The 288,358-nt window shown below is 40.9% G+C and overlaps 3 protein-coding genes across 5 annotated transcripts; 1 reads left to right on the plus strand and 2 right to left on the minus strand.

Moving 5' to 3' along the window:
- Nucleotides 1-6,312: 6,312 nt before the first annotated feature.
- Nucleotides 6,313-74,486, plus strand: TMEM255B (transmembrane protein 255B). The gene is made up of 9 exons (XM_029964768.1): nt 6,313-6,388; nt 13,118-13,260; nt 18,369-18,431; nt 36,948-37,037; nt 58,075-58,155; nt 60,701-60,786; nt 63,949-64,108; nt 69,311-69,454; nt 73,830-74,486. The coding sequence occupies exons 1-9, from the start codon at nt 6,313-6,315 to the stop codon at nt 73,995-73,997; spliced, it is 1,011 nt and encodes a 336-aa protein (XP_029820628.1). The 3' UTR covers nt 73,998-74,486.
- Nucleotides 74,487-78,554: 4,068 nt separating this feature from the next.
- On the minus strand, nt 78,555-121,253 carry GAS6 (growth arrest specific 6). The gene is made up of 15 exons (XM_029964769.1): nt 121,176-121,253; nt 120,549-120,806; nt 105,938-105,962; nt 105,150-105,212; nt 99,292-99,414; nt 97,673-97,792; nt 95,543-95,668; nt 94,323-94,444; nt 93,208-93,326; nt 92,630-92,819; nt 87,100-87,264; nt 85,440-85,608; nt 83,633-83,805; nt 82,592-82,820; nt 78,555-79,139 (listed from the first exon to the last, which is right to left on the minus strand). The coding sequence occupies exons 1-15, from the start codon at nt 121,251-121,253 to the stop codon at nt 78,988-78,990; spliced, it is 2,112 nt and encodes a 703-aa protein (XP_029820629.1). The 3' UTR covers nt 78,555-78,987.
- Nucleotides 121,254-172,003: 50,750 nt separating this feature from the next.
- RASA3 (RAS p21 protein activator 3) lies at nt 172,004-262,451 on the minus strand. 3 transcript variants are annotated; one of them, XM_018084181.2, is made up of 24 exons: nt 262,336-262,448; nt 251,004-251,107; nt 239,063-239,157; nt 228,421-228,497; nt 205,913-205,993; nt 203,133-203,205; nt 198,777-198,856; nt 194,665-194,769; nt 194,006-194,162; nt 193,046-193,194; nt 191,034-191,148; nt 190,084-190,158; nt 189,091-189,214; nt 187,881-187,987; nt 187,174-187,251; nt 186,166-186,243; nt 185,543-185,616; nt 184,499-184,546; nt 181,765-181,871; nt 180,751-180,833; nt 177,208-177,419; nt 176,328-176,431; nt 174,444-174,627; nt 172,004-173,861 (listed from the first exon to the last, which is right to left on the minus strand). In XM_018084181.2, the coding sequence occupies exons 1-24, from the start codon at nt 262,410-262,412 to the stop codon at nt 173,786-173,788; spliced, it is 2,463 nt and encodes an 820-aa protein (XP_017939670.1). In that variant the 5' UTR covers nt 262,413-262,448; the 3' UTR covers nt 172,004-173,785. The 3 variants fall into 3 exon arrangements, with proteins under 3 accessions (XP_017939670.1, XP_017939672.1, XP_017939671.1); XM_018084183.2 differs by lacking the exon at nt 184,499-184,546 and having other exon boundaries at nt 262,336-262,451; XM_018084182.2 differs by lacking the exon at nt 184,499-184,546 and having other exon boundaries at nt 181,756-181,871.
- Between the last annotated feature and the right edge of the window lie 25,907 nt (nt 262,452-288,358).

Genomic DNA, 288,358 nt, shown 5'->3' on the forward strand with positions numbered 1-288,358 from the left:
ATCCTTGAATATCACAGACTATTCTGAGTTGGAAGGGAACCACAAGGATCATCAGGTCAAGTGAATGGCCGGTACGGGGATCAAACCCACAACCTTGGTGTTATTAGCACCATGGTCTAATCAACTGAGCTAATCAGGTCTTTTATCATCCCACTCTCTTGGGACTCTCTTCCCTACAGGAGTCTCATCCAACAGCTTGCTTCTTGCTCTCCTCATTGCCCCAAAACACTTCTGTCAAAACCCAAAATTGAACCAGGGACCTTTAGATCTTCTGTCTAATGTTCTTCCAGCTGAGCTGATTCAGCTCCTGTGGGTGGTTAACCTACAGCTACCCAAAGAAGGTCACTTTTAACTAGAGCTTTGATAGATAAATTTTCAGGGATTTTATTTCTGTATTGAGCCAATCTTTCAGAAGGCACTTGAGAGAGAAAATATTCTCCTATTTTACCAAAACCACATTAACTTCTCCATGAAGTAAGATGAGGTCACGGTGACTTCACTAAGTTTTTACAGATTTATGCAAATCCTAGGTATGTTTCATTTTTGTAGTAGTGTATTTCATATCATCAGTTGTATGTCTTCTGATATTTCCTGTCTTCATAGTCTGTGTTAATCAGGATATATAATTATTAGGACTCTGAATACATTATATTTGATATCTTTGCATTTCATTATGCCTGTCTCCAAACTTCTGCAAAAGATCTCCATCTCTTCCTTTTAGTTATTTCTTGTATTTTGTTTTGTACTACTTTCTTAAATCCTATGAATGAGATGAATTCCCTTATTTCACTGAGTGATAAGATTTTCCTGAAGGAAGAAGCATAAAAGGCAGCACATATAAAAGGCAGTTGTCAGTCTTCAGCAAAGTCAAGTCCATTTTCTACAATACTGTTTTCTTGATATGAGCTACACCACAAGAATGGTCTCCAGTATATTATCCATACAGTTTCTCACTATCTAGCTTTATTAAGAAATGAGTAACACAATGAATTTTGGTATCATGTAGCAATTGTTTGTTTTGTTGTTTGTTTTGGGGTTGTTTTTATAAGAGCAATGTACCTTTCCTCAGGTACATTCTCCTATAACTCTAAATAACCCTGACATTTAAATTGACTTTTATCTTGCTCTTTTCAATTTGCTTCTTGCTCCCATCAGGATATCTCATGTTTTCATGCAGCACATGGATATCCATGCAGCTCCTTGTCACAACATGTTGTGAATGCTAAGTTTATAAAGTTCAAAAACTGACTGCACAAATTAATGGGCAGTAGAAAATTAATTTGACTGCACAAACTAACGGGCAGTAGAAAAATCTACTGAAGGTAATTAAAAACTTTAAACCTGCTTTTGACAAACATGTACTACTAGCTCTGTTGCTTAGAGAATAGTGCTAGTAATGCCAAGGTTGTGGGCTCAATCCCTATATGGGTCATTCACTTAAGAGAAGGACTTGATGATCCTAGTGGGTCCCTTCCAACTCAGAATGTTCTGTGATGCTTCTTTAACTGAATGAATGTGTCATTCATTTATCTCCAATGCCTCTGAACAATGCTATTAATAGCTTTACATTCTCAAATTCCTTTTAAACACGTCAGACAGAGTCTTCTAAATCTTGTGCTAATAAAACACTACCACGCTCTGGAAACTGGCTGGCACCAGGAAGCAAAATTTCTGAAGTGAATTGCCCAGCAACTTTTTTTCTAATAGCCATAGACAATTTTACTCAAATATCTAGCAGTCATTTATCTCAGCCTCAAGGTTACTTCTCTTGTTCCTTCCGGCATGATTCCCTTTTACTGCCCAGCTGAACTAAGGCAATGTATTCCTCAAGGGGTTGTACCAGTAACCATGCCAATAAATAGTATTTATAAATTATGAACAAAGGAAATTTACTTACCTCATTGTCATGACCCTGTGTGACTGGGCAAGATGGTTTATTAAGCATTCTGAGTTTAGCCTCAGCAATGACTAGCTTACCTTTCTACTGGGGGTTCAAACAGTGGGAGGAGGAGATGGATCCCAAACATTTTGAGGAATACAATAGTAGTTCAAGTGCTATAGTGAAGAGCCGAGTGCACTGGGGTTGTTTAAGCTGCTTCGCACTGGTAGTCTCTTGTGACTGGATCTCTGAGCCTGGGCGTGGGAAACAACTTCCTGCTGAAAGCAGCAGTGATGGAGGAGGGCTAGAAGGAATGGTCTTTTGTTTTGAGTTTTAATAAAAGCCAACAAATAACCTTCTCCCAAAGACAGCACCACCAAAAGTCCTCGATGGATTTCCAAAAGGGGTTACAGAGAAAATAACTCTTGCAAGAGAATGAACCCAATATAACAAAACTTTGTATCAGACGCTGCTACAGAGAAACAGTGTAAATGACAATAGTAGGAAGGGATAAAAAAGGGAGCTGAAGAGTCATACTTATCAATGGTCCTGAAAGACAGAAGGTGCTGAGGTGCTTCTATGTCTGGTACTGTTCAGTATTGTCACTGATGGTCTTGGATATGAGGCATATTAAATTTGAAGAGGATATAAAGTTGGGAGAAACTGTTGAGTATCTTGGAGGAACTACGCTGGTAGACAGACTTTTAATTCAAAAGTACTTTGAATAATATATTTTGGTTGTGGACTCTCCCTCACTAGACGTATTCAAGAACCGTTTGGATGCCATCCCGTGCAATGTGCTCTAGGACATTGTCCTCCCTGTTTGAGCAGGGAGGTTGGACGAGATGATCACTGACCCATTCTGTGATTCTGTGAATATTCTGTACCTTCTGTGTACAAATCTAGCAAATTATTTAATTTTGGCATCTGAACAAGGTACATGAACCAGGCATCTGAGAAAGAAAGACCTTAGAAATACTAATTAAGAAAATTCAGGTGCAAGTTACACATGAAAATGGTGAAAAAAACCCCTCATGGCTTTGGAGACAACCAGCAATATGATTATAAAATTAAGTTCTACCACACTCACAATGCGTTGAACTAATTAACAAGTTTTAAATAATGGATCCTAGAACACACCTGTTTAGATGTCTTCTCATTGGCATCATTCAAGCACTGGCAGTGATATGTAAATACCTTCTCAATTTCATTGAAGTGAGGAGACTCCAAAATAACAACAAAAGCTCTTACTCTTAGTTTTTAAGTGTGTAAGCTCCTGTTCAACACATTTCGAACATACTAGTATGCTCCTGCTCCCACAGTCCTCAGTAACAGCAACTGTGAGAGCAGTAATAGAATTGAGCCTACCAGCTTTGTGATGGCCACACACTTCATAACCACACATACACTCCTTAAAGCCAACAACACCAGTGTTCTTGCCTCCAGACTGGTCCCTGAGTGCACCTCAGACAGCCTGCCTCTTTCAGATCTTGGCTTCCCGTTTGCAATTCCCATACCTGATGCTGACCCATAGTTGCAGCTGTCTGCCCCTAGTTAAGTCTTTTTCTCTGAAGGACTCTGTGTAGACATGCAGAGAGATTTGCTTCACTGAATTGCTTTTGCCTCCAAAATCATTTACCTTATCAAACATGATCTAGCTTTGATGAACTATAATGTAGCTGAACATATTTTTCACTTATCGCTAAGACTTTCCTCAGTCAAATTAACAGGGCTTGGAGTTGCTACTCCTTTCACTCCCTCTCCCTTTTTAGAAGACAGGTTTCTTCTCCAGTAACAGTACTTCACCTCCAGCTTGCCTAATTCATCAAAAGTGTTGCTCAGGACTTGAAAAGATAGCTAATAATTCTTTCAGCATTTGGGGTGCAATTTTATGTGGCCTGACACAAGAAAAAGCCTAATTTATGCTTCCACTTCACATCTGATAATGTAATCTTTTACATTATCTCTGCTTATTTTTGGTTCTCTGCCAGTACCCTCACAATAATAATTTTTTTCATTGAAAATGGAGGCAATTTATTTGTTCAATATTTGGAGCAGTCTTCCTCTCATCTCTGCATTTAGCCACCAGACATCTCCTTCTTTGAATCACTTTTATTTATATAGTTGAAGAATTCTTTATCTCTTATCCTTTTCTTTGCAACATCTGGCTCAGCTAGATTTTTATCCATTCTTTCTCTCTGATCCTGCAGTTTCTAACCCTCCAAACTGTACTTCTGTTGTTTCCTTTCCTACAGGTTCACTCACTGATTACCTTTTTCTGGTAGTTACTTATCCACTAGCTCTACTAGTTCTTGACCTATTCCAACCTCTTTTATGGGATGAAAGTGCTATACCGGATTTTCCATTTTGGATTTAAAGTAAGTCCATGATTCTTCCATGCTCAAATGCTTGAGATTTTAGTCCCATGAAGTCTCACCAATCATTTTTCCATAGTTTCTTAATTTTTGCCCTCAGATATTCAGGACTGGAGGACTAGATCTATTCTTGGTTCTCCTGAAATTTGCAGTAAAAAATGTGAGCCATTCACCAAAGGTTATTTTCTATAATCAAATTATTTTAAAAAGGATTTATAATATTCTTTTATTTTACTGAAAAGAGTTATAGAACAGCTTCCTTGTAGGTTGTTGAGACTGTTCAGTGGCTGCTGGTAAATAAAGTTTATTGCCCATCATACTCAAAATACATGCTGTATATGGATTTTGTTTTCCAAACTGTCTAGGGAATTAAAGTCTTCCCTGACCTTTGCTGCTATTTAGTGTTGATGAAAATCTCTATTCGTAGCCATTCCTGAATCTGAGGGTCTTTATCAGATTTGGGGGCATTTTTATCACTCTTATCCACTATCACTTTCAAATAAATATTTTATTTGTACCATCACCATCTCTGTCTTTTCAATCTATTAGTCACAAAATCCTATTAAAAATTAGTAATTAATAGTACAAATACTACCTCCATCCTATTTTTCTCCTTTCTTCAAACCCTCCAAATTAGAGAATGCAAAGAGAAAAAGGTGGCTTTGTGGTTGGCCTTAGCTCCTAACTTACTTGGCTTCATAGGCTACAGGGATAGTACCTGAGAAAGTTGGGTCTTTCCATCTAACCGTTTCCTGGGGAAATCAACCAGACACTGAAGAACTTAAATACATATACATACATACATTTAGAGGCTGGAGGAAAAGAAAAACAAGAACGTTGACTAGAGTTGCGTTTGTTGCAAGTGGGAGAATACCCCTTAATGTAAGGTAGCCTATCAAAAACATTTTCCATAAAAAAATATTGTTACATTCTCTGCTATAGAGAAGTCATGCAAAAGGAGCAGCAGGCACCAAAACAGCACAGTGCCTTTGGCTGTTTCTTCTCAGTTGTTGCTAGATTCTTTCAGACAGAAGTCACACAGCCCTACATTCAGTAGTTCCTGGGTTGCAGCAGAACAGGAATCAGGATCTGCGGTGGAAATAAAAACCCAGACAGTGAGGATGAGAAATTGATAGACACCATGTAAGAAAAAAACCAGCCCTGTGGTATCTCTTGATCATTGACGTTTTCTGTTTTAGCCTATGCCTACCTTAACCTATGTCTCAAAGATGCCTGCTTCTGTTATTTAATTAGTATTTCTGGTTGCAGTGATATTTTATTTCTGATTTATATTGTGGGGTTTTTTTTAAAAAGGGAAGACGAAACGGAAAGTTTGATAATTCTGATCTCTGCCAGGTGATAAATTGGCCAAGAACAAATCCAGAAGTGACGCCAAGGCTGAGGCACGGGTAAAACATATGACGGATTAAGCAGTTGATGGCTGCACTAACAAAGACCTTGTCCGTGCTCTAGGGCGGCAGGGACGGGCACCGACACACGCCGGGCGGCGAGTCGGGGCCAGGGGCCGGTTCGACGACAGGAACGCCCCGCCCCTGCCCCGGGGCGCTGCCCTCGGGGCGGACCCGCCGGGCCCCGCACGACGGGCACCGCCGGCCGCGGGGCGCGGAGCGGAGCGGACAGGTGCCCGAGGGACATGATGGTGCCGCCGCCCGTCCCCGCGGCGTCGGGTCGCTGGCCGTGCTGGACCCCACAGGTGAGCCGGCACCTGCCCCACAGAGCGAGGAGCCCTGGGACACAGCGGCGGGAGAGAGGGAGCGGGAGCCGGTGGCGGGGGCTGGACCGCCGAGCTCCCCCGGGGGCAGCACCGCTGCCTCTGCGCTTTGGTTACGGGCTGTGCCCCGGGGCTTTCCGCCTGAGGTTGCCGGCGGTGCGCGCTGCCGCTCATCCTCTCGCTCGCGGAGATGTTTAAAAATACCGGTCCTTCTTTAGAGCTTTCAGCTGCCCTCGGTGAATCCCTGTGTTGGAGGTTTAACATTGGAGGGAATAGGTACGGGAGGCGGACAGGAGATTAATGTAAGAGACATCCTGCCGTGCTCGATGGCCGTGGCCGGTGACCGTGCTGGAGCAAGTGGAGGTGCCCGCAGGTGTGGGGCGGGCTGGGGACAGGTGTTGGGTTAGTTTCCTTCCTCCTGTTTCTCCTTGTTGAGTGGTGCGCTGCTGAAGTGGTGTGCTGCTTGTGTTTACAGCTTTACGTCCTGAAATATAAACACACAGGCAAAAGAAAGGTCAAGTATTTCATTATCTCAGCAGAATTTGTTGAAGTCCAGAAAATACAAAACTTACTGCTAAGGATTGCTCCATGTAGTGTTTGAAAGGATAAGCAGAGACTTTGCTGTGCACTCAAGGATCTTAACAGCTTGATAAAAAAATTATCAGATCTTAATTTTTGTCTTAAACTTGGAAGAAAAATTATGTTGGTGTTGAAATGGTGGCACTGGAAGAAGTGCTATAACTTAAAAACGTTTTCAGGTAATCATTGGAAAAAGAAGTACCTGTATGCTAGCTTTAAACTAGTGAGTAACTGCTCATTAAATTATTTACTGGTGAAACAATTGCTGCCAAGCAGTGAAGTCATAGTGATAGTGCATGATATCACTTACTATAGCTATTCTATGTAGTATAGCAGGGTTTGTGGGATTGCTGTCTTGTTTTGGTTTGTTTGTGGTTTATTGTAATAGAATTGTAAACTGTTACGCGTGGTCGTGAATTATATAACACATTCATGAAATCTTACTTGAAAAACTAACGATAAAGGTAAGAGATGGGCCTGATGAAAGCTGCTGTCTTGTGGCTTGAAACAAATGCTGTTGCCTCTGGTTTAATTAGTTCAGCACTCTGGACAAGTCAAGCATACAATCAGAAAAGGGAAAGTAATCACCAATAGCAGGTGTGAGTATCTCTTTTAAGCATCTCAATCCATCACATTGAATTTTGGGAGGCAGTGTAGGATTAATGTAGTTTCACTGGCATAAAACAGTTTTGAAAATATACAATGAAAACCATAGCTGAGAGAGAGATGGCACTGAAGTGAGCACTGCAATAATTAAAAATTATTAATTTAGCTCCAAAGATCTTCTCTTAAATAGTTTCTCAACAGCAGCAAAGCAGTGGATACCTTTGATACTACAGTTTGTCTATGGTGAGGTTCCACTTAGTATGTTATCTTAGTATATATGTTTAATGCCACTCTCTGAAATGTCACAATTTTTAGTAGTATTGCACTGGTTTTTTTCTGTTACAAAAGTTCCCTCCTTTTTCTCATAGCAAGATGCTAATATACATTAAGCCAGGGTGTTATTTGAAATAAGTGTTTCCATTTAGATCACCTTAACTAGATCAAAGAAGAAGGTATGAAATTAGGTAGTGCTAATATTCAGCAAATGTGATCGTGATCCCAGTAAATTGTTACATCCTACAGCAATTCTTTCCTTGCCAAAAACCATTCCAAACTTTTTAACAGACTTTATGACGCCTGAAGATAGATTTTAGAAGGAGTAGTGAAGTTAGCAAAGGATAGTTGCCTTAATTTAAATGTAGACTTTTTTTTAGTTTGGTTGCAAATCGTATGCAAGTTTTCCAAGGTGGAAAGATGCTGTTTCACTCTATTTTTAGTTTCCCTTGACCACTGGACACATTTTGTACCATGGACATGTTTCATCATTAATTAGTTCATTCTCCTTTTAAATTCACTCTTTGTTTTGTTCAAATCCAGACCCTACCATTCATCATGAGATCCACCACTTCACAATCTGATATATACCCTCCCCACAAAACCATTCATATTTCCATAGTCTTCCTACAAATTGAATTGAGCCCCTAGCCATTGAAGACAGAGCATTGTAAATACAATTTTGTTTCCTGCAGCTGATAAATGGACAGAAGTCTTTTTGTGGATGCAGCAGAGCATGGTCTTTAGCAGGCACTTTTTCTGTTTGACCCCTGGAGGGTCATCTCACTTTCTCTCCTCACAGGCCTTTCTCTGTCCCAGGCAGGCAGCAGTCTGGTGTCTCTCCTCCTTAACTGATGGCATTCCCTCTTCTTCCATTGTGGTAGCTGGGCTGAATGGCTCTAGCAGGTACTTTGCCTGACAAACATTTAGCAAGCAAAGAAGAGAGTGTTTTGGGAACTGTTTCTTTTTATGCACAATTTAGGTCTATGCCAGACAGAGCAAAAGCCAGTGATGTGGAAGCAGCGTTACCTCTCTGATTTATCTGTAGTGACCATTGCTGCAGTATCAAAACTCTGTTAGTACTTTGCTGGCCAAAATGTCCAAAGAATATTGCCAATAGAAAGTAATAACATGATCACATCCACTGTTGACCCTAGTCTCAAGCTAATGCTAATAAGGATAGGACAAGACAATTTCTTTCTACAACCTTGATTTTTGGTGTGCTAAATATAAGAATTTTAAGTTATAACTAAATTGCATTAAGGTCCAGACTAGGAGTTTTTAATATTCTTACCGTATCATTGTTAAAGAAGTTAAAGGTAATAAATGTCCAAATTATTCTAAGAGTCACTTCAGTACTAAAAAATTAGAAAGTGAATAGCCTACATTAACTGTTTCCTGCACCCCAGGAACATAGGTGCTGGAAGAAAATTCAGCCTACAAAGACTGACAGTAACATTTCCTCTGCTCTTAATTTAACTGCTGTTCTTGTGTATGGCCAGCCTTTGGTCCAAGCCTTGCCACAGAGAGTGTCAGGGAAGAAGGCTGGGCCAGGCACACTGTCTGAGCTGTGGACAGGACTTTTGAAGCAAAAGTCTGGCATTGGGTCTTGGCTGGCATGTACGTTAAAAACAGATCCAAATAAATTGCATGGCAACTGCTACAAACAGCAGTAAACAAAGGCTCAAAAATCTTGGGAGCCAACAGGACTAAAATTGCAGAAGGAAGCTAATAGTGAGAACTCTTTGCAGCTGTAGCTTTTTTCATCCAAAGATATAATGCTGCTTTACAAATATTACGTAGCATATTACCAATATGCTGGTGGCTTATATGCATGTCATTATACACATTTGGATAGCTAAAGATTTTTATTGTTATGACTAAGGAAAGCTGGGTAGTAACCAATTTAGATCTGAGTTCTACCCATCTTCTCTGAGCACGTGGCAGTCTTTGAGAACACATCCTTGTATGTACCAGCCTCTGCTCCAGACGGGGCCTTTCTGTCCTCCTTGCCTGCAAGTCTTCTCTCATAAGGGTGGAGTTCATAGCTAGCAACATGTAGTTACCAGAGTTTCCAAACTGGACTATGAAAAAGCGATCCAATTGGATATTTGCCTCTGTTTTGAGGCGCAGGTGGTAATAGATCAATGACTGTGAGGATTGAAGTATGTCTGCATTGTAGCTGCAGTTTTGTAACAGTGCATATGAGCAGACATGCCCAACCCACTTTCAGTCTAGCTGTTGTGACTATCATAAAACCATAGAATCATAGGAAAATACAGGTAGGAAGGTACCTCAGGAAGTTGCTATTCCAACCTCCCGCTCGGAACAGGGTTAACTATAAAGTCAGGCCAGATTGCTGAGCGCTTTTTTCAGTTGAGTCTTGAAAACCTCCAAGGATGAAGACAGCACAACCTCTTTGGGCAACTTGTTGCAATGTTTGACTGTCCTAGTGCTGAATTTTTTTCTCCTTATACCCAGTCTGAAACACTTTTTTGTATTTCAGTTTGTCTGCTGTCTGTTCTCCTGCTGTGCACCATTATGAAAAGCCTGAGTCTGTTCTCTTGACAACAACTCATAGGCATTGGAAAACTGCTACTAGCCCTGCCAAAAGTCATCTCATCTCCAGGCTGAGCAAGCCTCATTCCCTCAGTTTCTTCTCATACAGCGAGTGCACCAGCCCCTGACCTTCTTTGCAGTCCTCTGTGGAATTCACTGCAGTTAGTTTATGCATTTCCTGTACTGGGGCCCCAAAAATGGGTGTAATATTATGTGGTCTAAAAAGGGCTGAACAGATAGGTGTAGTTGGTCCTCTGATGTACTAATGATGCTCCTGTTAATAAAGCCCAGGATTCTGTTGCTAGGCCACACTGCTGCTTCATGTTCAGCTCATCATCTGCCAATACCCCCCGGTCCTTTTCAGCAGAGCTGCTTCATTGCCTGGCAGTCCCTTACCTGTATCATTGAAAGGAACTGTTGCTTCCTTTGCTCAGGACTTTGCATCTGTCTGTTGGATCTGTAAGGTTTTTGCTGGCCTGTTTTTCCATCCTGCCTAGATCCCTTTGAATGGGAATGCTGCCCTCAGGCGTTGGTTGACTGGCCCCCAGTTTTGTGTCATCTGCCAGCTTGATGAGTGGGCATGCTACGCCTTTCTCTAGGACATTGATGAATACATTAAATGGGACAGATCCCAAGACAGACTCTCATGGTACTGCACTTGTTACTGGCCTACAGGTAGAGTAAATTAATTTACCTCTCCCTCTGAACCCAACAATACAGCTAATTTTTTAACCATCTGCTTGTCCAGCCATCCAAGCCATGACATCTCAGCTGGGTTATGTGGGTGCTGGAGGATACCATGCTAAAAGCCTTGCTCTCATCTCATGGCTAGGCTTTGTGAACGAAGATTTAGGAAGGCTCTACCCACATTTATTACAGGCACGCTGGTGACTAATGAGGCCAATGGACATATCCGATTGCAAAAGGCACAGCAGAAAGACTCCTTAGATGGTGTATTCCACAAGACACGGTTCTTTCTGCGAAAAGCCTTGCTAGAATTAAGGTAAAAGACATCCACTGCTCCACAAGTCCAACCTTCTTGCCATAGCAGCCACCTGGGCTGGTCAGATATGGCTTGGCTGTGGTAAATCTGTGCTGTTGCCAGTTGCCTTTTCCTTAAGTGGCCAGAAATGTCCTACAAAGGATTGGTCCCAGCATCACAGGAACCAAAGTGAGGTTGGTTGGTTTGTAATTCACTGAATCATCATTTTGGTCTTTTTAAAAACAAGTGGAGCACTTACCTTTCTTCAGTTATTGGGGATTCCCTAATCTCCATGACTTTTCAAAGATGATAGAGTATGGCAAGGACATTCAGATATTATTTACAATCTGGTAGGTACATTGAATGAATCATTTTAGTTTGTGGGAAGCACAGCTGACTTGTGGAGTGTCACATCTGAAGTCTGCTTTTCCCTCTTGACCATGTGAACAGGCTTCATTGAAAGAACTGTCTTCAACTCTGCACACTTGGGGATGAACTGATTGCTAATGAAGAACCTCTCTGCTTCCATGTCCCCAGTGATCCTCCATGGATTAACAGGAAATTGCCAGAGGCAGACAGCAGGGACACAGGCTGGAGAAGAGGTGTTTGGAGACTGTTATGAGTTATTTCTTGATCTTTAGCAGGACGACTTTGTACATGCAGGTGAAAGACACTTATGAAAGCTCAATAGATGATATTTGTCTTCAGAAAAGTTGCCTGGATTTCATACTAAAAGGCTGGACTCATTTTGGCTGGTTGCTCTGCTGGAGAAATGTCAACAAATACAGCTTTTTATTATAAATGCACTTTTTTACTAATTAAAATAATTTGACTTGGTTTGCAGGCATCGCTAATCTAGTCTGGCTTTTGAACTCTAAACATTTAACTGAGTTACCTGCTTTTAAACTGGCCACAAAACTCAAGTGACTCGTTGCAAATGGCTTCTGCTTCCTTTTTGACTTTCCTGCATTTCCCCTGCTGTTTCTTACAGTGGCATCTCCAGAGCCTGACCCATGCAAGTTGCCTTTCCCTCTCACCTGTTGCTGCTTGGTGAGAGCTGCTGCCTCCAGTATGCAGTGAATATCACAGCCTCTGCCTTCTCCTGAAGCTGGGTATGCAGGCAGCTTCATGGGACCATGGAGGGAAAGACACTGGCCCTGTGTCGTGGCCAGGTTGTGCTCTCTTAGGAGCTCTGCCCTGCCCAGATGCAGTCTATATTAGCATGGCATCACATGGCCCAGTGCTCCAGGGGTGATCCTACACACTCTTGGCTTGCCTTTCAAAGCAGGAACACCAGAAATGGGGACCACAGTTTGATTCGCTTGGGTGTCTTTCATTAGTTAGGGTCATGTATGAATGGCTGTTTTTAAATTGGTCTTATGTATGTCTGTACTGTAGGATGGGGCCCTGATGTTCGTAACCTGTGGCTGCAGCTCAGATATGCCACCACATTCACATGGTTAAGTGCCTTGAAGCAGGCTGAAAGCTGTGGGTGAGGGTGCTGTTTTTCACTTTGGGGTATCTGAATCCAAATCCCAGTGAGACTGAATGTATTTCACTGAGCAGCTACTGTTTGAAAAGTCTCATATATCATTACCTGATTAACTATTATTACAGCTTTGCTTCAGGGATACAGATTGCTTACCCCAGTAAATACGAGAAGCACATTTGTTTTCATGATAGCATGCAGAGTTTCTGATAATCTTGTTTAAAATATACATTTATTTATGTTCTGGCCAGGTAGAGTCAAACTGGTACTTCACATAGTAAGCATTTAAGGCCTGCAGGATCTGACTAACCAATGTGAGCAACATTTAATTATAAATGTTACTGAAGACAAGGTGTAATTATTGTTGTCACTGACTTACAGTTCAGCTTAATAAAAACTCATCTCACACCTGTACTCAATGTATGTGCATTAAGCTGTGCTGAACTGTAGCTAAATCTGTAGCTTCTAATTCCTTTTGTTTTCTCCTAGAAATTTTCTTACATAGGAGAACAACAGTGCCTTAACAACAGAAAAGATTAACAAAAGAAAATCTTCCATTCTTTTTTATTTGTTCTGCCATGATTGCAATGAAAAACTCTCTTTTTTTTTTTTTCTTCATTTTTTCCCTCCCCACTCCCTACAGGACAGTTTGCAAAAAGGAAAAAGACTTCGCTTTGGTTCACAGTTGCACTGCTGGTGGTGTCTGTTTTCATACTGACCATAGGTCTGGCAGCTACCACAAGAACAGAAAATGTTACCGTGGGAGGCTACTACCCAGGCATCGTTGTAAGTAAAAAGCTCTATTTTAGATTATTAGGTATATCCAGAGAAATTATTTTCAGCTGCAGATGTGAAGCTCAGATTGGTTGGGGAAAAAAAAAAAATTAGTCCTGTAGCATTTCACAGGAGAGAAATGCTCCTTTGTTTTGATCTAGTTCTAGTGTGTGATAAGGTAGCAGGGCAAAATGTTTTTCTGAGGTGTCCCAAAGGGGAGGCTGTTAGGGGGCAGAAGGAGGTCAAGGTTGCACTGCACAGCAGTATGCTGGGCTCAGGAACATGTGTGAACACCTGAGCCTGGACTTACCACTGGTCTCCATTAAATGTGGGTGTGTAAATGACTGGACAGTAGGCATGGCATAGATTTAAACAACGCTTTAGAAGTTCACTACAATCATGGCAGAAAGAGCCACTCCACTCTTATGTCCAAGTGCCAGGAATTCTGCTGGGTCTGTTGCAGGGCAAACCCTGTAAATGGCCATGTGGAGGCTTCTCCCTGGAGCCTGCCTAACATCCTGTCGTGCAGTCTTGCTGCCAGTCCTCTTGTGCAAGATCCCGTTTCCAAAGTCCTTACTCTTCTTTCTGCCTTGGGAACAGACTGCTTTAACGCATTCCTACAGTGGGCACAAGGTTTGAGCTCCACCTGCTTTGCCCTGTGGTGCCTCTCTGAATTCTTGGGAGGAGTAGCCCTGACAACCCCTTACTGTTTCAACCCCCATGGCCCTTTCTGATCTCAGAAGAAGGGATCAGTCATATCAAAAAGCATAGAAATCCCTGGAGTAAAAAAAAAAAAAAGTTAAATACCTGGGCTGAGTTTTAACTAAGAGGAGTACAGGCAGCAAATAGAGAAGGGCCCATCTACTTCATTTGGTCTCCCTGAGTCAACCAAGAGGAGGTAAAGGGTGCAAAGTGGAGAAAGAAACTCACATGCTTAGACTTAGACACCTGCTTAGGTATGTGGCTCCACCACTGACAAAATATGTTGTAAAGTACCGTTATTTCTTGTTCTCTATGCAATTAAATGTCCAGAGAAGAGGAATATGCATCTTTTAATACTGTGCATACATTTTGCACTGCCATTAATAATTTGTGAGTTAGAATTGTTCCTCCTAAACAAGTCCTCTTACATCTTAGTGTCATGCTGAGAACAGGACTTTCAGAAAGATAATTTTGGAATAATGATATATAAGCAGTGGTGTTTTAAAAATAGAACAAAAAGCAGTTCCAAGAATAAGACCTTAAAAGAATGAATTTCCCTTCCATTAACCTAAAATAGATAGATTAATACTGACAAAAGTCTCTTCTTGTTCCATAATCTGAGTTAAAATCTTTTAGAAGACCACATTCATTATCTGCATTCATTCTCTAGAAAGAAGTTTCATTTTTAAACTATTGTCTTTAGCAAGTGTAATAAGTAATAAACCCACTCATTTGCACAAAACAGGTTCTTTCAGCATTTATTTTCTTTTAGGAATAACACAATGTCTATTCAGTCATCTGAAAAATATCATCTGCTCAATTTTTTTTCCTAAATCTTGGAGTCATTAGCAACCAGGTAGAATAACAAGAATTTATTAGAACACTTTGAAAATAAAACCTTTTATTAATAATTTTCCCTGTCAAAATATTATTGGAGCTAAATAATTTTCATAAAATTCGGAATTCTATTTGTGCATGTGTGATGGATTTTTGAAGTAACTGAGAAAGAGTGATGGGTAATTGTTACTGTAAATGTCATCAAATACTAAATATTGCAAACATTTAGCAAGAGTTAAAGGTTCTATGCAAATCTTATATGATATCTTTCCAAAAGTCTAGTAAGAGGTGTGTGACAGCACTGCTGTGTTCCTGCCTCATTGCCAGAGGTGATTGACTCCAGTACAGCATTGGCAGATGAACTATCCTAGAATCATAGAATGGTTTGGGATGGAAGGGACCTCAAAGATCATCTCAACCCCCCTGCCATGGGCAGAGACACCTTCCACTAGACCAGGTTGCTCAAAGCCCCATCCAAACTAGCCTTGAATACTTTGGGAATGGGGTATCCACAACTTCTGTGGGTAACCTGTTCCAGAGCCTTACCACCCTCACAGTAAAGAATTTCTTCCTGATATTTTATCTAAACCTACCTTGCTTCAGTTTGAAGCCATTCACCCTTTCCTGTCATTGCATACTTTCTTGTATTGCACCTCTAGGAATTGGAAGGCAGCAATAAGGTCCCCTGGAGCTTTCTCGTTTCCAGGCTGAATAACCCTAACTATCTCAGCCTGTCATCAAGGAGAAGTGCTCCAGCCCTCTGATCATCTTTGTAGCCCTCCTCTATACTTGCTCCAACAGGTCCATGTCCTTCCTATTTTGGGAGCCCCACTGAACACGGTACTCCAGGTGGAGTCTCAACAAAGCAGAGTGGAGGGGCAGAATCACTTCCCACCATCACTGTGAGATGGACTCTCCTCCTCTGCACGGAGTCAGCCACCTTTCAGGATGAACTGAATAGCCCCCAAAAGGTGCTTCTCTTTGCTGACAGTAGAGGGAGCTTAGTAAACCAACATAGCACTGATCCCAAACTTCTAGATACCTAAAGCCAGGGGAGTGAATTCAACACTACATATTTAACTGCTTTGCTCAGAGGAAAGAAAGAATATGAGGACAGCGTTCATTTAAATTAAAAATATGGTCTAATTGTCATAGAATTCAGTAGTAAAATATTAATTTAACAGCTGATGGATGAGATGTAAATCTCTACTGACCTTAGGCAAGAGTTTTTTTCTTAAAAAACATTCAGAATTAACCCTACCTTGCAAACACCTATGAAGGTGAGTAGCACTATCCACTGGCATAGATTTACTTGCATCGAGAAGCGTTTGCAGAACATGGCTTCAGGGTTAGATTCATAATATTATTTGGCTTCTGCCTAGTTCCCACTGGCTTCAAGAAGTTGGGTGCCTTAATTTCCCTGCATATGTGGTCACTTGTAATTTGTTTTGAAAAAATCTTTTTTCTAAATTCAGCTTTATAGAGCTAGGTATTATCTGCATTTATGCATCCAAAGTAATTGAGTGTAAAATAATTCTGTATGTAGAGGAGTTAATATAATGTTACACTTTGGGAGGTGTCTGCATTTAGTAAATTACTGCTTGATCATCAGTTTGGGCTGTCTTTTTGGAATGGTCTGCAAATACAAAGTTGGAACTTCTTCAGCCTCACTTCCTTATAAATATTATTTATACTTAAATATTTAATGTCACTTCTCTATGACTACTGCTTGTATTATTTTTGTTTGCTATTCTTATAATCTTTCAACGGGATCCAATTTTCCCAGTCAGCATACTGACCTAGACTCCCAGAGTTCCCAAGCCAAATAGCCTGTTGTCTAAACAGACAAAAAAAAGCAGCTCATCTGACCCTAAACCAATCTCAGCAATTCCATGGCTTCTATTGTGATCTCTATGGTTCTGCTCCTTCAGATTTAATTGCTATTGTTATGTATTTGGTCATTTTTTTCTTCATATGGATAATATTACTCCGTTTTGTGTCTCTTTCATTGGCAATAAATGGGGCCTTATGAATTGTTCCTTTTGGAATGAAAAATGGGGCTTGGAACCAGGTGTCATTTTGATGTAGTTATCTCAATTTACGAAGTTGCTGTCTCCTGAACAGTGTGTCCTTGCTCACGGTTCCAAGTCTCTCTACCATTCTGCTGTCAGTGTGGGCACACTTGCTCACTCTTTCAAAGTCTCTACTCTTAGTCCTTGTGCCTCCCTTTCACGTAAATCTTCCCAAAGCACTCAAGAGTAAATCTCCTTTCCCGGCATTTGCTTTCTTGAGAGTAAGTGATGGATTCCTCTGATACTGAGCAAGTAAAGTGCTTGCAGGGGATTTGCTTTCTGCTGTGAGTAGTTGTGCATACCAGCAAGGAATTTACGGACATGGCTCAAACCCTTGGCTGGGACATATAGTCCTTAAAAACTTAATTTGTTCTTGGAGGAGAGGCTCTGAGCTCAACTAAGAGACCTCATTCCAGAGAGGGGTTTAAAGGGGCTTAGGTTCCTGAGCAGAAATATCTTGCCCCATGGAGTGGGTTGGGTGGAACCCAAGGGTGTGACTTGAGGCTTTGTCTGGGCAGGGAGGAATGTCAGCCCTAGTGAAGAGGAGAGCAAAGAGCATAGAAGTGATGGGGAATTGAGTCTGAGCTGACCACAGGACAATGTGCAACCAGGCAAGGCAAGGAGGGAGCCCTATGGAAAGAGCCTGTTGACACTGGCAGTCCTGCTATGGCTTCTTCTGAGTCTGTGACCAGCTATGTCACAGGTGTCTAGCACCAAGGAGACCTCATTTTTCCTAGTCAACATGAGCCCAGTGGGAGTCCTGATGAAAAGCTGATATCACCTGTTGCTGCTTTACTTCATGTTAGCCATGAAAACAAGTCATTTCTACTGCTCCAAACCTTCATTGACCCATCATAAGGAGGGGGCTTTTCCTGCCATGCCAGTGTTAAAGCAACACTGGTAGGAACATTAGGACCACCTTACTCCAGTGGCCCTTCCTACTCTCTCTCCTGTGGCTGTTGGTGACACAGCTGACTGTACTGGTCCTTTTAGCATTTTAGCAAGGAGTTTTTCTGGGATCTGTGATAGTGTTCAGTCAAACAAACCTAATTCTAAGGGTTTGAACTTGCGTCATTTGCATGGCAGGAGCACATAAATTTTTTTGTGAAAAACTGTTTGCAGTTGCCTAAAACTTTGCAATTTTCCAAAATAATGATGTGTGGACTAAATGTAAGTATTCTTTTCTCCTACTTCACGTAATTTTTGTTTCACAGTGTGTAAAACCACATGTGACAATGGTAACACTTGTCAGGTTACAGAAATGTGTCTGCATGGGCTTCTGTTTAGCATGTGACAAATTTTGCACTGAAATACCAAAGAGCTGCAGTTCTAGCCATTGCCCATTACATTGTATTATTTATGTCCAGCAGTAACTTCCACCTTTTCCCCTGATCCATCCCAGTTAGCCCATCTCTGTGATGCATCAGCTCAGATATCTCTGTATGTGTTGGTATATTGACCAAATAAGCTGACATCATGCATTTCTTTTGGTTTTTTTCTTTGCCTTAGCTTGGCTTTGGATCTTTCCTAGGGATTGTTGGCATCTACCTGGTAGAAAACAGAAGACAAATAGTAAGTAACAGCCCTTTTCATTCTTCTTTTATTTTTTTTTGTATCATAATGTATTAAACATGAAAAACAGGGATTTTCAGCTGACTTAAAACTGATGCATCTACCTCAAAATATTAGTCATTTGTTTCACCACTTCTGAGAAGTTTTAGAGAATGAGAAATATGAACTGGCCAGTGACTTCATTTGTACTAGGCAAGACAAAAGCAACTTGCTATGTTTTACTGAATTTACTTTCCTGCTAGTTTAGTGAGTTGAATTGACCAAGGACAGGATTAGATAAGGCCAGAGCTTGGCCAGGACCGTGTAGCTGGGAAAAGGGTGAGTAGAGAGCAAAATACCAATTTGAGCATCAACAACCTACATGATCAGCACTACCCTAAGAGCTGATCTCATCCTGCACAAGGAGTTTAAGTCAGGAACACTTTCCTGAAACTATATGTGTTAAACAGAAGAAAAAAACCCAGAGCTCTTGCTGTCAAGATTCTAGGGCTACATCAGATAGGATCTGAGATACTGTGTGATTTGTTTGTAGATTTAGCTTGGCTTTCCAAATGCTTTGCTTTTATATATATGAGGAAGTCATAGAAAGTCTCTAGAAGGTAAAGGAAGGGATCTGAAGAAGGATGAAGAAATTCTTAACACTTTCCTTGTTCTTTGCTAAAAATTGAAGTCTGGGTTGAATAACAGCATGTCCAATGTGCACTTTACAGAAGATTGATTATATACAAGCATCATGAAATATGATTAATTTCATAATGCAGAGGTTTCACTGGTATAAATCAAGAATGGTGTTAAGGTCAGAGGAGGAACTGATGGATTTACTTTGCATTTTATTACCAAGTAACTATTTTACTTACAAGTAATCTGTTGTCATTTCCTGTTTTGTTCTTCATAAAATGCAGTCATGTTCTCACTATTTGTAGGCAAATTTCTTTCATAATATCACTCTTTTTTTGCATTGTCTTTAAGTGTCAGTGGCGTCTTTGCAAGTATTCCTTTGCTTTTAACTTTTGTTTCTGGCTGGGTTTCCCAAAGGAATAAGATTTATAAAACCGTAATGTTTGTCTGTGTCTTTCCCTGTTCCCTATTCCATTTTTTTAGCATGTTGACCAATTTCAGGCAAATTCAAGAGGATGGAAGAGACTTCAAGGGTGTGCAGTTCCCTCAAGTTTTATGAAAATTCACAGAGGGGTAGAGAAGAGAATTATGACTTAGTTCCCCCATGGTGGTAAAGGTTGCAATTTTAGCTCACCACTTATTAAACAGTAGAGAATCCAAATGGAGCATGACCTACAAGACAAAAATCTGCAGCAGGTCAGTTTTTAAAAAACTATTGCCCCTGATTTCTACATTAGAGACTAGGATGAACAGCAGGTTCTAAGTTGCAGACTGAGTGGTGGGCAGATGAAATTAGCTTTATCTTCCACAGCACTCATGCTACAATACTAACGGGCATAATGTTTTAAGGTTGTTATATTTTTCCATTTTCTTCTAATCTGCCTCATAGTTTTTCTATTGCTTCTGCCCTTAGCAGAAAGTTAAATGTCTGAAGAAGCTATAAGGTGGTTAAACCATGTATTTCTCAGCATGTTGTGTCATTTACACAGGGACTGTGGAAAAATAAGTGTCCTGCATGTTTGGTATTAGTGCCTGTTTGCATATCCCAGCATGGAATAAGGAAAACTTCTTCCTGCTAATAACACATAGTTATGATTTGGCTGTTGAAAGATTGGATTTCTGGGGAACAGACTGAGAGAATAACTAGAAAGTTTAATTATGCTTCCTGCCTTGAGCACTGTCCACTGTGGGTCTTTTAACATTGTCTTTGCTGAGGCTGAGCTGTTTGTTTCAAATATTGCAGAAATCAGATTGAAAGGATTTACGTCGTACTACAACAGAGAGTGGTAATTATTCTCTGGGACATAACGGAGTATATTTGATTGAAAGAGTTTAGGGCAGCTTTAACAAATTTGCAGCCGTCAGTAAGATTGTAAAGCCTTATATAAGCACAGAAGGGTAGCATAAATGTCATATTCCTGTAACAAAAAATTTTATACAGTGCAACAGGACAAAAGGGAGTGAGAAGGAAAAGAAATTGTTTACTCAGTTGCTTGTATTTTAACTAGACTTCCTTTGAGCAGTTGCTGCAGTATAATTTGAGTTTAACTCAATATAGCTCTGACAATTGTCTGGGTCTTGTAATGACTCAATACTTAATTTTTTATTTGTTGTTTAAATTGAAAATGAATGCAGGTTCAATTGAACTGGGAAACTCCCTCCCCTATTTTAAATTGACATTTCTACTTAAATCTGTTTCTCTTTTTGTCTTGAAATTCTATTTCCTTGTGAGCTGTCCTCTGTAAGTCCAAGTTCTTTCATGGTTGATGAAATGCTAAATGCAATATAAAATATATAATGATTAACGAAACTAGTACAGCAAAACCTCAGCACTAAGTAACTGATGAGCAGGGAGTTTGAGAAAGAATGAAAACACAATTAGGTAGAATGGAAAATGGTTTGTTCTTAAAACATGTCATTAATAATATTGCACCTCTTTGACCTCATTCTTGGCATCCCAGGGCCCACAGTGGGAGTTCAATGTGCTGACCAAGGTATAACACTTAATTTAAAGGAACTGCTGCTTGCAGAAGCAGGCTCTGCCTCATTGACTAGTATGATTTCACTTCAGCTCTTAGCATTTGTGCTTGGCTCTGCTATGCAAAGCCTGGCACCAGCTTTGACTGAAGATTTGCACTGACTTGGGATGTTTCTAAGTGGCAAACAGAAGGCATTGAAGAATAATGTGTTGCAGTCTCTTTTCACCTCTCTTGTAACCTGCAAAGCAGGTTATGGATTGAAGAGCAGCATATAAAGCTGTATGTTGTTTCATTACAAAGGCACACTTACTGCAGCTGGATGGGTGGAAATATGATACTGCTCAAATCAAATGGATTTGATTGTAAGACATGAAGTGTCCTTGCTCATTTGCTTGCTTTCCTTCTCCTCACATTACAGTACAAAATATTTCCAATCAGGAAATGAGATGCTGAAATTACATACAGAGGTGGGGAAGGCTGGGTGTGGGGGGAGTTCATGGCAGCAGAGTTGAGCTGAGAGCAGAAATTTGTGCTGAGGGAGTGCTGTAACAGGTTTCTGCTCGGAAAATATGTGGAGGTGGCATGAGCTAGCACCTAGAAATGAAGCACTCTCTAAATGTGCAATGTTGATATGACACCATGTATGTAGTTTTACCTAACCCAATGGATAAACCAAGCACTGGCTCACAGTTTCACTCACAAGTCTTTCCAATGCCAGCCTCACCAAGCTGTACTGTTTGCAAGGCTGAAAATGAGCATACTGAAGCTGTGGTGCCTACCAGAGTGATTGGGAGATGCAAGGGCACCATAATAGCTGTTAGGGTTTTGAATGTTTGCAATAGCACAGTGCTGCCTGCAAGAGCCCTCATTAGGGCTGTGGGAGCCACACTGACAGCAGCACAGCTATGGCAGAGAGCAGCGCAGGCAGGGAGGGAGTGGGAGGAGGTACAGGACCATAAAGGACACAGAGAGGATGGGGAGGGGTCATAGAATATGCTGAGTTGGAAGGCACCCATCAGGATCATCGAGTCCAACTCCTGGCCCTGCATAGGATGCCCCAAGAGTCACATCATGTACCTGAGAGCATTGTCCAAACACTTCTTGAACTGAGACAAGCTTGATGCTGTGGCCACTTCCCTGGGGAACCTGTTCTAGTGCACAACCACCATATGGGTGAAGAACTTTTTCCTGCTATCCAACCCGCACCTCCCCCTCATGAGATTTGAGTTAGCACAAACCTTGGTACTTAGGCACAACTTGGAGGCAGTTGTCTGCAGCAGGTCTGAGACCCAAATTTGTCCACTGCTTAGTCTTCCTCATGTTTTCTTCATGCTAACAAATATTTAATTTTCTTGCTGACATGTCTAGCACATACTCAGATATAAATCTAATGCTCAACTGGCTCAGTCTGGCCCATGACTTTTTCAGAGAGATGGACAAAAGCAGAATTTGAAAACATGAGGAAGGTAAAAACATGGAGCTCTGCACACAGATAGAAAAGGCAAAGCTGTTTATTCAGGCTTCTCAAGGGATGCTAATTTTAGGTGCCTTAATATGCTTGCTTCCCAATCTCTGTGAACAAGAGTTAGATTTCAAATGAAGTGTTGAAAAGCAACTAAAGCAGAAGTTGGAGAAGCAAAGCAGTAATTTTCCTTTTTTTTGTCAGTTGATAGACTTCTCTGACAATGCATGCATTCCTTCCCTGTGTTCACACATACACGACGGTAGTGTTTCAATATCATCTCCTGCCACCAGATTTGCACCTGTTTCAGAATAAAAGTTTTTTTGAAGCAGTTACATGTGTGAGCCAGTTTTCAGAAGAGCTAAACCTCTTTCACTTTTCAAAACTGATGTATCTTGTAAATAGGTTACGTCCTTCAGAAAATGCCCACTGGGCATTTTGTGTAAAGGTGGTGTTTATTAACATGTACAAAAAAATGTATACTGCTATGTTTACCTAATCTGCTCAGTTCAAATCTATTTCTTTTCATCTACTTTTTCATGCAAATCAAACATTCTAGAAGAGACTGGCTGTGTGCAGATTTTGGTCAAAGATGTTAATTACTGATAGATTTCATATCACATATTAAGCTAATTAAAGCAACTTGTTTACATGAAGAAAGACTACTGAAATTCTGTAGATTTCCTGAGACCGTCTTTGATGTTCCTGTGCAAATAAATGGAAAAAGTCTTTACTGTTGTGCATGGGAAATGCAGATAATATAAAGGCAATTTTTGTAATTACCAAGGTATAATTTCTCCTATGAACTCAAGATTCTGACAAAGTCAGCAGCATTTCTTTCTTTCACTGTTGATTTTTTGTGTGCTCATATTTGACATAGTTCAGGGAAAAACAATTAATGCTGGTGTAGAAATGATAATAATGGAAAAAATTATCAATCATCCTTGTCTTGTTTAGCAGCTTTAAAATTACTGAAACTGAAAAGACCTACTAATCCCTTTTCAGTCATAAATGTGTTCTAGGTTTTGTGGTGTGATCTAACTGCACATTTCAGAAACAGACAAGGAGATTTATATAATGATAATCAGTATAGGTTGACATTGATACTTACATGAGCTTGAGTGGCTCTTCTTTAGGTGTCTGTTCTTTTCAAAATATGAAAGAATCTTATTAGCTGTGAAGTTCAAACAGCTTATTCTTTGAGAGCATCTTCCTGCTCTCTCATGCCTAGCTCTTCAAACCTCTCTAATGAGGTGCCCTTTGCAGGCATCTCATTCTCTTCTTAGGTTCTGGAGGGAACCTGGAAGGGTGATTTAGATTAGACTCTGGAGTTTTAGGTAACTAAAGTGTGGTAAGAAAAATCCTGTGTGAAGAGGCAATTATATTTCTCTTCCATAATATTGAGGAGATTACAAAATGTATCATACTATAACTCTGAAAAGTTTTGGGTTTAGAGCAGAGCAGCCTATGTATAGACTGTCCAGTCTCCTTTAGTGCTATATATGTGGTGCAGTCTTGGGCATTAGCTGCCTTATTTTGCAGGAATCGGCTTTGAAACCCCTTTTTAATCCTTTTCAGGAAGGATTTTGAAAGTGGTCTGTATATGGTAGGTCTGAGAAATCTGTGTTATTCCTTGTAATGCAGGAAAATATTCAGCAAAGTCAGGGGTAAAAGTGAGATGAATAACTGGAGGTGTTTTGAAGGCTCAGTTATATCAGCTGAAGAGAAGGAGGACAGGTGATATGTCTATGGGTATGAAAGCACCATCCAAAGTGAAGACAAGTGAAATTAAAAGAAGAAAGTTTTATGGACAAAGAAAATGTAAATAGTTGAAAAGTTGTTTCTAATTTATTTTAGTTAGTATAATATTATGAGAGACATTTTGCTATTATTAGTGTTATATATTCCATGAATAAAGGACTGAATAAAGTATTTTGGATTTTTTTAATGCGGTTCTTTGACTTTGTGCATTTAATGTGAGGATTTCCAATTTGTAATAAATGTAAATATCCACTGATACAGAGAGATCTTCCTTTCTTCTCTTCTCTCCTTTCCTCTGTCCTCTATTTTGCTGATTCTTTCTTCTCATCTTCCTTGCCCCAGCCAGAAATAATTTCCACTGGTTAAGTGAGTAAAAAGGTTCATAGCCTAATACACGTCATACATGGCAAAGTAACTGGTGGGGCTGTATGGCTGAGAGTAGAAAGGAATACGTGGAGAGGTGGAACAAGATTTGTCCCTTTTGCTAGTAATGAAGTGTTTTATCAACTCACTGTTCTGTGAAAACAGTGCTGTCAGTGAGTTAGGCAGCCTGAAGTTAGATAGAGTAAGTTTCCCCCCAGTGTTTGAGAATTTGACTCAAAGACAAAAATAGGTGCTCTCACTGTGTGAATTACCAAAGGAAGTGTGGGAGATGTTTCAGATCTTCTGTGGTCTAGTTCCTGATGGATCAGCATTTCACATCATGTAACTAACAGGTCTATACTTTCAGATTTTACCAGTGCAGATTCATCAGATAGTCATGCAAATATTTGTATGTAAATATTACAATATAGAAATTTAATATGACATTATAACGATATAATATATAACCTGTAATATATGTACAAGTAGCTATTTACAGCTGACATGTGCTGGTAAATACCTGTCATAATGACGAAAAGCCTATGCCACTGTGTCTCTGACACTATGTCTTTATTGCACAAAATGCTTTTTTCACTCTTATTGATGTGTCTGCCAGGGTGTTTGAGCTAGTAAAGCTGTAATGGGAAGTACAATCAGGTCTGTAGTAATCTCTGTGTTCCATCATCAGGGCTCTGTCTGTCTGACATACCAAGAGAGGTGCCACCAAATACATCCACTTGCAGCCCAGCACTGTAGTTCTTGCCCTCTCACACAACCCTATGCTGGTCCATTGGTTGTACCAATCCCATGTAGTACCCTTCCCAGATTCCTCAGCTTGTGGCACAACAAAGCATTAGCTCAGTTTCAGACAAGAAACTACCACATTTTCACTGTTATCATTGGTAGAAAGAAATGGAAAATTGAATCCAAAGGGGAACATTTTGGAAAGGGATGCTTTGATTTCTATTCAGAGAGCTTTTTTTGGCAACAAGAGTTACTTCAGTTTGCTTCTGGAAGCTTTATTCTACAGAAACAGAAGGGAGATGCATACATAAGATATATATATATATATATATGTATGAAAATATATATACACCAGCACAGTTTATTTTCGACACTCCGATTTTTGAAGGCTAGCCCCATTCTTTTGAATCAGAGACTCAAGCCACCAATTCAGTTTACGTCCTCTGTCTTATTAAGTGCAAGTCTTTTGGGATATGGTTCCTTTAAGATGTGTGCTTGGAAACAGCACACAGAATTAAGTGCATAATAGGACACTTTTTAACTGCCAGTTTGTTTTCTTTGGCTGTTTACGTAATGAAAGCATTACTGTCGCACAGTTGAAAGCAAAAGTAAACTTTATGACTCATGAAATGTGCTTCTGGAACAACAAAGTCACTCTCTACAGCAAGCAGGAGCACAAGATAAATAGAAAGTCTTAGTAAGGAGTCTGGGATAAGTGCTCATGTGTGCATGGTGGAGAGGGTGAGGTGGGGTGTGCCTTGTGAAAAGAACAGGTGGTTTCTGAGCCTCTTGTTGAAGAACAGTTCAAATTGAATAGCTGAGCATCCCTGATGGCCAGGTACAATCTTCCAGACTCTGCAGGTAGAACTTCACTACGTGAAAGCTTGTAATTTTAATGCATTTCTGGTAAAGAGTGTGTGTGTCTTGAGAAACAAATGCAGTCACTGTATAGTGAAAAATGATTTATCAAAACACAGATTTTGGTGTAAAAACACTTCTTGCTGATAAAACACTGAGCTGTAACAGTCCTGATCTATGTAAATTTCACTATTTTTTACCAGGAAGCATAAACTTTTATGACACATGGTGTGCTATGTATTTTTGGTTTATTGTTCTTCTACTGCTCCGAACATCTATTTCTGTTTAAGTGATGAAATGGGCTTGTTCCAGTTTAATCAATAAAAGAGCATCCGTGAAAGGAAGTATGCAACTATAATGTCAGCACTGCTGATCAGCAAATCTAAATTTCTCTCGCTTTTGTTCGTTTTCCTTTTAATGCTTTGTTTAGGTGAATTTTATGTCCTTAAATGTATAATAATTTTTAACCATTTTTAGATAAGTGCTTTTGTTGATGTTTGCAAAGGGGAATTCTTACCAGTTTGAAGTACCTACTGGACTAAGGCTTACTTAGGCTGGTTCCAAAACCATTAGCATTTCTCCAGCTATGAAATCCAGATGGGTTTTTTTTCTCTTTTCTGTATAACTTCACTTTGTCTTCTTCTAGGCATCCTTCTCTCCTTCCACATTACTCCCCTCCCTCCCTTTTAAGTCCCAGGCAAATGAGTGAAGGGAAGTTCCGAAGTGGAGAAGAAAAAGCACAGATCAGAGCAGAAGAAAAAGCACAGATCATCAAGGGAATGAAAGAATTATTGACAAGATGTTGATTTTTGCTACGCAGGTACTTCCTCATCTAGGCTTCCTCTGTAGCCAGTGGGAAAAAAGATACCATCAGAAGGTAATTCATCCCCTTTCACAGTAGGTGTAGAAGGTATCTGGAAGTGTCTGGTTCTCCACTGACTACATAGGAGCACAGATAACCACCTGACGCAAATACTTATATTTTAAGTAGCTGAAGTTATATATGATGAAGTCTACCCCTTAAGAGAATTTTCTGAGCAGCTTCACCACATATAAAACACCACAATTGGTACCATTTAGCAGGCTGGATAAGAACTACTGCTTCACTTTGGATGAAGCACTGCAACATTCCCATTTCAGAAATACATACTGAGGCTTCACACCTCAGTACTTCTATTGAGCAGAGCCCAGCTAATTGCCAATACAGACCCATCTGATTTGTGAAGGCCTGCTGCTCCTGTTTTTGGTATGCCTCAGCCTATACTTACATCTGCACAAATGAACACAGTACCAAATGCACCAATAATTTTGGTCTCAAATATAATCTGGAATCAGTTCACATGGTTTGCCATAGAATATGGCCACACACCCGTGTGACAAAAAAAAAAAGCTAAGAAACAGATGTAAAAAGATGAAAAGGAATAAAAAAGTACATTGCTGAAAGACAGCTCTTGAAACAAAGCAATAATTTGGGAATGACAACTCTGATTCTGAATGTGACTTTAGAATAGGGAGACAAGAACTTGCAAAACCAGGAGAAGATGGCCAGAGAGTGATGTTGCCTGTCACAGCACACTACACTGAACTGCCCTGAGAAGCCTCAGTGCTCCTCTACATAGCAGTAAGAATGTGAAACAGAGGGAAGGGGTTTGATCATACAGTCAGCACCCTATTTAATGGGCAGGAAGAAAAGTAGAGCAGCTATAAAAAAAAAATATCTCTAAAAGGAGTGAAAATGTGAGAGGAGCAGAGCATATGTATTGCACCTGCTTAAACTAGAGATGGTCAGTCATTAGGGTGGTTGTATCAACTCATACTAGGAAGAAAATAGAGCAGTGCTGTTTGAATGAGCTGAATGAAGCTGAGATGTGCTGCTGCTAAGAGGAAGAGTAACTGCAGTACTCTTAGTGGGATATGAACTGCAGTCCTCAGATGCTGTGGGGGCTTAAATCGGTACTGATAATAAAAGGAACCCTATCCAAGGGGAAAAAAATACTTTTTTTAAGGTTACCTTCTGTTTCTTGTCTTGGAAAATATGAAGCAAGTACAGTTTAGTCTTTTTTTTTTTTAATTGTTTCAGTAATATCTCCTGGACTCCAGTGGCTATAACTCTAAGACTCTACCAAACTCCCAGGAAACCTGATATTGCATTATCCATGGTAGCATTTTTAACTGAGTCAAGACAAGCATTTTACTCATCAGTGAATGGATTATCTTGAATTTAATATGTGTTCATTTACACATATATCAAATTAATTCTCTGATTGCAATGTAATGATGACTCCAGTTTCAAAGTCTAAGTGCACAGAAACTACTTGATATAGGTTATTTTATTCAGTAGATTGGTCATTCTAGTAAAGATTTCCTTGTAAAACAAATTGAAAATATTTCCTAGCTATTCTAGGTCTGAGTTTGTATCTGATATTAGATTATGAGAGAAGAAAGAATGTATTAATCAGGTAACCTTTTTCAGTAATTTTGTTTCATGTTTCGTAATGGCTATTGATTTAATTCCCACTGTTCTCTCATTGCCTGAAGATAAAAATATAGGAAAATTCATCTTTATTTTGTATAGCATTTTTTGCAGAAACTCTATCTTTGAATGCTTTATCAGGTTAGAAGAAAAGATGAGATGAATTACAGAAAGAGTAGTGCAAATGGATTGGTATAAATTAAGGATTAATGCTGAAGAAAGAATTTCTAGAGGATAAAATCAACAGAGAGACCTAGACTAGGGAGCTGTCAGAATTAGCATACAGGGTATTATTTGGACACTACAACAATAAGGCAAAATGTTTCCATGCTACTTTTCCAGGTAACTGGAGTTGCAGAAGGCTTTAGCTGCTGTACTTATCACCTGTGAGAATGGCACAGTTGCTGCCAGCAGGCAGAGAGCAGGGAAGGAGGATGAGAGAGGCTCAGTGGTGGATGGCTGGGGAGGCTTAACAACAAGGGTACAAAGGGACTATTTTGAACAATGGGCTTTCATGCCCTAAAGATAAATGGCAAGCAAAGATGGCTGTGTGAGCCACTTCCTGTCGTGGTACCCAGCACAGCCATCACACAACCCTGGGCATGTCTCAGCGTGGTCAGATGCTAAATTCCCCCACCTCTATAACTAGCTGTCACAGCAAATGGCACAAGTAAAGTTCCCAGCAGCTCAGGTAGTCTGTTTATCTGACTAATAAACAGGTAGTCCCTATGCTAAAGATCTCCATGTGTGCCTGGAGGAGCTGGACTAAGCAGACTCAGAATCTGTGCTCCTTTTCTTGTTTTACTTGACTATGCTGCATAAGCCCTCTTGGGCTGGGTGAAAGCTGGGACCACTAAGTCACCCTGTTGCACAATTCCCATTCGCAGGCACTTCTGTGGTCCCTTGCCCTTGTGTGTAGCCTAATTGATGAATTATCTGCAAAAGTTGAGTGTCAATACCACTGGAAGTGAAAAAGACAAAACCATGTGCATTACCGATGCCTACATGTTATAAAAATTAACTGTGAGTACTTAAGGTGTAACAAAAGGTCTTGCAAATTCTGCCTTCCACAATTTTGCCCTTCCAGATGTGGGGCAAGAAAAAAAGATAAATTTTCCAAACGAGAATGCCACCTTGATTTTGAAAGTAGATTTTGATCTTGTTTTTTTTCTCTTCGGCATAATAGTTTATGCCTCTCATGTGGCTTCTGTCATCTTTCTATTTGTTTATCTAATTAATTCAACCTTTTTATGCATGTGAGGTTGCTTAAGTTTCTCATGGGACCTCTTCCCTGCCTGTGTTACATCAATTGGCCTTTTCATGTTGCTATTTTTCCTCATTATCTCTGACACTATACTGGAAAACAGTATATGACTTCTTCATAGGCAGTAAAACAAGTCTTCTCGACCACAAACAACAAAATAACCCCAGTCCTTATGATTTATTCATTATGGCTAAAACCTAGCTTTTACTTTGATAATCTCTAGGACTGCAAATTACATGGAACAGGTGAAACAACTTATTAGTTGTCAGCACTTCTACCTCCTTCCCTTCTGTCATGGCTACATGGTCTCACCTTCTCATTTGCACTGGGTCTAGTGCTCATCTCTCCTTACAGTTCTCATTTAATTAATTTCTGCCTATTGAGTGAATTGCACTGGCTTACTCTGGGTAAGCACAGGAGGTGGTATGCAGGGATGCAGCCCTTTGGGAGACAGAGCAGGAGAAGGGGCTGGACAGCAGGAAACCAAACTAAGGACTGTAGAGCAAGACACCATTTCAGATGACAGTGACCAACTGCCTAGGCTCACACTCTGAGGTGCTATTAACAACAAAGAAAGAGAAAAAAACCCTAATCAGAGATCTGTTATGTTCCTGATAATATTGAACACCATATGACTGAACTTACTGGATTCAGCAGTGATTATGCTGTGAAAAAGTTGTAGTTTTTTGACTTGGTCACTTGATCTAAGCATGAGACTTGATCTAAACACCTGACAACACAGAATCATAGAATCACAGAATGGTTTAGGTTGGGAGGGGCCTTAAAGAGAAGATCATCTTGTTTCAACCCCATTGCCATGGACATCTTCTGCTAGACCAGGTTTCTCAAAGCCTTGTCCAACCTGGCCTTGATCACTTCCAGGGATGGGGCATCCACAACTTCTCTGGGCAACCTGTTCCAGTCCTTCACCACCCTGACGGTTAAGAATTTCTTCCTAATATCTAACCTAAACCTTCCCTCTTTTAGTTAGAGGCTGTTACCCCTTGTCCTCTTACTAAATGCCCTTATGGAAAGTCCTTCTCCAGCTTTTTTGTAGAGTTCCTTTAGGAACTGGAAGGCACAGTTTGGGCAGTTATGAAAGTCTTCCATCATTATGAATCTGTGTCATTGTAACTAGTGCTGATTTGAATTGGCATTAATGAATAACAAACATGACTTAATTCTATCTCCTGTGGTGTGGCAACCCTCCAGCAGGAGCCTCAGTTACAGTAGTGCCATTACTTAAGGACCAACCTTTGGGAAAAAATACCTTGTCAGGCCATAAATTGTGAAGCACGTTACCTAATGTAGTGACAAACTTCCTAATTAGCTCAACTGTGAAAACCCCCATAGTAGGAGCCTTGCCCAGGCTTAATTTTCATTACAGCAGCACAACTTCTGTCCCAAGGGCAGGGAAAAGAAGTAGCTGTTATGTGAAGAGAAGGGGCCACATAGAAGAGAAAGACTTTCCAAATTAGAGTAAATTAACTCACAATTAGAAGCACTTATATACAGTCCCATCTCACAAGACAGGCAGTGTGTAGTTGACAGCAGCATCTGAAATGCAACGCAATGAGTTTAATTGTCTTAGTTTTGAGGGCTTTTAATTTACAGACCTGCTGAGGTGCCATGGTAACGGATGCAGCTCCTGGTTGAGATTGGTTGTTCCACCTCCCTGGTTGCACCAGGGTGGAAAATCATTCTCTGTATTGGATTTGTGATAAAGAGTTTTTGTAAACTTCTGCTCTTACATCATCATCCCCATCATCATCCCCATAGTACTGAAAAAGTGCAGCAGATTTATATAAGCCTGTATTAAATTCTGATCTTGGAGACATAGGGAAATCAAACCAGTAACATGGCCCACAGAATTAAACTCTAATTTGAGAAATGTAATGTTAGGGGCAGCCAACAACAAACTGCCCCATAAATTTCTTTTCCAAATGCTTTTGCTTGAACCTCTGTGGGGATAAAAAGGAGTTTACAAACCTATGGTATAACATTCACGCAGCCTTTTGCAAAGACTTCACTTTCTAGAGCAAAAAGTATTGGATGACAGTGTTTCTCAATTTACACTGATGAGCATAATTCTGAGTATTTCTCTGCCTGGAAAAAAAATCCCAGAGAGACTTGATGAACAAACAGTGCTTGGAGACATTGAAGGCTGTGCAATGCAGAAGTAGCCATTTAGCATGGGCAAAGTGAGTCTGTTTGATATAATGTAACTTGCATCCCATATGGAGGTGATTTCAAAAACAAAAATCCATGCATTTTTCAAAGTCTCAAATCTACTTAGTCTAAACTGAGTGAATGAGGCATTTCACACAGCATCTGGTGCTGGAAATGACTGTTGTTATCTGAGAAGCTGTGCCTTTTGGCTGAGGACAGGTAAGGACTGAATTAGAACCATGAGGAAACCAGGGATGTGCTAGAATGGAGACCTGGAGTCTAGCTAGCCTTGCAGAAGTATTTCAAAGGACTGTTGTAAACATCCAGCAAGGTACCAGCCTGTAGCCAGCACGTGCTTATGCTGGGGGGCAATGTAATTTTCCATGTGTCTGCTGGCAAACGGTGGCACATCTCTGCATGTTGCACAGCAGGGACAGGAAGGGACAGGAAGACACGGCACCAACAGCGTGTGATTCAGCACATGAAGTGCCACGGAGCCTGAGATGCAGTGTTTACATGAGAGTGTGGCTGCAGCTGGGGTGGCCTCACCAAACTACTTGTTGGATTTGGTCTGTTGTTGTAGGAGACTTAGTTGCAAAATACCTGGGCCAGGTGCGTTTCTGGCAGCTGAACAGAGTCTGTGACTAGTGTCCATGGCCACTGTGTGTCCCCTGTTGCCTTCACTAGTCTTGTTTGGACAGGAGGGTGACAGGGCAGGCAGTGCTGTTGTACGGCTGCTGAAGGACAGGAGGTTGTCCAAGACAGGTGAATTCTGCAATAAAATGCATGTCTTTTCTGAAAGAAGGCAGCATGCAAGAATTTAGCAGTCCAGCTTTTCACTAGTTTTCCATTTTTGAGTGTTTTCATATTTCTATGAAGTGTCTGAAGATAGATAACAGCTCTCCAGTTAATACTGCGTACAGAAGTCCCTCTTTCCACGTGCTATTTTGCTCTCCCTTTTGCTAAAATACCTCTGTTAAACAACTGTTTTTTGGTTTTGATTGTTAGGCCCACACAGTACAGCTTTCATTGTTTAGTAACTGGTTTTATTGCTCCTTGTAAATAATCAAATTATTGTATTCCGTACCAGAACCAGGAGTAAATATTTTCTGATAGCAACAGCTGTAGAGAAGCCTGGCTGCACAGCAGTAGAACAGCAAGAACAAAAACTGTTTCTTCAATAACTGTTATTGCTATGAATAATGAACAGTTGTCCTGATAAAACACACTACTATTAAAAATGGAGATGAGATGATGCAACAGATCAGTATTTATTTCTTTTAAAGCGCTATTTCTTGTACCTGTCAACAAGCATTCTCTATGTTTAAGTAACCTGCACTTCTTTTCTTTCTAGACAGTGCTAGGCTTGTGAACTCACAACTCCAGCAGTCACATACTACTCAGGAAAACTATCTTCTGAATTTACAACAGCTCTTCATTTGTCTGTCTTGGCTGCAATTTTTAGAAGTAGTTAATTTTGTACTTTGTTTATGTGTTTCTCACATTCTCAGTAAGCAGTGAGAGACTTCAGAGAGAATATAAATCTGTAATTTCATTTTAAGGACTTTTATGGTGTTATTCTTCTATTACTAGTTCTTTTATAATTTGAATACATATATAAGGCAATTTAAGTCATAAGAACCTCTCAGTGTTGCATTCTGCCACTTGGCATTGTAATAAGTATTACTTCAGTCAGGAAATGTTCTTGATTTCAAAGGGACTGCTCACTGTAGGCAACCCCTTGAATGGGTAGATGAACCCCAACACGACTGAGGGGTGCAAAGCCAACTCCATAGCTCCTGTCTATACTGCAATTTACTGTGCACCTTTATATGTGGTCTCCTATTGCTATATGGTGAAACTGAAAGGCCAGCATACTCATTAGGTGATTTAAACTATCTCCGTGGGTGGAAAACGTTGATTTGGAGACTGTAGATCATCAATAAGTTGCTCATGCATGAAATGAAAAGCCACCCTGAGGTTAGCTTCCAGTAAATTCATCTTGGGCTCCGGCAATTTGGAGATAACTGGCTAGGCCCACTAATTATTTGGTTGACTGCCATGACTTGAAAAATAGGATAGAGATATCTGACAATCATGACTTAATCAGAACTTTTAAACACTGCTACATTTTCAAATAAAGAGATCAGGATCTGCAGCAAAGGCAGCTGCCACAGGGCAGCACAGCCCAGTGGTCTGCAGAGATAGGAGCCCACAGCCTTCTTGATTTCATGAATTGCACGCCAAGGTCTTTAGACAGCCAAATTCATGACACATGAACTACCACAGTGGAGAGCCAAGGGACAGTGGAGGTTGAAGGGTGATACAGCCAACAGTGCTTTCTTAGGGTTTCAGCAGGCTGGAGCTGGCTTCAGGGGGAATGCAGCAGGTCCCCAAGATAAGCCAGTACCATCTGCTTCAGCCACTTTGTGTGCTGCTTTTCTCCCCGTGCTGAGGATTCCAATTCCACAGCAATCCCTGTGGCAGTGCCAACTCACCTCTGACTGCATAAGACATGAGCTAATGAGAGGTCAAAATAGTGTATCAGAAAATGTTGTGATTCTTTTGCTTCTAAGTTGTACTTTTTTCCAATTCACTAAGAGCTCTTGTCTCCAAGTGGGTAATACTGCTTTGACCTACGTGTCCAATGCTGTGGGCTTATATGGCTGTAATTTCTTACTTGTCCAATATAATTTTTTTGAGGAAGTCACCAATGCTGCGTCCCCTGTTACCACTATTGACATTGTACTGTTCTTAACCTAACATAAGCTAAAGAGTCTATTTTTCAAGTGGCTTTGTGGTGCCTTACAAATTTTACACTTGTGAAAACAGTGCTTAGGTAATGCAGGTGTGGATTTTGTATAGGCAAAAGGGATATATGAACTGTATGGATGAGATTTTGGTAATCTATACCTGGGAATTTCAGGAATACATGTTATGAAGGAGTAATTAACGACTAGTAAATAACAAAAAGGTTCCACATTCTCGACCAAATCCCTCTTTCATGTGCTCTATCAATTAAGAATGGCATTCTATCAGGTTTTGAAGGATTTTTTTAATCTGTTGCAGTTATTAACTATAACTGTAGTGCGTTGGCCATGGCTGGATGCCAGGTACCCACTAAAGCCATTCTCTCACTCCCTTCTGCAACTGGACAGAGGAGAGAAAAAAAACCAGCTAAGGATTCATGAGCTGAGATAAGAACTGGGAGAGGTCACTTACTGATTACTTTCATGGGCAAAACAGATTTAAAGTGGGGATATTACTTAAATTTATTACTAACAGGATCAGACCAGAAGAGCGAGAAGTAAAATAATCTTAAAAACATGTTCCCTCCACTCCTCCTTCCTTCCATGTTCTCCCTCCTCCCCCCCCAGCAGTGCAGGGGGATAGGGAATGGGGGTTATGGTTAGTTGTTGTTTCTGCTGCTGCTCAGAGAGAGGAGTCCTTCCCCTGCTTCCATGGGGTCCCTCCCACAGGAGACAGTCCTTGATGGACCTCTCGTGTGTGATTCCATCCCGCAGGCAACAGTTTTTCACAAACTGCTGTCCCGTGGGTCACTCCTCCATGGGGTGCAGTCCTTCACAAACGAGCTGTACCAGCATGAGTCCCCCACAGGGGCCACAAGTCCTACCCGGGAAAACCTACTCCAGTGTGGGCTCTTTTCTCCACGGGCTGCAGGTCCCTGGCAGGACCCTGCTCCATCTTGGGCCTCCCACTGGGTCACAGCCTCCTTCAGGCATTCACCTGCTCCAGCATGAGCTTCTCCATGGGCTGCAGGTGGGTCTCTGCACCCCGATGGTCCTCCATGGGCTGCAGGGGCTCAGCTGCTCCACCATGGTCTGCACCAGGGGCTGCAGGGGCCTCACTCCAGCACCTGGAGCACCTCCTGTCCCTCCTTCTGCACTGACCTTGGTGTCTACTTTGTTGTTCCCATGTTCTCACTCCGCTCTTCCCTGGCTGGAGTTCTTTCTGCGCAATACCTTTCTGTTCTTAAATATGTTATCACAGAGGTGTTACAATTACTCCTAATTGGCTCAGCCTTGGCCAGCGGCAGGAAGTCCGTCCTGGAGCCAGCTGGCATTGGCTCCACTAGACAGGGGAAGCTTCTAGCAGCTTCTAACAGACCCCTGTAGTGCCCCCCCCAGTACCAAAACCCAGCCACAGAAATGCATTACAATAATTTAATACTGTTGTAAATTAAAATTAACCTATCACATAGAATGTTTCAAAGGGTTCCTCTTGTGACTTTGTGTGAGAAATGCCAGAGATGTGGGAGATGTACATTATCTCACATTAAAAACATAGCCAGAGAGTGCCTTATAGGCACCTAGGGTATAGGTTCACCTTATACCCTAGAGGTACTGACTCATCCAAACTCAGGGTGCAGAGTCCTCAAAGTCACAAAACTCTCTAATCTGAGAGAGGAAGGAGTGATAGCATTTCTTCTTCATCTGATGGCATTCAGATGAATGCCCAAGGGGAGTGCCTTGCCATGACTTTTTGCCATGCTCGCTATGGAACCACTGCTATTTTATGAAATAAGGTGATTTGGAGGAAATCATCTCTGAATTTAATAACTCATACAACTGACCTAATTTTCTCTTTAAATATTTAAGCTTTTCTAGTGGACTTGATGGTCTGTCAAACCAGCATCAAGAATTTCTGCCTTTTTACTAGTGCGTGACTGTCATCCTTACACACTGATCTAAAGCGAATTACAGCAGGAGGAACCGTCACTTAAAATTGCTAGAAAAACTAGCGTAATTGTTTTACTTAAAGAATTATATTGAAAACATTACTCAATCTGTTTTTTTCTTCTCAGTTGGTAGCCTCCATCGTGTTTATCAGCTTTGGTGTGGTAGCAGCATTCTGTTGTGCAATAGTTGATGGAGTGTTCGCAGCTCGACACATAGTAAGTATAGTGATTTTGGCATCTTTCATTTTTGATCATTAATGTAATTTCTAGCAGAAAAACATTTTCTTTTGGTTTATGTCTAGCAATATATTAGGGTTATTGATAGTTCTTGTTGGAGATTCCAAAGAGGTGATACGAAAATGAAAGGCATGCTAAAAGACATATCTGCTTGGAAAAAGGCAGACACTTCAAATACCACCATAATTTGTTTCCTATTGCTCAAAGGCTTTGTGGACATGGTAAGGATTTGGAAGGCGTTTGATGCTGATGAGCACAAGGACAACCCAGGGGATTTAAATATGCCAGTTTGCATGTTAGAAATGTGTTGCTTGCTATACCTAAAAATCCATCATAATCCAACCTTTTAATTGATCTTTGATTTCCAAAATCTTCAGGAAATAAGCAGTCATATGTGTTAATAGGCATTAGAGGTCAGATCTAGTGTGCTACATAATACAGCAAGTATGATGGTATATGACCCTCTCACTGCTTTGAAATACCGTGGGCCTGTTCATCTTTCTGCTTACATTCATTGAGGGGCAGTATAACTCCACTGGCATCAACAGAACCCTACTTGAACTTCTGTTAGCAAATTAGGCTTTGGATCACTTGGAGCATAAAGTTATAAACTGATTTCTTTTTTACTGTTACTGAAGAGGACTTTAAATCAAATGTGAGTTTCAGAACCTCACGTGCATTGCACAGGGAAGGAGACATCCATTGGTATAAACACCTGAGGTGTGCAATGCGAGCATGGGTAAGTGCTCTGGATTATAATCATGCTTTGTGCTATACAGAGCCTGCCTGATGTTGAAGTGACCTGCTTTTACTTGCATTTGCCCTCTAGTTGCTCTGGATGACACCTGGTGTAACTTGGTCTCTGGCTGGCGTAAGTCCAAGGAGCTGCTTAAAAGAAGAGGGGAGCAGACTTCTGTTTAGGTTTCCTGCTCCTGAAAATTCAGTGGTTGTGCCCTAGAAAACCACTGCCACTTATTCAAATATTGGACCTGTCCTGGAACAGCTGAGAAAACTGGGGTTTCATAGTCTGGAGAAGAAGGAGGCTCATCACTCCCTACAACTACCTGACAGGAGGTTATAGTGAGGTCATGGTGGGTGTCTTCTGCCATGTCCCAAGTGAAAGTTTGAGAGGAAATGGCCTTAAGTTGTACCAGGGCAGGTTCAGATTGAATGTTAGAAAAATAATTTTCACTGAGTGGTTAAGCATTAGAATAAGTTGCCCAGAGAGGTGATAGTCATCATTTCTCGAAGTGTTCAAGAGGTGTCTGGATGTGGCACTTGTGGATATGGTTTTAGGGGTGATTATGGTGGTGCTGTGTTGATGGTTGAACTAGATGATCTTGAAGGTCCCTTCCAACCTTGATGATTCCGTGATTCAGTAATTTCCCAGGAACCAACCTTATTTTTGTCCTGCTTTGATGTGATCATTAGGAAATGTTCAGGTGGCACTTGTGCAGTCTTACACCTTACAACTGCAGTGCAACTGTGCAGCCACAGTCCCCCAGGCTCAGATTAGGCACTGTGTTGCCTTGTCTGAGGTGAGTTACTGTGTCAGAGGCCAGTATGCTCAATCTCAAACACAGAGACAGGCATCTCCTCTGTCACCTTTAGGTGTTTCCTTTGTCAGTTTGCACTCTCTTGGCTTTATGCTCCTTTCACATATGTTGCTTAGCTATCCTAGAAAGGACACTGCTTCCTATCTAAATCAAGCAACGGTATCATGTTAGAATATTATTATAGCCTTATATCTGAAGAAACAGTGTTTCATATGCAATAGCTAGAGTTTATATTTGCCTTCTCTGCATTATAATACAATTAGCTGCATGAGATTGCTTGCTGTCGTGGCATGCCCTTGATGTGTGTTAATGAATTAAAAGTGATTTGGTTCATTACAGTGCTCTCTGGGAAAAAAGTGGGTCAGCAAGTAGTTGGAGAACTCCAAGGCATAAAGTCATCGCACTCACCCACAAAAAAAGCGTCTTACACTCTGGGGTGCAGTTCTGTATCTGGTTATATCCGGGTATGACTGAATCCTCTGAGCAGAACTGGAGGCTGGAAGGGACTGGTCACTATGCTGCCATTCCCCAGAGTGCTGGAGGTGTACAACCCAATAACATGAACCTGTTTCAGTGATGTCATGCCAGGCTTTAGGGAAATCCGTTTCCAGCTGTTTACATTTGGGCTGAATTTCGTCATATCTGTCTCTTCTGGTTTCCTTCACATACTACAAAGAAATACTTAGTAGTACCTTTTGTTGAAAAACTAATTTGCATCTCAACATAATCACACTCAATCTCATTCTCCTCCTCTGTTTAACAGGGAAATTTATAGCATCAGGTGAAATAAAGATGTACATCATCTAGTTTCTCTAACACACCTGGGAAAGTCTGTAGGGGTGGTAGTGTAAGTACACTCCCAAATTAACTTACAATAACAGTGAGACGTTATCAAAAGAACGTGTGCATTGCAGACTACAGTGTCACTGCCATTGTATTACATCCTCTTTGCATCACAGCTCATTTCCTACAGGAGGAGCAGCAAATGCCACTTTCAGTCCATTCCGTACAGGCCAGTACCAGCCATTTTCAGACCTGTGTTGTGCTGTTGCCTTTGGCCACAGCTTGTTGTGCTGTGGCACTTTGGCCACTGCCTTTGGGGGATAGCTGCTGGAGAGTTGAACTAAACTGTCCTCCAGTGAGGGAAAGGACAAACTCCTGGCATGCCAGAGCAAGTGCCTAGGTCTATACTAAAGCCATAAACTTTTTGTGAGAAGAAATAGGGCAGCATTGACTATTCTGTCTTCAGTATCAGGCTGCTGATACCAAGCCTCCAGGTCCCTTTTCTCCCGGAGGGAGAAGTAGTAGCTGAAGCTAAGCAGTCCTCAGACCGACAACAAATACAACATCCTTCACATAAATTTGGTAAGAAATGTGTCCTGTTTTTCTTTTTTTTTCCTTTTAGCTTCATTCAAGCTGGGAAGGATGTGAAGAGGACAAATCACATAATTATAGATTTTTCTTAGTGTGTGCCTGCTGTGGAACGGAGATCATTATTGTTGCACATTTTCTCCTGCACTTGTAAAACAGTGAATAGAATAATAAAACACTTTCTCTATTTTATTTTCTTCCCAAGCAGGCATAAAATTGAAAAAAATTCTTTCAGGAAAGGGATGTATTTCAGAGAAGAGATACTTAAATTATTTAAGACTCACTTTACTTTATAGAAAGCTCTGGAGCACACCACTTATAAAATTAAAAACACCGAAGTAAAAGTAGCTTGAGTTAAAATAGCAGTAGCTTATTTAAAAAATAGTGCAGATGTAATTCACCCTAAAAAGAAAAAGCCAGAATCAAGTGAAACAAATTAAAACTGAAATTAATGTGCAGTGATGTTATTTCAGAAAAATATGATGATCACAGGAATTCATTCATTCATCTTTGCTTGAGACATTTTGTTATTTAGCAGATGAGAGTAACCCAGTTGTGCTAATGGACATCATTCAACAGCCTCCTCTCACCACACAGGGAGATCCGCTGTCCCACCTCATGTACACATTCTCTGCAGTACCTACTACCCTCCTATCCATGACTGCAAGCCTTGACCATTGCCACATGATCCTTAGCTTTGTGGTTATCCTTCAGGAAGAACCTAAAATAACCAGCGGCAAGAAATCCAGTTATGAAGTGAGGAAATTGCCTGCAAGAGCTTCCTGAGAAGGTTAGGAAAACGACAGGTAGCAAAAGCACGGGCAGATATTTTAAGCTGTGGAGACAAATGTTTTGTATCATCTTTTCACATACTCAGCTAGGGATCATGGAACATTGTTACTGACACATGGCCAGTCACATTTTCCTGAAGTATGGAATAAGAAGGGACTCAGACATGCCTGAAAGCTCTAGGAGAAACCAAGGGCTCAGGTTGGAGAAGTCCTCTCTGCTTGATTATAAGAACTGCCTTTTGATCATATTGAGTGGAATTCACAGACCACATCCAGACAGACTTATTAGAGGAGATTCACTAAAAAGAAAAAGAAGAGCTGAAGAACTTGGGATAATACCAATGAGAACTAAAGATACAGTAGTGAAATTGCAACTTGTGATTGTTGCCATTATTCTTTCTCTATATGTACCTCTTTGGCTTTGTTTTCTATGTAACAATTCTTAAGGTCGCTCAATGCAGCAATAAATATACCCTTAAGCCTTCCTTTCTCCTCACTGAACAAGCCCTGTTCCTTCAGCCAGAATCACAGAATCAATTAGATTGGTTGGAAAAGAGCTCAGAGATGATCAAGTCCAACCTATCACTGAACACCACCATGTCAAATAGACTGTGGCTCTCAGTGCCACTTACGGCCTTTTTTCTTGCACACCTCCTGGGGCGGTGACTCCACCACCTCCCTGGGCAGCCCATTCCAGTGTATAATTGCCCTTTCTGTGAAGAAATTCTTCCTAATGTCCCACCTAACATCCCCTGGCACACCTTAAGACTATGTCCTCTCATCCTGTCACTAGTTGCCCAGGAGAGGAGGCCAACCCCTACCTGGTTACAACCTCCTTTTGGGGGGTTGTAGAGAGTGATAAGGTCCCCCTGAGCCTCCTCTTCTCCAGGTTAAACAACCCCAGCTCCCTCAGCTGCTCCTCACGGGACTTGTGTTCCAGACCCTTCACCAGCTTTGTTGCCCTTCTCTGAACACACTCCAGCGCCTTGATGCCCTTCCTGAATTGAGAGGCCCAGAACTGGAAACAGTACTCAAGATGTGGCCTCACCAGCGCCGACTATAGGGAAAGAATCACTTACTTGGTCCTGCTGGCCACAATATTCCTGATACAGAACCTATTCTGGTACCTCCTGTCTTTTAGTCCCCTCTGTGATCATTTAGTGGCCCTCCACTGGTCAGACTGTAATTTGCTGTCTTTCTTGACTTGGAGAGGGATTAAAATTGGCTGCCATAGTGAGATGTAGCCATGTGAGTGTTCTCAAAAAGGAATAATCACTTCCTCCAACATATTGGTAATGGTTTGCTAATGCAGCCCAGTGTGTGGTTGGCCATCTCTTTTGCAAAAGCACCCTGCTGATTTATATTCAACTTGTTGATGAACATATCCATTCTTTTTCTTTGCCAATGTTTACCTGTGGTTATTCCAGCTCAGATAAAGGATTTGACATTGATGCTGTACAAAAATTAACAGATTGCGGTCAAAGAATTTAGATTCAGGTTCAACTATTTTTAAAGATGCACTAGATTTTTCTTCTAAATGTCTTCTCTCTCCAAAAGAAAAGAATAAAAATGTTTGAATGCTCTATTAATTGCCACTTACTTAGCATTTTTGGCTTGCTTTTAAGCATGAACTGGGCTGAATTTTCTGTTTATAAAGCCCAAGACTTTGGTAATGACTCTTACTTACCTTATCATCAATTATTGATATTTCCTCTCAGCTGTTTTAATGCAGTTTATCATCTGGCATGAACTTGCTTTAAAAGGAAGTGATTTTAAGAGAGTCTGATTTTATGTGGCGCAGTGAAGGGACAGCATAAATCTACGGACATATCCACTGTCCTGTTCCCTTTTGCTTAGAACTGCGTTCATCTGCATCCTGTTCTTTTGTTTTGAGGTTTCACTACAACACTCAGGCAAGAACTGCAGCAGGAGTGACCTGCAGCTTTGCTGACCACAGCTGCATTTTACTACAGGGTGACTTCACAAGCCCCTGACATGTAACACAGACCACAGTCTTGCACACTGCAGGCCAGATGTTCTAAAAAGTAATTTGAAAATGTTCTGAGTGGCCTTTCCTTTGAAGCGAAAAACAAATAGTTGTATTCCACGTATAACAAAGCTGTTACCTTGACAACTGGTGGCAGAAAACACAACTCAAAGAATAATTGAGTTGGAATTAAGTTAGGTAGATTCTCTGGAGAACAACACTAAATGCATTTTACTTTCTCCATGCTGCCACACGAGACAAAATTAGCTAATAACTTTTAATTCCATTTCCATCCTGTGTGACTCACTAATATAACAACATGGCATAGCAAATACCATAAAAACATCAAAAGAAGTGTGACCAACAGGTCAATGAAGGTGATTCTGCTCCTCTGCTCTGCTCTGTTGAAGGTCCAACCTGGAGTATTGCATCCAGCTTTGAAGTCCTCAGCACAGGAAGGACATGGATCTGTTAGAACAAGTCCAGAGGAGGGCCACAAAGATGATCAGAAGGATGGAGCATGTGTCCTATGAAGACAGGCTGAGAGAGTTGAGGTTGTTTAGCCTGGAGAAGTTCCAGGGAAACTTGATTGTGGCCTTTCAGTACCTAAAGGGGGCCTATATAAAAGATGGAGGCAAACTTTTTGGGAGGGTCAGTTAGATTAGATATAAGGAAGAAATTTTTTACTGTGAGGGTGGTAAAACACTGAATCAGGCTGTCCAGAGATGTGGTAAGTGCCCCTTCCCTGGAAACATTCAAGGTCAGATTGGACAGGGCTCTGAGCAACCTGGTTTAGTTGAAGGTGTCTCTGTTCATTGCTATTAGATGAGCTCTTGCAACCCAAACTATTCTATGATTCTATGAAAAGTTTTGCAGTTGTATGTTTTTTTAAGCAGAGTGAACACTAAACATTTATAACTGAAAATTAGCACTAGTTGAGTAGTGATTTTTGTATTGATGGTCCACTGAGGTTAAAATGTTTTATTGATGAATTTCCTAAATACAAAGTGCTGAAATTTGCAAGCAGTGCATTTTGACATGCCAATGGCCAGCTATCCCACAGCGTTAATCCTAGTATTAGACCTTGCATCTGACACTGAGGTGGGAAGCACAGGTAGCATTCTTAGAGTAACAATTATTTACAAGAGGAGATTAATTCTTTTTTATGAACTTAATTTAAGACTTGGAGCAAAGGAGGACTCCTGCAACCAGCTTAACCCAATCTGCCAAGATTTCTCTTTGTACTGCAAGATGACCATATTCATGTAGCATGCATTTCATTTCCCGTAGCATATTTATTCACATGCATCCAAATGCAGTTGAGCATACTTTAAATCAAAGGGTGAATAATTTTCTTTGAAAAAGAATTTTCTTGAAAGGCCTGAAAAGCTCGAAGCCTGTTGTACCGTCATTTTTGTTCCTGTTACTCACATATATTTTCCCTGTGAAGTGCATTACAGCTTGGGAGTGTCCAGTCCCATGAAAGGTAAATTAGTCAGAGGTGCAGAAGTCAAAAGCATCACAACAGAAGTCACAAGAAAATCTAGTAGAAGAAAATATACTGACATTGCCGAACAGTTTCAAACCACCCCCACAAGCTATCTTGAAACCAAATCTGAACTAGATGGATAATGCTAAGCTGTGTTGGTGTGAGCAAAATGGTGAGACCATGTGGCATTGCGTCTCCGGCATTTATTGGGCAATATAGGAATAGCTGGTGGGACCATTGCTTGATTACTGACTCCAGCTCTGGTATTTTTTGGTGCTTTGCAAAGGACCTTACTGACTTGGAAAAAGTTCAGAGAATAAAAACCTAAAATTTGGAGTGGTACCCTTTAGAAACAGTATGCAGAAATTTGATTTATTTCATTTAACAAAAAAAAGGTTGAGAGGTGAACGGATATTGTCCTCTTTGAGGTATTTGCATAATCAAAGGTTACCTGATAACAGAGGGCTTTTAGTCTCTTGAACAAAATCGAACTAAGTGCAGTGAATTGAAGTCAACGCTAAACAGATTCAAACCATGAAGCAGGCACAGTTTTGACAATAAAGAATTATGGAAACAGGTTATGGATAGTTCTCCATCACTGAAATATTTCGATCCCAATCTTATTTTTATATGGTCTTGTGAAGCTTCTCTGGAAGTTATGAACTTGATGCATATGTCTTGGGATGAAATTATTTAGTCTTTGTTATTCAGAAGGTCATTCTAGAGCAGCATCTTCAAAAAGGGTCTTGTGAGCTATTTTTATAGTCAGGTGGAAACTCTATTGCCTCTTGTCTACAGATCTGTCTGTGTGGTGCCCGGACCTGTTCCCTGCTGGAAAATGTTTAAGGATTCATAGATTAAAACCACCTGAAAACTATTTATTGAGATTTCTGGTCTAAGTTTGCTGGTCTTCAGATCAACAGAGGAAATGCAATCTTTAACATGAACATAACTGAAATAACATCTTTACTAAAACCACTATTCCTTACGTACTGCATAATATACAAGACAACCCAGTGATGAGCATATTGGATGCATCTAGGGACTTTTCAGCAAAACTATCATGTCACTAATGATTTCTGTCAAGAACGCAGAGACAGGGAGGAGCTTCAGGGTTTTTGTACCCACAAATCTGCAATCTGATATTCCCTTCTTTCTGGACAGGTAAGCATGATGCGTACAGCCTGAATATACTGACACTGCAGAGGAGCTGGTAGTATGCATTAGTTTGGTTGCCAGATATTTTGCAGTAAGAAAAATAATGGCAACCTGTTTTTTCTGGAGAACCTTCAGTTTGCAGAGCCTCTCACACTGGCAGAGACAAAGGCCTCTGGTTATACAGCTCTTATTTTTCCTCTGAAATTCCTTTCAGGTTTAGCCAAATTGTGAATTCTTTAAAATCCCTTTTTTCTTCTCTGCTGTGACTTGTTTCCTGAGGGAAAAGGGCTGGTATTGTGCCAACCAAACAGAAATGTCTGAACCATTAGGCAGCATACACACCGCCAAAGAACAATTCACTTGCTGATGGGAAGGAAAAAGAGAAATTCCCAGTTCCTTTCCTATTTGTGTCACTGTGTAGGACAAATGCTTTCACTGGCAAAAACAAGGATTAGTCCAGCATCCCCTAACTCCCTGACATAAATATTGGTCCATTGACTTCCCTCTTTGAGATGTAACAACCCACAGTGAGGACCCTCATTAATGTCATTACTTGGTCACTCAAATTGCAGCAATGCAGCTTTGAGGGAAGAATTCTGTTCAGATACAGTAAGAGGTATCTTACTGCAATTCATGCAATAGGGAGAGAGGGAGACTACTCTTTTATTTTAAATTGGGAACTTGTGCTCTGAGAAAAGGTTAAGAGAATGACCCATGCATTTGATTATATGAAAGCTAATGGTTAAATGCCACTGCCATTTAATTGCATGATCCTATTGCACAAAGAGCACAATGTCAATCTACAACAGGGCAGAATTTTTAGTGCACTGGGGCAATAGCAAATCTGGCACTTCCAATTTCTAAGTCTCTGAACATTTTCTTGTAGCTTTGCTCCCAGTGTACTTAGATAGTTATGTATGCCACTAAGTATATTCTAAATCAACTCTAAAGATATGGAGGGAAATTCTAGACATTTTAATGATATTAATGACCGTATTATTATTGCAAGAAATAATATGAGATGTGAGAAAGTGAGAAGCATTTGATCCAAGTTTAAAATTGCACTGGTATTCTAGTTTCCATAGATTATGATCTTCTGCATTTGTACATAGATTATAGTCTTCTGCCTCTGTGTGGCTTCTATACATTCAAAAATCTGATGTGGTGCAGGGAGGGCAGAATTTGTTTAGCGGTGTAGAATAACAGCTTGGATCAGGGAAGATTTACTGTCTACTTCCATCTTTACTTGGTTACTTTACAAAACATTAGCCATGATGGAATTTATGCAAAGCATACAAAGCAAGTTAATTACACTTTAATCCCAGGAAAGGTGGGTGACTGGGGCAAAGGGCTTGCAGTGTGCTCCAAAAAGTATAATCTCTTATGCACTGCCAGCAGAGGATGATTTCCTTAATTGTTTCCTATTCTCAGAAATGTTTCTAGACTAACCACAGACGCTACTATTCTATGAAAAAAATTCAAAGCTTCTACACAGATACATAGAGGGAGAGGAAGTAACCACCTGCAGACTTTAGACTACAGCAAAAATACTTGGTGATTTTTTTCATCATTTGTCGAAGGAAAAACAGGGGTTTGAATTGCCCAGTGCAGAAATTAGTAGAGTAATAAAACAAAAAGCAAAAAGTGTTGTTTATTCACATGCATTTAAATTAGCAAAGCATACAAAAGTCCTTAAATTTTTCTAGAGTAAAATTAAAGACGTTTAAGTATGCTGCAATGTGCCCTAGCAAAAATTTTTATTTGCTTCATCTTTAAGAAGAAACCATAACTAGTATGAATAATAATATCATGTAGCAGGAATTTCTCTCTCTGTGGATGGATGATTACTCAGTTGCATATAATGTCCATGAACAGTGTGTTCCCAGGATTTTACAAAGTTTTGATTGATGATTATTTATGGCTCTGTTAAGAGCTTATTAAAATGTGTTGCAAAAGCATTGATAGACTATGGAAGTTCACACTTGTAATATATTTTAGTCTTTTATGATAAATTCCAAGAAGGTAACATAGTTAGATTTTTTTTTAGCAGATCTGCCTGGAATTTTGTTGTGTGTGTGCCTCGGTGCAGTTCTCTCCACATTCCCAGCCACCAGTACGTCCAGTGGCATTTTTACCTCTCACTGAACACCACGTATTTCTGATCTTCTGAAATGCATGCGAGCTTCAAAATGACAAGCCAGTGGAGATGGGGAAAAGCTAATTGTACCTGAACAGTCAGGGTATACATGAACCATCTCACTAATTGTTTAATCTTTCCATTGCTCCTTAGGCTTATCTCATGGTCTTTTTACTCTCTTATATTTTGGGACCTAGTTCTGCAGTCCCTCCCATTTGGATGAGTCCTGTCAGCCTGGCCTCTAATGTGTTGTCATGTGTGCTGGTGGAGATCTTCCTTTACAGGGATGACAGTGAGCTCTGATGGCAAATTGCTGGGCATAAACACATACTTTCTGTCTGTTTTCTGCTCAATACCTAACGTAAAAATTTAATACATAAAAGTGTTATTACATTACTTAAATTATAATAGGTATGTTTTGTGCCATGACCTGAAAATTAAAATCAACACTACAATATTAATTAAGCCTCCAGCATTTCATTTGTAGATGTAGATATCCAATATATAGATATTACTCAACTTTTTTGCTTGTAGTGCAACCTCTCTTCCCGCTCTTTAATGTTAAACAAATTCAAAAGAGCATTATAAAGGAAATCCTCCTATGTTTCAGTCATCAGGGTATCCAGTATTTCAGATATCTAAGGCCTAGTGTCTTGCAAAATGACATTTCTTAGAGATTTATATACTTGGAGATTTATATATTTATTACATATTATGATAGCATTGAGGAAAAAGGGAGGGGATGGAGGAGTTTTTCTTGTATTTGAGTTATGTGACGAGAAACAGACTAAACATTTCTTGCATTCTTGTGGAAACGTTAATTACTCATATGTCACAACATTATTATAATCAAGACACAGCAATCAGGTCACATAACAAACCCTATAATCAAAGTAACGTCATCAATGTAAGTAATCAACTATAATAAGCAATTAAATATCTAACTGCATCAAGCAATAACTAAAATTACAGCCTTGAATAGTATCAGCTAATTACATCATTAGAAACTTATGTAAAAGTCAGTGGTAAATCTAAGTTTTTAACTACGCAAAATAGCTGTTGCAGGTATTATGGGAAGGTCTACAGCCTCATCCTGAGAGACATTGGCTAGCAAGACTTGACTAAAGGAAAGCAGACCTATTGCAGTGCCAGGCTTGGATTTGCCAGAGGTCTGGGGTATTAAGGCAGAAGTAGGCATCCTCACTGGAGCCTTGTGTGGCCCCTCATCCCCCAGCCAGAGCAGCTGCCTCTGATGCCATACAGGTTTGCAACAAGACAGGCACAGTGTCGCTCAGCAGCTCTGCACACACATCTTTTCTTCCTGCCACCACCTGTGCCTGCACCAGTTAAAGGCATTGGGGCCACTGAACCTCCTTGGAGATGTGCAGGGGAGTCTGCTCCCATTTCTTCTGCTTGTCCCGCTGCATTCCATCTGCTTTGGAAGGCTGATGGGCCTTTCCTCCCACCTTTGTGCCTCAGAGAGTGTGGTCAAAAGTCATTGAAAGAAGGCGACTTAACCTTTCCTAGCAAATCTATATCCATCTGAGAACAGACCTGTCAGTCCACATCAAGAAGCGACCTGTTTGTGCACGTCATCTAGCAATGGGGCGGCTCCAGCATCTGGAGGCTTTTCATTTGACTGTAGCAGTACTACCAGGCCTCTTCGAAGTAAAGAAGAGTGAGGCTGAGGCTGTCACTACAAAATATTTACACAAAGTAAAAATCAGTGAGGAAATACAAAGTAAGATAGATCCATGTATGTGTGTTTTTCACCCATGACAGTATACAGGTACTCTTAAGTATTTACTGATTTGAAAGACCTGACATGAATATCTACTGCTCACAAGCATTAAGAGAAGAAGATTCTGTAGATCTAGTCTTTCAAATTACATAGAAATCCTAAAAAGAGCTCCTGGAAAGCACGAAGTAAATGTGGTTTGTGAGAGTAAAGTTTTTAAGCCCCATCAGCTGCTTTTCCTATTTTTGGCACTGCAGTTGGGTTATTTCAGCATAGCAGACAAGACATGCAGGGTCCCTAGGCTAGAGCACAGCATTTCTGGAAGAAGATTAGCTCTTAAATTCAGGCAAGGCAGATGTAGAAGCACAAAAAAGAGCAAGTGCTGACTGCAGTCTAGAGTGAACTCTCAGCATTACTCTCATGGCATGACTTCACCCAAAGCATGTAACAAGATACTGTCACAACTGCTTCTTAAGTCTTTATACAACACTTAGAATGTATTATTTGCACCAGGGGATCACTAATGTGTTGTAGTTACAGCAGGAGTATGGCATGGACAGAACCATCCTGTCTCTCTGTGTCACTCTGCATCGTCTCGAAGGGTTTGTTCAACTGCACATTTCGGAACCCTTGACTCTTAAGGCAGGGGCAGTACATGTAGAAGTTGAATCAACACACACTAGCCAAGTCTGCAGATCAGGTCAAAAGAACATGTGAAAACCTAATTTGAGGGATTCTAGTTTCTTAATATACTTTGCTAGTTATTGGCTGAATTTGGAAAAAAATAGCAAAAAAAATGGAAAACATTCTGTTCCTGATTATCCAGTCCATTGCAGCCCTAGGAAGTAGCATAACCTCACATCTGTGCAGCAGCCTAGACATGGGAGTTCCAGAAATGGCTTGCTCTCTTTTTTTTTTATCACTCACCTTTCCAAATCCCAGCCAGCATGCACTATGCACACTCTGACAGCCCAGGACTTTCTATGTTGTTAGTCAAGGTGATGCTGTCAAGAGGACAAAACACAGAATGAAAAGTAGGAAACAGACATTACTATCATAGTGGAGAAAACTTTCTGAAATTCAGAAATGGAAAGATTTAGGAGGCCCACTTGATGAAGTGCCTGGCACTCCCTTAAGAGCAGCCTCAGATATTGAAGGGAGAGAAACCTACTGAGCCCCATGATGGGGTTGGGCAGCCCCAAGGCACTGGCCTGTCCAAGGAGGCACATTTTCCTGTGGAAGCACATGCTCTGTCCTGGCTGGAGAATCCTGCAGTACAGTGAGCAATGACCCCTCTCTTCCTAGCTGCTGTCTGAAATACAGAGGTTATGAAAATAATGCTGTTACTCACAGAAATAAATGTCAATGAGGCATATGAGGAGCAGTATTTTAATAATTACATGTAAACTATGTGTACAAAAATATAACATCTCATGAATTATGGATAAGGCATTCTGTTGGTCTGCCAGGAGGTTAAAGATTCTTTAACAACACAAGGGAAGGTGCAGGTCTGTAGGAAACTAGCCAGTTTAAAATAGTTATTTTAATTAGTTTGTTTTCCAGTAGTTGATGTGGATTCAATATTTGGAAATATGGACTTGGAGAGTTCAGAAGGTATTATTTTGGGTATTTTCTTATAATCATTAAATTTTGCAAGATAAATTGTTTTCTGAAAGCCACTTCTGCTCCAGAAATTACAAACTGAAAATTGAATTGCACATTTAGCTGCTAATGAGTAAAAGCCCAAAACAGTTGTCAAAAAAATCCACCCTTTTTTTGATTCTAGAAAGTATGATCATGTGCTTTATGTGGAGGTTGCAAGCCTGGTGAGCAAGCAGAAATATAAAATGTTTTTTTCTTTAAAGCTTGTCCACCCTCACTTCAGTATTGATAACCATAGACTCAGAAGTTCCTTAATGTCATCTTATCACAGCGGTCATTTTTCTTTTGTTTATGAGTGAAAGCACAAAGATGTTTGAATTAATCATTTCTATAAATCCATTGGATCTCCTAGCAGTCTTCCTCAGAGACAGCCATCTCATTTGAGAGCGTTCTTGAAAAACACTGAGAAAGAGCCCTTGGTCAGAGTGAGACAGGAATTACAAAAGACCTATAGCATTTCCTCTCGTTGTTTGTACAGGGCAGGATCCAACCACCTGTCCCGAGACAGTGATTCATTCTGCCTGCTTTCCCAGTCTCCTAATATGTTGGCACCTTCTTTTATGAGGCTCTTTGGTCTGAAAGCTCTCAGGTTTGTATGCTCCCATATACCATGTGCTCTGAAGATAGTCAGTGCAGGGCAGACACAGATACCTACCCTCCATCTCAGCCTCCAGAAAGGTATAAAAGCTTGTTGCTAATAATTTCTGTTTGTTCATATTTGCATGCTTGCTTTCAGAAAGTTATCAGAGAACCTGATCTTGAAGGGAGTTATAATCTGCAGAACACCCAAATGTTGGCGCAAGGCTGAGCTGGCACTGAAGGGTGATGTTTCGGTTTGCTTTTAGGATTAAACTTAAACCTTGGCAACTATACCTCTCCTATTCATTGCTAGCTATAATGTAGATGAAAAGGACCTACAAAAATGTTGTAGGAAGAAAACGGAAAATTAAAAACTTCAAGTTAGTGGGCCACTAAAAACATTAGTCTAGTTTTGGACTCCTCAATTTTATCTATATTTGTCTTTTACATGTGCCCAGGATAGTGTTTCTCAGGCCAACTGGCATGGTGAAGCCCACATCCCTACTCTCAAAGTCTCTCTGGGTGTAAATGGCAATGTCCAAATTACTTACTGGGAATAGTTCTTGGCCCATGCTAATTTACAAATCATGCCCAGAAATTATTTTGGATGAGTAACAGTTTGCCCAGGCCAAAGCCATCATTGGCACAGTTCTAACAATTTAATAGGCTAGATGGTCAAGTTTCAGGCCTGGAAATGTTCCCTGGCAATGATTAATCTACACCTCTAGAAGCCATGGAAGTTAAAACTAAATAAATACTGAAACTGGAAAAAAATAGCCCTCACTATATAATTATTTCACTAAATTATTATCCATGTTTTGTAAAATATAGCATACATTTCAATCAATACAGTTTAAACTATATCTCAGCTTTCTGAAAGTGATCTTACACATAACGGAGATGGAATTTTCCCTATGTTATCCAAAATACATCTGTTCTCCAAGGAAACAAAAAGTGGCATAGAAATATTTACTTTCCGTACCTCACATAAGAACCCTTCAACTCCCCACAGACATTTTTATCAAATCCACCAAAGATACTGTTCAAAGAATACTTTTCTTACACAAATGTATTGCAATGTTCCCACCATCAAAGAGAACATGGGTTTTCCACTGTATGCTCTTAAAGGAATCAACCAAACCAAAACCCTCTATATTTGGACCAAATCTTCTCTTCCTTGGCATAAAGACTTCCCCCTTGTCCATTTGTTTATCACTCTCAAGTTTTAATGCACATACTAGAAAATTATTGAAATAAAAACTGCAAGGAGATGGAGAGCTACATTTTGCCCTGTAAGGTTCAAGGATGAGCAGTTTGGATTTGTCTGAAATTAAAGGGAATTAAATGTTCTAAACTTGGACTGATGGCAATCTGACTGTATCTAGCCAGTATACACAAACACATTCACACATAATTAGCTAAGAAATCATCTTTTTTCAGAAGGATTGAATAAAACCTGTGCATCTTTCCTTTACATCAATAAATAAAACCAAGCATACAACTACATTTTTATACAGAATTCTTCCTCTTTTTGCCAACCTACATATTTTGCCCTCTGCATCTATCAGCAGAGCTCTAACCAACAGAACTTTCCCATCTGCCCATTTCCAGTTAAAGAAAGTTACTCAAAGAAGCAGAGAAAGGGAATACATTATTCATTATATATTAATATTACACATTAGTGGGAGGTTTTGCATAGCTCTATTTCAATAATAGTGATTGAGGAAGTTCCTGGTACCAAAGAATATTAAACCAGTTAAACACAATATTGTTCCTATATACTTTAAAGCTACTGTGATTAGATGAAATACATATATATACTTAGATATATAGTATGTAAAAGCTGTGTCTCTACCAGTATTGCTATAAGCAGTAGAATCAAGAAGAATCAAGAACTGGTAGATATCCGATATTCATACACACTCTGTTGTATGCAACATGAAGTATTTTAAGAGCGGTCTGTCAGGACTACTTTTATAGCTTTAAAGTATGTCTCATTTGCCTTTGGTATTAGAGACTTGAGCAGGTGCTAATGTGGTGTGATGTACTGTTGGTTAATTTTTAAACACCTTTTAATATCTGTGTGGTGCCTTATTCATATAAACACCTTAGCTGAGAGACAGACCACAGCACCTCTGTGGCATGCAAATGGAAGCTTTTACCCTTGCAAGCTTTAGGCATCCCCAATACACCTCTACTTTAAAGCTTTGTGCTTTAGGTGTTAAATTCTATGGGTGTCTGGACAAAGTCAACAGTTGTCTAATCTTGGTTATTTCTGTACACTTGATCATCACTCATTTATTTTGATTGCACATATGGGTGAGTTTAGAAGAACAGGCTGAATGCACAAGGCTGGCTGTACTGGTGCAGCAGGCTTGCCGTTCAAAATTAGGTGCATGAAGGAAGGTACTTGTTTGCCATGATTGTGCATGCAAATGTATTAACTGTATTCACAGTGGTCGCTTCCATGTTGCAGCTCTGACCTTTTTGCTGCACAGTAATATGAAACAATAATAGCTGGTATGGATTAATCAATCACCTCTCTCCCCAGGGAACAGTGCTGCTTCCAGTCATAAGCACACTTGGATGAAAAACATGTTGTCTTCTCCCTCAAAGACCAAACCAATAAAAGGACTAATTTCTTTTTAAGAGGAAGGAGTTGTAAAGGGTACTAAAACTGTGTAAGCCAAGAGATCAGGACCAAAGTGAGGGTCTTTCTGTACTTGATGGAGGCAGATTAGATAGCTCTCTCACTGCTTTTAACAAGATATAGAGGTGTCTGTGGAGAGTATCTTAGCATTTGGGGTCAGACAGAGCCTCATAGTGTGATACAGTGGTGTCACTCACCAGCAACCTGTAATAAGGGCATGAGTGCCCAGAAGGTAAGATCAGGGAATATCTGTCTCCAGGTGCTAAGTTATGTCTGCTAAATTCACAGCCTGTGATACTTCAAGAGAACTTGTTAGTGTGCTCATACCCTGACATAGACTCTGATCATCTTCACAGAATCACAGAGTTGCTGAGACTGGGCAGAACCTCTGGAGATTTCTAATCCAACCACCTCTGCTGAGAGCAGTGTCAGCTAGCACAGGTTGCTCAGAACTGTGTCCAGTTTGAGTATCTCCAGAGATGGAGACTCTACAACCACTCTGGAAAACCTGTTCCAGTATTTAATCACCTAAATTAATTAGAAAAAGTTTCTCCTTATGTTTAAATGGAATTTGCTGTATTTCAGTTTGTGCCCATTGCCTTTTGTCCTTTTTCTGGATACTACCGAGAAAAATCTGTCTTCATCTTCTTTACTTCCCCCATCAGGTATTGGTACCTATTGATGAGGTACATGGGAGCCTTCTCTTGTCTAGGCTGAACAGTCTCAGCTCTCAGCAGCCTCTCTTACGACAGATGCTCCAGTGTGTTAATTAACAGACCATGTTCATGGTCTCTGTCATAGTGGGAAGCACAGCACTTTACCCAGTGTTCCAGATACATCTCACCAGTGCTGAGCAGAGAGGAAGGATCATTTCCATAGGCCTGCTGGTGATGCTGCTTTCCAGCCTGTCAGGCCCCAGTCTTTTCTGGTACATGGGATTATTCCTCCCCAGGTTCAGGATTTGACATTTCCCTGTGATGAACTTCTAGAGGTTCCTGTGGGCCATTCCTCCAGCCCAGGTCCCTCTGAACAATAACATGGTCCCCTGGTATTTCAATCACTCATCCCCGTTTTGTGTCATCTACCAGCTAGTGGAGGGTGCACTCTACCCATCATCCAGTTCAGTAATAAAGATGTTACACAATATTGTCCCTAGTATTGACCTCTGGAATAGACAACTATTGAGTCACCTCCAGTTGGACTTCATGTCACTGATCACAACACCATGACCCCAGCAGTTCTGCCAGCATTCAGTCCACCTCACTGTTCATTTTTTTAGCTCATACTTCATCAGCTTGTCTGCAAGAATGAGACTGTTAGAGGCATTACTGAAGGGAAGGTAAACAACATCCAGAAGCAGATGACTGAGAAGCTCCACTCATCCACCAAGCCAGTTACATCATCGTAGAAGGTTAACGGATTGGTCAGACATGATTCTCCCTTTGTAAATCCATGTTGAACACTCCCAATCACCTTCCTGTCCTTGAGATGATTGGAAATGGTTTCCAAGATTATTTTCTCCATCACCTTCTACCAGTGTGTAGTTCCCTTGATTCTCTTTCTTGCCATTCATGAAAATGAGATGTATCACCTGCCTATTTAAATGCTCCCTAGCCTGATCCTCCTCCAACAAGGGTAAGTCTTTCTTGCCCCAAATTTTCCCACTGGTCTTCACTGAAGACTAAGGCAAGGAAGGCATTGAACACCTTAGCCTTTACCATGTCTTTTGTCACCAGGTTGCCAGTCTTATTTAGTAGTGTGCACATATTTTTTCTGATCTCTCTTTTGCTGCTAATACACCCATAGAAGCCCTTCTTGTTGTCCTTTACAGCCCTTGCTGGATTGAATTCCAGATGGGCTTGGGCTTTCCTAACCCCATCCCTGCATGCTCATATAATTTATTTATTTTCTTCCCTGGTGATTTTCCCCTGATTGCACTTCTTGTAGACTTTCTTTTTGTGTTTGAGTTACATCTGGAACTCCTTGTTCATTCACACAGGCCTCATTCTGCCTTTGATTGATTTTCTGCTGGTTGGGATGAACTGTTCCTAAGTTTGGAAGAGGTGAACCTTGAATCCCACTCTCCTGGACCTCACTGCTTTCCAGGACTGTATCTCATGGGATTCTTCCAAGCAGATCACTGAATAGGCCAAAGTCTCTGTTCCTCAAGTTCAGGATTGGGATCCTTCTTTTCCCTGCTTCCTCCTCTCCAGATTCTGAACCCCACCACCTCATTATTGGGGGAAAGGCTGCCCCTCATCTTCACATCCCTGACCAATCTTTCCTTTTTTGTGAGTATGAGATCCAGCAGAGCAGCTCTCCTTGTCAGCTCCTTGTTCTGGCAGAGAAACTACATCCCTGTTAGACCTCCCAACCAGATCTGTCCCTGGAAGTTATGGCTAAAGGCTAATGCTTTCCCAGGACTATGGAAGGATGTTGACCTAGTTCAAGATACGGCATGCTGTTTGTGTGGTATTTGCTTTTTCTCTAGAGAAAAAGAGTTACTAAAGCATTTTTTCTTACACTTGTGTGATATAAATTAATATTTTTAGATGCAGGAAGCTAACCTTTCCCTAACCCTTGGGAGTTGGTGTCCAAACTTCCTTGGGTTTGCCAGAGTAATCAAAAAGGAAAACAGGCTGATGGAGGAGCTTTATTCATTGATCTGTCTGCAATCCTGCCTAGCTCTGCATTTTAACTAACTATGTATTTTGAGTCAGCAAATTTATACAGTTCACACTTCATAATCCAACAAGCATAGAATACTCAAAATTGGTCTGAAGTAGTGCAGATATTTCTGCAATTACTGTGTTATTTCTGGATGGATTTTAAGACTTAAAAATGCAGTGAAAGTTAATCAGTGCAGATTTCTGCCAACAACTTAAATAGTCCTTTGCTTGTAAGTTAGTATGGAAAGAGGGGATGGCAGATAGTGAGTTTCCATCTTCTCTGTTGGAGGTGGTCTGTGTGACATACTGGGGAGCACTTGAGTCCTTTTGAAGGCACAGATCAGGACATAAGTGACAGAAAGTTGAAAAAGTCTCTTTTTATTTTTTTTTCCAAGTATAAGTAATTCCCACACTGTTTTGAGACAGACATTGAATCACAGAGGACTCAAGTTGTCAAATCCTCCCAAGGCAAATATGGTCTAGGTATTTACCTAGACCATATGCACCCTCTAGCCTTCAGAGTGGCCATTTGCCAAGGTCAGAAACACATATGGTCCATCTGGCCAAGGATATTTCATTGTGTTCTTCCTTTATATCAGTTTGTGGGAACTGTTACAAGCAAAATATGAAATATGAGCAGCTAACACATATTTTGCAATAAATAAAAAATAAGGTAAAAACAAACAGTGCAAATTGCCTTCTCTTTATGCCTCAATTTCTTCATCATTTTTTGTTTTGCTTTTGGGGTTTTAAGTGTGTGTTGTAAGTGGTAAGCTCAAAGTATTACCTATTTTACTTTGTTTTCTTTATGGATATTGTTGAAATCCCTTAAAAAGAAAGTCCCATATCTTGCAGCAAAGTAAATCTTGGTGCTCAGTAAGACACTGTACCAGAAAAAAGAGTGGCTGAACTGTTCTCATAGAGCAGTACTCTTTGACATCAAGCAAGGAAGTGGTTAAATGCCAGCGGTGATGCCTTCTTAATAGCGGTGATCAATACAGAGAAAAATAAATGATACTCCCATAGCTTAGTGGTGGAGTGAGGAAGGAAAAGAGGAGAGCCACTCTGGAAAGAAAGCCAACATAGAGGTGTGTGTGAGCTGCTTACCCAAGTGACTGCATTGGCTTTGGCTCCACAGAGCTGTAAGCATTTGGCATGGGGACACGGGACATGGTGCCTTCACACTTCCTCCGTACCAGTTACTATTTTGACTTCTCTTTTCTTTACAGGAACCCAGACCTTTGTATAACAAAAGGTGCCAGTTTTATTCAAGTGGAATAGGATTCCTATATGATGCCTACCAGACAGAGGTAAACAAACTCACTTCATCATGTGTTTATTTTGCTGTGCTTTGAGGGGCTGGGGAGGAGGGAGGTAGATGTTTGGCAGCATGTCTGTCCATGTAGGTCACGGGTAGAGAGAAAGCCCACTGTTCTTTCTCCCACAAGTGACTCCCTGCTTATCCAAGCCTCTGATGATTGCAAATCACTACAATCAGTGCGGTTTTGAATCATCATTGGTGTTTCTATCCAGTACATTACTCTGGGACTGGAATGATTCCCAGTCCATCTATGCTGTATAATAGTTGTCTGGAATGTGTTTGTCACATTGGCATCTTTCTCTAAGGAGGTTTTTGTAGACTCCAAGTGGAATAGGAAATATCTAAATTAATCCACTTGTATTGTCCAGAAGACTTCAAACCTCTGTATTTATCCATCACAGGCCAAAAACATCAATGGTCTGAATGCAGCTTTTTTATTATCTCAATGACATCAACATGGCTGGAAAAGTGCCCATATCCAAATGGCTAGCCTCCTGAGAAGTCCAGATTCAGTTTCTTTTCCTATTTTATTATTGTGGTAAATTGGTGGTGAAAAGAAAGGCAGAGCAGCATTGAGAACAGCTAGACAATGGTATAATTTTCAGGAAGCCAGATGTCCTTTATCACTATCCCTCCCATGGCTAAGAAAAGGTGTATGGGGAGTGCTACCACCAAAAATTCTAGAAAGCTTAGCAAAGTATATTACCAGGTTAAGCAGCTCCTTAAATCTTGCTGCTAGGGCACCCCGTTGTTGATCCCAGAAAAATGTATGACAAAAATATTTCAATTATCTCCTTGACTGAAGACCTGTCCAGAAAAACTTATGAAGTGTGACAACACTCTTTAAGTTTTACTCCATCCTCTTCTAAAGTGTGCTTGCACACTCAGACATATAGCCTGAGAAATGCTTCTGATTTCTGTAATAAGCATGTGGTTGGTGTCACACTGACCACAACTTGTGGGTGACCCCAGCCTTGAGCTTCCAGACAGATGGTTTTCTACAGCTCTGCTGCTTCTGGGAACGTCTGAAGTTGGGCCACCCAGAACTCCTTTCTCTATTCTGGCAAAAAAAAAAAATGTATCTTTTAAAAGCGTGGGTAGTTTTTACTAACATGCTTATCTGGTTGTCCACTGATTTAGAGTCAGCATGTGCTAATTCAGAGTTAAGGATTCATGGCATTTGTACTTGGCTTTTACTTTTCCAAAGTTAGCCACTTAGTGAGCAGGGGACATGCTCTGCATGCCAGGCAAACACTTAACTAGGAAGAACAGATTGTTTACTGAGTGCAAGTTTCCTTTTGATTGCCATCTCTCACCTCTAAGTGGTCTACAGTGGCAGTTTTCACACTAAAAAGGATGTACAGATTCAGAACTCAGGAGCTGAGAAACATCTTTTTTAACACCTCTTGTGGACACTGTTCCACAGAGTAGCATATTCATGGCTAAGCAGAACTGTCTGACAGAAACTTCTCAAAAGCAGGCATGCTCCTTCTATTTTTTCATTATGAAGAATTTTCCATTCGACAATATATTTTATTTGCATTTTGTGAACAAAATACTTCTCAGTGGTTACAGTACATTTTTTTCCATCAAAATAAAAGCTAGAGAAAGAACATATTTTCTGACCTGCTAGCTTTTGAAACCTGAGAGCTCTCCAGGATTTCAGGGTCAATAAGCTAAAAATCTTAGGGGAAAAAAAGCGCCTTACATATAAAATATTTCAATTGGTCTGTAGTGCCAAGTAGAAGTGATTAATGCTTACCACACTTAAGGAGTCATTAAAATGATTTTTTTGTCTGGATAGAAAGTGGTGTACATGTGCCTGCCTTTATTGTTCTAACATCTGTCCATCCCTCGAATTCCTGCTCACGCAAATTTACCTTTTCAGTTTTCTATTCAAAAGCTTGCAGTAAATGGTACTTATTTACTGGAGTGCTTGGATCTTTTCTGAATTATTTTGTTTGTGAGTTTTGGGATTGTTCTTGCTGGTGTTCCTAATTATTTCCATCTTCAGGAGGTTTTTACTGAAAGGAGAGAGCTCACATTTATTGGAAGTTGTTCAGATAAATCGACTCCTTTGCCCATTTCACCACTATAATGGACTGGTATTCTTATCCACTTCGGTGACTTTCTGTAATGTATCTCTCAAGACATGGAGACATGGTCTCCACACCACAGCTGTAGAGATCCAAATCTCATGGCTGCAGACCCTGGGTCTCAGCAGAATAGCACCAGGCAGTGCCGCAAAGTGCTTAAAAACTCTGGCAAGCCCTGACTGCAGGCTGATGCTGGGGGCTCTGGGCTTCATAGTGCAAATGCCCTCAGACTCTGGGGCTGACATCCTGGTTAAATGTCCTAGGAACTCAGAGACATCCTTTTGGCCTGTGGTTGTAGATTTTGGAATATCAGGATCTTTCTGCACAACAGGTAATAAAACTTGACACTGCAGTAGTTTATTTTTTCTGTGGCCAGTAGGATGATTTACACAACACTGAAACACTGAGAATAAAGGTCAGTCTCTTCTTTTTTGGCAGGTGACATGTCATACCTTAAACAGCAAGTGCCAGCTGAAAGTAAAGAGTAACACATGCTATTGCTGTGATCTGTACAACTGTGAGAAGTAAGTACCTGGGTGCGGTTCATGGCCTGTGAGAAATCCTTGGTTGTTTGTCCTTACTTGTAAATGATAGGGCCTGGAAAAGCAACACAAGGAGCTTATATGCTGAGAAGTCCAGTTCCTCTTCAATTGAAGTCCTGATGCCAGCAGATAAGATGTCAGGACTTGTTTACTAGTGTTGATATTATTTAAGTTTCTTTTTCTTTAAATACATCCATAAGCTCTTTGCTTTGTGATCAAAATTGATCACAGTCACAGCCCTGTTTGGATATACTGTTGGTCTGGCAATACAATTTTCCCATTAGATTTAATAAGTCTTCTGCCTGAGTCACCCTTTACACACCTCAGTATCATAGATTCACAGAATGGTTTGGGTTGGAAGATCATCTAGTTCCAACCCCCTTGCCATGTGTAGGGACACCTACCAGGTTTCTCAGAGCCTTATCCAAGTGGGTCTTGGATACACTTCCATAAATGGGGCAACCACAGCTTCTCTGGGCAACCTGTTCCAATGTCTCACCACTCTAACAGTGAGGAATTTCTTCCTAATATCTAATCTAATTCCTCCCTCTTTCAGTCTAAAGCCATTCCCTCTTGTCCAATTACTACATACCCGTGTGTCATTGTGAGAAATATCTCTAATTTAAACTTAGAAGATGGTCAAATAAAGTGAAACAAAGAACTTTATTAGCAGAGCACTGGTTGCACCGAACTCGTGACCTGGTTTGAGCACACCTGACTGGGAGGGGACAAGCCTTTTTAAGGTCTCTTGATTTACATAACTGTTCCCTCACACCTCCCATGCCAGGCCCTGCTCCTCTCTTCCTCAAAAGGCAATCCTCACCTTTTGGTACAGTTCACTGGTTGTTCCCATCCACCTATGAGGTTGTTTCCCTGCCCCCAGCTGCATGGTCTCCTGGCAGTGAGCCCAAATTGGTCTCACTGCCTTACAGGCTTTCCGATTCGCCTTCCTACTGTACCAGTAAGCAAAACAGTAAGTCAGCAGTAGTAACAGTGATCAGAACCACCAGAACAATAAGAACAGCAAACAAGGCAGGCAGTAAGCAGCAGTCAGTAACAGTGACCAGAACAACATGCAACCCACCAGTTCCTGACCACAAAATGGCTCTTCAGTCTCCCAAAATGACCTCCAGGTATCTCAACATGAGGTAACCATGGAAATATCTGCTTGTAATAAAACCATCTCATTTATTTCTCACAATCATCTTACCAGGCACTCTCATGTGACCTCTGCAACCCTCTACAGTTCACTGACAGTCAGTTTTCCTTTTTATCCTCCATGTATTTCTCATCTTTCTTCCTTCCTACATCTCCTGTTTTATTTTGGTTTTGCCTCCTTTTCGTATGCTAGCAGCTGTTTATAGCCCCAGTCCTCTGGAAGCCTTGGCTAGAATCCTGCCAGACATGAACAGTTTGGGTGTAGGGAAACAAGGGTGGCACAATCAAGGTTTCTGCATAACAAAGTAGCTCTTGCCCAGTTCCTGGGCAAGAGAAGTAAAAAATGACATTTGGGACTAGGGGTAAGTCATCTATGCGTGCATATTTCTCATGCAGATAGAAGACAAAAAGTGAGTGCAGGTCTACAGGATGGATTAAAATCTACTACGAATGTTACAATCTTTTGCTTATGTAAAAAATATTAAATCTGGATATGATGCAGTTATACAGAACAAGTGAAATGGGAAAGGTAGAGAATGCACAACTGTTGTACCTTTTCTGTGATGGACAACAAGCACAAAAGTCCTTACATTAGTCAATCAGGCATCAGGCATTTCTATGACAGAAAAATGATGGAACACCATATTTGCAATGCATTGCATATACATTTGCAATGTATATTCTGAGAATGCTTCCTTCCATGGTACACAGCTAACTGCTACATGTTAACACTGAATCAAACAGCAGAATTCAATACAGGAAAGAACAGGGCTGTTAAAGGGCTGGAAGTATGCAGAGTTATCAAAGAAAAGTGAGTGAAACTCTGTTGCTTAAAGCATAAGCTAACAACAAGGAGAGCTCAGGCATATTCCCCCTCCCGATGGAGATCCTCATTCCATTTTTCTAAGACATTGAGTTTGTCTGGAACACCTGGGACTGATCACTGCTGTGATAGTATTCCATGATACAATTAGACATGTGTGTCCTTCACAGTGGACAGCAAGTAAACGAGCAGTCATGATGCTGTAGAGACTTGGCAATTCCAGCTCACAGGATGGCTAGAGAGAAGCAGGACTAGACACAGTTACACAGAGTAGCTTGTTCTCAGCCATGGAATAGAGTGGTATGTGGGCAGGATCACAAGTCTGATTTCCTCAGCCTCGTGGTAGCTGAAGTTATAGGTTTGCCTAGTTAAGGTGGGCTCGTGATAGTGGCCAAGTGAACTCAACAGTAGTGGTTCTTCAGTGCCAGAACCATACCCTCAAGCCATTGATTGGACAGGACTATGCCTGCCTTGGTTCTTCCCAGGAATATTGTTGGTTTCTCCACACTGCTACCTTCCTCTGCAGAGCTTTCACTGGCTTTTGGCTAGACAATGAAGGTTAAACATGCCTGATTTGCAATAACTAGTGTGGTGTAGAAATATGAACAAAGATTTCTGGATAGTACAATCCATAGTGTAAAAGACACATCTTTATACTGTACTGTATTGCATTTCTTAATTTGGAACCATGGACATCATAAAGAAGTGTAGCCAGCTAGAAAAACCTCCCTTCCTGTGGTTGAATTAATGCTTAAGCAACTTGTTTTTCCCAGTTTCAAAGATGCCAGCAGGTGAGCTGTGAAAAAAATCAAAGGCAAGCATGCTTTAGCTGGTAGCTGAATGACAAGCATCCATATACCAAGACTGTGCCTGTGTTCAGAGGCCCTGAGCAAAAAAATTGAAAAAGAGTCCATGCTGATAAACACCACCAATCAACAAAACTAGAGTTGGTATTAGTTGGACTGCATGTTTGATGCTAGCCTTAGCAGAGCCAATTTTACAGCAGAACTTTATCCGGTTCTTCCGAGCAGTGTTTGGTGGGAGCATGGATGAAGTACTTTGCCAAACAGGAAAGCAAGCAGGAAGGATTCAGATCCTCTAGAGCTCTATATTGTGTGCAAAACCATTCCCACTGCAGTGACATTGTCTGCATTCCCTTTCAGTTCAGACCAGTCCTCCAGCTACTATGAATTTCTTGGCGTCAGCAGCTGTCAGGACGTGGTTCACCTGTACAGGCTGCTGTGGTCCTCCACAGTCCTCAACATCATTGGCTTGTTTCTGGGCATTATTACAGCAGCCATTCTTGGGGCTTTTAAAGACATGGTAAGGCTCACGGTCTCTTGCTTTATGTGCAGATGTCTGGGCTTGTTGGCATTGTCATATGGGTTAAAACCAAGGAAGCATAAGTGTACAAAGGAGACACTTTGAACGTGTTTACTGTGTGTTCTGGGAGTCTGGAGTTATATCTTTAGGCTAAACTATTGCCGCTGCTCACAGCTAAGTAGGTCAAGCCTGGTCAAATACATGAATAGAAGGGAAAAAACAGGTGCCTGTCTGAACAAATGCTGGCACTTCACTAAGTGGCATCTTTTTTTTCCTTCTAATTCATCTCTGAACATGTGGGCCAGCACAGAGTCTGAGCATGCTAGTTTGTAGCTAACATGTAAAACTCAAGTCCTAGGTGTGACTGTTTAATTTACGTACTTCTTTTCCCCAAGAATGGGGATGAATTCTGAAGTACCAGTCAAGTTTTTATTTAAACAGTTGTGTACCCAGGTCACATTAACATCCTCTTTTGCTTCGCTAAGGAATGCCACTCTCTAATTGCTGCCTGTGCCACAGCACCATGTTGTGCTGATGTGCAACACTGCAGCCAGAAGAGGCTGTTAGCTAGGAGGGATAATCTGATACAATGCTTCATCCACCTAGATTTTCTTACACATTAAAAGGGTGAAGCTATTCCTGGGATCATCACTGTCACTGGTCATGTTTGCTAAAGCAGTGCCTAAAGACCAACAAAGGGGCTCATGATTGATTAGACTCTCAGAGGAGTAGATGGTCCCAGCCCAAAAAGCTTCCAAACTAAATGGGTGGAGGTGAGGGGATGGAAGTGAAATGCAGGAGCCAAAGGGAGGTGTGATAGCAGCACAGGTCATCTTAGATCCATGATGTTACTGGTGGCTATTCCAGAGGCAAAAACTCAATAAAAAGACAGGTAAAACAAAATAAGAGAGGTATGGAGCAGGGAAGAGAAAGCAAGAGAGATAGTTGAGATGTACATCTGGGCAGGAGGAGGGGCAGACTAGGGGGAAGGTGCTGCTCAGACCTAGCAGCCACTGAGCCAAGGACCCAGTCAGACTGGAGACCATCCAGGCCTGGCTCTGACCACCCAGAGTTCCTCAGCAAGCATGCCTGGCCTAACTACAACGTGTGTTGGGTGCTTAAAACCACCTGACAGAGCAGGGCCAAATGAATTATTTGAAATTTATCTCTGTTAAGAGTTGCAAAATTTCCTGGAAATATTTCCCTCTTTACCTTAAGGAAAATGAGCACACTGAGCTTTCCTATGGAAGACGTGCAGCTGAGCTATCAAATTTAAGTCAGCGAACTCTTGCTAGAAGTTGATAAGATTGCAGCCAGCCAGTAAAGAGTTGCAGCTGCCCAATGGGAGGGAGCAGCTTTCCCATCTTAATTCATCTCCTATTTGTCAGAGAAGCAATGGCAGAAGCAACTGCAGTGGGAAATAAGGGAGAGAACAGCTATATGAAGCGTCATCTACACTAAGTCCCTGAGAGAGCATTGCAGCTTTTTAGCGCCACTAAGTGTTTTCCCTTGCCTAGCAGATGGGTGCAAGTGCAGCTGTTGGAGTTGCTAGTGCTCTCTTGAGATGGGAAAAGGTACAGAGAGCCAGCCCAAGTCCATCTAATGTCTTGCTCAACCCAAGGCTTACATGGGATTTGGGCTGATGCATTGTAGCAGGGCAAGCTCTAGCCCAGATACAGCTCTGTACTTCACGGGGCCATCACTGCACTGCGTGTGAAGGATATCAAGCCAAGGAGATGTTCCTGGGAGAACTGGGATCTCCGTGACCTCATACATTGCCTGGCTAGGAGGCAGAGCCTGGGTCACAGTCTTGGTCCTTTTGACTGAGTGGCATAAAGCTGTGCAAGGAAATTGCAGCAGTAGTGGATGAGCAGCTTCCCCCCAAGCTTGGCTGGAGCGAGTCTGTCAAGGCTCCAGGTAAAAACTTGACCTGAATAAGCTGTTTAATGTCTCCTCTCAGTGTGAGCAGAAGAAAAGGTACTCCTAGATCAAGGGAAAGATGAGTTTGTGTCAGTCACCTCAGGACAGGATCCATGCTGTGCTTGTGAAAGTCTTACTGAAGCAGCAACTCAAAATGCAGTGACCACTCCTTGCTCCTGCCTGTGCTTTTTCAGGTTCTTTTGAGTTATGTACTAGAGCTGGTTTGCTAATCTGCTACTCCCTTGCCTTAGAAAAGCAGTAACTCTTGGGGAAAGACAGGGCCAAGAAAACATCAAGCAGAAGAGGGAAAGAAAGGGGCATGGGACTGAAATAAGGAAAGAAACCCTTTAAAATATGTGGGAGAACTTCTTTGTTTCAGGATGTCACCTTCCCACAGAAGTGCTCTCTAGCATTTTGCAGGAAGAGCTGCAAAGCCCAGCTGAAATGCCTCAGGGCATTGCTCTGGAATTAACTTCCAAAAAACTATCTCTCGGGAATGCTGGCAGCCAAAACATGCTACAAAGGGGAGAGTCTGCAAAACAGTGCCGTTGCCTTTAAACCCATCATATTTCCTGGACAGAAAAAAAAAGGTGTTGTTTTGGTTTTTGTGGGCTTTCTTTCTTGTGACAAATTCCCTACAGACTGTGGCACACTCCCTGTAGTTTTGCTTCCTGCCACAGGGCCGTGCTGGCTCAGTGGGAAACATTTCATCCTCTCCTGACTCCCAAGGTGTCAGCTCAGTGGCCCCTATGTAACCCGTGGGGCTGCAGTGGTTGCGACAGGTACCTTCCTTTTCAAGTCTACAGCGTGCTTGGATATAGGACACTGGCTGGGCAGTTACCTTAAAATCACCTTTAACAAAAAGCAGATTAATATATAACTTAAATAGATGGACTTGCAGTATCCAAAATGATAACACACTGTGATTATTTCTTACAGAAGACGGAGGTAAAGAATTGCATGGAAAACTTCACTTGCTGGTCCTAAGAGTTAATCTAGAAACTCCCTGCCCTGTCCCAGTATTCATCTGATGACTTCTGGATGTTTTCCTGACACACCTTGCCAAGGAATCTGCCTTCTGGGAGTTTAGGGTTACATTAATCTGAACTACTGATGGTTTGGGGAGGGGGTTGCTGCCTTTTTTTTTTCAATTTGTCTCCTTCTTGCAGTCTCCTTAAGGGAATCTGAACAGATTGAATAGCATTCCCATATCCCCTCTCCTCTTCCTTCACCCTACTTTAAAAAGGGAAACAAAATTAATACCTAATTACTGAGCTACTTGCCATGGCTTAGCACTCATGCAATTAAAGGTGCAGTCTGATGTGAAAAGTAACCGTAGCTTGAAAATAAATGCTCTGGCAGGTCTGTGGCAGGCCAATAAGCTGACACTGGCAGCACACCCTGACCAGTTGGTAGCTCTTTATCTCTTTGACTTGGGTGGTGGTTTAGTTTAGAATGTCTCCACCTACCAGTGTATTTTAGGTGACTAATTTAACGTAGTGTAATTACTGGAATACTTAATAAAATCATTCAACCAGCTTCAGTACCTGCAAATTGTTGATGGCTCTGGGCTGAGACCAGATAGCCTGATAATAAGGTGCTTTGATCAGTGGATTTGGAGTAGATGACTCCCTAAAACTGTCTCCTAGGACTGTTGTGATGTTCATACTTAGCAATTAGAGAGCAGTGCTGCTATGGATAGAGGGAAGGTGAGAGGATTGAGAGAGGTTCCCAGGAGAAGAACTCAAAAAAAAAGAAAGACCCAAAGCAGGTCAAATAGCAGCACCCAAAGAGACTCACACCAGAAAGTTAGTGACAGATGCAGAACAGGCATCTGTATTTTTCACTGGGCAAAACAAGTGTTTCTTGATGCATTGATGTCCATAACCAGAGGGATCTAATTTCTCTTCTCCTAAGAAGGAAGGACACATTCTAGGGCCATGTTGCTGGCTGCAAACCTTTGGGTCTGAGGCAAGCATTTTAACTGCTTCTCACTCTGTCTAAAAGGCTATGTTTCTTCCTTTCTCCCCACCATATCCACCCAGCAGGGTGGGTAGAAAGGGGGCTACCTTGCAGATGAGTGTTTTTGAGGATGCCTTAAAAATGAGAGACTTGCTTCTCCCATGAAATAAGCTCTCTGCTTTCAACCCCAGCCTTTTTCTATGCCAGCTCCTAAAATGCTAAGTTTCTCTAAGGAGCTAAGGCCTAAATTGTCAGGTAACCTCATGTGGTACATCAGTGACCTAGATGATGTTTTCCATGTGCAAACACAATTAATATGCCTCTTTCTTAATCTCAGAGGTCTCACACTATCTCCAGAGGATACAGTGGTTTATGTCTCTCACTGATAAATCTGAAAGGAAATGCCAAGAAAAAAAATACTGGCTGCTGCTTTCAGCATTTGTCTGGCAACTACCATGTTTTATTATTTCAGTGAAAATTCCATGCTCTCATGTGGAGGAATCTGCTAACAAAAACAAAGGAAATCAAAAAACCCACTGGATTTATCTCAAGAAAATCTTTCACAGAGCTCTGTTGTCCTTCACAAATGGTTATATAGCACATAGGTTTAGGGCTTAACACAAACCCCCTTTCATATTTAGCTTTTACTCCTTTTTTTCCTTACCAAGTTTTATTAGCTGGTTTAATATGAGCTCTTACTTCTTCCTGCAAACCTCATTTCACATTGTAATTAAGGGACATGTCAATAAAGCCACGGGAAAAGGATTTTATGTGGTAGGAATGAGGTATGCATGTCGAGAGTGATACTAGAGAGCTAGCAGCAAACTCTTTCACAAGTGAGAGGGAACTGTGAAAGAAGAGCAACTGGTCTGGAAAGGGAGATCTTTGTAAATCTGTGTAGGAAAGCAGTGAGAAAAGACATGAGGGCATCAGGTAGTTGCTGTTGGAAAGTGTCTTCAGCAAATGGTGAAGGACTAGGTGTTCGGTGCTGGAATGAGTGAGAAGAGACAGCCAAATGTATGCTGTATGCTGTGCTCTTCAGGCTGTCTCAGATCTGGAGTCCTGCCAGTGCTTCTGGAACTGTTGCTAGGGAAGCACCAGCCGTCTTTTTCCAAGGAAAGAAGATTAAAATAGCTCTGTATTTTTACTCAGAAAATTCACTCTGGATACACCCTCTCATTCTGTCTGCTCCGTGGTTTTTTGTAATCGTGTTGGAAAATAGAAAGCTGTTAAATTGTCTGATTGCTTGTGTTAGGAGCAGTTCCTGCTCCAGCTCCCTCTATGCTGTGCTGATATATTGTTGTCTTCTGTGCTAAACAGGTACCTCTGTCCCAAATTGCATTCAGTGCTGCACCTCCTCCTCAGATCCTGTACAATCCTGCCCAGCAGATCCTGACATATGCTGGGTTCTGTCCTTCTGCAGCAACTATTTCTACATATCCATCCTACCCATTAGCTCTTCAGGTACAGTACAAAATGGCACCCTTCTTACTCCATCAGAAAAGCATAAGATGCTACTCAGTACATACTTTGCAGAGGTAGATCTTAGCTCTGGGGTTTGAACCAAGGCAAGGAAGTTTGATCCAAACTCACAGGTTTATCTCTGGGATGAGTTAGTCTGCACTAAGTTTCAGGTCTGTTCTCAGACCTCAGGCTTTCTCTGGTTGTCCTTTGCTGACCAGGAATCCCACTGTGGGATTCAGGCCGTGTACAAGTAGTTATGAAGGTGAACGCAGCCCCCATATTGGGCAAGATAAAGCAGCAACAGAGGCACTGGGGAAGCCAAAGGAAGCATCTGACACACACAGGATTTGGCTGAAAAATTTATACACCTTAGCCCACCCTACACTTAATATGGAGATAAGTATATTAGGACTTATCAGATGGAAAGGAGGTGAGAAAGGGGAGGACTTAAGAGGCCTGTGAAACTGAGTGCTACAGAAAGGATTGTGGATGGATATTAGTGATAACTTCTTACACACGAAGTGTTGGTTGCCTCAGTAAAGCTATTAAGGGGCAATATAAGCCAGAAATAGGAAGTGCTTTTATAAACAAGAGAAGATTCAAATGCCACAGGATGGTGTGGAGGAGTATAAATGAGGGGTTAGGGATTTGGGTCTCACTTGCAGCCCGGCAAGACCCCAAATGTCTGCCAGCCACAAGAACCAACGGAGGCTTATCAGAAGATGGAGCCCTGTTTCTTTCAGCTTCCAATAAGCATCTGCCACGGGCCACCACTGGTACACAACAGGTACAGAGCAGCTCTGGCAGTTGGCAGAGGTTGGTGAGCCTCATTGACCAGAGGCAGCTGGCCTGAAAGCAGGAAGGAAAGCTGCCAGAGACGCAGCTTCCACCCCTTGTGGGAGGGGATACAGCATGAGCTGAGTCAGCTTCAGGCCAATCACCTCCTTCAGAAGACTGAGGTACAAGTCATGCTCCAAGCCTGTGTTGTGTTCAGGCAGAGCTGGCTTGGAAAATGCAAAGAGTGGTGCTGAGAATGGTGTTTGCTTTTTTTCCCCACCAGAGTGAGGTGATGAACGTAGAGTGATCTGGTAAATAACTGAATATACTGAGACCCTGTAGCAATCACAGGAGCTTTTAGATCTAGTAAAGCACAGTAAGACTGTTTTGTTCCATATGACAGCTTGTTATACTTTGGCTGTGTAGTGCTAGACCAATGGGTACCACAAGTTTTGCAATACTTCTTAATTGAAAACACTGCACAATTTAGCATGAACTAACAGTGGACCAGTGCCCCACAGCCTCCTGGGCTACATCTATTCAGGGCCAATAAGCTACCAGGCACCAGCACTGGGACATCATGATCATCCACACCAGTGAATGGTTAGAATGCTGCCCAGACCATCCAACAATGTTTAGGAAGGGGTCAGAAGATGGCAAGGGCAGTGGACTGTTCCCAGCCAGCAGCATGCACAGAGACAGTCCCATTGGTTTGGTGGTAAGAGTTCAGCTGTAGGGATGTCCTATGTGCTGTGCCAGTTGGCTTCACAGCCAGAGAACAGTCCTTGGCATGTCTTATGTATTAACATAAATGGGTCCAGGTACTTTGAGACCAAGGGTTGAGAGGCAAAAAAGAACATCTCTTTTTGTTTGCTTTTAGCTGCAAAGCTGTGCTGTTCTGCAGAATTGAGTTAGCATGTAGCCAAGAGTAGAGAGAGAAGGGGATAAAAACAGACAAAAGAAAACAATTAAGCTGAAAAGATGCATGTAAATAGTCATGAGGATCCACTGTAACTGTTCAGTCCTGCGCCCACTGAGAAACAGAAATACACTGTATTTGCCCCAAATTTTTGTCTGCATTCCAAAGCAAACACAGTTATTTTCCTAATTTCTACTTTTTCAAATAAGTGTGTTCATTTGTCTTCTTTCCCCTTCATAACATACATAGGCAGACACCATCAGCTGTTCCCAAGCCAGAAAACGTTAGTGAGAAGCACTCTGCTCCAAAGGGAAAAATTTAATCTTATTTATTCCTAGGGGGAAAGAGAAAAAAACCCTCGAGCCAGCCACCTCCCTGTATGTTTGAGCTCATCACGTTGCAGTTGGGAGAGAAGTAATTTCTGCATCAGTATATGAGTTAAAAAATCATAATTAACTTACTCAAATCTACAAACAGTGAATATTGAAAGCAGGGATGATTAGGAACAGCCAGAAGCTTAACTGTCATCTGCTTCCATTACTTGAGAGCTGTGGGCTGAATCCATGTGGCTGGAAGTCTTCATGATCCATCTAAGAGCTCCAAGCTGCTGGATTCAGGCCTGCTGCTGGATTCACAAACCCTGCTCAGCTGGTCTTAGTGCTGGGAGCTAGGAATCTGGAGCCAGGATTCATCTGACTAAATGCAGGGGCTACTGGCATTTAGGGATCTAGTACTGCCTATAAAGAAATCAAGGAACCACCTGTTCCCTCCTGCCCCTCTGAGAGAGCCCAGGTCCAGGTCTTGTAGTCCTCCCTGTGTCAAATCTGCATGGATATCTGGAATATCCCTTGGCATCCCAAAAGGGCTGAGCACTTACATGTGGGCAACTGAATTAAGCTCTAGCTGTCCACAGAATAGGAGACCCTGCCTGAGCTGGTCTAACCTTTAGAGTCCCACACGGATTATCTCAGGCTAAAGGTATATGACATTCATTCCTGGTCCTCTGCTGAATCCAGGATCTCACTGAATAAATGCTTGCTGGAGGGGCAAACTAAGTCTTTAAAAGAATTGCAACCTGAGCTCGTGGTAAACACTCCTCAGTTCACCTCATGACTTCCTTGTCTACAAGCAGAAATCAGCCAAGTGCAAAAAGAAAGGATGATAACAGGAATGCATTTTGACAAGGATGTAAAAAACATTTATTTTGTTCATTGTGCCAACAAAATCATTCATCACTTCCTGGTACAATTCAGTCACAACCAGTAACAGGCCTGCCAACTGGTCAGGTAAAGGTTGTGATCAGCTGTGCAAGGACTGGTGGTGATGACAGCAGTTACGGGTTGTGCCAGTCATTTGTGCTAGAGGAGAACTTGCTGCAGAAGCAATTTCAGGCAAACAGATGGAACTAGTGGTTGCAGCTTGAGAGAGGAGGAAAGCAAAATCTCCAAAATAAAAAAACAAAACAACCCAAACCCACAACTAGGTTTAGAGCTGATGTAGCTAGCAGGTCTGTTAGCATACCTGCACTGCCTCAGAGGGTTGAAGGACATAATCAGCCTTCCTGTCAGGATGTGCCCACTCTCACTCACTAAGTCACCCTGTGGCACAAATGCAGGACAACGTTCTCCTTGCCAGGAGGGTTTGACCCAGGGCAACAGCCCCTGCTCACCCAGAGCCCCGCAGAGAAGCTGGGCACTCTGGCATGGGGTCTGCCAACACCAGGGCAGCTCTGAGATGCCACTGTCCAAGGGCCAGCCCTGGTACTGGCCTTTTAGATTGTGGCTATTAATTTTTTTAGCAGCAGGGAGCAGCGTTTACTTGCCATATTTTTCAATTCCCTTGAAAAGGCTCCATGATTACTTCATTTTGTTTTTTAAATTCCAGGCACTTAAAGTTCACTTAAAGCCTGAACCTGAGGGGACCTGAGCCCAACTCTCCAGCTGAAGCGCATGGACTGGCATGTGCTGGCATATGAGGGGAGGAGTAATATCCTGACCCTCTTGACATAAGTGACAAAACTTGGTTAAAAGAATGGTAGGATTTTATCCAGAACATTATTCTCTACATGGATTCTTTTAATAAATTCTGCTTGTTCCTGAACATAGGCTACTTCCTAAGCTCTATTTATTTTTTGTGCCTCTTTTAACCAAAGCCCCATCATAGCTGAGACAGCCAAAGTGAAAGACCTACAGGGAGACACATGCCTACCTGTAAAATTTTCTTAAGAAGGATATGTATTTGGCAAAGGAATAAGACTTTGCATTTATGCAAGTACTACAACTGAGATTAATTATATCTGGGGTAATTTAAATTTCACAGTGATGCCTGGAAACAAGCAGCTACACGTAACCTAATCAGCCGGTCAGGTGCTGTGCCTCACCCAGGAAGCCAGAGCATCTTTTCCTCCAGAAATTCCTGTTCTGTTCTATTGCCCAGCTGTCTGCACAATGTCTATTAAAACTGACTTAGGTTACAGAAGGAATCTGTCTTGTTTCACTAAACACCATCATTGCTAGACTTAAGCAGGTGCTTTAGAACTAAAGTTAATGTTAAGCTGCAATGCAGGAGAAATTTAATCACGAAGCTCATTATCTAACACTAACATGGCAAAAAAACCCAGAACTGCAATGGGGTTGTAAACCTTTACTGAATAAGGTATTTTCTTTTGTCTACATACAGCCTGCCAACAATTTTCCAGGAACATCATCTACTGACATTTCTTTATCAGAAGAAACTCAGCCTCCATCTCAGTCCAGCTCCAGCTATGGTCTTCCCCCAAATGCTCCAGCCCTGTATACACCGACTTACTGCCTGCCTGGAGAAAAGCCTCCACCATATGCACCATAGAACAAAGAATTAATTTTAGGTAGCTGGTAGGCTTTTGTTTCTAAGAAATCTCTGGAAACTGTTGTGCAGGCACTAGACTTCCCAAAGGAACCCACCGCAGAGTGTGTTACAGCCACTCCACTTTTACCTGCATCTCACTGTGAGCAGGGCAGAGCCCTGGAAACATAAGGGCAGGCACATCACCACTGGGGCATCCAGTCACCACCTAGTTTGCCTGCAGTCAGGTGTAGTAGTGCTTTCTGGCTGCAGTAAGGATGAGACATTTCCTTCTTGGTGCACTGCAGAATAGATTTTCTTCAATGGGAGAAATGAAGAAAACACTCCGGATATGTGTTCTGCTTTCATAAACCAATATAGAGGGGTTTAAGCCTGTGCTGTCTGAGTGCATAGTCAGAAGCTCTCTGAGTCAATAATTTTCAGTAAGAGGCCAGGTGTTTGTTTGCTTGTAGTATTTATTTAATAACCCTTTTTGGTGAAAGTGTTGTACCAATAAAGTGTGGCAATTATTTTACAATAAAACTCACAGTGTCTATTTATACTGTACCTAAGGCTGTCTGTATTTGTAAGGACAGGAAAACAAAATCGCACAGAGGAAGAAGTACACTACCCAACAGTTTCCTTTTTCAAGTTTCAGACAGAAAAGCTAATTTTATTGGACTGTTACATCTGTACTTTGTGCCAGTCTAGTCTGCATAGTAAAATGTCATGTCAGTGTGCTAAAGATGAAATTTCCAGACGTGTATTTTATGCTGTACTTTAGTGTTCAAATTATTTCCTTTCTAGTCAAAGGAGGACCACAACCAAAACCATTCTATTTAAATGCCAGTTATTTATTTTTAAACTGATCAAGATGTGATGCAGGTACTTTACAATGACTGAGACAGAATGAATGAAGGGTCATAATTCCTTTTTTTTTAATTTTCTCCTATTGTATAGAGACAAGGCTAAGCAACAATACCTCTGGCAGTGCCATTGACAGGAAAAAAAACATGTCCCTGATGTGTGCATCCTTCTGCCTCACTGTGCATCACATTGGCTGTGATTCATCTTGGCACTTGGCTGCCACATTTTGGGACAGGAGTGGTTACACCAGCATGAAAACCCATCTGACTGCTGCACCCCTTTACTGCATTTTGCTCCTGCAGGAAGGATGTTGGTGCTGCTTGCTCCACAGATCTTACAGTCTAGACATCAATGAAGCTACAAAAATTTCCTGAAAGGCCAAAGAGCAAAGTAGGGAAAGGAAGGTATTTCTCATTAACGTTTTAAGCAGCTGCTCTGAATTATGAAGATATTGAAAAAAACTATATAAACCAAATCAGCTTACTTGACAGTTTCCTTTCAAAGGAAGTGACACCATCAGACCTGCTCAAAACAGAACAAAGAATGATCATCCTTTTACATATTTTCCAACTTTCAAGAAATTTCTGTTAGTTCACGTACATTTGTGTATAAAAAGCAGAAGCAGATTCAGTACTAATACAAGTAAGATCAGAGATTAATTTATACGGATCATAAAAGCCACCTTTTGTTAAGGTTTTTCTAAGGTGCAAAGTTTTAGGCCAGTGATGTCAACATCAGTGACGAGGTGCCTTATGTGTACTGTTGAGTTATATGAACCTGACTGAGAGAAACAAAAGTCAGAGAAGAGACCATTATTTTTGTTTTAAACATTAATTTAATGCATCCAAAATGCTTAGTTCTTGTGCAAATACATGCTATGAAGAGCACAGTCACCATGATCATGAAGTAAGTGGAACCACACGTTTACTTTTTGCTTGCTATGAATACTACCAGGGGAATCACCTGGGTTCATTCTGAGGACTCAAATCCCAGAACAGACTTGCTCCCTTTGAGTTGAGCACCTAAACTAGTAACTAAACAAAAATGAAATGAATGTTTCTCTTACGTTGAAGCAATGACTGAGAAGGAATGAAGGAATGCTTATTGCAGCTGCGTCCTCCTCCAGACCTCTTCCTCCAGTGTGGTACAGATGGAGGGTATTAAAAAATTCACCTTTACACAAAAGAACTCCCCCCCGTTCTGTTATTCTCCAGATAAAAATTCTGGATTTCTTTTCTAAACCACATTTTGAGTCAGGGTGCATTGTGGTCTATGCAAAATGTCTTCACATACATACACACATATGCAAAGTCTGGAGCAATTTTTGCTCTGAATTAGAAAATGAAATAGTCTTGTTCACATAGCATTTAGTATGAAACTGCAGAGTACCATAATGTACCACAGAACTCACATTTCCAGGACCCAAAATAATTCTAGCCTCATAAATAATGCCACTTACATTAACACAAAAGTAAAACATGTTTGTGATTCATTTATGCCACATGGTAGTTTTTTGGGAACTACCACAGAAATTATACAAAAATACTAGACATAAGATTATTTTTCTAACATGTTTCCTTTGAAAAGAACAAAGTAAAACAGAGTTTGTTTCATCTTCTTGGTTTAAAAACAGGTGCCTTCCAAGTCTACTTTTTTCAGTAGAGATTAATCCAAGTTAAAGAGATGAGAAATTGTTGTGGTTTGACCCCAGCCAGCAGTTCAGCTCCACACAGCCCCTTGCTCACTCTCCCCCTGGGATGGGGGAGAGAATCGGAAAGATAAATTTAAAAAACTCACGAGTTGAGATAAAGTTTAATGGGTGAAGCAAAAGCCACACATGCCAGGAAAGCAGAAAAAGGAATTCATCCACCACTTCCCATGAGCAGGTGTTCAGCCGGAAAGCCGGGCAATGTCACATGTAATGGTGATTTGGGAAGACAAACACTATCACACCAAATGTCCCCCCTTCCTCCTTCTTCCCCCAGCTTTATATGCTGAGCATGAGGCCATACGGTGTAGGATATCCCTCTGGTCAGTTTGGGTCAGCTGTCCTGACTGTCTCCCCTCCCAACTTTTGTGCACCCCTGGCCCCCTCGCTGGTGGGGTGGGGTGAGAGGCAGAAAAGGGCTTGACGCTGTGCAAGCCCTGCTCAGTAATAGCTAAAACATCCCTGAGTTATCAACACTGTTTCCAAAACAAACCCAAACTATAGCCCTATATTGCCTACTATGAAGAATATTAACCAAAACCAGCACAGAGATGTATTTTGGTAAAGGACTAAAATAATCATAAAAAACACTGCAGCGTGGACATGCTATTAACCAGAGTATCTTCAAGATTTCTAGCTCTTACTGAAGATATTAATTTAATCTTTCTTGGGTGCTCCATCAAATCACAAATTGATCCAGAGTCATCAGCTCTAACATAAAGCACTCTCAGGAAAAACATGGTTTCCCTTGCTCAATCAAAAAAAGCAAAAACTAGAACTGCTTCTGGGGTTTTCTATCCACGTGCACTCTGCCAATAAGTTATTATTGTCCAGTGAGAAACCTCCCTTTTAAACCTGTGTCTGGTCAGACCTGAGTGTGAAGAGTCTTTTGACAGGTCCTTCTTCAAGTATAAATGAGTAGGTTGGTTGAAAGTGATAAAGTTCTTTTCTGCCCTACTGCATTACTGCTGACTGATTTGGTCATGACATGGAGCTATGATGCCATGCTGTCTAACGGCTAATAGAATACCTTCCTCTTCTCTGCTAAATAAAGCAGGGATCCTTGCCAGAAAATATGCTTGGGATAGTCTTCCCACTCTTTCATCTTTTCCTCTGGGACAGTTACATCTTCACAGCTTGGTCACAGATGTTGCCACACATGTGGATTATTAGACTAATGTGTCATCTCCGTATTTGCTCAGGAAAAACATGAGATGAATGACCAGGAATAATTTATAAAAGACCTTGTAGAATTAGATCTTTTCCACATTAGCCCTCTGAAGCATGGTGTAATATTAGCCATCCAGTATTTGGATTTTGCACCACAGCATATACCTGTATTGCTCAGTTTATTAATTTGGTGCAAGACAAGGACCAAATAAAGCAAGATTTAAGTGGCTCAGAGCAGGCTAGGCAAAGCCCAGCCCAACTTAAAAGCTGAATGCACTTTATGGCTCTACAACCTTTCCTGAGTAAACCCTCAGGTATATTCTGACCTCACTGTAGTTCGGCCTGGCTAACTCTCACAGCTCAAGCTTCTCTGCTCCCACTAGGGTCACAGTGAGTGAGCCAACCTAAAAGTTCAGCAGCAAAAATATGTCATCAGCAGATAATATTCCCCAGTTCTCGACACCTCATCATTTGCTTCAGTGGCTATTGACAAAAAAGCCATGTGGCTTTCAACTTATTAAGTTGTTTCTTCTAAATGTTTCCTGCTGACCCAACTTTGTTTTCTGTTGACCAAGAGGTTTTCTAAAGGTCACAACTGAGTTTTCTTTGAGAGAAAGAAAGAGAAGAGAAATTCTAGCTATAAGAATAGTAAAAACATTTGCTCTCCAACTGAGCAGATATATAATACAGATGTAAGCACATAAACCCCTCCACCTCCAAACAAAAAACTAAACCAACCAAACAGCACTCCCCCACTACTGTAATCTCCACATCAGGTATAATCTGAGTCATTATCTCCAAATACCAGAATACAGAAAAATCTCAGTACAGGTAAATTAAAAACTTGTATGTAAATATTTTATTCTCTCGTATTTTGCAAATCAGAAAGCAGTGTTTGGTAATAAAAAAAAAAAAACAGAATTATTATTTTTCTTCCAGTCCACGCTCATATATTACCGTGTTTTGTACATTACAGATAAAACTGTCTCTTACGGTCTAAAGATAACATTCGCTTTTGGTATATTCTGTACTTCTGACTTATTTAATATTAGTCTTCTGAACTATTTACAAATATATTACAACCTTTAAACCTCAAAGCAAAGAGTATTTCAATAATCAATCTGACATAAGGATCAGTAGCTCCTACATAACTTCAGTGTTTAAGAGAAACTATACACGCAGTGCGGTAGATCTGAATAATTTATATCTTTAAAAAAAAGAAAAGCATTGAAAGTTTCTGAGTATAAAACTTTCGCACTGTAGTGGTACCTACAGACCTGCCTCGACTGGAGGACAGGAATGTGAGGTGATGTCACTGTGCTTGTAGAGAGCCTCATCTAAGTCCAGTGCCTTGTTGCTCAGCTTGACAGTCATGCAGCCATGGTAGAACGCGGTGACCGGAGTAGAAGTGACAGGAACGTCTGTGGGAAAGAGGAGACAAAGATCTCTCATGGTTGGTTTTAAATAAATACCTGCCCTACCTATGCTCAGATGACTACTACTTCAACGAATTTAAACTCACCTCTTCCCCACCCCAGGATTTCTACCTCCCCCCTGCCTTTCTCGCCAGAAGGCAAGAGCTCAATCCCAGACATGGGGAAAACACCATCTGCTCTGGTGCACAAAAGCCCTTCTCCCAGAATGAACCCTTCCTCAGCTGCTCTGTATCTTTGCAAGTCCTCCAGTCTTGATAAAACCATGTGCTGCACAGCAGCAAGGCTTCACTCCACTTGTACAACTGTGTTCACACTGCTTTCCATCTCAATATTTTCCCCCCTCTCCATCTCTGAACCCTCTACTTTGTCTTTAGTGGAGCTGTTACACCTTCCTCTAATGCTCCCTCTCTTCAAAATAGCTGCCAAAAGATTATAGAAAGAACTTTATGACAGGAAAGCACCTCCTATATGCAGCCTCTATCACTTGCTGGACTCATCTTTATGATGATTACGCACAAGGAGGTTGCTGGCCTTCACCAGAAAGGTGTTGGAATGCATCTATTGAGTTGGTCAGATTAATGAGACTAATTTTTTCTATGGAGATTCACTGGTGACATACTTTTACTCAGTTTATCAGAGGCAGAAAACATATAGCAAGGAAAAAGACACCAAGTACAGTCCAACAGACTAGAGAAATTAGTCAATCTTACTACTAACTTCTCTAACATCATATACACACTGACCTAAAATAAACAAAAAACCCCACACAGTAACACAATGACACGAAAATTTATGTGAGCTGTGTCCTCTACCCTTCCACAAAGGTCATTAGTTTATTTACAACTCAAAGCTGACCCAATCAAACTGGTTGTGCAGTGGAAAATAGTAAACGTCTCAGAGATTATTTAACGTCACAGTGATGAAGGTAGCTAAACAAACCCCTTATCTTTACACCGAAGCAAGGACAACTCTAACAATAGGTTGTCCTGTTGACCCAAGATTATATGAAATTTAAAAGGTTCTGCTTGGAGACATGCAGGGCCAAATTTGAGGCTGATGTGATCAGACACAGCCCAAAGTGTGTCTAGGACTGAGTGAGAGAAAGAACATTTGTGGGGAATCTGTAAGCCACAAAGAGATACTAGAAATTTTTCAGCTTCCTGGGTGAGAAATGCATTGCTCAGTAGTTGCGTAAACTATAGTTTAAGAACTTAAGAAGCTAACTTAAGAACTTAAGAAGTTACCTATCTCCTATTCCTCCCCATTTCCCAAATTTTATCTTTGAAGTCTGCTTAAAAGAAGGGGGCATCTCCGTAACACCTCAAATGAATGTAAACTAAATTTTGACACAGAAGAAGTTGAAGTTGTGGCTTAACACCTTGAAGACTCATCTAAGGAACCATGCAGACTGCTGTTACATGTGCCACAGGGCTGACTGTAAGACAGTGTGGGCTTTCAGATGAATCTGTAAGATACTATCAAAAACAAATAAATTTTTTTCTTTGTGTTACAGTTGTAAATCAGGTGAAATATTTAATTTTCTGTTATGATTAGAAATGGATCTGTCTGAAATGTGGTCCTGTAAAGATTTGGAAGATTAGTTTAAAGGTTCCTTCACCTGGTGGAATGCACATTTCCTGAAAAAACACCTATGCATCACATAAATTATATAATTCAGGATTTACCAGAACTGAAAAGACCACAGAAAATGTAATAAATGCCTACATGTTCCCTCTTATCTCTTGAAACTCTCCATAGTATTTCTTCCACATTTGCAATATTAGCTGTACTGAGGATGGGACATACTACATACTTGGATCCTAAATTCTTTATTTGTGGCAAATGAAATAAAGACATTAAGTGTGACCACTATACTTTGTTCTTTTCCAGTGGGTATGGAAGCCAGGAAAACCAAAAACTATGTAATGTTTTCAAAATCTGAAGGAGCCAAACTCACTTAGATCTGACCATTCGGTATAGTTATTTAACCCAGAATGATTAATCCAACTGAAGTGCTGAAATGTTTATTTGTTTGGCAAATGACAAGGTTTCTCGATGCAAGTGCTGCATTCCTCTCAATGGCAAAAGCAGATCACTGGCAGAAATTCCTGTTACTGAGCAAAACAGATCAAAGGGGGGAAAGTAGCTAAACTTCCAGATGCCACCTGGGTCTAAACAGCCATAGCTATGGTATCTCACACTTAGTTCTGGATAATTAAAACTGTGCTTCACCCAGCACAGTTAGTCTAACCAAACCATAGAGAACTTGGGATAGGGACAGAATGGGATGGTTTTCTGAGCTATAAAACCCTCTGCTGTGCATCTGAGATCTACTTAAAAGAAAGTAGGTGTCCTATCTTGCCTATGCAATAGCCAGCTTGGACAATTCAATCTGACACTGGAAAATGCCACATTTGGGGCTTCAGCTTGTTTCTACCAGTGTGTGAATGTCCCAGAGTATCTGGTCTCCTCCTTTTAGGTGTGACTAGGAGCCATTTACATCATCAGCATAAATACTCTTTAAACTCTTGTTCATGGTGAGAAAAGCCACTCTATGTGTCCTAGTACACATGGCACCTCAGCCACTCTGTTCCAGCCTGACTGCTTCAGCACCTACTAAGAGGCCAATGTTGCTGCCTCTCCCTTGCTTGGGCAAGTAAGGGCAAGATTTTGCTTAGATGCTGGCATCATGTGCATCAGAGACGTGTTTCCTGAACTGCATTCCTCAGCAGAAGGGACTGATAAACAAGTTCAGCCAGAACAAGAAACAAACTCCCAAACTTGGCCAAAATTCACAATTCAGATAAAAGTTTGATCTTTCAGGTTCAGAACAGAGGAGCAAACTGACCTCTCAGAAGAAGCCCTGTTGTTGCTGAAAAGCCAGAGAAACTATAAATGGTGGCATGCCCTTGGTTGTGCCCTACATACCCTTTGCTGGGAGGCAATCTGTTAACTGTGGAGTGCTGTGATCAGTTCAAAGAGAGCATCAGCCAGGAAAAATCACCACACTGGGCTTCCCAAGCTTTAGTCAAAACAATGCAAGGCCCTAGAACTCCTCTCAAGGAATGCTCTCACAGGTTTATTATATTAATGAAGCACTGCAGGGGCCTGTGGTCCAGCTCCTAAGGATTTTACCAGGTTTAAGATAATGATCCTGCTTACAGGTATCCTTCAGACAAATCATTCCTACTGCTGAAAAAGCAAAACTTCCTCTTTCTATTTTTGCCTCCAGCTGTCCTCAGAAGGACACAATCTTTCAAGAAAAGTCCAACCCCAGATCTGTCATGGTCATGTGCCTGCATTGCAGACAAAGCCTGCTCAAGAAGAAACAGAGAAGGAGGCCCACAACTTGCACAAACAGAAATGGTTTTCCTGGCATCCAGCTCAGGAAGGCGAGTTGGGAGCCTGTGGTCCATGGTACAAAACTGGAGGCTCACCTGGCAATCCTCCCACATATGTCTTCACCGGTGATTGCAAAGAGCTCTCCAAGATAGACAGACTGTCCTCTAACTCAGAGATGCTTAGTTCATTCTCTCCTGCTATCCCATCTACCTTCAGGGATAAGTGATCTTTCTTGAGGAGGATGTCCACAGAGTGTTCCTTCTTATCACAGAGATTTATTGCCAGTCGGGATACAACTATGTTCTCCAAGGCCACAGTGATAAACTGAACAGCAGGAGAAAGAAAGAAAAAGAGGCAGTGAGCAGAAATATACCAGCCACACTTATCCAGTAACAGGATGACCCCACTGTGGCCTTTATTACAAACATTTTGCAGAGGCACCAGAGAATTAGGCTTATTACTCTTGCTGATTGTGTTATGAACTCATTTGCACAGATGAAAAACCAATGAACCAGTGGACTAATTATTGGTTGAAACCAGTGTCTTCTCAGAGAGAATTCTTAGGGGGTCTTGCAGAGGTTGTTACATTGCACTGGAACCAAGCCAACTGGAGCTGTCGGCTGACTATAAATGAAAAACTGGCTCATGGGTTTTAGTGAAATCATTCCTGGTTTACCCTTGTGAAATGCCAGAATCTAGCCCTTTATTATGAATACTATTAAATAGTAGCTTCAGCTGTCCATCATAACTGGCCTTTCACAGCACCCAGAGTGACACCTAAAGTCTTGGCTACTTTGGGACTGTTACTGATGAGCTCCAGAGAATGGAAATCTCTGGTTTATGGCACTAAACAGCTTCTGTGCCAGAAAAAAATAGTAAAATATGCCTGCATTGAAGAGAGCAGTTCCATCTTTTACCTAGAGCACATTTGCAAAGAGCCCCCTAATAGTGTCTGACACCTACGCATAAGAGGCAGAACTTCGGTGTCAGGCAAGCACTGCTGTCTCAGACCATGCTCTGAACTGGTGGGGCAAATAAACAGGCAGGCAGCAAACCTGATAACTGTTTTTGAAAATGATTTTCAGTTCCTAGAGAACAGCGAGGAACCTTCTCTAGAAAAATGCTTATGTCTGTACCTGTTGTTTCAGTTTCTTTGTGGAGTGATAGTCGATCAGAGACAGTGATAAAGGGACAGATGCTTCTTCCGTAACTAGAGCAAACAGCACACCAGTATCTGTTGCTGGTTGAATTACAGCATTTACTTCTATTTCCCAGTTCTTCTTGGTTTCATTTCCAGAAGAAGGTTGCACTGCAGAAAAAAAAACGCGCAGGACACACATAGGACTAACAGGTAAAATGGGTAGGCTGTGCAATTTCTCCCTAAAGAAGAACACAGGCAGATGAGCCTATGGAGGGATTGCCACATTTCTTTTGTTAAAAAAAAAAATCATTCCAAAGCACCTGGACATAAAATCAGAAAAGAAAACGGCATCAGTTTCCTCTTGTTACCTTTTGCCTTCTGCTGCTTTTCAGAATGTCAAAGGATAATGCTGAGCTTTTTTATCACAAAGAAATACTCAAATTCCCATGGCTGTCAATGCAACACACTCAAAGAACTGCTGCAAGGTAGGGCACCCAATTTTTAATCGTTCTTGACTGCCCAAAGATCACTGAGGAATCTAAGTCCAAATCTGACATATGGGAAACATTTCTATGAAAGTCTGTATTAAACTGAAAAATTATGTAAGCATACTACACTCATCACCTAACCAAACACTTCCTGATCACCAGCCTCCAGAAGTGTGGGATGTTTTACTTCACTTGTTGAATCGTGAATTAAACTTTCTGGTATCTTCTTACTGCCTCAGTGCCCTTGTAATTTAAAAGGTAGTGCTGGCTACAAAGAAAGATCTCAGTCCTGCTCCTGCAACCTCCCTTCATAGGAGTATTATCTTCGCTGGTTCACCACACCTTGAAATACAATAATTCATTCTTTATAAAGCTTACCATTATGAAGGAAAAAAAAAAACAAGATAGGGAATTATTGTTCGAAGAAAAAAAGAATGCGGGTACTGAGGCCTTATCTCTGCTGAGTGTTGTCATCTGCACTTCAGATGCTTGTCTTTACTTTGTCATTTTTGAATCCATGTGCTAAATAGTATGACAGACTGCTGATATTCCCTAATTTACAATGGCACAGCAGAAAAATCCACATAATGATGAACAGATGGCTCCTGAAGAGGAGGGCTTACACGCCAAGCTGAAACAGGTGGTCGGCATTTGTGTGAGTTCAAAAACACTGACAGTTGATCACATATATAAACAAATACAATAATCTAGAATAAAAAGGTGCTTTTCTGAGTGCCACATTAGTATGGACAAGTCGGGTTTGAAACTTGTTATTACTCCACCTATGCCAATTTCATTCAGCTTGTATCAGCTTAGTGCATTTGACCCAAGTGTAACTAATGCCACCCCATGATTAAAAGTGAACCCAACCTCAGACATTTTGTTACAGACAATATTGATTTTTCTGTCCATCATAAACTCAAGATACAGCACTATGGCTTACAGCTCTCCCTATTGAGCAGAAACAGTGGTAAGGACTGGAAGCACCTAAGCTGCTGGCAGAGATGCTGCTCAGCCCCTCTGGGCTGAGGATGAGCTAGAACCAGTCTGGATGTGAAATATATTACTGGAGCTACACAGAGCGAACCTAATCCATGCTGGGCATATTCACACCAGTTCTAACCATCATTCATAGGACTTCCTTTGCTATGAATCACAAGTTTAGTTATTCCTCTCCATCCACAGCTGCCAGTCTTTTGTGCATCAATGAACAGTGAATCTGGCACACATGTAAGTTTTACACTGTTTATAAACCAAGTATGGTTAATAGCAGGACAAGAGGTCAGAAATTAAAAAAAAAAACAAACTACTTACCATAAGTAAGATTAAACACAGCAAAACCTCGGCCAGGATAGAAAGACCCTCGTCCTGCTACAGCAAAGCACTGCATCTTTTCATTCATCTTTATGGTCTCTTGGATAGAGGTGTCCTCCCCATTCAGCCAGTTCCATGCCCGCATGCAACCATCCAGCCGAGGGTTTATCTAGGAAGATAAAGCAGTATCTCATGCTTCAAACTGCTGTTCAGTGAGGAAGAACTGGGTGCAGAGAAATACTGAGTTATGTTACGATACTAAGTAGGAGAAATAATTTTGACGCATTATGCACATGCAAACTAATTGGCAGCAATCTCAATCCTGCAACCCCAAGCAAATGAGTGTTCAGTATTCCCCAGGAAACTCCCCTAAGCTCAGTTTGTCTCCACATGACAGAAGGACACTAGCTAGTGCAGGTGCTGATTTGGTTGTATTGATTCTGTAATCTCCCCTATGATGCAGATAATCAGTGCAATTTATTTCTAAAGATCTGTCACCAAAGCTCTGTAACTCCCATAATTCTGCACTGTGAATGCTGGAGGTTAACTGGAAGTTAAAAACCCCAATCCTTTGTGTCATTGCAAACAGCCTGCATGACACACAAGACAGACATTAGACCTGTTCACAGTATGTTTTTAGGTTCTGGCCTAAGGAGGGGTGCCTGAGCCACAAGACAGGCACACCACTCTTCACACACCTTGTTCCTTCCAGCTTCTAGTTAGGCTATCCTGTATGAAATCTCAGCATTAAAACATGAGACAGTATGTAAAGCCTCTAAATCAGCACCATTATTCCCACTTAACTGAAGGAGAGAGAGAATTAAGTGTCTGAGCCAGGATAAAAACCTGAGGAGTTTTTGGCTCTCAATCCTAGATTCAGACCACACCCTGACCGTACTGTTTCAGACAAGCAGTGGCCCTGAATGACTTCTTGTGAAGCACAGGAGCCTTCCTCAGCTACTACACTCCCAGTCACAAGCCACAAGCTTGTCACCTCATTTAGAAATAAAGAGATGCAAATTAGAGTTTCAAGGTGCTAACTCTGTGTGTGGCAGACATTCAAACCAGCCCGAGCAGCAGCTATTTCAGAAATGTAGCAATCATCTGATCTCACCCAAAGGAGTGCCTTAACTTTTATTCATATGCCCTACCTACTTTAATTAGGAGGAAATAAATAAAAACAAGCAGCTGCTTTTCCTCAGATCTCACTAAACTGAATGAGCAAACAGAAGCAGCAAAATTGTCATACAATACACGTGAAGCACAAACTTTGGTCGCAACACAAAAAGTGCCCCGACATTGTTTCCAGACTTAGTAGGCACGGTGGCACTCTCAGAGAGACAGTGCCCACTGACCACCTCCCCCAGGGCCACTCATGCTCTCCAAGTCCATATGACCACAGTGAATTTTGTCATGTGCTCCAGTTTTGCTGTGCCCTAACTGTACAGGCGGGATGCATCTCACCCAAACTTATCAATCAAAAAATCAGGATTCTCACCTTTGCTACTAGCTTACACTCCTGCTACAGTTAATGGAGAGAAAGCTGTATCCAGAAGGTGACAATTCCACCTGCTTCAGGGCAGGTTGAACTGCTCTCAGAAAAGACAAAATCAAGCCCTTCTGGCATACAAAGCAGCATGAGGGATCGTGCTATACTTACGGGTAGAATAAGGTCCTTTGTTTTGAAAGGAATGCCTCCTACTGTCAAATTCAGCTGATACACTCCTTTGTATAGAGTAAACAGATCCCCTGAGACAGCTATTTTCATAACTGCATCCCTGTTGACCTTTAAAATTAAATTTCTTTCGAGTTCTTCAACAGAGATCTGAAAAAATAAAATTCCAAATTGAACAATTCAGTATGAAAAGAACTTAATATCTGCAGCCTCGACTACAGGACAGACCCCGCCAGTGAAATACCCAAGACAGAAAAATATTTTCTGTCCCCAAGCCTCTTTGTCTACCTTTTAAATTACATTCGACCTTGACATGTAAATCTTTACTCTAGAAAGCAACCTGCAGTTACCCTAACAGTGAAGACAGTCCAGCTACTTCAAAACAGCTGTAGAAAAACATGAATGGAATGATTATGTGACATATGCAGGTTGCTCTATGCAAAATGTAAATGCAATAATAAGTTATTAATGAGAATCTTCTTATTGCAACTGCATGTGAAAAGAAAAGCTGGAAAGACAGACAAGATGGCTTTCGTTGGACCAGTGGAATATAATGCAGAGGGCCTTCCAGGCACAGTTTTTGAATACTGACCTCTGCAAAAAGAACAACAGATGATGTGATTTCTGAGATGGTAATAAAAACATGTAATAGGCAATAGCTTTTCTCTCAAAAAAGCCTCTGCAAGTTTTCCCTCCATGTCTCCAAAGAGCTACTTCTAGGAAGATTCTATTACCACTGAAATTTCAAACAAATTTTATAAGTTTAATTATGACCAGGCTGCACAGAGAAGCACAATAAAACATCCATCTCTGCAGAGGGAGAGGAGGTAAAGCATATAGATGATGCACCAGGCTGCTGAACAGCAGCAGAGATTCTGCTGCCTTGGGACCTGGGTCCTGCTACCAACAGGGTGTTCTGTGGCTGTAGCAGAAGATAACCCAATTTTCTTGTAGAGAAGGAGAAAGGAGTACACCTCTGCTATTTTATAACCTTCTTCCCACTCTGTGACAGATACTCCACCTACTCACTCTTCATCCATACAGCTCTGTTTCCTGGGACACCAGATGCTGCCTTCACTATTGAGCCACTGTATAGAACCAATTATCTATTTGTGAGGCTGTTTAGACTCATTCTTCCCTCTCCCTGCTAGCAGGCCAGGTCCTGAGCATCCTTCTCTTTGCATTTTGAGTAGCTGCCCCAAAATTGCTTTTATCAGCCATGCTGAGCTCTTGCTCTGTGGCTGTAACACAAAGAAGGACAGGGCTGAGCAGATTTATACCTGGACACTCCTTCTGGACCTCAGTCTTCAGTAATGAAGATCTAGTTAATTTGATAGTTGAAAAGATTATTCACAGATTTTTCTCCTCTCAGCAACCTTTTTTCTTCTCCTGTGAATTCCAGCAGAGTCTGCTTTATACTGCTAGAACACTGCTTACACCTGGTGTGCTGCTCTGTGCCATATCTCACAGGATGTGAATTTATTTGTCTGAAGCTTGCTTGTTTAAAGTGGCACCTACACCTCCTAACTGCATTCCATGGAGACACACAAGCCAGTCTCAAACAGGTTTTTTTGGGGATTGGCAGGCTGTAAAGTCCGCTTGGTGGGAACGTGTCCTGGCAGCCACCCAACTGGATGAGCTACACAGGTTATCTAGCTAAAAACTCACTCGGACACCTCTGCTCAGTGTCATGGTCACCACTGCCCTAATGCACCAGGGGATGGAGTGCCACAGGAACTGGCACAGACTGTCTCCCTGTACCTAGCACAGACACTGGGCAGTCACAGAGCAAATGGGAATGAGGAAATACTGTCTGCAGTAGTGCCCATACTGTTCTTCCTCTGTGAAGAAATCCTGCTACTTGTAGGGCCACCAAAATTTAGGGCCTTCTAAAATTTTATTATGTTGTGTAGCAAGTAATAACATAGAAATAAAAAAAAATTATTCTGAGTTCTTTTCTGCTTCTGGTCATTAGTACAAGTAAACCCAAATCAGTGAAAACTTCCATCGGAGGAGGGGTTAATCCCTGTAAAAACTCTTAATAAATTCCAGTTTGGGAAATAAATTCTGCCTACTTCACAATGCCCTCTAGCTGTTTAAGCTCATGTTCCTTAAATTCAAAGCTTAATTGCTGGTGCACCACCATCACCTACAAACCAAAAGGGGAAGCATTTCAGTAGTTAGCATCCTGGGGGACATTCAGGTGCGCAGTTCTTAAAGCAAAGGGTTCCCCTATGGTTAGCCATAAGGGCAGTCAGCTTTGTGTTTTGGATTCACACTCTGGATAGCTTGTAACACATAGCCAGCCTATCTGCTCTTTGCTGAAAAGCAAGTGGACAGCACTGAAAACGGACAGAGCTACAGCCAGACACAGGGTTAAAGCCAAATATGAATCTGCTTGTGATTGCTCAACCCTCAGTCCTGACATTTAACAGTGTAGTTAAGTGATTATTTTTGCTAACCATACTGTGTCCTCAGGGTGCTACTAAACTGAACACTGAAAGGAAGACAAAATGATGACTGTTTTTGGAAATGCAAAACAAACAGAAGGCGAGTGTGTCCTCTACTATCATCAGTTCATACGTGCCACTTTATCCAGCTGGATTATGCACAAATAACTACATTAGAAGTCTTTTCTGAGGCTTGCTTGTTTGTGTTTTCAATGCTGGTTCAATGTTCATTTAAAAATAGCTTAGAAGGAATCAACATCAGAGAAAGTACCTAGGTAGAAATACTGGGCTGAAGTTTTGAAAATGCCATCATATTTCCATAAAAGTATGCAGCATTTGCTCAACAGACCAGGAGTCATACCCTGCTGCTGCTTTTTCATATGTTTTGCTTTTAAATATCCATTGTTTTTCCATCTGCTGAAAGTTGCATAGTCAAATTACTGTTTTCTTCTAACCCCTATAAAGTTCTCCCAAGTATCCAAACTCCTCTGTTTAAGGTCTAACCAAAACTAAAGGCTTGATTTTGTGCAAACTGAAGCCCAGACTAAAGCTCCTAAATTGCATTTGAGTCTGGACTGTTACCTCTGAATGTTTTTGGGTTTGTGCTTTACAGAAGGTGAGCTTGAAAAGCACACAAAAGTCCACACTTAAAATGAAAAGTCCACACTTAAAATGAAAAGTGTGGCTACATGTTTTATAAAAAGAGACAGACAAAAAGGAATAACCCCTCCTTGACAGGATTTCCTAAATTAAAAACCATGCCAAGGAGAAAAGAGAGAGGGGATAAAATGGAGGAACATATTTATAGGTGTATCACTCAGCCATACAGATTAAATGGCATTTCGAGATGGGTGACACTGGATGTCAAACAGAAGAAAACCAAGTACCTGTAGGGTGAAGGCTAGGAATAAGAAAATAGAGCAGAGAAAGGAGAAATCAACAGCACTCCAACAATGCAAGCGGGATCCCAAGACTCAGAGGCGAGTCAATCATGAAGTCAAGAGACTAAAGGCTCCTTCCTCCTGCTGCTGTTCATCTGTAGGTGGATCCCTCTGCCTTTGGCCAGTATCAAGCAGTTTCACTTTTGGAGACAGTCGCCAGAACTATGGCCATTGACCTGCTCCAGGTAAGCATTCCTGTGCCAGCAGCGCATGTTGCTCTCTCCTCCACTCATGCCATGTTGTGTCTCTGGCAGCTGCCTGGCCCTGCTCAACCCATGTGCAGGGCAGCACTGCTGGCTGCAAGGGCACCCTGACCCCTTCATCAGTGTGGGTCCTGTCCACCTGCACCACATGGCACCCACAGCTAGATCTGTACTGTCCCAAAAAGCCTTGGAGAAGGATTTTGAGGGGATTTATACAACCTCTCAGAAAATGTGCAAAGAGTGTGTTGCCTTAGCAACTCAGCCAGGCAAGTTCTTGGTTAATATGGTACCTTGGGATAAGAGCCCTGACACTGGTGCCTGGGAGAAGGCAAATAATTTTTGCCTAAACATGATACTTACTTTTATCATCCTGCCTTCTCTCCCTGAAGAAATACATTTCAGCTGTGTCCCCTCAAACTAACATTGGATAGTTTGTAATTATTTCATAATGAAGTCTGGCACTTAACAAGTATGTTATGCTCTGGTATTAAATGGATTAGCTTGGTAACTGCTGATTTTTGTGACTTCCAAGTCAGCCAGTGGCATCCACTCTACTTTTCCCATCTTCCGTCCCCATCCTCTCTTTGCAGAAAATTACAATTGTCATATTTCAAAATAGCAGAACCATTAGAAATTTTACCATAAAATTCAGTAAGAACTGGCTTGAGGCTATTCCTACATGTAAAGATACAGCATGTCACACATTTTATCTACAACTTCACCGAACCTCTACAGCTCTTCATTTGGAATCTAGAATTGTTTCACTGACAGTAACGGAACTGTTGGAAACATTACCAAATGTCAATAGTTGACAGTGACGGCATGCAAGGTCTTCTTTATTTATGCATCAGGAATAAAATTTTTCCTACCTTGCTTATTTCTTTAACATATAATTTTTATATACTAAAGAATGTAAATCAGAAAATTATTCACAATTACCAGTATCTGCATTTGTCTCATGTGCGACTTAGCTGAGAACTTCCTGCCCAATCCCCAAGAGGCACACAAACTTAAAAGAACTAATTAAGTAAGAAAAAAAATGAAAGGAGAGGAAAAGGCAGAAGTGAGAAAGCATATATAAATTGCTCATCTACTGTGGATCACACTACAGGATGTTTTTAATGATCATGTCACAAACAGTAATGATCATAATGCTTCCAAAATCACCAGGCAATGTTCTGCAAGAGCATCAAGAAGAACATGAATCCTTACAATCCTTACAGACTCACGAGATTGCTGGGATTATGTTGTTAGTAAACAGAGTATTTTAGGGGTTACAGTGATTGGACTGAGTTGACGGTTGGACTTGATGATCTTAAAAAGTCTTTTTCAACCTTGATGATTCTATGATTCTATAACAGACCCCAATATATTTACAAGGGAAATTGTCTATTTTGTATATAAACAAGCTTGAAGACTTTATAAAAAGGATACTGTAGCATAAGACATTTGTCAAGGCCTCAGACCATCTGAGCCCCTTGACTAAACAAGCAAACAAATGAACAAAAGCAACTACACACACACACCCACAGACCAAACACACTTGGAAACTTCCTTAAAAGAACAGACATAGTTCCTTCCCTCTTACTCTCTTCCAATCCTCACCCAGATGGCATCTTCTCAAGCTGACATAAAGTCAGCTTAGCACTGCTGTATTTCAAAGACACTGTTTGTGCAAATGGTTGCTCTGGTTCTGCAAATTAATGATGCAGTCTGTATTACAATGGATATAAAGTATAATTCAATTTGTTAAGAAGAACATCCCATTCTCATCTTAGAGCGTATAACATACTCGTATGCATTGAATGGATAGATAGGCTGGAAAAGCATCTCAAGAATACACAAAGTCTATCTGCACTTGGCAGAACCCATCTTGAACAAGCCAAGAAGCGGTTGGACCTCAGCCATGGTCTGAACTCACCGTTTGCCACATGCCATGGTTGATAAGAGGTCCAGTGCTCGTCACACGCCCTATTCCATTGTATTTCAGCTGCAGCTCTAGCCGTCCTTTGCGCAGTGCCAAGACTATCCATGTGCTGTCTTGATGGCCTCCAGCAAAGAAAAGGATACCTTCAGGATCAAAGGTTCTAAAGTCGAACTCAGCCACAAGTCTGACCACACAGGTGCCAAGAAATAAATTAGTTATGCAGAATTCAAAAACCACAGAGTACTTTCCATACAGATAGCATCAATTTTAGCAGCTACAAAGCTCTGTTAAAACATGCTAGTTTTTAATGCACTCCTGAAAGACTTAAGCTGTGAAGACAGGTTTTAAAATAGCATCAATAAAGAATACAATACTATACTTCAGTAATTATCCTAACAGCTCTGTGGTCACGGCTGGCTTTCTCAATTACTGGCTTGGATAATGTTTTGCCTTACAAGACTCCATAATCCAAGCAAATAATGGTGAATGTAGGACTAATTGTAATAGTAACAACTTAACACCCTTGCATGCATCAGTCAGAGCATTTGACTGTCATTCTAAATTGTCCTCACCTCGTCAGTTGTTTCCTTTTGAAGCGCAGCCTGATAACAGGAGTGCCACTGAACATCCTCCCCAGGTACAAGGATTTAATACTTCTTCCAACAGCAAAAGGCACACATGGTATGATGTTCTATAATCAAAACACATTTTTTGAGTGCTTATTCTCCTCAGAGAGCAGAAAGAGAATCAAAGAGTATGTCTCCACTTCTTTTCTCATGTAGATGCTATACATATAAAGACAGAACTATTGACTTTCGTACTGATTGGGGGATGAAGATGAAGAAAATCATCTGGACAATAAAACCAGGGACTCAATATAATTATAAATGTGTTTAGAGATTTGTTGGACACTTGTACTTCTTGCTGCCTTTTACAAATGTGCCAACTGAAATGTTGAAACTACCGTATGGTGCTATTTCTCAGAAATAGAATTTGGTTTTTTTCACACTAAGAGATGATGTACAAATTTGCAATGATGGCAGGTTGTTTATCATTAATTAATACAATACATAGTGCACTGTAATGTTTATTCTCTCAAAATACAATTGTACAGAGAACATTTCCTCTTTTCTTTCCCCCCCCCCCACTATCTGCCCTGGAGGAATGCTTTCCTGTTGCATGATGAAATCATATTCATAAGGTACAGCATAAGGTTTTCTACCACATTGTTCTTGCAACAAAAGATGTGCTAAGAACATGCTGTTGGTTGGTTACCACAGAGGCAGCCTGTGCCACTGAAGCCCATCCACCTCAAATGCCTGGAGGACGAAAGTGTCAAATGCAAGTGCTGGTCCATAACTTACGCCACAGGCCCTTAGACCTTTGCACCAACCTAGTGGACCTTACTCAGAAAAGCTTGTGCAGCCAACATAACTCATAGTCAAACAGAGAGCTGGCAGGGCTATCACTGGATCTGGGACAGGAGGAGCTGGAAAAGAGAGACTTCCAGGAGAAAATTTCTTTTCAGGAGACCTACTGCCCCCAGCTCATGCAGCTTTGCCAATAGGATTCCATCCTGCTGTTCACTTGGTTCAAACGACTTTAGTCCAAAGCTTCATCAGTTATTCTTAATTGCAATGTAAAGAAAAGGTCTGTTCTGCAGTTACAGCAATGAACACTGACATACCTCACATGTATTCATATCCTGGGAAAGTTTCACTCCCCCTCTGCCATCACAATGACAGGTATAACTCCCTGGTGAGTTGACACAGGTCTGTTCACAGAGCTTTTCTTCACATTCATCTATATCTACACAAAACCAGCAAAGAAGAGAGGAGAAAACAGTGAGTTTCTTTAAACATGAATCACTGGGGGGGGGAAAGCATTATTAGTGCTGTTTCGTAGCACCTCCCCCTTGAGCATGTCCAAGTGCTCTGTGGCCAGTACTTACCCTATGCCACATCTTTACAGGAGAGAAGAGTGAGAATTAGCATCTGCACAAAGCTATTTTCACAGACAGATTCCAGCTGCCCAAATCAGTGGGAAGGCTGGAAGCTGTTGGAGTAGAGCCCTGGGCTTTAACTTCTAGACAAGACTTCCTCCCTTCAGTCCCCTTCTGCTATGCCTGTGCTGACTGGCTCCTGCTCCTTCAACTGAGGGACTGCAAGTAAGCACTGAGTTTCTCATTCATTTTTTTCTTTTTTTCTTTTTTTTCCTTTGGCTTCTTTTTATCTGCTTCACAAACAATTGCAGGAAAACAAATTCTGACAGTCTACAGGGATCTCTTCAGGCAGAGGTAAAGACTTAGAGCTCAGCAGGACTGGTTGGTGTGTGATTTGAGCCAGTATATTAACTTAGACAAAAGGCAGGGAACAATGCTAGTTTTGGAATACTTTCAAAGCTTACTCCATTGAGAAAGCTTGCAGGCAGTGTAGCCAGCAGAACTGTGCATGGTTCCAACACATATTAAGCTCATAGTTCAGAGTAATACCACAAGACAGGTTATGAAAGAACAGCTACTGCTCTGTAACTTTTCTTGTCCAGAGACAGCAATATGCACAGATGCTTCTGAGATTTCACCAGACCTTGCACTTGTCATGAATTCAAGAAATCTCAGTACTCTGGCTTGTACAGCTTGATTCAAGTCATCAAAGTTGACTGCAAACTCAGTGAACTCAAAGACAACTGCAAACTCTATGAACTCAAAGACCACTGCAAGCCTGATGAACTCAGATTGAAATCTGCAAACTCACTCCCAACTAGAGAGATGGAACAGAAGTCCAGTGTGTAAGCAAGATTAAAAAAAAAAGAAAAATGCTTTTACTGAAGCCTGAAACTAAATTTCAGGGGGTTTACAGCTTTAAATTATGTAATAAATGCTAATGTGATGTTATTTCATGAGCTTACCCTGACAAGTTTTTTTCACGTCATCATACTTGTAGCCTGGGTCACAAAGACATTCATACGAGCTTACTAAATTTTTACAATGAGCTTCTCCACAGATGTCTGCTGATGCTGCGCATTCATCTATGTCTGCAAAACAAGTAATTGAACAACATGGCTTGAGAGGAGTATAACCACTATTCATATACTGGAGTAGGCTTAGGGTCAAGAAATTTTGGAAACTGAAAAACCAGTATCTTTAAGATACCTTTAGGGGTAGCTAGCTATGAGAAGTGACTTCAGGCTTTCAAAACCAGTTGGTCTTTCTTTCTTAAAGCCATTAACCACTACTGGAAAAAAACAATACAAAGTGAGCAAGGAGAAAAACTGTAAAACAAACCAACTCCCAGAAAACCAAAAAGCCACACTCCCTTCACTCAGGGGGGCTGAAACTGCAGGTTAAAAAACCAACAGACAGGAACTGAGGAACAGCAGCATGAATGTTACCAAAACACTGAAGGGAGATACAGCCTGCAGCACATTGCAGATTTCTGTTCTCTGTCCTCAGACAGGCAAACAATAATTTTTCACACATTTAGTAAATTAAGATCTATACCTGCTGATCTATAGTGGCAAAGGGGAATTGAAGCAGCTCATTTTGTCACAGAGAACAAGTCATGTCTGAGAGATGTTCTGGGGTTTCACCACGAAGGATAAGAACTGGAGGTCCATAAAAACACACAAGTGTTTTCCTAAGATGTTAACTAATACCCAGCAAAATCCTGCTGTTGACAAAACATTTGCAGTATACTGAGAGTTTAATTTTTATGTTTGCTTTCTAGTATGTGTTAAAACTACAATTACACATTACACTTGTTGATTTTCCCATGTATGAGTGAGCTGGCTGAGGGTCTACCTAGTACCCTATGAAGCCTAGTCCACAAATTAAGACAAAAGGTAACTTTTGTGTGCATGCACATGATAAAAGGAATAAACATGAAAGAAAGCCAAAATGCAATGATAAATCTGAACTAGCAATAACTACACCTGACAGCAAACTCAGCAACTGCAGGGTCACACACTGAAGCTAAAGAATGCTTTTATACTACTGCTCACAGTGCCCTAAGTGACAGTATCAGGGTATGAAACAAATATATGTAAGTATGAAAACAAACGTATATGTGAGCACCCTCACCATTCACCTGTCCCTGCCAACTGGAACCAGAGGACAATTCAAAAGTGAAGTTGGCTCTTCTAAGTGGGTACTCCCATTAGAAAGGGATACTACATAATCTATACAGTCATCTTTAGAGTGGAAGTGACATGGAAATAAAATCTTGCTCTTTGTCTTTTTGCTGGTAGCATTAATACACTCTTCAGATCAGGTATGCAAGTTGTTTAGAAATATGTTGTCACATCCATCTGTAAGAGGTATATATACAAACTTACCCATTTTTTATGAGATACTCATAACTTTAACAATCACTGTAATCATTAATGAGTCTTTGTCTCAGCATGTAGTTTTATTAACACTTCTGAAATCTCAGTTGCTTAAGTTTTGGTTATGTAAATTCATTTAAAAGTTTCAATCAGATATTTCAGGTCCTCACTTTCTGTTCCCACCTGCTATATCTGCCAACCTTCACTAGGGCCTTTCTACATGTATTAATATTCAGTCGCAGTGAATTTAGCCATCTGTATCTGTTTGAATTAGCTGCTGCACATATCCAAATTTAGAAAAATAAAATAAGAAACACACAAAAGAAAAACAAATGGCTCATATACTACAGCACTGTGAGACTGGAAAGAATCATAACAATGCATTTGGCCAGCACTTCCTCCTCTCAGTGTCAGGATATGAGGACTGATTGGCTAAACCAATTTAGCACAATCCAAGCCACAAATCCTCTGTGAATCACGCCTGTGTTAGGATATTGACAGCATCATGGTCCGACTGCTGACAAGCCCAGGCGTGTAGGCTGGCTGGAGCACCCAGCACAATGCCAGTGGAGCACAGCCAACAGGAGCTACCAGCAAGTTTCTGCTGGGCTAGGGAGCAGACCAGGACTGCTCAGGGCAACCCAGCTCTCCAAAATGCAGGCACAAGTCACCAAGCATCCCCTGAAGCAAAAGGAGAGTCCCACCAAAACTTACCTTCACATATTTTGCTGTCTTTAAGAGTGTAACCACTGTTGCATGAGCAACGGTAGCTGCCTAGCTTGTTGAGACAGACCTGGCTACAGCCACCGTTCTGCGTTCTGCATTCATCAATATCTACATCAAAATAAAGTGTTAGTCAGCTTTTCATCTCTGTGAATAATCTGGAGGGTGAGAGTGGGATAGGCACTGGGAAGCAGAAAGATCAAACAAGAAACAGTATTACAACTGCAACGCAATGACTACAAAAAGCACAAAGATTTCATTCAAACACTTGGAGCACATTAGCTCGCTTGTTTAATAAAACAAAAAAAAGAAAAGGCAATGTAACTGAGCATCTCCTTCACGGCTCTGAGAATGCCTATCTTTAGTCACTGTGCAGGTGAAGAAGTTCATTTGCAGAAGCAAACTAATTATAATGCATTTTATATCATAACTAAGTTTTAAAATCATACTATGACCAGTAAGTTCAGGATGAAAGTTTTAAATAAAACAAGAACACTATATCCTTACTACTACAAAACTCATAAAAACACAAAAAGTTTTAAGTTCTCAGCTACTGAGCACTGTATGCCTCACTGAAGTTGGCAGTAAAATCCCAGAGCCTTGATTTCACCCTTGACCTGCCCTACCTGCTCATTATGTCCTGCTTATCTATGGGACTCTAGAGTCAGCTGATGAGTAGAACATCACATGTCATGGAATTTTATAGGAAAATAAGGGAATATGCTTCAGACTGATCATTGTCTGAGCTCTCAAAGCTGACTGGATACTGACTGGTCTGCTTTCTGAATTGCTTAAATATGCTCCTTGTGAGCGACCCTACAATCTCACCACGATATTTACGTGAGAAGGAAAGGTTTTGGATCTCTTGCTATCTTGGTTGCCACAATTCTGGACTGGCTGAATGTGACTTCTAGCCATTCCTTACCTGACAGGAAGCCTTGCAGGCAGAAGGGGAAAAAAAAGAAACCAGAAAATGGGAGGAGGGAAGATAATTTGTAGAGAAAGCCCTGTGGGTACCTGGCACTCCTTGCACAAACGGATTCTGTCTGAATATTTTCTTTGGAGGCGATGGAAGTATACCCTGGGATATGTGGGATTAAGCGGACGTGGAATAAGGTCCTACTAGCATGGAGGCTTTAACAGACTAATTTCATCAGTTTGTGTATCATCAGACTCAGACTCCAACTTGCTGACTGAAAGTCATTGTTCCCACAGCAGGGATGCTAGAGGGCAGGTGGGCCAGCTTCTCTGGCTCTGCAGTCTGTGATCTGTTACACCGGGGTTCACAGCAGCATCTGCTGCAGTTCTGCTTGAAAAGCCACTACAACTCTATTTCTGCTGCCCCTTTCAGAGGGGTGGGACAGAAAGTCAGAGCCTAACTTCTTAGATTACCTTGCCAAGACCAAGCTAAGCTCCATTAAAGTCATATAAAAATGTTGATGTGAAAAAATTACCTGAGTCAAAGAAGGGTAAAAACACGAGTGGTGTGTAATCCAGGTTCGGTTCTGTGACTTTTGAATTGTGCAGCACAGTATCAATGACCATTTGAGAATACAGCAAAACCCAAAATATCTTTGTTACAAGTATAAAAGATAATGAAACCTGATTACCTTTTTCACATGTTTTCCCCTGCCAGCCACGCTTGCATTCACAATAGAAGTCCCCCTTGAGATCCTCACATTTGACAGTCCCCTCTTTGTGACAAGGATCAGGAGAACACTGGTTTGGCAAATCTGATTTACATAAGGAATAAAAAAGCCAAAACAGAACAGAACAATACATTGAAATCACTGACAAGCAGGAGTTTCACTCTCATTAGAAGTTGGGAAGCTTAAATAGTAATAGGGAATCACTCAGAAATACTCACAGCTGGCAAAACTGGAAGCTAATTCTTAATGCTCACATGCCAAACAAGGTGTGCCAGGAATTTTGCAGAGCACATGCAGTGGAATTCATTTCATTGCAAAACGGAGTGAGCTACCACTGCCCTTATCTGAAGGGCACATCCTGAAAGAAACAACTCAAAGTAGCTCATTTTTAAGAAAGTTAATTCTACTCTCCCTAGTTTTGGAGAAAACAAAAAGCAGTATCAACAAAGTACTCAAGAAGGGATGGGTACTCTTTTCAAGTACTTTTGGTAGTTCAACTGAGGATCTTACCAGAGCTGACAGATTTGCAGCTAGCAAATGTTTATATCTGAATTTTTTGTCAAAACTTTTCTATTATGTAGAATGAGAATAAAAAAGGAATACCTGTGAGTTAACAGCAAAGGAATAGAAAACCACTAATCCAGTTTACAGAGAGCACAATGATCCTATGGGGATTTTTAAGCCAGGTTTCAATACCTGGCAATGAGTTTTCTCATTAGAAAGCAGCAAAAGAGTAGTCAACACTCTTTGGGGAGGATTGGAGGAAAAAATCTCAAACTATTATCTAACTACTCAACAAATGGAAATCACCCATCTAAATTCACCTGCCCACCTATCTGCAAAACACACAGGGACAGTGCTTCACAGAGGTAACTAAAGGAAGGATGAAAGAATACCCTTGTTCCCACAAAAAAAAAAGAGTTGGTAGCTATCATTTAGTAGTAACCTCTTAACAGTAGTGTTCTAGATCAGTGATCTTCAAAAGCATAAATGTGTTAACTGTTTCCACAACTTTAACCAGAAGGAACAGCGCAGAAGCTCATTCTGCAGATTGCAAAGGTCACCTAGTTCAAGGGCCTTTCTTTTTACACATCTCCTCCCAGCAGTGGGGATTGCCCAGTGGGTACACAATAAGCGAGCAGCAGCAGCAGCAACCTGTTTCCATACACTGGTTCTGCTGAGACCAACATCCAGTTCAGACTCTTGATGATATTCTGAAACATGACCTGTGAACTGATGGGCATATAGGGTGGCAGGGGGGCTTTTAGGAGAGAAACTAGTCATAGATTAGCAGCCCTATCAGACTTCTCAAATTGAGAGAATTAAAAATTCAAATTAATTCCTACTTTTGTCAGGATTATATTGCTTCTATATGTCTCTTCTTAACTTCCTCTGTGTGACCCTGTAAGTCATCTTCATGACAGGCTGCTTTGAAAGAACTTTTAACATTTCTGTGAGGGCAGGCAGAAGCAGCTCCCTTTGATGTCACATGAACAGCATTTTTGTTTGCACTGACTGCCTCAGATTTGAATCTTAGTAATCATAGGATGGTTAAGGCTGGTAGGCATCTTTGGAGGTCACTTGTCCAATCTCCAGAGGGCCCTGCTCAAGGAGGGTCACCTACAGCCAGTTTCCCAGGACCACGTCCAGAAGGCTTTTGATTATCTCCAAGGATGGAGACTCCACAACCTCCCTGGGCAACTTGTGTCGGTTCTGGGTCACTCTCACAGTGAAAAAGTATTTCCTGATGTTCAGGCAAAACCATCTGTGTTTCAGTTTGCTCGACAGTCTTTTGTGCTTTTGGTTTGCCTTTTTAGACAGCCATTAGGACTTATGCTATTTAGGTATAAAAATATGGTACGGACATATGCTCAAATGTTGGACAGCATTTGTTTTATAGTTATCAAGAAAAAAATGGTCGGCTTCTTGGGCTGCACTGCACGCTGACTGAAGTTAGATGCCCATAGTGCTGTAGTTTATTCAGATTACCATAGAGTACTAATTTCTGATTTCTTTCCATCTATCTCATGGGTACTCTTTTCAAGTACTTTTGATAGTTCGAATGAGACCCTTACCAGAGCTGATACAATAGCATAAAAGTTTTCACTGCTCCTTTCTCTGTAGGTATTTAATTGATCTTTGGGCATAAGAACCGTCTAGAGCAAGTTCAAAAACTACAACAAACATTACCTGTCCACTACACATATATTTATAAAGGATCCACTGTTCTTCTGTAGAGGACTGACAAATGCCAGAAAACAGGAGAAGATTGGCAATATCTGTCATTAAACATAGTGGGCTGAATCAAGCAGAACAAAATAATCAAACAAAGAAAGGAGGTCTATAGAAGGCCATAAATGATCACAAATCTCCATAACTGAAGGAATTTGCATTTCCAGTTATGATTTCATCTACCTCTACCAAAATGCAGCCAAAACACAGTGGTTCCATCCACTCTCTCATTTCAGGTTCTCCTCTGTAACCTGCACAGCTTCAACCTCTAGCTAGGGTCATGCCATTCAGAAGGCAGGCATTTATCCTGAGCCTCAGTAAGGTATCCCTTGTGGGCAAGGCAGGAGAGAGTCAGAGGACTGATAGGGAAAGGAGTGTGACATGGTCAAAGAAATGCCCATTTTCAGTACTTCACCTTCATGCTCAGAAGCTAGTGCCTGGGAAAACTATACTGGAAAAGCATGAATACACAATCCCAAAAGCCTCACAGAAACAACCATACTCTCACTATAAACAAGGCTTAATTTTCTTTATTCCTCTACTCCAGATGTGCAGAGTCAGAGCAAAGCCACAGCCAAAGTAGAGGCCAGGCCATACAAAGGAAAACACAGCTACAATTCTCAACATCCACCTGCCAGAACACCTTCTGATGAATCACTGCCCAGCTGACACACTACTGGAGGTGGAGGAGTTGGAGAAGGAAAGGCCATGTTTAGGCAGCAATGAGCTATGATAGAGCAGGTCTGACCGGGATATTCCTTTTTCCTAGACAGACCAGAATGTGTGTACAGGAAACAGAATGGTTTAGGTACAGTAAGCCAAGTCTTCTTTTTTTTTTTTTTTCTTGAAGCTGCACAAACCAAGTCTCCCAGATATGGCAGTGTTTTCAAAATCTCTTGATAAGCAAAACAAATCAATAGGGTTATGCATGACTTATCTAGTGTACCCACAAGTTTCTGATTCTTTCCCTCAAACTGGATTCTGATATGCCTTGCAGAGCCAAATGGTAATAACACTGCTCAGCAGAATAGTAAGCTATGGCAACCATGGTAAATGGCAGGAACAACCAAGGATGTTTTTATCACATCGACACAGTGCTGATAGTTTGCAGCCTCTTATCATGAGAGGCTGAGAACACAAGACACAGTCTTACGCTCCTCTGGTGGCTTCAAAGCTGTATAATTCTACCAACTTCATAAAAGGTGCTCCTGATTTAAGCAATCACAAAAGAAAATGGTGCTTTTGTTTCCATTCATTTACACAATGGATTTTGTAAAGCTGTTCAAAGTAATGATGGGCATGACCTTTTTGTGTGCTTTGAGCTATGTCTGATAGCACATAGGTAGCTCATAAGTGGACACAGAGAATAGAACTACCAGTTCCATTTTTGAAGTCTTGGATGGAAACAAGACTTTACTTATGTCTGCTGACTGCCACTTCCAGTTCATTACTCCATGCTATGAATTTATTTTTTGATATTCACAAAAAGGTGCATAGTAAAACTTCCTAAGGGAAATATTAGGTTGTGAAGATTATGACAGTCACTACTGAAAAGCAGGCATGTGACATAACAAAAATCTCATTTTGTTTTTTAAGGCCACATGAAACCTCATTTCCAAAAAATCCTGCACAATTTTCCAAAGTCTTGCAGAACCAAATCCTTAATTGCTAGCTGACATGCAGGATCTTTTTTAGAAAAATATTCAGATCTGCAGACCAAAGTACAGGTGTCTGTGTGTAAAGTAAACATCTATCTGCAAAGCAACTGGAAACACTCACTGCAGTTGCTAGAGATAGTAAATAAACAGTCCATACATGGATTCAGGTCTCCCCAGAGCTGGCACAATTTGGTTGATGGAATCCCTCTAGAACCAGAGGAGATTAACGCTCCACTGACTGTGATGGGAATACTACTCATGTAGAACAGTGCTAGAAACACCTGCATCTAACTCTGAATCCAGAGCTGAATCCTAACTGTAAACCTGATCTAAAGAGCTTACGAAACTAGGAATCCTCACATCTTCTGATAAGCTGCCTAATCACTGTCACAGTTAAAATTTCTACCTTATTCCTAGTAAAAACTAGTGTAGTTAATCACTCTCCAGCCCTCAGGCTGTGCAATGTCTTTGTACACCAGGTTAAAAGAGCCTTCCACTAAAAGAGCCTTGTTTTGAGGGGAGAAGGCTGTTAAGAAACAAAATTTAAAAGCATCTTGCAGGCACAAAACCACAGAGCTACACAGTCTTTTAGCAACATCTGCGAAAAATTAAGAGGCACACTGGAACTGGCTAAGCACAAAGCCTGTCATTCTTCCAAGTGCGTTTCAGGTTCCTTTCTGTTACTTCTCCTGTGAATCGACAATGGCTAGCCAAAACTCAGCCATTTTAAAATCTTTTAATATTTTGATGGGGGAAAATATTATCATTTTCTTTCCAAACCACTACATACGAAATGGGCAGTGAGCCCTAAAAACAATTATTCAGCTTTTATTTTTTCAGATTTTTTCATCGCCAACCTTTAGACTTGCATTTCTAAAACACCGTTTAGCTGTTTGGAACAAGTGCTCCCAGTTGATATAACCATTTTCATCAAAAACTCCTGCCTCTGCCATGCCACACACACAAGTAAAAGTAAGCATTCAGCCTCATACCCCACTTCGAATTAGCTGACACAGGTACCACAAGTCCAAGAATTCCCAGTTCAGAGCACTCTTAACAACCATAAGTGATACTGCTAACATCTGTAAGTGATATGAGGGCAATTCTTCACATACCACTTACCAACCTTGGAATTCACTCTTAAAAAAGGTTGCTGTAATGCAGTTCATAAATGTGAAAGGTCAACTAAATACTGATCCTGCTTTGGTAGCACTGGTACAAATGCATGACTAATCAAACTTGATCACAATAAAAGACTGAAACACAGGGGTAAAAAGAAAATAAATATACATACATGTGATTTTTCTCCCCATTTGTTCTGCTCCCAGGACGTATTTAGAACACTTATGCAGTTTTATACCTTTAGCACTGCTAAGCTTCAAGAGGCAACTAGAAATGTATTAGAAGAATTCCCTTCACCCACTACAAAGTTATCAGTTTGACTTCCAAATTAATTTGAGTTTTTAAAGTTTGCAATATTTAAAGCACAGTCACATGACACGTGAAACTCATCTCCGTAATGTAAAGAAGGCTGTCATGAGCCTGAGTTTGACTTTAAGCTTTTCTTAATGTTCCTTAATAGAGTGAGCCAAAGTTAGCAAGAGAATAGAAAATGAAAGGCCAAGCATAGTGTACAGCCTTACGTACATCCTACTTCTTGTCCCTCTTGCTCCTCAGTTTATTCAGACCTTGGGAAACTGGTGGGAAAGAAACTTGCATCATAAAATACCGAAGTACTAAAACATGACAGCAAGATGGCATTAGGTTATAAATGGAAAAGATTTTGTTGGTGGTATGGAGTCTCGAGCCTAGAGAATAGGAAGACCAGTACTAAAATACTATCAGAAATGGAGATGGCTAAGCTAGTACCACACCTTTAGACAGAATGAGAGAACATTTAACTACAATATACAAACCAAAAATGCTTACTATGAACGCATGTAAGGAAATCTGGACTTCTTGTATACGGTGACCCATATTTCTGAATACAAGCTGAAGAATAGAAAATAAAATCGTTATTTTTATAATGATGACAGGACAGCGCTTCAAAGCATGTAAAATGATACCTGGACTGCAAGGATTTGGAAGGTGGATGCAAAATCTATGCAATGTTATAATCTCCCAGATGCCTTAAAGTTCTTAAGTTCATTAATTTTTTTTTAGCTTTGATGTACAGCAGTTATAAACCATTTGAAGAGGATGATCACTTAACCAGATGCTACTATGATTCTAAAACTGTGATAGTAGCTACTCAAATGTGACCAACTAAATTTCTTAAAATACCTAAAAAGCACAAAGATTTTTTTCACACCATGACTATGATACAGTCAATAAAATAAGTCAGTGGTTCAATAAGTAAAGGTATCTTTTTTTTTTTTAAATACAGAGATTAGTTAATAACTAAGTTAATTAAAATGGGAAAAAGGTAGAAAACTACGGATTACTTAACAACACTGCAAGCCACAGATACATATGCAACATCAAGATTTTAACATGCAGAAAACACATAGAACATCTATGTATGCGAATGTAAATGTAAATAAAAAAACACACCTCAAAGTACTATAAGGAACATACACTCTAAAGTTAGCAATGCATGTTTATTGCAATCATATTTCCATCATGTTTCTTAGCAGAGGCTTCAGCTGTAACAAGCTCCAGTGTCAGGCATCACATACCAGCACTGCCACAAAGTAAAAGTAAAAGATGCAACTCACCCAAGTATTTCGGGTAAAAATATTCCTGTAGAAAGGGAAAAAAAAAAGGTAAAAATTTATTGAATAACATTTGCTTCTATTGTCATACCATTTAAGAGCTGCTGTCAGTTTAGTGCTCTTGCGTGACAGTTGTTTAACAAGTTCCAAACACCACCATCCTAATTTCTTTTTATTCAGAACCAGAAACACCACAATATCATACATATATTTTGTCATTTGAAAAGGAAAGAAACATTAGCTCCAGTCTCAAGGTATTTTTTGATGGCAGCTGACCTGGTCAGTGGCAGTGGCTGAATACGAAGCCACTTACCCACCAAGAGGTAAAGGTGCTAATGATGACATGAGATAGGGGCAAAACCCTAGAGGGAAAGTGGAGGGGGAACCTTCAGGCCCTGGGTGCCAGCCCATTACCTGGAAGGTGAATGCTCTTCCCCCCTGCCCCGGCCACGTGGCCTGGCAACCCCGTAAGGAGCTCACACAGACCACCAGGGAGGGACGGACGAAAGAGGAAGTTTATTGTGGGGATAGGGGTTTATAAGGCTTTTAGGAGGGTCAGAAGGGGACCAATTACAGGTTCAGGGTCATACAGAAAATCCAATCAGGTAAAGAGTTAACAGCCAATAGGAAGGGGTTAACAAAGGCCAACGAGAAACACCTCAGGACATCTTCCCAGGACACTCCCGTATGGGAGACAATAGTCCTTCACAGGGGGTGTCGGGAAGAAGGAGCAATGACTTTGCAGAAAAGCAAAAGCCATTTTAAAACCTGTTTAAACCACCTTAAAAACTTCTGTTTCTATAACATTTGAGCTGTTTTCTTATTTTTCTTCACTAGTCCATCTCTGACAGGACTTCTTCCATCCTATATATGGCAAATCCATTGCCACAGGAAAGTATAGGATCATTTAGTCACCCAGTACATCCTCTGAGGCACTCTGTTGATGCAGAACATGGCCAGCACACTAACACCACAGTCACCCAAAATGAAAGGGTACCATTTGCTCTTCCAACAAGCACTCTACAACTCCCACTACAACACCACCCACCCCAGTACCACCCACTCCATCGTGCAGAGAGTCTGCTCAAAGAAGGGAATAATGGCAATTTGCAACTGAGGGGAAAACTGACATTCATTAATCTAAAACCAGACTGCAAAGGGCATTCCCACTGCCTTCGTGGTACACGGTCATGTGTTACTGTTCCCTGCTTTGCATCAACAAAGTGCAGCCATCCAGAGAGAGCAGCCATTTGCTGATGGGATGTGGATCCACCCCTGCATGTCAGAAAACTACTGAGCCTGGTGAGGCCTTGCCACCCACAATTGCTTGCACCAACACAGAGAAACAGCAGGAAAATACAATTGTGCTGCATAGAAGGATGGGAAATTGGCTGAAGTTGATCATTGTATCACATTTTTAAAAAAAGTACAAAAATTCATGGCTAGGAAAAAGCATTTCTTTCCACCTTTATAGTGGTTTTCATAATGTATAAGTCATCAGTTCAAGCACTGTTAAAATTGTGACTGGGGCATGCAATAATATAAGTCATCAGTTCAAGCACTGCTAAAATTGTGACTGGGGCATGCAATAAGGAAAAAACTTATGGATTGTACTGGTGCTTAATTTTTTTGGTTAAAATAGACCACTTCTCAGCTAATTGTGAAAGCATTTGAACAACATAATTCTCTTTCATACACCATGAGCAATTTTCATATAACACTATCTTCGGTGAGATTGGGACAGTAAATACCCTGCATTCTACAAAATTAAATTGGTCTATACAATGTGCAAGGTAAGAAACTATTTTATCTTCTCTAATTACAGATGTTTGGATAGGCTCGTGCACTCTTACAGGCATGTATAAACAACAGAGACAGGCTCATGCCATGATTCAGTTTGATCTGGACTGTCCAATGCAATCAATTGCATTGCTGTCATTTACCAGAAAAATCAATTGCTTCTGGCAAATATGCCCCAGTAACTGAAATGCACCATGAAATTCAGCCTAAATTATCAGAGCACCAACAAAGAAGTAGAGTAGCAGCTTATACTTATGTTCATTTTCAATTCTGACATGAGCATAATAGGCTTGGCATCTTTTGGGGTTGAGCTTTGAACTGTCTCTTTGGGTTAACATAGTGTTGAGCTCAGAACTCACTACAGTCCCTGTTCCCTATTTTTTTTGTTTGTTTTAAGGTTTAGTTTTGGAAAGGACAAATCAAAAAAGTGCAGTCAAAATAAAAATAAATCCAGCAGTCTAAGTATTCAGGTGAGTGTCCAATTGTACTATTAACCACAAGCTGAACTTTAGCCAGCACTTGAGGAGAAAAAGCTAGTGGCATGTAATAAAATATTCAAAACATTTCTTTCATTGGTTCTCCTTTTCCAACATACTTCACAAGAATGTGCAGATGTGTTTAACCACCAACAGGATAATCCAGACTCTGGCAAGAACAACTGTTTGGGCACTCAGAACAATAAATAGGAGCTTTCATATTCATGGCCATCAGCCTAATTGCTCCAAGTCAGTGGTGGCAAAGGCATGAAACTTCATTTTCTCCTTGACCTCTGATGAATGAGTTGAGTGCTAGAAAAGTGGTATAGAGTTTACTTTTGTACAAATAACCCTCTAAATGCAAACTGACTGTATATTGATTCAATGCCAGTTGAACAGCAGACTAGTGAAACTCCAAGACACGGTACCATGACAAGCTTCACTTCACAAGGTACATAACCAAGGTAAGTGATTTAAACAGGGGGCTATTAATAGAAATTTAACCCTTCTTTCCCCATCTTCTGCATTTACTTATACAAAAGCACTTGCTGATCAGTAGCACTTCACCAGGTTTACAGGACCTGCTGATACTACCATTCTAAAATAAAGCAATGTGATGACAGGTTCTAACATTACTCATTCTTATATGATTAACTTTTCATATTTCTCCATAATCAATTTTTCTTACAACAGGCTTTTGGAAATACAATGACAACATATTTCCATTCAGCCAAAAGATTAATCAAGAATGAAGGACAAATGACCTCACACCTTGAGAAAAGGAACTTGCTTAAACTGAAAGTAACAGTCCCTTTTCAAAAAATATCAAGGAGAAGTTTTCTTAGGTAAAAATTCAAGCTGTGCCTAACTCCACAATGCCTTTTCAGTCTTTTGTGCTGTACTAAACTTTAATGACTCCCAGATGTCAGGGAAGATAAAGATCCTACACAGGGTCAAGTCCATGTTAAAAGCATGAGACTTATCTTCTCCCCACCAGAAGTGTTCAATTGTATTTTCATGATCCAACAAAAATGCCAAGAGAAATGCTTGAGGCTTGCTAAGAAAGAGTTGGCAAAGATTCTCTATTACTATTCTGCTGATTTATCAGCTATCCATCTTCAATTTCAGGCTTACCAAATATATCACCATCCAGAAAGCACACACAATTCATATGATCAAAACACAAGAAGTTATTTAACTGTTACTGCTGGGGTGGTAAAAATCATGACAGAATTATGTGTTAAATTTTCAGCTTGGACTCTGGTATAAAAAGTCAATGTTTAAATGTTGTCAGCCCTTCCCCTTTGGATTTGCTTTCCTAATTATAGCTGAAAATAAAAGCAGCAGAAATGGACTTTTAAAATAAAAAGCTATAAACAAATACATGTTGGACATAAACATCCTGTGGATAGGCTGCTGTACAGACACTGACCTCACCAAGCTCTTTAACCCATCTGTCCAGTAGCAATGTCCCACTGCAGGCAAGAGGAAGACAATACCTTGCAGAAGCACCAACCTCCACGAGAGACCAACAGTCACAAATGTAGTTTCAACAACTCCAACCTCTGGGAACACTCCTACCAAAAAAACTTAATGTATCTGCACCCCTCTTCCTTCTGACCCAACATACCTTCTGCCTGACTGGTTCCCATGTATCAACCAGCAGGGCTGGGATGCCAGAAGCTACAATAGTCAAGGGCCTGGCAGTAGGACACCAACAGCCTGTGGTGTCCCAGGAACACGAACAGTCCTTTTGTAAACTACATCTTTTATCTGCTGTAAGTACAGCTCAAATGTAGTATGAGCTACACACCAGAGCTGTCACCCAACCATGAGTTCCACGTCATGTGCCATCCAAAGTGCAGCTCAGCAGAGATCTCAGGTAAAGAGGGAGAAATAGGGGAGACTGAAGTGCCTAACATCTGCAAGTCTCCACCCTTTTGGTGAGGTGGAAAGCACAGCATGAGGCCAGTCTCTCCAGGCAGGTCCTGGCTTGCTTACTTCAACTCAGCTCAAGAGACCTTTCCCTTGCTGTGCAGGAGACAGTTATAACAGTAAAGATTTAAGCTCTACAGTCTCCACCCCTTTCATACGAACACATGCAGGAGCAAGTCTTACGATGCATTAAACACAATTATTAGCTTCCATGGCAATATTGTAAGACCTAAGAATGCATGCTTTTATTTCAAGGTAGAGTGACACCAAGCATTTTTCAAGGGGCTAAGATGTTCCTCTCCCACCTACAGCCAGAGCTTACTACTACCCTGATACAACAGCCACTACAACACTTAGCCTGGATATCTAAAATGGAAAGAGAGCATAATTTTAAAAGTCTCCTCAAAAAAACCCTAACCCAAGCAAACAACCCCCAAAAACTTCAGGTTTTTAATTTTTTTATTTGTGTTTTTTTTTTCCTTTCAAATGTTAAGAACAGTTTCTCTTGGGCCATCCCCACAACACCCTGCCTTGAAACAACTGAGGAGAACAGCAACATGAAGGAAAGAATTCATAGCACAGCTGTGGAGCTGAAGGGGCAGAATTACCTATGTCAGCTTTCCTGCCAGAGGAAACCAACATTGCGACTGGGGTCACCATCTATTTTCAACTCTATGGCCAAACTCTCCCTTGGTGGTAAAATCCAGGAGCGAGTGAAATTATACAGGGTTTGCATTAGCCCTGCTGCATTTTTAGAGAAGATGGAAAAACACCAAATCAGAACAAGCGTTAACATGAGTCACTGTATAAAAATAGCCCTTCTGAAAACATAACAATGACCCTGTCAACACCAGGAAAATGTTCTCACTGTTGCTTTAAAGTAATTGGCAACTCTGGAGACCTCAGACAAAAGGGCCTGCCTACTGCTTCTGTTTGTTTTGCTCGAGTACTAGGTCAGGTAAGACTGATCAGCAGAGAATCTAACCCAAATCATGTTTGAGCTCTGGAGGCAGCAGGCAGAAGATGCAGTTTACAGGAGGACTGCTCATGTTCCTGGGCATCTGGCTCTTGGTGGTCTTGCTTGGGTAAGTGGGGTGGACCAGAAGGCCTCCAGAGGTGCCTGTCAACCTCAAACATTCTGTGATCCAGTGACTGCAGCACCACTAACACTGGAGCATCACACTGACTTGTGTTAGCAACAGTGATTTCTAAAAACTACTTTTTTAGTTACCTAGTTACATCTTAGAGAGTAGCAACAACTCCCACTTTATGCCCTTTTCTCATTTCCATATAATGACTCTCCCTTTTCCTCTTTCCTTCATGACTGAATGTTTGTCTTGGGCATGGCCAGACCTCATTTATAAATGTATTTCATGTTTCCACACTGTGGGCCTGTTTAGAAAGATATTCTTTGCAAAGAAATGACTGCTACCAATCACAACAAGCTGTACCTTAATGTTTGGCAGTTTTTCAACTGTTACAACCTGAGAATGCAAATCTCATTAATGCTTGAGAGCTCTCTCCATTTTTTAAAACTCAGCCCTAGACTTCTGATACATAGCAAATCTCATGCTGCGTGATTGGGCCCTTCCTCCCATATAATGGAATGAAGCAGTTCCGCAATTCAGAATATTAAATATGTAGAATCTATAGTTAAAGAAGTTATGATCAAATGAATGCCACATTGCTTGCACAAGCTTTCCTTCTCACGAGGAACCCATCACTCAGCCAGGTTAGTTTGCTTCCTATTTTGCTTTGGGGCAATCTGTATTCTCCATGCAAAGAGCAAACAGAACTTCCCTCCACAATTTGCCATGTGAGGCTTTAGAGTAGCAAGCAGGTCACGTTACAATCCAAAAGCAGCCTCCAAGTCTCATCTCCTACCACCCAAGTTACAGCTGCTTCGGGTAGATTTTAGATTTTGTGTCCATTTGCCAAGTAGCCACTTCACACTGTCCAGCTATTCTGGTGCACAAAGACTGTGCTGCCCCTTCCACCAAGTTGTTGAACTTCTCAAACAAGACGCTTTCAAGACCACACTCTCTAGCATCACTCCTTCCATAGAGACTAGGTATCTCTGCAGAATCCTCAAGTTTGGAAATAAAGTCCATCTACTGTCACAGCTTCCCTTGCCCTTTTCTGAGAAGCAAGACCATCTCCCAGTAGCTTCCTGAGGTGCCACTTCAGCAAAAGGTGTTCCTCTGCAATAAGGAAAAACTCACTGATGACTAAAATGCACAGTTATGGGGGAGGGGGGTAAAAAGTAATGAAAGGAAAGAAAAGAAGAAAAAAAAATTACTGTATGTCACAGATACATTAGATTTTGTGAAGATGCAGGGGGCACCGAGAGATAATTTCTATAGATGGCCCGAGGTAGAGTTTGATTAGACAGTAATGGTGTGAAATGGATACAACTGCTGCCAAGTACTCCAACAAAAATCATTTGTAGAGTGATTCTAACAAGTTGGTTGCATACGTTTTTAAATTATTCTGACTGCAATACAATCACGAACACCTTGAGGTTTCCTCTATTGCTTTAGGACTGAAAGGCTACTTTCCCTCCAGCTGTAATAATGTGCAATTTCAAAAGATCTCAATTTGATGATAGATCTTCACTCAATGTTGCTTGTTTGAATCCTTACTTCTTGCAATAGTTACACTATTAGTGTATGTGTAGTACATGCAGTTAAACTAACACTTGCTCAGAAACTTCAGTCTAATTGAGGAAACCAGTATCTGACAAAACACCTAGCGTAAGTAAAAGGCTGTCTCCCTTCAACATCATCACTATGTCATCACTCTGCAACTATTTCAGCTGTATTTAAAACAGAATAGGTCTTATATCCCATCAAATACGATTTAAATATCTATGATCTCTCTTATAGGTTCTGTGACATTTTATCCACTGAAGTTTTTCCCCTTCTTGTAATCTAATGATTTGTTTCTTAGGATTTTGCTTATCTGCAGAGGTTGCAACTCATACTAATGGCATTCAGCCACCTTAGGCATTGCTGGATTTGGCCTCAGAAGGGACAGGCAAGCAAGGAATAGGGAAGTGACATCTGAGATGACACCAGGCCCCTGTGACACAATCTGATCTCATACTTCCCTGTTCATTAATAAGTAAGTAATCGTTGCTTTTCTGTTCTTGTCCTAAATATTTTCTGGAATTGAACTAGGACTCCCTGTTCAAGGAATCAGCCAAATATGGTAGCTCTCCAGATGCATGTGATTCGGTAAAGAGCAAGCATGACCCATTCTCTTTTTACCTCTTCATTCACCCTTCTGTCCTGGCAGATGTGCAGAGTGAAGACAACAACAGTTGCTCCTCTCCCTGGGTATCCTCTTTATTTTCCGTCTTTGCTCTTTCTCTGGGTCCCACTGCTGATGCTCAGAGGAACAGGGATAAAATCTAAAACCATCAATTAGGAAATTTCCCCACAGATGTGCATGTGTGGAGAGCTTACAGAACACCAAGTGAAACAAAACTGTGATGAAAGCAGAGGTACAGAAGGGAGACCTGCTGAAAAACTTCATCCAGATTCTCCAAGCCTTGGTTGTTCATTCTTTTGTTTGGCAGCCTGAGCTGTGACAACAGTTTCTGCTTCTCAGCTGGCACCTGGCCTTCCCATCCTAACCTCAGGCTGTCCTTTCCACTCTGTCAGATGAAGCTGCATGGTGAACTGGACTGAGGAACTGATCCAGCTGCAAAATGATAATTTTTCTCTGCAGACTACTTTTCTTTAGTCAGTTACTTAAATTGGTCCATGCAGTTTCCCAAATTGCTGTGCAAGAAGGGTGAAGAGGATAGATATTTGCTTACCTCTGCTAGATCAGCTGAGCTTCCCAGTGTGAGACCAAATCCTGAAAGGTAATGTGAGGGGAGAAGTAAACCTTGCTGCTATGTTCCTTATCAGTTCCTGTGATGGTGGTTCCATCCTTGTTCTTCATACTTAATGGGAAGTGACTGCTTGTAATTTATTAAGCTCAATCAGAGTTTGGAGCACACATGAACCACAACTGCCCGTTTATACAGATTCAATGTTTCTCTCACTTGATTCTTATGCAGCTGCACTAACAAACTGTATTAATTCCCAGTTGGCTGTTCCTTTTTTTTTTTTCATTTAAAAAGAAAATGAGAGCTCATGGCCACAAAACTGTTTTCTTCATTTTTAATTGGCTTTTTCCCCTCTCACATATTTATTAAAACCTATTGTATCCCTCTAAAAAAACTGACTTACCCTAACTTTATCTGCTTTTTCCTTTATTATCCTTCTTGACCCAAACCTGTATAATCCCCCTGCTTCAATATGCCATCTTTAGTGGCATTCTTTTTCCATCCTGTCTCAAAATAGCCCTTCAGTGTAACACCTTTGTTCTCTCTTGTTCCTTCTCTACTCCTCCACAGAAGGTTTAGCATGTAGTACTTTTGCGATGTAGCGTGTCACTATTTCCATGTCTATTCTGAGTTTCTGGGCTACACTGACATGAGTGGCAATAGATAAAGATCAGGTAAGCAGAAGTCCAGCAGAGCTGATGGAGCTGTGTCTGCTTCCACCAACAGCAAACTTTGCTCACCCTTCTCAGTAACTTTTGATAAAGCAGCATTTAGCCAATAAATGTATAACCTGCTTTTTAAGACAGGCAGGAGTATTTTTGTCATTGTCCTGCTACTGCACAGCACCACCACAAACAAATGCTGTGTCTGTTCCACAGAGTAGATAGATGCATCCTGGTCCACAGTCCCAATCTTTTTGCCTTCCTGATCAGTTAGACTCACTGGATTTTGGTACAAAGCTCCCCTGTCCTTTATAAGAAACTACAAGGAGAAGGAAGAAAGGGATGGGAGAACACCTGGTGGGACACCCAGATCTCATCCCAGCAGAGTTGGAATGTCACTGTGGCATATACCTGGCACTCAAATTTTTCTACTTCCTTCTTCTCTCCTTTAAGCCATTCCTGGATAGAAGTCTAAATCTCCCCATATTTTTTTTCTCAAAATCTACTAGGTGGGTACCACTGTGCCTGGTAATCCATTCTCCCATGTACTGAGTCCAAGCAGATTAAAACACCAGCACAGAGTTTTCCAGTAACTCTTTCCCTCTCTCTGCACCAATAAGAAGAGATAAAGAAATTTATACCAGCTATAAATCTATTCCATTCTCCATGTTCTGCCACAATGCCAAAACAAATCAGTATATTGAGAAGAACAGTCACAGCAAATAAACCCAGATTTTTGCCTGGATCTAGAAAGGAATATTCTATACAGGGATGATGACATCTGTATCTAAAAATTATATCAGTATCTTTCATGTCTAGACTACACAACATGCACTAAATTACTCAAAGAAATATTACACTGCTTTACTCTCCCAATAACTCCTCTCCTCTCCTCCCCCTACATGCCTTCATACTTTTCTGATTAGTATTTACAAATGTGTATCTACCTTGCTATTCTTAGAAATAATACCTAAATATTGCCTGACAGGCACCCTTCTGAAAAGATCAGAGTAAAGTTTGGATGACCTTAGTCCATGCATGCAGCTCATCTGTGTTATCATGACCATGTCATGCCATGGAATACATAAAGAAATAAAACCAAGTGGGCTAGTAATATCGTGAAAGCCAACCAAACTGAACATTATCACATCCTATACATTGCTTCATCTGCATTTCAGCTTCTCAATAAAATCCACCCTAGCAGAAAGAATGCTGACATTGTTGGATGTTTTGTTAGGATCAGTAATTTTCAAGACAGGATTGCAAAAAGCCCCCAAAAGCCTGATCTGGTGTCACTGCTGCACTTGCTGTGAGAGGGACAGTGGACTAGATACCTCTTCAGTCCCAAGTTACCCTGTGATTCTTTGCCAGTGTTTTGTGTATCTGACAAGCTGTAGGTTTTAATAGCATTTTGGATGCAAGTCCCTCAAAAAACAGGAGAATATTTCAAGTGCCTGCCTATGAATCAGATGTCCGTTCTGCACACACATGAAAACCAGCTGGCTTTCCCAATAATCTACTGAGGACCAAATCCATAAACAGTAAACACAGGTGGCCAGGCTGACCTACATCAGCGTTTCCGGTGTGACTCACACCTTTAAATGGCAATTTCTATGGTGAGCTGCAGGAAGACCAGTAATTCTTTGGCAGTAACAACAGCTAGCAAGATGTGCAGGGACAGATGCTGTATGGATAAACTATGGTACCAAATGATAAGAGCCTGCATTCAAACACCTTCCCTGTGCTGAGCCTTTCAAAACAGAGAAACTCCTTCCACAAGGACACTTTTTTGCTGTATTTTTTCTTTAGTGAAATCCAATGTTTCCAAGACTACCAGAAGACACACTCCCTTCTGCCCTTTGTTTTACGTGCTTGGATGACCAGATTTTTAGAATAGGTCAACCAAATTCCAGAGTAGTTTATCAGTCACTTAACAAGCTGTAATACCTTGACTGCATACCAAGGTCAAATATTTCTGCAGTACTGCTTTTTATAAGGCCTCATCAACACGCCAAGTAAGATAACATTCTTATCTCTGTATCCAAGATATTTTGCAACTTCGTCCCATCTATCACACCTAGCCTATCTTTTTAATAGATCATGTTTAGAAACAGTCCTCATACCTCCCATGAACATGTTTTTCATCCTTCTTTTTTTCTCACTATATTAATTTTTCTGTTGGGCACCTCTAGCATAAATGAAATTATAAAACAGGAACCATCCCAGAATTCTCCAGTAATACTTAAGAATGTTGCAATCACCTTCATGAAAAAAGTAGGCTGCAAGACTCATTAACCCAGGCGCATACTTGTTTTTACCATGTATAGTCATACAAATGGCACAGACTGAGTTTTGTTCTGCCTCTCAAAAAAAAAAAAAACAATCTAAAAATATTTCAATTGATCTTCCTTCCTCCAGTCTGAGCGAGCTGATATTTATATTTTCCGTAACATAAAAGACAAAAGCTGCACTGGCCTGCAAATGAATGGCTATTTAGACCCGCCTAATACACTATTCTTAGCAGCTGATGTAAGTAACTCCACATGTGGCAACACCCACATTTAGGTTTCAGTGAATGTGCATCTTCTGCTGACTAGGCCTGCAGGTGTTGCTTTGGAAAACTGATCACTGAAACAATGGAAGGCATAGAAAAAGGGTGCTCTGATATAGATATGCGACATTTCATTTCTATTTAGTGGTCTGTCCAGGAAATAGGTATCTTTCTGTATAATGTTATTCTTGGCTAGATATTATAATTGACTGTATCAAGACATAGTTTTACCTGGGAAGCATCATGCAAGCTATGCTACGGCCTTGTTTCATCTTACCTCAACTTCTGGGGCTGTTTGATTGAATCAGTTAATGAAATTTTCTATCATATCTTTAAGTCATAGGTCTTGAAGTTAGGCCTTGAAATTCTCTTCACACAACCACAGGATAGTTCAGAATGGTAAGGTTTACAAGGAAGACTCACACATTTCATTAGCATCTAATGGAGAGGAAAAGGGAAGAGGGACAACACTTTTGGTCTCACATCACAAGCATTTCTTGAGGTTGAACAGAGAAGCTATTAACTAACCTCAAAGTAACTTTCAGTTGTCAAGGCTGCAAGATCGTTTCTCCCATGGGACAGCACACAGGCAAATGCCTACACTGATGCTCGTCTGGTGTTTTAAAGCATAAAACCTGGGAGATGCAACAGAATAGATGAGCAATGCACTGATGTGTTCCCCATGGCTTGCCTGCTATGAGGCTAAGCCACAGCGCTTAGCACAGGGTAAAAAGGGCTGTTGCTGTTTCTTTCTGCTACAACCTAGGCAGTTAATCCCTATGACCAGGTTCAGCAGGCAGACACAAAAATTTCAGCCTTCCTAACTACAGAGAATCATCTTCTGTCAACAGCAATCTGTACAGTTCCCTGGTCAATAAAATCTCATTTTACCAGCATGGATTGGTTGCAGCCTGACAATATGCTGAACCACGATTGCAGTTACTGTGATTCTTCAAAATGCCTGGTGTTGTTTGCAGCAATTTTTGTCTTTCCTGAGTCAAGTCTGTCTCAGCTTCCTTCTTCTATCAGTCACCAGGACTGGACGTACAACACAACATCAGTGAAATGACAGCACAATAACTCCCTATTGTTTAAGAAAAACTTCCACTGTGTATTAATACTCTGTCCATCCAATCTACAGAGACTGCTGGAGGAGCAGTCACCTGTGCCTTACAAAGCACAGACGGTTTCCCATGCAGAGCTGTAACAGCCCACATACATGACCTCTGCCACCCTGCATTAGAAAACTGCTACTGAACAGCAGCTGCTCCCTTCATGTCACACACTGATTGCAAAATGGATAGGAAAGGCCATAAATCCTGCTGATACGTGGTGGCACACTTGCTTCTCAATCAAACTGAAGCAAAGTTATGGCAAGGAGTAGGACATACTGCATGTAACAAGCAACTTCACAGCTCTTGGGAGGTCTGTGTCTCAGAAAAGGCAGGATCTTATGTCACTGAAGACATAAGAGTCCTAGTCTAGAAGGACATGTCAAATAAGCAAGGGGGCACAGACACTAGAAGTCCATCTAGCCTTTCTTCAGTGGTTTTAAGAACTGAGTGAAACCAAGCAGCAGTAACAAAGGAAATGCACCAAAAAAATCAAAATCCTTTGCAATGACAGAAAGTTGGCATTGTCTTACAAAACACATTTAAGGGGTATGACTGTATCTTAAAGAATTTACATTATACATGAAAATGTTTTAAACCAAAATGATTTCACTATTGTCATTATAGCAGGAGAACTGTATAATTTTTTCAATTTACAAAATAATTACCAAATATTGTTAAAAACATATTTACACAGTATACCACTCTCTAAACTGATCTATCGAGGCATCGCCTTCAGCTCCTTTCTTGGTCAGAAGCCAGTTAGTAAAACCAGTGACCTTACATCACCTTTGTTCCAGAATGCTACAAAATCACACTTATAGTTTTCCCTGCATTCACTGCTATGTGGTGAATATTTATACTGACCTTAAAGTTGTATTACTCAACATGAATATGCAAACAGTTGTACCAGCCATGCTCACCACATTACAGTTATCCACTGTAGCTCACTTTTTGCAGAACAAAGCAAACGTTGCTGTATGCAGATGTGACTACACATACACATAAGAGGTGTAACATTAAACACTGCCTGGGCAAGTGCTCCACACTAATCTCTAAAATAAAGATTGTCAAAAATCCATCATAATGTTTTTGCTGTACTTACTACTGCCTTGTGACAACAAGCTACTGCACTGTATATCCAGTGCTGGGACTGTTAATGAAGCACACATGTCAAGACTTGTCTGACTGAAGCATAAAACATGTCCTCAGCTGAGACCTTCCCTTGCCTGTTGTTTGTGCGTCTGTGTACACACACACAGACACACAGACACACAGACACACAGACACACAGACACACAGACACACAGACACACACACACACGTGCTCTTGCTCTCTCTCTCTCTCTCTCTCTCTCTCTCTCTCTGTCCTATCTTCTCCCTAGAGCATCATACCATTTAACAGGAACATGCTGTGCCGTATCAAGCTTTAGACTGAACACCAAGAAAATCCACTTCTCACTGCTAAATCAATTCCAGATAATCTTCGCAATGAGAAGATCCTATCCAAAACAGTGTTGAGAGGGGGTGCAAAGTGACTGGAAGAATAAGCCAAGCTTAGTAAAGCATCCACATGCTGCTCAAAGTGAGAAGACTGGAGTGAAAGTCAGCCTTGATAAGACTGGAAAAGACAGCTCTGTGTGCAGTGTGCATTCTGTAACCGTGTGAATCCACACCTGTTAGTGCAGCAATACCACATTCCCATACACGTGCTCTCCTGTTGTTGTAGTGACAGGTCCTGAACCTCCTGATTCCAAGATATCGACCAAGCTGAATATGGCCCCAACAGATTTACAAGTGGTTAGACATACTTCTTCTGAGGAACTCCTGTTGTGACATATGCCACATCATTAAGGGGATTTTAAATACAGTTGAGATGGGAAGTTGAAGTAAAGAGGAGTGATTGTAACCTGTCCAGACAGAGCAGCTGTATCACTGTGTCGCTCTGGTCTTGCTTCATGGATTTATACCATGGTAAACAGGTGCCAGGCCAGGCCGCTCACCCAGACCACACTCACCAAGGCACTCCTAACTGGACAGCCCTGACTGCCCTTGTGCAGGTTGAGTACTACTGTGTCTTCCTAATTGCTTTCCGTTCACCTAATGGTCCTGAGTCCTCCTCCCCACGGCTTACCCAGCTGTGCCGGCAGCTGGCACCCAGCCGCGGACGGATAGAGAGTGGGCGGGAGCGCAGAGCCGGACAACCCACCAAAATCTCCGCGGCGGCTCTGCGCGCTTACCGTCTCCGGGTCGTTCTCAAACACCTCCCGGGCCTCCTCCTTGCTGCAGTGCTCCTCCACGCACTCCCTCTCCAGGTGCCCTTGCTTGGTCTCCTCGAAGATCTGGTAGGCTCGCCGCTGCCTCTGCCGCAGGAACTGCGCAGCCTCCGCCGGGCGCGCCAGACAGCACGGCTGGGCAGCCGAGCGCCGGCGGCGCGGGGAAGGCGCAGGAGGAGGACGAGGAGGAGGGAGCAGGAGGGAAGGACAACGGTGAACATTCTGAGCCCGCCTGGCCGCCCCGAACCACGCCGGATCTCCACCCCGCACACTCAAACCGCCCCAGCCGGAGGGGCACCGACCCTCCTTCCGCGGCCACCGAGCCCCCTCCCTGCCTGGCGCTTCCCCCGCTGGTCGCCGCGGCCTCGGTTACGCCCCTCACCCGCATTCTCCGCCTTGCACCCGACCCGCCCGCCGCCCCCCGCCCCCCCGGTCCCTACCGCCAGCCGCGAATCTGCGCATCCCCCCGCACCGCACCCCTGCCCCCGCTGCACACATCCCGCCGCTCCGCACACACACACAATGCGGCGGGGGATGCTCGGCGGCTGTTGCGCGCGGGGGGGTGAATCGTGGCCCCCCCGCGGTACTCACTCTGCCGAGGAGATCCGCCAGCTTGCAGGTACGAGCAGCAGGCGCGGCCCCGAGGGTGCCCGCGGGGATGCGCGGCATGATTGCGCGGGCGCGGCGGCTGGCGGCCGGGCCGGGCCGGCCGGGCGCGGTGGGAGCGGCGGATGCGCGGGCCATGCAGCGAGCTGGGGAGCGCAGGTGTCCCCGCTGTGGTAAACCGCGGGCGCGGGCAGGCTTGTCCGCGGCGGCCTACGCGGCAGTCAAGGGCCGGCCCCCCTCGTCCCGAGCGCGGCTTCTGCCGCCGCTACTGCCGGCGGGGGAGCCCGAGCGCGGCGGCGGTGAGCCCAGCGGGGAGCCGCGGAGCCGCTCGCCGCCGCGCCTCTGCCCAATTTCGCTCGTCCAAAGGCACGCCGAGCCGCCCGCCACACGGACACACCTCGCGGAGGACGGCCGCCCGGCCCGGCCCCGACGTACCTGCCCCGGGAAACGGCAGTCACGGGGAGTCGGGCAGATGGGCAGCCGGCAGGACCCGGGCAGCGGGCGGGGAGGCTGCGCCTTCACTTCCAGGCACATCTCTTTAATAGCTCCGGGGCTTATCACTAGGAAGGGAGAAGCTGGCACTAAACCCAACCCAGTCTTGCTGTAAATTAGAAACTTGGCTTTTCCCCACACACACCAAAGCAGGTTTTCTTCAGGAATACATTTTCAGTTTATTTCAGTATTTTAGGATAGCCTTCTCAGGAAAGAGATGAATGTGGTTTATACCAATATATTGCAAGCCATCCTTTACTGTCCCTCGTCCATCCATACTTACACATGTCCAATGTGGGAAACCCTGCTAGCGGTACCTCAGAGCTGTAAAGGCAGAGCTCAGAGCTGCACTTAGGTTGCCTAACTGCCATCGTTTTAAAATCACCCCTTTTATCTGTACTGCCCTGCGGAAGGGTCAGTGTGACAGATGACTCAAGTAACACCAAATCTATGTATTCTTCAAGAAAACTTCAGTGGTATAAGCTGTTTGAAAAGAAGAACTTGACTAGTTTAATTTTATTTTAGCTAAACCTAATACCGACTTTGTGTATCCACAATAAGTTACTACAAATATAATACATGTAAACAATGTATTTATATCGCATGTAGTTGAAGTAATATACATGAAAACATAAGAGCCAGCCTACTCTTTCAAAGCAACCATGTTCTGTCTTGACAATGGCCAGTAGTAGACATATAGGTAAGAGGTGTAAGAGCATGTAAACCACCATGGTTTCTTTCTGTTTTCATCTCGAAAAGTACAGAGGAAGTGCTCTCATGTAAAAACTGTGTTCACTGCAACACTAATAGCCACAAATGTATCTCTTGTCTCTGATTTTGTCAAATAGCTTTTTTGATCTGTTGGTACTCCTGGTTTTCAGGAGTGTCAGGAAGGTTCCAAATGTGCACAAAGACTAGACAGGAACTTTTTTTCACCAGTTTTAAGTCCAGTGCTTAATAATTTTACAGGGTACTTGAATTTTCATCATCTAGCAAACAGTGAATGATCATGCCCTATTTGTTTTCACCATACCATTTTATAGACCTCTCTCATATGATTTCAGAACCACCCTTTTTCCTGAACTATGGAGCTTTGTTCTATTATTTGTTCCCCAACCTTTCTGAGCTGGCACTGCTCAAAGAAGCAGTCCCACCAGTCCCCATTGCTTTTTCCTGTCCTTTGGCTACATCCTCTTCTTGTGCTAGAATGTGGCAAACCCGATCAGAGTAACCCAACAAAAATTACTGATGTTATTTCAGATCAGTTCCCCCCTCCCAAGTTGCTGCACAGCTGCACAGACACCAAAAGGAAGAGGCTTTCAGGGGTGACAGCAAGTAGCTGCAGGCAAAGGAGCATGGGCCTAATTTCAGCAGCAAAGCTGGCCAAAATGGCTTGTGAAGCTACAGATGCAGACATAGATTTCCTAGGACTGGCTGCCACTTTCCTCCATACATCGTGTGTCCCCCCGCCCACATCCAGAGATGTGGCTACACTGTTTCAGCTCAGTCACCTAGCAGGAAACTCTTCCCTTTTTTTGGTGGGTGTGTGTTTTCTACCAGGTTGCTGTGCTGAACCAGCCCAATGACAACATGAAGAAGTGTGGAGTGGCATTGCGGCACTAAATCCATAGTTTGCTCTGGGATTTCAGCATGGGCCCCTCAAACAGAAACCATTCCCGATCTTTATTTTCATCCTGCTCTGTATCTTTTCTATTTATACCTCTTTTCAGGCAAAGTGGACACAACTACATGCAACATTCAAGATGTGGTTTTACAGCAGCACTGCCCTGCTTCTTTCTTACTTCTGTTTTTTTCTTACTATTTCCAAACATTGCGTGGGTTCCTTTTCACTTCCTGACTTATTCTTTTCAAAAAGTCATGAACAAGAGGTCTGAGACCTCTTTCCTGAGTGGAGTTGCTGTTTTACCGGTGAATACAGAAGGTAAGGGTTGTCTTTCATGGGTGCATCACTTTATGTGTCTGTATATTAAATTTCACTTGTCATTTATTATCCTGACACATTAAAAGTGCTATCAAGCAATACAGCCGAGTGAATCAAACAGCTTCTTGCTACCAAAACAGCTTGTCCCACTTTTCCTTCCCTATGTGCTTCCACCTTTTCCCTAGATGCACAACCTGTGTATGCTTTTGTCACTGGTGTGACCTCTCAGCAAGTCAATTCAACTTACTAATCGAAGATAAAAATATTTCTTTTTTTTTCTAAATGTCTTGTGATATTCTCAATAACCAGTTTAAGATTTGTCTCTTCAGATGAATTTTGTATTGTTTGCCAATTGACCTCATGGCATTAAACTTCTCCATAAAATTTCTGAAGATGTTGAACAGCAGAGATTTTTGTGGGTTCTGGAAACTGCATTATATTGTGTAATCTAATGACGAGCTTTCTTTTAGATGATCTTTTTATCCATTTCTGTTTATCCCATATGATCACATTTTGAGAGCATATGGTGAAAGACCAGCTCAAAAGTTTTTTAAAATCCAGGTATATAATGTTATTGGAACCATCCTTATCTAAGTAAATATCACTCCTTGAACTTCAAATGGTTTTGTAAAACATTACATCCTTCTTGGTATGCAATGCTGATTCTTCTCCAACATATCATTCAGTTTACCAATTCTATTCTTTATTATATTTTCCAGTAAGTTGTTTGGCACAGACACCAAGCACTGATTTCAGTGAGCTCAGAAGTACTTTTACTAGTCGTATTTTCCACCTTCCATTCTTCTGGCACGGTAGCGTTTAAGGCAGATTTAAGCAGTGAGTTGCATAAAGCAACAGTTTCATTTTCTTCAGAATTTATGGGTTTATTCCATCTGATCTCAGCTATCCTAGTGAAAGATCAGTTAGGGAACATGAAAAACATGATAGAAAAATAATGCAGGAAATATTAAAACAATGTTATAGGAAATGCCTGTGCTCTCATCATGTCCCATTTTGATTTTAGAGTAATCTAGGTGCAGAGGTTTCCAGATGCAAACCTAAACTGTAGGATTAGTTTCCATTGGGTTTTAGACACTAATCAGAAATACGCACAAATTTAACAAATTTTGAGATAAGTGACTAAAAATACTACTAGAAGGTATTCATTAAAGACCAAAAATCAAAAAGTCACAGAATCACACAGAACCAAGAATATGTGAGTTGGAGGGGGTTCACAAGGATCATTGAGTTCAACACTCAGCCCTGCATAGGATCATCCCCAAGAGTCACACCATGTACCTGAGAGTATCATCCAAATGCTTCTTGAATTCTGGCAGGCTTCATGCTGTGACCACTTCCCTGGGAAGCCTGTTCCAGTGCCCAACCACCCTCTGGGTGAAAAACCTTATTCTACTATCCAACCTAAACCTCCCCTGACACAACTTCAGACTGTTCCTTCAGGTCCTGTCACTGGTCACCACAGAGAAGAGATCAGGGCCTGCCCCTCTCTTCCTCTCACAAGAAAGTTGTAACTGCAATGAGGTCTCCCCTCAGTCTCCTCTTCTCCAGGCTGAACAGACCAAATGACCTCAGCTGCTCCTCATACGGCTTCCCCTCAAGGTCTTTCACCATCTTTGTTGCCCTCCTTTGGACAATCCCTAATAGCTTAATATCTTTCTTTTATCGCAATGACCGAAACTGCCACAATATTCAAGGTGAGGCTGCACCAGCGCAAAGCAGAGCAGGACAATCCCCTCCTTTGAACAGCTGGGGATGCTTTGCCTGATGCCCCCCAGGACACGGTTGGCACTCCTGGCTACCAGGGCACTGCTGACTCATATTCAGCTTGCCATCGACCCCCCAGGTCCCTTTCTCTGGCACTGCTTTCCAGCATCTCATTCCCCAGCCTGTATGTACATCTGGGATAGCCCCATCCCAGGTGCAGAATCCAGGACTTTCCCTTGTTGAACTTCATATGATTTGTCAGTTAACAGAACTTAAATCAGTCATTCCAAATTCTGATGAGTGTCCATTGGTTTTTCTTCCTTACTTAATCCCAAACCAAAAACCAAGGCAGCATTTGCCTTTCAGAGCAAACCAATGCACAGTATGTAGCCAAGCCGCATAGATGTAGTGGAAGAAGGTTTAACTGAGCAAAGTTCCTTTAGGTTCCTGCAACTAATTATATTTGTAGGCACCAATGGTAGAATGAAAGTAAAATGTCCTGAGAAGAGTATATAGGCATCACAACTTCAGAAATGAAGAAGGGGGGCAATGAAGTTGTTGAAGGGTCTGGAGCAAAAGTCTTATGAGGAGTGGCTGAGTGAGCTGAGATTGTTTAACCTGGAGAAAAGGAGGCTCAGGTGGAGATGTTACAACTCTACAGCTAACTGAAAGGAGGTGTATCAAGGTGGGGGTCAGTCTCTTCTCCCAGATAGCAAGTGACATATGAGATGAAATGGCCCCAAGTTGTACCAGGGGAAGTTTAGACTGGATATTGGGAAAAATTTCTGCACTGTAAGAGTGGTTAGGCATTGGAACAGGCTGTCCAGGAAAGTAGTAGAATCACCATTCCTGGAAGTGTTCGAAAAACATGTGGATGTGGCACTTGGGGACATGGTTTAGTGGTGGACCTCACAGTGCTGGGTTAACAGTTGGACTCAATGATCTTAGGTTTTTCCCAACCTAAATGATTCCATGATTTGTTATTGCATTATGGAGAAGAGGAGGGATTCCCAAGCATGTCCTTCCTTCCTTGCATGAGTCCTCCAGCCAGGGATACAGTGGGGTGCATGGTTCTTGACTTCTGAAGAACCATCTTTTCCACATAAAATACTTCTTTGACCTCAAGTTAAAATCAACTGGACATGTCCTATGAGTTGTCCCACACTGTCAAAGTATCTCAGATTTTAGGGGCAAGTTTCACATGCTCATTCCACATTAATTTCCTATTATTTTTCTTTTGAAAGTGCTCCAAAGGTGGTATTCCTATTTTTTCTTCTGTTCTATGAATGGGGGGAGTAAAAGGATGTGAGATTACATCAGAATATTTAAAAAATTAAATGATTTTGGAAGGCAGTATACTTAACCAGAAAGTCCCTGTGAGAGTAAGGGAGCTGATTCCATGATCCTTGACCTGAATGCACTACAGGCTGGGCATATGCCAAATATGCTCAGCACATTAAGATCTGGAACATGCTGCTTAGTTGTGTGAACTAGGATTCACAGCCTGATGCCAGGAAATAAACTGAAAGTTTTAAGGACAGGAGGCTCTGAACTGTCGTCTCATCCCCTCTGTGCCTGTTTTGGTTTCAGGTGAATCAGATTTCCTTTCAATAGAGGTAAAATGATGGCTGGAAATGGCTTTAGGCACCAGCAAAACCAAATTTCTTATCTGGGCAATGGCACTCCCTCTGTGGCAAGCAAGACAATGAGCAAACCCCTGGGCAGAACATGCCACCATCATCTATAGGTGAACTCTCAGACTAAATGGCATCGACCAAAAGCATCAGACCTCATGCCACAGCCTACAAGACATCACAGCTCCCTGTTCATTAAGGACCTTTGCAGATCATAGAAGAGTTGAGGTGGGGATGCAGGACCACAGCGTCTGTTTTCTGTGCAATCTGAGGCATCACGATGCAGTTAGCACTGAGCGCCTGGGAGGTGGAGTAGAAGGAGAAACTGGAAGAGGTCCTTCCATAACTGACTTTGCTTTTTACTTCTTACTCCCTTTGAAAAGAATAGTTTTATTGTCTTGCATTTTGGGAAAGACTTCTGGATCCCTGGGATCCAAGCATTATATTGAGGAGTTAGCTGCACTGTGGAGGAAGCCCAGTTCTTTTGCCACACACCTGCCTTTGCGTGTCTGTTACCCAGTTAAGGATATCACATTAAGTTGTAATAGATTTCTTGCTTGAGGATAAAGTGCCCATTGTACCATCACTAAATGCTTCTATAGTATCTCCTTATGTTGCCATTTGGCAGTAAAATTCTGTGGAGTTCAAAAGATACCTTGATTTTTCACCCACATGTGAGAAGGTAAAGAAGGGAGCTCACACACTGGAACTGCTGTGGGCAGACAGATTATAAATAGCTTTAGGATGTCCCCAACAGGTAATTTACATCAAAAAAGCAGCATCATAAATATTCTACTGTCTTTACACACACACACACAAATCTTGACTGTATGGAAAAATCACACAAAAATTCCCTACTGAAACAGTGTCATTTTGAAGAGTTGAGGATTTGTAATTCTGCTTCACCCAAAGATGAACGAGCTCCTGGAGTAGTGTGTGGAGCTTCCCCAGATGGACCTAAATTAGTGAGAAAAAGTATGTGTTCCCATGCTAAAAATTTAAGATTTCTTCTTGTCATCAGCAGGAATTGAACCCAGAGTGCAACAGAGGAACCTTTCATGGAACGAAAGCAATTCCTGCTGCATGCGAAACCCATGTGGTAGATCCATCTGGATCTTCTCCTAAAGTGCCACAGACACAGATAAGTTGGAGCTTTTTGTACAGCCCTCACTGTCCTTTTTAAAAACAAAAGAGCTTGAAACACTTCACCTAATGTCTGGATGTAAAGTGGATCAAAATAAATTAAAATTGTGAAGTGTTTGCACTAATGAGAAGCGGGAGTTGAAAACCAACAAAAATAGGATGCGAGTCTTCAAAGAAGATTTCAAAGCACTCAGCATAATCCTGGATAGTCATGCAACTCCATTGCAAGATGTTACTAGTACATGTGTGAAACCATATTCAAAGATACAAATTGATGTAAAATGAGAGTGGTGATGTAAAAGGATGTCAGAAGGATGAGAAACTGCAACTAGAAACCATTAGAAGCCATGCTTTGATTCAGGCTATTTTCAGAATCCTGGATAAAAGTGAAAATTTACTCTCCCCTCTTCCAAATATAAATCCTTCATGGAGCCACAAAAACATGTCTTTGTTTAGATTGAGCCAGTGTTTCTGTGGGAGAATGTGAAATTTCATCAAGAGGTTTCTAATAATGCTAATGGCATAAAATTCCTCTTACCTGGTATGTTCAGATTAAACATTTTCTAATAAAAACAAGCACAAGAAAGGTCCTTGTATACTGCTTAGCTCTTTTGAGTGATCAGCATATATTGACTCAAGAAGAAAAGGGTTAACTTTCAAAATATGCCTGATTTTAATGAGAATGAAATGAATGAGAAGAGTAAGTAAATTTAGACTAGAGAGAGAAAAAAAGACCTGGATAAAAAAAAATGGAGCTGAGTGCATGGAGGGAGTTGTAGAAGAAAGGTTGTTCACCTTTCACTTGTCATTTACTCAAAAAGAAATTTCATAAAAGACTTCCTAATGACTATCTTTCTTCAATAAGGGATCCAAACCCCATTTTCTGTCAGTGATGCATTATACTGGAGGGAGAAGGAAAAAAAGCTTCTTTTCCTACAAGTGCTAGTCATGCCCATGTCCATATGGTGAACGGAATGACCACGGGAATAACCTTTGCAAGGGACCAATTTCTCTTCAGGGCCATCAGCTTTGCTGCTTGAATGCTCCTCCACAGCCAAGAGAACTGAACCATGCATTGAAGCATTGCACAGACATGGAACGATCTGTTTCTTTTTCTGTCTTCTCTGATGCCCTCATCTCAGTGGAAGTGTGCTGACTTAAAATAAGGGCATCCTGGAGATGAAGAAATTATGGTGACCTGAACGATTGCCAGGAGATAGTCAAGAGAAAAGGCAGTGTCAGCAGATGGAGCCCAGTTCTGACTTATACTCAGGACTAGAGTTCAACAAACCTGAATCCCAAACCAGACTCTCTGAATATGAATGAACTTTTAAGTGATGTAGGGTGTTTCATAAATATTGCTAGTAGATGTGATTTGATTTGTATTTTATAAGGCCAGCAGTATTTCAATATACTATGAGGTCATCATGGTTTCTATTCCTATACATTCCAAATGTACTTGTTTTCTAGGGCATTTTTAGTTGCCTGAATAAAGCCTCAAATAAATATAAATAAATTCAAGGATGACATGAGGAGGAGAAGAAAATTGCAGTAAAACAGTAAGACCAAACATAAGCCCGTACAGTGTGTTATACTTACAAAACTACACCAGGGCTAACAGAAATACTAAGTTGGCAACTGGACTTGCTGAGACATTGCGTGAGTTGGAGCTGTCTCTCAAAGGTAGGAGGGAGGGTACTGATACCCATTTGAAAGGGGTCTCTTAGCAGAAGAGCATGATATGTTCTTTATTGTACTAGTTAACTCAAAGCAGTAAAACCCATAACTTAAAAATTGCTTACAAATAGAAAAAACTTGGTTTATTGGAAGTCAGTGGCTAAACTCCCAGCTTTATAACACAGTGTAAGGGGGCGGTGAGAGACAAAACCATAGTTTTCATGAGATGTAGCTCTTGCCAATGCTTTGAGCTCTTAGAGGGGACCACGCTGTAGCAGCCTCAATGCATCAATCTGGGTTTGGAAGAAGGGAGAAGAGCTGTCACTGCTTAGCAGCTTCCAAACCCTTGTCCCTGGGGCAGCTTCTGGTGGTTGGGGAGAGTTGCCTGGTAACAAGGAGCTGCCACCTTCTCGTTTCCAGCTGTTAAACTGCTTTGGGAGGAGCTGAATAATACCAGAGTAGAAACTTAGCTTATAATTTGTCAGGTTTAATATAACAAAATTGGAGTTATTTAATGGCATCTCTAAATTGCTTAGGAGATGAGTTTTTGCAGCAGAGCTCTAGCAGGGCCATGTTGCAAAATGAAAACAGGGCTTCCTCTAATCTTTTATTGATCCACTCCTTGTTCCAACAAGATTTGTCAGCGGGATGCTGTAACCTCTGGGGGGTGTGAAGGATGGGGAAAAGGTAATAGCAGAAGGAATTTTACTAGAGCAGGACAAGAAACAGACATAACCAAGAAAACAAAAAGTCCTTTTTTTTTTTTTTTGGAAGTGTATGCAAATATATGTATTAAAATATCAATATTTATATTTAATTTTTGAATGGAAAATAGAATATCTGATGTGCTGATTTCTTCATCCAAATGGAAATGTGCATATTTATCTGTTGGTTGGTGCTGCTGCTGCTGCTACTACTACTACTACTAATAATAATAATATCAAGAATCCTGAGTTTAATTCTAAAACAGAAGGTGTTTTGGTTTTTTTCTGGAAGGGAAATTCTAACTACCCAGTTTGAGAGGGACTGAGAAGTGAATGAGGCTTGTTAATGTCTTTGTGGGAGACAAAGGAAAATGGGGATCAGGCCAGAGCAGATGGTCATCCCACTGTAAGCCTGTCGTCATTGAGGGAAGGAGTTTCCAGATGTCATGTTGTTGAGCATCCTGTGATGGACTGCTGTGAAGTTTTCATCTTCAAAAGACGGAGGAAAGGAGAACACCTGCAAAAACCCAAAGCAGCAGCCCAAAAGGAGGTGTGAGGTACAGAGGATGGCTCACAAGTCCTGGTGGCTTTTGCTTTCCCTGTTAAACTGTCTTAGTCTCAACCTATGAGTTTTCTCACTTTTGCCCTTCAACTTCTCTCCCCCACCCCAGTGGGGGAGAGTGAGCAAGTGGCTTAGTGGGGGTGAGCTGCTGGCTGGGGTTAAACCACCACATTCAGCAACATGTTATTTTGACCAGGAAAATTAGGGAGTGATAGGGATATCTAGGTGAAGTATCACTTTCCTTTTCAATTACAAATTGCTCTGAAAGATACGGTAATGACACAATATATTACCAGTGAGAGCTGGCTTTGAGCCTGTGCTGCGCTAATTATATCAAATACCAAAACTTTATAACACTGGTACTTAAAATGGGCAAGAAGTATGTCAAGAAAACACGTTTCATTCATGTGCAAGCTGATCTTCAGGTAAATGTATCAACGTTCTCTTTTTCTGCAAGAAATCTTTTTGGTTTAGGTAGATAGTGATATTATGAAAAGAAAAAACAGGAGGCACACATAAACATAAAATGAGTCTGTACCTCCATCCATAGATGCATACAAATATGAACATATATGTATCTCCATATCCACAGATGTATGACCATGTCCCATCATCCTACAAACATGAATCAGTTAAGCTACTTATAACACTCCTCTGAGACAAGAAGGTATTATTCCCATTTACAGATTAGAAAGCTGAAGCCTGGAGGTGAGGAAGTTCAAGTGTAAAACCCAGGAAGAGCTGGAATTTGCTTTAGTTTTTCAAGTCCAAGGTGGGGTTTTAGTGTCCAAGCTTTACAATACCATCTTTTCGCTGTTTGACTTGATTTCAAAATTTCTATGGCAAAGAGAGAAAAATCATGGGATAGAATAGCATTCAAATAAAAGAAGAAAATTATTGTTTCCTTTTAAGTTGAGAGACAGAAAATCTTACCCCTATCTTAGCTTGTATCAGAGCAGTAATTTAAAAATGAAAGGCTGATTCTTCAAAAAGCAATGTATTATTGCCATCATTGATGCCAGCTGGGTCTGCAAGTTCTACCACAGGAAGAGGTGAATAAGCAGTTGAGAAAACCTGAATTACACTCAGTTCACAATAATTAAAGCTCTTCTTGTGTCTTAAGGGCTGGAACTAGAAAAGCAATGGTCCAAAAGACCCAGTTCAGCAGCATGATATTTTGGCATGGGTAGACACCAGTGCACCATACAAACCCCCTTTTAAAGGAATAAACACGGCAAAGCAGGTCTGGAGGGGCAGCAACCCCTTTTACGGTCTGGTGTAAGCTGCAGATTAGTAAATCCCCACTACAGGACACAGGCTGGGGCTTTCTTCAGCCTGAGGTGCTGACTCGTGTCCCTGAGGAGCACACCCTCACTTCCTATAAGCAACGTTATGAAGCAGTGGAGGTGACAGAGGAGGGAACTGTGATACTGTGGTGTATGGAGAGGACATTCAGCAGGGAACATGGTGTCTCCTACATTAGCCTCTTTCAGAATTTTAATAATTATTTATAGAGTATATTGTATACAATATACAGAGACTGTGTATTGTATACAAGACCCATCCTAACACTGGATACTGGCCTCTGCTGCAGATTCTTTGCTAGGTTTACTCAGAAATTACTTGTGTTGACCCTCTTCAAAGGAAACCTAGTTACTCAGTGGTTGCCCTTTGTCTGTAATCACTTTGCTTTCCATCTACAGTTTGGCACCAGCTGCACCAGCAAAATGCACATAATTACTGTTTGCTTCTAAGTTATTTAACCAGAAATCCAAATTTTAAGTCCCAGAAATTACATATTGGTTATAACTAGGAAAAAAATTTCAATTATCCTTTTAAGGAGCTGGTGTTAAGCAGAATACTCCTAGTCAAATCTGTTGCAAGAAAAACACATTAATACCTGGGGAAAAAAAAATAACAGAAACCTCAGTCATTATCTGGCTATAAAATAAAGTTCAGCTGTTTTCTTACTAAAGTTTTCCAGTTCTTATTTTTATTGTGTGCATTGTTTATACATTGTGCTCTAGAAATGCTTTTTTGAATAAATGTTTGTATTAAAGGAGGGAGGAAAGGGTAGAGAAAAAAACCAACAAATAATCCAGAGTATTTAAGGCTTTCAGTGTGTACATATGATGCAAGGAAGATTCCCACAGTGTGGCTTACTCTACTCCAGATGCGTTTGTTGCCTGGAAACATAGCACAGCTTTCCATAGCACTGGCAGCTGTTGAAACTAGAAATCTTCGATGTGCCCATCGCTTGTGCTGGCTCTTAGGGCAGGTGCAGTAAATGTACAGCACATCACATTTTGGGGGTGAAGCCTCCTAAATCCCACATTCCATATCTTGAAAGCAGGGGACTCGCCGTGTATAGACTGCATGAGGTACACGCCATGAGTAGAGGAGCTGCCCTTGCTGTGCATTGTGGTAGGGTTGCAGCAAGGCCAGCCAGTGCTTTTCAAGGCATTTGGTGGATGCCAGGAAAGATGGTGGATTCAGGAAAGATGGTGGATTCAGGAAAGATGGTGGATACAGGAAAGATGCTGTACCTGCTGCACTGCTGCTGCCAAGTGTCTCTCATGGGCAGTGCCACAGTCTAACCTTCAGGCAGAAAAGGGCACATGAGGCCAAAGCTCTGTGTTGGGTGCCAAACATAAAATTAAGATCCTGTGTCAATGCCACTGGTGTGACTCCTGCATGTGTGTTAACCCATAATACACGCGAGTTCATGTGTGGTCCCATGTGCATACATCCTACATGCCTTTACATGCTCATTGCACATGGTGAGATGACAGCCCTCTGCGGTGTTTCAGGTTTCTCGACCCAAAGCTCTGGCTGAATCATGTAGAGAGTAATAAAACCTGATCCCAGAACCACCTCAATCACCAGCACACACTTACCTGTGGGGCAGAGGCAAACAACCGCCAGCAACCCTCTCCCTCCCATTCTCCCCGTGTGCTGAGGTATTTCCAGAGTGGCCCTGCAGCCTGAAACCCACTGATAGGAGCCAGAGAGGAGCTGCGCCGTTCCCATGGGATGATCCCTGCACCCCTATCCTCTGTCCCCATCTGTTGCTGCACCAGGGGTGCAGTTCCCCGTTCCACTCCCTGGGGGTGAATGAGGGGGCTCCTCTGACGCCCATCAATTGCGCAGGTGACAGTCGGCTCCTTCTCCTGCGCCTGGAAATGCTGCCTCCATCCCAGAAGGGCTCCCTCCAGGCACAATTTTTCCGTCCCTGTGCTTAACTTTAAATATGCATCCCTATAGCATTGAGCAGTTTCCAATGGGGGCTGATAAGCAGATTGCAAAGCCTCATTTTATTCTGAATAGGCAGAAAACTAATGCAAATTACATTCACTGTGTTTTTTGATGTGTGTGGCTTGATGCTTATCAGCCCAATTATACAGCAGGGAAAGAAATGGCAGAATTGTTCTCCTTGTCCTACATGGAGTTTAGCAAGAAAAACTGTGAAACTCTTTGTGTTACAAGGGTAACTGGGGCTTTCACATTTCCAGAAGTAAAGTGGGTTCTCTGGCCAAATTAATGAAAGTGGAGAATTGCCAAAGAAAACATTTTTGTCCAGTGTAGCTTATCTGATGTTACCAGCATGTAGTGATACTTTATCATAGCGAGTTACTTCCTCTGTTAAACATAGAAGCAAGAGCAAGTATGGATAAACAATGCATGCAACCAAACCCCAAGTGTTTAATTATTTTAGCTTACTGTGACGGGAAGCAGGGGTGGAGGGTGAAAGAGATAAAATTAAGCATTCCTCAAAGAGCTCAGCTTCTGCTTTCTATGTTGGAATTGTCTCCATCAGAGAAGGAACCCTGAAGCACAGAGCAAGTGACTGTCCAGTAGCCAAAAGCTCTCACAGAGCCCGACTCTGTTGCAAAAGATAGGCACTCTGTGCAAGGTTGGGATGGGTGACTCAGGTTGACCAAGATCTCATGTACTGGGAAATGCACAGGAGGAATCAAACATCTTACCTGCCTTTGGACACATCTGGAGCAGATGTTTGTGTCTGATCTACTCACCCCAGGCTTTCCTTATGGCAAGTAGAGGGATGTAGACACTGTTAAGGATATGGTTCATCTGACACTATTTCAGGTGTCTGGTTTGGGATTAAATGATTCACACCTGAATACATACTTACTGGTTAAAAAGAGATTACTCCGTAGTGGATGTCTGTGTTATAAACATTGATACTTCATCAAAAGAGCCCACAGGTCAGCACAAGCAGTTGTGGTAGTTGCCATCAGCCATCATATTTGACCACTGAGAGCTGTATGGCATTGCTCACCTGACTGGCAAGAGGAGGAACAGGAAACCAGAAACCTTCCTTCCTATGAATAAGATCCTAATCCTTCTAAGCAAATGTGTAAAACTGCACTGTGACAAGGAAGACTGGCAAGGATTATTTCCCCAGATAATGCAGTTTCACAGTTAGTTATCTCTCTATTCTTGAATCCTATAGTTGAAGTATTTAGAAAATTCCATTGCATTCCAGACCAGAAGCCTCTGAACAAATCAGCATCTAGAGAAAGAATTAGAAGAGAAACTATATGGTACAGTAAATGTTGATAATTACCACTATAAACCAGCCTTTAGTACAGTAGTTTTGCTGCAGAGTTGTATCTTAGGAGCATAAAATTTTATGCTGCAAAGACAATATACAAAGGACCAAATGGATTTTCCAGGATGAAGGGCTGAAATATGTTTGTGTGGCTGAGACAGGGGGGTTGTGTGGTAGCATCCCAGTATCTCCATGCCTGGAAGATGAGGACCAGACCTTTGACTGAATGTCCAGAGCAAGTTCTAGGTTGTGAAATCTCTGTGTGATGGAGCAATGACAGCTCAGCCGATCTTCAGGGCTAGCTCAGGTAAGGCTCTGTCGGCACCCTGGCTCCCTTCCCATCCCCTGGAGACTGAGCCACGAACAGGGATGTCATTTCCTCACTGATAATCTGCATACCACTGGCCCTTTTTTGCACATAAAAATGTACTTTGACATGCTAAAATCCAGCTCCAACCTACACTTTTTCAATTAAGTTGGGCAGGGTGAGGCACAGCCTCTTCCAACAGCATATACTGATTCCCAAGCTAGGACATTCACTGGCACAACAGCAAAATGCGTTTGCTCACCCTTATGTACAACAAACAGGTGCTAATGGCAAAAACATGTTCAGGTCCCAAGGCTAAACAGAGTGCTGAAGAGTCGTCTGCCAGTAATCCTTGGATGTCATCCAGAATTACCTGTGGCTTCTTGAGTTCAATTGGAATTGAGAATTAGCAAGAAAAGAAGTAGAAAAATTGACATATAGAGGAGTGTGTCTTCGTATCCTATGCGTAAGTCTAAGGGAACACTACAGAGAACATATGTATTTAAACATTTATACATTTTTCAGTTGCCACTCAGGAGCCATGGTTTAAATTCATGATGCTAAAAGTATTGATTCAGAGTGAGATCAATAAACACTGAGTCTCTGTCCAGAGCTGGTGCTTTGCCTTTCGTTATGTTGTCACACAGTGGTGTGGAGCTGTGTCTTATGGGACTTTCTGAACTAGATCCAGTCCAGACAAGCTATCAAGTGTGTGTTACTTTGGGCATGCAAAAAAGTCCTTTGTACATTTGTGATTTGAGGCAGGCTCAAATTCTTCTCTGGTGTGGAGTTGTACTTCTAGATTCATTAGTAGGATCCAGATCCTAAACAAGAATTGAGAACATCAACGCCTTTGCGAAATTAAACCTCTTAGTCAAGTCCTGGATATTTTCCTCTAGATAATCCTCAAAATTAAACATTAAAAAGAAAGAAACCAAGAAAATCTTGAATCTAAATGAAATCTGAGCCTGCTGCACCCAGCAGCTTGACTACTTTCATCCAACAGTGACACAGATAAGCAGTGACACATGATAGCAGAAAGCCCAAATTGCATTAGTCTTTGCTTTTGTGTCTTCATCTGTGGGAAGTGTACAGAGGACTGAGACTGGAATCCAAGGGTCTGGAGTGAGGAAAATAAAAAAGTCTAAGGGATGGCGACTGGTTTGGAAGACTTCAGGTTTGTTTACATCTACTCCTTTTTCCTTATTCTCTGGTACTTTGGGAGTACTGTAGCATGGAAACATCTTAAAGTGGAAAGGCTAGGCCAATCATGGAAAGATATACACTGAATGAGGTTCTGACATCAAATAAATGTCTTCCTACGACCAGCAGTAGTAGCAGGGTTACTTTCATGTATGGAATTTAGACTTATGCAACCTATCTTGAGTTAAAGGACCTTGTGGCTCCCTGTAATTATAAACGGAACTGACTGATATTTTAATCAGCCATGTTTATATTTACACATTCTTGTCTGGTTAAAATCTGGGGAGTTTGTGGGTGATTTTTGTTTTGTCTCTTTGACTGCAGCATATTTAGAAAAAAAACAAACCTGAAATGTCAGCTATATCAAGAGGAGACAACAATGACTGGGATTACTCTAAGCACTTTCTTCCCTACAAAAGTAAAATAATAGATTTATATCTGTTTTTATACATAGGATAATTTATGAAATCTTCCAGGAATTCTGCACTGTTCAAATAATTTTCACTGTCATTGGAGGAAATAGTAAAGTTTGGTACATTACTAAGAGATCGTGTCTTCAAAGTCTACTGAAGACTCATGTGCAGTAATTGTTCTCTCCACTCCTTCTTCCATCACGGCCACCTGCTCCTTTGCTACAAGGCTTTACTTTGGTATAGAAGTAAAGTCAGTGCAGTGGTTATGCAGTGAAGTTTTGAGGATACTCTATTTTTCAGACAGGGTATCAAAACTCTCTCTCTTCTGTTGCCTCTGTGGTAGAGACCAGGGGTATACTTGACTGTATTTGGCTTTCAAACTGCAGCCTGTGGTAGGAAGAGTCAGAGTACACCATATGGGAAGGATTTCAAAGTCCTGCAGTATTTGCATCCCTCTGTTCCAATAAAATCAGTGGTAAAACTCTTGCTGACTTTGGTGAAGGCAAAATTGGGTGATCTCTCAGTGTGTTTGAAAGCTGTTTTGTGTTTGGTGCATTCAGTTAATTGGCTGAACAAGATATACATTAAATTAGAACCTTCTGGACAGCTCTTCCCGCTCACACACCAAAGCCGATTTGCTACAAGATGTAAAGCCCTGCATTCTCTGCAAAGGAAGGCAGAGGATGTAGGAAGTGCTGCAGACCCTCACAGCAGCCCTTGCACTGGACCCGAGACAAGACCAGCTCATCCCTCTGGTGCCCTATGCTGTTCCCACCTCAGCTCTGGGAGCTGCAGGGCTGCTCCTGGAGGGAGCACTGGAAAATACAGAGGTCTCTCATCGCAAGTCAAGGTTAATTTTCAGAGCACAAAGGTTAAAAATGCAAAGAGTGTGGCTGCTTGTTCTTAAACCTTCCAACCCCAACTTAATGATTTATTGTCCCCTCCAAACCAGGCCTCTCCCACCGAACGTCTCAGCAGGTGATGCTCAGTCTCAAAAGGTAATGCTCAGGGGCACTGCAGCAAGTCAGCCAACATAATATACATTTTGTCCCCCTGAAAAGGGACATAGCCTGCTCACATGCTTCGAAGTTGGCAGAATTATGGTGTTCTATTGTACACCACAGTGTTCCGTTCTGCAGGTCCCTTCAAGCCCAGTTCTGATTTTAATGGGACTAACGGCAGTACTTAATACTCCCTTTGATAGCAAGTGAGTAAGATCCATTCATTTGAGTTAACAAAAGCAAAGTAAGTGTAATATTTTCCTTCTGAAAATAAATGGAAATAATATCTTTAAAAAATGAACCTAAAATAGATATTTAAGTAATGTAAAAGACCTTTCCTTATGTTCTTTCAATTTATATTCATTTTGGCTCCTTCAACAGCAGCTATCGGTGATGAAGTAATTGAAAAAGAGCATAAATCATTGAATCAGAGCTAAGTCATGTAATACCATGACCTATATATTCCTGTTAGGTGACTTGCTACACTTTCATGGTCCCAAGTTGAAAAGAATGCATGTTTCTCTAGGAACATATAGCTTGGAAAAAGTATATACATTATAATAATAAAAAAAGCACGGAGCTGAACATGGAAAGACATGTCTGTGAGTTACTGCTGTTGTACTTTTTCTCAAAATCCATCTGTTTATCATAAATTTTCATGTCTGTGCAAGCATATTAAGAGATATTGAGTGATGTGGTAGTTATTAGAGTCATAACAAAACCAACAACTCTGAGGAGAAAGCCAGTTTTTCAACATTTTATTTGCTATACAGGGCAAGTAATAGAACATTGCTAAAATTTTGAAATTTCACAGTTAGAGTGAGTAAGCACTCCATAAGAAAAGCCCAATTTTGCAGGAGGTTTCAATTACATCCATAGTGGATTTCAGGGCAGTCCTTATATGCTGGATAAATCAAAAGGCTGATTAGCATGGAGGATTTGTGCAAATAGATAGCTTGTGGTTTTTCTCACAGTTATTTCACCTCCGTTTTCTTCTGTGAACATGCAGATTTCTGAAGAAGAAGTCAGTGTTTTCAAAATAGTGCTGTAATGAACTATAGGCAGGATTTTGCTGTTCAGAGATCAGGCTGCTGATGAAATTACCTTCCCTGAGAACCCAGAGATCTGTGATTATGTTGGCTGAATATTTAGGTTCAGAATTATGTTAAATTCTTACCTTACACAGGCACAATTTCTATTCCACTATTCAACATGTCGTTGCATGGTTGGTCAGTGACTTAAGAAAAATTCAATGCAATTTCCTTTCCAAAAGAAGATGTTGTTTTGAAGTAAGCCTGTGCATTTCACAGATGTGCCAATATACTGGCTGACACGGCTCCTATTACAGAAGAGGAATATATTATTTCTTCTTGATAGGAGGTCAATTAAAGAAAGGAATGGATTGAAACCACATTCCAGTATATTTGTTATTTCCAAGCTCCTAACTGAAAAAAACAGTGTTGCACAACATTTTTTGCAATTTCATCCATGATTGTTCTCTGAGGGATCAAACATTACAAGAGACACTCATGTGGACAGCCTGGGCAAAAAAATCTTCTTAAAAATTCCGTCAGGATGAAGAACAAGATTTTCTGGAAGCTCAGTGTAAAACACTGTCCAAATTCCATTTGAAGAAAAAGACATGTACACAAATGAAGAAACACACATGGAGAAACTTTCAGACCTCAATGGCAAATCCTGTTTAGCTTTAACCTCTGCTCTCAGGTGGGAAGATTCATGCTCTTAAAACCACTATAAGCACTAACACCTCTTCCTGCCTCCCATACCCCCCATCACCTCCAACAGGATCTCGTGGTTTTAGCTTTTCACTTTTGAAATGTTCAGCACAACATCTCTTCTGCTCAAGAGAAAAGGGCTGGGGGGGTCAGCTAGAACCCTGGGCATCTGACTGTCCACACACATCATGTTTAGTTGTGTCCTAGACTGCTCTGCACAGCTTTCTGTGGCGTGAGCCTGACCCAGAGAGCCTTAAGCAGCGCAAATGTGACGAGTTCTTCAGTGATCCTTGGCCATGGTACATGGCCCTTGTTAGTTTAGCTGTGAAGAATCATCCTCCAAGTCCTTCTTTTGTGAAAGGGAAAACAGAGAGCTCCATCTTTATCAGCCTATTTTGCAGCAGCCAGGGTGTGCGTGGTGTCAGGCAGCACAGCTGGCAGGGTTACACAGGCAGGTACAGGTGACACATGGAGGAACTGGGAAGAGTTTGGGAGTCTTGGGAAAGACACAGTGATATTCCTTTGGCTGTTTTAGAGTTCTAGTTATTTTCCCTCTTTTGGGGTTTTCTGGCAGGTTTTTTTGTGGTTTTTTTTTTTAATAATGACATATGAATTCATCTGTACGTGGGATAGGCAATAAGCATAGCTATAAAAATAAAACAAAGTGAAAGAAAAGCAAGTGCAGAAGCTGGAACAGTACTTAGGGTTATTGTGGTAGGATGCTGAAGGTCACCAAACAAAAAAACACTCACATGAAAGCAGACTTTGTTGACTCTTCTGCTGCCAGAACCAGCTTGAGTCCTTTCTGGGACTTCTTTTACTCTTATTACTTTCCAGGCTGGTTAAAATTCTCAGTAATTCCTCAAATTCAAGAGCAAACTGTGGCTACAGGAGCACATCCGTCTAGGCAGTCACAGAATCGCACATTGTTGTTTTTCCTTTCCAGCACTGCCAACAAATCCTAAGTCACGAAGTTTAGGTCATTGCTTGAAATTTTGCACAGATCAGTCTATACACAGCTGGGACTTTGCAAGATGAGAGTGTCAGCTGCAAACACCCACGAAAACCAGAATGGCTTGAGGCATCATTGTCATGCACTTGAGTAGCCATGTGTGTCCCACAGATCAAGAGTAAAAATGTTACCAAACCAGAACCTTATCCCTAGCCCCAGGTGACACGTAGGTTGGCAGCCTCACATGGTGTGAGAAGCAACCTACAGAGAGCCTGGAGCAGTATCTATACCTCTTCTGAGTAACAGTTCTCTACAGTAGTCACTGTAGAGCTGTCCTGAATTAATCAACTTTTAAACCTGCCATAAAAATTATCCTTAAATAACAGCATTTAATGGGGCAGTGTTTACAGGGCGCATTCACAAAGTCTTAGGGCAGCAATACCTAAAGGAAAATTTAGGTTTGCATTTTCTCCCAGGTGGCAGCTGCCAGCTATGCATAGCTGAAGTGCAAGGATTCAGCTCCAGCCTGCTTTCTCCTGAGGTTCCCAACCCTTATCTTTTTGTCCCCTAGTAAAAAGCATACTCAGCTTTACCTCAGGCTACCTCATTGTGGAATCTCAGACAACTTTATTCCCTCTGGCACAGCCCATTGCAGCAGACCCAATTTAGAGGAACTATCACCTCATGCACTGGAGATGCATCATGCTGGGCGTCTGGTTCCCTCCTAATGCTGCTGATATTCCTGTTTATGCAATATTACTGGTGAGGGGAAGCCCAGATGTGCACCCCTTGATCTGTAGCTATGACAGCTGGGTTTCCACTTTGCATTCCTCTGTGTCTCACCAGGATCAAGTTTGTGTCATCCCAGCAAGCAGGAGGAACAGTTATTTCCATCCAAGATATATACTGAAAGACTCCTAACTCACAGTTAGCCTCAATAAAGGGAAAAGACTGAAAAATTGAAATATTTTGTATTTCATCACAGCGTGACTTAACGTTGTCCTGTTTCTCCTGGGAGTCCATCCTGACCTATGGCTGCTTTGGTAGCTGGCTTTCATTCTAGATGCAAATGTGGTCTAATTTACTAGAACAAGAATCAACACTGTAAATGTCTATTGTGCAATAAAGCCTAAAAAGCCCTCCATTTCTCAGTATTTTCAAGGTGATCAGTAGGCAAAAGGCACCACTGACCAGCTGCTTCTACCCACCAGACTGTTCATTGATAAGCAAAACTCAGTGATTTCTGCTTCTTAGCAGCAAAAAGAATGATTATTTTTTCTGACTCAGCTCAGAATATTTTGTCATGTCTGATTTTGCTGGAGGCTCCAACCCTTCACGCCAAGTTATGTTATCACACAGCAAGAACAGCTAAACAGCCCCAGATGGCCTGGTTAGTTCACATTAGCCTCCTAGGTTTTTAGCAGCACTGTCATATACTCTGTTACTCTTGGACAGTATAGAGATTGCTTTTTCAGGCCAGGTTTGTCAACAGTCCAGGTGGATTCTCCAGGGCTTCACTCTGGGATTCGGTGCGCTTTAGCTTGGCACATGTTTAAAGTACAAAGTGGTTTTGAATAAATCATATCCCCATATACTACCATAAAGGAATGTGGACGAGACTCTTGCGGTTATCCACAACATCTTTGTGGAGATTTTGGGAAGAAAAACAAATAGCACCCTTCCAGATATTTTCAAATGCTACCTCTGACAGTGAGGGGGAAAAAGTTTAAAGAGAAATTACTCTGTCATGAGTTGTTTGGACTAATAACCACCAGGAGAAGAATAAGTTAGCTTCTAAAAATATTGTTTAGCTGAAACCTCTGTGGTTGGTTTGTTTGTGTTTTTTTTTAACCGATCTATGCAGTAATACACACGTAAATGAAGGCTTGAGAAGTACTGTTTAGCTCTAAAATATAGTTTCATCACACTTGCCCTGCATAAACTGACAGACATGGCAAAGTTGGTACTGAGTGTTCTGGAGAAGCATCATCATCCATCACCTTTTTTAAGGTGGCTCATTTTATTGGTAACAACTCCAGTTGTGGTCTCAGTCAAGAGGTCTGCAAAAGCTGAATTGAAAGGATCTGCAGAGATGCTTCAGTGTGGTATAGGATAACAAATTTGCTAGATTTATTGAAGTGTTAGGCTTGGAATTTGCTATTCAAGCATTCCTTCGATGGGACGCAACAGATAGTTCAAAAGAAAAATCTGGTGTCCATTATGGGCAAGTGCTATGTCATATTAAGCTGAAATAGGAAGACACCATTCTTTTAGCTCAGTTTGGGTCATTATGACTATATCCTACCATTGATCTATATCTGGGTCTCCAAGTTATGTCCATTAAGATGCCTGAAAATGTATCAATGGCAGGATATAGCCCTTTGTTCTCTCATGTTACAATCACAAGAAATTAGAGTGGGATCTGGCTCACAGGACTCTGAGCTGGCCTGCAGCTATTAGCTTTATGAGAATGGCTTGCATCCCTCAATGAGAAAAGCCTTTGGAAAAACAGGCTGTCATCTGATAGCTTCCAAGCTCTCATATTGCCAAGTAGAACCTATTTTCTTGTTGTACGAGCATAACAGCCATTGTAGAGCTTTGGTGGTGGTTTGTAGTTGCTAAAAGTGTGTTCTCAGATCCTTCTGGCAACACTTCTTGACCCACCTCCTTTTATTATATTTCGATCCCTCATCAAACAGATGTTTGATTTCCCCAAATGCTCTTGCACATTACATTAGTCCCATACATGTACGCTTGGCTGGAGGGCAACAGGGAGGAGGGAGAGGATTGCTCAGAGCAAGTTCCTCTATGAGTGTCCAAAGCTGCCTGGTTGCTCAGGGTTCCTCAGAGTCTTTAAATTCCCAAAATCCTCAGCAGATACCCCATAACCTTGCATATTCTGTGGTTATATACTGTGCAGAGCGATGTTGGATGTGCTCTTGGCAATCCCAAGGAAAACTCTTTCTCTCCAATGTTAGGCCCAGCATCTTCCAGTAGCGGGAAATGGTAGAGCTAGAAACATTTCAAACCCAAAATACATTTGTTATAGCTTGAAAGCATAGTGTCAGCTCTGTAGAAGTAAATCTTGCTAATAATGAGTCAAAGAAAGGTATCAGCCTTGCAGTCAATGATCAAAACCTGTTCTACCCACTTCCACTCACAACCCATTTGATTTTTTGCATTTCATGCTGATCAGAAACCCATCAAAGCTCTCAAAGTACTTGACTAGAAATACTATTTTGGAATTTAAGCCAAGTAAGTCAGACAAATTAATTTCTCTAAATATTTTCCTTGCAAAAATCCTCTTGTGAAAATGATTTAGGCTCTGATTCTGTACTGAAAAAAAATCTCCTCTATAATTTTGCAGTCTTTGGGGGTAATTGAATATTATTAATAGATCAGGTTAAAAGAAAATTCCCTTTTTAAAACTAGCTCCTGCCACTAATAACAGGAATTTAAATTAACAGTTTATTCATATAGGACACATGCAAGACCGCAAGACCGTATTTTTATGCATATTATTTTATTAAAAGATTCATAATATCCTTCTGAGGCATTCCAGATGCATGTTAATGAAAGGAGGATAATGTTGATGATGATTTTATGGACAAATATTTTCTAATCACAAAAAAATTGCAACTTATTTCTGAACCCTTTTCTTCCCCATTTATGTATGACATTAACAGATGTGAAGAACATTGAAGTTTAGAAGTATTCAGAGCAAAGTCTTTAAGCATAACACTATGTGATGCTCCAAATGATTTACAGGAGAAGACTGTTATTGTACTGCTCTAATGATTTCTCACATGGACTTTGATTCCAGAGGATGCATGACTGACTGGCCTACCAACTCCTAATTAACCAATACTAATATATAGGTCATATCCAACTGTTAATGTACCTATTTTAAACATTTTGTAGTTTAAAATAATATTAAAGTCAAAAGATCTTGATGTGAGGCTTTAAAAATAAAGAGTTCTATTTCACTGTCAGTGGCAACCTTTGCACATCAGTCACTGTCAGGCTGACAGCAGTCATGTGCTGTAAAACATGGGAAGTCATTTTAAAGCTGCCTCCTTTGTCAGGTGCAAGGCCCAAAATCACTGGAAAGGGCAACGAGCAGGGCACACCTGGAGCTTAGGTGGGTTGAGCACTAGCCCTGTCTCTTGACTCTTGCAAGTTCATTCCTGCCATCCCCAGGTCCCTAATTACTATATAGTTCTTTTGCTCTTTCTTTTGATTGGGAAGGAGAATATGCTGTCCCCAAGAGCTGAAGGCAGTGAGCAGCCCAGGTGCAGAGCTGTAGGTTGGCTGGGAGCTGTAAGCCCATGGCACATCTTTAACCTCTGGCCCCTTTCAGGCCTTTACCTTCTGGCTCATTGAAGGAACCTGTGAGGAGAGTAGGAACACTTTGAAATTTGAACACAGAGAGGCAGTTAAGGGGTTCAGGAGATGATACAACCTTGATCGGTAAAACACCATCACACTGAGCTTCTTCCCTGTGCAAATCTCCTTACATAAGTGAAGATGCAGAACAATGCCTCCTGACAGCTCCAGCTATCCTTGCATAGGAGTACAGCTCTGAATTCAGTTTCCACTAGAGAGATTCCTTCTCTTTTACTTGGATAGTGGTTAAACACAATATTTAGGTTTTATGTTGCTTCCTGCCTGAAGCAACACCTCCCCTGCATGTCCCAGATTGCTGCTGCTCTATGATGGAGAGGCAAAACACAGGCTTTTGTTTTGGACTGCTTACTAGTTTGGAGGCATTTCATGCCTCATCATAAGCCAATGCTGAGACTCAAAGCTCTCCTGTGTTGCACATGTTATTAACCAGTCAGCAATTTTGAAAATATTTTTATTGCTGCTAATTACCCTTCAGGGAGACTGTAAAGCAGTCTTTATGGCAATCTCTGGGCTGTCTATGCCTGGAGGAAAAATATGCGAATGATTAACCACGTTTGCTAACCAGAGCATCACAGCTATATCCCTGTGCCTGGGCTGTGGCAGGCTGCTTGGGGGATGTTTACAGCTCCCCTTCTCACAGCTCTTCTGAACAGTGATACTCACTTGGGAGGGAAAAGAGTCATAATTCATTAAATATCTTTCTGTTTCTGAAATTAGTACTTCATCCAAGCTTCCACCAGTGGACTTCAGTGGACTGAAGACATTCTGGTTTAAAGTAACTACACCCTCGCTGCAATGGTTTGGTCTAAGGCAGCCGAGGGTTTTGGCATGGTGCTGTGGGGAGAGGCTTCCATGCAGCATTGAGGCTACAGCCAGATTTACTCCTGGTGTCTGTCTCCACCGTATCACCCATGACATCCATATGAGCAGGGTTCTGGGGAAATAGCTCCTGTGGCTATCTGGGGCACTGCGGAGCTATAGCTCTGTCCCAACCTGTGCTGCCCTGCCAGGGCTGCCCTAGGCCCGCCTAAGTCCACATTCAGCCAAAAGACAACTACTCCTTTACCTCTGACCATATGGAATTTTCCCCTTTCTTTAGTGCCAGCAACAATGTTTCTGACTCCACAGTTGGCATGTGGTGGGAGATGAGTGAAAGAAGGATGTTCAAATACCTGGGGACTGGAGGGGGCATTCAGGTGCCTCCTTTTGTCACCAGAGAGAGAAAAAGAGAATGAGAGAAAGAGAGAGGGAGTGAAGTTATAGTTGAAGTACATCATGAAGTTGCACCTGGGTATCCTTGAGCCACATGCGTGGCCCTACATCTGCAGAATAGGTGCTGTCACCTGTCACTGAAGCGTAGCAAAAAGCCAGCACTGAATGCTGCTGCAGGAAAGAGGGGGTTTATTTGTTGTCAAGAGGAGAGGAAAAGAAGAGGAAAGAAAGAACTGCACTCAAAAAAGGAAAGACAAGTGGATAAAGACATTAGCACAACTCCTTCTAATGGACTAAGAAAAGGAGAGGTGAAAAGTAAAGCTGATGGGAGAAAGTAACCATGTCTCAACAGCCTTAGAGAGCCTTGCAGGGGCAGGGTTGCCCAATATTACTGAAAAGAAGCCAACAGGCATCACAAGGCTGGGGAATATGCCTTTTCCATGCCACGTTGCCACCCCTGTCCCTCTCAGTAAGGTGCCCAGCTCCTCATTGCCCTCAGCATCCCTCAAATGGGGATGCAACTGTAGATTGTTCCCTTCACACTTCCTCTTGGCCTCTGCGCAGACACTGAAGAACCAGTATGTTGGTCCCTGCCTCCACCCATGGAAACCTGGATCTGCTTCTGGCCCTGACCCAGAAGAGTCATGCTGGGCTGGTGGTGTGAATAGCACCTCGTTTTGTGGTTTTGAATTTTGCAGGGCAAATTAAGGATAAAACATTTTTTTAAGCTTAAAATGACGTGCTTTTGCAGGATTTGAGTCACACTTCAGTTATTTTAAAACTCTCTTAGAATGTTTTATTTTATTTTTCAAGAATAATAACTAAGATTGGACAAATTAAAAGCTGTGGCCCAAACAGTGCTGAGTTTGGGTGGGGGTCAATAAAAGACTACATCACAATTTTCCACTTTGGCTCATCCTCCTGTAGGAGACTTTTGGAAACTATCTTGTACTCGAATGTTCCTTGTGCTCAAGGTTTTCCTTCCACAGCATCACTTCTTTGTCACTCATCAAAGTGCTATTTTAATGAGTGTTTGCTTCACTGTGGTGAGCTTGATTTTTAAAGGAACAAGGCTTGAAAGGCCCAAGATCTGGCAGATCCCTGTCAGACTGAACTGCAAAGTGGAGCAAAAAGCAGCACTCTTAATTTTAAGTCCCATATATAAAAGCCTTTCTATCCTGGGGGACCTTGTACACAACCAACTTTTTCGCTTTCAGGAGACAACCAACTTTCTCTCTTTCAGCATGAAACCCTCCCTGGAAAGACTTGCATGCATGAGCTGATGTGATCATGCAAAGAAACTTTGTCTGTAACCACAGAACCTGAAAATCAGAATACATCTGCTGGGCCTGAGATCTGTTTCTGTCAGGAAACATCCTCTTTTGCTAGGTCTGGATGCCTGCTTCTTCTCCACCTGTGCCATGGTTGATGCTGTGAGCACTGATCCACCAGGAAAGAGGTACTCAGCAAGTGCCTGGTGTTGTCCATATCAGTTAGTGATTGATGTCCACCTTATTCCTATACTACCCACTCCCTTTTGATGTCTGGTGCTTCTTGGGATTGGGCGCAGCAACCCTGAGGTCCCAAGCAATGAGCAGCAGTGCTTACAAACAACAAACTACTGGCGTCCCTAAAGTACACTTGGATATGTGGGTGAGTGATGTTTCCCATGAGTGCTGCCACTGCTGCCAGCTGGAAATGGATAGGAGGTGCTGGGTTGGTGGTATGCCTCCAGGGTGTGCATGCTGTTGGGATGGATACTGAAACCAGCTACTGGCATCCCAGGCAGCGAGGTGGTAAGTGGAGTTGGTGCCACTGCAGAACAGGAGAGAGGGCTGGGCACACAGAGACAAAACGAGTGCAAACTGAAGGTCTTGCTGAGCTTGGAAGCACACGTGCACACAACGTACACACATGCACACACATACCTCCTGCTGCCCACACCACACTGAAAGGCATTGAACCTTCAGGGGTGCAGGTGCTCCAGGAGACTTTGTGGGCCAGAGGCAGAAGAGCTGGGAGTCAGTTGAGGAAAACACAGCCTGATGCCCTTGACAGCCTGTTCCCCTGTGGCCTTCTCCCGGAGTAGGAGACTCATAAATAACCCACTCAGAGGGTTATCTTTCTCTTGGCAGCCTTCCAGGCCTTAGCTTTGAAGCCACAAAATGCTTCCAAGGGATGTCAAACACAAGGGAAGCAGGTATCTGCTGCTGGCACTCACCTTTTTGTGGAAAGCTTTCTCAACACACAGGGTAACATCAGGTGTGAAGTTGTTGAAGGCGGCACCTTCTTCTGTTCACATGCATTTTTCTGGACTCTGTAAAGAGCAATGACAGAAGTGTTAAAAAAAAAATTTAAAAGTTGCCAGGAGGCAATTGCAGACAAGCCTCTCTTATGACAAGTCTCAACTTAGATTATTGATTTATCATTTATGCACTATACCTTCACATTTCAAAGGCCAGGACGGTTCTTGCAGCCATACCAAAACATGAGCAAATAAATTTAATATCCACAAGCAGAAGTACTGTATAGGAGGTTCAGCCTTGGGAGCAGCTCTGCATTTGGGTCCTGCCCAGCATGGGCCACTAGCACAGGGTGCCCTGTGGAATAACCTCATTCAGATAAAATGATGGATTGCTACACAGCCTTTCCAAGGAAGTTACATGCTTGCTAGGAGACTTTGTGAAAGTGAAATCCTACTGAATCATCCCACTGAGGGTTTTGAATCAGGCCCTTCAGTGTCCAAGGTTAAAGGAGCATGGATGACATAATTTTCAGCAAGAGCACAGGAGAGGAGCAAATGCCTGAACCTCATTTTCCATGACATTTTTCTATATAGAAATTGGGAGCCCTGGGCATGAGCACCCTCAACTAATTATGCTTCACTTCTGGAAAATAGCAAAGATGAGAAAAATGCCAGACTACAAAGTCAGGTCACAAAACAGTCAGGTACCTTCCCCATGAGTAGCATCTTTACCATGTTAGTCCCACTTTGATATCAGCCAGTGGGTTGAGATGGTTATATATAAATCTCTGTTTTCAATGTTAATTGAGTATACAAGGTCCAGGCTGGTAAAGTCTTAAACAGTAAGATTTGAATATATGCAAGAGATGTCAGGCTAAAATTTCAAAAACCTACCAGTGCGATAATAAACAGAATAGAAAATATGTTTGCTGTCATTTAGGTAATGAACTCCTTATGGACATGGTAAATTCAGTCCCAGACTGATGCAGTAATTTAGATAATAACTCACAGCAGCCAGCAAAATCAGACAAAGTTCCCATTGACTTCAACAAAGGCAGGATCAGTCCCAGAGGACACTATAGCTTGCTTTGGCCAAAGGCTTACAGATTTAACCTCATGTTTTCCAGCGGAGTGAGCCACATAAGCACTCACTTACATCACTGTGTCTCTGGGCTCTGAGGCTGGTGTAAATAAACATCTGCTGAAGAAAGCATGGGAGGAAAAGATGGGACAAAGTGGGCCTGATTTCAGTACCAAGCTCACACATGAGTTTCAGATGCCCCACTAAAGCCATTCTCCAGCAGTAAGTACCAAAGTGCCCCACACAGTTAAAGGTGACTTTGGAGGCGAGTCCACACAGAGTACCTGCCAGGCAAGGACTATAGGTGTGTGAAGTGAAGCCATGGGTGTTGGCCCTAACCTCCAGCTGCAGTGATGGTTAATCATCACCTGGACCTGGTCCTTGTCCTGGTCCTGGGCAGTCCTCCATTCCTAAATAATCTCTTTTGTGATAAAACCCCAGACTGTTTACCACAGAAGGTGAAGTTTCCTGGTTGCTTTAAATTGGTCTAAATGTGGACTGCTGATGATGGGAGCCATCTCATTCTCCCCTTTGCTTCTGGGACGGTTTCTGCCCTCCACTGCCCTGCCAGGACCACTCAACTTCTTGTGGTTTTGCTAGATGCAGTTTTCAGCCAGAGCAAGTCCCCTGCCTTACCTCAATATTCAGCCTCACAGGCTTCAAGTCTAGGAGAGAAAAACCTGTTTTGGGGGGACTGACCCTTCAGCCTGTTTGGGAGCAGCCCTTCTACTCATCAGTGTCACAAGTAAGGGTGAAATCCTGACTTTTGTAGTAGAGGGGAAAAAATCAGCAACAGACAAGATGTCTGGAGCCATACAACACCAGGATAAACAGGAGAGAAAAATATAACTGCTGTCATTTGAAGCTGGGATAATAAACTTAATGGATATGGTAGATGCAATCCCAGTGTACCACAGTAATTTAATAATTTAGACCTTCAGCAGCCATGCAAACTTGCTTATGCTGATCATGAAACTGTATCCTACAGTTTGTGAACAGCTATAACCTTACCAAAAGTACTAAAATAGCTGAGTAGAAACAGTATCAGCTCTTCCAAACTGTCTGATTTGTGTTCACACAAAATGTTCTGGGTGAAGGACTGGGATGATGAAGACTTGGGTATCGGGTACCACAGTGGGAAGTGTACCCAAGCAGATCTGACTTGCTGCAGACCTGAGCTGATCTGAAGCACTCGTTTACAGCCCAGCTCCTGGGGCCGCACAGCAGATCAGGGCTGCTGGTTGAGGCTCAATACTATCCTCAGGTTTACAAACCTTAGTTAAAGCAGACTCCCAGACACGAGAAGGACTAAAGGGTTTGGCAGGCAGGAGCATGTCGTGGCTATGTGGAGATGCAAAAAGCAATTTAGGGAGCAAATCTCTGTAGAGGCACCCTTCTGACCACACATTGAGCAAGGCAGACCAAAAACACGAGCAGGCTGATTTGCAGGCTTGGCTGCATGTCCTTGTCCAGCAGCAACATGAGGGCACAGCCAGCTACTGGGGCCCAGGGGTGTTGTGTCCCCTCTGCACCAGCTGAAACAGGTACAGCTGCTCTCCTCCCAGCCTGAGGGAAGCATGGCAAGGTTTGATAGCATCACTTTTGGTATTATGAATTAGGGGCAAAGAGTAACAAAAGCAATAGCTGAGGATTTAAACAGCAGAGCAGTCTGGCCCTGGAGTGGCCACCAGACCTCTTCTTCTTTTATTTTGAGGCTGTGTGGAGGCAGCAGCTGAGAGGTGTTTCTGTGGGCTCCTGGTTCAGCATGAAGGCAAGCAGTTAAAGGGGCCAGTGAAGATATTTAGTTTCCCAGGCCCTCCCAGAGTGAAATTCTGGTCATAGTGAAGCTGGCAGGAATGCTGACATTGCCTTCCATGGAACCATGATTTCAGCCCATAGGTATTAGTTTTTCCTCTCCTCCCAATACTAGTGCAGATATTAGAAAACCATAATTTTCTAATGTGCTGCAAATAAACACTCCATGCCACAAACCTGTTTTCTTTGTCAAGAGAGACACAACAAACCTAAGAAGAAAGGCTGTAAAGGAGCAAGGATGCAACACAACAAAGTGCAAAGAACACAATGTGGAAAAGACCAGGAAAAACTGATTCGGTCCTTAGTAGGAAATAATATAGTGTTCTGCAAAAGTAATCAGCTGACACATGCAGCTTAAAGCACGCTATGAACTTTGTTTTTCTGCAGTTGTAAACAGAATCTTCCAGTGGTACACTGCATACAGCCTTCAGCTGCCTCTCTGCCCAAGAAGCGTGTAAAGCAGATAAGATGATTTATGACCAGCACGACAGACAGAAAGGCGTTTTCTAACAAAAGATCATTTTCTTGCTGAATTAAGTCTAAACTCAAACCAATCACAGGTGATAAAAGGAGAGAGATGGTGATGTGTGGGATGGGACCAGGGAGACAGAGATGCTTCTCTTACTTTGGGCTTTCTCCAGCTTAGGATAAAAGATGCACCAGGTCCAGCTGGGAGAAGGAGAGCACTTCCATTGACTAAAACTTCTTTTTCTTGTTTTTTACATCCATGTGGCATCAATTCACCTGGTCATTGAGAGGGACCAAGTATTGGTGCCACACACATGACACACATGATCACAAAAGTGCCTTCCACTGGGTGACCCTTGCAGGCTGATCCCTTGGGCTTTATCTGGTAATTAACTATGTGATTTAAGGCAGAATAGTTATGAATGTCTGATGCTGAGGAAATGCTGCACAGTTAACATGGTTGCTTTCTAAGAGCATCTCATTGCAACCTGGAGTACTGCCTGTTTCTATTGGACATGACAAGGAAAAAAAGATGCAGTAGTGAGTATAAATGAAGCCAAACAGGAAAACAAAACTGATGTTGACATCAAAAATACAGATTTGAAAGGACAGGGGTTTTTAGACACTTCTCTTATTGCAGGCCAGAGGAAATCAGCTGTGTTGCATATTTTTTTAAAGAAGGGTTCAGACTTGAAGCCTGACAAAGGACCCAAAAACCATGTGACTGGAGCATAACACAGTCCACTACAGCTGCCAACCCACAGGTATGAAGGGAATTTGGCTCAGTATCTCATCTGGTAACTTGACCTGGGGAAAGAAAACCAAAATTTTTCACAGAAGACAACTTACTCCTGATAAAATCTGCTGAAGATTAATGACCTTTCTCAAGATATCTGCATTTACTTGCTGCAGTCAAACATTGCCTATATATTTTCAGTGTTTCTTTCATACTTGATGTGCATGTGAAGATATGCAGGTACACTGAGGGCTCCCACCTGACCAACCTTCAGGACCTTGCACAGACAAAAGCTCAGCACTGGGTCCCTGGCAGAGCTGCAGCTTCCTGCACTGATCCTGAAGTAAATCATCTGAGCAGTCAATGGGATGTGGACAATGTGGAGTCCTTGCTCCCATCACCACTAACTTTCTAATCCTGAGGGAAGCTCCTCTGTGTGGAAAGTATTAGGCTCTTTGAACTGATTTGAGTCTGCATTTTCCACCAAGGTATTATCTCTACTTGGAACAAGGTGATCTCATGGAAAGCCTTGGGAAATCTTCCTTCTCCCCTTCAGTAGAACAGAGAGTTTGAAAAGGAGGGGAAATGGTCAAAGCTTTGATTAAGTGGCTTAACTTTCGATGTCTACCCACACTGAAGTCAGGGCAGCTGTCACCTCCAGTATAGGGAAACCCAGCTGCTTTCACAAAAGGGGCTGAAGTTGAGAAACCAGCTCTGCTAAGGGATGTCCAAGGTTGCTCTGAAGACCTTCCAGGAGAGGAGACCAAGCCAGAAGCATTTCCATAGTCAGACCTTCTCAAGCCTGGGTGGAAATCTCATGCACACTAGGAACCAGAGGACTGAGTAGAAACAGCAGGGCCAGATGTGCCCAGATGGACACTAGACAGACGTGTCTTAACAGCAGTGAGGATCCTGGCACAAGGAGGAAGGGGAGGGATTTGTGTGAAGCATTTTTTCCTCTCAGAACTTCAGATTTTGAGAGTTTTGTCTATGACTGAGGTGTCTCTGGTTCAGAAGCTCTTCTGAATCATCTGCATTCCCTTAACTGTCACAGTAATTAAAATAATGAGTGGAGCAATAGCTTTCAAACTGAGCAGTAGTTTGAAAATATGCCAGTGAAAAGTACCCAAAGAAGTAGCTCAAAACTAGTTCATCATGAGAGGATGATTCCTCACATGAAAGATGACAGAAGTCCCTGTCAATGGCAGCTCCTTTAACAAGGAGAGGGAAGCTGAAGGAATTAGTGAACCAGGAAAGACATACTGGATCTCCAGGAAAAACATACTGGAGTTAGTGTGAAGACAAGTAGGGGCTGGGTATCCAAACTGTTCTTGGACGCAGGAAGGTCAGAATGGTAGGAACATGTCAAAGCAAGGTCCGTCGAGCCCAACAGGTTTTTCACTTTACCCTCCCTAAACTACAGTCCTCTTCAACTATAACCTGTCTTGGGTACTGTAGTGTGCTTTTGATTGAGGCTAACTGATGTGTTTTCCTTACCTTCTGTATGTTATTTAATGTGCCAGTCCCTTTCACTTCTTGTGGGTTTTGTGGCTGAAGCAACTCTGAATGTTCATTTTTTTATCGATATGTGGACCCCTTAATCTTTGCTATATTTGCTGTTTATTTGCTTACAGGACAAGAGGAAATGGCCTCAAGTTGCATAATGAGATGTTTAGATTAGATGTCAGGAAAAGCTTTCCAAAGACATAGGTGCAAAGATTAGAAGGATAATTAGGGAGTTAATGTCAGTGTACTAGCTGATGGGAGGGCAGCATTTCAGAGAGTAAGGCTGTGAAATCTGCTCTGATTTTTAATACCTATGATGAACAGGGGATGTGAGCTATGAGCTGGGGAAAACATCTCAAACTGACCATCATGTACATGAAGTACAGTGTCCAGGGGAAGAAGGTCACAATGTGCAGCATATTGCATCTGATACTAACAGGAACATGCCTCAATTGTAGCTAATGTGGTGTTCCTGCAGAGCAAGCTGGAGGCTCTCAGAAGGGTTTTCCTCATGCAAAATTCCAGGGGCTGGGGAGGGAGGAAGGGAGGGTCAGCTCCCTGAAGACTTGTCCTGGCATCAGCAGCTTGGAGAGGGATTCTTGCTCATGGAAAAGCCAAAAGGAGAAAAGTATGACTGTCACCCACTGGTCCTCCTCCAAAACACCAAAAGCCCACTGGTCCAGCATGATGTAGCATTGCATTGTTGGACTGTGAGAAAACACATGTCCACAGTACCATGGGCTTGCACAAGTTGGGACCATTGAGGGCATCACACACAAACTCATCACATCAGGGACAGGGAATATAATGAGAGAAGTGTCTGCAATCTCTGGCAACTCACTCTTTCAGCCTGGCTCCATTAGTCATGCCCCTAATCTAGGACCCCATCTTTTTCTGATTTCCAAAATCAGAAAAATTCAGGAAAAATATTTAAAAGCTGTTTTCTTTCTCCTTTGAAGGTTGTTGGTACATATTTAAACTGGAATGTTCTTGAAAAATCAGATTTCTGGCTTTCACGGGTGAAATGCTTATTCTGCAGGACTGCAGCCTTGGTCATGCTGTACTGTGGGTTGCAACAGGTTCTTTCTGGAGGGTGATGGTTATGAGAGGATGACTACCTTTAAAGGGTTCCTGAAAGACACTAAGAAAAGGTAGGCTATTGTTCTTGGAAGTAAATAAATACAGGGAACCCACACTGACATAGGGAAAGGCTTAGGAGTCAGAGACACATGCAACGTGGGCAAGCAGTGCTGGAGAACACACAGTTTGTATTTCTGGCTGCTTACCCTTTGTGGTTTGTCCTGAGGGCTTTTTCCTTTTTTTTTTTTTTTTTTTAATAGATTACCACACCTAGTTTATTTTGATTGCCAGTTGGAATAGGTATGTCATTGCCAAACAGTAGGATAGAGAGTGATGTCTGCATATCCAAACAACTTGCTTTCACATACAGAGTCGTGGTAAATGCTCTGTGAGTATGTTCTTCAATCAGGGGTCCTCAGAGACCAGGATTTATGACCAAGTGCAGTGATACTGGAGACACATCCTAAGAGCCAATTGATCTACACTTACTTCTACAGTTAATCAGCTTTGGTATTCCTTGTTCTCTCCATTGTTTCGCCAGCTATGAGCACATAAAAGCAGATAAATTGGAGAAAACGGGAAAGCGCTGTTCTCAACTTTAATATCTTGAGAGTTTTTTTAATACCAAGAACAACTGGATCATATTTTGCAATCTAAACCTTAGCATTTTGTTTTCTTAAGCTGAGGCTGCCAGAATCTCACACTTATGCAAAAGCAGGGCAATTACCATGTCTCTCTGCATCAACACCACAGAAAAGAAGTCAAGCTAACATTAAACCCATCCTCTCCAAAGACTGAAGCTTTCTACACGACATCAGTAAAGAGTTCCCACAGGAGCAATACTGAGCCTCTTTCATGGGGCTTTCTAGTGACTTAAACTTGTCAGTTTAAATTTCTGTTTCTCAATATTTTTTAAAAGAAAAACATGCCAAAAAAAGTACTTTGGCTGGGCTCCTCCATCCCACTGGCTGAGCGAATGTGCAGAGCCAGCACCTCTTCTGCCAGGCAGCAGCTCCATGCCTCTCACATGAGCTCAGGGGATTCTTGGAAACTCTGTGTCCCCACAGCCAGGAAGCAAGCAGTGCTGGGACATTGTGTAAATCTTCCTGTAAGTCACTGAATGCTTCTTCGAGGTCCCAAAACAGAGATGGGAGGAGTCTTCCTCAGCTGATTAAGCCTTCATTCATGTTCAGCTGAGAGGCAATCCTTCCTTAGCCCTCAGAGAACCTCCCTTCCAATGATGCTGCTTCAGCAGACTCCAGCTTGGGCAAAACATCTCCAGGGCTGACAGCTGCTTTTAGGATACACCATGAAGCTCTCATCAAACAGAAGTGCTTGCTTATCAACTGCCAGAAGCAACAAATTTCAACCAAGTTGGAACCTTGTCCCCAGACCTGTTACCATTTATACCATCTCCTGCCCTGTGCCTCTGCTGGGAAGGAAGCTCAGGAAGACAGAGTGCTCTTAGTGCTGGTGACAGGCATAAACCTCTGCATATTTTTCAGATAAGTCAAAAGATTGATCTATATTAAAATCAGAGTCTGTCTGAGGAGGACAGTTCTCCAGCTCATCTCCAAATATTGTGGTAGCGCTGACACACAGTTGAAGCTCCTCCATCTAGCTCCTGTATGCTAGTAAACAAAACCTTATGAAAAATAAAGAGTTTCAAACACTTTGGTACAGAAACTTGGCTCTGGCGCTCAGTGGGATTGCACTCCAGGTCAGTTCAGCTAACAAGGTGTGTGTACCACATCTCCATGGGAAAGCAGCAGGAAGACACCACTTACAGTGGTCTCAACTCAACCTTTCTGCAGAAGGTGACTATTTTTCTCTCCTAAATACCTAATGTGTCTCTGTCACTGGGACTCCAGAATCTTGCATCTTATCAGCTCCATTATGGCGTGTATGAGGCTCATTTTGCAATATGCTGCTCTAATATTTTACAGAACCACTGAAGAAGCTTATGGAAAACAGAGCTAATTTCTGGTGCACAGACCAGACAAATATTACTCTGTCTGCTGCTCCCTAGAGAAGCTTTCTTGACAAAATGGCTAATGTGATGTAGGGGAGGTGACTGCCAGTCTCAGAGGAGCTGCGGACAGCCGCAGTCAGTGAGGGACCACATCAGGCTTAGCTCTGCAGACTTTGACTCTCCATCTGATGAGGGCTTTGCATCTCCTTGCAGCAACTGGAGTTAACTCACAAAAGCACTTACCATGGGAACGCATTTGCACCTTTGGTGTCCAGCCATAAAGCACACAGCTGGGAGGCTGCACTGAAAGCAGACAGTGAAAAAATCCCGGGCCTTTGGGTCAAAGAGGTGCTGTGGCTCAGAGGAGACCCAGGGCAGGTGTGATACAGTGTGAAAGAAATCAGTGTGGCTTAAATCTGCCTAGTATGGGGCAGGTAAGAGCCTGTGGCCTCATGATGGGTCTCCAGTAGCTCTTTTATGTAGCAGCATAGAAGTGCTCTGCAGCAGGGCTGGAAACAAGCTGGTGAAAGGGAATGAAGAGTTTCCAGGCCAGATCAATTTTCCAAATCATGAGTCTCTTCCAGTATGCTTTGGTGTATGGTCTTTTTCCAGATACTACTGAAAGGAAAAGAGGTGGCATCAAGTTAGAGAAAGAATAAAATAATCAGGTTTCCATTGGAAATGTATCGAGAGGCCTTGAGCAGTTTCTCTATGGCTTATTCTTAACTTTATCTTCCCCAAGATAAGGCATAGTGTTTGCAGGGGTCAGCTGCAATGCCAGCCAGCTGTGGTGGCTGCACCACTGTGGCCTCCTCTGCAGGGAGCTGAGCAACAGAGTTCAGAAACTGTCCCTGTGCCAAAGAGCTCACTGTCTGACGATGAGTACAACACTGTGCCAGGTAACAGGAGAAAAACTTCATATTCAACAAAAGTACTCTGTGAACCCTGCTGCTTTTAAGTCTTCATCTCCACCAAAAAAATAAAAAATCAAGAATCACTGTGTATGCAGCTGGATACTCAGGTGTACTTGCAATATTTGTGCAGCGGTAAGAGACTCCTGTAGAAAGTCTGTCAATTATAGGATAAATTAAAAGTTAAAAAAGAAATAGGAAGGCAAAGTAGTTTTCTGTTTGGCCATGAGGTAGCACCATTGAGCTAGTCACATCAAAACCTGAAACTAATCTGCCTCAATTTGACAAGCAGTTCTTCTGCAGGCACAAGCTGCCTGTCATTTTACATTGACCATCTCAGGAGATTAGGTTAACCACTGTGCTAACTTAGTTTTGGTGATGAGCCAGGCCATGCCTACCTGTCTTGTCCATTTACCCCCCTCTATGATCTTTCCAATTTCTTGCTTGAAAATCAGCCTTTTATTGACTACACCCCTATCATGCCCTTTACCGAGGTGTCTCTGGGCCCCTGATGAGTGCAGACTTTACTGAGCAGACCAGTGCTACCTGCAGCCAGCCCCACCACACCAAAGATGAAGAGAGAGTGGGACAGGCTCAGATTGCAAAGTGGAAAGCAGGAGTTCCAAAAAATATTTACAGGTTTTCCTGGGGAACTGAATTTGAGCTCCTAGTGGTGGGTTTTGTGTTAAGTGCATGAAAAAAATAGATAGAAACAGGTAAGAAATAGCAAATCTGTTCTTGAACAACAGGTTTCATTGAATATTATCCACCTCTTGAAGACATTGAAGAATTGAAGAAGAGTGCAGTTTGCTGCCAGACAGAGACATTGTCTGGAAAACATCAAATCATGGCCTACAGGACGTCCACTTTCATCCAAGGCAGCTATTTGTGTTGTTTTTGTGTACTGTTGCCAAGCAAATCCACTGGTCAGAACAGGGTGAAGAAATCCAGCTTGCAGAGATGCCTTCCTGGCCTCTCGCAAGCCCATTGCTGTAAGTGACATATTTCCTCCAATAAAAATGGTCTCAGGGAAAAGAATAAAAAAAGGAAGACTGTCTGATGAAAAGCTGTTTCAATCCGCAGCTGCAAGGTTGATGAGACCTACTCAAAGGCAATAATTAAAGCAACTCTACTCTTAGCATTACAAGGAGGTTGCATGAACATAAGGTGAACTTTTTCAGCCCCAAAAGACATGTATTTACATCAGGAAAATAAAATTATATTTTCCAAAGCTTCTAGGGACACAAGCTGTGCTGAGATCCAATGAGATTTACTTCCCTGTGCAGCACTGCCAGGGGCAGCATTACCCAATGTTTGCTGATGGTGTATCTGATATACACTTTTTTTTCTTTTCAGTGACTTATTTGATTTCAGCAAGAGATAGTGTTGTGCTTTTGAGGAATACAGCAGGACTTTCCATGAGCGTGGAAAGCTGCTGGCAGATGTACCCTGGTAACTTGGAACAAAACATGTCAGTCCCATTGATGGAGGCAGGGCAGAGAGGGGAAAATGTTACTAGAGAAACATGGAGTAAGTGGGAGATTTTACCCAAGCCTACAGACTACTCCACAGCAAACCTCATGCTTCATAAGATGGAAAATGATCTGTAGTTCCAATAAACACCACAGGGCTGCTGACATGGAGGCAAGCCCTGTGGAAAGGAAAGCTATGGGGATCTTGGAACAGATTTTGGATGCCTTAGTCTGAGGTAGAGCAGCTGTGCTGCAGACAGCCCTACACCACTGAGGACTAAGTGGCAGCCCTCAGGGGTCAGCACTGCTCAGACTCTTCAGCCCTCTGGCTGTATGAAGGTTTACTGGGAGGTTTTGAAGGAAGGCAGACTTCTCATTTCTTTCATAATTCTTACACTCAACAGACATGACGTTTTCAGACCCCCCTCACTGAAGGGCCAGCTGACAGACAGAAAGCTCACACTCTAGTTTCTGCTAATCCTATGAATATTTCAGTGAAAAATAGTCCTCTGGCTAAGATACTGCAACAGCTCCATTCAGTGCTGTTGATATGTACCAAGCACAGACAGCGGTGGCAGTGAGTGAGCATTTACTGAATGCTCATGTGTGATAGAGGTACATAAATATCCCTCATCATGCAATTCTCCTGCATCTGTCTCTACTGAATTTAACAGTGTCAGTAATGAAGTTTGTGGCTGTTTTTGCACCTTCCACCTCAGAGGTTTACAGATGCCAGCTCACATTGTCCAGAGGGTTTGTAAGGCCAGTGGCTCTCAGCAAGAAATGGAGTAGGCAACAGAGAAATTTGGGAACTGTTGTCCTGTGCCAAGAAGGGCTTTTTGGATCAAGATTCCAACCTTCAGTTTTGGCAGGACTTGAAAGGGTCTAAGACCACAGAGATCTTCCTCTCGTTAATGAAAGCTGAGCAGGATGCTCAGCTCCTTCTCTGCTTCAAGTGAACTGAATGATGAGCAGCTCCAATGACTTACCTTGTGTGACTCCACAGGTCATCAGGGGCCCTGAAGTCATGTTCCCTGGACTTGCTCCAGAAGCAGCTCCTTGGGGTCAGGAACTCTATAGGCAGTGACAGATCATCTCTACTTCTCCACTTCCACAGCACAAACACATCATGCTTAGGAGCTTGGGGTTTGCTTAGGGCTCAATCAGGGAGACACCAGCAGCAGCTCTCAGGGATTGTGTGAGGTGGAATCCCTGCAGTGAAGAGGATGTATGTACACTCCCCTTGTGCCTCCCAAATTCTTAGTCCAGAGAGTGGCTTAGGGGAGAAGAGGCAGTGGGGTGCTGGAGCTCTTACTGGGAGTGAAGCATAATCCACCAAGCCCCCACAACTGAATCCATGTCTTGTTTTATTTGCTGAGCTTTTAAAATGGATTTAATGAGAGAAGTGTTTGTGACTCTTGGACTAATATAAGTGTTTCATACACTCACTGTACCAAAAAAGTCTCCTAGAGCAACTTCCAGATCCCTACTCCTGAGTGAGATGGGCACAGTCCTCTGTTATTGAACTCTAGACTTCTGGACATCTTAGCTATCCTAGAGCAGGCTAAAGTACATCTGGATGGTGAGGTTTTGGGTGTGGGGCTCTAACTGCATTGGGAAGAGGTGGTTTACCTAGAGCATTATGATGAGTGTTTAAAGCAAAAATTTATCCACTCGTAGAGCGTGCAACTCTACTGTCATTCACCCATGAAAGCAGCATGCTCTGGAGAGCAGCAAAGGCAGATTTAACCTCCAGCAGGTTTCTCCCAGCTGAATATGCTCCCACCCTTTTCTTCATTTTCAGTTGCTGATCTCAGGGAGCTTCTCAGTCATGGAAAATGTTTCTGCAAAGTTTTAGGAGAGTAGTGCTTTCAGCAGCCTTTGGACACAGGTACGGTAACACACAGCCCTCATTGGTGGGAAATGGCCACATCACTTTCTGCTGAGTGTAAATCTTCCAGCATCATCTACCTGTGTCTATCATAAGAGAAACAAAATGTATGGCAGAGGAAAGGATATTGTATTTAATGCTGGTTTCTTCTTCCCTCATAGGCTTTTGCATTTGCAACTGGGTCATTTTGAGAAGAGTAGTTTGAGCACAAACCCATTTCACTGGTGCAAGATGAACCTAATTTTCTGCTGTGCTCCCAGCCCTTCCCAGCAAAACTGTTGCTTTGTATTACAAAAGCAATGACCCCAGTGGAAGAACAAGGTAAAATTTAGACCACAAAAAACAGATGTGAGATAGACCAGTAGCAAATGGGGTGAGAGCAGATATTCATTTAAACACAAAGCTATGCATTGAAGGAAAAGGAACTTGGCTTCAGCGTAGCTCTTTAGAAAGAAGCGTTAGAGATTCCAGCCTCCCCCTGCACCAACCACAGCACCATATAATGAGTGCTAGTTCTCTGTATAAGGCACCCTGGACATATGGGAAACCAGGCTGAAGCTCTGTTTTTCTGTTTTAATTAGCATCTGCTTTCCAGCTGGTCCTTGTCAGCCCTCACAGTAAAGAATGAGATGCTCCAGCATCTGCAGACAGACATCTGAGCAAGCCAGTGCCTAAAACATCCAGTCTCTGGCAACGTAGCTGAAAGCAGCCTGTGCCACAAGCATGCAGCTCCTGCCAGCCCACCCCCGGCCATCCCTGACCCAGTGTCTGCCCAGGAGAAAGGCACAAACTGCTGCTATTTAGTGGTGTTGCAGAGGAGGAGCTGGCTGAGAAATGCTCTGCTCCCAGGTCCAAGTGTTGGCTCAAAACTCAGGCAAACATTTCTTATGAAGAAATGCAGATTAAGCATCACGTGCCTTCCAGGGAAAAAACACACAGTGCAAACAAAAAGGGATCAGCTGATCTGCATGGGGGGTGGTGGGGAAGCCACACAGCCAGCATGATTTATACTTCCTCTTCCAGGATATGCCCTGGAGAGGTGCTCCATAGCCTCCCCAGTGCCAGACAGGCACATCCCTCTGGTAAACTTTCTGGGCTCACACAGTCCTGCAAGTTAGTGGCTAGGAGCCTATGGGGAGCAGGATCTGCTCCTTCTAGGATTGCTGTCAGCAGCCACCTCCAATGCCACAGGAGGATGGTGACAGCAGAAGGGACTGGGGAAGTTCAGGTTTGGGTTAAGGTGTGCCAGGGAAGAGGTCTGAATGCATGATGCCAGGAAGGAGACGTGAAAAAAAGATGGTGGAGAGCGTTTCTCCTCTGTCCAGCTGAGGTCCAGATCCCTCCCCAGACCAGGTCTGAGCGGCTCCCAAGACATGGTTGCCTGTTTAGCACTGTTCCTTCTCTCTCCTGCCTCATCCAGCCTCGGAGGCAGCCCAGCTTCTCTGGTGCCTGGACACCAGGGCAGAGACAGAGATGGTTTGACAGCAGCTCTCTACTAAGGACTCTGTACTGCTGTTAACCCCATCTGATCCCTGGAAACAAAACAGTAAGGTACAAAGGATACTTACTGTGTGTTAAGGAAGTTCTTGGTCAGACAGCTGAGGGCCTCTAAAGAATAATTCACCGGACTCACAAGATTGATCAAATACAGTAGTATCCTTGTTTTGCTAGTGCTTTCAAACACAATAGGAGGATATCACCACTTTCAAATTTAGGAATGCCGGTATCCTTCATATTTTTGAGAAACCTTTTTTTCAGAACATAAATCCTTTGGGCCAGCTCTAACATGGATGCGATGGTTACTGTATTAATGCTGTAAGGCCCCGTGGCCTTGGGTTTTCTTACCAGCCATCTCAGAAATGACCACAGGGCCATCTGTAGCTCTGTGTTTTCCAAGCTGTGATCCACACCACAGGAGCTGCTTGTGGCACTGGGGAATTAAATATACAGTCACTTCCTAGTGTGAGCTTAACAATTAGGATGTGCAGCTCACCTACTCAAACATGTTTCTCTTCCCACTTTGAAAAAGAGGACAAAACTGGCTAATTCGTAGAGCAGAAATTGTTAGAATAAGATCAATACAACGATAAGTATGAAGTAAATTGAAAGCAATAACCAGGAAATTCTTGGATGCTCTAGATCTAAGTGATACCATATGAGAATTGCCATCCTCCCCATTTTGATCTGTTTGACAGTGCTGAGGCAGTGAGGAATTTACCTTTTTTGTCTGGCTGCCCTCTGCCAAGAAGGAATATCCTATTTGGCTCAAGTACGCAATTGAAACCCAGTGAACACACCACACAAGGCTTGAACCTCTTTGCCCAGACTCAATCTGCCAGTTAAAGCTTGTTTGGGGGGGGGTATTTTGTCCTAGCAGCCTTAATGGTGCATGAGGTGCTGTTGGAGCAGCCCCAGCTTTTACCAGACCAGGTGTTGTCCTGTCCCGCCATGGCAGGTAGAAGGAAAACAACACAGTTGGAGCCTGCAGAGCATGTTCTGGCAAGTAGCAGGAACCCACGGTGGGCTCACACCCTGCCTGAGTCAGTCATGTGGCACCAGCTGAGCCGGCAGTGCACAGACTCTGCGCTGGTGCTCGCGAACTTCTCCTGTTTGGGATAGCTGCTAAACAGCAGCTGAGCAGGGCCTCAGGGTTGTGGGACAGATCCTGCATGAGATCCTGCACCCCCATCTAGCGGCCTCAGCCATCCCTGTGGCACCAAAGGCAGGAGGGGAAAACTCTGTGAGGAGATCATGCTTGCAAGAAAATCACTGGCTGCACAGGGAGGGTGAGTAAAGAAGAGTAAAGAGTGACAATGCACATCACAGCAGCTGGGCTTCCCTCCTGTCACCCTGGGTAAGGTTCATCTCACCAGCTTCAGACGACTTTATTGTAAGAGATCGTGCCAGGTTCTTTCTGGTCAACAGAATGGAACTGAAAATTTTTAGGGTTTGATTAATTTCATCCTGAAGTAAACATTCTGAAGTGTATTGTGAATTACACTTTAAAGGGGTTTCTCTCTTTCCCCTGACTACTAGAGGATGAGTAACTAACTGAAATATCAGCATCTACATGGTGGACATCTACATTTGGAGAGACAGATGGCATCTTTTTTGTCTTATGGCTGTTATTCAATTAATTTAGAATACAAATCTTGTTTCTCGTGGATGTCAACAACACATCAGAGATCATCTGGTTAAGTAACACTCTAACAGTGCTGAACATATTCAGAAGAACATCATTCCCCATCCACTATAAAAGAAAACCCACTTCTGGTTAAAGCAGTTCCAAAGCCCCTAATGTCCATTTTTGAATGCTCAGCGCCTGCCACATACAAATACTCAGCTAAGTGAAATTTTACAGGCAAGGATGCTGGCATAATTGTCTATGGTATGAAAATACCTTTGAACCCCGTTACCTCCAAGCAGCACTGAAATTATTTGATTTGTAAGGGAATTAAAAAAAACTCCACAGGAGGTCATCAGCTTCCTTCCACCTCCACTGCACTGTTGAATAACTGCCCAAGTGACATCCTTGACCAAGTGAAGACAGTGGTGCTGTCTCACAGAGGTACTATCAGGAACAGTTAGAAGATATGATCTGAGGGACATGTGGGATGAGAGGTACCCCAGAGGTCCCTTCCACACTGAGTCTTTCAGTGATTCTCTAATTAATGGTGGCAACCAGGACTGGGGCAGTAGTGAACACAAGGTCTGAGAAATTAGGAGGGGCAGCTGGCTGGGCCTGGCACTTTGGAGAAGAGGAAGTTGCTGGTAAGCAGGGTCTGTCTCCATCTACTCTCCCCAGGAACCAGGTGAGGAGAAGAGATGGGGATAGTTTTAGAGGGGCAGGGCCAAGGAAGGCAGGCAAATAAGTTGTGCTGGACAGAGGAACCTTGCCTACAGAGCCCAGAGGGACTTTCAGCAGCCCTGCCCTGCAGCACCCACCTGCAGGGAGCCAGGAAAGTGCCCCACTCTCCTCCTTGCTGGCCCCAGGCAGCTGCAGGTGGTCCATGCCCACGTGTCTGTGTGGTGGCTTATAAGGTTTTCAGCCAGGTGTTGCTCTGAGGAACATGACAGAAACCAACAGCTCTCCCTCACAACATGAATTACTTAAGTGGAAGAAAGAGGCAGAGAAGATGAATTACTGAGCAGTTTAATTAAGGGAGCACCATTCAGCTTTCAGAACCCCGTGGGCAAAACCAGTTCCAATTCTTGTGCTTGAGCCTGCCCAAAGCCCCTTGGCTCTTGCTTAACAGGCTCTCAAACACCAGAGCACTTGGCCCCTTTCAACCCAGGAAGATGGGTCCTGCCTCCCTCCAGTCTTCTTGAGGATTTCCATACCTTCCTCCTCCTAATGTGTCTGATTGACACTATCTGCCCAGGACTGCCAGATTCTTCATCCGCTCTCTTCTGCACTCACAACTTCTAAATAAAGCAAAAGCATCAGCCATGTCTTTCTGACACAGATATAACTTAGATATCAGCTACTCTCTGGTGAGAATCAGTGCCAAGTCCCCTCAGAGGATTCTCCAAACTACTCTCTGCAAGGGCTTTTTGTTTACCATTCCCTCTTCCCGGTACTTTTGGCAGAGATCATACAAAGGTGACTTCTCTGTAAAGAAGAAGAATGACAATTTTCAGACAAAGAAGTTCAGGTCACATGTTGAGTGGGAAACCTGCCTTTGAGCCTGTGGCAATCTTCACCAGGGAAATTCAAGGCAGCAAAGGGCTGGTGGGGAGGGTGCCAGAGCAACTACCACAGGTCCAGCTCCTTGATAAACCCTGAAGGAAACATGGTACTGTGCCAGCAGGAAGAACCATATCTCATAGCTGAATTTCTCTCTGATTTTGCCCACTTCTCAGACTAGAACAACAGCAGGACTCCTGGGCAGCTACCCGCCTGTATATGTAGACAATACAAAAGACGAAGATGAGAAAGGTGGTCACCTAAACAACAGCACATATTTGGGGGGAGGGAATATGTATGCAGGCAATACTGGCTTCAGAAGAAAGTCCTATAACAGATAGTGCTGCATGTTGCTGATTCCAATAGGGAGCGTGAGCTGAGATGGTGCTGGAAGCAAATGGATTTGGAGCATAGCAGGGAGACACATTCCTTCTGGTGGCAAAGCTGTTTGGGTGGCTTGTTCCCAACTCATTAGGTGTGCTGATGCAAGTGTTTGTGAGACTGCTGTAAACCTGGTCAGGTAGATGGTCCATGTTTTTCAAAATCTCCTCTTTTTTTTAACAACAACCAGCTGTTTCACTGATTCAGTTGCATCAGTGTTATTAATGGGATGCTGAACCACAGCCAGGGCAGGGAGCAGGAATCTCTTTAAGGGGGCCTTACCACAAGAGGAAATATACCATGGAGTTGTTCTCAGAACACTGTGGCACAGCAGGAGGCAAAGCATTTGCATCTCCAGACATCACAGATGAGTCTCTCTATTTTTAAAGTAGTTTTTCTCAGCTGTGAGCCTCTTGAGTCATTTCCATCACATGCATAGAATGTCATGGTTGCCAAAGGATAGGTTCTGTAGAGGATGAGAAATAGGAATAATAGCTAAGCTGAAAGGCAGAAAAACTTGCTAAAGTAAGCAAAACAGAAGGTAGCCCCTCCTTTTATTGTATGCAGTTTCTGTTTTCATCAAATATTTCCCTTTTTCTTTCCCTATAATTCATAAAAGTAACTTATTTTATTCCCATTATCAGATTTCTCTACAGAAACATGGTAACTACAGTATTAGTTTCCACCCCCAGAGAAATACATGGCTACATTTATACGAAGTGCCTTTCTTAACCAAATAAATTTACCTTTGGTACATGACGTCAATCCCGTGCACTGCCGTCACCTCTATCAAAACTTACTTATTTGCATGTAAGAGTCCATATCTAGGCAGTATTTTTGTTGTGGCCTCAAGTGAATAATAAAAACCGTATTTTCTTTTGACAGCTTCAGAACAGAACAGTGCAACTGTGACAGAGGTTAAAAATTATGAGTCAATTTTGTAAAATAAGTCAGACACCACTCAGGCCTCACACTTGAGAAAATTTTTAAGTGGTCTCGGGGATCTGGCAAGGTCCCAGCTGACTAGAAGCTGGTCAACGCTGCCCCAATTTTCAAGGAGGAGGACCCCGGAAACTTCAGGCCTGTCAGCCTCACTTCAGTGCCTGGTAAAGTTATGGAGAAGATTATTCTGGCAGGTATTGAAAAACACCTGAAAGACAGCATAGTCATTGGTCACAGCCAACACAGCTTCATGAGAGGAAAGTTCTGCTTATCAAACCTGATTTCCTTTTATGACAAAGTAACCCACCTAGTTGATCAAGGGAAGCCAGTTGATGTAATCTTTTTGGATTTCAGTAAAGCTTTTGATACTGTCTCTCACAGGATCCTTCTGGACAAAATGTCCAGCACAGCTGGATAAACACATCATTTGGTGGGTGAGCAATTGGCTCACAGGTCGACTACAGAGGGTAACAGTGAATGGGGTAATAACAGACTGGTGACCTGTGACTAGGGGGGTTCCACAGGGCTCCATCTTGGGCCCTGTGCTCTTCAACATCTTCATAAAGGACTTGGACACAGGACTGGAAGGGATGCTAAGCAAGTCTGCAGATGATACAAAACTGGGAGGAGCTGCTGATTCCCTCAAAGGCAGGGAGGCCCTGCAGAGAGACCTCAACAAATTAGAGGACTGGGCAATCACCAATACGAAGTTCAACAAGGGGAAGTCCCGGATTCTGCTCCTGGGATGTTACATACAGACCAGGGTACGAGATGCTGGAAAGCAGTGCCAGGGAAAGGGACCTGGGGGTCCTGGTTGATGGCAAGTTGAATATGAGTCAGTAGTGCCATGGCAGCCAGGAGGGACAACTGTGTCCTGAGGGGCATCAGGCAAAGCATCCCCAGCTGTTCAAGGGAGGGGATTGTCCTGCTCTGCTCTGCACTGGTGTGGCCTCACCTTGAATATTGTGGCAGTTTTGGTCACTGTTATAAAAAAGATATTAAGCTGTTAGAGTGTGTCTAAAGGAGGGCAACCAAGATGGTGAAAGGCCGTGGGGGGAAGCTGTATGTGGAGTGGTTGAGGACACTTGGTCTATTCAGCCTGGAGAAGAGGAGACTGAGGGGAGACCTCATTGCAGTCTGCAATTTCCTCGTGAGAGGAAGAGGAGGGGCAGACACCGATCTCTTCTGTGTGGTGACCAGTGACAGGACCCAAGGGAATGGCCTGATGTTGTGTCAGGGGAGGTTTAGGTTGGATAGTAGAATAAAGTTTTTCACCCAGAGGGTGGTTGGGCACTAGAACAGGCTCCCCAGGGAAGTGGTCACAGCTTCAAGCCTGCCAGAGTTCAAGAAGCATTTGGATGATACTCTCAGGCACATGGTGTGACTCTTGGGGATGATCCTGTGCAGGGCTGAGAGTTTAAGTCGATGATCCTTGTGGGTCCCTTCCAACTCAGCATATTCTGTGATTCTGTAATTCGCCCTCAATACCAACCGGATCCATGTACACCTAGGGTACGTTCCTGGTAAGATGCAGCATAGCAGTGTTTTCAAAATAGTAAAAAGCCAATTTCCTTTTTCACCATTTAAACATTTCTTATGTTTAACCCCGGCTACTGGTGAGCCTTTTGTAATGAACACATCCACATTATCTTTACAGGCAAACCTGCTAACACCAGGCAACTCTGTGGTTGGAAGTAACAACTCTGCATAAACACAGTAAACCCAATTATTTGAAATTTTCAGGTAAATCAGAGTGGCTCAAATGGAACAGCAGATCAAAACCAGGGACTGAAATGGAAAGGCATGTGTGATTTTTTTTTGCAAGTTAGGATGTCAAGGTTTCTATCTTCAAGATGAATCTCCCAGGATCCTATTTTAGTTATTTTAGAAACCTGGAACAATTATTTGATTGATGACTGCTCTTCCCAGTCTTTTCTTACACAGACTAGATCCAGAATCTTACCCACATAGGAATACAACAATTCTGTTTTAAAATCTCTTCTGTTCCTTGGTACCCGCTCAAGTTTTGGAATAATTTACTGTTTCATGACAGTAGCCCAAAAGCCAAAAAGAAATGTCTTCAGTCAGCCCTGCTGGCCTTTGTCTCTGGCTTTAATGCCTACAGATGGTGGCTCATGGGAAGATGCTATTCTTTATCTCCAAGTACCACCCAGTATCAGCCCCAGCCTCTGGGACTTCCTTACACCATATCCCTCCTGCAGCATTCATTTCCTGGACCTAATAATGGGGGTTGACAGGGTTCACATATTCTCCTGCTATCCAGACCAGTTTCTCACACAGCTGTTTGTAGAAGCTGCAATTACCTCCTTGAAACTGCATGGAGTATAGCAGACAGGGAATGGAGATAGGAATCACATAAATATTCAGGTGCCCCAGACAGCTGTGTCACAGAGCCAGCGATTTAGATCTTTGGGTCCCATCACCACAGCATCCCTGCCTTAGTACATTGGTCCAGCAAGGGAGAAAACAGGCATGGGGAACTGCTTTGGCATTGCAAGTCCCCAGATAAAACAGCCCGGCTACTAATTATTTTTCCTGTCAAAAATAATTTTATTGCCTTTCAGGCTGGGACAGAGAAGGAAAGAAAGCTAATCTGACATGCCTACTTATGCCCATGCTTTTTTTTTAATGTTATTTTCTTCATTCTAGATATAAGGGATGCTGTCCCAAGTGTCCCAGTCAAGTAATTTCTCTTGTGGGCACGATTTGCTGAGTGTTTCTGAAGATATCAGAAACATATGCTGCAGACAGACAGGAGACAGAGGTTAAGCAAGTGTCGGAAGCCCAGTTTTAACACAACCCCCTCACCAAATGTGTTATGCCATAAGAGAAGCAGCTTTCACAGATTTTCTATTGACTTAAGCTTAGACATGTTACCAGGAGAACAAAATGATTGTATATACCGGGTAAGAGAGAGTGAAAAAGAGACAGACCTGGAAATGATGTTACAACAGCTTCGCATTTAGCTCTGCTCATTTCTCACAAATCCTGTGTCAGTTTATAACCTCATCTTACATAAAACTTGGTTTTTAAAACAAGGATTACAGTTCCTCAGCAAAAACCCACACTTGTGCAATTGTGGTCAAGCTCACCTTCACCAAGACACTAGTGAGGTGTCTTCACCATCAGTTTGGTTTTTGTTCCTGGATGTGGTTTATCTGTTAAACCACTACTGCTTACAGTAGCTCTTCCCCCAGGTTTCTCAGAAGAACGTGCCTGTGTTCTGGAGACAGCACCTGCTACAGTGGTGGAACTAACCCTGAACATAAGCTGAATGAACATGCCCTGAATGAGCCAGTCAACAGCTTTCTATCCTGAAGGGGCTGTTTCCCAGCTTTTCTGCAAACATTCCCCAACAGAACCAGTGTGTGCAGCTTGTCACACAACATCTCAGAGCCAAAGCTCAATGCACATGAGTATCCAGACAGGACTGGTAAGCCCCAGAAGTCTGACTTGCACAAACCTCAGCATGTCCATGGTTTTGTCAAAGAACAGGTCCTAACCAGAAAGGTAGTGGGTCCATAGGTCCATGAGCCAATCAATATGCATGAAAGGTGTTGTGCTCTCAGTTCTTTCCTCTTGGTCTTTTAATATGGTCTCACCCCTCCCTTGCAGCAGCAACAGCTGCACAGTAACGCAAGGAACCAGTTCAAAACGCTGATCTAGCTGAGCAATAACTGCTTTCTTTGCTACAGCAGTTTATGGCTGGCTCAGGTGCCCAGTCTGGTTCACTGGTGCAATACTGACAAGAAAAGGGTGGGTGGTGATGGGAAGAGGAGAGAGGATGGGACTCAGCAGTCCAAACAGAGATTGGTTTACACTCACAAGATCTCCATCCATGATCCAACTCTGAACAGCAGATGCTGTGCCAACAGGCACACTGGTGGCCACTGTGAATTTAAACAGACTCCAAATGGGGACATGGTTTTCAGAAATAAAACATTTCTTTTAATTGGCAAGTAGAACACACATTACAGGTCATTAGTATTTTATAAACAATATTAAGTTACAAATACATGTTAAAAATTGCAGTTCATGGCAGCTAAAAGCTTGGAGTCCAAAATGCATCTTTGCAATGCATCATTACTTCCCTTTCCCCAGTCTGCTGGGTGAAAATGAATAAAAGATCATATATCATCTACTAGGAGGTGGTCTACCATATATGCAAACAAAAAGAAAACCTCATTCCTAAGAGCATCACTAACAAACAGAGGCATTTCAAAGTACTTCAGCCATCTTAAATCATGTCAGATGCAATGAGGACACAGTTAAGAATTACTCTGTAACACCTGAAGCAAAGACACAGACATCTTCACATTAAACTAATAGTTCAATGCTTTCTGATCCAATTCAGTTTAAAACCAGTACTAGCTTCTACCCCACAGTGGCCTAAAGTTCATCATGCAGGCTTCCAAGCCATCAAAGCTAGATGTTTGTTTATCAGACCCTTACACAGAGAAAAAATACGGTGTACAACTAAACAGCATACATAAATATGTATTTTATATTTAGCAGATCTTTATTCCCCTTCTTAATGACTTTTGTTGGTATTAGTGAGATACACAGCTCATTCCATTTTCACTACCCTCAGAATATTAACAAGTTACCATTATGTGTGTTAATATACTAAATATCCTTTAACAAATCTCTTTTAAAAAGTATTTAAAAACATTTTTGGAAAAGTAGAAATCTATTTTCCAGAAAAGCAAGTGGTACTAGGATAGCATGGACTCCAGTACATAAACAACCTTTCAGAGAAAATCCATCTTGACTACTTTTGTGCCCAGGAATCAGCGTGTCTCATCTGCCAGATTTGTATTCTATTCTCACTGTGGTGGTAAAAGGTCATCAAAACCAGCTTACTTTGCCTTTCAGTTGGCAGACTTTCAAAGATTACTGTTCATTGGACTGCATAAGAGATACAAGTAGCTTTGACGTGAGTTCATTTCTTTCTTACTCATATTTATGACAGTCAGTTTTATTATACCACTGAGATTGCATCTTCAAAACCAGTCTGCTGAATGTGCCTGGAGAAATGACTTAGTATCTCAAAAATATCAAGAGTACCATTCACATCTGAATTTCTATTAAAAACTGTGCACGGTTAGCAAAAATTACGCTGCTGTAAAAAACAAAAGGCCTTCTCCTTGGCCTGCTCAGAATACAAGCTACAATGCAAGAGATTACACCAGAGGGTTTTTTCTCTGCTTCTTTTCTAAATGCAGGCATTAAAAGTAAACTGTTACTAAGCTTTTCCTAAGAGAGCACGCAGGAGTGTGGCATAATATACATTAATCAGGAACAAAAAACAGTAACAAACAACCATTCTAGAAAATGCTGCATATTAGCAGCATGCTTGGTTTCCAAAACATAACAAATCGCATGGGAGTTGTCAAGATGAAGTCCACACACCTTGATCATTGAACTGATCACTAGATTCCGAGAAACCAAAGCAAATTCAAAAATACACATGACAACAACTGCCTAGAAGGCAGAGTTTTATCATCTGTCAATAACCAGATGAATAAAGTGCATAGCAAATATTATAACAGTTTCTTGAAAAGAGAATACGTTTACCAAGTCTCAAAGTTTGTAAGCTTGACACTTATCCATACATTTTGCTACATGTGTGGCTTCCCTTTTGTTTTGCTATTTAGCTTCACTGAACAACCCTTCAGCACTGTCCTCTGATTTCCTTTGTACTTCATATGGAATGTGCTGAGATCTCTGACTGTTGCCTGATGTATGTCTGGAAGCTCTTGTCACCAATGGGATGTTCCCTAAAAAAAAAAAAAAGAAAAAAAAGTACTATAAAGTTTTCTATCAGGACATGAAAATCGCAGAGCAGAAAGTGGAACAGACAAAGCTTTTTCCCCAAGTTTGATTTTCAAAATTATAATTGTAAGGATAATGCTGCATCTTACTTCACCTAGAAGAACTGACTGATGGACTTGATCCTCTTTTTTGTCAGTTATATGCAGAATGCTTTATTTATGCGTACACAAAATAGGTTCATGTGGTTGTATCAACAACTCTTTCCATTTTTAAACCAACTCTCCAAGATAAGTTGGTAAATACATTTATATTCTGTTATTAAGTGCTCAGCCGATGTTCAAATTTTAAAAACAACAATGTAACAAATCCACACTTTTTTTTAAATTAATGAAACTGCATAAAAATCAAGCATTTAAAAATTCCTTGCAGTTCTTTAAAATATGGTGATATCAATCCTAAGTCATAGTCCTACTTTGCATGTATTTACAGGATCTTCTTTGGACAAAATATGGTGAAGGTCAGAACATAAGCAAGGGAAATACCATTTCTCAGGACTGTTCCCCTGTTTCAACACCCATTATACTTACTGGCTTCCATACTTTGTCTTCTTAAATTTATCCCTCTTATACTGAGCATGTTCCTGCTCTAAAGTTGCAACACCTTCAATAATCAGCTTTAGTGTTTTATACGTCTCCTTAGGGTCATCAATGATGAATGTAGAATATTCTTCCTCTTCAGGTCCATCATACACAGATTTGCTGCCACAGGCCTCTGGAGAAAAAAAATAAAGTCCAGGAATAGATATCAGACAGCAGGGAAAAGAGTAACACATGCAGACTAAAAATACTCCGTTCTGGGGTTCATACAGTTCCTTGGTTTGCTTCTGTATGACCACCACAGAACTGTGGCTGACATCTACAGAAGTTCTCTGTCCTTTTGCTGGGTTATTGGTAGACACAGAGGCTTGTCCCATGTCTGTTCCCTCCTCTTCATCTCATACAGAAAGGGCAGCAACTGGTTTGGTGGGAAGTTTTCCTTCACTGCACAGGCGATGCTTTCGTGTCCATGACCATTTAGCAGTACCCCATGCACAGTCTGGAAACTGACACTGGCCTGACTCTGAGCAGGCCAACCCTGCAGCACAGTGGCAAAGTCAAGTATTCACTTGTGACAGGTTCCATCCCTAAGCAGCAAGTACAGACTGAATTCCAAACCATTACAGGCTGAAGAAGTAATGTTTTACCACATGACCCCTAAAAGATTAATACAATAAGCACAACATGCCATGATTACTGCCTTCTTAATGAGATATTTAGAGGGGGAAAGTTACACTACTTTCTGATCTTAACAGGGAACCTTCCTGGCTAAGATATACGGACACTGACTACACGTGAACAATTGTAACATATTCCCTGTGTGATCTACTCCTGCACTGTAGCCAAGGGGAAAAGATAATATTTTGCTTTGTCTCTCTTTTTCCCTAGCTTTCTAACTACTGCTGTCTCAGTTTCAGCTTTCAAATTCCCTTCCCCCTGCTGCACTGTCTGCACCAGACCTGCGTCCTTTTCCCTAGTGCCGAAACTTGATGCTGGCTCTGGTAATGAGGATTCAGAACAGGGGAAAGCTGGGCACTGGTTCAGACAGTTCGGAAGTGGTGGTAATCTTAAGTTTGCAATTGCACAGTAGCCAGGAACAGATTGAAGTGCTTTCCAATCTGTGTGTTTGACACCACTAGCTTATCTCATATTTTAAAATGAAGTCCTATTTAAAGATCAGTGCCACAGTGAAGGCTTCCCCACCACTCCCTGTGCTAAACTGGGATTTCAAGTCTGGCACTGTGTACACTGGATACTTTTCTTGGCATGCCTACTAGTACCAACTTCCTCTGCTTTCTCTTCTTTCTTTTTCCTTTACATCACATCTCTGTTCCTCTCAGCTCCTGAGGGTTTCCCAGACAAAACTCCACTTTTCAACATTTCACAGACATCTACAGGTCATCCTTGACAGGTAATTCAAAAAGAGCCTTCCTGAAGAAACCATTTGTATCCAGCCTGTTCTTGAGATCTGAATCAGGGAATGTGCACATGACTTCTGGTAACACAAAACCATATTCCACTGAAACCTCAACTTTGCTTCTTGTCAGGATCAGTAAACTTCTGTTTCAGTGCTGGTTGTGATTTGTCAATTCAGAGCATCCAAGCAACGCTCTGTGTCTATGCTATTTTAGGATGATGTGGTTAAGACCATATTTCAAACAACTGTTATTACGCAAAGAACTTCTAACAGACCATGAGACTGCACACTGCACCAAGAATAATTCACACAACTGCCTCAAGACAACAGAAGGGGAAACAAGGGAAATGGCCACTGTGTTCTTGGATGTGACTTGCAAGGCCAGTCTAGCTAGAACATTTCATGGGTATTTTTGCTTTCATAAGTGTATTGGAGATGCAGTGATCTTTTATTCTCACCTTGCATTTTCTCCAATTTTGGCATATACAAGTTGAAAAGAGAGTAGATGCGCTCAGTTTCTCTATCTCCATCTATGTCCAGTTGTATATTTGCTGGCAGGCCTCTGCAAGGCATCAAGAACAGAAGTTATATGCTAAACAGTATATAATGGCAAAAAAAAAAGCACTTAACAAGAAAGAAAGTAAAAGTGAGTACTCATGAAAGCCAACAGATTGTGTGCAATAGAGCTCAAACTTTCTATATTCCCCCAAAGAAGAAGTAGACAAGTTCAAATTTCTTTATGCCTGTATTTATCCAGCATGCTTTCACTCTGACTTGAAGGGAAAGGCTGTATCAATCTCCAGATATTTTGGTGAATTAGTCTGCTATAACCAGATGGAGGAGCCAAAGCACTGAACTTCCAACCATCCAGGTCTTACATTCTGAGACTAACTACTACTACAGACTTCTTACTTCTCTCAGTTTAGATGAAAACTGTTTCTTACAAACCAGACAGTATGTCTTCATTTATCAGACAGCATGGATTGGCCCCTTAGAAAAAGTTCAGTTTAGAACTAAATCTATCAGCACATGATTGTTCCAGGAATTTGCAAACAGGACCTTGAAGGGATTTTATTAATGGCAGGTGAATCAGAACCAAAATATCTTATCCCTCAGTCAACTCCTATCACTGTCTTTAACTCTAAAAACGTCAAGATTTTGATGAAGACATGCCGACACTGACAGTATCAGAAACACCAATAAAAATGGCCTCTGAAACCACTATGACACCTGCACACCTGGCAGATCTCCTTGGTACCTGCACACCTGCAAGTCACCCTGCAGAGACATGCACACCCAGGGCAGGACCCGGACTACTGGCATGTTACCAATCCTTACCCTGTGCAGGGTGTGCAGCCAGGAGTATTGTCTGCAGTAGCTTTACAGCAAAGCCAGTGGCCATTAAGATAGGCAGAGGGATGGTAGACCGTAAGGCGCTTCTTGTTGCACTGGCTAACTTTGGTGAGGATATCAATCCAGTCCTTGGCCTCCACACAATTATTTGCTTGGATATACAGGACTCTTCTTTCAGGTTGGATCACCTGGAACATCTGCAAATAAGCCACAGAATGAATCCGTGAACCTAAGACTAGGTTCAGAGTGAAGATTTATCAGAGGAAAAACACAGCATACTGAAAGAATGCACCGATAAATAGATTTCGACACAAAACCAAGCAGCAAACGTGCCCTTAAAAGAACAAGACCTTTCACTTGGTACAAGGAGTAAGATACCATTCCTGCAGGAGATGATTTACAAACAGCTAATATCAACTTGATGGTTGGGCCTCAAAAAGATTTGTTGTCAGCCTTGGGGATGCAATTTTAGTAATGCTGCAGCTCCAAGTTTTGGAAGGCTGACAGAGGAACCCAGTGCTGGCCTAAAAGGAAATGCTAGTCAGCAGGAGACAGAAAAGAGAAAATCAAGAGTTTGGATGCAGCCTTAGTGAACAGCTTTGCTTTAGCATTGCCATTTCTCTAGTCCTTAATACCTATTTCAGTGTGACTCTTAGCTTTTAGTAACTTCCATGCTTCTGTTTCCAACTATAGCTGCTATTAGAAAATCCCATCAATAGTGCTTCTCTTTAATTGAACATCAGGTGGTTCAAATAATTACACAGTAGTTCTGTATTATGGGTTGGGCATCTAAAATCTAAACTAGAGCTCTCTGGCCTGTTCAAAACAGCTTGCAACCTAAAATGGCTGTTAGTTTCCTCCTCTTGAAGAAGCAAGTTTTTGATGCACAGCCTTATTGCTTGATTACACTGATCATGCACTAAGTTCAAGTTAGTGATCTGAACTGTAAATTTTGGAAAGATAAATATCAACCATTTTCATTTCCTCTAGCTTCTGTGAATACTTAATTTTAATGTGTTTTCTGCTCTCTCTCAGGTATTCCTAAATTATCCTTCCCCCTCTACTTCTTCCTTTGATTATTCAAATGATTAGACATTACCTTGCCCATATCATAAGGAATATAATCTTCCAAAAAGCTGGTTTTCTGTGCTATTTTAAAAAGAAAACCAGAGAGGTACACCCACACACAAAAAACCCAAAACAACAAAAACATATAAACAAACCACCAAACAACCACAACACAGAACAAAGCCCACACCAAAACTGAAACTGATCTTTGTCTATTACAAAGACCTGAAACATTGGCCTGAATTCTGCACCCAGCTGGTCAGGAGAATGTTGCAGACTGTACTAAGTGCAATCCTTCCTTTGTGACACTTTTATGTGTAACATCCTTGGAAATACCTTACAAATATACTTGCTACTTTGTCAATGAATAGGGCTTTTTTATCCAGTGTCTCTTCTAACAGGAAAGGGAACAATTCAACAGCCCTTTTGCTGGATCTAGTATCCGTAAATGTGTCAGACAATAATTAGAAAGTCACAACACACAACGGCAGTGTAGGAGCTGCTTAGTGTAATCAGTCCAGAACTGCCAAAGAGAGTCCTTTTAACACAATTTTTCAGGACATAAATGTCAACTTGAGTCTGGGAAGCAGGGAAGGAAGAACAAGGAAGATAGGAGCGTGCAGCTCAACCCTCACAAAACTATAGGGAATTTTAATGTTGTGCTGGGGTAAATGGAGCCTCCTGCATTGCAACAAAGGAACAGATTTAAGGAGTATGGCTTTGTGTAAAAGGATACCAACAGAAGTGAACTAACATATGGCAACTGTTACTGAGAAGCCCACAACCAAGTCAAGAATTTCAAGTGGTTGCAAGACCTTTAACACTACCAAAACCACCAGCTGCCTCTTGAACAACACAGAAGACCTGCACAGTGCTTAAAGCCACCCTCACATCCCTCCAAACTGTGCTTAAGAACAATGAAGGCTACTGGCCTTCCTGCCAGACAGGATTTATCATGAGTGAGAAATACACACTTGATGCAATTCAGAGCACAAATTCATAGAGAATATTTATAGAAAATGCGAATCTTTAATCACACTTAGCATCCATGATGGAATATCCATTGCAAATACATCTGCTGTGGTGTTTTGAGAATTCTGTTCTTGCTGCAGTATTCTATTTATGTATGGCAAAAAAAAAAAGCGGGAATATATCAGCACAAGAAGGTGGTAACCCTACTGCATATGGAAAGACTCTGAACCTTACTTTCCAGAATACATGTAGTCACCTTCATTTCATAAGTAATACTGAATTAAGGCAACCAAAATAGCACAGCTTCTGATGTTAACAATAAAGGTATATTTTTCCCATAGCAAATCTTCACAATACAGGCATATTTTGGATGCTCAGTCTAGCTCAGTAGACTCAGTGTAAGTTACAGAATTATAGCTCAGCTCCTCTCCACAGACAGTGAGTTTTATCTCAACTATGTGGCTGCTTTTAGTTCAATCAAGTCACTTTGCAGGGTACAGCTGGCAACAGTTCATCACATGTTACAGCTGCCTTCTGATAGCTTGAGAATTACTTTGCAGCTTTTCAGCTTTGGGTTTTGTCTATGTAGTTGAGTTACAAAGACCAAAGCAAACTACAGTACAACTGAGACATGTTCGAGAAGCAGGTGGAACTGAAACTTTTTAACAGAGGTTTTAACAGAGAGAGATATGCTACCAAAATAGTATGTGAAACTGGGAAAATACTGAGGAGCCTAGAATTGTATTTCACTTTAATGAAGAGCTGTTGTTTAAGGAACCTGATATCTAGGGCAGATTTAAGCACTGCCCTGCAAAGTGCCCAGAAGCAGAAGAGATGGCAGGAAAGACTAAAAAGCAGAAAAAGCTAGAAGTAACAACCACTTATGTGTATGAAGAAGTCTGTAGTAGGTGCATGTTTAGAACTGGAAAAAACATTGAGCTGTTTGCTTAGTTGGCGGCAGTGTTCCATGCATGAGAAATACAGCTGGATTTTATTCCTTAATGTGGCAATCAAAATGGTAAACCATACTAGCACAGCACATATGAGCTAACCCAAATTCAATATATATTTATATATATACACACATATGTACTTTCATTAACCAATAAAGAAACCTGATAGTTAATAAAGAAGTTGTGATCCTTCACAATTATAAGCAGCCAGATCCCTCCCAACAGAGAGGTCTGACAGAAAGGGCAGGGACTCGATCATCTTACCTGTGTCTGACATTACAGAGCCCAGACAGCTGATCAGCAGCGGTCAGTACTGAGTGTGCTGCAGATCACGAAATCCAAAGACTGCTGACTGGGCTGTTAAGAATCTGAATGGGCTGTACTTTTGGAAACTCCTGCTACTATATACAGAACGAGCAGCTGTGGTTGTACATCTTTCAATAGAAATCCAATCCAGGTTACAGAAGGAAAAAAGGTGACTAGGCTGGTGGATCTAGAGCAGCCTAACATACATTAATGAAGATGACCTACTTACATTTTTCATTTTAAAGGATTCCTCCTCCAGTCTTTCCACTGCAAGAATGTTTTCTATTGGAATGCTACACAGAGGGTGATCACCTGCAGAACACACAGACACAGATAATGAGCAACTTATTCACAATTCAACTTCACCTTCTGCCCTTATTCTAAGGGCTGATTCAGTTTCTTTGAAGATCATTTTGACTGCACAAAAAAAGAGGAAAATCTTCCCCTCAGCAGGGATTTGCTAGCATGGTCCTTAAGTATTGTCTTAAGTTCATTTCTGTTTTCAGCTGTACTACCTTACACTAACAAACCTCAGAAACTGAATACTGCAGCAGGATGCAGTGTATGTACTGAAAAGGTGACAATGAAAGAAATCATTCCTGTCAGCTGAACTGAACTATGTGGATGGTGGTGATGTAAGATCTCAAAGTTGAGTGTGAAATAATGACTGGCATGATCTGAACATGTTTTCTTATCTGTCCACTCCCTGTGATGGAAGGAAGTGGTATTTGTTGTGTACTACTGAGCAGATAGGAGCAATTTTCAAAAAGCAAAATCCTTGCTATTAGGCAACATTAAATGAACACATTTTGAAAGTTCAAAGGCTCCAGGCAAATCCCTGTGTACTGCATGCAGTTGTGGCAATGCTACAGAATTTATGAGAACAAGCTGAGATGCACCAGAGAATGTTCAGTATAAACCCAAATCCCAGTGTAAAGTTTGCATGTTTTGTTTCCTAGGACAATCTACTCAGCAACTATGAAACCTACAAATGATGTTGATATTACACAAATGTTATCAAATACTTTGCTAACTTGCAGGGTACTTTGCTATCCAAAAAGCTTCTCTAACAGTCTATACAGACATCCTAAAAAAAAAGGGCAAGAACATACAGGCTGACAGACCTGCCTGCACTGTACCTTATACAGTCACAGATCTAGAACTCAGTCTTCTGTTCATACACAATCCCTATGTTTACTCTTCACTATAAAGTATCAGAAGAAGACTGGCAAACCTTGGTTACCTTTGCTTTTCTGATAGGTAAACTCATGGTTTGTCAGGCGAAACCATCTCTTCTTGAAATTTTTCATACCAAATCGTTTTCTTCCTTGTGCTCTTTTGATCATGAACCTAGTAAACAGGATACAATTGTTACAATACACCGGATTTTATATGTACATACATATAAATATATGCATAAATATAGAATACATATTAAAGTATAGAGATGTATATATATATACACACACACACAGACATGTTATGGCACTTGCAAAGCTTAAGGAGGGGACACTTTTCTAATTATTGAGGGTTTGTCTTGGCAAGGAAAGGAATCACATTTGGATAGGTTTAGTGCATGTGTTAGCTAAGTCTGTCCTTTTTTCATATCTAGATAAGGGGCAAGACATGAAATTTGACTTGTAGCCTACATAGGGGCTCTTGTTAGTTGGCTGAACTGCAATTTGTGCTTTTGCTGCAGTTATAAATACAGCTAAACAGTTTCCTAGTACAGCAGAAAAAAGCAGAATATGGTTAGTACTGCTCTGCTAAGCTTGACCTGTTGACTCTACAAGCTTTATTGTTTTGTTTTTTTAAAAGCTGTAAGAAAGTTCAAAAAGTTTTGAATATGTTTAGTAATTAAAAGGCATGTTTAAGTCCTCTGGAGCAGAGGGACTGTACCCTTACATGCTTTAATCACACTCAAGCTCTAGAAACAAAATCAGAATGTTCCACAGTTTCATTGCAATTTCACATTGATGCTGCAGTTGGAAACGTGTTTTCATGTTTCCAAAGTAATACAAAGTAATCTGATGGCTGAAAACTAGATACCACCTCCCCTTTTGTTTTGGCAGATGAAGGATGTTCATTTAGTGAGTTGTCAGTTTTAACTTATTGCAAACTTAAATGAGTTTATAAGAAACTACGATGCATTCACCACCTTCCTAAAATCCACTAAATCAATCCAAAAGCTTCAAGGTGACTTCGGAAAGCCTAGTGATTTCAGACTGCTCAGCATCACTTTTGATGATAAAACCATGTATGCATATGCAATAGAGAGTTGATAACAGCTACTCTACACATTACATTAATTATTGTGCCAAATACAGAACTGTATAATAGAGCGAGTAAAAACTACTTACTACAGAGTAGTTTTTATCAAGTAGGAAGGCACTACACAGCACAAGGAGCATACAAAGAGAACAGTCAATTACTTGGTTGAAGATTTTCAATAGCAGAGCTAAAATGCTTGGAACAGCTAATACTGCTTCTTGCTTGTGGTATCTTCAGTCAGAAACAACTACAATACATCTGACCAAAATGCAGGTCTATTTAAAGCTCAAACAGAAACCCAAGTTCCTTCGGACCTTAACTGTTTTGCAACCAGCTGGGCTGGTGCCTGATGCTCATTCTGAGTTGTGTGGGCAAAAGCTGACAAGGACTGTAAACAGCAACAGATTTTTTTTTAACTGGTTCTAGTTACACACCTCTCATTCTTAAAATGGTCAGACAGTTACTGCCTTGGTTCTTAATCCTGGAATACTTGGCAAATATTGAATTAAACCATGTGATTTAGGTCATCACCTAAATATGAGGGCAGTAGCCCTCATATATCAAGGTTAAGGCAAATTTCAAAGGAAGAGCCTTTGACAACTTACTCTTCAAGTTAGTTTCTCATCCTACTCATGCCAACACTTAAAAGGTGAATTAAAACTGAGAACTCCTATAGAGCCTTCTCTCTTTGAAAAATGCAAACTCCATACAGCAGAGCTAAGAGCACATTCCTAATTAAATCCTTCATAATTGGCATAGCCACAAGATGAATGTGCTCTTATTTTCCAGAGACAGGTGAAAAGCAGTCAAAGTCACAGAAGTTACAAGGTTGATTTCTTTGTTTCTAGCAATTGCAGAATGTGTGAGAAGTCAGAGCAAACAGAAGCACAAAGGGAGAAAAAGTCCAAGACGAAACCCATTTCAAGTATGGGTTGTTTGGAGATTCTGTTTCTTCTCATACTTATGGTAGACCTGAGTCTGGATCTGCCTTAGCCCTGCTTGGAAGCGTCAATGCGCCCTTTTCACCTACAAAAACAACTAGTTCTCCTTTTAATTCTCTTCCTTTTGAAAAGAACCAGGCAGGCAGCCTGGTAGGCAGCGATGGCAATACTGATGCCAGCAAATCCAAGTGCCTATGCCTAACCTTTGGTAGTGCACGTTCATTCAAAAGTACATATGCAAGTAAAAACACTGCAAAGGCAAATAGAAATCCCACTGAACAGTCATTCAATCCAAAGAAGAATCAAAGCCTTGCGAAAGTTCCAACCCACTTCCCATGACATAACACGACAATAATGCAAAGCATTAGGAAAAATAGACTGCTGAAGGCCACTCCTTAACCTTGAGAACAATTTGCATGAATACTACTTAAGAAGTGCCTAGAAAATGTATGGTCTCTTCTTAATCACTTCCATCACTTCCAGTGAGTTCATCAGGATCCATACAGTGCTTCTTGGAGCCTCTGCTTATAGATAAAACTCCTTTATTCTCTATTTACAGCAGGTTTTTGTTTTAAGGAAAAAGAAAAAACGGTCAACATCAAGAAACGGATAACAAAATGTTCTCTGCTGGGTTTACACAGGCATTTCAGGATTGTTAAACAGAGTACTTCCTCCCCAAATTTAAGTCAGACAAGTCTACTGCTGCACAGGACATGCTGTCAGCCAGTAGCTACAGCAAAGCAGCAACTGCCTCTACCATCTTACCTGCATGAACTATTACCATCAACTTTCTTTACTGTTAGTTTAAGAGTCCTTACAACAGCAGCCACAGGCCGAGCAAGAAAAGACAGAAAAAAATCAGACAGGAGCAAAAGAAAGACAGAGGCAGAAAAAATGTTTTAGAGTTAGAGGGAAAATGTTACAAACTATAAATTTATTTTGAAAAACAAAAGAATGATAAATGCATGTACAGAATTAAAATAGACAAAATTGCTTCTAGGGACAGATGCTTATCAGAGAAGTAAAGTGAAATGTTGAGGTTAACTGATGAGGTAGTCATGTTTTCACCAAATATCTGGTTTTTGCATTACTTAAAGTGACCATGAAAGCTTACTTTCAAGCAGTATTTCACCTTATTGAGTGTTGGGAAGAATTTGGATTTCTTTACTTTCCTCCTCCCAGCTCAAACAAGCTGTTTCCACAGTGTACTTCGATGATCTTAATTACTCAGTTTTGTAACACAAAAAATGTCAACAATTGGTATCTAAAACTAATACAGCATATGGAACAGGCTTCCCAAAAAAGCAAAGGTACTAAAACGAGAAACTGTTCCAAGTGCATCTCAAATTTTCCTTGAAATGGCCATGATAATGGTTAGCATATGGATCTTATAGGGCAGCAAAAGCAAATTCCATATGCAGGCTTTGCCCTCATTAAGATATTCAGTATCTGCCTTCACACTGGAATTTTACAGCTTTTGTTCCCTGCAGTTTAGGAAAAAAAATCAACATGATTTTAATACAATGCTGATTTAAGTTTATTTTGCCTTAGCTGAGCTAATTAAGTTCTACTTCTCTGGTTTCTCTTTCCTCCACTTATTTCAAAACATAATTAAATTAAGATGTTTAAATCAAATGAAAATACATTAAAATCAGCTATAGCAACCACAGAGAACAGAAACAGCAACACAAGAATTTTCCTACATTCTTCCCCGAATGCATGGATGGAATAGAGGTGGCAGAAAAGACAGCTGCCTTAGAATGGTGGCAAACACACAAGTAGAGGGTTTTGTTGCACGTGCATACTTACCCTTCTTTAAGCAATATAGGCTGCTCTATGCTCTTGTGATCTCTTCTTCCTGAAGATGAAATCAGATCTAGAAACTAAGAGGTGAACAAAAAGCGGATATAAAAATGAGAGGACCACATCACCCAAATAAAAATCTTTGACATTTGTACAGCACAGAGCTACAGAAAGTATTGTAGAAGCAGTTAAACAAAAGGTAACGGCAGAAGCTTGAGGAATTTGGGAGGTTTCCTGGGTTGTAAACTAAAAATAGCACACATGCTCTTAAGCAGAAAAACTGCAGATGATCAACACTTCTTGTGCTTCTCCTTTGTTATACCTATCTTTCACTTCCTTTTGGACTTTTCATTACTAGATCTGCAGCATGCTACAAAGCACACACATCTCAACTCTAAGCAGCAGCTCATTAATCCAACCTAATTACTAAGTAGAAATACACCCAAAGAGATTCTACAATTGACATGCACATAATTTGATAAAAGTTTCTTGAACGTTACAGTTATCAGGAGTCTGCTTTTTTCAGCACGTTTCCTGGTTTATTAACAGTATGTATTATATTCTAGGATTCCAAGCTTCAGCTTCAACAACACAGCAGGATTTTCAGAACATTCATATGCATTACTTACATTTTTTACTGCATCTGCATATTTCTGCTCATTGAAATAGTCATAAAATGTAGCCATGTAAGATTCCTTGAAATTGGCCTGAAATACAAAGCAAAACCCAGGCATATCATAATACAGTTTATACAGAAAATATTATTGTTAACAGCAGTAGGTCAGGAGGAAAGTCAGAGCTGATAAGACAGGGTTTTTTCTGGCCAGAGGTAAAATAAGCAATTTTCATGTTAGACAGCACACATTCAGTAGTACTAAGTTTTTACTTCAAGAAGGTAGCAGAATGCATTTCAAATGTTCAGTTGCTTCAGTCAGTAATACATTATTCAAAAACCTTCAAAATTCTGCTTTGGCTTTTAATCTTCCTCCTAAAAGAAGCTGACAAAAAGTGTCAGAAAAGGAATTCTACTGTTTCAAAGGATTCATAATTGAGGTACACAGTCACCTACAGTTGCCCGTGTGAATCCTAACCAGACCACCAGTGACCCCAAATTATCACTGGCTATAGCAGTGTGGTGCTTTAGGTACACTTATTTCAATCAAACATCCAGAGTATGGGCATCTAGGTCTAATCTCACAAAAGACAGAGAGAAAACTGAACTGGAATGAAAAGTATAGCCCTTCCCCTTACTGGGTGAATTCTTCTCAGTTGAGTTTTAAAATGATGAAACAATCCGTAAAGCCCCGTTGAGCTGCTAATCATGTACCACAGACAAGTCAAGAACTGCAGAGGTTCTCCTGATCACTTTCTTTCTTCCAGATGGAAGGAATGAAAAGCTCTGAAACAGACTTCTAGGTTGGTCACACAATTTTGGTTTACTGAAATCTAGTTCAGATTAAGACAGATTTAGTTTTCCTCTGAGCATGAGAGGCTTATAATCAAAGCAAACATAACCAGTTTTGCATAAGCCTAGTGCAACTCAAGCATTTTAAAGGCTTAATTATAATTAGTGATAGAAGAATAAAAAAAAAACCACTTTCCTAAATTAAGCCTTTAAGTGAAAATGGCATACTTACAGATTTAGATTTTGATAAGCTGCCTAGTGTTTGAATGGTTTTAGAGATAAGTGTCAAAGTTCGAGAAGTTTGAGGATCCTAGGAAAGAGAACAATATTATATGGACTAGTTACTTAAAATATAGAATAGACGAAGGTAAACTGTATTTCTTCTTTCTTATTTTACTTGCAGAAAAGTAACGTAAAATTAGAAAAGACCAATAAAACAATGAAGGAAAAAGTTGCCTTTTTTAAAAAAAGGTTTTTGACTCTTAAGCCATCCTGCTCCATAGCTACTCTACTGATTTGAGAAACAAAGGCAATGCACTTGCAAAACAAAACCAGAGATTTCCTGAAGACTGCCCATGTCCTTCCCACTTCCAATGAGAACAACTACTAAAAGTCTCCAAAACATTTCCAACACTGCTGACAATGAAACATTAATGTAATGAAGCAAAAATGAAGCAAGGTCGATCTTTTCCACAGCAGCTTAGACTCTCTATCTTTTTTGTCCTTAAATTTCACTGTTCTTCCCATTATCTCCCAAGTTCTACACATACACAGCCATTCAACATATGCTTCATATTCAAGACAGATAGAACAGATCTTTGAACTAACAAAGGTACTTTTCCTAAAGGCTATTAAAAGAATTAAAGAAAGAATCTCAACATACAGACTATGGTGACAGAGCTGTAAACATAGCCAGAAAAAAACTGATACAGTACTTACTGGATGGTGTGGTGTAAGCTGAAAGAGGTTTGGAGAAAGAATAGCAGGAGCAAAGAATCTCAGGAAAATAAAGCTGCTGACAGCTGTATACCTCACATCTGGGTCACCTATTTAAAAAAAGACCTCTACTCAGCATTTCAGTAATCCTTCCTTAAAAACCTCCTGAAATTATCAGAAAGCCAACTCAAGCATGTGCTGGAAATGTATATATTTGTGAGTTAAGGATTAACTGATGATAGAGGATTTGGAACCAGAGATCATCTAGCCTAAACCAAGGAAATGTTAATGACAGCCCTTTTAAAAAAAAAAGTGGGTTCATGACACAAGCTACAAGGAGAACACGATTCACTTTTGATTTCATACAAACATCTGCTATCTATGCAATGAAGTAAGGTGAATAATTTACATAGTTAATGAAATGTTCAGCACAGAGGCCAATTCTCAGTTACCTAGTTGCAGACTCCTAACTTACAGACTCCTAATGTATCTATTCCAGTTGGTAGTTACCAAAAACATACTATTTATTTACTTTAACATAAACCGCATGACAGCACAGTTAATGCTTTTTTGCTTGAGCTTTTCTACTCCAGAGCGATTGTTTAAAAGCTGAATTTTTATTACTCTCTCTAAAACTTCCTTACTGTAATCTGCTTCCCTTCCTGAAAAGGTCAGTTGTTTTGCCCAATTCCAGTTTTATATTCCCACTCACTCTCAGAGCCAAAACATCTAGGAGGGAGTGGAAAGAATTCTCTCTTGACAGCCAGAAAACCTTTGCAGCACATGGGCTTCTAGGGCAATGAGCTTGCAATAACTCTAATTTATAGACTGGTCTTTATTATAGTTTGACATATGAGGAGAAAGTAATTCTGCTGCATGAAGTCTGCAAAACAAGCCTTTACAAAACCTGAACATTTGCAAACTGAACATACTTTGCAAATACTGAACTCATAAACACATACCATCATAATGATTTTTTTAAATGCTGTTTTCCTCTAAAAGATGTTGAAGAAAGAATTCAAAACCATTATTAAGAGTCATGTTCTTTGTGGAATGAATAATCAATGAAAAACCTGCATTAACACACTCCAAATCATATTTTAGATAAGCTGCTGTTCAATTACTGAATCCATCAGGGATTTAGTAAACACAGACTGTGTCTGTGTTTAAAAGCTATCAATTACATAAAATAAAACAATATATAGAAACTCACCTTGAAAACGTTTGGCAGCTGATTCTCTCAGTGAAAAGAAAATATCACACATCACTGTAGGGCAGCTTACACCAGATTTTGTAATTACAGTAAAAATGCGATCAACATATTGCCTCAAATTTTCCTGAAAAAGTGTAAAGATGTATGACAAAATTAGCGCAGCTTTCTGCTGTGGCAAGTGGCACTATTCCTGGTTTTATTCATAATGGCATCATTAAAAGATTTTCACTTTCAACATTATACACTTGAGAAAAAATCTCACACTCAATTATACTCTATTTGGTAAATGTAAAGAGTAACAATATCATTCCTATCAAATCCAAACATTAAATGATATGGCTTTATGGTATATCATTCCTTCTCATAACACCATTTCTACATCATCAGCAGAATCACAAAATCATTAAAGCTGGGAAAAACCTCTCAGATCATTGAGTTGAACCGTTAACCCAGCAAAACCAAGTCCACCAGTAAACCATGTCCCCAGGTGCCACAACCTCACATGCTTCTTGAACATTTCCAGGGATGGTGATTCCACCACTTCCCTGGGCAGCCTGTTCCAATATCTGAACACCCCTACAGTGGAGAATTTTTTCCCAGTATCTCTAAACCTCCCCTGACACAACTTGAGGCCATTTCCTCTCATTCTGTCACTTGCTGAGAGAAGAGGCTGAACCCCACCTTGCTACAACCTCCTTTCAGGTAATTGCAGAGAAAGATAAGATCCCCCTGAGCCTCATTTCCTCCACTCTAGCCACAAGCTAAGTCATCCTTGTCCTCAAGGGCAGCAGCAGAAGTGACTAATTTTCTACAGGTTTATAGCATAATATAAAGCTGTTGTAAAATAATTATAAGGGTGGTGTTAAGAAAGTTTGCACTGTATTCTAATGAATGACAAAATTATTTGCAACATCAAATGTTGCAAATTACTGAGGACCTCAGTTAAACCTGACAGTGTAAACAGAGATTGTGTCTTCAAAATCTAATGCATACCCTGTTATTTTCCAGGTTTTCACCATCTTTTAATTTCACAGGATCAATTTCACAAGGTTTATGGACCTGGCAGATCTAGAAAAAAACCATATTTAACAATTAATATTTAAGTTTATCTACAAGTAGAAAAGGTTTTGTAAAAAGTATACTTCTTAGTTTTTTGAGGTAAAAGGCAAAAGCCAACTTTATAAATAGTATTTTTCCTTTTGACAAAGCAAATTATGTGATCTTTATTCTTTTCCAAAAAGTAGTAGCATCAATTAGTTCTACCCTTTCCTTCAACTGAAACGCAGAATTTTTCTTTAGACTTTCACAAGCAAGGCTGTTCAAGAAAAGCCCTGTTTCTAAAATAGTCAACTTTGGGAGTACATCCATATTTTTTAAAACTTGACACTTTCTGATGAAACACTAAGACAACAACAGCCGAAGAAATTGCCAAATCATTTAAAGGAAGTCTGTGGTCTGAAAGCATTGCCCAATTACTGCACTAAAATACCCACACTCACCATTCTGCACTGGATAGATAATAAACCATTGTTATAATACATGCATCACATGCACAGTTATCTAAGAATAACTGTATTCCTTTATACCCACTGGATTAAATGTGTTACTTATAGCTTTAAAATAGCTTTCTGTTGTATATATTCTTTATTCATTAAGTTATTACTTTATTAATTTCTCAGAAACACTATATGCTAGATTTTATAAAACAGAGTAATTTAGGTTAATAAATAGACGTTTTCTTTTTCATTTAATTCAATCCAATTGTTTCTGAATTAGAAGACTCAGCTGTGGCTAAAGGAACACACAAGATTTTAATGTAGAAACAGACTATTAAGCCTTACTCCTATAAAGCCATCTTAAAATGGGAAGTAATAAACAGTATTTGCTCCCTGGAGGTCTTTAGAGGGATATTTTACCAAATAAACAGTCTAAACTGTTCTTACCTCATCTATAATTGGCTTTAGTGTAACTTGCAGGTAATGCATTCCCGCCAGTTTCATTGTCTCGTCAATGCACTTGGAAGTTAATGAGTTTCCTCTGAAAATGGTGTTTGGATCTCTGGAAGTGAACAATTTTCTGTAATTCAGTGTCTTTGTAATAAACTGCTAATACATGGAAATAAAAGCAGCAGTGAAAGGTGACGAAAACCTGGGTTTTAATACACAAGCAAAACCTCCCTTTGGCACAGCCTGCCATTAAATGCAGTCACACAGCATTTAGTGCACTTCCAGGTATAACCGAAAAGCAGTAGTCATGGAAAGTCCAGAGGGACTACAGATCTTCTTTGTATTAGTGTAGTGTGCTCAGTGCACTATCCAAACACACAGCAACATGCAGGCCCAAATCAAAGGGGTTTACAATATAAATGGGGGAAAATCACCTGTTTTCACATCCTACTGAACAGCATTAGTTTCACTAAAGGAAGGAGGCAGTGATTACAGTCTCATAACAACACCGGACATTACACATGACCTACTACTTCGACCTACAAAATAAGCATTTGTAAGCTGGGAGGGAGAAGAAAACACAGTCATCTTTTCTAAAGGACTTAGAGCACTGCTCTGTGGTAACACTATTAAACACAGTGCAGATCCCAGTTCTGCCCTGAGACCTGATGTCTTGCAGACTCATCTCATGTCTTTCCAAAAAGTCCTCTGCACAGAATTCATCTTGTACTAGACGTACAACCACTGTGATTTGTAAAGCTTTAGTTAACAGCACTATCATGTACCTGCAATTCCTCGCACAGCAATTTACGTTATTCAAACAGGTACATAATCAATGACCTCATCTACAACCATATCAACAGACCCTGTACCTAGTGACAGCAGATCAAATTTGATATGAAGTAATTTGGCTGCTCTTGTACATACACTGATATCTTTTCTGTTGTTTACAGCTTACTACAGTTGTACTCATTTACAAGCAGTAAATAACAGGATGAATTGCCTTGCTAGATTTATCATTTTGTTTCACAAAAAAAGTAAGCTCACTGCCTGTTACAAATGCCAGAAAGCCCTGAAAACAAATGCCATCTTTGCTGTTTTATCACAGGAGCGTGACTGACAAGGGAGCAGCAAATTTCCTCATACTGCAGCAACCAAGCTCTTTCAGCCAACCTGTAGTACAGAAAAAAAACACCTACCTAGAGGAAGGAAAACACTTGATCCCTCAGACACTTTTAAAAGAGCCAACCCACACAAAGACTTTATTTTGTACAGAGGAAGCTCTTACTTCAGAGTCAGTATCTGTCATTCCCATTACCTCCCAATTGTCTCTTCTACTGTTAGTCAAGAGCATCACTACATAGGCACAAGGCTTGTGGCAACAAATGTTCTTTAGGACCTGCCTGGTGTGAATACACTACTGAACTATCAGCCCCCCAGTAAGCCAAACAAGGCATTTAAAAGAAGCAACCAAAACAACCCAACTTTGTTTTCTACTATCCCATGACAAATCCAATCCCATCTTTGTTCCTTCATCCTCTAACTGGAAAAATTATACATACAGCTTGTCTTAAATATTCATTATTAGGAAGAAACTTGCTTTTTGTTTTGAACAAATTCAACAAACACAGCACTAGATGATTTATTAGCACATGATAAAGCTGAAATGATTTCATATGAACAGCTGAAGGTAACACAGAATTTTACAGTTATCATCAACTATACTTAAGACTGAGAAGAATGAAAATCCCTGCTTTTGATCTTACAATAGTCTTGCAAGTAGATTTCACAAAACACGATGGGAATTCCTCCAAAAATCAAACTCACCAGATCTTGAGAGCAGTGAAAGCATTTATAAAGAACTCTGCTACTGAGCTGGGAGGAACAGGAAAAACTCTGACGTTTTCTTTTGAAATTGCATGATTCTAGAAACTGAGTGGAGCATCCCAGCACTAGCCAATGCACAGTAGGTATGTTTGATAGCAAAGCTGCTGGTTTTTGGTACTTACTGAGTTCTCTTCACTTCAGCGTTCGCAATGGCACTTATGAAAGGCACAATTCTGCCATAGTGTAAGAAAAGCCTGACAAGAGGTATGGCTGCTTCCTGTTTTTCTCTGCAAACTTCACCCAAAATGTGTGCAGCTGATGCTGAAACAGGCTGAAAAGAGGAAAGTAATAAAAATTTTGAGAAATCCTTCCAGAACAAGCATCCTTTCTTTCTTTTACCATTAGCTCCATAATGCTGAACCCCACACAACAGTTGCAATGGCCAGTTACCCAACATTTCTGTACCTAACATAGGTGATGTTACATCCCCGTTTTTGTGGGCTGTGAGTTCTGATCACAAGAGGGCAGCACTTTAAAAACTATTACAACACAGTCTCTCCCCCCCCCATTTTTAATGGCTGTCTTTTCACTGAATGTCACTTGCCTGGGAAGCAAGTAAAGAGGAAGAACTCTATTTAACCCTTTACAATTTCAAGTCACAGTGAGTATAGAACCCAGTTCTTCCACTGACAACATAAAAGCACTGCTACAACTGTTAAAAATATACACAAGGGCACACAAGGTCCAACTCTGACGCTTCAGGAATAGTTCTTGGTTTGGGTTTTTCTCAATTATGCAAGCAAACCTGTTCCTCTCCACCACAGGAAAACAACTGGTCAAACTGAAGTTTACTTTGCATTTTCACATATAAAATTAAAGTCACAGAGAATATGCTGCTGTTAAAACCACTGGTGTTCCTGGGTGTGCCTTCACCCGCCATGCTGCATGCAGATAAAGATCTCTGCAAGGACTGAAAACAAGCACCAGGTATATACAAAGCTTAACCAGGCTCTCAGGTGTGAAAAAGAAGCTGACCTCTCTGGTAACTAAAAAACTATGGTGCCAGCAAGATAGTGACAAACATTCAGAGACCCCTGGAAGGATGATCTGCAGGTAAACAACAAACAATGCAAGCAAATTACCTCGACATCTGCAGATTTTAGCAGGACGTCTCTAAGTGGACTGTAATAGTCTGAGGAAAAAACATGGTCCTCAGTGTAAACCACATTTAACCTTAAGGAACCAAGGTCATCAGGTTTCAATGACTTGTTACCATTATCTCTGGGCTGCAGGAAATACCTGATATGCAAAAAATAAGACAGAAAGTTTGTGCTGAAACACAAGATTATCTCAGGTTATATGTGAACGTATAGAAAATGTACAGATACACAGAGTATTTATATATGTATCAAATCCTTGAGAGCTCTGAATCAGGGTTTTTAACTAAGTTTGCCAGTCTATTTTGCACCAACTGCAACATGGGAAGTTCTGAACATAAGTTTTATGTAGTTATGATTAAAAACTCACACACTAAAACCATGGCATTGCTGATGAACTGCAGTAAATAATATCATAAACTCAACATATTAGAACTCCCACACGCAACACAGAGGCAGTCTGAAATCTCTAATCACATTATCAAAACTTCTTGTTCTTACACTAGCTAAGATTACTTTGGCTTGCTTACAAAAATGATACAAATTAAATCCATTTAAACTTTATCACATAGCAGTAATGACTCTTAAGTCTTCAGAGCAGACATATGTTTCTACTTATTCTCCAAAAGAAAAATGTCAAATACCATGCTTCGTAAGAACTAGACTGTCGGAGAAATTTCAAAGGGAGTCTCAGTTCTCCTAGAAACTCATCACCAAACTTCAGGTTACTGGCATTCCAAAGATCAACCCTATATTAAAAACAAATAAATTAAAAACATTAATAATAAATTAAAAATAAAAACAACGAATTCCAACCTTTTTTCCAAATTTGTTGGGTTTTTTCCCCTTAAGTCTATGAGTTAGAAAGACTTAAAACTGTACAGCAGTGGTTTCCAAACAGTAAAGTGATAACCTTACCTTAGATTTCTGAAGCCGTGCAATTCATCTCCATGAAACATCAGTGAAAAAAATAATTTAGATTAACTTTTTCTCATCTGTAGTGTTTCCACTATTGATAATGATAAAGATTCAGAGGGCTGGGATAGTTTGGCTATCCCAGGAAATAGGAAAATACAGGTAGAATGACACCAGGGGAAAAAAGTGCAAATTTAAGGACTCCATACTGTCAGTCCCTGTCTAATTTGGGATTACCAGCAGCTAAGTGGCAGCTTTATGGAATAAGGTTGGATGTCTACGCAGTCCTTCCCAGCACTTTAGCTCCTGGAAAGACTCACTGTCTCAAGCTTACATATTTTAGGCACCTGAACTAGCTCTGTAGAGATATTCAAAGCCTCGGGATAGTTTCTACCATTCTGTGTAATCTATGTATTGACTGAAGCTCACACATTTTTGGCACTTGGTCCCTCACATTTGGGAAGTTCTGGTATGTATCTCTAGATAATACTTTCTTATGCTCTTTAGCACTAGGATGGAAAATAACTGCACTGAGATTCAAAGCAGAAGTACTGGTGTCTAACCTAGCATTTGTAGATAAATGCTACCATACCCACCTCGAAGCAAGGGTTTCAAACTCCAAGGTAGTGGTTTCTGTATGTATTTTAAGGTTTCCTCTGTAAGGTATTTTTATTATAAAACAAGCTCAGCTGACTATTTTGCAGCTAAGACAGATTGAACGTGGCATAATCTTTGCGGGGGGGGAAAAGGTACATGGGAAGAAATACAGGTTTTCCAGTAATGATGATTTTTAGAAGAGTAACTTTAATTTTGATAAGGTGCAAAGTCATTGTGTCCCCAAAATCATGGACATACTTACACAACCTTCCTAATCTCAAGCAAGTCACAGCAGACTTGTCAAGGCATGGATGTTGAGAATCCTGCTAAAGGTTTATCCTATCTTATCCAAGTGCAGAGGACATCACTTTTATATACTCTGAGCCTTGTATCTGCCAGCAGTGTCTCATGCATCAAGTATCATACACTAGACATACCATCATCTCACATTGCACATGTGCTAGGTAAAGTTCTTCAAATATTGGTATTTTGACAGTATTTCTGCAGGGCAAGAATGCTCCAAAAGGAAAAAAATTTCTTTGAAAACTCAACCTCCTCTCCCCTTTCTCCATATTTGGTGAGTTGTTATCTTTCTAACAAGTTCAGGTAGCTAAAAGCAGCTTCAGGAGGAAAAGAATCTTCAAGTCTATTTACACTGTCAAACTTACAATTTACTAAGTATTTACAGGTTGCTGGTTTCTAGTTTATCCAAACTCTTTCAAGATGCCAACTAGCAATAACACATTCAAACAGAGAGCCAAAGGATGTTCCCCCCCAGCTAAAGAAAAAAAATCAGTGCAAAGGATCTGTACATGAGGAACTAGCAAGTTAAAGTAGGTCTCACACTACACAGTAAGTAAAGTAGGCATGTAAATTCTGAAATTATTGGTTTGTGCTTTTGGACTACAAAGAGTGAACAGCATTTATTAAAAATCTTAATACACAAACCTCAGAGTCTAAAAGACGATTGTTTCCCAAGATTTTTAAAAGGCAAAATTATGACAAGTATTATTCTGAAACTGGACAGATTGTAGTCACAGAAAGAAACAAACAGCAGAGAGGGGGAGGAGAAACAATGAGTTCACCAGAACATCTGGTCCCCAAGTGTTGATATGTCCTGCCTACAACTTCCTACACCCACTCAAAAAGAGAAAACTTTCATAGCTTTAGAGAGAAATCATGAGAGACTAAGTCTCCTCTTTACCCTGTGGTACTGTATTTTTCTCAGGAGAGAAAAAGAAAACAAATCCACAAACCCATAGATTGTGTGATCCATCCAGAGGGCATGAGTGCAACCCAACTCTCACTAAACACAGTGGAGGAAGTGAGTGGGGGTGGAAGGGGAACCTGAGATGGAAACAAAAACACTCTGTCCTACAGGGGACAAAACCTCTGAGCAGAATTTGTCCAACCAAGACTAACACTTCATCTGCTTTTGCTTATTATTTAAGTACTTAATCTTTACCCAACTATTTTGTAAGCCTCCTCTCAAACTACTCATCTTTACCACACTGTGATACACTGGTTTTCAGGAATGACAGACTTTTCTGAAGCTCAGCTTCACATACATTTTTGTTGCAGTCATTTGTCCAGAAAATATACTCAGTAAGTAAAACAACTGTATAATTTCATTTAGTCCAGTAGTACAAAATAAGAATCACTGAAATATTATGCAATGTGTAACCACTGCCCAACAATGTCTAGGGTCCCCTTCCAAACTATCACAAAAACTAGCAGAGAATCCTAGCTTTCACTTAAAATCAGCGTATGGCTGAGCATCATGGTTATAAAGACTAGACTGGGACTCCCACGATGTGGTTTAGTTGCCCATTCCATCCCATACATCCCATGGGATATGGAACATGGTATTTAATATCTGCCTACACCATGCAAAGCTTTGAAGAAATATAGTCTAGTGCTAGGACTACATCATCTGCTGTGCTGCAACACTGACACCACCAAACCAGTACAGCACTGCACTTGGGTCTGTGCTTTTTCTCCCATTAACTAGCTGTGAGTTGCCCCTCAAGCAGCTACCTGACACACTGCCTGACACAGATGTTCTCAGAGAAAGAGCACAGCTTTTGTCTCTCTCACATATGAATAGTTTCCCTTTCCTGCCTCACAGAGCCATGGCAAACACAAATCTATTAATGGTCTTGGTAGCACTGCAATACTACACTGACAGACTACATGAACCAGCAGCTGACTGTCAAATTAGAACAGCTCTCAATCCATTCATTCGTGAACACAGATGCATCTTGCTTGCTGGGACTAAGTACTGTTCCCCCTTCCCGGTATTCCCTCCTTTCCTTACAGCCAGCTGTGCTTCTGAAGGAACTAGGGAACATTTGGGAGATGCCTCACTGCCTCTCATGTGGGAATACCTGGGGAGGAAGGGGGTGCTACTATTCTCCCTCAACCTTTCTTCCTCCAAATCCTAGCATAAAGGAGAGGGGAATTTCTCATCATCTGATGTAGACACAGCAATTTTCATCTACAATGCATCCAGATCACCAGACAGCCTAAGTCTCCAAGTTTCAACCTATGTGATGGTATGATGCATGTGATATCTTCAAGTTTCATACCTCCTATTGTTTTCTTCTCTCCACTCTTATACTCATCTGTCCCCATAGATGCTGTTGACTGGCCTCAGCAGGGCTTAAAATAGTACTGAGAGGGTGGCACGTGGTGGGGCAGGGTTGTTTTGGTTTTGAAATCAGAATAGCTCTTTTCCTGTGCAACTGATTTCACTTTTATCATACCAGATCTTGCAATAAGGGGTTAAAGTTTGGCAGGCAAAAGAGAAGAGAAACTGCCTCTGCCCCAGAAAAACTCTGAGTTCAAGAGTTTCTTTCCAGGGAAGAAGGACCTTACAAGGGTTGCTAAAAGTAAGCGATAAAAGAAAATACATTCTTTAACTGAGAGCATCACAGAGCCTCTGGGCTCTCCTGGGAAACTGAGGGAGGAAGGAAAGGGAAGTAAAGACATAAAAGGTTGTGCTTAATGACAACCACACATTAGCATACACACAGTATACATAGGATACAAAGGAAAACCATCACACACATTCAAGATACGATCTACAAGACAGTGGAGGTAAATTAACATACAGATACAGTGATGAAGCCCCATCTTGATTTATCAACAGTAAAACCATGCTTGCCACTTTGAAAACACGGTCTACTCCAAAGTTACACAACTTAGGAAGACAGTTTTATACCAGTGAAGTATTTTATATTACCTAATCTCCATTTTGTCAACTTCATCAACATCTTCAATATCAAAATGGGATTTCTTGTTGTAGCTACTGGGTCTTGTAACCTAATAAAAAGGAAGAAACTTTAACAGCTTATCTGACACAAAAACTTTCTGATCTAACTTGTACAAAGCTTTGGAAGATCACTACCTTTCACTATCAGCAGTGACTTCAGTCCCAATACTGAAAACATTCATGCAAGTGAATGAACATGTTGACTAAACAGATTCCTGACTATACAAAAGTGCTGGTTACAAAGTCATAACCTGGAGTTACTAGATACCCCATACTTTCTTTACAGAGAAAGAACATCTTTAATATTACTATAGCACTTTGAGTTTATATTAACAACAGAAAAACACCATTGGAAGGAGCACCAATTTTATAATCCATCTAGGGAAATAAAAGGGCAATTAATATTTGGGTTTTAAATACAGCTGTACAACAGATGCCCTGAGGCACTCTGAGGAGAGATTGGGGAGGAATGAAAACCACCCTTAAAAACACTTTGCTGTGTATCCAGTTAGAATTGGGAAGTTCTGCCTGCCCTGATATCCTGGAAGTCAATTTAACCTGTCCACACACAACAAATATCAAGTAGACCAATTGTCTAAGAGACCCTAGCCTATGTTGTGCATATCAGAATATAGAACCAGCTGCACAGTTCACCAACCATATTTCCAAGACTGATTAAACAGCAAAGCACAGGTAAAAAAACCAGAAAGCTGTAAGTGTAGAGCATTAGCAAGAAAGGTTTTATACAAACATTTCTTAAAATTTGTTTTCTAGCATGCCTATAAAAAGACTTTGAAGGTTGTGTTTTTGTGTAGTGTGTCAGAAACTTGAGAAAAAGGCTACCCCGCCCAGCTGAAACCACAGCAGGAACTGATCAAATGCAAGGGTGTATGATGTGTGGGTTCAGCTCTTGGTTGCACAAAGCAGCTCAACTTTATCGTAGGTTTGAATACAGTTGCGGCTTAATACTTCCCACTCACAAAAACTGGCTTTTATTGTAAACTTGACTTCTTGGTTTTGTACTGTACATGAGACGCAGACGGCACAAACAAGGGAGGCAACAATATAGTTGCCTAAGTAGGGAGGAACCAGAGAAGAATCTTTGGCACAGGACACTCAGAGCCTTTTGTACGTATGTCTGTGTGAGGCAGGAAACATTTTCAAGGTGATACATAAAAACTAAAAGGTACTGGCAGCACTGGAGACCAAATGCTACAGACTAATGAAATCAAAATTAACTGGTAAGCCCAAAACCAGTGTATTTAAATACAGTCTACAACTTCAGGATCTAAGTGCAAATTTCCTCACCCTAGCCTTGCAAACACTGTCTTCATTATTCCTGCAAATTTTCCTATGTAACTGCAAATGACATTTGCTACTACCATTGTAAGCTAATGGTGTCATTGTCAATGAGGAAGGAAGCTTTTAAGTCTTATTATCTGTAACACATGAGTTGTTTTAAAAAGCGATAGTATAACTGTAACTTATGGCATGTCCCTTTTAAGTAAACACTTTCCTAAGAAGTTTTGCTGGAATCTACTTGTATGAGTATCTCTGTTTACCCATACGACTATTTAGTATGCACATTAATACAGCTCAAGAGTGGTATTCCTAAAGAGAGAGCTCTGTGGAACTGAAGATGAGGAAACTCCCAGTCCACGGTGCTGAACCAGCTGCCACATAACATTTCACAAAACAGGGGACACAATTCTGCTGTGTTGGTCCCCTTCCTCAGGCAAAGCTGAAAAGCTGTTTATTAGCTGCTCGTTTGTTTTCCAGTACGTGCAGGTTCACAAGCAGGTTCCCAGCACTCCCCCCTTCAGTTCCTGCAAAAGGGCCATTTTCCTGTTACAGAGCTCCACACCACACTGCAGCTGAAGTGGTGATGAAAATGGCTCCTAACCATCAGGTGCAAGTTTCACTCACAGCATCCCTTAAATAAGGTCCTCTATTTCCCAAACCAATTATAACCTACTTTCCGTTTAGAAAATTAAATCTGCGACTTTTTAGTTGTAGAAAGGAAAGCCCCCATTCACTGCCTTTTACAGATCAGCTGCTTCTTGGAGGCATGGCCAATCACTGTGCTAGCAGACTGCAGGAAAGCTGATGAAGCTGTTTAGAAGCAGAAAGTGACACTGCTGTCAAAAGCATGAATGTGTGCAGCTCCACAGGAATTGGAGCACTTTGCATGCACCAGCCACAGGTCTGCCCACATCTCATTAGTGAATGTATTTTCCAGTCACAGCAGTTCTACTGAACCTTGTTCCTTGAAGACGTTCAGCCTGATATGTATTAACTACTCTCCAAATGACATAAATCTATGATGGCTCTGTCTGTACTAAGGGTATGTTTATGTTTCAGAATTCTGGCTGATTCAGACATTTCCTAAGCTCTGCTCTTACCCACACAGAAATCATTTTGCTCTGAGTTAGCAGAACAACTGGGGCATGGGCTTGAGTTCAGGTTTTGCTTCTGCCGGTACTTGCACGCAACCCAGCTCTCAGCACAAAGGCAAACTAAGGAAGCCTCCAGCCCCCTCCCTCCCAACTCCAGCTGGAAGATGCTTTGTGTCTCTCTTTCCTTTCCCAATATGGCACCACCTGCCAAGTTCAGTGTTTAAATACCAAATGTTTGCTGTTTCTGCAGCACACAGAAGGCTGAGGAATCAGACAGGTGAAGTTTTTATGGTTTATAGTCTGAATTCCCAGATTATATTCTCATTTAAAAGTTCTCACTGACAGGCACCTCCAGAATTGCCTGTGTTAAGAACAGGGAAGCCCAGTTTAGTTTATTTACATACAACATCACTCTTGTGTCACTGCCAAAGACTGCAGTTCTGGGCCAGGTGATGGACCGAAATCCTGGGCAGCCTTGAGCAAACACAGACACCTCAATGCAGTTTCAGCACTCAGGATCACGGAATCTTTCCCCTGCCAGCAATGCTCATGCAGCAACTCCACAGAGTCTCAAAGAGCCAGGCGCAAAAGCTCACTGCTAGCAGGGTTTCTAGGATCCTAGGAAGAGATACACTGGCTTAGTGCAGGAAAGATTATCTTAGACAACTATCCTGGTCAACCCTCATGGCTTCCACCCCTTTGGGTACTGAGAAAGTGCCCCTGCCAATAAAGAACTTGCTGTATCTGTTCCTTGTATCCAAACACATTACATCAACAAGAGAACGTTTCTGCTGGTACGACAGACTTTAGATTAGTCAGTACAAGTATAGGCTTCTAGGCAAAGATAGTGGTTTGTAGAAGGAGGAGGAAGACATAAATGCCAAAAATGATGTGTGCACTTTAGATCTGCACAGTGTACCAGCACCTGTATGACTCCTCTCTCCCCAGCTATCCCTTCCTGATAGTTATCTGTATCCCAGAACTGATTTGAGAAACTACATCCCTAGGCACCATCTCTATGCCAGCAACAATTTCTTATGCAAATGTGACCTGAATGATGCAAGCCATATGAGTGGAAAGGGCTTTTCAATATATGCCAGCTGCACTGGGCTACTCTGGCTTTTTATCGACTTTGTTTTCCAGATATATTCTTGAGGTGTCTACTGAAACAGAACAGTTAAGCAGAGACCAGGACTATGATGTCCAAGAGAAAAAGAAAAGAGAAAGATACACATGTTTTAGAAGACAGAATGGAAAGTTTCAAGAGGTATCTAAATTATAAACACATGCACATATATGTATGGCCACACCACAATTACAGCTACTCTTGCCAGAAAGAACCTAAATGAGAACTGTCACACAAGTTATACTTTATCTTAACTGGATTTGTTGAAAATGCTCTGTATTAAATAAAGCTGTAGAGGTGTCACCCACTTGGAGAAAAGGCATTGGTATTGCAGTAGACTGGTAGACATCCAGAACAAGCAGTTTAAGTGTATTTTCCTCTACAGTTTTCAGTATTCCTAAGGAAATAACCTTCCTCCCATTGACTGGGAAAGACAGGGTGGAGCAGCTATAAAAACATAGGCTTAAAAAAACCCCAAAATTCTCTGGGGGGGAACTGTTGTGTTTTTTTAACCCATTTTTAACTGTACTTTTTCGAAACTCTACTGGGGTGAGTTGTGATTGAGTGTAAAGCCTGTTGCTCTGAAGTGCCCAACTTAAAGGTTTCCCTATAGAGTAGCTGAGCTGAAGCAATATACTGCTTCCTCAGCAGACAAGTAGTCTGATCCCAGGTACTTCTTTCCCCTGTGCCATGCATTGAAACAGTCTTCAAAGATGACAGCTGGCACAACATGAAGCAGGATGCTGTGCCAACTATCTACAGTATAGTATTTCAGCTTATCACCCATTCCTTTGAAATACCAACCTCAAAATAAAACACTTCATCAAAATGTGGATTGTTGGTCTTCTTTTTAACTTTAGTCTTTTTGGCTTCCGATCTGAATTAAGGAAACAAAACAAACAAACAAACAAAAAAGGGTAAGAAACAACATCAGCAAAAGTGTGATCCTAAAACAGTCCCTTAAGAGGAAATAGCCATACACTTGATTTATCTAATAAAACCAGAATGCTATGTGGCTCCAGCACAGCAAGGCACGGACATTCACACACATTTAAGAGAGAGATTCAACGCATGCTTATTTCTCTAAAGTGGCAGTAATCACAGTTTGTTATCCTCTTTTAAACACAAGCCCTTAAACCCTGATTCTGTCACTTGCTTGATCCAGCAGAATCTTCTATGTGTACAAAGCAACTGCCAAGAATGGGGCTCTGAGCAGCAACATTGTCTCAGGGAAGATTGTCTCAGTCTTGATGCAACCCAAAAATTCCCTATACTCTAAAAACACAGGAGAAAAAGACTAACACAGCTATTTCTGATATTTATATTTTATAATCCTGGCCTGAAGAATCAATGACTGCTTTTCAGTGATGTTAGATAATAAAAAAATCCAGAATGAATTCTTCAGTAAGAATATTTTTATTGCTGTATTACCATCCCTTTCCCTGCAGCTTAGTTAATATTATGGTGGCAAATTATTATGAGCACTGCTGAGCAGAAGTCTATTTCTACTGTTCTGTAGGAACAAGACAGGGCAGACCTCCTCCCAGCCGCTCACCAGGCCTGACCAAGTTTAGCACTGCCCATTCATCCTCCATAGTTTTTAGCCACAGACATCTAACTGCTTGGTGCTGGGCTAGAGCCATCCAATGCACTTCTCACAGGCCAGCCAACAGCTGTTTGGTGACTTCCAAATGTTATGAACCTGTGCTTGATTCGTTCTCATTACCTACAAGAGAAAAGCTCTGTGTTGTCCAGTGTCACCAATCTTCCCCTACAGCTCTGCAGGCATAGTTAAAACAGACACAGATGGAGAGGCACATCAGCCATGTGGAAAACTGACCTACTAATCATTTCATCCCAACATCTATCTGACATTTCTCACGCACCAAAGCTGCTTATATTAACTGGACAACTCTATGTATTTCATAGAGGTCAAGTAAAGCTGGGTCTAATTCTCAGTGCTGCTTCCCATGTGACTTGAATGGGCCCGTCCATGAGTAAACAATGTTTTCCCATCTATAACACAGGAATAGAAAGAGTTTTGGTTAGGAAGCCTGATGATGGCTCTGTTAAGTACAAATCACACAATAAACAGCAGCACATTTGTTGAAATTTTTATTCTTGGCATTGCAGCTGAATAAAGCAGCTTTCCTACTCTAAAATGAGAGGCATTGAAAAATCCAGAGAGGAGAATGATGTACAGATTAAGAATATCCCACTATTCCTAGGAGAAGCTGAGAGATAAGAGAGACTAATCGCCTCCAGGACATAGGACAGATTGCCAACACCATCTCATCAGTCACACTTGCCAACCAAGCTCTTTACTGATAAACCCATCTGGGAGGGGACTGGGAAGCAGGATGTAGAACGGGAGGTGATTAAGGCAGCACAATTACTGAGCAATTACAAAGCAGTGGATGGGAATAAGCTGCATGCTGCTTGCTGGAGATAGGAGGCAAGCCCTCTTCATCCCCCCCAAAAAACCCAGACAGGAATAGGATAAGGCTATGCTCCTTATTCTGAAGGGAAATACATGATCAATAGTCACACATTATCCAGACTAGGAGGCGGAGGGAAGCTGACAAAGGTAAGTTTGGTCTTTCAAGGGTTAGTCAAACAATCTCTTTATAGTTTCAGTAATAGCCATCCAGTGCTATCTGAAACAGGTTACAGGCTTAAAACAAAGTGTATAACTCAAATACACAGCTCAAAAATAGAGACAAGGCTCAATGCACATAGACAAAGATGAAGAATAAAGACAAAGTCAAAGACTCCTCTGCATGCAAGGTAAATATTTGTCAAGAATGCTTCTTATTTATAGTATTTTCAAGAAATTGTTGTAAAATATTATGAATAGCCCATGCTACCAAATCTGATTCTTTGAGGTCAGAGCAGAGCTGTTTTGTTTCTAAAATGACACCAACATAAAAGATGACTTTAGATAGCCAGAAAAAAAACCCCACAGTGACATCCAACAGCACAGGAAATTTTTACAACAGATGGGAAAATTGAATCCCAAATTTAAACTGAAGAGTATTATGCAGAATCTCATCACTAAAACCTCATTCCAAATTTTATCCATGCTATTATGTCTGCTTATATGAAATTACAGGACTGAGCCACCTAGGGGTTTTGACATACACAATAATTTGCCACACCTTGAAAGTGAAGACACTAAATACATACATACTACATACAAACGTGCATACTCTGCAAGATGCTGATGTATTCAGATTTCTCTTCTGCCCCTGCCCAAAATTAGGCAATGAATTTGCTCAAGAACCAGCCTCCAACTGTGAGGTGACAAGATGCATAAATTAAGCCTAACCACAAATTATATACTCCAGGATATTCAAATTATTCTGAGATTATTCAGATGTTTACATAAATCAAAACTGAAACAAGCCTCAAATTACTTATTCTAGTATAATTCAGTAGCTCATATACGCACACACCAACACTTAACATATTCTAGCAGTGTCTAAATACTCCCAGCTGTCCACCTGAGAATGCAGATTTCTAACAGACAAAGGAAACAGAAACCATCCTCATAAAATGGAAGCTCTTGAACGTGCAATACTTGCCTGGAGGGTCCTGCTAAGGTAACGGTGGCATAGGGATCACATTGCCCGTTCACAATGGGCAGTCCTTGGCACTCTAAAACTCTAAAAAAGAAGAAAACCAAGACAAACAAATCAATTAAATGGAAAGAAACTGGACTGAAAATAAAAGCAAAGCATTTTTTATCCTGTTCCCTTTTCATAATACTTTACACTATGGAATTGAAATGTCACTAAGAGAAATATTTAATTTATACCTGAACTTGAAAACACATTTTGGTCTTAAATACTAACTTTAATGAGGTCAAAAATGCTGTTAAATTACTGAGAAACCTAAACTCAAAGGATTCTTATTATGCAAGCACAACAACCTAAGGTTTACGAAGTAAGAGTTTGCTGTCAAGTTGGGAGCTGTCAGCGCTTTAAAATTCTCTGACAACTTATTTAACCAAAAGACATAACCAGAATTTATTTCTGTAACAGAAGATTAAAAAAACCCACACAGACAGATCCCAGCAGTAGTTAGGTAATTCCTCAGAATAACATTCATGAAGGTCTCAATGCTTTTAACAAAATTCAGCATGGGCTTATTTGTAAAGGTGTGTTAACAACAGCTCAGGAGACAATATGACACAACCATCTTTCTCCATGTCCAGCAGCTCTGCACTGAAGCAGTAAAAGAGACATTGGAAGGAAAATATGGAACAAATTGGGTTTTGCTGCACTCCGTGGTGGGAAAGTTGCACTTCTGCACTTTCATTTCAACACCCCTTCGGGGGAGAAGAAAAAAAAAAAAAAGAAAAATAAGAAAAAACCCAACACAACTTCTTCCAAAAAGTGAAAAAATGTTTCACATTTCACAAGTTAAAACCTACTGAGGAAAGCAGCACCAGCTGGAAACCAAGAGAAGCCAGTTGCCAGGCCTCTCCCTCCTGAAGCAAGTTCTGCTTCCAACAGGTAAGCCTGCTAGGCTGAAGTATTTACAATTACAACTGGAAAATTTCAGTGAAGACAAACTCTGAAGCTCTTTGGGCAAGTGAGCAGTAATATCATTGCAGCATGAAATATCTTGCAAACAGAAGAAAAGTAATATCCATTTTAATGTTTTCAGAGACAGTAACTTTGATACAAAAAAATACTAAAAATATCAATAGATAAAAATTCAGTAACAGATAGTGCTCCCCAACTTTATCCACAAGGCAAGTTATTTGGTAACATACAATGGGGACTTCAAATACAGTTTATCAACAGACCTATTATTACTTATTCTGCAGAGAGGGAGGAAAAAAATTAATATTCTGCACCAATACAGAAATCATTTTTGTACCAGAAGAGGTACAATCTAGATAGGTTCACACAGTACTACAAGTACAAGAAGACTGAAGATCACACTAAGGGGCACACACTCGATGATCCTTGTGGGATCCTCTGTGATTCTAAAAAGGCAAACAGTATCACCAGCTGGTTGGAGAGAACACAGCAATGTACATCACTGGGCACCCACATCTTGAATTGTGTGTGCTCTACAAAACACAGGGAGGACAACTTCTAATCACTCATAGCTCTCCCAGGTCTCTACTCTCCAGCTCAGAAAACAGAAGTTATTCATTCACAAACAGCTTACAAAATCATGAATGGTGTGGAGAACATTTCCTCACAAAATAAGAATTATGGGGCACACAATTAAATTACCAGACAGCAGGTTTAAAAATAAACAAAAAAGGAAGTACTTTTTCCACACAATGAAATTGCAAAACTTATTGCCATGGGGTGTCATGGATGCCAAAAGAATACATGGATTCAAACCAGGAACTCATGGAGTGTAGGTTTGTAGGCAGCTATTAAAGATTAATGGTCCATAAACCTCCTTCAGATCAGGAAATCCCAAATTAGTGATCAGGAAGGGTGCAACACTGGAGCAATCATACCATATTTGAAGTATCACTCACTGTCAAATATCAGAAACAGCACTAGGCTACACTAGAGGGGCATTTCACACAGGAGGGTAGTTTTTCTGTTCTCTGAGGAAAAACCAAAAACCAACCAAAACAAAACAAAAAAAAAGGGAAAAAGAATAAAACAAAATACACAGATGTTCTCGTGCAGTCACGATGACTTAAGAGTAAGTTGTTTCTTTGTGTGCAGTTGGAATACAAAAAGAAAAAACAATACAAAAGAAAAACCTTGAAAGAAACAAAATGTGGGAAAACAGGAAACAGACACTGACATAGACTGTATCACAAGTCTTTCAGGTAATTTAAAAGGAGTTATTGTTTGAGAATGTTGAAGAAATCAGCAAAAGACTGAAGACAGGATTTTAAGGAGGGAAGGCTGTGTTTGGAGAGAAGTTCATTCTGGTTCTTGTATCTTACAAAACATTATGAGGAGAGACAATAAAATTCAACAAGACACAGGTCTGGTTGACTCATTAGCTGCAGGATAATGTAATGTTAAGGCTGCTTTTGTTACAGCCATTTTTGTCAGTCATGGGAAAGTTGCTGGGTAAATTAACACTCCTCCTCTCCCAACCTGGTACCAGAACACTGGCTTTACTTGGCAAGCAGGAAAAGAGCTAGAACAAAATGTCAGCTACTCAGAGACAATAAAATGGAACCTCAATTCTGCCACATGGCTATCACATTATTAAGACTGACAGTTAATATCTGTAATAGACAGGGAAAAAAAGAAAAAGAAAAGGAATGTGTAATAAAGGTATTATCTTGGGGGACGGGGGAGCACACTGGGATGCAGCAAATAAAGCCGTTAAAAATAAAATGCCATTGCTCTAATCATCTACAGAATTAACATATATGTATCAGAATGATACATGAATGATAATGAAAAATAGCCTAGACAATCGAGATTATTCAAGAATTACAAGTGACTCATCAGACCCCTGAGGAACAATGTCTGGGAGCTGCCAGAATCTTTTCTACCCAACTGGTAGTTTCTGATCATTAGCTATCTGGAGCTCAGTTGGGGCAGGGTGAGCCATCCCTCACAGCTTGCCTGGCTGGGCTGAGCTAAGGTTAGTGCTGGGTCATATGACAAAAGTCTCAAAGCAGCTGCCTCACTATATTTTGTTTGTGGTTTATAAAATTAATAGGTTTCAAGAAACAAGACAGTTCAGTTTTCAGTGTGGTTCATGACCAAACCTTCACAAGAGTAAATAAGATATGGAAAATTCCCACCAGTTAAAAGAAAACTTCAAAAACTTAAACATACCATGAGCATGCCCTCGTGCCTCATGAGGAAGGTAGGAGGAGGAGGTTTTGAAAACAATCAAGAGATTTTTCAACAAAGACTAATTAGCTCATATCTGACAGTACAGGCATTTCCTCTGCCTCTGGGTTGCCAGCTAAGAGTTGTAGGTTGTAGCCTCTGACACAGCCCCTAGACAAACATACTCAAAACCAGGCTTAACACAGGTGAGGAACATCAGGATGATCCAAGCCCATGGGCATTCCATGCCTCCTCCTTGGAACTGCAAAAATTATTTAAAAATTACAGGCTTTGTGATCAGTTCAGGACACACGTATCGTTGGCCTCCTTGCGTATCAGAATGGACAACCAAGGCAAAAACAGACACAGAGAAAAGAAACCAGAAGGGACATAGCTGTTCTTAAAACACATATCCGTATTTACCATTCTTCCAGACTAAATTACTTCCAGTATACCAAGTCAGGCTCAGTTCTTCCCCCACTTTCAGCCCAGGCAGGGAACAGCACACTGTTCCCATTCTCTTTTCTCCGATCAGACTGTGATTCCTCAACAGAAAATACATACATCCTTTTTTCTATATATTTGTTTTCTCTTGTTGTACCTAATCCATATATTTTAATTGCTTGGTTTCTGGGATCAATATTGATGCTTGGCAAGTTTATTCATTTATCTTATTCTTTTATTTCCAGCCTCCACTTGTTTCACCTCTCTTTCATTTCTTTATCTTAAGACTTGGTTCCATCTCATATGCACATGTTTTTGGCCATACTCAGGTTCTTTTCTGCATCATTTCAAAGACAAGAGACTTCCTCCTTGCTTGCTCTAGTGATCTAATGATTACTTGAACACTCAGTACTTTGTGTGACAAGCCTGACCAGACAAGTATCAACTTAAAAGCAGACTTTGTGGCATAAGTGTCATCAAAACAATGCATCTTTGGCCTATGCTAAGTGTTTGTTTGGCAATGCACATTCCCCAGGGTATCTGACTTATCTTCTTAAGTCTCTTTGGATCTCTCTTCCCTTCTCCCACCCCCCTCCTCACCCCCCCAATTTTTCTTTTCTACTGATTATAGAGTCATCCTGTAACATATGTACTACCCTGAGTAACCTTGTCTTCCAGGGATAACAGAGTACCTCTGAATAGCCTCCCTCTGTGGCTGGGCTTCTTAGGGCGCATAAAATAGGCTATTAATCTAACTTCATAATGTAGTAGTCCAGTCTTTTTGCCTAGTTTGACAGTAAAGAGATGGATTTTTCTCTCCTTTCCTTGCCATTGTAAGCTCATTCTTGAATGTTGTTTTCTTTCAGTGCAGCCTTGCATCACGAGCTGAGCTCCACACTCACTGCCAGTGGTTTATGAGGAACTTTGATTTAATGCTGCATAACAGACTTTCATACATACTTTGGCAAATCTCACATCTGTGGTGGCACATGGTAGCTGCTCTCACACCAGTGAACACCTTCCACTGTAAGCAGGAACTATTCCCAGGCCGCCTCCTTATTCCCTTTGTCTGTGTGTGTAACCTTAATAAACCAGTTATATACACATGTTTTAGAGGGGCTTTGTCTGGATGTAACTGCATTCACCACTAATAAGAAGAAAGGTGCTAAGTCTAGCTCAGAAATTCCCTGAATCACAAATTTCTGGAGGCCATGAAAGTGTGTCATTGTATAACTGCTCTCATAGTTCTTCATCTCTTACTAGACAGACTCAGAATCAGTATCCTGGGTTGAGTTTAACCAAGTGTTACATCTTAACTACTGTTTGTGCACCTTCAGACAAGCCTTGCACTTCCCCTTCACTTCCACAAAGTAATCTACTGGATCTCCACTCAGGATTTAACATAAACACACAACCCTTTTTTGCCAAGAGGTTGACCAAGTCGCCTGTTTCTTCTGGAATAAGGCAAAAATTTTTACAGTCGACCCAATCCTGGGTTTAAATTACACTCTGCCTTCATCATCAAAATTACTAAGATTATTATTTCCCAACCTACTCAAAGTTCCTTTACCAGTTCATACACTGACTTTGCCTTGCCCCTGTCCCAAGGGAATAAGAAGGCTAACAATACTGAATCAATGTATTACATCAAGTCCTTGTCCTCCGGATGATCACCTGAAGCTGAAGGATCATGCCCACTCCCAGTAAATGAACTCTAGTAAAAGAAGATTTCAAAAGTACCTATTTTCCTTGACAACGGGCAGTGATCTACTTGTACCAAACCAAGATCTCCTACTATTCATCCCATCTGAATGATTTTTGCACTGAGAAACAGACCAGTTTCCTCTGAAAGCAGTTCTCACATACTGTGAATTGCCTGCAATGATGTGCCCGGGTTCACCTTCATGTTATGTCCACACAGACACAAAATGTTACAGCACTGCGTAGTGTCCGGTGACCACTGACCATGCCTGGCAGAATGAACCAGAGAAAGGAAAGGATGGAACAGTGTTCATGTAGGTACAGCTGTACTGAACAAAATACATCAATGCTTGTATAGCACCAAGTTCACAGACCAATGCTTTATTATCATGATTTTTCAAGACATTTTTTGGTCTCTCCAGGAAATCTGAAACCAGAATCTTTATCCAATCCTCATTCACACTGCTGCTCTCAAGTCTACCCTTCCATCTCTTTTACCACCCCCTCCAGGAAAACCACTCTCCTTCAGAAACTCCAGCAGTACCCTATCCCTTACGGATAATACCCTCCTCCTTTTGAGTTTTTGTTTTATTCTGGAGAACAAACAAGTTCTGGTGTACAAGCAAACAAACACTTGCCATCCCCTTAACCTTCAAGAGGATTAATAGTTAACTGGAGCTACCTTTCCCCCCTTCATGTGACAACTCCTTCTGCCACAAAGATCTATGGCACTAAATAAAATCCTGCCCCATTGAAACAAATGGCACTTCACCTGGGATCAGCATTTCACTTAAGTGTATTCTCTTAAAATAAAGGTTATACAGCATCTGAGGCATTGGCTCTGAAACGTTTATATACAAGATACATTATACACTCAAAACTCCCCCCATTCTGATAGAGCTTAAGCACATCAGAGGAACAGGCAACTATTTGGGGGTTTTTTCCTCTTTAAAATACCTTCTGAAGCCTCTACATCAAAAACACAACAGAAACCATGAAACTGAGATTACAGCTGCAACCCCACATAAGTACTGCCTTTTCTTTCCCATTCCCAGTTCAGTTCAGAGTAGTTGTAGTCCAGCAAAACATTTAAATGTGTTCTTAAACTCATGTTATCCTGAACATAGATTCCTTCCTGAGCTGATCTGTTTTTGCAGCCTCATGCAGCACCCAGATCAGCTTTTGGTCTTAAGTGGAAAGCTCTGTATGTGCAACATTTCTGTCACGCACACACAATGCTTGTTAACACAAGGCTGTTAATGGTGATTTCCTTCTGACAGAGCAGAGGAAGAGGAATTGTCTGCTAATGTCTGGGTTCAAGCAACAATTTCTTTCCCAGATGTTTTACTGAAGATATTTTATACTAAAATAGGGACAAATATTCATACAAAGCCAATAAATAACATATAGAAAGCAAATGACAGCTAATAAGTACAACCCCTCCTTCCCTATTCTAAACCAAATACTATAATAAAACTACAGCCAATGCAAAAACCTCTTTCATTAAATGTAAGATAAAAATACTGACAACACATATGCATCCCTAAAACCACTATCACTTCAAATAAACCACAAAATTTCCTTGTGTCAGTAGATACCTATACATTTCTTAGAAGTTTGAAATCAGACTTTTTCCTGCTACTTATCTGGGTGCTGTCCTCCATACTATAGTTCAAAACATCAGCTCTAGAAAGACCTTTAAAACCACACATTTACAGAGTACCATCTGTACCCTGTACTAAAGAGAGCAGACTAAAAACTGGGTGTCAGCCATCCTGTTCTCACAGGAGAGGGAGTTAATTCACTAGTAGTTAAGCCAGTTTACAAGTCAATTACAGGAGAGTTGCAAGCTTCTTAAATGCGACTTCTAAAAATCTTCAGTGATGTTAACATTAAAAATTGGTTAAACCATCTTCTGTGACAGTGCCCTGAGGCTTTAGACAAAGACACAAGCTCACTAAAATTTTAAACTGATCTGATTTAGTGACTATTACTGGCATTGACATCCCTTCCTCCTGCCTTGGTCTCAGACTTGCAAACCTTAGTTATTAACACAGAGAGATAGCTTAATGACAGAAGAGTAAAGAAGAAGGGTGAGTAAAGAGAAGAAATTATTTCTAGCACATGCTGATATTCAGAGGAGACAAAAGACCCAAATACAAGTTACAGCAAAGCAAGAAGTATGTAAAAATTATAAAGGATAGAAACACAAAAGAAGAGGTACAAACAGGAAAGGATAAATTTGCTTAATGATGGTACTATTGATTCTGGTAGGGGCAAGTGAGGAAATCTGAATTTCATGTAGTATGGCAGGAAGCCAGGGAATGGGTCAACATATCAAGGCAGTTGCAGAAGCATTTGTGCTAAAGCAGTGTGGTGAGGAATGTAAGAGGAGTGAAGCACAAAATGCCAACAATTACAATACCCAACAAACGATTACAGCCTAGAGAGAAGCTTTAGCTGAGCCAACTGTGGCCTACAGCAATACTAAATAGAAGCAATGAGATACTGTCTGTACAGGCTGATAAGAAAAAAAAGACCAAAAGGCAGCATGAGAATCAGAAACAGAAATGCTGTTAAGGCTAAATAATGAAGCCAGACAGTGACACAAAAATCTCCCCTGCCGTTTCTATATTTGCTTGAAAAGGTAGGTTGGTCTCAGTATGCTATATGGGATATACAGGGTTTATGGAAAGCAAACTGCAATGATCTCTATCTTGAGAACAGTTCCAGCTTAACCTGCTCCCAGGAAGGAACTGCCTGCACACAGCACAATCCCTCCTTCCAGGCAGTGCCTGCATGTCACTGTATACGTGCATGACCACATAAGCAAACAAACTAAGCTGCAAACAAAACAAACTGCATGAACATGTCCTGACTTCCCCTCTGCCAGCCAGCAGAGGCCAGAAGCATCTACAATTATTAGACAATTGATACCCCTATGACAAGAAGACAAAATGAAGAAGCCAGTTTTGGAATGACTTGGCAGAGCAAAAGTTACCAAGAAATCACCCAAAGCTTTTGAACCTACTGGCAGGAATCTGATTATGAAGTAAGTAAAAAAATAAGGAAGAGATTAAAAGCAGAAGCTTTAAAGAACTTAGAGAGAAGGAAGTAAGGCACCCTGGTGGGGAGTGGGTAGGTGTGGGTGTGTGACAATTGGGGTTTTCAACTCTAAGAAACAAAAGAGCAAAACAGAAGCAGCACATCCTAGGGTTTCCTACCTAGCTGGTAAGGGTTTCCTCCCAAGTGCTGAGTATAGTCAAATAGATACCTCAGGTTAGCCACAGATGGAAATATTTTAAATAAAAATTCAGACATGCTAGTAAGTGACCTGAACAGGGACACCTAGAAGAACTGGAAGAACATGAAGTACAGCAGATTGGAGGACAGTATCTAAATCTCATGCCATGACACAATTGAACCACAGGGCACAACAACCTGGAACTCCATGGGCCAAGGGAATGCATCAGTTGAGAGTCTAGATCAAATCTCAATATCTTTTAGGTGATGCACACAGGAAGGGAAGGCAAGGGAATGAGATAGTTTAACAAAAGCCATGGCACCAACTGAATGTAAACCCAGCCAGCTTCTTCTCGTCCAAGGAAAATGATTTCTCCACTAAAATCCTTGAATACTCTTCCACATAGATTCTCACATCATACATTCCATTAGATGTAGTAGCAAATACACCTTTCTACATAAAAAGCAAAAGAAAAATAGGTCACAATATAAAAAGAAAAGAAGTAATTATTTGTGGACCAAAAAAGCAACCAAAGGTACCTTCAAACACATCATGGAGACTATAGCCTTCTGTGATGAGCATGCCTTGGCACACCTGAAGTAGGCAGAACTTTTAATGCTTTAAAAAACACAACTTGAAACAACTCAGAACAACTTTTGATCACACTTATATGAATAATCAGACGATCTGGGATCTTAATTAACAACAGTTATTATTAAAGGGCAGAGCATGTGATCTTTGCTACACATGCAATACTTTCATTAAGAAATTCAAATTAAGCTGATTCATCAGCCCTACTTAAACCTGATGGCAGTTAGGTTGACAACTAAGTTCCAAAATGATGCTGAAACACTGTATTTGTTTTGATAAGAGAACTGGGCTAAGGTTAAACAAATTGTGTCACAGTTTACATAAACTAGAATTCACAAAATAATAACTTGATGCTGTCAAGATTTGCGTATCTCAAATCAAATCAAATCATGACTAGGCTTCACAAACGAAGATTTAGGAAGGCTCTAAGATTTGCGTATCTAAAAAGATGTTAATGTATCTCATTGTGATTACAGACAATGCAGTAATCAAGTAGAGGAGGTAAAAAATAAAACCCAGTTATTTAACACTAAAATCAAGGCACTATATCCTCAAAAATCGTGCTTAGTTAAAGAAAAAAAAACACAACAGAAATATTCGATTTAAATCAGATACACCAAGTCTGTGAAAGGTGGGAAGCAGATCTATGGACTCTTCTTTTAGTAATTCAAATAGCAACATCCAGATCAGGCTTGTTAAGTTTCATTTACCTAAATTTTTTACACTAATGCAGATAGAGCTATTCATAGAATGGTTGGAAAGGATCTCAAAGATCATCTAGTTCCAACCCTCACTGCCATGGGCAGGGACACCTCCCACTAGACCAGGTCTCTGATTTGGCAAGATCAGAGATCGAACAGGATGCATAAACCATTTGTCACAGGATGGTGTCTTGCCTACTTGGAATCATTCCTCTGGTCCTACAAGGAGACATGCTTTACAGTGTTCAGTGTTCTGTGTCTAAAGGATCACACTGTGAATATAATACAGATATTGCAGGAAGGATGTTTTGTGGCCATTCTGTGGCAACACCAAAGAAAGTGGATCCTGCAGACAAAAACTTCCATTAGCAGTGAAACCTTCTAAAGCGTCGTCCTCTGCAACACTATAACTGTAAAGCTAAGGCACCAGACTCAAGACTGTCCACAATTTTTAAGACATTTGGAAAACACCAACCTGGAATGTCTGATTTCTTTCTCCTCTAAAAACACAGAGACATACAGTTTTTAGAGGTAGTATTTCAGAACAACAACAACAAATAGACTTTTCTGAACAATTGTCGAGTACTGAGTCACCACAGAGTTATACCTGGAAGGTGCCTTGAGAGGAAGTCACAGACTTTTAATGGAAGACAAAACACCTTGACTTGTTGGATGTAAAAAAGCATCGGGTATGATTACCTGCACAATGAAAGCACATCCAAATGGTAAACCTGGTACTCTACCAGGAGCAAAGCATTACAAAAATCGTAAACAGTTTCTACTGGCACACTGTCCCATTTTACTTCTGAAAGGTCGGTCATGTCGTAGTTCAGCTAAAACCTGTGGTTATTTCATACAAAGAAAACTGCTTCACCAAGTGGTGGCTATACTGTTGCTTGTACAGTACTAAACCTCTAGTGATGAAAAACAATGTAAAGTGTGTGCTCTTTATTAAAGGTTTTAGTGTCTTACCATTTTAGATCTTCTTATGGAAAAACAAGATTCAAATTAGAGCATAGTCAGATGGGCATTCTGGTATATCCAGCTGTAATCAGTTGCCCACATGAGCTCTGTAATTCCAGTTATTGGACAAACAGTTTGTACTTTCATTAAGTTTGTCCTCATATTTTGGACCCAAAAGGGATCACTGGTCTCTTTCAAGTCAGTGATAAAAGCTCTCACCTAGTCAAGTTGTGCAGCATTGTCATGATGTCTACTGCATCCTAAGAGCATATTCTTAAAAGCGATTGATGCTTAACTCAAAAGACTCACAATGATTACAATATCCTTACAATATTCTTCACTAAACTGTACCTTGATTAACAATCATTACCAAAAAAAAAAAAAAAAGTGTTTTACTACTTGTTTCCCATTAGATGAGCCTTTAGCTTCCCAACACCAGATATTACTATGGCAAGAATAAAGTAACCATACAGTCAAAAGGACTCTCCTCTGAATATCATGCATACTGTGATTTCATGACTTTGAAGTTTTTCTTGCATGAATCAAACACTCCCTCACTCTAAGACATATTTGCCAGGTCTTCAATTCTTCTTGTACCTCTTTCATGAACACTTCTGAGTTTAACAGCATCCTTTTTAGCCTGGCCTCCTAAATGTACAGGTTTAGGCTTTCTGTTTCTATTTGTCCACCAATCTCTCACTGATGACTTCTTTTTTTAATCAGTTGGTGATTTCTGCAAAATTTGAAAAAGTGGTAGATATTTCAAAAGATACTCAAATTCTACTAATTTTGTTAAATTCAAAGGCTTTGCAGAGAAGAAAGCACCACTGGATGTCCCCGGGAAGGAATATGGCAGTTCATCAATTCTCAGCAGCTTTTGACTCATAAACAGTGAGAGTCAGCTGTCACACTGTGCCACCTCTTACCAGTGTGATGTTTAGGCTAGTAGGGTGGGAAACTGGACAATACAGCAGTGACAAACAACTTAACTAAAAGGGTAAAATCACCTGCAGTGAGTACATCTACAGCTGTACACAGTCTTGTTTCTGCTTGAAGCCTGTAAGAAATTACTACAAAACCATCAGCTTGGAAACAAGTCAACTATAAAATGAGTTAAAATTAATTGCAGACACTACTGCCTCCAAAAGCTGAGCCTCCCTGACAATTTCTGCGCTTGTTGCATTTTCTTTCAGAATATTTCCCTTTTCTCATGATTAAAGGAGGAACTAGCAACCTGTCTTGTACAGTAGGAAGGAGAAGAGTGGGACAGTGAAAATGACTGATCTCAAAGTGCTATTAAATTAAAAATGGATATTAAAAGACTTTTAATCTTTCTGACTCATAAGTGCTTTGTATGTTACAAATACACAATTAGCAACATAGATAAAATTTTTCACAATAAACTCTTACCAAAATTGCCAGAAAATGGCATTCAAGTCAAAGATTTACAACAAGAAAGGGGAGTAGGGAGAGTATAGTAGATGCCAGGTGACCTTAGCACAGTGGACTCAGCAAAGAACTTGGTCACAGTATATAAGCAGTTGCATTCTCAGTACAATAGTATACCCAGAAGCACATGATCCCTAGCTCATCCAGACAGAGCAGGGCAAAAGATATTTTCTCATTATTGCCACACACACCGTAAGGCTTCTTGCAATAACTTCCTCTCAAAAATTCTTCTGTGAACAATGGTGTTAATAAAGAGTATTTCCTATGTATTGTTTACCATGTCTTTACTTTCCTTATATTTGAAAAACAATCAAACAAACAAAAAAAAAAAAAGCCACCCAACTTTGACACCTGAGGGAGGCCTTGTAACTTCCCCTTTACCCCTCAGCTTCCCCTATTCCTATCATAACTTGATGTCCATCCCTAGTTCTCTGTTCTGCTACCTAAATACAACGTTGGCAAATATCGCTCTTGGAACAACACATAAAAAGATCTGCAGAGATGAGTGTGATTTTTGAGTCCCATCACACTGCTCCTTTAGAAACTTCTCCAGCACTGGTTTTCCTTAAGTGCCTGCCACAAAAGCTGTAGAAATCCCAAGAGTAATTCAGAATGAGACAGCATATAAATTTTCAAGAAGGGCAAGAAGGAGGACCCCAGAAACTACAGGCCTGTCAGTCTTGGTGCCTGGCAAAGTTAGGGAGAAGATTATTCTGGTAAGTATTGAAAAACACCTGAAAGACAACATAGTCATTGGTCACAGCCAACACAGTTTCATGAGAGGAAAGTCCTGCTGCTTATCAAACCTGATTTCCTTTTATGACAAAGTAACCCACCTAGTTGATCAAGGGAAGCCAGTTGATGTAATCTTTTTGGATTTCAGTAAAGCTTTTGATACTGTCTCTCACAGGATCCTTTTGGACAAAATGTCCAGCACAGCTGGATAAACACATCATTTGGTGGGTGAGTAATTGGCTCACAGGACGAGCACTGAGGGTAACAGTGAATGGGGTAACAACAGACTGGTGACCTGTGACTAGGGGGGTTCCACAGGGCTCCATCTTAGGTCCTGTGCTCTTCAACATCTTCATAAAGGACTTGGACACAGGACTGGAAGGGATGCTAAGCAAGTTTGCAGATGACACAAAACTGGGAGAAGCTGCTGACTCCCTCAAAGGCAGGGAGGCTCTGCAGAGAGACCTCAACAAATTGGAGGACTGGGCAATCACCAACCATACAACAACTTCAACAAGGGGAAGTCCTGGATTCTGCACCTGGGATGGGACAAACCTGGCTGTACATACAGACTGGGGAATGAGATGCTGGAAAGCAGTGCCATGGGAAGGGACCTGGGGGTCCTGGTTGATGGCAAGTTGGATATGAGTCAGCAGTGCCCTGGCAGCCAGGAGGGCCAACCATGTCCTGGGAGGCATCAGGCAAAGCATCGCCAGCCGGTCAAGGGAGGAGATTGTCCCGCTCTGCTCTGCACTGCAGCAGCTTCACCTCCAAGCACTGAGTGCAGTTTTGGGTGCCCCAATATAAGAAAGATATTAAGCTCTTAGAGACTGAGTCCAAAGGAGGGCAATAAAGATGGCAAAGGGCCTTGAGGGGAAGCCGTATGAGGAGTGGCTGAGGACACTTGGTCTGCTCAGCCTGGAGAAAACGAGACTGAGGAGAGACCTCATGGCAGTCTACAACTTCCTTGTGAGGGGAAGAAGAGGGGCAGGCACTGATCTCTTCTCTGTGGTGACCAGTGACAGGATGCAAGAGAATCATTGTGTAAGAAGAGTTGTGTAAGGGGAGGTTTAGGTTGCATATTAGAATAAGGTTCTTCCCCAGAGGGTGGCTGGGCACTGGAACAGGCTCCCCAGGGAAGTGGTCACAGCACCAAGCCTGACGGAGTTCAAGAAGAGTTTGGATGATACTCTAAGGCACACGGTGTGACTCTTGGGGACGGTCCTGTGCCGGTCCAGGAGTTGGACTCCATGATCCTTGTGGGTCCATTCCAACTTGGCATATTCTGTGATATTCTGTGAAATTTACCTTTGTATTATGCTAAATATGGTGTTCTCCAAAGAGCTCACGTTGCAAGAAAACTAACTAATTTTTCCAAGGGCCCTACCTCAAACACAATTGAACTGATTGAAGTGCTCCAGCTGATCATCATTAAAGGACATCAGTGAAGTAAAAAGTGTAGACATTTGGGGTACTATCGGTGTATTGAATGTGCTAACAATTCATGGTTCTTGAAATTTTTTACAAATACGGTGATCTCAAGCACATTTAGAAATTAAGTCATTTATCAAAAGGATTTATGCTTGAATAGTTTGCCTCCATTTATAATCTCAGTCTGTGTTTACTCTGTGTAAAACAGGAAGTACACTGACGTTATTTAAATAGCAGCACTTACTGTTAAAACTGTTGACTTTAAAGAGTTATATTCAAGTCTTGAATTACAAACTCAGTTTTATACATATTCCACAGTCATATGATGACCATTCAATCCAAAACCAGTGAGCAGTTTAAAACATGTTTTGCTGGAGGAGGGTCTAATCGAAGTTGCTCTTGATTAGGATTATAGAAAAGAAGATACCTGTTTGTGATTTGCATAAACAAAGAATTTAATGAACAGCGGAGAAGCATTGAAGAAAAAAGTGAAGAGTGTGAAACAAACCTCATTTAGTGGGAAATCCAGCAGTAGGAGAAGATAGTATTTTTATACATGAGGAGGTTTGATGGAGAGTGAAGAGTTTAAACTTGATTTAGGCTACAAAACAGCCAAGAGAGGTTATGGTGGGGATGGAGAAGCAAAGGGGAGGCAGTGTAACCCAATGCTACACGAGCTTGGAGAAACAGAAAAAAAAAAAAAAATCATGTACTATGTTAAAGCCTTGGGCAGAGATACATATCTGTTCTTTCTCTCTTCCCCTCCTATTCCCCAAATTTCACAGTATTGCAGCACTTCACAATAAAAATACCAGACACTATGTGATCTAACTTCCAACCACTTTTTCCCTACCACTTTGTCGTGAAACCCATATAAGATTAAAAGCATGATCAAGATGCAATCCTGCAGGAAAAGGCATAGTTTGATGCAGGGTATGCTCTCTAGAGAAAGAAGATTGTAACACATTTTAATAGATGTATGAGTTTATTTAAAATGAAATCTTGAAACCACTTTATGCCTTCATTAGCATTCCCTCCTGGGAGCAAACAGAAGTTGAACTTTTTCAAAATACTGTGAGTTGACCTGATTGATGCGTACATTAAACTGGTCTGCTTGTAGTCAGCAATACCTTTTTTCCCCTAACTGATTCAGTTCATATTTCAGGCAGGAGAATAAGCTTCATTTGACCCTGCAGCGAGTTCAAAGCTGTATGTCTCTGCAGTGGAGTAGAAACTTCTCTAAAGCAACACAAACATACATTCTCTAAACCTGTAAGCAGCAAACTCAAAAGGCAGGGTGGTTCAGAAACCCACTCCGAATGTAAGAGCGCCAGGAGCTGTAACATCACAGGAAGAGCAGCCACTGCCAGCTCCTGCCTCATGCTACTTCCACACTCAACAGGAGCTGCAGCTTTGCGCCAGGCCAACATACCATCAACAACCTGAGTCCAAGTGCGGCTGCCTCACATAGTAACAAAGCAGTGTCATCAGCACACTCTCTCCATGAAGGAGCACCTCCTGGTTCCTGCTGACATTTTGCAGAATACCACCTCTCATCTGGAAAAGGAAAATACAGTGTGGCACACCACACTCAAGAGAGGAGCAAACTGCTCTGACAAGTCGCAAACTCTGCTCTGACAAGTAACCAGAGTTCACTCAGCAGCACCACCACATATTAAACTGGAATACTATGAGAGATTAAAGAAATTGCACCAAGCTAACGAGTCACAGTGTTTTCTGCTTTAAAATTGAATTCAGAAAACACAAACAAAGAACCCCCACAAAATGGCAGAGAAAAATACCATCTAAAACTTAGTTGGCCATCCTGTCTGCAGTCCTGCTTTTCCTTCTTAACAGCATCAGAAAGAAAGTCACAACAGAAAGCCAAAAAAATTTGGTCTTCAGCATCAACAGATACAATATAGCCATGTATTTCCAACTTTTCTCTTTAGTCCAACTCTTCAGACAGTCTTTATCTATTCCTGGGATATTACGAAGATAGTTATCTACAAGAAAGCAAACTAGCTCCAACATAAACAAGAAAATCAGGGAACAAGCTAGTTAGTAAAGGAAAATTCTCAGATGACTTCAAGATGATGCCTGTATGTTTTAATGTTACACAAATGCATTTAAGTATATTCCACGAGTGAAGGACTAGCTGGACTTCTCCAGTTTTTTAAGGTGTCTCCAAATGCAGTCACAGGTGACAGCAGAAAACCTTCACCCGACAAGATGGGATCGTGTTTTCCTCTTTAGTTAAGGATGCAGACTGCTGATCCACAAGTACGAATGGCCATTATCTCACCGCTTCCAGCCAGACTTGACATATGACTTTGCCCTTCATGAGTTGTGGCCAACAAAAGAGAGAGGCTGAGCCTCTAAAATTTTCAAAGTGAAACATCATTTACCTTAACCTTAAAAACATCACATTGCGTAAGAGAATTTTAAACAGTTACATAAAGTCAGTCTGATCTAGGGCAATGGTTGTCAACTGGTGAGTAGCAATGCTCATGGACAAGGAAATTCAAATCTATAATATGAGCAACCAGTGACAAAGGTCAGATACTGCTCTCTGCATGCTCTGTGCTATATTCACACGGCAAAGAAGGCTGGGGAACCATCACCAAGTCCCAGCACACCCCTAGGCAAAGACCTTCTGCTTTAACCACATGTGATAAATGACATCTTCCTCCTTACCTTCCTCTTCCTCTTCAGAAGGCTTTTAAAGCTCTTATAAGCCCACAGCTCAGTCACTGTTCTTTTAATAACCTCTGAAGTGTTTATCTTAGGGATGTCATATCTACTTATTGTTTCCTTTCCTGCTTGCTCTTGCAAACTGCCCATTTAACTTTGTTCCACATGGTCGGAATACATCTTGTAGAGCTCTCAAGAGAGTTGCATAGCATTTAACTCTTAAATTAATGCAGAGCAGCCACATCTTCCCCACCTGAGCTACAAATGTTTCATTTACCAAATAAAATTTCAGCCTTGATAATGTATTTGTAGAAGAATGAAACTTAATGGAAAACTGTGGCTACTGAACCACATACGTGGTTATTTAGCTATATAGATGCAATGGGTGGGAGAATAAAAGAAGTGGGGGGAGGGGAGAGCTCTCCAAAGCAGATGTTTGCAAGCTTTTTTAAAACTAAGAGACAAGACATAAGACAACACTTGAAGGAGCAGCTGGGGACACCGAATAAATACAGACATTTAAATGTGACTAATTACATACACATGCTGGAATTCTCAAAGGATGATCAGGGAGCCAGGCTCCCAGCTCACTCTGACTTTCAACAGGAGTTCAGTGGCCTGTTCCTTCAGGCATGCTGCAAGATGTCATCTTGCTAAATACAGAACACTACTTCTAAATGTTGCCTCTAGTAGCTTAACCACAGCGAAGTCTATGGATTTCTACGAAGCTAACTGCAGGAGCCCTCCTCTTTATTAAATAAATACAAATGCATATATCTGCTATTCCTGTTGCTCTGACAGATGAGAGAAAGTTGTCTGGACAGCCAAGAGGCCTCACAGCTTCTGGGGAACCACCTTTCTGTGCTGAACACAAATATGCTGCACAGCAACTGATCTAACGATGGTGAGGAAAGGTTTACAGAAAGTGAAGTTTCCTTCTGTTGAGAAGCAGGAAGGCTATCTTGCATATGGAAAGTAGCGGCTCATAAAAAATTTAGGGAGAAGTATGTACCATTGTTTTTCAGAGGTATTAATGGATTATGGATACAGTGTTCATGACTTAATTCAAACACTTCAACCTAGCACAGCTGCAAAAAGACCATCTTTCCCTGGTCCCTGCTGCTCATTTTCCTTCCTCTGCATTACAGAAAAAGAAAAGTGCAGTTTCTAGGACACACAGCATTAAGGCATATTTCAGCTTAAAAAGCACAAGGGGAAAAAAAAATAAAATACACCATTGCTCAAGCAGCTGCCAGGAGCTGTGTGTCAGCACAAAGGGGTGTGTATGGACACAAGCAGCAGGAAGCATGGGAAAGTCTTGACCACTTCTTTCCATGGCCTCAGTATCTTAAAAATGTTCATAAAACTACAGATTGATTTCTGGCAGGAGACAAACCCCTTGACAAACAGGAGGTGGCCTTCACCGCCAATGGAAGGTAAGGCCAGATGCTGGTAGTCACAACAAGCAGTAGTTGACTGTGCAGAGGGCCAAGGTGGCTGTGGCTGTGGCTGTAAAAATTGTGGAGGAACACAACATGAGATCTTTTGTGAGTGAAGGACAGAGAGGGGAGAAGCCAGAATGTACTGAGTAAGACTTTCTTTCTCCTAGCACTCAAGGTGACTCACTATGCAGCACAACAGTATTTAGCACAAATGCAGTTTCAGGAAGGTACCAGGCCACAAAGGCCATGCATGTTGTCTTTTATCTGACATACACTTGGGCAAGGTCTGTGCTCAGCAGGCTGCTGAGTCTGCTCTCTCTGTATGATGTGAACATACGCATCAAGTGCCTGCATCCCAAGTCCTATAACTGGGATATGAGGGATTTATGAGGACTCAGCTGACAATTGTGCCCAAGCCAGTGACCAGGACCACTAGGTTTTGCACCAGTTCCACAGAGGGAGCCCACAAGTAGCAAACTGTTCCCAGAAGGAACATGCAAGTGTGAGCTGTGGTTCTTACAGAGGAAGACAGCAGAAGTCAGTGGGGGACACAGGCAGTTTGAGTGTGGTGCCTACATCTGTACTGTCAGTGTAACTTATAAATCTACTAATGCTTCTCCTTGCAGGAATTCAGTCCAAGAGATTGTGCTGAAGCAGCTGGCAGAGACTAGGGTCTCTGAAGAGCTTTGATGAAGCACAACAGTTTAGTGGTTTAAGACTAAATGAAAGTATTGAACACTTCCTAAGGAGAAGCTATTAGGTAACAGTTTTTAAGCTGCTTTTTTTGCTTCCTCGGCAGGGGCTAAGGAAGCAGACATGCCTTTTGCATTTTAAATAATCTACTACTTAATGTTCAAGAGCTCAGCACTTAATTTCAATTTGACCTTCCACTGAGATGAATTTTTCCATCCATTCATCCAGCTGATTGTTCACGGTGTGCTCCATGGGACTGCAGACTGGCTCAGCAAAGCCCTAGCCACTTTTGAGGCTTTCTGGAATGCAGAGGTGGCACTGGGAACAGGTTCAGAGGGCACACAGACAAAAACCTATGGGTAAGCTTGTAAGAAAACTGATCTTTATTTATTTTCTGGAGAGGTAAAAAAGCTTCCCAACTAGGCCTAATCTTCATTCAGCCTGTATATGTGGTCTTTGAAAACAAGCACTCTTCTGGGGCTTAAAAAAGGCAGGTGTCTCTAAGGTATTTTTAAACAGCTAGCCACTGGAAGCAGCTTTTGTTCTCCTTGCAAACCTGAATTGTTTAATTAGATATATCTATGACATCATTTGCAGGATAGTGTTTATCTTTACAGCTAAATGCTTCATTTAAAAAAAAAATAATTTTTTTACAGGTGTTAGATTCATCGGAAGAGTCTGGTTTTAAGATTAAGTGATTCTAGGTTCTCACTCATGGTTTTAGAGCCTTGTCTTACTTGCTCACTGTAAGAAATTCATAAGCTGTTCACAAGGAAATCAGTTATTTTCACAATACTCAACTGGAAGCTGCACTTTTCTAATATACCTAGTCTCTGCTTTTCACTCATGACCTACCTATAACAAAGGTTCTGCCTCCCCTGCCTTTGCTGCTCTCCCCACTGGCAAATTCCAGCTACATAGACATTTAGCTGAGCATTGCTTAATTACCACACTCTTTTCTTACATGCCTAAGTATTAGAACCAAACTAACTATGAACAAACCTGAAGGAGATTTCAGATCATGCGGAAAAATGTTAAGACCTGCAGTTTGCACTACACCTTCCTAAAGCAAACAGTGTGGCATGAAGAAAATGGTGGACTACATAATGAAGTGCTTTTTTTCCCCTCATGTAATCATTCCCCTTTATCATTCCTCTTCATGATTCCTTTTTTATTAATCACACATGAGACATTGCCATGAAGACCTGCACCAATGGAACTACATACTCTAGAAATATTTTTCCCCCTTATTTCTTTATCTAAGCTGCTAAGTGCTACTCTCACTTACCACTCAAATAACAAATAAACATGGAAACTAGCCACAGCCAAACCAAGTGCCTAGGTCAGATACAGAAGAGAAGGTGAAAAAGGGAAAAGTTAGTATCAGCAGACAAAAGCTTGCTTGAGCTCCGATTTTCAAATTTTGTTTCCAAGAGTCAAGGGCTCATTTACTGAACAATACCTTGCAAATCACGGTTACAAAATGCTTTGCAAACCAATCTAAGTTTTTTCTCTGCATTGTAAAAATTTAATGGAATAGTCTTCAAATCATTGCCATATAGGCAAAAATTTGAATAAAGCCTTAAAACCTGTCTGGCTAAATGAACAGACAGGTAGAAAAACATGTTGCACACTGCCATACTGTTAAAAGTAGTCACTCTTACTGCTTTCCATGAAGCAAGAAGCTGCATGTATTACATATATAGCAGGACCGTTTCAGACAGCTATTTCTAGCATTTCAGGACTTTCACTGAGAAATCCATTGGTACTGTAATGTTATCAGGTCTCACTTAACAGAAGACAAAACCCTTAAAAGAAAACTCGCTGTGGCATGACACGCTCTTGGAACAAAACAAAGGGAGGTAAACACTTCTGAAGGCCCTTCTGTATACCACCTAACTATTCAAAATAGAACATGGTGAGAGTGAAAGAATGTTTCAGTTAATTTATGTTTGCAGAGGCACAGACACCACAGGGTCTTAACCACAATTGGGGTTCAAAAGACATGGACAGAGGCCTCTAAGGCTGCATCACTCCTCTAAGGAGTGCAATACATATCTCCAGAAAGGCCAAAGCAAAAAAACCACCCAACCTGGTATTCAGTATAACTGTGCTCTCTTCTCTAAGCATAGTATCCTCCAGGCCTGCTCTGAGTACAATTCAAGCTCAGTGATAAGTCCACTGTCCTGTATGTCACACATGCATATACCCTCTCTCACAGCAGACACATGGAGTAGAAAGGCAAGAAACTGCCTTTTCCCACCTTCTATTTCCCCCTCTTCTGCAAAGTCTTAGGATCTACAGCAATACAAACAACACTTCAACAGAAGACACCAGCCTAGGACTTGGTAGATACAAGTTTGTGCTCTGATTTCTCAGAACGTGTGGTAATCGTTTGGTCTGTGCAATGGAAAATGACATGACGAGAGTCCTCAGGTAGTAGTTAGAGGAAGGTTGGGCCCTCCAGGTGCTGCAAAGCTATACTGACATAGCAATTTTTGTTCTGAGATACAGCAGTTACTTAACAAGTTCACTCAAACTCAAAGCCTACAAAGCAACTTTCACCAGACTATCCCTGTTATTCGCTCTGCCTCTTCACAGCAGACAGCAAAGAATTCAAATGTACCTAATCCAGAGCTCTGATAGGACCTGTCAGAAGCCAACCAGCTCTGCCACTGCTTCTGAAGTAGCCACCTGCAAGTGTTTGGTGTGGTCAGAGAGCAATGGTCTTCCAGATTTCTACTCAAGAGGACAGCAAAATCTTACTCCCATCTGAGTCCCGTGGCACCTATGTTTCAACTTGAATGAGACTGTATTGCTGATTCTGAGGCTGCTTTAAAAACTGATGGCAGACGTGTTTGTTAAGTCAACTCTGTAACACACTGTCACCACACAAGTTGTGCTACAAATTGCTTAACTGGTAAGGTCCTTAATGAAAATAGAAGCACATTATTTTATTACCCTTTGATGTCTTTTTAGTATTTATGCTATGACTAAATTGGATAAAAGATTTATTAACATTTAAGGCTATTACAAAGAAAATGATAACGTGGAGAGAAGGAGAAAATGAAAAAATCTCACATCCCATAAATTCATAGGGATACTGTTGATTAAGAACATTTAATGTCCAAATCAATGTTTTGATTCCTCCAACTATTTTTAAATGAAGTACTGCATATTTGTGTGTTTCTCATAACTCTGCAGTTACATTTCAAATCCTACCGTGTTGCAAGTTTATGGCAGACGACGCCAGTGTCTGTTATTACTTCACTCAGTCTCAGCTCGAGGTGGACCTTCCCCTGAAACACACCAGAAGCACCAAAAAGTTAGTTTTATGCATACTCAGTCAAACCATTCCAACTTAAACTGAAGCAAGCCAGCTAGTGCAAGTAATTCCAGAAGAAGCATAAAGATTAAGTAATAACTGTGTAACTATGATCTTTCAACTGCCAGAGAATCCAGATTAGTAGCCATTTATGCATATTTCAATGCATACTTCCCACCATTATCTTATCTCTGTATGTTTTACCTATTAAAGGATAAGGAGTATCACAAAAATGTTGTGTTGGAGCTTTATCTATAATTAGCATTTCAAATATTAAGCAAGTATCTGCAACACTATCATTGAAAAGCTACCACAGAAGTGCATTATAAATTATCACCTATATGTTTTAAACATTATAAAAATAAAATCTATTAAACAATATAAATTGTGACACAAGTATCAGCAAAACTATACTGAACAACCAAAAGAAACCCCCACAAAAAAACATTCAAACATGTTGAATGCTATTAGACAGTCTTCATTTCCTTACCATCACACTAACTTTACTATGACTTGGGTTAAGATATTATATATTGAAAGCTGGTGAAGGCAGTTCAAAGCACAGCTAGGAGTGCAGCAACAATTAAGTAGCCTGGTCCTCTTAGGCTGAGCAGTATAAACAAACCCAGTGCCCAAAAACTTGTCCTGAAGAAGCCTATGAGATTGTTTCTTACTGCTACAGTCAATTCTCTTCCTTTCCTAGTGTATTCCCTTCCCTTCCTAGTGTATTCCCTTTCTCAGTTCCATTTTTTCTGCCTTACCTTGAATGCATATTCCATACTTTCCTGCACTTCACTCTTTCACTCTTCAAACCTCTATCACCTACTTATACCTTTAGTATTCTGACTCAGCAACAGTTTTTCCCATGCCAGGGCTGGAATATAGACCTTTCAAGTACATGTGGCAGATGATACTGGTGTTCATCCAGAAAACTAGGAAGACAGCCTCTCCAATCTGTATAAAAGCCCATGGTTGCAGAGGTATCACAGCAGCTCGCTGGCATTTTGAACAGGGAAGGACCCAAATACGTGCGTTAGTTTAAAAACAAGACTCCTGCCAGATATCTTTTGCCTTATTTTAAACAAAATAATTAAACCCCCCTGCCCAATGTAAAACCCAAAGGTGTTGCATTTCGCTGTCAGACTCCTGATCCATCTCTTTCAGCAAGACAGGTATCCTTCACCCTGTCAGTGTGTACACAAGTCAACATGTGTCACTGGCTTCTGAACTGAAGCCTATCCTCACGCATAAGAGCAGGACTTCTCTGCACAAATGCATAAAAAGCCACTTCTAAATCCAGCTCTTAAGGACTCTGTACCACTGCAGTGCCCACTGTACATGACAAGAGCTGAGTACAGAACCAGCTAAGAACTCTAGTTAAGCACTTTGGTTTTCTGCCTTCTGTTTTACTATCTTTTCCCTTATTCTTCACTGCTCTCTCTTCCACTGGTCAAATGTTTAATTACAGGAACTAGACCATTAGACTCTGGAGAATAAAGTTATATTGTGAACAGGTAAAAACAATTGCTGCTATCTTGCATGCCACCTTTAATAGAGAAATCAAGATTAATACAAGTTTTGAAGAAACTGAGAGACAGGAACAAAGATCTAAAAACTCCAGAGAAAATATCCTTTTGTAGAAAAATACTAAGGGAAGAAAATGTTTTTATAGAAATATTTATGCTTTTTATTTATTGTAGCTTTCATTTTTCTCTTGTGAAGGTTTTGAAAATGGTCAGCTGCTCAAAAAGTGACTCAGAGCTTCATACAGCAAAACAGAGGTCATGGGATCACTAGGACCAGCAGCCTACAACTATTCCCAAAACACCTTCCTGTGTTTTACTTCCAGTTAGAAACTCAAATACCTTAAAATAAGGCTGGTAGGGTTAATTCACAGAAAATGTAACTCCTACATAAACAGAATGCTTTTTCCCAAATCAATTAGGCAAAATGTAAGGATTCACCTGAATAAGTTTACTCCTGTGCTAGGTTTAGCTAGGTTTACAAAATATCAGATAACTCATTTTTCAAGGGGAAGACTGAAAACTGCAATAAATCAGTATCTTAAGATCAAAAGTTAATCTATTCAACAAGAAGGTCAATTTATAATGGATTAAAAGTACCACAGAAACAGGGAATTGCCATGATTCTTACTGACAGATTATAAGAAAAAAATTCATATTTTTATTATTAAGAGAATTACTGTAATAATAACAAGAGTCTCCAATTGTAGTAGATGTGCAGTTACAGACAAAACTCACAAGCAGGAAAGGTTAGATAATGCAACAGGATAAAAAAAATACTGTCTCTGTTTTACAGCTGAAACAGTGCCTTGATCCTGCTCAGACAGAATCCCTTTTTTGGAGTCAGCACCTGAATCTAGGCTCAGTCCTGGGCTTTAAGGTCATTAAACTTTTTTCCCTTCAGCACATCAAAAAACCTTAGAAAAATCTGGAGGTTTGACAATTCTGAAGTAGAATGTATTAATTACTCAAAACATTTCCATTAAAAAATATATTTCAGGATGTTCCTAGAAGCAGCTATGCTTATTAGCATAACCTTCTCATCTGGAAGGACAGGACCTTCTCAAGGAACAAGTTGACAGAGTGCCAAGTCAACTGTTGAACACTTCCTTTTCCATAAACTCCAGTTGATACGGAAGGTGAGTTCATAGGCTGTACATCCTTCCTAATCACATCTAACATCACAAAATGGGGCCAGCCAGCTTCCATTTTTCAATTATTGATTAAAGAACCCATCAGTTGAATGAATTTCTTGTAAGGAAGTACACAATATTCAAAAGGAAATCAGTAACAAACCAAACTTTTGAAAGATCTTACAGAGGAAAAAACCAAATTATGTTTGTTAAATATACCCTTTACTACACAAACAGTTATCTGAAAACCAAACTTGAAACTGATCATAAGAAGAAAAGAAAAAGCAGACTCAAGGTCCTGGTTTTATAGATACAGGAAAAGCCTGCCTCCAACCACCTCCTTTCTCCTTGGAATGCAGCTGTGAGTTACTGCAGATTGAAACACTGATAGCACAAAAACTCCTGGAAAAGGTAGTTGTCTACTATTAAGCCTCCTGGACAAGAGGTTCTACTTCTCATTAGCCTACTCAATTTTGCTGGGAACTTCTCCCTTGAAGGTGTGAGTGCACCTGCATGGAAGTTTTCAAAACATTTATCCCATATGGGGACACTTTTCCCAACACAGTTCAACTCTGCTCTCCGCTCAGTAGTGTGGAAAGAGGGATTATGAGTGCCTTTTGGCTCTTCACTCCTCATCCTGCTGGTAAAGACTTACTGCAGGCAGTCTCATACTAGTTCCTGGAGATGGGTGAGTTGTAGGAGAGGACTAGGCTAAGCAGGTGACATGAACCACAGTCCACTAGTGACTAACGCCAACACAATACTTTTTTTTGAATCTCAAATTTAGGACTATGATAGCCCTGGTGTGTTGGTTTATTTTCTCTTGCTGCAATTTGTCTGGAGAAATGAGCATTGGAAGAACTCAGTGGCGTACACAGACCATTCCAATCTAGGGAACAACTTGTGTTGTTGCTTTCTCAGTCTTTCCAAATTTTATTTCATCATATAGCCAATGTTATTGAACAGATCCTGTCTACTTTGAAACCCTCTTAGGCAAGTTTCTAAGATGTCACTTTCTGGCACTGGTAAAGCTTAAAAGCAAACAATAAAACCGAGGCAAACTCTAAGGGCTCACTAAATACTGCCCTTGAGGGAGTGGGAGAGGAAAGACCAAGGGTGCAGCTATTGCTTTAGGTAAATCCAAACCTGCAGTATTATCAGCAGCCTCACATAAGGTTACAGTCTAACAGCAGATTTGAGAGCAGGAGGAAGAGTTTGTTTGCTGTCTACATTTGCTGCTTGTAACAGCTGCTCCTTCCTTTAGCAGAGGGCAGCAGGCAGCTGGGAAAGGTCTAAGGATCATGCTCCAGATCACAGCCTGCCTGCTGGGCCACAGTGCAGCACACAAGAAACTGGAACAAAACCCAGTCTATTGCTGAACAGCTCTAATGAACACTGCATGGATTCATAAATGCTAAGCAAAGCAGAACTGATGACTGCTTGCTCTCCATATGTGCAAGCTTGTCAGAATTGCTCAATAATTGGCAAACAACTTCACATGGCACAATGTTAACTTTCCTGTTTCTCTAAGGGGAGAATGCAGCCATATGGTCAAAATCCTTATAATCAATCGTGTTTTCCTCTCAAATACTTTGATGAGATACAATATGTAGACAGCGTAAATGAAAGGTTTTAATTTCCCCAGACAAATTGTGTTCTGCAGATAGAAAACCCAGGCATGCTACTTTAAAACCACGTAAATATTGTTCAGAAGTAGGTGCTCCTTACCACATGCCATGTTACAGACTAGCTATTGAAGAGTAACAGACCAAAACCTGACTGAATGTCTTAGTCCTTTGTGGGGTTAAGTCTCAATGCTCCACTCTTACAGTCACATAGGGCGGAAGTCTTGCCACAAAGCAGGATCTGGTCGATAGCTGGTCTTTTCCTTTATCACAAACATTATTTACCATTGTTGATGCATGGCTCAGTTGTTTGAAATAATTTTGTCAGTAGGCATTTAGCCTTGAGAATCTCCCCACCCTATCGAAACAGACATTTCATCTCTTTTCAAAATAACTAGAAGATAGAAACCTAAGAGCCACTGTTCACAAAATAGAGGGTAACACCCATTTATTTCCTGTGTGTGGTAAAAAGCTGATACCAAACCTGGAAGCAACTTCTTTTTACAATTTGCATATACCCATGCTTACAATAGGTTGTACAAAATGCGTCAGTGGTTCATCTTTACATGAGAAGCATTTAAATACTTACACAAAGATAGCAAATATCAGTGTTGGACAGTGAGCATGCAATGCTCTTAACTGTTCAACAGATAATGTAATTCTATCAATCACTGAAGTGAAACAGCCCTATACAGTTGCTCCTAAAGATAATTTGCTCAACCTTGTCCATCTTCAAATACATATCCTTAAATAACAATTAGCATCAGAGTCATTGCAGTTCAACACGATTTGTTTGACAAATATAAAGAGCATTGATTTACACAGAACAGGAAGTGGGCAGATATGCAAGAGTCTGTGGAAACAATATTATGAAGGTAGAGTGAAAAAAATAACACAGTAATACACTTCCAGCTTCCTTTGCAGTTCTGCGATAAACTTCTTTGTCACACAGGACTGAACGAAGAAGAGCTAATTCAAAAGCTTGTGGTGAAACCTTGGCTCTGATGAACTCGTGGCAAAACTCCCACCCTGGCAAGGCCAAGATTTCATTCATGAAGCCTGACACTTGGGATAAAGTTTCTGCATTCAATGGGAAGGTTATGACAAAGGAGGAAAGGTTTTTTTGAGGAGCACAGAGTGCCCTGGATAGATTCTTCTGCCTAATACAGAGGCAGCATTTCAGAGCCAGTAGTGATGTCCAGCACAACAAAAGAATTTTAGATGTACTCTCCAAACATACCTGTAAGTAATGTTTTCCACTAATGAAGTCTCGTACACCACATGACACTCATATCAGTCCATACTCAGGAATAGGCATGTTTAAATCAACAATAGTCAAAGGCCTATGCAGGCAAAATGCTAATGTGGTGAAGGGCTTCTGGTGTCTGAAGAAAGTACTTAACATCAGTAAATCTTTTGCACAAAGCTTTGAGTGCAGAAGGTTAAAATGTGAGACAATTTGCTTCCTCAGTGTTGGTTATCTGCCCTTCACATGTCTTTTATTTTTTTAAGTCGATAGCCAAATAGCTATGTTTCAGACACATTAAAGTTCTTATGAGAAGGAAAGGGAAATGAGCAATTTTCAAGTTTTTGTCAGACTTTTTTTGCCCCAACAATGAGTTTTTCATAAGACCTTGAGTATGATTGGCTTTGGAAAAGCACTCTGTCATTTAGAACCGAGAACTCAGCTGTATGAGGATATGACCATTTCACATTTGTCAGTGCTGTGGAGGAAGTAACTAAAGCACACTTGAAAAGGGGAACTTTTAAAACAAGAGCCTGGACAGGAAAACATGTCAGAATGATCTAATTCTCCTTACATTTCTCCCCTGCTTTGGTATATACAGACTACATGGTTTGGAGTATGCTGGTGTATACCAATATTAATTGGAATATCTCTGGATCTTTAACCACTCCACTGATTACATGCACACAAAGGGCATTCAGGTTGCAGAGCCCAAACTTCACAAAACAGACTTGAACTACGAAATTACTGTGAAAAAAAATGAAGGGGAAAACTATTCAAAAACAGGAAAGGCCTTTTAGAGATTGCATGTGCACTTGGGCTTAAATTCCGCTGAGAACACATGGACCACTGAGAGCATCTGTCATCTACAGCCCTAGGCAAATATCTGAATCAGTTACTGTTGGGTAAACTTCCTTCTGTGAAGAAAAGGCAAACATTCATGGATCAAAAGAGATGTACACACAACAGCAGGGTAATTTTTGCTTCCAGATCTCAAAAAGCATGAGAATGCAAATCCTGAAAGACAAATGACTAGTAGAAAAGAAACAGGTCCCATGGAAAGTGTGTAACATCATGCTCTTATGGACTTCAAAGACCTTAGAAAGTTGTTTCTTCTGCTGTTAGTCCCTCCCTTCCAGTTGAAGATGCTTGATTGTTCATAGTCTATTTCAATACAGAAGATAAACCATTTTCAGTAATGGCTTAATTCCTATTTTATTTTTCACTGAAATGCTTGGGCTCTTGTACTGTCAGACACTGGGTGTTCAGCTCTGGGCACAGTACCATCCCACTGAGGAGGTAGGCTCCCTCAGAAGACGGAAACTTAAAATTCCTTAAACTAAATGTGCACAAACCCACTTGGTTATAGCATCATACTTTTAGAACAAGTTTTCCAGTCCAGAAAGTTAAGCCATATATTAATCTTTAACAGCTGCTGTTAACTTTCATTCTGCACTCTGTATAATAAAACTTCCTACTCACATTTAATGTTTTAGTCTATATTTAAAAAGGAAATATTCACATATCATGTAATTTCATATTGTATGCCAAACACAAATACAATTTTGCTGGAGTTTCATAATTTGTTCTCCACAGAGCTGCTCAAACTTAAGCACCTAGAGCACAACTTATGTCATCACCCAGCTATATCTAAACAGCATTCAGGACAAGAGTAGACTATGCAATATGCCATTTTCAAACTAGTGAGAGCAAAACCAGCCAGTAAAATGGGGGGGGTATTGATGAATTCTGTCAACCTCAAGGGGCAGTTACAATCCATTGATGAATGACAAAGCGCTTCGGTTCTGAATGTTACTATTGCCCAAGGAAGGGAAATTCAGAAGCACCTGATGATGATGGTTATCCCAAACAGGCAGGTTTGCAAGACCAAACAGTGAACCAAAACCACAAAGGGCATGCCTTTGGTGGTAATGCCTGATCTGCATCTGTGGGCTGAGCAGCTGCACAGTCCCACCTGTGCTGCTCATGTGAGACTAAACAGCATCAGTGCTGAGGTCACAGGCCTCTTAGCAGTCACTTAGCCTAGACAGAAAATGCCCTCATTTCTTCCTCAAGATGAGCAATCGTGCCAGACTCCTTTACTTGCTGTCAAGCAATAAATGGAGGTGGCATTAAACCATCTGTGTAGTCTGACAGTTAACGCACTCCTGCTGTCAGTAACAGCCCTACCTGCAATAAAATTTATGAAGTCAATCTCACTCCTGACAATACAAAGCACCTTTATAAGACAGCAAGAATCAGCAATGTTGTAAAACCATAAAACTGAATTAAAAAAGCCTTGAGCTAAACACCTCGGAAACAAAGTTCAACAAGGTTATATGACATTAACACTTACATATTGATTTTTTAAATGTAAAGGAACTCACACAAGTGAAGTATAAACCATGTTGAACAAAATTTTTAATTCTACTCATTAAACTCTGGATAGCTCAAAATATCAGTTCTTACATCACAAATTTATTATCCATAATTTCAAATCAGTCTTTCTATTCTGAAAAAATGAGGCTAAATATGTCTTGGAATTGGGCCACAAGAACCCTGGTATCCAATATCACTAATATTTCAACAATCCGTTGTTTTTAAGCTGGTTTTGAGTTTCTGACTGTGCTGACTGGTCTGCTTAAAATCTGAATATTTTCAGGCTTTGTATGCAGTAAAGTCCTACACAGCTTATCACTGTCACTCAGTTTCTTTGACATCATGGCCTAATGAATTAGAAAGAATTATAAACCTGGTCTCTTTTTTCTTTTTTAATTCCTCACTCTGATTGTATGACCTCAAGCAAGTCACATTCTTTCTGACATTTATTCTCACTGTATTCCAAGTGTTGGAGTGACAGTAGCTTACCTCAATACGGTGCTGTGATGCATAACTAAATAGCCATGAAGTGCTCTACAACATGGAAAATAGTATTAAGGCCACTGGCTGACAAAAACAGAAGATGCATGAGTTCCCTGGCACACAGCTCGATGTTTAATCCACTAGATTATAAGGCAAATGGGAACAACTGCTCAAATGATAAAACTGATAGTGTTAAAACTGCTTTTGTACTACTAATATTTGCATGATTCACTGCAAATTTCAATTCACTAAAAATTTCTCAAATTATTTTCCTTAAAATTGCACAAAAACTGAGTAATGCTGCATAAATACCTACCATTAACACAAGTATTCCTTTTTTCTCTTATAAATGAAAAAGTGTTTAGAAAAACAACTGAGACACTGCAAATGTAAAAACAGAAAAACACAAAAATACTTAATTTGGCTATTTTCACTTGCATAAGAACTCATACGAAACATTTACAAATTTGCTTCCGGTATTATGGAAAAACAAAGCCCTCTTGTAGACTTCCTAACATAAAGACCAAAGAATATTTAAGTAAATGGATAAAATCATCAGAGAACTGTTCATATTTACATTAGTTGTAATAAATTCTTATCATGGAGCCCAGAAAGAGCTTTTAACAGTCAGGCTCTTGTAAAGATACAAATAGCGGAAGTGATAAACTGTACAAACAATTACAGAGAACACGCTTTCCAGCAAATATTGTGCTCCTCATCCCTCCAAAAGCTAGAGCTGCCTGCAAAGCTTTTTGTTATGAGTTCACAGCTTATATTACCAGTGCTGTCCTAGAAAGCACCTCAGTCTAAAAAGCTTCCACAAACTCACTCTGTAAATATTGTAACCAAATAAACAATGCAGAAGCTTATCCAAATATTTGCCTTCTTCAGCTGATAAATTACAAAGGGAAAGTTTTCTTATCCTACAGGAAATAAACACTAAATCTACTGTTCTAAAGGCAGTGTCATAAGAGGCTTTGGGGTAAGAAGACAGGGAAAACAGAGTAAACAGAATAGATCTCCAAGTTAAAAGGCTCTTAAAAGCCTTTCCATTACCAGTGATATTGAAATGTGGCATTAAAGAAGATCAATATTTTTCAAGAGAAAGTCACAGTCTGAACAGGCTGTCATGAGGCTTTCTTTGTATCACATGTACAACGGTGTATTATTTGTCTCTCCAAATAAAAAGAAAATCTAACCTTGAATGTACTTTCACATCCAGTTCACCACACATAACCACACTATATGTTGGAATGTGTGTGCTTTTTAAGTGTCATTTTCCAACTTGGTATGTGCAGACCTGCACGCAGACTGAAAAGCTAAGACACCGTGTCCGACCCTACCACGTGGCAGTACCTGAGCAGCATTTCCCCTCTCAGTTATTTGAGACTTTTGCACAGGTCAGACATTTACATCTGTGGCCTCCTAAGCAAATATTGTGGTTCAAAAGGGATCTGTAATATATACTTAGAGGGGAAAAAAAAAAAAGCAACTGGCTTGGTATCCTGTTACATCATTTTAATTTCTTGCTTTGTTGTAATGACTGTTTTCACAAGATCTAATATCATAACAGAAAATAGAATCCGCTTGAAGAGAGGTTAAATACAAAAAAAGAGAGGAGTCTTGCTGTGTACAAAAATCTGCAAAGTACTAAACCCTAAATAAAGCTGAAGCAATACAATTATCAGCATTCCCACTGTTTGGAACACGGCCTAGAAATCTGGTAAGGAGTGTTTTTTATGTCTGAGATGTACTTGTTGCAATTCTTGTGACAACCTGCCAACATAACTTTTTAAAACAGTGCCTGAAGATACTACTTTCAAGATGGCTCCACTTCCTGAGGAATCAACAGTCATTTATAGGGCCTGAAGTTATTTGATACTTGAGATACACACACCCTTCCTTGAATCAGTGACCCTGATAGTTCACAAAGTTTTATTTACTCCTGTAGGCAGAATCTTGATCCCTACTGATTTATGCACACTTGTAATTCACCCTGTGGTTATCACCAAAACCTAAACCATACTAATGGGCAACACTTCCTTTTTGTAGAGAAACAACACATCTGTCCTAGAGCTATGAAACCCATAAAGCTGCCATGACCTTGTTACAAATACTCCTTTGCCAAGATATTTCCTTAACAATCTCACCTGTACTTCTGAATCAGCATCAACATGCTGTAGTTGAAACCAAGTGTCTCTGTTATGATACTTTTGAAGATCTTCTTTCTGTATAGCTACCTTTCCTGGAAATAAAACAAAACAGAAGCATAGTTTAAGATAACGTTGTAGCTCCCCAAAAGTACATTTCCATCAAAACCAAGTTTTAAAACAATGATTTAAGGACTGTCCTATTCAAGAAAGGCTTTAGAGTAAGGAAAGATATTTTTGGGCATTCTCCTTTACACAGTACATAATGATGAGCCCAATATTAATGATGGCACAATTCTGATAAGCATCTTTTTCCACTTCACATTGTGAATGACTTCAAATTCCTAACATCATACTCACCTAAAAGAGTGAAGCACTGGGGCCTGCAGACAAGCTTGTAAGTATGCTTATTGTAAAAACATCATTCTTATTTCTTTGACATGTAACTAAACTTGTGGGAAGAAAAGCTTGGAAACTGTTGGAGACAGATTTTTGAGGTAGATGTCCATAACAATCCCAAAATAAAGTTCCATGCATGGGTTATTGCTAACAACATTTTAGGGTAAGGCTTTTCACTACATAGATTTGTAGGAGAAGGGCAACAACTAGGGATGTCAAGTCCTAACAGATTCCCAGATCTGCACTTTGAGGCCCTGTTGACTCATCTCCCTCACTCAAATTTTTTAAGGGTTTGATTCTGCAACACAGAGCAACCCAAGTACCACCTCTGACCGTAGAGAGGAAAAAACCAAACCACCCCAAAAAACACTGTAGACCTTTCACTCTCACCTTTTTTCACTACTCTTATCCCTATCAAATTAGCTGTTTTGGTAGTGAGGGTAACTCACTACCTGTTCCATGAGCCTGTTCCATGCTGCAAACTAATGTACATGAATGCCAAGGACTAATATATACGTAGAGTAGAAACTTTTGTCTTGCCTGGTCTCTCTCAGGCATTATGCAAAGCAATGAAACTTTTTCCAAGTGTCTTTCTTTGTATACACAAAGCTGAGCGTAGCATGCCTGAGGAGCACGTGATTCTCAGAGAGAAGCTTTGGGTTGGCTGGTTCCCCAGGCACTGAGCAAAGCAGCATGTTCAAAATGAAAGAATCCAGGACAGTCAGAGACATTGACTTGCTCACATACAGTTTGCAAACACTGCTTTGCTACAGAAACACACAGTTTCTTTACCCAAATACCACTGGATAAAAAGTCACAGTCCTAGTGGGAAAGAGACTTCAAAGGCTTCCTAAATTCATTCAGTTTGACCAGACATTAGTAATATGTTACCTCAGAAAATGTTAACAGAACACATTTACAAAGGAAATAAATTAAAAAAAAAAACCAAAATGAAACAAAACAAACAAACAAAAACCCAAACAAAAAACTCCCACACAATGGAAGACTACAAAAATGGTAAACACAAAGCATTCTCCCCTCTGAAATCTGAAAGCTTATGGCAGTCCCAGCAGCAAGTTGTTACACACCAGCATTCTCTCAAATTATGGCCTTTAGCTGCTGCTGGATGGTTTCACCCAGCCCTCCTGTTTGCTGGGCTGCTTCTCATACCATGCTGCTGCTGCATTCTTCTGTCGGGCTGCTTTCCAGATTTTCAGTCCCAGTTTCTGAAGTACTCTGCCTTCCTTCTGAAGCTGCCCTCCCTAGTATCTGCCAGGATTTCTGCTCTAGCTTCCACAGAACTCCTGATCTATTACTCCCAAGTCTTGCTCATTCTGCTCTCAGCACTCTCCTACTGGCTTGTCCTTTAGAGATTACCAGATCCATCTTCTGTCAAACATTTAACTAGAGATTAACATGGCAGATTCATTACCAGCCTCTTTATTGGATATGCAGAGTAAGTGACTTGAGACTTCTTAGAAAAGCAGTAATTACACAAACCTACAAAATAATATGGTAGAAACGGTAAATAAGACATCTGAACTGTGCTGAACAGGAGACACCAAGTTATGCTGCTGAGAATCTAGGTGATGATGTCTGTGTTTTGGTTGCTGGGGAACCTAGTTTCTCTAAAACACTTTAAGAGAAATACATTTGAGCGGATGACCTTCCAATAATTGCTTTGGACTTTAACTGAAATTGTTTACTTTCACTGCTTGCTATCCTCACTGTACCCTTTAATCTCTTGCAGAAATCCTCCACCCGACTGCAGCATTGCACACGCTTGCCAAACACCCTCACCTACATCAGTCTCATTCACAGTCACTTCCCATGCAGGGAGCATCCTTGCAGAAAACTCAAGGTGGGTGCAGTATCTGCACCTGTACATAGCATAAATGGTGTGATCACTGCCCCCCCCTTTCAGCAGGGAGTTCCACTGCTCTCTGTCAAGGGTGGCAGGACAACCCAGATAGGTCTGCCCACAAAGTCAGTACATAATTGCAGTACAAAGTGTTCACGGGTAATGGCACATGCCTCCCGCTTTGAGAGGGTTAACATGGTGCTACAACTGTTTTGATTAGGAAACTGTTTGAACAGCACTGTTTGCTCTGCACACAAGCAAGTCTTATTAATGACTGAAACTTATTGACTGGGCTGGCTATAATCCAGGGGCTTCCATTGCATACCAAATGATTCACAAAGGAGAAAATTCTACTAGGGGAAAAAAAAAGGGAAGGGACAGTAAAAAGGGGCCTACACTTTGGCCACTCTAAACATATACAAAGACACATTACTGATAGGGCAGAATGTCTGATCTGCCCTGTTAAACAGTTCTCTGTGTACAGGAGCGTCCCTCACATTTTCTGTTATTAACTTTTCACCTGCACCATCCAACTCCATATGCTCATCCAGTCCACATTCCCCCCCCTCCTCCTCACCATATCCACATAAGCCACAGTGCAGGTGCTGAGCAGTTAGGTCCTTGCCCTACTCTACACAGTTCCTGCTCTGCCACTGGCTGACCTATGTCCAACCTGGCTCAAACAACTTGTAGCCTCACCAGAACTAGGTTAAATCCAGGCCAATAATTACAAGCTGTTGGCACCTGTCATTTGACCTGACACTACACAATAAGGACCTATAATTCTGCTTGAAGATAAACCTGACACAAGAGGTCAGAAAGGTTTACCACCACTCATTTACAGGACGTTTTCCTCTTTGTGGTTCTTCAGCGTGCTCCCAAACGTGAGCACATTGTCTTGCACTCTCTCAAGTTTTGGGTGGCTTCCAGACAGCATTGAGAAACTCTAAATCTTGCACCTGAGGCACCCAGCCACTCCTGCTGGTTTCCTAAGGGCCGCCCCAGGCTGCAGAGTCTGTGTCTGTTTAAGCCTTTAGATACTGTATGGGAGGAGGCAGGAAACAGGAGAACATGTTGAACAGTATATGGTGTAATTTCAAAACTTAGTTAAGTTACATTTTTAAAAATCAGATTCTCAGCAGTAAGACCAGCAATGAAAGCATTGTTCTCATCTGAACTAATTTCCTTCTGAAGCCTGACACTCACCAGACCTCAGAATGGAGGAGGGTAGTAAAACCTCAGACACTCCTGCATGTTTTTCACCCATATGGTACCAATTTTCCTATGTCCCCCTACTTCAGACTGAACAGATCTTCACTGGTACATTTAAATCCTAAGTCCTGTGTTCAAAACAAAGACGCAATATGCCACGTCTGACCCCTTCCTTCTGTGAATCTCTCTTTATGGAAAAAACAATATACCAGTAACCCATTACTTGAGCAGCCAGCTCAGGGATGAGTAAATTTATTACCTAAGCCCCTGATGGTCTTAAGGGTGCAAAACACACTTTACAATCCATGGTACCAACCGATTTAAGAGCCTCCCACTTTCCCCACCCATATACCCCTGTCCTCTCAGCAGGTTGTACTGAAACTGTTGAAGAAATTAAGTGAATCCAAAAAAACCCAAACAATGAAAATAAACATTCTGTGGGAAGAGAAGGGAATAAGAAATAAGTTTCAGGGGTCACATGTGGGTGGTGCTGGTATTTTTAACACACAGGTTGTTTCAAGTGACCTGTTTTACAGCTTCCACACTCAAGAGTCACATTAACATAGCTAGGAGACAGAAGATGGTAGAAGGTCAATAATTTGGGCACAGAGGCAGAAATATGCAACAGAGAAGGGTAGTAATTTCTGGCTACACTGCTTGGGAAAGTGCTTGTGGAAGCACTGCGCCCTCAACGCCCAACCCTCTACTGGCTTCAAAAATTTTTCCAAGGCAAGTCCATGCAGCCCATTAACTTGTCCTTGGACATGCCCGTGCTTGTTAATTCAGGGTCAGCATCTCCATACAAAGACTAACAGAGTTGATAATTTGGCTCAGGCATTCTCCATCTACATACAACTACCTTCTGTCTGGATAACCTGTTGGTGACAAAAGGCTTAAGCATCAGTTAAAGGATTATATCTCACCTTTTAATAACAATTTGCCAGTTTGCAGCTGAGATACATGAATATTTAGGACATATGCCAGACTAATAGAAGATTCCTTTAATGAAAAAGAAGTCAAGACAGCAAAAGGAGAGGAGTTCGTCACTTTAAAAGGGCACAAGGCTCCATCTGAAAAGTGATCCAACAGAAGCCTAAAACCAGAGCATTTCAGAAGCTCTTGTATCTTCTCTTTCTCTTGGAATACCTGCACAGTGAAAACAACAGAACTTTGCATATTGCTGCCAAGCGAGCTGAAACAATATAATGTAATATTTTTTTAATACAACACCCTCCATTAACAATGGCTGCAGTACAGTTAATTTATAGCAAAGGGTTAGGTCTGAGTCATACCTTAAAAAGCCACAAGTGCCTAATTAATTCAGTCTTCTTTCAGCTCTGAACAGAGACTACTTTGTCTCCTATATGCTGCAATATTAAGCAATAAGATAGCCTGGAAGCTAGTTCAGAAGTTGCTTCATGTTAGTACGTTAAGCGCACAGGCACACTGTATCAGTAAATTCATTTAAAAATCACTGATATGAAGATGCACAAAGTCCCTTTCAATAGCTGGGAAGACTAAGAACAAATCAGAATCGATTTTAATCAACATTTTAGGCTGTGAGAGCCTTATGAAAGTTTAATTACCTTGGAAACATGAAGCACCACTGCTATTCCAGCCTACCTAGAATTTTATAATTATCTGTATGAAAGGTTATGTCTCATCAAAGAAAAGTACAGAAACTTTGCAAGACAGAAAGGGCTACATGCCCACCTTGTTCAAGAACAGCACAAATTCAGTCACCCCTCCCATAACATGAAACAAGCAAATTCCCTATTTGAGAATTACAAAGATAAGGATGAGAATTTTGGATGACCTAAGGCTTCAGAGCCTTAGAAGTAGCAGAATGGCTCCTTCCCAGCTCCTGTACAGTGCACCATGAAGCACAAGCACTATCAGACCATCTGCTAACATTGGTAAGAATTTAGCAGCAATAATGGCAGAACACTTCCAGCACAGCAACAGTGCATCCTACACAGAGTACTGAGGTATAGGATATGCAAGACCCCAGTTCTGGTTGGTTGGTTTTTTTAAACTATTCCAAATACAGTAAGAGTATCACCTATTAAATCTATTTTTCCCCTTTGAGGGATTTATCTTCTTTAATAAGGCAGAGAAAAGTAGGCTGTGGATTCTACCCTTGAAAGTCAAAAGCTGCAGCATTGCATGAATTATCCTTTATCAGGGTGGTTTTGCTGCTCTCAATTCTGAAGATCTCACCTGGCTAACATCAGAATTTCTACTCTCTCTTCCTGTTAAAAAAAAAAACAAAAACCAAACAAAACAACTAAACAAAACCCCCAAACAAAAAAAGCCCTATCCAACCATACCTCTGGTATCAACTCTCTGCCAGTTACTCTCTGGGCCATTAAAATGTTCATACATTTAAGACACTGGGTATAGCCCATGTTTGGTTGCAATGGGACAATGGATCTGTGGTGATACTCTACATACAGACCATATTAACATTTGTCATTAGGTAAGGAGGAAGGTTGCAAAAAAAGGACAGTTGAGGTTCTAGCACATTATGCTCAGTAGTTTTGTTTATAACATATGTCCTTGTAGGACAAAGAAGAAAATATATCACTTTTTGAAAGCTCAATTTTGTTTTCCTACTCTTGTGATCACCTGTTAAGTTAAAAGGTATTCTGAGTGCATTCTAACAACTTATTTTATGTAGAAAGTATTTATTTTAGCCTCTCTATGCAACTGTAGAGAATAACCTCAGGATAATTCTAGTTTATAGCTTCTTGAGACTTGTCATTGTGGGACAGTCATCCATTTCCTTTATTTCACTAGTAGCTATATTTATACCATAATAGGGAGCTGTATTATTCCCATGTCATCTAACAGTACATTACGGAAACAGTAAAAACCAAGTCGTGACTGCTGCCTAAGCCATGGTCAAGGTAGAAGAAACAGAATGACACAATTTCCTATTGAAATCTTGATTTCTGCTTCATGCTGTATCGGAAGATCTTTCCTGGACTTAGCTAGCAACAAGCATAGTTCAGCAGAGATGATTCTTTTTCATTTTTTTCTTCAAAATCAATAATCAAAAGGTGATGCCTCAGCCACATTTGGTAACAGTTACCTAATAGCAGGAGATGGCTTGCTTTGATGTTTGGTAATAAACACATCTCCTCAGCTTTTGAAGTAGCCATTAACAAAGGCACCTCAAACAGAGCAAGCCTCAATCAACTTTCAATTCCAAGGTGCTTTCAGTCTGCAAGAGTTTCCAAGAACTATGATTTGGTTTCATCTACTTTAGTCCAGAGTAGCTAAGTTTAAGTACCTTCGAAGGCAAATTTGTTTTATTGCCTTACTTTGCTTCACCTCAACTAGTATTAAGCAGGAAGACAATTACAACCTACAGGATTCAATGGCCACAAGAGTTTTAACTTTTTGTAGAACACGCTTAATAACCTCTATGAAGCTGACTTACAGCAGTTAAGTTATAGTAAAGGTAATTAACAGAACCACTCACTAGTCTTCTCCCTGCTGGCTTTCTGCTCCTTCACTGAAAGGCTTCGGCATTTCACATCTGTGTTCTATTCAGTACCATTCCATCCCCATCAGCATGGCAACCAAGCCTCCCCTCAGGAGTACCACAAACTTTCAGAGAAAAGTTCTTACTCCTCAGTACAATACAGGGACAGTGCAGCACTTTTTCCCCCTCAGAACTTCACAGGGGGTGCATTTTGTTCTTTTCAGTTCCTGCTTAACACAGATGTTATGCAAGTCAGGTTCATGCATCTGTTACCAAAACAAATGAAGTGCTCGGGTGAAAAAACCACACTGATTTAAGAAGAGGATAAATAATTGTGTACTTGTCACCTAAAGGGCAAATGATATTAACTAATCTCTCACCACAGCGTTAAGTGACTTGGTGTGGCACATTTCCTGTTTTTTAACTGATCTGTATGTTTAAGGTCACAGCCTGGCAGCCTGAGCTCATTACACACCTACAAGAATACCAGCTTGCGGCATAGCACAGAGATGGTTTTCTGCCTTAAATCTAGCTGAGTTATTAAGGGTGCCACTTTATTAGCACAGCTTGTCTCATTCACCATGTCTAAAAAGCTGAAAAATATCAAAATAATCATTAAAGAACATACATTTACATTGCCTGATGTAGCAGCACTACTATTCTAATATTCTTTCTACTGCATCCAGCCAGAGGTATCTTTTTCCCCTGCTATTATTGGAGGGGTATCAATTGACAGTTTTTCAAGTTATCCCCATCTCCTCAATGTTTTTCTCACTGTAACAACTAGATGGAAAATAGCTATTCTATATACACATGTTCCAGCAAACTGGTCTACTACTACTTCATCATTCAGAAACAAACACATCTAATTTTAAATTATGTTTACCATTACTTTCAGTAGTACATTTCCTAGTCAAAGCATCTCAACATACTGTAACAGTATACAAACTCTAGCCAGTAACAGTCAAAACAGACGATATCAATTAAACAACTTCGGAATAGTTTACTTTCACAGTAACTGTATATTTGCTACATTTTATATAAAAAAGACAAAAATATTTCAGATCCACAGAGCTCTGCATTTTCTTCATTATATTTGCATTTCAATCAGCATCCAAGATTCTTCCAAGACACAGCTGTTCAAGAGTTGTATCTGTTTAGCTAACAAAATCCTAGATGACTTAGCAATTTCAATTAAAAAAACGCAAATGTAATAAACAAACATGCAAACTCAAAAGATATCTTTATCTCCACAATCCTCCCATCCTGTATGCCAGAATAACACAGTATGTTCCAAAACATATCTGCTACACATGCGTTCCAGTTTCTGACTCTGGCTCTCCTCGGAAGTTTACATCAGAGGTTTCAGAGAGTTCTTGTTTTTCATTTTCTCGCTCCCACACCTTCCGCTTTTGGTGGCTTAAGCATTCTCATCTGTCACACACTGAGTTGCATTTCGGAAGTTTAAGAACTTACTATCACAAACTTATACTTCATATTTTAATAAATAAAAGGGTGCCTACTCTGAGCTCCAGTCACCCTGGAAGTCAGTATTATATCACCAAGACAAAGTTCTGGAAATACTAAATAGTGAATCTAAAGGAACTCTGCTAACCAACCATTTTCAAAAGATAGCTACTTGTCAAATTTTCACAATTTTGACTTATACACACTCTGTTCTCTCTGTCTTGAGACCTCCTCAAAACCAGCCAAACAAACAATGCAAAGAGATGCTCAAACATATCAGAGTACACACAAGTAAATTCACAAGCTCAGTAACATATGGACTTAAAATTAGTCTCCTGGATAGAAGACAAAACCCCCAACTCCCTTCTCTGAGAAATGTCATAGCTAGATGAGCATGGGTAACCACATTTTCTTCAACAGAAGCATCTCAAGATGACCTAATATAACAAGTGATCTCTGGAATGCAAACAAAGGGCCCCTAATTGCAGAATTTGGTGGTTCAGTGGAAAAGAGCTTACTCTAGCACTACTCTGACCAAACTTTTTCAGTAGTGACCTCTTCTAAACCTTCCTTGCTCAAGCCTCTTCAAGAAAAGGTTTGAGTCTTAAGACTGAGCTGAAGATACACACAGAGCAGCTATTCAAGTATTACAGACTTTGTTCGAATGAGAGTTCCCTTCCTCAAAAAAACTCCACTGCTGAGCTTTGCTGCTGCTGAATCCCGCTCAAGAGGAACTACTGAAAATAACCACATGCAGTTACTCCAGAGCACTGCTGTCTCTCCAGAACATTTTCCTATTACAAGCAGAACTTTTAGAGTAGTATCAAACTGACAGTAATTCTGGATTTTTTTTCTTCTCTCCATTGCTGTTTATCACACTTCCACATCTTTAAAATGCTTTTCAAAACATGCCTGCGATAAGGAAGAAGGGAAACAGACAGAGGAAGAAAGGGGGAAAAAGACTACAATAGCTAATATGGACTGTAAAGTCTCCATGTAGACAAATAACACCCGAGTTCTGACTTTTAGTGCTACATCAACCATGACACCAAGAAGCTGTGTGGTGGGGTTGACACACTGGAGGGAAGGAATGGCATCCAGGTGGATCTGGACAGGCTTGAGAGGTGGGACCGTGTGAACCTCATAAAGCTCAACAAGGCCAAGTACAAGGTCCTGCACCTGGGTCTGGGCAATCCCAAGCACAGATATAGGCTGGGCAGAGAATAGATTCAGAACAGCCCTGAAGTGAAAAACTTTGGGATGTTGGCGGACAAGAAGCTCAACATGACCTGGCAATGTGCACTTGAAGCCCAGAAAGTCAACTATACCATTGGGCTGCATCAAAAGCAGCGTGACCAGTAGGCTGAGGGAGGAGAGTCTGCCCCTCTGCTCTGCTCTCATGAGACCCTACCTGAAGTCCTGCATCCAGATCTGAGTCCCCCGAACACAAGAAAGATGTGGAACTGCTGGAATGAATCCAGAAGAGGCCACTAAGCTGGTCACAGGGTTGGAGCACCTCTCCTATCAAGACAGGCTGAGATAGTTGGGGTTGCTCAGCCTGGAGAAGGCTGCAAGGAGATCTCATAGCAGCCTTCTAGTACCTAAAGGGGGCTGACAAGAGAGCTGCAGAGGGACTTTTTACAGAGCATTTAATGAAAGGACAAGGGGAAATGGCCTTAAGCTGAAAGAGGGCAGGTTTAGAGTAGATATTAGGAAGGAATTCTTTACTGTGAGAGTGGTGAGGCACTGGAACAGGTTGCCCAGAGAAGCTATGGATGCCCCATCCCTGGAAACTTTCAGTGCCAAGTTGGATGGAGCTCTGAGCAACCTGGTCTAGCGCAAACTGTCCACTTCACTGTGTTTCAACCAGGGTGGTTGAAACTAGATGACCTTTAAGGTTCCTTCTAACCTAGGCCGTTCCATGATCCTAGGATAAGTATGGTAACACAGCAGTTTGCCTACCTATGGATTCTGCAACACATACAAAAGTTAACATTGTGTTTTCCTGAAGAGGCAGTGAAAAATAGAAACCTGAACAATCATTCAAGCATGCAAACAAAAGTCTTTTTATGTTTTCTGCAAGGCCTTCTTTTCATAAACTGCTCCCAGTACCTTTAAGATTACTCTAGCAGCTCCTGAGTAATTCCCCTCCAATGGCAGAGTTTGATTATTAAAACACGAGCTTAGGAAGCATGGAGAAAATGAAACAATTTGCACTTCACTATCTGCAATTTCATGTGTCTGACTTGTATCGAGTGTTCAGAGACCCTTGATACAAGAGAGAGAGTAAATAAAGCCCTGAACAGGAAAAGTCCCAGTCCATGGCCTGTTGATGGGTCACTGCAGCCTCTGAAAACTGGGGACACACAGGACACCAGATAATTTCAACAATGAAAAACTCATCAGTTGAAAGAAAGGAGGTGTTACTTTCACAGTACAGGGGAAACTAGAGATTAGAGAGACCAAAAAGCTTTCCAAAAGCTCACTCAACAGTCAGAAACCGACCCCCTCCTCCCCAGGATGCCAGATGCTATATACATGAGTTTACTTATGGACATGAAGAGAAGGATGATCCAGTTTCCTAGCTCATATGTAAAACAATAATTAAAGAAAAAGCTTGTGACTGCATTATGAACTATTGTAACGTAAAGATACACAGAGATCTGCACCATCACCCCATGCAGTTTAAAATAATACATGGCATTATACAATCTGTTGCTCAACAGCAGACAACTTCCTCACTACAAGCTCTATCAAGACATACATCTCACTGACTGCTACAGTCACGTTATACTGAAATTAGACAAACAGTAGTCATACATGACTTACTTCAAAAGAGATAAAAAAATGAAAAAAAAAATCCAAACTCTTAAAGTGGCTTAAAGTGAAAACTGTTTCCCTCAGTAACAACTAGACTTATACAAAGTTTTTATCCCTGAACACATAAATGGAGTGTCATGCAGTTTGCTGCAGGTGAAATGCATAGCAAATAATATCTGAAAAAGCTAAAATCTTGCTGAAGGCACTGGAAGTCTTAGAGCTATTCTATAGGCCATAGTTTGTTCTGATACTCTCCACAAAATTCTGTCATTGTCATACTGGGGGTATCCATGGCAAGTAGCTATTACTCTGCCAGTCATTAAGGTAATCATAGTTTAACAATACTGCTTGCAGGTAAGTGTAACAAGCCCAGGAAAACTGCAAGACTAAAGACCTTGCATTTAAGGAAAAAAAAAAGAGCACTAACAAACGATGTTGTCAACATTTAAACAATGCAATCTGTTAAACTGCAATCTACATCTACTATCACAACAGATAGCACTTATTTCCCCAACTTTTTTATATATAATATGTAATACTGAAGGCATTTTTGTCAGTTGACAAAAAGGACAATACTGAGCAGTACCTATCACTGTCACCATCAGTCCTATCAAGACCCCCAAGTCATAAGACTACATATGATCTAACAGAGAATTAAGCTGAAAAGAAAGTAATAATTTATGAACACATACCTATAATGGAATCCCTTCGAAAAACATCTCTGTCAAAAATATAAAATGACAGATGGCGAAAGGTCCGAGGAATTTCACAGTAAAAGTCTTCTCCATAGAAGGGGCTGAGTAAACAAAAAAAAAAAAAAAAAACATACACAAACACACACACAAAAAAAAAAAAAAAGGAAAATACATTAGTGTTGGTATCCTGGAGGAGCCAGTGTGTTTATATCCAGAACATCACTATGGGCTGTGAGAGCCTTCCCCACCAGTGAATGTGCACCTTCAGGCACTGTTCCACTTGGACTCTTCCTAAATATCTTAAATGCCCATAGAGCAAGATTTCTGTGCAAAAAAAGAACAGGCACTTCTTTCTATCTGGAAAATAAGTGTCCCTTAACAAAGGGGGCAGAGACTACATTATTTGTTAACATACAGTGCCTTGAAGGGTAGAGAGACACCAGCTGCCACATAGTGCCTACAGCAGACTATTACAGTACAAGTCACAAAAGCATACATATGAACAGGATGAGCAAACTACAGCATGATTCATGGCATATATATATATATATATATATAGTATATATATTTGTTTTTAAGCATTTAGTATATTTAAAATAAAATAGTACAGCCACTACATCTTTTCCCATCCTCTGTAAAGTTTCTTATTTAAAGTCAGATTCAGTCAACTGATTGTAAGTGAGCCTAGGAGCTGTCACCATACTTGTTACCTTGTAGCACTGAATACCTATTTTTGCACAGTGGAATTGTATAGAGTAAGTTTCTTTACAGTAAGACCTGATTTTTTAAAAAAATAAATACTATCTCAGCATGAAAAGCTCTTTAGGGACCTAAGGGGCTTTCTTTGCATCCTACCAATATAAATGGGGAAAAAAAAGTAACTCAGACACCTGACAGCAACCCTTTCAGTTTCCCTCTATTCAATTATATGGTTAAGGATTTACTCCTAAGAACTATAAGCATATACATTATTTATTCATTGACAGGTCTACCATTTTACACAGACCCTTCATTCTAAGTCACTCATGCTTCAGTAAATCTAAATGAGTAGATGCAATTTGAGTCACATGGACAAATACAGCAAGCACTGCCGACGTCGACTTAAAAATAAATCTAACTCCAATAGGCCAAAAGCCAGCAAATTATTTCTTCCCCTCTTAAACACAGCCATCCTTATTATCTTGGTTAAGCTCAAAAATAAGATACAATTGTGCTGTAGCTTTAACCACTATTAAAGGGTTTTTTATGTCAGCGAATTAGATACACAAAAGTTATTATTACTATTATTATTATTAATTTCTTAGATTAACTTTAAATTTTTCAGAATTTTGTCAGGAAAGGTAATTCCCCCAGCTTCTTTCAGGATTTTGCTTGTATTTCTGCCTACAGTAAAAATACACTCCCCTAGAATTACCAAATTCCCTCAAGAACTAGCTGACAAGTCTCCCTCAAAACACACAGGCACTGCAAATTAGCTAACCAGTCTCTGTTTGAAGGGAATGCATTAATTTGATGAAGTCCAGAGATATCACTCAATATTCGAAAGGAACGTTATTTAAGTCACCACTCCTCCAGCCACATGGAAGAACATATATTGGTTAAACAACAAAGCCCAAGGCATACCCACAGGTTAAACTTCTACTACCAAAACAGTTTCCCATTCCTTGAAATAAATGCATCCATCCCTAAGTTATGAAAACCAGTGTGAGGCCCACTCAGTCATCCCTGAGGAAAATCTAACAGCTGGAAATGGCAGCTGGTTTGCCTGTTTGTCCCAACTGGCCTGTCCCATTCAGCACTCCTTGTTACATCCTCTTTACCCATTCCACTCTGACAGGTTTTATTTGGAATCAAGACTTTTGCAACCACCACTTCAGGCTCAAAATACTTTAAATCTCTGGTATAAGCAGCTCCTACCAGACTGTCCCAGCAGCCACACTGGCAGCCCCAAGGGCCTCATTCTGTGCACATCACTTGGTGCAAGTTTTCATGCACAGGGTTAACCCAAGGGGGCTACACAAACATATAAATATTGCCCAAATATTGAGTGCATTACACATGCAAAACACTTTCATCATCCTGAGCTGTAATACTCTGTTCAGCCATAAAATTGTCCTTCCTGCTGGAAGAACACGACAGATGAATTTACTCACTAATGACCTTAGAATGAAAAGATGCTCAATGAACTGGGGATTATATATATCCAATCCTCTATCAAGAATACAAGGGAAGCTTCAGTATACTGCAAGTCTAAAGGTAATATAAATACAAGTGACTTATACTGAGCATACTTTAATTCAGCTCAGCTGATTCTGGGATGAAAAGCAGGGAAGAGACACAAGTGGGGCCTTCGGCAAGTCCCCTCTTTATGTTTGTCACTGGTGGTGACCAGAGGCAGAAGTCAACTAAGACAACACAGCAAAACAAACACAAGAGTCACAAAAGCAGAGCGAACAACAGGAGGTACTCAGCCCGATGCTGGTATCAGAAAGAGACTAATTAACAGAAGAAACACTACAAAGGCTGAATTAGTCGTGCAGGGACCATATCAGGTCACTATTTTAGGCACAAGGCTTATTAGTCTAAGCAGTGCAGTCTGAGCCACTGTCAATAGAAGAGAGGCTTTGTTCTACTCTTGGCTTTCCCCCTCCGAGATCTTGAGCCCCTTGCAGATTCACAACCTTTCATCACTCAGATAACACCCCTGAGGTGCACTGCTTCTTAATTAATTTAAGCAAGCATACTCACTCTGCAACGAGTAATTAACCAGCAGTTTTAACTGTAAGGATACATATCAAAATAAATCCGATATGCCCCCACCCCAATCTTGTGTAGCTCTGCAGAAACAGTAACTTCTTTCTGAAGGAATCAAAAGCAACCACACAAATGCTTCCAGATTCCACTTAAATGTGTGCTTTTTCTCCCTATATCTCTTCAGAACAGTACTCTCTTTGTCTCCCATCCAGACCTGAAGAGCAAGAGGTTGAAGCAGTCAAACCCCATGATTTATTTCCCAAGCTAACTTATCTTGAACAAGAGCCTCAGGGCTCTGGAACGGTTTTTCCAAAAGAACAGCTAAATCCCTCCCTCAGTGTCTCCTCTCTCCCAAAAGTCAGAATTAGTCTGATGGAGATTCAGCAAGTACTTTTATTTTGACATAGCAATTAATAAAAAGCAGCAGCATCTGCCTACACAGCCCTCAGGAGTCTGACAAGATCCTCCAAAACAAATACTGGAAATAGCCTGGCTGAAAACTCGGAAATCTTTCAGAACCAAGCGAGTTCAGATTCAACTTACAGGTTTTGAGTTTAACTTTCCTTGCAGATTAACCAATCCTACACTCAGGAGAAATTTTAATCATTTAAAGAGGAGGAGACATTATAATGAGGGCCCCCTCCCCAACCTTGCAGAGTAGGCTGCACATCAGTATGATCGCAAGGGCAGGGCAAGGACAAGTGAAGTGTTATCTTCTGGACTTCAAACATAACTGCTGAGAGCAGGAACTTGAAAGGCCAGAAACAGTGGACCTCTACTGCAATTCATCTCCTTCCAAGCTAACTGTATTTTCAGAACCAGTTTTTTCAATAAAGACTACTAATTTTAGGACAGCTTTACTAATTTCTTTTTAGTTTTGCCATCACACCAACAAGAGCAGCAGTACAGGTATCAGCTAATCTTTAGTTATGAAATAGGGCTTGTTCCCAAGTCAGTCTTTTGTTTTCCTGATGGGATTAGGAACTGAGAAACACCTGCACCAATTTTTAAATCCTTGTTCCAAGCTTTCAGACACACAAGGGCCTGACTTTGTAGCCTTCTATTCCACATACTCTCACTTCACAAACCTTTCTCATTTCTCTTTCAGTACATGCCCATCGCCTTAACATGCTCTGAAGGAGGAAAGTCCTACCTCAGCAGTCCTTTTTCCACAAGAAGCACAAGGCTCTCTTACTGCACAGCTTTTATACAGCCTCTACCACTAATACATAGACTAACCAATCCCTCCTCAAGACACTTTCCTTAGGATGCTTCCACAGCTCTCAGCACAGAAAAGAGACACAGAAAATATAAAGTCAAGTAGACACATAAATAGTGCAATGGATTTGAATCTTCAGGCATACTCTCCCCTCACCAAAAACTTGCTTGTTCCTGCTCATGGGAGCAGGAACACCAAGAGAACAAAACCCAAAAGGATCCCGCTGGGTATTTTTTCACTTACATACAGCTTCAAACCAGTCTCATTTCAAGGTATCTATTTTTGCATCCCTTCTAATGTATGTTTTGGCAATGGACATTTTCAGGAGGAGACAGGGAAGAAGAGAAACAAAAATTACTGTGTAGATCAAGTGGAATGAAAGCAAATAAGGAAGAGAATCCTTACTTCCAACATGATGAATGGGAGCTTCTTCCTCTATAAAGGGTTCAAAAATTGTTCACATTTACATGTTTTACTAAATTCCAGTAGTGTACTTGCAACTTTAATTCCATAACTTCAGATATCTACTGAAATCATCACAAATAATATTAACAGAGAGGAAAAGACTTCATAAAAAAATGTCAGTGTAAAAACATTTCTTTAGTTTCAGGCTGTGTTGCAAAATCTCATGCTTGTTTCTCAATACTTAGGATTTGCTAAAGCAGTTTTGTTTTTGTTTTGGCACCAGTAGTTCAGTGGATGAAGTGAAAGAGTTGCATGATGAATAATAATGAAACCCCTCAAACCAGAATTCTTTGTGTATGGATTTTTTTTTTCTAAACTGCTTTTGTGATTGAAAGTAAGGACTATTAACATGCCACAGACAACTCCACATCCTCTGACTATTTTAAAAGGTTTAGAAATACTGGATTCATCCTGCTGCATGAACTGAACACCAGAGTTCACATCACCATGTGAGCGGGAAGCAAAATCAGTCTGTACAAAGGAACACACTTGTTTGTTTCTACTACTAAGCTTTTTCTACTACTTGGCTAATACTTTTTATGCTATGCTTTGCGGCGTATGTAAAAGGACTGGGGTGGGGCAGAGAAGAGAAGGTTTATTCAAAGCAGATACTGCAAGCCAAATAAAATCTGAATGCACTTCAGTCTCCTATTAGACACAGAACTAGAAGACAACAGACAAATAAGACAGGCTCTGTAAGAGCCAAAGTTGGCAGATGTCATGGTAGCTTCCTTACACAATTTATTAAAAATAACTAATATTATATTTGAAGCCCAGATTTGGCAGAGGACATGCAGTAGAAAGTATATGGCACAGGAGGCAACATGTACATCCAAACATATCACTTATGCCCACTGTTAAAGAGTGCTGGCTGCTTCCAGACACCCACCAAGCCTAAGCAAATTTTTTCTCATGTCACTGGGCAGAGGCACCCAGATGAACAGTGCTGTGTTACAGCCACAACCAGCCCTACTACACAGCAAAAAAAATAAAGCAGTGTATTATTTTCTCAATCCTATGCTCAGAAGAGACAGACACACACATGAGCTATAGTTATCAACCTCACTTGACAGTTGCTGGTTTGGCTCAATGAGGCTTACATGGATTAAGATGAATTGAAGCAGCAGCCATTTGGCCTCTGGTCACCTCCCAAAATATTCTGTAAGATGACACACACAAACAGCAGAAGTCACATTACAGCTGCGTTGACGTTTTTTTCCCCTCATCACTCAAACCAGCCTACAACACCAACAATTGTTACTCACATGGGTGGCTTTTCATGTGGATAAACGCTCTCATTCATAAACCCTGCCTTGAGTCTCAAGGTTCACTTCATTCTCCTCCTTCCATTAAGTCTTGCTTCCCTTACTGGCACCCTTCCAAGCTATATTACTTCTCTATACAATCACAGAGTCCTTGGCTTAAATAATATCCCTGACCAGGCTGAAGCTGTACCCATACCCATCTTAAATCTTTCCCTTAAAGGTTTGAGTTGTTTCGGAACTGAAGTTTATAGTTACGAATTCAAGCCACAGCTAGCTGCAGTCAAGTGCAGAAGGTGGCAGACCCTGGGAACAGCAGGAGAGAAGCTGCAGAACATGCTACATCATCCATCTCAAGGCCTCTTTGCTTAGGGCCACTGGTCTGGGGAAGGCTGTTATTTCAAGGAGGTGAGCTGGCAGTGTAAGAATGTAGAAGTAGCTAATGGAGCTAACTCAGATGCAACAGCTAATTTTGGCAACGCTCCAACTAAGGGAAACAACTTTGTGTTTAAAATTTGAGAAGTGGCCTGCATCCAAGATGTTATCTGAGCATGAGAAGCTATGCAGCCACAAACTCCAAACACGGGGGAAAAAAGGGTTTAAGCAAGCCTAGAATTAGAAAATAGCAACATTAAATATGGCAGTAGAATTACTTAGAGAAAGTTCTAAGAGCTACCGGTTGAATTGTTACCCAATCTAATTCTAAAACAGAGCAACCACTTGTTAAACAGAACACAGCTTTAACTGTGAATTTACAGCACATTTCACTATACACTCACAAGCACACTGCAGACTTAAAGTTCTCACTGTTATGTTCACTGGAGACTAGCACAAAAAAAAAAAAAAAAGACTGGGGGTGGGGAAAGTGCCTCTGGTTTCATTTACTGTTTCATTCAGGCCTTGATCACTATGTTTAGCACGTGAAATTCCTCAGTGAAATAGTGGTGAACTCAATAATCACAGACTCAAGATGCTTGGCTCATCTCTCTAAAGCACACACTGTCAGCCATTTGATTCTTAGCATACGACAGTTTTTGCCTTTATTCATATCCTTGAAACAAATTTAGAGATGTCACATTCCTTCCATTCTTCACCTATGATTTGAGAAGCTGCCTTGATTTCCTGTTGCAGCTGACACTGCCCTTTAAGTGAATGGACACATCTGATGCAAACAGCAAAGGCAAAGTCAGTCTTAACAGCAACGGGCCACGAAAGTTCATCCCTAGGAAAGATCTGTAGTTAGTAAACACTCCTGGATGGTGGAGCCTGAAGTGGGGGAAGCTACTAATGGGGGAAGATAAGTAATTGATTCAGCCAAGGGAATTAATAGGCAAAAATACTGTCAGGCTGTCTACTTGCAGCTCAGAACTAAAGAAAAGTTGTAGATCTGTGCATTAAAACAAACACAGTGATTACCACATGTTCCTTAGGACATAAAATACAAGAGTCCCTTCACGCACATCTTTGCTAGGTTACATGGAATGGATCCAACTCAACTCAGTGCCTTTGTGGATGATGGTAATATAAATATTGAATGACAAATAAAAAACAGAGAAGCATATTAAATCCTGGCTCTGACCTCTCCCTCATACCTTATGACTTGCATGTGACCTTTTTAGAATTAAATGAAAGCTTGTGCCAAGGAGTTTACGAAAACAGAGCTGCTTGAAGATTTCAAGACTCTCTTCTTGAGAACCTGGATTGCTTGCTCTGACCAACCCACATGTTCACTATGCTTGTCCAAAGATCCCCAGAGAAGGGGGATGACTCGGAACTGCCCTATATAAACAGTACTTTCATGTTGCTCTGTGGTTTCATAGAAAGGCCTGCCCATGTGGTAACTGAATGACTTATTTCAGTCAGACACTACCAAGTTATCATGGTAGCCCTCAAAATCCTCCAGCACAAGGCAGCAGTGCTACCATCCAATTCAACAGCAGCTAACAGAGGCTGGATGACAGGAATGACTTGAGTTTCACATTGTAATTTATGAGTTCCCACCTGATTGCTGAATAAAGGAGGTAAGATTCACCATGCTGGCTGCTCTCAGTTTTTGAGACACAAACTTAGATAAAGGGCATCAGGCTTACAGAGATTCTCTTCAGAGCACTGGTAAGGGCACTTCACTGGACAACAGGATGTGCTAGTTCAGTTCTTTTGAGTTCTGAATGATTCATGCATTGCTGAGTTAAAAGGTTACTGCTCTCAACTGTCTTCTCATGCCTCTGCCACAGTCTAATAAAAAAAGAAAAAAAAAAAGAAAAATCTGTTGCAGAAGACTGGGACAGAGCTCAGGGAGGCAACTTCTTACACTGTCCCAGTAAAAACACAGCAGATGATGAATCAAGAGTCTGAAGGCTCAGTCACAGATATTCCAAGTAAGCCAGAACTGGACATTCATCCAAGTCCCTCCGGGAAGGAGAGATAACTGCTTCCTTTTTCCCATTTGCCAGTTCTGTTTAAGCTTTACACCAGGAGAAGGCCTGCGTGGAAAAATATACATTTCTGGAATGCTTGGTAGAAGACTAACGAAACTCAACTGAGTAAAAACAAAAGGAAGGAAAGAAAAAAAAAGACTAGCACTCCTTGAATTCCCTAATACACAAGACAGTGTTTCAGTGTGACTTTAATTACAAGCCTTTTCATGCAGATGAAAAAATTATTTTATGCAGAAATGCTGCAAAAGATAGGCTTCTTCAGGACAAATCTGAATAAGACATTGTTCCAGAACCAATATGAAACACTTTGTAATTCAGATTTTCACACAAAGCATCTTATTTTTCCATAGGTTATATGAAAATAATTTTTTGAGCTTATTGAAAGATGGGGGAGTTATCAGAATGACTAAAAATACAAGCAATTCTTAAAAACTTTATAGCAAGCCAGCCCTGTGGCAGTCACAAAATGATAGGAAGTAGAAAATAGGCAAAAACAACATATCAGAGCCAGTTGTTCTCCCCTTCAAACTGTAAGGAAGAACTGTGTCAAGCTGTATCCCCCACTTCAATGCCAGCCACAAGGATGTTCAAGCAGGGTTCAATTATTTTAGTCAAGTGTTGGGAACAGGGATGTGAAGCTGGGCCAAACATCTCATATCACAGCAGTGATACCCCAGAAAAAGAGACCCAGCACATGATTCACTATTACATTGGCAAATGCCTGGCAAAGAAGCACCATGAGAGCAGGTATTTCTCTGCTGCATACAAATTACACTGGCCTTAGGGCACATAAGCCTCACCTACCCAGTAATTCACTCAATGGGTTGAATCAATTTGCAAACAAGCATTAAAGAATATAACAGTGTAACTGGCTCCTCAACTATGTGCTCATCTCAGAATCTTACAAAAAACAATAGGCGAATGCAGTAGGGTCTGAAATCATTAAAAAACATCCTCTGGAAGTCTATGTGTGCACTTACTTTCATAGATATAAGCACAGTCATGAAACATAAAGTAGCTGTTTGAGTGTGCCTTACTAGGTAAGAGCAATTCCTATCCACATACCGGGAAGACACCCCAGGCATATCTGGGATTTTTGTCTGCTTTTCTTTTATGCAACTGAAAAACAGAGAAACATTTACACAGCTAAATGCAAAATTGAGTTTATATCAGTATCTACAAGCAGATATTCAGAGATTGTGAAGAAACAAGTTTTCCAAAAATAGTATTTGAAAATAGAAGCTTGCACAGGAGGAAAGCTAACTCCCACTAAAACTGGATTCACCAGAAGAAACAATGACCAAGAAGATGATCTTTAGTCAACCCTTAGATCAAAGAAAACAGGTCCATAATGGGATTTTGAGAGGTCATCTGGTCCACCACAGATTCAAAGCTGGAAGATCCCCATTATTTAGTTGGAACTGATTACATAGAACCTATTAAAAGCCATCACCGATAAATACAGAAAAACCAAAACAACCTACTCTAGCACTTCAGGATCTTCAACAATAGAAAGATTTTTCTGCACAATAAACCTTAACCTCAACTTCCTTCCCCACTGAAATTCAAGTTCACTATTACTTGTAATATCCATACTGGACAGACAGATCAGTTCCCTCACCCTTTTTTTGGTGGGGGGGTTGTTTGTCTTTTTTTTTGTTTTGTTTAATTTTTTTATTTACATACTTATGTCCATTCTCATCCCTCTTCTCCAGGCTAAACAATTTCAATCTTTTAACTTTTCCTCATCAGTTATGTTTTCTAGGCCTCTGATGATTGTGCTGCTCTCCTCTGAATTCACCTCAATTAACAAAAAGAACTTAGCTCCCCAGGAAACCAGAAACCTTCCAGTTCTGCACAGCCTCAGTGTACCTCTCCAAGCTTTATAATGATATCTAAAAACAGATGGAATTTTTCCCACTGAAGGGATGACACTTGTTGCTTATTTCTCCTACCAAGAGTTTATTTTTTCAACAGAAAAATGCTTGGATTAGTTCAAGGAAATGAAATCAACTATTCTCACACATCCTCACTTCCCAACCTCCATTTCCTTGTGAAGCACTAATGATCATCCAGAAAAAGGCCACACAGGAATGAATTTATGAGTTACAAAACCACCTTTAGAGAATAACTGGTTCAAGGACAATAGATTTAGGGATACTACATACCAGCTAAGGGGTGAGGAAGAAGGCATAAAAGCCAGTTTTTGCTTTTTGTTAATACAGTATCCTACAAATAGGAAAGTGTTAGCATCACCAGTCAAAACCACTGTTTAGCCAATTTAAATTCCTCAAGATACAAAAAATCTTCCTTACAGACCCCAGTGCACCATATCAGAATGTAAGATGAGGGATAAAGGCTTAAAGATGACAAAAATTTATGTGAAAGAACAAGTAAATTATTTGCAGTAACAAGACAAATAGCAAATTCCTGACTTATTACTCAAATTGGAAAAAGAGTGAGAGTTATCTCTTAAGAGAAAAGTTATAAACTTGATTGTTCCTTGGTGTTACTTTTTCCTCCACTCAAAAAAAAGCCTTGCTTACCAGAATACATATATTTCTAAATATATATTAAAATTATATACTTAAATATTAATTTTAAATACTGTTTTAAATTTTTAAAAATTTTTTAATGTATAGGGATTTCCAGGAGAAAGCATTTTAATTTTTACTACATGCTTCTCATTCTGTTTCATTCAACATTTGACTTCTGCAATCTCACAGGAAGTGTTCAAGATAATCAGACAAGCATCTTATGTTCAAAACCTCTCCTTTCAGCTGCAGCCTCATGACAGGAAAAAAATAAAAACCCTAACTCCCCCCATTAGGACAGACAGACCAATGCAAAATTCTAAGCACAGACAGATGCAAAATAGAGTTCAGTGCTCCTTCTAAGCTGAGATTTCAGAAGCTTAGGGAAGTTCAAAACAAATATTGCAGAAAGAAAGGAGCACTGGTTGTACATTGTTAGGAAAAGAATTAATATGGGTTGCCTTGGTGAAGACAGTTTCCCTTCAATACAGATAGGAATCATGACGTTACTAGTTCTACTACTAGTGTTCTTAAAAGTGGAAAAAGAATCATATTCATCCTCTCGTCCCCTCAATAAAGTATCTTTGGAACATTACACAAACATAGTAAACAGAGAATAAGAAGAGTTAACAGAACATTTATACATGTATTTGTTACCATAATGATTTCTCCACTATTTTGGTCCTGAAAACCTCCTCCTGGTCCAGGTTTACAGTACAGTAGCAATCCCGCATCTTGTTTGGCCCCGGATATGTGGGAAGATTTTTAGCTTCACCTAAAGACAAGAAAGAAAAAAGCCAGAAAGATTACATATTGAAAAGTTATCCATACATTAGTCATCTGTCAACTAACATAGTGTCAGCAGCATGGCTAAAGGGAAGTATGTTGTATATTCCTTCTGAAATGTGAAGTCCCCATTAAACTTTGTAGCAGTGCTCTGTTTCCAAGGCTCAGAGCTCAGCAGCAGCCAGCAATAACTCAACCATCTGTTGCATCCAATTTATTCACATGTATTTGGATACATACTTCTTCCTTCCATGCTTGTGTTGCCATAAGGTACCAGGAACACCATACAACATGGTAATCAAGCTTTTCTATACAGATTTTATCCTAACAACATGACCAGAACACAGCAAACGAGGAGTGACCCCTAGCTCCACTACTCTCCACAGACGGGGAGATGGAAAACAGTCACTTTAGTTACAGTCAACAGCCTTAAATCACAAGCTGGACCCCAAAGCACTCTGATGGGGTAACTAGCACTTGTGAAGTTGCCTAAGGTCCTTGCACAAAGGTACCATGCAAGTCATGAATATTCTTCATAATAAACATTTATTTCAAAACTGCAGCAAGAACTAAGTATGTATCCTGTATTTAACAACAACAAAAGAGATAGGATTAAGGAACTAAGGGTAACCAAGAGAATACAAAACACAAGAGTACGAAACAAGAATAAAACCACTGTCTTTCTCCTCTACATATCCATTAATAATCAAAGCTGAGCACTAAGTTTCTTTGGTTGACTGATAAAATCAAAACTCTCAAGACAGGAAACTGGGCAATGCCCCTCATAGTTTTGCTAAAGGACCTTTCACTATGTGCATGAGTGATTTAATTCTAAAGACCAAACTCAGAACTAAATGTAAGTCTAGAATGCATGTAGTCTTATTTACCATCACTCTCGCAGTACCCGGAGATTATTAGCACATACTTTGGGAACCAGATCACTCTCTCCTGGTAAAAATACAAGGAATACAACTAAACCTAAAAATGCACAGACCAAGGGAACACAGCCTTGTTTGCCAACACAGAAGGAAACTCTAAATGACGGTAACAAATGTAACTTTTTATTGGACGTCTGCAGCTCAGCTTAAGTGCACTTTACTAGACACATGCTTTCCCAGTCTCCAGCTCTCAAATAGCTTTATACTATTAACAGAATTACCTTGCTTTTTTCAACCCTGTCTTCAGTAAAGACATCCTTTTTCCTTTCTGCAGATTTGTTCAATAGCAATCTGATGCATGTAAATATTGAAGATCTACAGCAAGGAAAGACTCAGCCAACCTGCATCCTCAGCCTTTAAAGGAAAAGCACAAAGTGACACAGGACTCCATGTCTTCCTGCCTGTGATCTCTTTCTAGCACTCTATTCACACACTTTTGCTAACCAGCTCATGACATGCCCTTGGAAACATCACACATCCACACTTCTCACAAATGGCTTGTATATGGGTGACCGTACATGCACACATTTTCTAAAGCTAACCATGGAGCATATAGAAGGAAGTCCTGCAAAAGGTCTTGAAACTATTGCTTCAGACAGTAATGCCTCACTTCAGAGTTCTTCTAAATAAGTTTCTTCTCTCAGCTTAGCTGATACAAATTGATAGCATTCTTCCCACTTCCTTCAGAGTTGTGAGACATTGCATTAAAAAAAGCTGTCTCCACTGTAAGTCAAAGGTGTGACAGGAACATCTGTTGGCATGCCCAATGTGGCTTTCAACTAAGCTGCAGTGTTAGCAATAGTTTAACTGCAGCAGCTCTAGACAAAAATATACTGAGGATTATTCATGGCTTGCTCAGTCTGCACTAAGTCTATCCCGCCATAGCAAACCTTAAAGTTTTACTCTTCTCAGTCTGAGTTCAGGCAAGTTACAAATCAAAAGCACTACTCTCACACAGACTGAGGTCTCAAGGTTTGTCTCCTCTCCCCAGGCAATCAAATTTCTCTTAACTTTTTCTCACATTAAAGTCACATGAAACCACCCTCTTTTCTGGATAACTGGGTAAAGTTCCCCGAAGAGAAAGACTGTCAACAGGAAGCATTTCAATAACAGAACAATAAGGAAGTCTTCCTCTGGGGCTGGCACACCATTCTCACAGTTCTTCCAAGAGACAGGGACAAAACTTTTCAAGCTCAAAATTACACCAAAAAAATAACATCTTCCCTTTTTCTGCACTCTTCCACTTCCCACTTCAAGATGAATGCGCACACATGAAAACAAATCCAGATTTTGTTATCTTGATTTCCAGTTTTTTGATGTGCACAATATTCACTTAAGTGCTTAAAGGTAATATTTAGTTATGTCAGAGCCTCTGTAAGAACTGTATTTTGAAAACCCAATTTTCCTCTTTGTTAAAAGACTTAGAGTAGAAAAGCCCACAATATTGAAACCTAAATGCAATGTGACAGAAGACACCATTTAGCACCACCAGAAAAAGACTGACTGCACAGTCTGTACAGGAAATTAAAGTTCACCACCATCACAATGTTACAAAGTGGGGCACAGAGGGAAGATAGAGGGGAAGGACATTTTACAGTAATTTCTTTCTTCAAACTAGAAAAAGACCCTGAGAAATCACTGAGAACAAGGGATTAATTGACCGACCCAATATATTAATCATGTTACTGACTTGAGTAGCAGTTTACACCAAAAAAAAAAAAAAAACACAAAAAATACTGTTTCTTCCCGATACTGGCAGTCAATGGTTGTTTAGATTCCTCCAGCACCGAGCAGCTGAGAAAGAAAAATCTGTCAAGCTTTCAAGCATACCTAAAGACTCAACTCTCCAGCCAGACATTTTATGTCAACAAATGCGCTCTGTTAGAGCTTCAGTTGCTCTTTAGATTCCTCCAAGACAAAAAAGTTCCCTCTGTGGCACTGTTTTGCCATCTACAATGAAGTTGAACTTGATCCGTATTTTTTTGGTTCTGCTACTACTGAAATGAAAAAAAAGAAAGCCCAGAATACATGATACAGTCATGCACTATTTCCATTTTCTCAACATCTAGAGCTGATGAGCTCAGTTATTCTAAGCAAGAATTTAATCACTTAACCTATCTGTGTAGAAGAGGCATCTTCAGCAATTGTATTTTCAAAAGCCAAGTCCGCTTTTTACCCCCGCATCTCCATACTCCAGGTGAAGTACCTGTATGCTAGAGAACTTTAAAAGGGTTTGCAGATGAAAGGTCAATACACTCGCTTTTAAAACCTTCAGTTTTCCACTTCCACTAAGAAGAAACAGAATGTTTCTTAAGATGTCTAAGACCCTGACAATTTAGAATACACAAGCACTTTGTTTTGGAGCATAAGGCTTCATTTGGAGACACAGTAGCAGAATAATCTGTTCAAGCTGGCAATAGCTTTTCTCTCTATCCCTGTACTTCTAATATACATGGGTCCTAATTTAACTGTGTGATGAACTCAATTTAGCACTAAGTACTTAAATCTAGCAAAGCTGATTTCAGCTACGGAAAAGTTAACATCGGGTATTTTGGACAAGTCTTAAAAAATAGACTATACAATTCTGAATACATCACTGGCTTGCTATCTTCTCCTCATAAATATTGGGTTACTACAATGCAAAAATAGACTACCATGGCAGCACAGACAGCTTAGCTTGAGCTAGGCACAGGGAATGCAACAGGCTGGAAAAAGAGGAAGGAAAAACCTCAAAATCATATTCATCTTCCTTGTTCTTTCCAATGTTGCATATTCCTGCCTTGCTAAAACACTGGCAATAAAAGGGAAGCAAGAAAAAAGGGCTCTCCTGCATATGTGGCAGGGAAGGGCACTGTTTAGATGCCTGGGAGCATAACTGGTAAGAAGGAAAAAAACTTTGAAGATGCTTTTAGGAATAAGCATCTTCACACATTTCCTTAAGGTTTTGCCACTTAAAATTTTTTGAGGCTTCTAGTATTTTTAATTGAATTTAGATACTTGCCATTGTGCCAGCTTTGCTTTTGACATATTTCCCCAAATGCAACTTTCTGAAAAGCAGAGAATGCATGACAGGTATTATTTCTACCTTTTAGAACAAAATTTCCTGCTCTTGTGCTGCTAAGTATTGGGTCACCAGCAGACATCTGCCAATCTGAATGCATTAACAAAGACTTTGTAGTGCACCAACCAATTTAGCTTCCTGTTCCCTAGCAGAACGAATTTGATTTTATCAAGATGCCATGAGAGAACCTTTTCCCAAACTATTTCAGAAAACAAACAAGCAAACAAAAACCTACCTCCAAAAAATAAATCCAATAAAAGCAGCTGAGCTTTCAATGCCACAGCATTTGACTTCAGGGAGCATACTGATAGACTTGAGTAGAAACAAAATACTTAAAATCTGAAAAGGGCTTCGTATGCAAACCAACAACAATCCAGTCTGTTTCTGCCCTATTCAGGAAAATGTTCTCCAAAGAAGCTTGTAGGGAAGCATGTCAGGAACAAAAGCAGAACACTGATGTATGGCAATAACGAAGAGCTTCTCCTGTTCTCCTTTAAGCTCTCTATCTCAGTAGAGATGCTGGAAATCTGGAAAAATTATCTCAAGCACTCCTTTCAAGTTCTCTGACCTCTGAAAAGAATTATTGCTTCAACATTCACAGATCAAACAAAAAGAGAAAAAGGAAAATGTGTGTACACACAGAGCTCTGATTCTCTATCATATTTATGCTTAAAAACGTCTTCAAGCACAAAATCCAGATTATATGTAAAATATAAAGATACCAGCAAATTTCTAATTAATATTTAATTTTACTTAAAACATACACATACCACTCTGTGTCAACTAAAAAATGCAGAAATACCTAGAATTCTGTGCCTATGAATGACTTTAAAATGGAAGGTAAACAGTTGCAATAATGTTGAATGTTGAGAAAGTGGTTCATTTTCTTGCAAATGAAAAATCATCTTTTTTGTGGGTGAGGTGGGGATAAGCAGAGGGATATGACTGCAATACCTCAGGAAGTATATACTGAGAAAATAATCCTCTTTAATACTAAAGTGGTCATAGTTAAAAAAACTTCCATTAACATTACAAACCAATTTTGTTACTGAACAGCCAACGTGATGATTATACGAAATTAATGTAATATAAGTAGAATATATGGTTACATTTGTATATAATTCCTATATGTAGATATACTATGTGCACCTCTCAGAAAGGAAAGTTTCCACTCATTTTTGCTTTTTCAAATAGAAAATAGCAATAAAAATAAAATAATTATAAAAGTGAAGTCCCAAGAGTTGGTGTACCCAGCATGCAGCTATAGAGCTATGTAAGTAGCTTAGTGTTCTTTTGCACTTTTGTAGTAAATTAAAAATAATAAATACTTTCTGGGCAATATACACCAAGTGTTAAAAACTTTCTCTTCCCTCCAAGTCTGTATATAGTTCACACAGTCTGTAAATAAGAAAAACACATTAAATTCATAAATATCCAATAAAGAAAATTGATATTTAAAAAATTACATATTTTTTAAAACAGATGTGGCTAGAAACACTATTTTCCCAACAATCTCTCTTTGCTTTAACCACAGGCATTTATGTACACACACATACACACAACTTTGCTGTCATGGAGAGACAGATTGCACTGGATTTCTAAAATCCAATTTCTAAACCAGGTCAAAAATAGCCATCTGTGAACTGATTTTGATGATCTGGAAAATGAGATTTTTAGATGACCTGTTCTTAATCTAAAAGCCCTTGCCTGCCAGCCTCTTTCCACGTGAAATGGTCATCACATTAGAAGACTCAGGGAAAGAACTATGTCAACAAAACAACACTGATGACCTGGACATTACCAACAACCCCTGAGCAACTTGGTACCACAGCTAGTGTTGCTTCAGCAAGTAACCATCAGGGAGATAAAGCACAGTACATTAATTACAACTTTTTAGACAAGAGAATCATGTGGAAACCCTCTTGGCTTCATGGAAGCAGCAACAACCCCAAATCTTTTGGCATGAAACTGAAGACCAGCACCAGCTGACATCTCTATTCACAGCCTAGTGATAGGAACATTTGACATCTGTTAAAATCCCTTCTACACAATCCACTTCACCAGCACACCCAGTGCCATACTACTACATTACCACCATTTTCCCCTCACATGATTAAACTTAGTCCATACCAGTTAGGAACCTTCATACAGATAGATCTTCCTCTGGCCTGGAACCTGTTCTGACAAAGCAAAAGACAGACATTTCTGTCAGCTGTAACAATATCAAAGCCTAATCAGCCACAGCCCGGGTGGTGAACAGACTCAGACCTATTACTCAGAATGGCTAGTAGCCAAATTCCCTTTTTCCTACATGAGTGTGATCAGACATTCCAGTCTTCCTTTTCCAGCCTTGAAGGTCCAATAAACTGTTCAAATATCTTGCGTTATATTTCTGTATGTAACAGAAGCAGCTGAGGATATTTCATTGCAGAGCGATGAGAAGCTGCAGGCTGACAGTCCTACTTTTCTTGTAAGAAGAATGAACACTCAGAAGGCTCAAAAGATCTTGTCATGATCTTAAGTACTTAAGTGCTCTCAGCACAAGGGCTGTTAAACAAATCTCAGGGCTGAGAGGAAAGATGCCTATAAAGCAAGTTCCATGAGAGCTGCTTGCAAAATTAAGATTTTAGTTTGTACAAGAGGAGAAGCATAATTCTCAACTCTAATATAACTGGTTGCATGCCACTTGCCAGTATTGCGGTCAACAGCAAGCATCAGGTTTCTCTAAAGATTCCCTTAGAATAGTAACTTAATCCCACAAAATAAAAAAATGTACAGTCCAGCTGCTTTTCAACAAGACTGAAGCTATTCTGCGTTAAAGGACACTTGGAAAAGATTATTTTAAAGTAGGATACTGCCAGGAAAAAGGAGTTATCAAGGAGTTTACATTTAAATTCTGTTTTCCTGTGGCATTCTAGGGTTGGCATTCTTAGTTTCTTTCATGTGCCTTTTTTTTTTTCACATTTCTACAGAAAAACTGATGAATTAACCAAACTGTCTCTTTATCTATGTTGATACAATGTAAAACTCGACTCCACATATATTATTTTTCATTTCAGCTTGTGTTTTGAAGATGGTACTTTGCATCAAGACACATCTCACGTAACTTCCCAGCTGCATTTGATAGAGACTCATGAGGTTTTTCCTACGAGTTTCAGTACTGTGAGGACTCGCTGCAGGTTGCTCTGTGTAATCCTTGGTAAGTTTTTTGGTTTTGTTCAGATGTGGGGGGTTTTGGGTGGGGGAGTTGTTTGCTTTGGTGGTTGCTGTTTGTTTGTTTGTTTTTTTAAATCAGCTTCCTGAAGTTATAAAAGACCATCTCACAGCAAAGTTTAAGTCACTGAACATCTGTTTGGGAGGCCATGAGGGAGAGATTCAGGCTGCAGGAGGGGCAGAGTAGCTGAGAGGAAGTAACTTAAAAAACAGGCTATTCCATCATGGAGCTGCACTGAGCAAACAGCAAGCAATTTCGGCTATTTTTAGAAGAACAGTATGAGACAGGAAATACAAGCAAATGATTTACAACATCAAACAACAAAATACAACAACAATTCAAATGCTCCCTTTTGAGAGTCTTTGTACTTTAGGTAATTTAAGATCGCTCTGTAGTAAGTAGCCTAGTCATTGTAAGGAACAAAAGTAACATTCTCAAAAACATCGGCATAAGCAAAAAGAAGTTTCTGTGGAAATAAGTACTTTTACCTGCTTTCATTTATATTATTCACAAATGATACCAAAAGCCATGTGACAAAAAAAGGACAATTTTTATTTATGTACACTTTTAAATTGTAGATCAAAAAGCTATAGCTATGTGAAAAAGAAACACAAGCAACGAAAAAGCAATGAATGCACCATCTCTTCGAGGACACTAATCACTTCTATCACAAGTGACACTAAAAACTTCTAGAGTAACATGAAAAGTACAAATCTGTCAAAGGTTATATTTTGCTTAGATTAAAAACTAGTAATAAAAGGAGTAGTTGCTGAAAAGCTGAAGCTTTACGGGCAATGTTAAGCAACTGTAACTGTCTCCTCCAAAGATTCTGCTGTCCACAATCACTCCTGCTTTAGAATTACTTATTTAGAAACATCTTCACCAAGCAGAGTTTCAGAGGATCATGTTTACATCAAGTTCAGTTCCATCCTTTGGCCCTACAGTGTAAACCAAAATAAAACCTGGCTATAGAGAAACTGAGTGAATCTGAGCACAGAAGTTCAAGTCAATCTTGAAAACCAATTAAGATTTAGGAATTAACAGAGTAGTGTCCTCCTTCACATTCAAAACACTCTTCCTATTACAAAATAAATAATGATAAGGGAGAGAAAAAGGTTTCAAAATATCCCTAATTTGCTTTATTTTAGCCTTCCTTTGCTACAAAGAGATCAAGTTCTTTTTTCCCCAAGTAAAGATCTAAACTCAGAAACATCCTCCTCCAAACCTGCAGTAACTAGCAGTTTCCCTTAAACCCCCTAACAGGCAAGAACACAGATACTTCAAACTTGACATAGTCTTGATATTTCATTAGTACACATACTCCTCATGTGTTCCTTCATACACAAAGAGTATCGTATGCACAGCAATATAATAGGAAATCTTTTATTTTCAGAAAAGTGTGATCATGATCAGTTCTCAGTCTATGCGTTTATAGGTGGTTTTTGAATGAAAAAGGGAACTCATAACTCTATAGCTGCAGTCTTTGATGGCTGACAAATGCTATGTTGCAAACTCAGCTCTGTACTGAACATAATGCTCAGATTAGGACATTATCAAAATCATCTACAATATTCACTTTACTTTAGTTACTGTACCTTCATTTACATAGCACTTTTCCCAATAGAGTGAAACAAAAATAAATCCCACTTAGACATTCCTAAGGTTGGTGCCTTGTAAGATTTATAGGTGACTTTCCCATGCTGGTGGGCTTTAAAATCAAATTTATTTCACTGTTGAATAGCCTGTAGTGCACAGATATGCCAACAATCCAAAAGAATTTACATAAATGATGCTAATTTCTTGTTGCTAGCTTGCAGTTCGATTAATAAAACAAAACCAATAAAATCTCTCCTTATGACATTTTAAGACGCTGAAAAGTATTTGAGCTTTACTAATACAGCAATCACTCACCAGCTTGCAGTGCTATACAACTAAACTCTTAAGACTGCAAATGAGTAAGGATGCACCGCAATTGATCTAAAAATCTATTGATTTCTCCATGGAAAGGAAGAGGACAACATGTCCCTACTCTGAAGCCCAAACTGCCTTAACTACTGCCACCACACAGTTTGGCCCAAGAATTTCTAGAAGCAGCTGGTTACAGAATATCCACACATGGACAGAACTGGACCATCATCATCCAAGATCCTAAACATTCCACTTGCTGTGTCAGCAGGCTTACTAAAGAAGTATCTGCACAGGATTCCTGACTCATTATTGAAATGAATTTTCACTTATAAATACAGAAGATGAACTGACCTAGGTACAGGGAGGAAATGACAACTAGCTACCACTATCTTAAGCCCTGGAAAGTTTTTGAGTTGCTGACAGTGTACCAGATTATTTTTAAATATAAGCTGTAAAGTTCTACCCACAAATCTAAAGCAGTATATGAGACTTGACTGACCAGCATTAAGCAAAATGAACTGTAAAAAACAAACAAGATATCCCCCACCCAAGTTCCCAGTCTCTCAAGTGGTGGTGGCTGGGGGAAGAATCTTTCAAGAAAATGAAGTTCACGTGCACAAATACCTAAGCATTCACTTGTTCTTATTTGACCTGAAGTCAGGGGGTCAGGTTCCTATCTCACAGTATACATAACCCAACATACCCATCTTTGCACCAAAGTAACTGCCAAAATACAGGGTCATGTTGTCTTCCAGGGAGAGCCAATGCAGCAGGATTAAATGTACTTCAAAGAAACAGGTCTGTTTTAGTTCAGTGGATACTCTCACAGAAATAAGAGCAAGATTCAAAAATTTTGGTTGTAGGTAATTACCCAGAGGCTGAGTATTTTTCAAATCTAATGTTTTTTGGAAGCTGGGTATTCCCTGAGCTGCTCATCCACACCCATAAAATTCATCCAAAGTTGAATTCTAGCATATCTGTTTAGTCACCACAGGCATCTATCTCACATAGAATGAAAGAAAAGCTAACAATCTGAACTAATACTTATAACTAATACTTATAATGGCTGTGACTGCCTGATATCTGTAAGAATAAGCTGAAAACTGGAAGGAGAACAAGATCATCACAAAAATTTTCACAAAAAAAACTCCTCACTATTTAGACTTATTAGAGATAATCTCATTTTCTACCACAGTGGTCTGTACCTTCACCTACTTCATGAGCATTTGCCTGTCAAAACACTGCTAACAACTTACAAGATGAAAAATAAAGCTGTTCAAAGGAGCCAAAATGAAAGTTTAATGTGGAACATTAATTCATCTTTCCTTCTACTCCAGTTTTCATCTATAAACTATGACAGTTTTTATAACCATTTATTTCAGCAACTTGCAATCCTTCACTGTGTCATAACCTTAACTTGCTCTGAAGGCACAAATCAGACACTGGTCCTGGGTATATTCATAAGATGCAACATTTTGCACAATTTTGGTGCCTGTATTAGCATCTACTGGTCACACAGACTCCTGCATAAGAGGATACAGGGCATGAACACAACAGCTTTTCTGAATCATAACTTGAACAAGTTCCTCTAGCTGTCCATTGACTAGATAGGGAGCTTAGCCAGCTAACATCAGTGCCCAGGTCAAGTGTTTACAACCACTCAGTATAGATTTTCCCCTCTCCTTCCCTACTTCTGATCTGGCCACCTCACATTTTCTGCATAGTTTGTCTTTCAAACTGCTACTTACCACAACAAACCTGAACCACCACCCCTAAAATCCTCCAGCACCAAGATAAAGAACTTCAACAGCCTTAATAACAGCACATCACATTCTACGGGCTGGAAACTCTGCTACTGTCCTAAAGTTGTTTGAAACCTTTATCAAATCTTGGTTCCAAACACTTCCAGATACAGATAATTCAGCAGGGAGAGTTTCTGCCCTGAACACCTTAAGTCTGATTCAAGTATCATGATAAGAGGCCATCCATGTTACCAATTTTTGTTATTACCACTGCTTTTATAAATCTATATGCTTCACAAAGTTCAAGCTACTACCATATCTGCAACGTAGCTTTTTGTTCCTAAGAGTATAATGAAAGAAGCCCAAGTTTAAGCGAGATGTATTTCAGCAAACTGAACTACTTAAAATTCACCTGTCTTATCTACAAGTCTTTGCTAGTGCTACAAGTCCCAAATTTAATATGCTAATTTCAGTGGGATTCCAATAATGTGTCAGTTACTGTGACTATAAAACATTCTTCAATATAATGATGCTGCTGAACCCAAACAGCAAGCAGCAGGCAAGCATGTAATGGGTAAGCAAGGCATCAAGCTGTGGTGCAATTTACTTTTTAAACAAGGTTTCAAACAGTGACTAATCTGATTGCCCAGAGAAGGGGAACATCACATGAATCCTGGCCTGAGAAACAAACCTAATGAAGAAAGCATGACTCACTGTGCAGGCAATGTGATGAGAACCAAATGCTAGATTATCCAACATCACTAACTACAGGAAGAGAAAACATTTACTTCTTCAGTCCTCAGCACAGAGTATAGATAAGACAGGCACAACGTTGCAGAAAAACAAGCAACAAGATGAGCATAGTCACTTATTTTCAAGCAGTGATCAAAATCACAGAGTTCAGAAGGGAGTGTAGCTGTTTGCACCAAAAATACAACACTTGCTATAAGGAGTTAAGATTTTGAAGAAACATCTAAGCCAAAACTACAATATTCCCTTACAATTTCCACAGAAGTTCATATGATAAAATTTGAATTTACAGGGCAATATATACCTTCCTACGAAATGTCTGCAATCCTGTTGGGTTTTTATGCAAAGTATAAAGTGGGTAGGTATTAAAAATGGAAAGTGACCTACTTCCTTTCCTAAATTATGCAAAGTGTTAATATATTGAAACTCAATTGATGTTATTTTTCTTTTAGTCTTCTGGTTTCAATTTACAAGTTAGTCATATCAGCTACAGAAAAGGGGGTGAGTCACACTGTATGTCAAGTATTCGGGAAGTGTTAAATATTTTGCATAGTTACTACTAGTGACAAAGCAGAATTAATTTATCTATGCAGAAATGAGGGAATTCGAAAACATGAACAAGAGGGATATCTGGCAACTGCTCTGAAATACATTTGCGAAGTTTTATAAGTGTCTTCAGTTCGACAATTCTGTCTACCACAGCACACACCTGCTCTGATTTCGCTTCAGTAGCAGAGGTCCAGCAGTAGTAAGAGCTGTACCAACACAGAAGACATTCTCTTTCTTAAAATGCTTAAGCCTACACAAACATTCATACATGATAAGGGAGGATTAAGCTTTAAAAAAGGGAAGGGCAGGTAGAGGATATTTGACAGGATGGAGGTATAAAGGCATAGCATTCCTAAACATAACACAATACAAAAGATATACTGATATATGAAGTTAATACAATACAAAAGATATACTGATATATGAAGTTAATCTTAATTTAGAAGTCCCATTCTGAAAACTTTGCCAAATCAAACCAACATCCAACTTTGCAGTCTTTGAGCCAAAGTGGCTTGCTTTCTTGACACAGGTGGAGAAAGCACTGTAACCAAGTTTATTCCTCAGCCCAATAAGGACAACACACTCAAGTAAATTTAAACTCACAGCTTTGAATCCACAGTTATGTGCTGCAACTACTCAGTCATCAAAAGCCCAAAACACACAAAACCTTGGCTAACTCTGTCATCAGCAGTTTACAAAACACATCAAGCAGGCAAACAGCGATAATTTACCCACACACATCAACTTAGAGGCTGTTGTGTTTTTTTTTTTTCAGAGCCCAACAGAAGGGATAAAATCATGTTTTTCTTACAGATACAGCATGTACTAGTTTTATCACAAAGTAAAAAAAGGAATAAATCCTTTCATATTTATTCAGAAGGTCACATGAAGCGATGCTATCATATGCAGCCAGTGTCAACAGGAATCTATAGGCCAAGCTACATGCATGCAATATCCACTTGTCTTGAAATAATCTCCTCAATCCCTTGTGCAAATTCATGGCATACAGAAGACAGCAGACTGGAGTCAGGGAAGGCTTCTGATAATCATGTGTAAAATGAAGTTGATTTCTGGATTATATCACACACTTCCACAGACTGTAAAAGTTCTTCACAGACATTAACAATAACCAGCTGCAGAAGTTAAAGCATGTAAATAGACATGCCTATCCAAAGCCTATTGGATAAAAATATGCCTACTTTTACCTTTTAGGGTAGAACACAAGTTACATACAGAAGATGCACACAAATCCACGTGCATACTGTAGTCATTATTTTTAATGCTAGGGGATGGGGATGAATACACCAGACATTTGGCTACCAAAACAGACCAATGCTTCTTTGCAGAGATCACCTAAGAATGGAAAGCCATTCAGCTTCAGTTAACCCCTTACTCATTTCATGTAGTTTATGTAGTTTCAAAAACAGTCCACTTATTTTCACAAAGCAACACACACCAGATCTATTCTGTGCAAGAAGTTTCCATCTCCATGCAAGAAGCTGGCTCTTTTGGTTGGAGATCTGGATTCCATCCCAGTTCTGCTGGAGACTCCATCTGTGATTGTGCACAGTAAGCCAGACAGCTAACTTCCGTAGCTGAACTACATCCCTCTCTAGCACTTCATATTCGAAATGCAATTTCAGATTACTCAGATGAAAGACCACAGTGAAGCACTGCATTACAATATTTGCTAATGCAACCACATGAGATGTTGCAGAAGCTGCATCTGAGGGCCAGCAAAGCCTACAGAGCCTGATCCAAATGCCTTACACCAAAGGACTCTCCTGTGCAGCATGTCCGGATGAACATCATGGTCTGGAAAGCCTCTTGCCTGCTGGCATAACAGCACAAGTGGGGGAAAACAAATCCAAAGCAGAATTTACCAACGCAGAGCAGGAAAAGACAAAGCATCAGGTCCTTTTAACAAACAGGTAAGACAAACAGCTTCCAGTAACCATGAAGGAAAAATCATTGTTAGTAGTGTATGCTTCCAGCAGTGCTGTCACATACATCCACAGAAAGAAAAAATGGTTCCCAAAGGCTTTATCGTGGAAAGAAGACCAATTTAGGCATGAAAAGGTACTATAACAGTTGCAAAGCAACCTGGTAAAAAAATGTTTCATGACTTTGATAGGAATGTAACTCTTCATGGGAAGCTGACTGAGGGATACTGTGCCAAAATAGAAGTGCAGAGGAACTTCCGAGTGGTAAGAAGGTACATACACACAAAAGAAGTGCAGAGTAACACTGACAGAAGCCCAACAACAGTTCCCACTGAAGTGAAGTTCACCTCTACCCACTCCAGTACTGTCACATCCCATATAACCATGCCATAACCACCACACTGCTGTCAGCTACAGATTTATGAGATCTGAAGAAAGACATTGTCTTCCCAGAAGATGAACCATTTGTGAATATGAATGTTGAAAATTGTCAGTACATGACAGCATCTGTTTGACTGCATATCTTTTGAAATACTTGACGTGTGGGGGTTTCTGCAAAGGAAATTACCTGTTTCCTATGTCCAGCTTTAACTTGTTCTGAAATTAAAGTACTCCCATTATAAATTCAGAAGTGAGGCAGTGCATACACCTGCAAGTGGGAAATGCAGTTTGCTATTCAACCAAAGAAACCACCTCCAAGGATAAGCAAAAATATCAGTCTTTAAAAGAAACATCTACATAGGTAACAACATTCTTCTGGGTCACTCTTATTTCCTGAGAGTTCTTACAGTTATCAATCAGAACTTCTCTCCTTTGAAAGACAGATAAAACAGGTTTCTGTAATAATATGTTCTTAGCCTAAAGAAGATACTCCTCCAGAGAAACAGCAAACACTATGTAATAGCATAAATTTGATGGGAAAGTTCAAAAGCAAGTATTATAACTAATTTTTAATATTAACTAAATTGCAAGTTGGTGTCTCTTACTTTCCTGAATTCCAACACACTCATGCTGTGTCAAAAGACAAAAGAGTTTAAAGGGGGTTTTTAAGCAGGGCGCAGTGATTTCCTCACCTGTTGCAGTAACACTGCAGCTTCACAGCCACTTGGAGCCACGACAGGCCAGCTGACTGCACGCTGCCCATCTTCCCCCACATGATGCAACCACGCATGTTCATGTGCTACACAAACCAATTAAGCAGAACAGATCACATCAGGCCAGAACAGATCTTGTGCAGCCATTAGCTCTGACACCGTACAGGCTCCTAATCGATTCATACCACCAATTTTGGCCTAACTGCAAGAAATGGGGCAGCAATGACAGTGAACAGGACAGGGCTTGTGCAACCACATAGCATGGCATATCTATTTTCTCCAGCCTTTTGTAGTATAAGCTCTTGGAAGATCTGAGGCTGCAGTCTTGCAAGTACTTGGACTACAGGTTCACCTTTCACGGCTACCCTTGCTAGTGTTGTTCTATAATGCCATTAATCTAAAGACTCAAGCAAAAGCAGCAAAGCCTCTGACAAAAAGAGGCTTACACAAAGATCCAATTCCATCAGTCATCATTCTCTATTCGACTCTGTACTCCCTTACCACCATTTAATGCTCTCTGCTGGTTAGTCTTCTCCACTCTCTTTACTGTTGAGCCCTCTTATTTCAAAAAACTCTTCATCTTGCAAGTTTTTCAAGATATTTCCCTTTGATTTTGACAGAAAGCAGTCAAGAAAGACAATCTATGCAAAACAGTACTACATCTTGTCCACTCTGCAATGCCTGAGTTCGCATAAACCAATCTGAACTTCTTTCAAGGCATTCCTTGACAGTCAACTTGTCTACTCTAAAATATCCTTCCCTTTATTCAGCTGAATCGCCACTGTCATTGAAGCTCATATTGTACATCATCTCTTTCATGAGGTTTTTCACTTCTTACCAAAATGAAGCCTAAAATACAACTAAGAAACCCACAAGGTAATCATCCACTGGCTACATAAAGTGCATCCATACCCTACTCACCATCAATAACACTTATTCTCCATCTGAGAATTAAATATTTTCCCCAAAACGGTAGGACCTACTGGTGCACATGTTGCCTCTAACTCCATACCACTGCATACTGTCAACTGAAGAGGCTGTGTTGCTGGTTTTTCATCTCCAGTGCTTTCCCTGAGGTCAAACATAGTTAGCTATTGCCTCTGCTTGATCAGCAAACTGAAGCTGGCACAGTGAGGCCATGAGTTACCTTTTCTATTGGATCACCAGGTTCAGTCAACTCCCCAGCTGCCTGTCAACCACTGCACTCGGAGGGCAGAAGCAGCAGAGAGCAGCCCCTCTACAAGACAATACACTGTTACAGAAAGTGAAGTGTGCCCCATTAACACAGATCTCTCCAGCTGTATTCAAATCCAGCTATGGAGTAGACATACCAGAATCACTGCATTACTAAAACTCACTACAGTTCCTACTGCAGAACCACATTGCCCCTCCTAGACAGCATATTTATTCCCTGTGATACACATACAAACTGAAGGTAAGTAGACCTATTAGACTTTATTAAAAATACTGTCTTGAGATTACTCACAACAGCTGTTTCCTCTTCAAGCTAGAGGAAAACAGATGGCAACATAACAAGAGCTAGATAATTTTAAAAATTAACTCTCAAACATGACACTTGTACAGGATGTCTTCCACTCATGCATCTCCAAATGGGCTAGTGAAAAAAAAAACTGATGCCAAATGTCATTTTGCTAGTACAATATAGCATAATTAACACATCAAAAAAAGGGCAGAACAAAGAATACATCAGACTGCACAGAAGAACTGCAGGTTGCACAGAACACAAAGCTGTTGCAGTAGATTCCCTACAAAACACTGAGAACATAACATTGTTTATCTCCTCTCTCAAACACCTACAAAGCTTGACAGCATCAAGACACCAGCAAAGCATCAATTAGAGGCGTGGAGAACAGGGATGTATTCTTTCTAATATTCATTAGTAACTTCAATCAAGATTCATAGGGGTGGAAAATAGCAAGGAAAATATTTAAAGTCATACTAATTATCTCTGTGAACATGAGAGGATTTTATTTGTATTGGTCTGGCAGAACTGCAGCCCATCAACTGTATTTCATGCATATTCGATACACTTAGGAGTAGAATTTAAGAAACTATTAATACACCACTATAACAGCTTAAATACAGGTTGAGGGAGGCCATGTATTATTGAGCTATCGCATGTTGAAATAATTCCTACCAAAACATCAGTATTTATGGACACCTAGCAATGAATACTCAACTAGTTATGCTTCTATGGGACTAATTCAGAGCAGAATGAAAAATTTTGGACAGAAATGAAAGCTATGCTTCTAACCAGCTACTTTAAGGAAACACAAAGTTCAGGGTAAGCGAAGAGTATCTTTTTTTTTTCTGACATGCTTGGCGCTGAAATGCAGCATGCAGTAGACCACTGAACTACCAGCTCGGGCTTCAGGATCTACTGATGTCTCTGAGTCTTACATTTAGAGTAGTGAAGAAAACACTTCACCATTTTTCTGGGCAGACTCTTAAAAGTAACTACTCAAGTTCAATATATACTGAAGAACTTCCTTGGCAGAAGAATTTATTTATTTTAAAACCCAACAAAATATTTTCTGCCAATCCAAACATCTTTCCAAATCCCACTGAAGATCTGCAGAGAAATACACCCAGTTCTGTTCTCCTACTCCATTAACATGCCTGGTATGAGCCTCCACCACTTATTCTATTAACATTTCTGAAAAACTAGAAATTAAATAACTAGAGCAGTTAGACACCAGCTTTACAGTGAAAGCAAAACTGGTCCAAAAGAAAAATTACAATATACGTGTATGTATATCTATTCATCCCCCTTCAAAAAAACCCCAAGCATAAAACAAACCAAACACATAAGTTGTATCAGACGGTTAGCACATTTAGAAACACAGCTGGTCCTAAACTCATCTTTGGATACACTCAACCCTATAATTGACAGCACGACCCAAGCTGTAGTCCCTGTGATTCTTCCACCTACCATGTTTAATTGTCGTAATTTGAAGCCAATATGCCTCAGAACTGCAACGCTTGTGGTCAGTAAAGCATATACACAAACTGAAATACTGTCCTTAATAATAATATATAGGGAACGTATAGTATAAAATAATAAAATATACTACAAACATAATCATAATCTGTGCAATATATACTGCAACGCATTATATGTTTTCTATATTGTATAGTCATGTGTTATAGAAATATATGAAAACCCTACACAACTTACAAGCAACTTTTAACTTTGAAACTCCCTGATGAGCTGACATTTTAAAAACTTTAATTTCATTTCTGACTACTTATTCTGCTGGGTTTTGAAACAGCTTTATCTGAGACACAGAATAGAGAATTCTTTCTTCTTACAAGCATAATCAAATATCATATGATGCTAATATTTTACTAGATCATAAATACATCTGTAGTGTCTAGAATGGTGAAACTGTTTGGTGTATTAAAAAGCCAAGCAGTGAAAGAGAACAATCACAGAAAAAAAGATACTTCCTTCCACGCCATTTTATCTTTCTGACTGCCATTCTAAGGGTAGAAGACTGGATTTTGCAACTTGACCACCATGTTATTCAGCAAATCTGTGATCTCAAGCAAGACAGTGAAGCTTCTGACATGGTCATGTACTCTCTAGCTGTGACTGCATGAATCAACTTCCTCTATTTATGGAAAGTGGGTACTAAATTAACTCTTGCCTTGGCATTTATCATCTACAAGCTTCATTCTCAAATTCCCGGGATATCCTCTGTCCGGCACAGTCTGCCATTCCAAGTAAGTTGTGTAACTCCTGCTGGCATGGCTAACCAAAGCTGATACATGTTCACATTGCAGAGGTAAAAAAAAAAAAAACAATAAATCTTTACTGTCTTATGAAACACAAAACTCAAGTACATGGCATTGAGACTGCCATCCCCATCATCACACCCACACCCAAACCTGTTTAAATGGTACCTCTTCCATTAGTTTGCTCCCTTTTGTAAAGGCAAAGTAGATATAAACACATGTATTGAAAATATGGCTTGTAGATGAATTAGGAGATGAATTTCTAAATCTTAAGAACAGGCCCTGCCTTGTTTTCTTGAGGAATCAGAAGTAATAAATGCTGCCAGTCAGACTAAAATTCAAATGGAAGGAGATGGGGCACATGTGCAGTTGATAACTGCAAAATAACCACCTAAAATAAATCTGCCACAAATTTTAACCAGTTACAGTGTACTTGCAGGAACAAGAAGGAAACCCATTTAACAAGCTTCCTTCCTCATCTTTTTGCTCTTCTGACAGATCCTCATTTAAAATGCTTTATGACAACCATCTATATCATGTGGGTTATCTAAACTAAAGTTCTCTAGCTTGTTATCATTAAGAGCTGCAAATTACCAACAGTTCACACGCCAGGGAAGATGTTTACTGAATAGATAGTACAGCTCCGTGGTCTTCCCAGCGGGGAGGAAAAAGCCACTTAACCAGATAAGCTCGTCCTTTCAACTTCTCTCCACTTCCACCTCTTTGCTGTACCCTTCAGCTCAAAGGAGCACCTAATCTAATTTAGACAGTGCCAGAATCAACACTGGACTTAAGTCAAAGACCTTACATACAACTATAGCACTAACAGTAAAGCCGTGCTATATAAAGGAATGTTCAAAAACTAACAGTACACATCTCATGGGCTCTCTGCTACCTTTTTTTGGGAGATCCTATACCACTTTCTTTACATAACAGTTGTAAAAATATTTCCTCCCCACAACCCTGCAACTGCTGTCTCCTTACATCTTTGCTTAACCTGATTCCCTGTCATCTCACTGGCTCTTACCCAAGCAAGATACCCTTAAACATACAGGAATGCTTGATGTCATGCAGCAAGGAATTACTAAACCCACACAGTGCAGACTTTATGTGCATCTTAAGTGAAGATAAAAATCTCTGAGCAATTCGATTACAGAAAACAAGCCTCAGATGCATTTAACAGTACTCTGGTATTTTCCATTATATGCATTCAGACTACCATTCAAAATATTGTGCATGAGTTGTCATTCACCTTTTGAATAAAGATTAACAATGATAACAGCTTCTAACTCTTTGAATCAGTCAGAACTGAAGACGAAGACCAAGGCACCACATGCTCATCTACAGAATATTGGTCGTTACTCTCCCTTCTGTGGAAGCAGCACAAGTGCTGCTGTTATGAGACACACCACCATCTTTTAAAGCAGCAGGAAATTCAAATGCAAACAGAATCCTTTCATCTCAAGTACAGGTCTGCAGGGACAGTCACTGGTTGAGCTCATAAGCTAATTTTTTACACAACTTTCTGTCTGCTGCAGAGACTCCAACACAGCTCCCACAGAAACAGCACAAGAAAGTCTAAAAAGTCTTCTGGGGAAGGGGGAAAGAAAAGAGTCAGGAAACAAAGGAACATTATATTAATAGGTCTCTTCTGCTAATCAACAGAATGCTGCTGACATGATATAAGGGCAGACTTGACAGAGTCTGGAGAGAAGTAAGAGCATGAACCAGAAACTTCACAAAAAAAAAAATCAGACATGGTTTCAAACCACAGAAAGAGGGAAGAAGAATAAATCACTAAAAAATGTCACAGAATGAGAGCAAGATATTAGTCAAAATACATGGATGAATAAAGGGACAAAAACAGCTGCAAAAGGTTAAAGAGGGTTCAAGAGAATTTATTTTCTGTCCCTCCCAACAGTTCAATTACAATGTGACATACTGTAGCAATAGCTACCTAATATCTGGTGCCTCCCACACACTTGCCTTTATCCACAAAGAGCTGTGGAAATACTCGCCATCCAGTGCAAGTCACAGAGGCTTGAAGAAGCACAACGGGGGGTTGGCTCCCACAGCGTACAGGATGCATTTTATTGCCACAGTCAGTGTTACGAAACGCGCAGCCCTATTTTCTGTTATTGCATCTCCACTTCCTCTTTTCACCCTTGAAGATTCTCACCATGGCTATCCCAGGATCAGGAACTGCAGATTTTATGTGATTAAGGCTAGCCCAGACAAGATCTTACCAAAACATCAGTGGTGCCAAGGCACTGAGCACAACCTCTCCTCCACCCCTCAGGGGTCTGAATGCCTCGGCTCAAGGCCAGCTGTGACACAGTGCAGCTGTGTAAACTCGGATCAGGCTGCTGGGGAGAGAGCCATGTGAGAAAGCACTGGAAGAAGCCTCACTGGGCACCTTTCTCCAATTGAGAGTTGCATTCCAGCTCATATACTCACCTTTGGACCTTGTCAGAGCTATGTAGCAGGTCTGTCTGTGCCTGGTCATTTGCCTTACCAATCCTGACTCTGAACTCCTGACTTAAAATTCCTGCTGTTACCTTGGAGCTGCACAACACTACAGACTTGTCTGGTGATCACCAGGCTCTTAGTTGACCCTGGTTAGCATAATGGAGCTACTCTACCCTTGTTTGTCTACCCACTTTGATGGCAAGATCATTGCCCTGTCAGCTTTGCTGTCACACTCACTTTCCAGCTTGCCTTTCTTTACCAAGTAATGCACTTTGTGCTCTGTGACAAGTGGAATATGTTAGCCTCACATTAATCTTTTTTTCATTCAGTTCTGCTCTAAATATTAATAAAACACACTCTTACACCAGCAGGCACTGGAGTTCTGTGATTAAGGTCACAGGGAACAGTGGAGTATTTCACTATTGCTACCCAGAACAGGGTAACACTTTTCAAGGCTAAGCAAAAGGTTATATTTGTAACGTCAGTGAAGAGTAGCTTTTCAGAAAGGTAAGCAGCTAGAATGCAAAATGGGATTTATTACTAAGGCTATAGCAGAATTCTCTACATTATTTAGACTCCAAGCAAGTAGAACAGAAGTTACGTGCACGAAACAGTGCTCTACACCAGGACTGGGACCTCTATGTGGTAGTTCAGTGCTAAAAATTCCACTACTGCTAGCTTACAGAAAGGCAAAAACTGTGTCAAATCCTGCAGAACAACAGGGAGAGTCTGAACAAGCTCTACTGGGGAGGGGCAGAGGAGGATGGGTACAAAGGGGGAATTAAAAGGGAAAGCAACAATTTAGTACCAGCTTCCTCTTTGCTTTGTATTTCTAAGACCCAAACAGTTTTGTCTTCTGCTAAACTCTTCCTACTATCCTCAAGTGTTTCAGCTAAAACAGGTAACATAACTCAGGAGAAGTCAGCTTGTCCTGAAAGATGCTCAGATCAAACTTAAGTGTTAGGCAGCCCTTGGCTTCAGAATAGGACCTTAAATAATTCAAAAAAAGTTCCCAAAAATCCCAGAAAATAGACATCTGCATCTTTCCAATCCTTGTGAGAGATACTTGCTCTGGTACTTGTCTTGCATGTGACTTGCAAATGACTTGCATGTTATTTCCCTAGTACTGGATATAACAGGCAGGACTTTCACTGCAAGAGCCCTACTGTGTCCAGGAAGATACAGGCATTTGACTCAAAGTGAAGATTGACAAGAACAGGATCTTGAAAGGAAGGAAGCAAGACTTGGCTAGGCAGAGAAACAGAATCCTGCTTGTCCTCCCCTGTCCCTTCCCCTGGCAGGGCTCTCTCATCACCCCGGGCAAAGCCAGTTGATTCGATCTCTACATACACGAGGCACCAGCACTCAAAGTCTCAGCAGGGGGAAGGCACACCACGAATCAAGTCAGCAGGAAGGAAGATGACCGACACAGTCGAGTAACAGTGTTTGGATATATATTCAGATCCAAAATCCTTGCCACTCAACAAAAATCGCCTTCCAGAAAAATATAGAAGTAGACTCAAATTGGCACCAGGACTGCTAAATACAATTTTTCTATCCTGTCCCCTGTAAGAGTCAGCTCTGCCTTGGAAAAGGCTGGAAGATTTAAAATTCCATCATATGGTAAGGAATACAGTGAAAGAGCTCAACAATGCCAGAGCAGGTTTTGAACTGAACAGGTGTGCAGGAAACCATGTATTCCACTACATGAACAGAATACAGATAATGAGGATAATAATAAATTATTATTAATTATAATAGAATAATTACTCATTACACAATTACCACCCATCTCATGGACTGAAAGTAGCACAGTGTTTCCCTTTTAAAAGTAAATAAATATTCCTGTAGTGGCAGGGAAGTTGAGTACACAAAGGGACTCAAGGTTACAAGGTTATCCTCATGATGGTAACCCTCAGTTTCAAGTATTTGACTCTGGAAGCTCACTGGTGCTTAGCAGACACAGGGGTAAACAATACAAGCCTTCTAGACACTAGTGCCAGCTGCCAGGAACATGAATGAAGACATATGCCTGATACCACAACATCACAGTGAGACAAATACCCAGGCTGTCTCACAGGCAGAACAGCAGCTATGTGTTTCAGTGACTTTCTTAGATCAGGCTGTCTTTCAAATAATTAGCATACAAATTCATTTATCATTAAGGTTAATTAGGCAATTAATGAACTGAAAAATTAAAATACCTGAGAAGATTGTAAAATGAACTAAGTGGGCCAGGTCAAACTTACTTTCTAGTGTTTTGAAGGTTTGGGGCTGAACCATCCAATATGGATTATTATGACAGTACAAAACCAACAACAATATAATTACACTGTCTAAGGCTAAGCCATAAGTGCTGACATGATTCTGAAGGCTGGGCATAACTAAAGACCCTTTAGAGGCATCACTTATACCACAGAAGACTTATAACAGCACCTTTTGAGTTAGTTTTAATTTACAGAAACCTCAGCCTCCTTCCACTTCCTCCTCAAAAGCTCTCAATCACAGCCCTACAACAGAATTCACGTTAGTCCCCGTCAACAACTGAGTAAGCACTCCATTCTTCAAAAGAAATACTTAAGCATACTCTTGATACTAAGCTATTTTGGTTCAAAAATTTTACTTCCATGATTGTTAAAAAAAAAATAAAATCCTGATTAAAATAAAGCTAACCTATTGGCTTAAAATCATGTTTTGAAGCTTTATATTGTCGTCATCTTCATCCTATGGTGGCCTATTTTAGAGCTAATCTCACATTCTCCAAAGAAAAATATCATTCAACAAACAGAAAGCAATGCAAAGCAAAAAAAAAAAAAAGAACACATACTGGCTGGGCCACAGCTCATCCTCTCCACACCCTGCTCCTCCTCCAGTTATGAAGGCTCAGCACTCCAGCACAGCTGGTTTCAGGTATACCACAAAGGACACAAAAGCAACAAACACCTTGTGAGAGGCTACTGGCCTCCCCCTGCATGGACCCCATATGAGATTTTCTAGATGCATTCCCATAAGATACTCTTCTTCCTGCCATGCCCAGTCTCATTCACCACACAAATTCTAACTTAGGGGAGAGATTATCCAGTGGGGTGGGAGGGGAAGCATGCATCCAGGTCCAAGACAATGGCAAAAGAAATATCAAATACATGCACACAACACCTGCACTAGACCAAAGTGCTCCATTGTGCTTTTGCTTCTATCCAAACCCAGCCTACTCCAAGACAAATATCCCAATTTTTTCTCCCGCAGGCTGATACCCTAGAAGATACATACATTGCAAAATATATTAGCTAGCACTTCATCATGACACCAAAAACTACCATATGTTTTACCTAAAATACAACAAAAGCACTGCCTCCTCCAGAAGCACAAAGGGAACCAAATTCCTGCCTTGTGACTGACTCCATACTCTGAAGAAGTAGGTGGAAGCTCCTGGTTCCATCCCACATTGTGAAGTTCTGGAGAGCAACAAGGGATCTGACCTAGCCCCATACCCAGTATTTCTTCCAGCCAAGTCACCTCCCAAGTTGTGGGTTTTTCAGGTCACATTCCAAAGCACTCAGTTAACCCCATGCAGGGCAAGAGGAGTTTTGGCATACCTGCAGCCTGGCACTAATTCACAGACATGTAAGCTCTTATTTGGTTCTAAGCCCTTCCTGGATAAGATATTTGTGCCTGACCCCATTTCATTCTGCCACTGTGCATGGTCTGTTAAGTACAGTATTTGCTCATGTTTCCCAGTGCAGTGTGCATGGTACTGCTGAAGTAGGGACCCCACCTTACAAGCATCTGGTACTTCTGGTTATAGCCTAAATCAGTCACCACACAAAAAACAAACAAAACCATGGAGTTTGACATGGCACAACTAAACCCAAGAAAGATTTCATGCGAATAGGTGAAAACTGCACTTTAAATTCCAGAAATTCACTTGGCACAAGAAAGTGAAGTCCATATTCAAAAGCATGCAGTACAAGTTACCCATACTGCTAGATTATGAACTCCCGTTAACAGAAGAAGGGCATCAACATAGCAAAAATTTGTAGGTGTTATCAGAAAACTAATAATCACAACATTTTCCAGTAGACTGTTACAGAGATTGGTTACATTTAATATTGGAGCTGATTTTAAAGTAATTCAGACAACTTTTTTTTTTTTTTTTTTGCTTTCAAACTCACAACTTTCTGGAACGCTGTCACAGAAGCAGGTGTCAAAACACACAAATTATCAGCCTATTAGAGCTTCACTTAAGTTATTTTGCTCTGTTGCCACATTCCAAATGCCCCTAGGCACTTTTTATTCTCTGTCAAAAATCACAGAATCACCATTCAAAAAAAGACAGTCAGGAGTACTGGTCTGAATAAAAATTAGCTTTATTTTTACCTCTCTCTCAAGCAAATTTGCTTAGTAGGCCTAAAAAATAAAAAGTCACAGGGGAGTAGGGAGAGGCACTTACACAATCTTGAAATCCAG

The sequence above is a fragment of the Manacus vitellinus genome, unplaced genomic scaffold (assembly GCF_001715985.3).
Source record: "Manacus vitellinus isolate BGI_N305 unplaced genomic scaffold, ASM171598v3 scaffold_7_pilon, whole genome shotgun sequence".
Taxonomy (NCBI): domain Eukaryota; kingdom Metazoa; phylum Chordata; class Aves; order Passeriformes; family Pipridae; genus Manacus; species Manacus vitellinus.

Bases quoted from the DNA above. Each gene is read 5' to 3' on its own strand.
- TMEM255B (XM_029964768.1), top strand. From the start codon at position 6,313: ATGGCCGTGGCCGGTGACCGTGCTGGAGCAAGTGGAGGTGCCCGCAGG. The intron at 18,432-36,947 runs GTAAGTAACAGC...TTTTCTTCTCAG, and splicing joins TAGAAAACAGAAGACAAATA to TTGGTAGCCTCCATCGTGTT. The intron at 69,455-73,829 runs GTACAGTACAAA...GTCTACATACAG, and splicing joins CCTACCCATTAGCTCTTCAG to CCTGCCAACAATTTTCCAGG.
- GAS6 (XM_029964769.1), bottom strand. From the start codon at position 121,253: ATGCCGCGCATCCCCGCGGGCACCCTCGGGGCCGCGCCTGCTGCTCGT. The intron at 95,669-97,672 runs GTAAGTTTTGGT...CTTGTTTTGCAG, and splicing joins AGACAGCAAAATATGTGAAG to ACATAGATGAATGCGCAGCA. The intron at 85,609-87,099 runs GTAAGTATAGCA...TTATCTTCCTAG, and splicing joins CAAAGGACCTTATTCTACCC to ATAAACCCTCGGCTGGATGG.
- RASA3 (XM_018084181.2), bottom strand. From the start codon at position 262,412: ATGCGGGATTGCTACTGTACTGTAAACCTGGACCAGGAGGAGGTTTTC. The intron at 193,195-194,005 runs GTAATTTGCTTG...TCCTCTTTTCAG, and splicing joins TAAAATCTGCAGATGTCGAG to CCTGTTTCAGCATCAGCTGC. The intron at 173,862-174,443 runs GTAAGTATAATG...TTTTTTTTTTAG, and splicing joins AAGACAAAGTATGGAAGCCA to GGAACATCCCATTGGTGACA.